Source organism: Bubalus bubalis, chromosome 5, assembly GCF_019923935.1.
Source record: "Bubalus bubalis isolate 160015118507 breed Murrah chromosome 5, NDDB_SH_1, whole genome shotgun sequence".
Taxonomy (NCBI): Eukaryota; Metazoa; Chordata; class Mammalia; order Artiodactyla; family Bovidae; genus Bubalus; species Bubalus bubalis.
In genome coordinates, this window is record NC_059161.1 from 12852119 (window position 1) to 13130784 (window position 278666).

Genomic DNA, 278666 nt, shown 5'->3' on the forward strand with positions numbered 1-278666 from the left:
TCCTTCTTCTCTTCCCCAGTCTCTCTCCTCTCCATCTCTCTCTCTTATTTGGTTGCTGGAACTGATCAGAAGATATAAGCCATGTGATGGTAATATCAGAAATCTGTCAATATCTTGGTAGTGCAGAAGACAGTTGGTAAGCAAAAGACCAGTAAGACCTAATATAAGATTTTATTGGTGTGTATTCCCATTATTTAATATGCATTTCAGTTACCTAAGTTGACTCCTTCTATTCAGAGTGAATGAATAGATATGAATTGGCATCTATTGCCAGAAAGAAAGGAAAGTATATAGTAGTGTAACAAACAAATATGAAAATGATATATTTTATTTAAAATTTTGTTTTACATTTTAATCCTGAAATTTATCAAGACAAAAAATAAAATACTGTTAGTAGACAAATCTAACCCAGCCAACCTTCTTAATGTGACCAAAAAAAAAAAAAAAAAAAGTGGGTATGAGTAGTATTATTTAGATAAGTTACTAAGGAAGTTTTAAAAAATTCTTTAAAGTAACTTAAGAATATATTATCTCTGCAGATGGTGACTGCAGCCATGAAATTAAAAAATGCTTGCTCCTTGGAAGGAAAGTTATGACCAACCTAGACAGCATATTAAAAAGCAGAGACATTACTTTGCCAACAAAGGTCTGTCTAGTCAAAGCTATGGTTTTTCCAGTAGTCATGTATGGATGTGAGAATTGGACTATAAAGTAAGCTGAGCGCCAAAGAATTGATGCTTTTGAACTGTGGTGTTGGAGACAACTCTTGAGAGTCCCTTGGACTGCCAGGAGATCCAACCAGTCCATCCTAAAGGAAATCAGTCCTGAATATTCATTGGAAGGACTGATGCTGAAGCTGAAACTCCAATACTTTGACGACCTGATGCAAAGAACTGATTCATTTGAAAAGACCCTGATGCTGGGAAAGATTGAAGGCTGGAGGAGTAGGGGATGACAGAGTATGAGATGGTTGGATGGCATCACTGACTCAATGGACATGAGTTTGAGTAAACTCTGGGAGTTGGTGATGGACAGGGAGGCCTGGCATGCTGCAGTCCATGAGGTCGCAAAAAGTTGGACACGACTGAGTGACTCAACTGAACTGAAGAAAATATAGTTTATTATACAATATTCATATATGTATTTCACAGATTTTCCCTCTAAAGTAATTCTTATACATTTATATGACCAGTAATCCTCCTCCTAGTTGCTTACTTAAGAAAAGTGAAAACTTGTGCTTTCATACAAAATGTGTATTTGAATATTTATAATGACTTTATTCATAATTACCAAAAACTAGAAACAACTGAAACGGCTTTCGGTTGGTAAATGATGAATGGATAAAGAAACAGTTATATCCACAAAACAGAACACTGCTTAGCAATTAAAATGAGTGAATTTCTAATACACTCAACAACAAATAAATTGCAAATGCATTACACTAAGTGAAAAAGCCAAATTCAAAAGGATAGATATTATATGGTTCCATTTATATGAGAAAAATACAGGGACATAGATTCAATGGAATCTTGATCAGAATCCTGCCACATTAATTTGTGTGTATCAACAAATTGATTCTACAGCTTATATGGAGAAGCTAAAGACCCAGCACAGCCAATGTGATACTGAAGGAAAGAAGAAAGAATAACAAAGTCGGAAAACTGACACTATCGGACTTTAAGACTTAACTATAATGCTATGGTAATCAAGACAGTCTGGAATCAGTGATAAAACAGAAAAATAGATCAATGGAACATAATACAGAGCCCAGAAACAGACCCCAGGAATATAGAAAACATCTTTGATGAAGGAGCAAAGGCAATACAATGAGGTGAAGATAGTCTCTTCAACAAATAATTCAGGGGCAAGTTCAAAAAATGAATATAGACACAGACCTTAGACCCTTTACAAAAATTCACTCAAAATGAATCATAAACCTAAATGTAAAATGTTGAGCTGAAAGACTCCTAGTTGATAACATAGAAAAAAACGTTAATAACCTTGGGTATTACCTTTAGGTGAAAAAAAAAAAGAAACAATTCATGGAAGAAATAATTGATAAACCAGACTTCATTAAAATTAAAAACTTCTGCTCCACAAAAGAAAATGTCAAGAGAATGATAGCCACATTGGAGCCACAGTTGGAGAAAATACATGCGAAAAGCACATAAGATAAAAGACTGTGATTCAAAGTATACATCAATACTTAAAACTCAATACTAAGGGAACAAATATTTAACTGAAAAATTAGCTAAAAACTTTACCAGAAAACTCACCAAAGAAGATGTGCAGATGGTAAATAAGCATATGAAAGATACTCTGCATTATATGTCATCAGGCAAATGCAAATTGAAAAACTAATAAAATATTAATAAAATATCACTATTATTGTTCAGTCGCTAAGTCGTGTCTGACTCTTTGAGACCCCATGGACTGCAACACACCAGGCTTCCCTGTCCATCACCAACTCCCGGAACTTGCTCAAGCTTATGTCCATCGAGTTGGTGATGCCATCCAACCATCTCCTTCTCTGTCTGTCCGCTTCTTCTCTCACCTTCAAACTTTTCCAGCATCAGGGTCTTTTCAACTGAGTCAGTTCTTCACATGATGTGGCCAAAGTATTGGAGCTTTAGCTTCAGCATCAGTCCTTCCAATGAATATTCAGGATTGATTTCCTTTAAGATTGACTAGTTTGATCCCCTTGCAGAGAAGTCTCAAGAGTCTTCTCCAACACCCCAGTTCAAAAGCATCAATTCTTCACCTCTCAGCTTTCTTTATGGTCCAACTCTCACATCTATCCATGACTACTGAAAGAACCAAAGCTTTGATTAGATGAACCTTTGTTGACAAAGTTATATCTGTGCTTATTATTATGCTGTCTAGGTTAGTAATAGCTTTTTTCCCAAAGAGCAAACGTCTTTTAATTTCATGGTTGCAGTCATCATCTGCAATGATATTGGAGCCCCAGAAATAAAGTCTGCTATTGTTTCCATTGTTTCTCCATCTATTTGCCATGAAGTGATGGGACCAGACACCATGATCTTAATTTTTTGAATGTTGAGTTTTAAGCCAGTTTTTTCACTCTCCTCTTTTACCTTCAACAAGAGGCTCTTCAGTTCCTTTTCACTTTCTGCCATAAGGGCGGTGGCACCTGTATATCTGAGGTTATTGATATTTCTCCCAGCGATCTTGATTCCAGCTTGTGCTGCATCCAGCCCAGCATTTCGTATGATGTACTCTGCATATAGGTTGAATAAGCAGAGTGGCAATATACAGCCTTGATGAACTCATTTCCCAATTTTGAATCAGTCTGTTGTTTCATATCCAGTTCTAACTTTTGCTTCTTGACCTGCATACAGGTTTCTCAGGAGGCAGGTCAATTGGTCTGGTATTCCCCTCTCTTTAAGAATGTTCCACAGTTTGTTATGATCCATACAGTCAAAGGCCTTAGTGTAGTCAATGAAGCAGAAGTAGATTTTTTTTTTTTGAATGCCCTTGCTTTTTCTATGATCCAACAGATGTTGACAATTTGATCTCTGCTTCCTCTGCCTTTTCTGAATCCAGTTTTTACATCTGGAAGTTCTTGGTTCACTTAGTATTGATGCCTAGCTTGAAGGATTTTGAGCATAACCCTGCTAGCATGTGAAATGAGCACAGTTATATGATAGTTTGAATATTCTTTGGTGTTGCCTTCTTTGAGGATGGAATGAAAAGTGACCCTTTCCAGTCCTGTGGCCACTGCTGAGTTTTCAAAATTTGCTGATATACTTAACAGCATCATTTGCTGCATGTAAATTAGCCCCAATAAAACTGAATGATAAAAAGAAATAAGGTAATAAAAGAAGACCTTTTTTCATATATTATTTATAACTTTAAGAATCAAAGACTATCAGAGTTTTTACTTGTTTAATCTTTGGTATTAACTAATAGTGGAGGACAGAGGAGTCTGGTGTGCTGCACTCCATGGGGTTGCAGAGTCAGACACGACTTAGCTATGGAACAACAACAAAACAAATGTCTGCAATTTCTAAACTGCTTAGTAACTGGTATAAATTATATTTAAAAAAATAAAATATATTTTCTCAGCCAATATAATGGCATAAAATTTAAAAATGAAGCAGGCAAAAGTACTGGAGTCAGGTGCCATTCCCTCCCTCTAAGGGATTTTTCCAACCCAGGAATCACACTTGGGTCTCCCACATTGCAGGTAGGTTCTTTACTATCTGAGCCACCAGGGAAGCTCATATAATGGCATAGAACTCAGAATATGGTCTATTTAGCTGAGTTCTGAGGAATAAAATGAAAAAGTATTTCAAACATCAATTATAATAAATAAGTGGCTTTGATTTGTCTTCACCCAAATATGAATGTTGATGCTTCCCTCTGTGTATCAGCATTATCTTTCCCTCAGGGCTTCTGGTCCTGAATACAATTGGTGGCAGTTCTCCCAGGAGAAACCTCCCCAGAGACACAGCAGAAAGAAAAGCTGAGGAAACTACTTTTAGCAGAGCAGGTTGCTGATGCTTTTTCAATACCAGTATATTTTGAATCAATAATTCTAACTACAATTATATACCTTGGCAATATGCACATACATTTGTTATCATCACAGCCACGTGATATAATCACTTTGATTCAGTTTTATCTTCCTACCCCTCATCCAAGGTAAGGAGCATTGGCTGCGCTTTGCTGGAACAGCTTTGAAGAGATACCCGACGCTCAAGGTAAGAGAAACCCAAGTAAGACGGTAGGTGTTGCAAGAGGGCATCAGAGGGCAGACACAATGAAACCATACTCATAGAAAACTAGTCAATCTAATGCACTGGTCATAACAAACACCTTCTTCCAACGACACAAAAGAAGACTCTATACATGGACATCACCAGATGGTCAACACCAAAATCAGATTGATTATATTCTTTGCAGCCAAAGATGGAGAAGCTCTATACAGTCAGCAAAAACAAGACCAGGAGCTGACTGTGGCTCAGACCATGAACTCCTTATTGCCAAATTCAGACTTAAATTGAAGAAAGTAGGGAAAACCACTAGACCATTCAGGTATGACCTAAATCAAATCCCTTATGATTATACAGTGGAAGTGAGAAATAGATTTAAGGGACTAGATCTGATAGATAGAGTGCCTGATGAACTATGGAATGAGGTTCGTGACATTGTACAGGAGACAGGGATCAAGACCATCCCCATGGAAAAGAAATGCAAAAGAGCAAAATGGTTGTCTGGGGAGGCCTTACAAATAGCTGTGAAAAGAAGAGAAGCGAAAAGCAAAGGAGAAAAGGAAAGATATAAACATCTGAATGCAGAGTTCCAAAGAATAGCAAGAAGAGATAAGAAAGCCTTCTTCAGGGATCAATGCAAAGAAATAGAGGAAAACAACAGAATGGGAAAGACTAGAGATCTCTTCAAGAAAATCAGAGATACCAAGGGAACATTTCATGCAAAGATGGGCTCGATAAAGGACAGAAATGGTATGGACCTAACAGAGGCAGAAGATATTAAGAAGAGATGGCAAGAATACACAGAAGAACTGTACAAAAAAGATCTTCACGACCCAGATAATCACGATGGTGTGATCACTCACCTAGAGCCAGACATCCTGGAATGTGAAGTCAAGTGGGCCTTAGAAAGCATCACTACGAACAAAGCTAGTGGAGGTGATTGCATTCCAATTGAGCTCTTTCAAATCTTGAAAGATGATGCTGTGAAAGTGCTACACTCAATATGCCAGCAAATATGGAAAACTCAGCAGTGGCCACAGGACTGGAAAAGGTCAATTTTCATTCCAATCCCAAAGAAAGGCAATGCCAAAGAATGCTCAAACTAACGCACAATTGCACTCATCTCACACGCTAGCAAAGTAATGCTCAAAATTCTCCAAGCCAGGCTTCAGCAATATGTGAACCGTGAACTTCCTGATGTTCAAGCTGGTTTTAGAAAAGGCAGAGGAACCAGAGATCAAATTGCCAACATCCGCTGGATCATGGAAAAAGCAAGATTGTTCCAGAAAAACATCTATTTCTGCTTTATTGACTATGCCAAAGCCTTTGACTATGTGGATCACAATAAACTGTGGAAAATTCTGAAAGAGATGGGAATACCAGACCACCTGATGTGCTTCTTGAGAAATTTGTATGCAGTTCAGGAAGCAACAGTTAGAACTGGACATGGAACAACAGACTGGTTCCAAATAGGAAAAGGAGTACGTCAAGGCTGTATATTGTCACCCTGTTTGTTTAACTTCTATGCAGAGTACATCATGAGAAATGCTGGACTGGAAGAAGCACAAGCTGGAATCAAGATTGCCAGGAGAAATATCAGTAACCTCAGATATGCAGATGACACCACCCTTATGGCAGAAAGTGAAGAGGAACTAAAAAGCCTCTTGATGAAAGTGAAAGAGGAGAGTGAAAAAGTTGGCTTAAAGCTCAACATTCAGAAAATGAAGATCATGGCATCCGGTCCCATCACTTCATGGCAAATAGATGGGGAAACAGTGTCAGACTTTATTTTCCTGGGCTCCAAAATCACTGCAGATGGTGACTGCAGCCATGAAATTAAAAGACGCTTACTCCTTGGAAGGAAAGTTATGACCAACCTAGATAGCATATTCAAAAGCAGAGACATTACTTTGCCAACAAAGGTTCATCTAGTCAAGGCTATGGTTTTTCCTGTGGTCATGTATGGATGTGAGAGTTGGACTGTGAAGAAGGCTGAGCGCCGAAGAATTGATGCTTTTGAACTGTGGTGTTAGAGAAGACTCTTGAGAGTCCCTTGGACTGCAAGGAGATCCAACCAGTCCATTCTCAAGGAGATCAGCCCTGGGATTTCTTTGGAAGGAATGATGCTAAAGCTGAAACTCCAATTCTTTGGCCACCTCATGCGAAGAGTTGACTCATTGGAAAAGACTCTGATGCTGGGACGGGTTGGGGGCAAGAGGAGAAGGGGACAACAGAGGATGAGATGGCTGGATGGCATCACGTACTCGATGGATGCGAGTCTGAGTGAACTCTGGGATTTGGTGATGGATAGGGAGGCCTGGCGTGCTGCGATTCATGGGGTCGCAAAGAGTCAGACACGACTGAGCGACTGATCTGATCTTATCTGATAGTTAAAAGTGCTAGTATTGTGGGAGTTCTATCAAGTCACAGAGTCTCAGTATAAAACTAGTTGAATGCTAACTTACACTTTCACAGCATCAAATGACGTTTGTGTCTAAATGTTGTGGAGCTGTGGTGGCCCCATGATATTTCTTCAGTCTTCTTTTTATTATACTGGATAGTCCTATTTCTGTTGCAGTGAGAAAATTTTAAATGCTTTGATATCATATGTGGAATGTTTTAATTAAGCATATATTGACTGTATTGTAAATTTCTTCCAATACCATCGAGGGAAAGAATTTCTGAATAAAATCATTTGTGTCTTCAGAAAAATACAGAGAGCTGTGGTTCTGAGATAATGTTTTTAATTCAATAGATATATTTGTCTTCATTAGCACATTTACATTATAATGTCTGACCAGTTGTCAGGGTTTTTTTTTTTTTTTAAGGAACAGCAAAGCCAACTACGTCTTTAATACATGACACCAAAGCCAATTTCATAAGTGAGCTGAGCTAAGTATCACTTAAATGTAGAACAAGTGCTTACAGATTGATGCAGCTTATGGCAGCAGAAAAAAAAAATGCCACTTGGCTCATAGTACGCATCCAGAGGACAAAGGAGTATGATCAATTCATCAGGCACGAACTAGGGCAGTAGCCGCTTATATTAACAGTAGCACAGGCATGGTTAGACTGAAAATATGCACAATGCTGCATCACATGAGTATCGAAATGGGAGTCTAAAAATGTAAAATATTGACCTTAAATCATGCCCAACAAGGGGCTTCCTTATAAACAATAGCTTACTGGAGATCCTTTTAACTGTTTTACACCATGTTGCTCATGGCTCTGAATGTTGATTTGCAATGACTCCTAGAGATCCAGACTTTTGTTATCCTAAATTGCTCTTATGAACTGTTAAGATGTTGAAAAAATGTTGCAAAGTAACTCATATGTTTATAATCTTAGTTTCTATTTTATATTTCCAGACTCATAGTATGTGAGATAATAATTTAGGTCAATTTTTGTTACCTGTTTCAATTTATTCAATAAGAGTGTCTTTATGACGACAATGAAGAAATGAAAACCCATTTTAGGGATGTTTCACACATCTCATTTTTTATGGTCACTCAGTAAGAAAATTCTACTGGAGATTCAGAATGCATGTTCTAATGACAAAAAATTAAAGTGATAAAAATAACTAGAAATAACCAATGGACTGGCTGAAAATATAGTGAAAATTAAAAAAAAAAAACAAAAAACACTTAAGTAACATATTTGGAGAAGGCAATGGCACCCCACTCCGGTACTCTTGCCTGGAAAATCCCATGGATGGAGGAGCCTGGTAGGCTGCAGTCCATGGGGTCGCTAAGAGTCGGAAGCGACTGAGCGACTTCACTTTCACTTTTCACTTTCATGCATTGCAGAAGGAAATGGCATCCCACTCCAGTGTTCTTGCCTGGAGAATCCCAGGGATGGGGGAGCCTGGTGGGCTGCCATTTATGGGGTCGCACAGAGTCGGACACGACTGAAATGACTTAGCAGTAGCAGTTAGTAACATATTGGTTAATAAATATCAACTTTTGCAACATGCTGATTGAGACCTTTTTTCTTTCAGCTACTTCATAACAATATCTGATGGTGGTGTATCTTTCACTAAACAGAATGAAAGCTAACAAGGATCATGCTGGGTTATCTTGGAAAGTAACAAAGAATTTACTTGTTGATTTGTGTAAGAGGTGGCATGATTTATACTCTAGCCAAGTTAAAATGAAATATCTTTTCCACACTTTATCTAGGATCAGGGTTTCAGGGTTAAAATTCTGTCGTATACAACAATTTCTCAGCAAAGTCTAATAGTTTATTCAGAACACAACACAGAAGGCATGAGAAAGGATTGAAAACCATCCACTAGGTAAATATTTAAACAGGAGCCAAGTTTACATCATAGTGGGTGAGGCATATTTCCACATGGTCTCGGCAACCTTCAGGTATGATGTAGGCAAAGAATGACCCCCTAGGAGTCCATGTGGAAGTAGTAGCAGTTTTCTTCTGGAGCAAGACAGCAGAGGGGAACCCAAATTGGAGGAAAAGAGAAACTTATTCTTGTGAACTTGGCTTAGAGCAAGGCTCCAACTTAGGTCGTGGATGAAGGAACACTGAAAATTAAACAGAAACATTGCATTTCAAAGAATTTGGGCAGTTAGAAGGGAGATTGGCAGTTGCCTGCAAAGTGGAGAATAATAAAGAGTGCCAGTGATGAGCTCCAGGCCAGTCTCTCTGTGACAGGTTAATGGGCAAGATGCGATAGGCTGAGTTTATTCTGTACAAAAACTCTGCTTCTATTTGGTGCATAGTCAAGGACATTATGATATAATGAAAAGAGCAGAGACTTTGTAGGCTGAAAACTTGGGCTCAAATTCTGGGTCTTCTATATACAGATTATGACAAAAGCTGCTGGCTCTTCACCAAAATGTTCTCTCTTTTTTCCCGGACACCCAGCAAGGTTGCATTTCTCAGCTTCTCTCACAATTAATCATATCACACATGACTGGGTTCTAGCTAGTAGAATGACAACAAAAATGATGTTGGTGTGATTTTGACAAAAACAAAGATGCTTAGGAGTTGTCCTCGAGGGTAATTAGGCATTGGCCAGGTGGTCTGTCTTAGAGCATGTGCTGTGCACATACTCAAAAAGTAAAAATGGAAGAACCCTCACGGTTCTCCAGAACTCTGTTCTTATTCAAGAACAAACTGAGTCCATGCTGCTAGTCCTCATTTCACCATGAAAACAAAAGAGAGAAGGTTTTTTAAGTACTAAAAATGCGCTTCATTAACTAATAAAAGATATTTACAAAATTTCAAGAGTAAGCATCACGCTTAACATTTGATGAAAATCAGAAATATTTTTCTCTGCTATCACTTAATTAAAACACTGTAATGGTGCATTTTGCCAGAGCACTAAGACAATAAATGAAAAACATTTCTAAAACCCTGTAAAAGAGAAATTAAAATATGCCAGACTTTGTTTAAGGAAACCATAAAATTATCCAGAATGATAGAAATAATAAAATGAAGAAATGAAGAAATTCATTATAATTCTCAAAAAAACAGTCTTAAACTTAGTGTAATCCAAATCCAAATTCCAACAGGATTTTTGAAGGGATTTGCCAGGCTGATTCACAATATCATGTAGGAGGTCTTTACTATAAGAATATCCAAGACATTTTTGACAAAGAAGAAAAAAGTGTATTATGAAAGCATATCTAAACAACATACAGAAATTAAGCTGGCTAGGATCACAATAGGGCTTCCCTGATAGCTCAGTTGGTAAAGAATCTACCTGCAGTGTGCGAGACCTGGGTTAGATCCCTGGGTTGGGAAGATTCCCTGGAGAAGGGATAGGCTACCCACTCCAGTATTCTTGGGCTTCCCTTGTGGCTCAGCTGGTAAAGAATCTGCCTGCAATGTGGGAGACCTGGGTTCGATCCCTGGGTTGGGAAGATCCCCTGGAGAAGGGAAAGGCTACCCACTCCAGTATTCTGGCCTGGAGAATTCCATGGACTGTATGTCCATGGGGCAAAGAGTTGGACACAACTGAGCAACTTAATAAAAAAAAAGAAGAAAAAAGGGATCACAATAAGAATAGCATATCAATCAATCAAAACAAAGAATCAAGAAACAGACACATTAATAAATGTAGATTTTGTAAATAATCTACACCAACATTAAAGTTGGTGTTTTTAAACCACTAAGGAAATGATATGTTGTTCAATAAATAGGGTTGGAGCAGTTGACTATTAATTCTAAAAAATGGTAAAGTTAAGACTCTACCAAAAAAAAAAAAAAGACTCTACCTCACAGAAATCACAAAATGGATTCTAAATTAGTTCAATGTATAAGTCTAAGGAGAAGAAAATGGCAACCCACTCCAATACTCTTGCCTGGAAAATCCCGTGGACAGAAGAGCCTGGTAGGCTACAGTCCATGGGGTCGCAAAGAGTCAGACACAACTGAGTGACTTCACTTTAACTTCCACTTTCATAAGTCTAAGGCAAATTTCAAGATAATTATGAATAATATATCTATAAGCCTGGAATAAGTGATATCATCACTTAAAAACAAAATATTAAAGGAGTAATAAATTTGACTACATCAAAGTTAAGGCCTTATCTATGATAAATGTGACCATAAAATTTTTTAAACCAAACAATAGAAAAGGGAAATATATTTGAAATCTCTATCACAAGAAAATAGTTAATGTCCAGCCATATAAAAACACAACTCTTACAAATTAAAAATTTAATGCTCTACAAAAATAAGGAAAGAATATAAATCGGCGATTCCAAAGGGGAAGACTAAACAGCCAGTAAACAGGACACGCAGCCTCACGGGTCAGGAGGAAATGGGAATTAAAGCAACCGTGTGATGCCATTTTTTAAAAAACAATCTAATTAGGGGGAAAATGCTATAATATCAAAAGCTATTGAGCCTAAAGGTGAAAAGAACTCTCCAAAGCTGCTAGTAGTAAATTGGTGCCGTCACTTTGGAAAGCAATTTTGTTAGATTTGTTTTTTAATTGGAGGATAATTGCTTTACAATATTGTGTTTGTTTCTGCTGTATAACAATAAGAATCGGCTATATGTATACATATATCCCCTCCCTCTTGAAACTCCCTTACATTTCCAACCTCATGCCACTCCTCCAGGTCTTCACAGAGCACCAGGCTGAGCTCCCTGTGCTATGCGGCAGCTTCCCACTAGCTATCTGTTCCACTCATGATAGTGTGTACACGCCAGTGCTAGTCTTTCCATTTGTCCCACCATCTCCTTCTCTGCTGTGTCCACAAGTCCATTCTCTATGTCCGTGTCTCTAGTCCTGCCCTGCAAATAGGTTCATCGGTACCATTTTTCCAGACTCCATACATATGCATTAATATACAATATTTGTGCTCACTTTCTGACTTCATTCTATATGACAGATTCTGGGTTCATCCACATCACTGAAAATGACCCAATTTCATTCCTTTTTTGACCAATATTCATATATATATATTTATATATATACCAGAACTTCTTGAAGCACATCTATGTCTTGCCACTTCCAGCCCTAGAGATCTCTAGAGAACCATTCTAGTAGTGTGTCTAGAGAGATATGTATGAGGTATTGCTGCAATTTTAAGTAGTTAAAATTGCTTGTTTTAAGAAAGAGAAATAAGCATATATATCAACAAAATGATTATACTCCAACATATTATATCCTTTTTCTGAACTTTTAGCATCTTATGGGAAAATGTTATTTGGATATGGAAATATACATTATCATTTAGATCTTTAAAAAATAATACTACATACCATTTTGTATAGAGACATTTGTTTATGCAAATATATAGAAAGGCCTCATAGCGTATATGATATTCATTGATAGTAATAGCTACTTGGGCACTTCCCTGGTGGTCTAGTGGTTAAGAATCCACCATGCAAGGCAGGGGGCTGGATTCAGTCACTAGCCAAGGACCTAAGATCCCACAAGCTGTGGAGCAGCTAAGCCTGTGGGTGGCAACTGCTGAGCCCACGCTCCAGAGACCAAGTGCCATTGCTAGAGAGTCTGTGCCCCTAACGAATGATCCTGCATGACAACGAAGACCTGATGCAGCCAAATAAATAATAATGGTCACCAGAAGGGAAGGGCCTGGACATTAAATGTGATGGTGAAGTAAGACTTGGTGTTGGCATAATATTTTTGCATATATGACAATGACAATACGTTTATGTATTCATTATTAAATGTGTGATATAATAAAACTTAAAAATATTTGGCATGTTTCGACTCTGCTGGAATGGGTTTCAGGAGCTATCTATATCCAGGAGCTTTGTGTGGCAGACAGAATAATGGTCCCCGCCAAAATGTGCATGTCCTAATCCTTGGAACATGTGCATATGTTACCTCACATTGAAATGGAGACTTTACTGATGTGTTAAAGTCTTTGAGTTGTGAAATTATCCTGGAATTTCTGGGCGGGTCCAATGTTGTCACAAAGGTCCTTATAAGAGGGAGGCAGCAGGGTCAATCAAAAGCTGATGTGACAATGGAAGTAGAGAAAGAGAGACTGGATCATGCCACACTGACTGCAGGCTTTGAAGATGGAGGAAGGGACCACCAGCCAAGGATTGCAGGTGGCCGAGCCTGGTGGGCTACAGTCCATGGGGTCATAAGAGGTGGACACAACTTAGTGACAATCCAAAAGCTAGAAAAGAAAAGCAACCAGATTTTCCCTCAGAATCTCCAGGAGGAACGCAGCCCTGCTGATCTGTTTTGAACTTCTGACTTCCAGATTGGAATGTAATAAACCTTTGCTGCTGCTGCTAAGTGGCCTCAGTCGTGTCCAACTCTGTGAGACCCCATAGATGGCAACCCACCAGGCTCCCCCATCCTGGGATTCTCCAGGCAAGAACACTCCGAATAAACCTTTGAGTTTGTGGCAATTTGTTACTATAGCAATAGGAAACCAACAAGACTAGTTATAACAATAATTTGCGAGTCAGTAAATAGATAAGGCAGGCGACCTTGATTATTAAATAGCTTCTACTTTATTGTTGTTGTTCGGATGCCCAGTTATGTCCAATGCTTTGCAACCCCATGGGCTGCAGCAGGCCAGGCCTCTCTGTCCATCATCATCTCCAGAAGTTTGCCCAAGTTCATGTCCATTGCATCAGTCTCATACAAAACAAGTGTTAATTTCAGGATATGTTTAATAAAAGTTCCTAAATACAGAGATAGTATATCAAAATTCAGATAAAAGAGTAAATATAAATTATTAAAACCAGTGACTATTTTTCATTAAAAATGCTGTTTATCACTTTTTTATTCCTGTCAAGGACATTTTTAGTGATGTTATCTTGCTTCTGGATCAAGTTGTGGATATATTTTTAGTACTGTTTATGAATAATTTCTCAGTTGCAACAAATATATATCTTAATTACCAGCTCATTCATCTTTTTAATCAGATATTGGTCTTACCTGAGATACAGAGCAAAGGTTTTATAGCTCTTCCGCAGGCAGAAACCAGCCTTATAGACAGGCTGGGACCATCAGAATGCATCTATACCAGAGGGGGAGTTTTTCGTCAGCAAACTTTCCAGGTCACTCTAAGCTGCTTTATCTTCTAAAATAACAGAAGAAAAACATATATTTTTAAAATAATTTTTATTGGAGCATAGTTGCTTTACAATGTTGTGTTAGTTTCTATAGCAAAAAAAAAAAAAATCAGCTATACACAGACATATATCCCCTCCCTTTTGGACTCTTCCTTCACCTTCAGGTCACCGAAAAAAACCTACATTTTTGTAAAATCTATTTTTAGAGTAGTTTAAGATTCACAGCAAAATTGAGAAGAAGGTACAGAGATTTCTCATATACTCTCTGTCTCCACACAGGCACAGCCTCTCTCGTTATCAACATCCCCCACCACATACTACTGAATGTAACAAAGAAGAAACAGACTCACAGATATAGAGAACAGACTAGTGGTTACAAGTGGGGAGGGAAGGGGTGGGGGTGCAAGATTGGGACAGGAGTTAAAAGGTACAAACGATTATGTACAAAATAAATAAGCTACAAAGCTGTGTTGCACAATGCAGGGAATATAGGCAGTATTTTGTAGTAGCTGTAGATGGAATATAGCATTTAAAAATTATGAATCACTATGTGGTACACCTGTAATTTACATATTGTACATCAACTGCACTTCAATTTTAAAAAATAAAAAAGAAAATCCCCCATCAGAGTGGTGCCTTTGTTACAACTGATAAACCTACACAGACACATCATCATTTCCCAAAGTCCACAGGTTACATTGGGGTTCACTATTGGTGGTGTATATCCTAAGGGTTTTGACAGATGGAGAATGTCATATACCCATCATTATAGTATTTTCACTCCTTTAAAAACCCAATAGGCTCTACTTACTTATTCCTCCTTCCACTCGAGCCCCTGGCAACCACTGATCTTTTTACTGTCTCCATAGTTTTGCTGAGTAAAAGTTTTTTTAAAAAGACTAACAAAGAGTATTTTTAAATTCCTGTTTGATTTTCCCTTCTGTTAAAATCAAACTGATCAAACTCACTCACCAATTGCATTTTCCACTGACAGCATTTTTCCATAAAGTTGTCTCCTGATTTATTTTTCAGTGTCAAAAAGCACTTAAAATATCAATGACCCTCTCCAGAACAAGTTCATGGATGAAAGCCCTTGACTGGCTACTGATGGATCAAGTTTATAGTCTACCTCTTAAAAAAAAAAAAAAAAAAAAAAAAAAAAAAAAAAAAACACATTATCTCCAAATCCAAGAATTTAAAAAAGACTACTTTTTAGAGAATACTTTGGAAAGTCTAGAGTGAGAGATGCTATTTTGGGGAGAGGAGTGGGATGAGGAGAAAAGAGGTTTAAGATAAACTTTCCCATTGATGGGATTAGTCTATTATCTTGAAATTGAAACATAAGACAAATTGCCCTCCTTTCCACTTCTGCTATTAATGTCATCTTTTCAATTGACAGTGTCTTACGGTTCTTGAGAAAGTTGCTCTGCTGACAGTATCTCAGGTTATGAGGATGATCGAACACACAGTAGCAGTCTGTATGAACCAAGCACTGAGGAAGAATTTTTTTCAATTGGAACCGGTCATATTATTTTCTATTTTCAAGACAATTCAATTTAATCATTTTATGGAGCTCCCTCAAGTAGATGTGATTTTGTTCTTTTTCAATAGCCTCAGCATAAGCAGATCAAGATAGAATCTGAAGTTGAGAGAATCAGATTTTGAATTACATCTCTGCCAGTTCAGCTTCTTCCCTAGGTTAGTTTCCATACAGTGCTTTAAGATTTGGTTTCTTCATCTGTTCAGTGGAAATGGGAATACCTCCTTCACTTGACTGTCATGAGTACTGAGTGAGATAGAAGCCTCTTTGCACTATGTCAGCAAATACTAAGGATTCAGTAGACAACAAATGTTCTTGTTTGATTTGTATATTTTAACTCATGGTGATAATCAGGAAAATTTATTGCTATGACTAATAAAATCCATCCACTTCTTTTAAGCCAATTTCTTCTTGCTTAAATCTTTGCAGTCCTAGACTGAACACATACCGTGCTGCTGCTGCTAAGTCGCTTCAGTTGTGTCCAACTCTGTGCGACCCCATAGACGGCAGCCCACCAGGCTCCCCCGTCCCTGGGATTCTCCAGGCAAGAACACTGGAGTGGGTTGCCATTTCCTTCTCCAATGCATGAAAGTGAAAAGTGATGACATCTATTTAATTATGCTAATTGGGCAAGAAGTAATTTAATCCATAAGGTCAGGCTAATCCACTTATTGATGGAATGGACTAGAACAATTATGTTGGTTAGATAATAAATCTGAAGCAGATATCCTTTATATATCACATTTCTCCAGTAATGGAATACCCCAACTTAATTTCTATCAAGACTACAGATTGAGAAAGTAACATTAAATTCTGTTACTTGAGGAACCCTCTGTTCCCTGAGACATTTATCCTCAAAAAGGAGAATGAACCAAAAGGGGCACTATGCTGAAAGGCTCCAGGTTAGAGTATGGGTCCATGAATAATTAGTCTCATTTATTTATTTAATCAATACGTATATTTTGAGCACCTACTAGTCAGGCATAGTTCTAGGAGCTGGAAATAGAACAGAGAATGAAACAAAGCCCAGATAAATGTCTAGGTCATATTCCTGTGTATTAATATCAAAAATAATGCAAGACAGGGTTGACAAGGGGTGCCAGCTTGGTAGTGGGAGTTGGGGAGTCAGAGATAGCCTTTCTGAAAAGATGATAATTGGGCAGAGGTATGAAGGAGTGTGCCATGCAGGTACCTAGGTGTAGAATGTTTCTGGCAAGGATTCTTGTACTAACAATACACATTATATTTAGTGGCTTAATGGCAGTGACTAGGTCTCAACTAAAAGTCTTCCGGAAAGAGTAAAACAACATTCTGAATTTGTATAATGAATGACTTTAAAAATATTTTTTCAGTTTTACAATTCAATGACATAACAAAGTCAGCAAAAATGGAATGTTAGAATGTGTATAATTTCCCAGTACTTTGGTAAAACCAGTCCACACTGGTGAGTCTGCAAAGAATCAGATGCAGAGCAATGTCCAATTAGCTGTTTTGTTATGGACTGAGAGGGAGGTGATTCCAAACTGGAAAACAGGAAAATGCTTTACCATAGCATGTGGATAAATGAGAAGTACAGCGGTGATGGGCTTCCCAGGTGGTGCTAGTCGTAAAGAGCCTGTCTGGGAGTTCTATCCCTAGATCAGGAAGATTCCCTGGAGGAGAGCATGGTAACCCACTCCAGTATTCTTGCCTGGAGAATCCCATGGACAGAGGACCTGCAGGGCTACAGTCTATATGGATTCAGAAGAGTCAGACACAACTGAAGTGACTTAGCGTGTGTACACCATGGTGACAGGATGCTTGGTGCCAGCCATAAGAGGTGGAATTGTTGTTAGAGAAAAATTTTCAGGCCAACCAAAAGGCAAAATTCTTAAGTAGTCTCAGCAGCCTTAGCCAGGAGCCACAGTTGTTCATCAACAGATGTACGTAACACGCGTTCAGTGAGAAAAGACACAGATGAACAAACAAACAGCAGCTTCTTCTAAAAAGACAATGATGCAAAAATGTCCTTTCTCGATGCCCAAGCAAACACACAAGTTTATTCCATTTCATATGTCTTGGTCACACACATAATAGGCATTCAGTTCTCAATGGTATAAGACACTGCGTGGTATGAAAATATTACACTTAAAGTAGAAGAAACAATTTAGCCTTACTCACCAAGCAGTTTTATGATGGGGAGTCTTGTTCTGAATCATAAAAAACCTGTCTTAATATTCTCTGCCATCATTTGGCTTGAGAAGACCTCTGTGTCAGTTTTGCCTTGGGCTTAGATCTCATATTTATATGGGTTGCATTTTCAAAAAATGCAGGTGGCTGCCAATATATCTGACACATGCTGATCAAGCAACTATACCTCAAGCAATCTGCTAATACAAAATTTAATAATGTGATTGCAAAACTTGCACATGTTCATGCTAGAGAAGCTTTTGCCTGTCTGATTCTGTATCTACTTTCCAGGACTGATAAACTGTCTTGACCCTTCTCCTCAGTTTCTTCCTATTCAGTATCACAGACTCCTGGGCTTCTTGGGTAGGTTGTCTGAGCTCATTCAGAATAGAGGAGTCATGAAACACATGTCAGATATTTCATGTTTGCTGTGGATTATCAGTTTCTGAAAGTAGTGCCATACTGTATAAGGCAGAAGCTATGAGGCAATTTATACATGACAATCACATTATTAAATTTAAAGAGCCAGGCTCTGTGCTACATAAAGAACAAAGTGAGGAAAAAAAAGTTTTTCTAATCATATGGTGATTGTAGTGATTTAAACATTTTAATAGATTCTAACTTGTCATTTATATTCTAAATGGAAGTTCAGATAACTGCATTTTAAAAAACTAGAACAGTATAGATTAGAATATAATAAAGATACAGAACTGAAGATGATGGAAAAGATGAACAGAATAAAGACCAAGCTAACATAGTATGAAACTGTAAGATCATTACCAATTTCAGATTGTATCCCTCTATCAGATTTCATAGCCATATCATACTAAATGATGAACAAAAGTTATCACGACGGCAATCCGCCATTAAATGCAGTTTATTATAGACCTGAACATTGTGCTTGAAATTGTGGAGTTTCTATAAATTAGCCGAGCATTGGAAAGCCCTGAAATGAATGGGAAAATAGAGAAAGATGGGGGTACAGGACAGATCATCAATTTTTGACAACATGTAAAACTTGAGAGAACCAAATAAATTAGTTTTTTTAAAACACTAAAATTTCCCTTCAAATTTAGAGAACTTGAGCATCTGAAATAAACAAAATGGGACATGTTTGAGTGATCAATTATAGAATACTTCTGATTGCCAAAGCCAAGATATAATTGCACCTGGAGAATTAATTGATTATTAAGACATGGGAAATAGATGCGGAAACAGTGGAAACAGTGTCAGACTTTATTTTTGGGGGCTCCAAAATCACTGCAAATGGTGACTGCAGCCATGAAATTAAAAGACGCTTACTCCTTGGAAGAAAAGTTATGACCAACCTAAATAGCATATTCAAAAGCAGAGACATTACTTTGCCAACAAAGGTCCGTCTGGTCAAGGCTATGGTTTTTCCAGTGGTCATGTATGGATGTGATAGTTGGACTGTGAAGAAAGCTGAGCGCTGAAGAATTGATGCTTTTGAACCCTGGTTTGGGGAAGACTCTTGAGAGTCTCTTGGACTGCAAGGAGATCCAACTAGTCCATTCTGAAGGAGATCAGCCCTGGGATTTCTTTGGAAGGAATGATGCTAAAGCTGAAACTCCAAGTAGTTTGGCCACCTCATGCGAAGAGTTGACTCATTGGAAAAGACTCTGATGCTGGGAGGGATTGGGGGCAGGAGGAGAAGGGGATGACAGAGGATGAGATTGCTGGATGGCATCACCGACTCAATGGACATGAGTCTGAGTGAACTCCAGGAGTTGGTGATGGACAGGGAGGCCTGGCATGCTGCGATTCATGGGGTCGCAAAGAGTCGGACATGACTGAGTGACTGAACTGAACTGAACTGAAGACATGTCTGATCAATTTATTTCAACATGGATTTTTTTATTCATTGAGGGCCTTGGAATTGTGAAATCTGTAAATAAAGTCTAGTGTGATTAAGTCCTACAGGATAGAATCAGTTAAATATAGAAGTTGAGAAAATATACTTCTAAACCAGCATTTCGTTTTCTGGCAAAGATGGTAAAGTGAATTTTAAACATACAAACACACATACACATCAAACCATTCTTTATGTTTCTTCTTTCTATCTATCGGCTTGAATCATTTTTCTTAATTTAATGCTAGTCCATATTTAAAGTGACTTCACACTTTACCTAGAAGTAACCCTAGAAGGTTAAGGGTTGGTAACCTAATTTGGTAAGGTCATACCAAATTAGTAGTGCTAAAGGCTTTATCTAGAGCATCTCAATTAATCCTCACAATAACCCTGTAAGACATCACCATATCAGTCCTGTCGGATGGGTTATTCAGTGAAAACACACTTGACCTCAAGAGTGTGATTACTGAGTGTGACAAAGCATGACAAAGCATGTTAGACTGAGCAGATGGCCTCTTGTATCCAGCAAGGAGCCCTCACTAGACAAAAGTATAGCTCTTATTTTTACAGTTCACACCTTGGCAATGACAGCATGTTTCAGCAGTCAGTTATTTTCTTGACTTTTTTGGAAATGCATAAATTTAAGCACCAGTGTTCAAAACATTAAATGTAGACCAGGGGAAAATCCAGAAATGTAAACAAGAAAGCCTAAGTTCAAGGAAGGCAGGGATTCACCAATATCTTCCAGATGTCTAGGAGAATACCTGACACATACACGGTCGATACATAATAATATTTGTTTAATAAATGGCTGTATGGATTCAAATATATTGTGTGAATGCAAAGTTTTAGGTTGTGTGTACCCATGTTTGGGGTCAAGGGTCTGTACTTCTCATCAGATTCTCAAAATGGTCTATGGAATGAGTTATGATCCACAGCTGGAAGAAAGGGATCTATGCATTGTGCAGCAAGTAGGACTAGATGACCTCTAAAGACTTTTCAACTCTAACATTTGACCTCAAAATACTTATATCTCTTATAATGTTAGTATGTTTACACATCAATTGCATCAGTCTTTAAAGCCCAACTTCTACTCATGAGATTGAAATTGCTCTTCTTAGAAAGAAGCTAAAAATTGTATTGAACCAGAGGGGAGCCTGATGGAATTCTAGAAACCTGTGATATAGGGCACCTCCAGAGCTGCTATTAATATTATAGGAAGCCCTGCCCTTCTGTCTTTTTTTCTATCAAGATGAGGCCACCACAAGTGCCTCAGCACAACCCACATGTTGTGAATTTCCAGCAGTGGGAGTAGATTTAATTTATGGCAACCACATTTTCTATTGTTTCATATAACTAATTACACTACTATGTATACTTTCTAAACAACGAATTAGTGCCTAGAGTCTAAATATTTGTCTGACTTGTGTTTATATAGAAAGTCTCATATTGTCATAAAAATATAATAGCAAATCCTCTTTACTTGAAGAATGGATTTGTGGTAATCATAAATTCTAAACCCGACATTTGGGACACAAAGCCAACATTTTTGATCTTTAAATTTATTATTCTAAACCCACATAAAACTCCACAGGAAAACCATATTAAATAATACCTTTGGGATGTGTGTGTCTTATGGTTCACAGGTAAAGATGAGAAATTATGAATTTTGTATACTTATAGCCTCAAATTATCATCATGTGCCTGATTCCAATTTCAATATTCTATAAAGCTTAAGAAGAAAGAGCAAAAATTCAGGAAGTTGAGATTTCCCTGAAATTTGGATTGGAAAAAAAAAAGCAGAATAAAAACCAGGACAAGAGGGAGGTCTGGGAAGGGGATGCGGGCATGGTTATGCTAAATGAGCAAGAATTTCTCTGAATCCTCTGGCTCTAAGTTCACTCCTCCCTCACAATCTGCCCTGATCTCCACCGTCTCCTAGTCTATTCCCTTCCCACCTTCTGCATTTTCCCCACTTTGTTCTTAAGGAAATTCCTCTAACATGGGGTAAGGATCTCTATTCACAGTGCAAGCCTGGTACATGCTATTCAACTAAACAAACTTGATACCATTTTAATCCTATTACGCAGTCCTAGACTAAAGTTATTACAAAGCTTGTATTATTCCCACAGCGAGCAGAGTGCTATCCTTGAACTTGGAGCTGCATAGAAGAAAATCAGGTGGAACTATTATGTCTCTCTGAGTGCCTCATTATCTCCGTCAAGGAAAAGAATGTTTCCTGACTCTTCTCTGTTGTTCTCCAGCATGAAGCCTGGGTCCCATATTTATTGACACTTTTATAGCTGACCGTCAAGCTGCTTGACAGATTTCAACAGTGATGTTTAACAATGAGAAATAAATCACTCTTCCCTACCAACACTGTGCTGTTGACAGCTCCTGCTCCTTGCTTTCTTAGCTCTATTATTTATTATCATCTCCTAATATAAATAAAGAACCAAAGTGGATTCGTATAGTGTTGGCCTATGAACTACATTAGGAAAAGTGTAGCTTACTCAATATCGTTGAAAAATAGAGCAAAATGCTAAGGATAAGAAAATGTCTTTCTCAAAGAATAAGGTTTGAAGCAGATGCTTTTGAGTCAATATTTTGTATTTACAAATCCTGGCAGATATGGACCAATGTTTATAAATAGAGACTTTCCTATGCGATATATTTTGTCATTTTTCAGAAAACACAAATATAGTGAACAGGTCAAATTTTACTTCTCTTGTTGTAATATGCAGGTTCTTCCAATTTAATACGTTGTATGTGCTCAGGTTTTGGTTGCTTCAGTTGTGTCCGACTCTTTGTGACCTCATGGACTGTGGCCTCCCCAGTCATCCCCTCAGGGGATCTTCTCAACCCAGGGGTAAAACCCATGTTTCCTGCATCTCCTCCACTGCAGCCAAATTCTTTACCACTGAGCCACCAGGGAAGCCCCAACATATTCTATATGGATATACTAAATATACATGTGTGTACCATTTTTAACTGTTTATTTATATCTAGTTGTATATATCAAATTTACATACATTATTTTAGGGTATTTGTTATTTTTAGAAGACTTACAGAAATGTAAATGCTTAAGACAGTTTAAAACTACATTGAAAACCATAAAAATATTATTTAAAACTTGAACTAAAGGAAGTGGTCTTTGAAAACAGCAAAAAGCTAAGAGCATTTCAATTATTTTGAATTTAATCATTCCCTATGATCATAATATTCTGTTAAGAAACATATTCATATGGAAGATAATATACTCTAGACTGCACTTGGGCTTCCCCAGTAGTTCAATGGTAAAGAATTTGCCTGCAGGAGACGTGAGTTTGATCCCTGGTTCAGGAAGATGCCCTAGAGAAGGAAATAGCAACCTACTCCAGGATTCTTGCCTGGAGAATCCAGTGGACAGAGGAGACTGGCAGGCTACAGTCCATGGATTCATGATAGAGTCAGATATGACTAAGAGACTAAATACACACACAGATGGCACTTCAATTCAGTTCAGTCGCTCAGTCACTCTTTGCGACCCCATGGACTGCAGCATGCCAGGCTTCCCTGACCATCACCAACTCCCAGAGTTTACTCAAACCCATGTCCGTAGACTCAGTGATGGCATCCAATCATCTCATCTTCTCTCGTCCCCTCTCCTCCCACCTTCAATCTTTCCAAGCATCAGGGTCTTTTCCAATGAGTCAGTTCTCATCAGGTGGCCAAAGTATTAGAGTTTTAGCTTCACCATCAGTCCTTCCAATAAATATTCAGGATTGATTTCCTTTAGGATTGACTGATTTGATCTTGCAGTCCAAGGGACTCTCAAGATTGCACTTACACACCAATAAAAATGAGAAATTATATTAAATTAAAATAATGAATTAAAACATTTGATAAAAGCATGGATACCATGGCCTCTGAGCATTTTGCCAGAAGGAACCAGAGAGCTGAAGAAAGTATGTGATTTGAAAATTCATCTAAAATGATCTAAATGTTAAAAAGGAGGAGGAATGTGAGAGACTTGAATGTCATGAAAGAAATTTAAAACTAGCTAGAACTATCAGGTTTTAGCTATGCAGTTTCAGTAAAAAAAAAAAAAAAAAAATCAGTCAGGTGTGTGTGTTTTTTCTATTCAATGCCAGAGTCGATTTATACAAAAGCACTTTGAAAACCTGTATGTCTGTGACTAAACAGAACTTCACTAATTGTAAAAAATTTTAGACTTTGAAACAGGCTGCTAAGATAAAAAGAGTGGAATTTTCTTCCCTGGATACTGTTAAAGCAGAATAAAGAGTTGTCTGGTCTCCTCCCTGCACAACATTTTAGGGTTCTTTTCATTTTGCCGTTTCATAAAATTTTCTAAGGCTACAGGATTAATATTGGCATTCTGCAAGCTCCCTTGACTTTGAACTTTTATTTCCATTTTCTTTAGCAAGGAAGAATCCAATCTGGGTAGTAAATGATGGCTTCGAGCTTTAGTACTTCAAGATTTTCTCCTACTTCTTGTTTGCTGTAAAATACGTAGCAATGCCTCATAGAAGGAAGCTGTGAGCTTTCTATGGTATTTCTGGAACAAATGAATCTTGCATGCTGTCCTTGGTCCTCCCTTAATTGTTGCCCACATATCAAATCCTGCTTCATTAGAGCATGACATTGATAATCCTCATAAATTCAGTATAACTGTGATGGACAGCCATGTAACCCAAATGTTCATGGGTTCACTGATCATGATGTGGTGAAGCCTAGCCATTGTACTCTCTGCACAGACATGATCTATGGATGTGGTCTCACTAGGTTAATTAACATAAAGCAGTTTCACACATTAACCATCATTTTAATGTGGGTGAGAAAAATTTCGAGAATAATGACCTACCTGACTGTGTATTTGGTCAGATAAGCATGACCATATAATCTATTGTCCAATTTAGGACATTTTTGAAAGCAAAGCAAAGGATGGGGGAGTCATCAGTAACAAGCCTGGGACCACACATATGTAGATGAGGACCATCCTAGGAAACCTGGGGAATGTGGCTGCCCTGCTCTGAATCCAAGCACTAACAAACAAGAATGCTGTCCTATCTGAGGCACAATATTAGAGAAGTTTATCACTCCTGGTTATTTACTGAAAAGGAAGACTGCTAAGTGGGAAGATATAGAACAGGAGCATCTATCACTTTTCTTGTGCACTATAAACTCCTCACTATTTTTACAAGATGCACATTATTAAAATTTAATTTCAGTGATGTCTATCTTTTGTACAATGAAGGTATTTGCTTTTATTTTAAGGGTTTTGATTTAGGTGGCTCCAGTTCTAACATCTTGCATAATAACCTCCCTCAGCAGAGTAGCATAAAGCAGAAACAATTGTTTCTTATCTCTTCCAATTCTGGTAGTTGACTGGGCATAAAGTAGTTTTTATTCCATGGACTTTCTTGAAGTTGCAGTCAAATGATGTCTGGTTTCATCTTAGAGGCTTCCTTCTTGACATGACAGGTAGTCATTGTTGACTATCAATCAGGACTTCAGATGGGCTTGTCAGCCAGAACCCCTCACAGCCATTAACAATAGAAGATAAATACAGAATAAATACAAAATAAAAAGTTAAAAAGAAAAACATAAAGATGTTCTTGAAAGAGAGAGAGATTCCTAAAGGTGATAAGAGTTCACCTTGCTCAGAAAAACTCACAGAAACAATACAGTAACACATGAGAGTTGAAACTCATTTTAGTCTGCTCTAGGGTAAACTTTGATTATGACAATGAACTATAGGTCTTACAAGAGCTTGTTTAACCATTTAACTCTTTGGGGGTGCAGAAGAGCATCCTTAAATGTATTGAAATTGATCCCTTTCTCAATAATTAGTGTTATTGAAACTGCACTTGTAGTCATCAGAGTTTAATTTTCAAAGAATAACTTAGAATTGTGATCTTCCAAAAGCATTTATGTAAAACACTCATTCTACGCACCATACTAAAACTTAAGTGCAAGGTCAGAGGGACAAGAGGAAGGCAAAGTTGATAGAGATGGTGATAAAGGTGACAAAGCTGGGGAAATGGCTTGAGACATCACATTAAAACAGCTACTTTGATGTCTCAGGTCAGAGAGGCTCGGAGGAGAGAGAATAGGCTGGAAATCATGGACCCCTAAGACCCACAGGGCTGAATGAGAAAACATGCCTGGAAATGTCTGGTCTGTAAACCCACAGTAATTCTGTCTCACTCCTTGAGGATATATGAAAATAGTTAGAAAAATTTTGTCTTGAAGCCAATTGTTCTGCTTCCTGAATTCTGTCTAATTTGATTCAAATTGTTCACTGATGTTATGAATTTTCCAATGCAGCATTCCCTTTCACCATAAGCTCGGAAAGAAACTATTTGGAAATTAAGTCATAGTGCATTTTTCTTTAACTATTTCAAAATAATGGAAAGATCATCATCTAAATGTAAATACCCGGTCAGATATCTTTCCACTCTATCAGCATTAATTTAAATAAATGCCTGTAAAATTTGTTTGGTCTTCTGTTATTGTTTTCAGTATAATAATGTTTGCAATTTTATTTCTGGAATAAATCACCCATGTTTTAATTATAAGCAGTACGTGAGTGTGTGTGCGTGCTCAGTCAATTCAGTCATGTCCAGCTCTTTGCCACCCCATGGACCAGAGCCTGCCAAGCTCCTCTTTCCATGGGATTCTCCAGGCAAGAATACTGGAGTGGCTTGCCAAGGGATTGAATCCGCATTTCCTATGTCTTCTGCATTGCAGGTGGACTCTTTACCTGCTAAACTACCTGGGAAACCCTGTAAACGGTATAGTACTGGGGAAAAAGAGCTTCCCAGGTGCCTCAATGACGAAGAATCTACTTGTCAATGCAGGAGATGTGGATTTGATCTCTGGGTCAGGAAAGTTTCCTGGAGAAAGAAATGGCAACCCACTCCGGTATTCTTGCCTGGGAAATCCCACGGACAGAGAAGCTTGGAGGGCTACAGTCCATAGGGTTGCAAAAGATTCAGACACTACTTACAGACTAAACAATGGCACAACAACAACTAAAAAGTGAGGGTTAGAATTCTGAATCTACAACTTACTAAATGTGTTACTTTGGATAAATTATTTAACTTTTCTGAGTTTCCATTTTTTCACCTATAAAAACAGGATAGTATAGTGTATAGTTGTAGTCAAAGTGGTAACTATGAATACTAGATATTCATGTGGGAGGGGTTCCCTGGTGGCTTAGATGGTAAAGAATCCGCCTGCAATGAGGGGACCTGGGTTTGATCCCTGGGTTGGGAAGATCCCCTGGAGGAGGGCATGGCAACCCACTCCAGTATTCTTACCTGGAGAATCACATGGACAGAGGAGCCTGGTGGGCTACAGTCCATGGGGTCGCACAGAGTCAGACATGACTGAGTGACTAAGCACAGCACAGCACATTCATGTGGGATCTTACCACAGATCACATCAGAATCAAAAGCAATCATATTCTACCCATAAAATCCGGAGTGGTTTGTTCTTGCAGTGACAAGCAGAAGCCACAGGAATTGTTGTTTTCTGATAAATCTGTAAACCCAAAGCTCTTGTTAACCATTTCCCTATCAGGACACAACTGAGCGACTATCACTCACTTAATCACTATCAGAGACTATACCCACAGATATTTTTTCATACCAAACGTTTAACTCCTGAACTCTAATCACTCAAAATGTTCTCAGAAAATGACTAGTCCTTTGTTCTAAAGATAACCCTCCTTTTTAGAGAAGGAAGAAAGGAAGATTCAAACGTGAAAAGAAAGGACTTCTTTTAAAGAAGTCTATTTAATATGCGATACCTGTGATTCCTAGACTTTCCATAAAGGAAAAAAAATGAGTTATTTTAGTTACTCTTTGCTCTGATAATATCCAAGAGGGGCAGAGGAAATGATCGAGGTGTCTGATTCTACTTTCCTGTGAGTAGCTTCTGGTTGTTCTGAGGCAATTGAAGCTAATCTCTTTCTACTCTGGTACAATGACTGATAGACCTTTTCATTCAACATAACAGATGGAAGTCATGAATTGATTCAGAATAATATGAAGAACTGTCCATCAATAATTTAGTGTATCCATTTTTCCAAGTACATTAGGGCTAGATTTCTGGAACATATTTAGCCTGTGGCAAAGAATGTCATATAGTAATTTGTTTGGACTAGGGTGGGTCTGAGATCTGAAGTAGAACACCGAAGATACCAAAATGTTCCTTCTGCTTCTTCCAAAAAAAAAAAAAAATCCACTTAGAGCAGTATAAATGTAAAGGAGGACACAGGATAAACAGGAGAAAAGGGAAATAAAGACATAGGAAATGATCACTAGACAATATTTTAAAGGTTGGAATGTATGAGTTTGCAATGGAATGAATGTTTGATTCTTACCTATGGATCCCTCCATTTCCTTTTCTTAACTGAATCTGGATCCTTTGAGGATATTGCTTTTTCTGCAATTCCCTTCATGTGAAACTCTTTACTCGCTTGTGCCCAGGCACTGCAGTGTCCAAATGCACGGGGAACACCCTGCTAGTTTATCTGGCGGCCCACACTCATCGCTGCTCTCATTTCGTTTCGTTTTCACCTTCATTTGAACCCTCCTCCCTCCTTTAGTGTTCATGACGTTTGATTACACCAAAAGCCAGCTGTATTTCTGCTGGTAGTGTTCTACCCGGCCTGGAGGCCATCAGGGAAGATTCGCATTCTCCTGGCTCCTCACTGCAGTTTCCAGGTCTCTGGTGACTGTCCTCATTTCACAGAAGCTCCTTATTTGGACCTCATCCCTCTAGCTTAGTTTAATTGCCCACGTTTCTAGGCCGTTTCTGTTTAACAAGGATATTAGCACCAGGTTCACTGTTTTCCTCTCTAGACTGGCTCCTTCTATCATCCAAAGAGATCTGACTGGCTCAAGGTCTCTGTATCATAGCTCTCCAATCCACTCTACTATAATGATAGTAAAATTTTGTATCTAATTTTATAGCCCAATACAAATATTAGTTCCATCTATAGATGAGAAAACAGATAAAGGTTAATTTTTTTTTTCATTTGCACAGGAGCTAAGTAAGAGAATTAAATATTCATCCAGCTCTGTCTGATCTCAAAAGCTGAGTTTTTGGCAATTGAGTTCTGCTGCCTCCTAATGATCCTCATCTCAATTCGGGTTTCTTTCCTCAATTCTAAGTTCTTTTAGCATGAATCGCATCATGTCCAATTTGATTCACTTTTGAAATACTGAACTATGAAACTTCCAGTTATAACTACCAACTTCTGGCATTCCATGTCTCACTCTTTCTGACTAAACTCTCCTTTTCAAGCTCACCACAACTTTAAATTTCTAGATAACTCCCTGTTTTCTCAATTACCCTGCACCTCCCTCTTCGTCATGCTGAATTCCACTGGTAGAATAATCCAGCTCTCTTTTCAGCGGTTTCCCTCCCTCGCCTTGCCACAACAAGTTTGCCAGCTATCCTTTTTCACTCCAGACCCAGGGTGTTGCTGAAAGGGGTATTAACTAATTTTATGCATATTTTACAGACATGGCAGCCAATATGATAGGATGAAGATATACAACCCAACCTCAAAGAACACATAGTCTGGAGGAAAATGGCATGCAAATAGTTATTCACAATAAATGTTATTTAAACAGTTTGCATTCAGTGAATATAGATAAAAGTCCATTTAAATCCAGGAAATAAAAAGTACTGTTGGATGGTTGCCTACGTGAAAATTGAGGTCTCCTAGACAACAGGCAGAACTTTGGGATAGAAGAAGAAAAAACAGTGCATCCTTTGTCAAAAGTTCTACATTATTTTATTAGTGAATAAAAAAGGGGCAGTTAGGAGGTTCACTGTTGCAGTTGAAGTATTGGTGAAAATAAGAACTATCACTTTTCTTCTCCTTTTGACAACAATCTTGATTTTCCTTTGGAAATTCACCCTTCCACCTCTCTGTGTCCGAGGTTGGCCCAAATACAGTGAATAAGAGAACTTTGGCAAGAGCTACCAAAAAAAGAGACTCTCTCTTTAGAACTGAATTTGAGCTTGAGCTACTGCAGACATCTGACCATCATGTAAAGTTTGAGAGTGAAACCAACCTGCCAAAGGCAGCATAAAGTAGAAAGACAGAAAGTCACATCTCTGATGGAACTGTTAGAGACTGAAATTAGGCTGCACCTGAAACCAGCTCTACTCCTGGATAAGTTTTCAAGTTCATGAACCATTAAATTTCCATTTTTATTCTCAAGAGATTTGGATTGCATTTTTCCATTACCCGCAACTGGAGAGAACCGATTGACCATATATAATAAGGAAGGTAAATGGAGCCAGACCTAAATAAAATGTATATGTTTCTTGTACATACAAAAAAAAAGATCAGAAAAGAGGCTAATAAATTACATTCCTACAAGCAGATTGCCTGTATCTAAATTCCAGATTTGCTGCTCATTCGATGTGTAACTTTGGGCAAGTTACTTAACTTCTCCATACTTTCATAGGTAAAGTGAGAATAACAATAGTTCCCATCTCATAAATTTGTTATGAAGATAGAGGAATCAAACTCTTAGAACGATCTTGGTGCTATTTGTCAGATCGGGATAATCTGAGAAAGGTAAGGCGAGTAGGAGAAGTGGAGAAGAGGAACTGCAGCAGAAAAAGTGAAAATTTACATTTAGAAAAATCAAACAGTGGCATATGGAAAGCAAAGTGAAAGAAAGTGCAAGTCTTAGTCATTCAGTTGTGGTCAACTCTTTGCGATCCGTGGACTGTAGCCAGCCAGACTCTTCTGTCCGTGGAATTCTCCAGGCAAGGATACTGGAATAGGTAGCCATTTCCTTCTCCAGAGGATCTCCCTGACCCAGGGATTGTACCTGTGTTTCTGTACTTGCATTGCAGGCAGATTCTTTACCTTCTGAGCTACCAGGGAAGCCCAAGCTAGAGAAAAATCCAAGATCCCAAACAGGCTGATGTCAAAGAGAGTTTTGTAGGGAGAAAGAAGTTTCAAGGTCTGAGGCCTATGAGGGTAAGAGGAATGGGGAAAAAAGATTTTAAGAATGGAAAAGATTTTCTAAAGGGTTAGAGTGGTTTATAAATTGGTATTTTACAAATCAAAGAGATGAGGCAACAAAAGTTGTTTTAATGTGTATCTTGCTCTAAGCCTGGGCCAAGAAAAGCCACAGCTCATAGCTGGTTTATGTATTCTTTGACAACATCACTGGTTTAAAAGCAAGATAAGACAAGGACAGAGAAGTGGAAGTAAAGCTGAGAAAAGATTGAGGAGCATGTGGAGGTTTCCAAAGGCTTTCTCGTGTCTAGTGGTAGAGGAGTAAATTGATTTTCATGATAAAGGGATCCTATTTCTTTAAAAAATGGAAATGAACAGTTTCCCTGGTTAGCTGTGGTACTGTCTCTTGTAGGGAAGAGGAGGTGTTTACACATACATGTGTTAAGTGCCAAAACACTGCTGACTGAATAATATATGTACCATCTCATTACTGACTTCAAATCTCATCTCCTGTTGTGCCCATGTATAAATAAAGGAGAGAAAAAAAATACAGTCCACCTCATCTGCTGCTGATTCATAGACACTATCAAGATTTGTAATACAATTAAAATATTTGAGGGAAGTCTATGCATAAAATATCCAAGGTATGACCACCTTTGTGCTCAGTCATGTCCAACTCTGTGGCCCCATGAAACTATGGCCTGCCAGGCTCCTCTGTCCATGGAATTCTCCAGGCAAGAATACTGGAGCAGGTTATGCATACCACCTGGGAAGCTCATCGAAGGTATGGTCTGTCTGTATTTGAACAGTAGCAAGAATTACTCAAGATTTTAAAATTAATGACCTACTTACCCAAGTGTAACAACCTATACAGACAAAGATGTTTTCCACGAATTACCTGACACTAAAAAACTGGAAGCAATCTAAATGCCCATAAATATGGAATGGCTAGATTAATTACAGCATAATAAGTACATTTTTGTGTTGCTTAAATGTGTTACAAGTGTGAATCAACTTCATAATTAGAAATTTTTAATGTCAAATTATATAAAAACTATAATGTGTGATGTAGCTGCTGAAAAGAGTAAGGTGGATATGTATGCACTTACATGGGAAACATTTATGATATAACATTTTTAAATTTAAAAAAGCTACAAATTATAGTAGAATCTCACTTTTTAAATGAATGATTAAAATTCAACTATTATCAGTGCTATCTATGTATCCTTAGAGAGAATTGTACAAGGTTACATATCAAACTGTTATCAATGGTTATCTATTGAGATTGGCAAACAGAAGATTGTAATTGTTTAACATATAGCTTTTCTATCATCTGGATTTTTAATAATTACATATTTATTTTATTTAGTATAAAACAAAACAATAAACTGTAAATAATCAAATATTTTAAAGGATATTTTAAAAAGCAGCTTTTAAAAAACTATTTTAAATCATGCGAAGAGCTCTTTTTCAAGATCTTGAAATATCATTAGCTTGATGCTTTTTCTGTGAATACAATAAAGGAAAATGAAATACTTGTACATGGGAAATAAAGTTATATGTAAGATTCAGAGGAATATAATAAAACTTGTGTAACTGAGAATCAGAATTCCTGCTTATTAACTGTCAAGAACATAATCCGGATCTTTGCTACAATCTAGAGACCGAACAAACTAGAATATTTATATGCCACCCCACTATTTCAGTTCAGTTCAGTTCAGTCATTCAGTCATGTCTGACTCTTTGTAACCCCATGGACTGCAGCACGCCAGGCTTCTCTGTATACTACCAACTCCCGGAGCTTACTCAAACTCATGTCCATCGAGTCAGTGATGCCACCCAACCACCTCATCCTCTGTCATCCCCTTCTCCTCCTGCCTTCAATCTTTCCCAGCATCAGGGTCTTTTCCAAGGTGTCAGTTCTTCTCATCAAGTGGCCCAAGTATCGGAGTTTCAGCTTCAGCATCAGTCATTCCAATGAATATTAAGGACTGATTTCCTTTAGGATTGACTGGTTTAATCTTCTTGCAGTCCAAGCAACTCTCTAGAGTCTTCTCCAACATCATATTTCAAAAGCATCAGTTCTTTGGTGCTCAGCTTTCTTTATAGTCCAACTCTCACATCCATAACATGACTACTGGAAAAACCATAGCTTTGACTAGATGGACCTTTGTTGGTAAAGTAATGTCTCTGCTTTTTAATATGCTGTCTAGGTTTGTCATAGCTTTTCTTCCAAGGAGCAAACATCATTTAATTTCACAGCTGCAGTCACCATCTGCAGTGATTTTGGAGCACAAAAAAGTAAAGTCTCTCATGGTTTCCGCTGTTTCCCCATATATTTGCTATGAAGTTATGGGACCAGATGCCATTATCTTCATTTTCTGAATGTTGAGTTTTAAGCCAACTCTTTCACTCTCCTTTTTCATGTTCATCAAGAGGCTGTTTAGTTCTTCTTCGCTTTCTGCTACAAGGGTGGTGTCATCTGCGTATCTGAGGTTATTGATATTTCTTCTGGAAATCTTGATTCCAACTTGTGCTTCATCCAGCCTGGCATTTTGCATGATGTACTCTGCATAGAAGTAAAATAAGCAAGGTGACAGTATACAGCCTGATGTACTCCTTTCCCAGTTTGGAACCAGTCTATTGTTCCATCTCAAGTTCAGTTGCTTCTTGATCTGCATACAGATTTTTCAGGAGACAGGTAGAGCGGTCTGATATTCCCATCTCTTGAAGAATCTTCCACCATTTGTTGTGATTTACACAAAGGCTTTGGTGTAATCAATAAAGCAGAAGTAGTTTTTCTGGTATTCTCTTGCTTTTTTGATGGTCCAGTGGAAATTGGTAATTTGATCTCTGGTTCCTTTGCCTTTTCTAAATTCAGCTTGAACATCTGGAAGTTCATGATTCACATACAGTTGAAGCCTGGCTTGGAGAATTTTGAACATTACTTTGCTAGCATGTGAGATGAGTGCAATTGTGCAGTAGTTTGAGCATCCTTTGGCATTGCCTTTCTTTGGGAGTGGAATGAAAACTGACTTTTTCCAGTCCCGTGACCACTGCGGAGTTTTTCAAATTTGCTGGCATATTGAGTGCAGCACTTTCACAGCATCATCTTTTAGGATTTGAAATAGCTCAACTGGAATTCCATCACCTCCACTAGCTTTGTTCATAGTGATGCTTCCTAAGGCCCACTTGACTTCACATTCCAGGATGTCTGGCTCTAGGTGATACTCCTCCACTACTTAGCCATCTACATTTCCTCCTGTTATGCAATCACTGTTTGCAAAATCTAATCTACTGTTTTGCTCTGGAGAATAGATAAAGACAAAAATTTAAATAGTGTCTGTAAGCAGATAATTGCATACGTGAATTCTCTAATATGGTATTTATTATTTATTTTTAAATAAATTTTTAAAGAGACTGTTTACTCCTGCTAAAGTCCAAATGAGTTGCCTTTTCATTACTTATCAAATTAGTAATTCTTCCAGCAATGTTTATGGAATGCATTGATATTAGTAAAAGTCTGTATTTTCATAGCAAATCAATACAGGAAGTCTAAATAATTATGGTAGTATTATAATAAAAAATTTCTCTTTATGATTATAGCTTTAGCCAGAGTTCTGTTTAATTATTAGACTATTTCCTTACTTCCAACTCTCCTTCTGAAGGGCTTAAAATTCAACAGATGTGACATATAAAGTGAAAATTCATAAAGAATTATAAACAAAATAAAATATTTTGTCAGTTACTTTATTCTTTTTGACTCTGGGGTGAACTTGCCAGAAAGTTTTATTTAAAGAGAATTATGGGGTAAATTATTTTGTTCTAAGCTGTTAATATTTTTTACATTCAAAATCACTTTTATCTATAGAAGAGCTTCCAAAATATTTTTCATGAATATTGTCTTCATAAATATAGATATTTCACTTCAGAAAATGAAGATGAGACACTAAAGTGCAGAGCAGTAAATGATATATAGTGAAATTTTATGACATAGATTTCTTGACTAATGCATTTTGCAATATAATGTTTTTGTATATTTATACAGCTTGACTGGGTTGCAACAATGAAATTTCCTTTGGATTGAGAACAAGGGTTCTATTTATTGTCAAAAAAGAAAGCTTATGTTAGTAATAAAATCATGCTGTCCAAATGATCACCTCAAATTATAGAGAATTAAATTGGTTGTGATACAACATTGGGGAAAAAACTGGTTAAAAAATGTTTAGGGATTATAGTTTGAGTGTTATTTTGATGCCAGAGAGTATTTTTTTCCCTACTGCAACATTATTATGCTGTGACTATAAGGAAAAATATTAGAAAGGAGTATCATAAATATTAGTCTTTTTGTTTCTTCTCAATAGAGAACTCACTCTGTGTTTTGAAAATTGTCCTCTTTTGGATCTTTGTTTTCTCTTGAATATAGAAATTAAGAAGGCAATAAGGTTGTCAGATTTAACACAAGATGCCCAGCTAAATTTAAATTTCACATAAACAGAAAATAAATTTTCAGTAAAAGTATGCTCAATAAGGATAAGCCTCCAAATTTGCTACCCTAGAAGACAAGATCTTGCTTTCCCAGTCTCCTATGGAGTCAGGATGTGACACAGAATGGTCCTGTGACCTAAGATTAATCAGTTAGATGCACTAGATCGACCAGATCTTGAATCAGAAGAAGCAGGCACAGTGGGGACTCCCTTTAGTCGCTGGCCTGGCGGAAGCCACAGCAGCAGCGTCAAGTTTCCATGGTAACAAGGACACTTGTGATGCAGTGGTGCCCAGCAGTGAAAGCTTTGGCATACTGTGTCCAGTAGCAGCGGCAGAAACAACAGTATCTCCACTGGTCTGATTCAAGGGCGAGGTTTGGCTCCTTAGCTTCTTTTTTTCCAAAACATTACCAAGTTCAATTCTTTGGAATTCTTGATGATTATTTGATCTATCCAACATCCTTTCAAACCTAGACAGCATATTGGAAAGCAGAGACATTGCTTTGCCAACAAAGGTCTGTCTAGTCAAAGCTATGGTTTTTCCAGTAGTCATGTATGGATGTGAGAGTTGGACTATAAAGAAAGCTGACTGCTGAAGAACTGATGCTTTTGAACTGTGGTGTTGGAGAAGACTCTTGAGTGTCCTTTGGGCTGAAAAGAGATCAAACCAGTCAATCCTAAAGGAAATCAGTCCTGGGTGTTCATTGGAAGGACTTATGCTGATGCTGAAGCTGAAGCTTCAATACTTTGGCCACATGATGCAGAGAACTGACTTGTTGGAAAAGACCCTGATGCTGGGAAAGATTGAAAGCAGGAGAAGAAGGGGACAACAGTGGATGAGATGGTTGGATGGCATCACGGACTTGATGGACATGAGTTTGAGCAGGCTCCAGGAGTTGGTGATGGACAGGGAGGCCTGGTGTGCTACAGTCCATGGGGTCACAAAGAGTCGGATATGACTGAGCAACTGAACTGAACCAAACTGAACATCCTTTCAACAAATTCCTTTTCTGTTGAAATAGTCCAGAATCACTTTTGTTCTTATATAAAAAGTGAAAGTCATTCATTCAGTCATGGCTGACTATTTATGACCCCATGGACTGTATAGTCCCCATGGAATTCTCCAGGCCAGAATACTGGAGTGGGTAGCCTTTCCCTTCTCCAGGGGATCTTCCCAACCTAGGGATCAAACCTGCATTGCAGGTGGATTCTTTACCAGCTGAGCCATCAGGGAAGTACAAGAGAGTGATTTGTAGAGGGAGAAAAAAAACGAATTTAAGCCTTCAAACACAATACATTTCCAGTCATTCTCTTGAAGACAGTAAAATCTTCAGTCCCAAGAACAACAGAGCAGTGTTAGAACGTGGGTGCTGGAGCAATGGCCCCTGGGTTCACAGCCCAACTCTGCCACTTACTACCTAAGGAACATTGAGCACGTTGCTTATTTTTTCTGTGGTTCAGAAAAGTTTGTTTCCACACCTGTAAAATGAGCACAGGAATGGTTTCTATCTTATAGAATTGTCTTAAATTTCAAATGGTTAATATTTAGAACAGGTACTTGTATATAATGGGGCTTCCCTGATGACTCAAATAGTAAAGAGTTGCCTGCAATGCAGGAGATCCTGATTCAATTCCTGGGTTGAGAAGATCCCCTGGAGAAGAAAATAGTAACCCATTCCAGTTTTCTTGCCTGGGAAATCTCATAGACAGAGCAGCCTGGTGGGCTACCGTCCATGGGGATGCAAATAGTCAAACATGACTGAGTGACTAACACTTACACTTTAATTTTCACTGGTATATAAAAAGCACTATATACATGTTTAAAAAACAACAACAGCAGCAAAAACCCAATCATCATTCACAATTTTGAGCTGTATTCAGGGGCTGTATTCAGTCAATCATAGTTAGCATATTGGCTCTCTCCTCCAGGTGCTAGAAAAGGGCTTCAGAGGAGACTTTCATGTGAAAGTCTCATTTCATTTGAAATACTCATTTCATCATGAGTATTTCATTACTCATACATGTTTGAACAAGCAAAACAGTCTTAATATTAGTACCAGACCTCTAGCATCATGATAAAAAACTAGTGAGGTAGGTGGTCTTATTTGAAAGTAAAATAGGTGAGATTTAAGAGGAAGTATAAAAACATATATAAAAACATCCATATACCAACAGCATCACCCCTTACCCCCACCGCCAGCTTGTTGTGGTCTTAGAGAGTTATTATCAATGGGCTAAACAGAAAAGGTGCATTTGGAGTGATCAAATAGCTAAAAAATCAATAGCAGATCATAAAGGAGAATGGATTTGATTAATTAATTGATATTACAGGTCCTGGAGTTACATCATACAGGAATTTTTAGTAGAGTCCATGATGAGAAGCAAGAGAGGGGAATTTTATCACCTCTTGATGAAAAGAGAGGGATGTGTGAGTTGAGCTCAAGAGCGGGACAGAACAATAGACCAAATGTCAGGAATCTGAATGGGCATGAGAAAGGAGATGGTGGGAGAATGACATCTCCAACTGACAAATGGCCCTTTATTGACTCATTTAACAAATACTTATTAAGTGCCTCCCCTATACCAGACATAATTTTATCTAGACTCTGAGACAAAAAAATAATGCATAAAATATATCATTAATGAGATAAGGTTAAGCTTAGAGTCAGTGCTGATTCTGCTTGTATTTCCTTAATCAATGGGCTGAAAAGGCAATAGACACCAAAAATCATTTGGCATAAACTAGAATCTTGCCTGGAAAATCCCAGGGACGGGGGAGCCTGGTGGGCTGCAATCCATGGGGTCGCTAAGAGTCGGACACGACTGAGTGACTTCACTTTCACTTTTCACTTTGATGCACTGGAGAAGGAAATGGCAACCCACTCCAGTGTTCTTGCCTGGAGAATCCCAGGGACGGGGGGCTGCCGTCTATGCGGTTGCACAGAGTCGGACACGACTAAAGTGACTTAGCAGCAGCAGCAGAATCAAAAGGAACCACAGAAATAGATAGCATTTATTCCAAAGCCAGAAACATGTGTAAGAAATGGAAACAGATTTCTTTTCTTGGCAATTAGTTCTGGAAATTCTTTTAAGAAAATACTGAATGTATTCTTTAAAAACTATGTTGATAAACATTTTGGCAGGAGGGGGAGGTCCCAGGGGACATAGTCAAGAGAACAGAAACACGGGTACTAAATTCTTTGTAGGGCTCCATTAAACTTAGTACACTGCCCAGTACCCAAAGGATGAAAATTATTCTTCTGAGTGTTTGGTAAACTGATTTTGCTTTAAGCTCTCCATCTTATTAATGGTTGAATTTAAGCGGGATGTCAAAACAACTTTCACAGTTTTTCAAATACTCTATTTAGGGCAGAGGGGTCTGTAATTGCACAGATTTAGGCCATGTTGTTATAATTTCTTTGAAAATTCTTATTTATCTTCAATTTTTTGGCTTAGTTGGTGTCCCTAACATTAGACCTCTAGCAAAAAGTAAATAAAGCAATCCACTCACATAATTTTAACGGCTCAAAATTCCTCCTTAAAGAGAAGTTGAGAAGTACCTTGTCACTGAGAAAGGTGGTAATGAACAACCTTCTTAACAACTTTCACATTTTAAGAAATACCTGTGTTTGGTGACAACAAAAATTGGAAGATGAATTTAGATTCCAGAAATGAAGAGATTATTGCATCAGATCAAACCTGACAAGAATTATTTTGGTACTTATTGTGTGTCAAGCACCATTTTAGCATCTCTCAAATGCACTACCTTAATTTTCAGAAGAATATTGTTAGTGTTAATCTCACTTCTCAGATAAAGAAGCAGGTTATAAAAATATTATTTGGGGGAGCAAAAGTACCATAAAGCTAGAATAGCGTATTCTAATCCTACAGATTTGGATACCAAAATACAATGAGTTTGTTACTTAAAGTCATTCATCAAATCCAAATATAAAGCTGATCTTCTGCTCCATTATTTTTGGAATACTCACAGTTCCTTAAGCTTTCTAGAGCACTTGTATTTTTAAAAGTGATAAATCACCCACTGCATTTGGAGGGAAGATTACGCTACTTCATACATGTGGGACACTTGGAACAGTGCCTGACAAAGATAGGCACTCAGTAAATACTACAAACTGTTACTATTCATAATATTAATGCCAGAGTTTGAGCTTCTAACAATATAAAAACATTTGGGGATGGGAGAAAGATATCTGGAACAAGAGACTAAACAAATGGTCAGGATAATGTGATTTAAAATTTGACCCTGAAATAAGCTGCTATCTAGACCCAATTTTTTCTGTTAAATCAAGCAGCATTTATTTAGCGTCTACCTGAAGTACAGCATTATGTCAGGTACTGTGGGGAACATATAAATGAATGAAACAGTCAGTGTAAAACAAAGCATAAAGGGACAAGGACCATGTGAAAGTAATTCATTACCATGGCAATATAGAACAAATCCTTTCAAATAAGGCTGTGAGCAAGAAGTAGCATCTGAGGCAGATAATCAACACGGAAGCTATTCAAAGAAAATGAATATCTCAAACACAGGGACAGTATGAGCAAAGGCATAGAACAAGAAAAGAACAGGACTCATTCATTATCCATTCACTCATTCACCAAATTATTATGAGCCAGACACTGTCTGAGGTCCTAGAGACATAGAAATGAATTAAAAAAACAAAAACAAAAACACTTCCTATACTTAAAGGCTTTGTCATCAATTGGGAGAATACAGGGAAGCAAGTAAGAGTCACACATTATTAGAGATACCATAAAAAAAAATATAATAAGGACAACTAGGCAGGAATATCTGGTTACAGAGGCAAGTTTATAGAGTTTTAAATACTTCACAGGGAAGTGTCTGACCAGTCGGTAGTGGTTTATGGCAAAAAGGGAACAATTAGTGAAACTAAACAAGAAGTGATGTTTCATAGGGATAAAAAATAAACCACCTACCTAACTAAAGATTTCTGATAATCCCAGGTAGTCTAGAGTCTGCAACTCAATGACCACTAAAGTATAGAGGTATGACTAGAGAGAAGTTAAAATGAGACAGCTGCGTGAAGCTGGTGTCCCCAGAGATATGCCACAGTCGATGTAAGATCCAGGTAAATTGCAGCCACAAAGAAAGTGACTTCCAGTCTCAGATTTGGCTCTGGGTAGACTGGAGTTGAAAAGAAAAATGTCTTCCTTAAAAGTCATAAACCACTGGGTGATAATCATGTGACACAAAGTTTATGAATGTGGCCCCAAAAACTGCAAGTCAAAAGTTTAGCCTGGAGTAGATTCAGGTTGACAGTCCTCACAGGTTGCTATTAAGTAGCTCTCCAGCTATCATTTTTATTGTTGCCAGTGACAAGTCGGCTGTCAAGTTAGTTACCACTTTTTGCAGACACTGGGATGCAGCACAAGCCTGATCAGAATAAGCATTGTTCAATTCCCAAGGAAACAATTCATAGAAAAACCACAAGTGTAGAGTGTCCATCTTGCATAAATGTACTTGGCAGCCCTCAGAATTTCTTTTCTACTTTATAGTTTCTTTGGTACTTTTTATATTCTTGTTTGTCTTTGAGGTTCTCAATTTCACTGCAGAAAATCTATATATAGATTTCTTTTTTCCTATTCTACTTGGGTTCATTTGGGTTCTTGAATATAAATTGTGATGCTTTTTTTTTTTTAATTCTGAGAAAAATCTCAGCCATTCTTTCTTCTCATGTTGCTTTCCCCGACTCATTCTTTTCTTTTGTTCAGAATATTCTCTTTTCCTTCTATTTTTTATTTCTCTCACTCTCTCTTTAATTTGCTTTATTTTATCTTTCTATGTTAGAGTTTGTGTAATATCTTAAGATCATCCTCCAATTCACTAATTTTTTCCTTGGTTTTGTCTAATCTTCAATCTAGCATGCTTAATGAATTTTTTCAATTTTTCCAATTATTTATTTATAAAAGTACTTCCTTGGTATTTGCTTTGTTAATTTTTATGGCCTCTTTTAATTTCACCATACTTGAAATTCTTAAATATATCAAGTATATCCTGTATCTAAGAATTTTAATACTTTTGTCTGATTTTTCAGTTTGAATATCTGCTAATGTTACTTATGGTGACTTGTTTCTCATGTGTTTAGTGAATTTACAAATTGTGAGCTTATGTTTCTTCTATATTTGTTGAAATTTTTAAGATCTACTATTGTAGATAGATAAAATATTTGAAATGCTAAGATAAAATAACGTTCAATGCAAAAATTTGTATCCAAAGAAACTATCTCCCAATATCAAGCCTGAAATAAAGAGGTTTTCCAAAAATTGGTAAATGAAAACTGAACAAGATTACCTCAAAAATGCTTCACTAAGAATCTTCAAAGAATGAATGAATGAAGAAGAATGATCAAAGAAGGTCAAATATTCCACTCATATTATGAGCCAAAAAAAGAACTGCTAAACTTGAGTAAATTGAACAAGTAGGCTATATAAAACAATAATAAAAATGTTTAATATGTGGGACAAATTTTTAGATAATAATGTCATGAATTGAGAGAAGCATCATTTGGGATACAGAATTTTAAGTTCTTTTTATTGATTGACAGGATGGTGAAAAATATTAATTGACTATAGAAATTTGCCTAAAGTTGACTATAGAAAGGAGAAAAGGAAAGATATAAACATCTGAATGTAGAGTTCCAAAGAATAGCAAGAAGAGATAAGAAAGCCTTCTTCAGCGGTCAATGCAAAGAAATAGAGGAAAACAACAGAATGGGAAAGACTAGAGATCTCTTCAAGAAAATTAGAGATACCAAAGGAACATTTCATGCAAAGATGGGCTCGATAAAGGACAGAAATAGTATGGACCTAACATAAGCAGAAGATATTAAGAAGAGATGGCAAGAATACACAGAAGAACTGTACAAAAAAGATCTTCATGACCCAGATAATCATGATGGTGTGATCACTGACCTAGAGCCAGACATCCTGGAATGTGAAGTCAAGTGGGCCTTAGAAAGCATCACTATGAACAAAGCTAGTGGAGGTGATAGAATTCCAGTTGAGCTATTCCAAATCCTGAAAGATGATGCTGTGAAAGTGCTGCACTCAATATGCCATCAAATTTGGAAAACTCAGCAGTGGCCACAGGACTGGAAAAGGTCAGTTTTCATTCCAATCCCAAAGAAAGGCAATGCCAAAGAATGCTCAAACTACCACACAATTGCACTCATCTCACACACTAGTAAAGTAATGCTCAAAATTCTCCAAGCCAGGCTTCAGCAATATGTGAACTGTGAACTTCCAGATGTTCAAGCTGGTTTTAGAAAAGGCAGAGGAACCAGAGATCAAATTGCCAACATCCGCTGGATCATGGAAAAAGCAAGAGAGTTCCAGAAAAACATCTATTTCTGCTTTATTGACTATGCCAAAGCCTTTGACTGTGTGGATCACAATAAACTGTGGAAAATTCTGAAAGAGATGGGAATACCAGACCACCTGATCTGCCTCTTGAGAAATTTGTATGCAGGTCAGGAAGCAACAGTTACAACTGGACATGGAACAACAGACTGGTTCCAAATAGGAAAAGGAGTACGTCAAGGCTGTATACTGTCACCCTGTTTATTTCACTTCTATGCAGAGTACATCATGAGAAATGCTGGACTGGAAGAAACACAAGCTGGAATCAAGATTGCTGGGAGAAATATCAATAACCTCAGATATACAGATGACACCACCCTTATGGCAGAAAGTGAAGAGGAACTAAAAAGCCTCTTGATGAAAGTGAAAGAGGAGAGTGAAAAAGTTGGCTTCAAGCTCAACATTCAGAAAATGAAGATCATGGCATCCTGTCCCATCACTTCATGGGAAATAGATGGGGAAACAGTGGAAACAGTGTCAGACTTTATTTTTCTGGGCTCCAAAATCACTGCAGATGGTGACTGCAGCCATGAAATTAAAAGACGCTTACTCCTTGGAAGGAAAGTTATGAACAACCTAGGTAGCATATTGAAAAGCAGAGACATTACTTTGTCAACAAAGGTTTGTCTAGTCAAGGCTATGGTTTTTCCAGTGGTCATGTATGGATGTGAGAGTTGGACTGTGAAGAAGGCTGAGCGCTGAAGAATTGATGCTTTTGAACTGTGGTGTTGGAGAAGACTCTTGAGAGTCCCTTGGGCTGCAAGGAGATCCAACCAGTCCATTCTGAAGGAGATCAGCCCTGGGATTTCTTTGGAAGGAATGATGCTGAAGCTGAAACTCCAGTACTTTGGCCACCTCATGCGAAGAGTTGACTCATTGGAAAAGACTCTGATGCTGGGAGGGATTGGGGGCAAGAGGAGAAGGGGACGACAGAGAATGAGATGGCTGGATGGCATCACTGACTCAATGGACATGAGTCTGAGTGAACTCCGGGAGTTGGTGATGGACAGGGAGGCCTGGAGTGCTGCGGATCATGGGGATGCAAAGAGTTGGACACGACTGAGCGACTGATCTGATCTGATAGAAATTTGCTAACTATATCAGCAAATATTAAAAGAATAAAATTACAAAAGTGTAACTCCCAAATTAGCAGAAAGTACAAAGTTGGAGAAAAAAGAATTTTAAAAACACAGAAATGAAAAAATAGAATGCACTAAATAAAATGGAAGAAATAAAACCTAAGACCTCATAAACATAACCAATTTGAATAGACTAACTTCTCCAGAAACAAAAAAATTTTGTGAAACTAGACTTTTAAAAACATAAGATATATTCTATTTAAAAGAAATGCACCTGAAACATCAAGATACAGTTTTTGGTAAATTTCTAACATAAATATATATACAAGTGCTAATCAAAGAAAGCTGACATGACAAAAACAAACATATAGATGCGATAAACAAAAGAAAGAGCCCAGAAATAAACCCACAGGCCTACGGTCAATTAATCTCCAGCAAAGGAGGCACGAAAGCAAAGGAGGCATGGAAGAAAGACAGTCTCTTCAACAAATGGTGTTGGGACGCCAGGATAGCCTTATGTAGATCAAAGAAATTAGAACCTTCCCTCACACCATATATAGAAATAAACTCAAAAAAATGGCTTAAAGACTTAAAGATAAGATTCAAGAGCCAGAATCCCTGGTTTGAGTTTGAATTTCTGTCACTTGGTAGCTTTGTAATATGGAGCTACTTATTTTTCTAAGAAAAGTAAATTATATACCTATATCCCTGATAGCTCAGTTGTTAAAGAATCTACCTGCAATGCAGGAGACCCGGGTTCAATTCCTGGGTTGGGAAGATCCGCTGGAGAAGGGATAGGCTACCCACTCCAGCATTCTTGGGCTTCCCTTGTGGCCCAGCTGGTGAAGAATCCACCTGCAATGTGGGAGACCTGGGTTTGATCCCTGGGTTGGGAAGATCTCCTGGAGAAGAGAAATGCTACCCACTCCTGTATTTTGGCCTGGAGAATTCCATGGTCTGTATAGTCCATGGGGTTGCAAAGATTCAGACACGACTGAGAAACCCTCACTTTCAAGAAATGTTCAGTTTACAAAAGTTAGATTATCTTTTCACTTTCCATATTTCATCATTCATAAAGTGCACTTTTTTTCAAGTTTTAACATCTTCAAAATTGACATCTTATAATCACTGGTGTCTCGGCGTCACTGTCAGCGATGTTGAAATTGTGATGTGTTTATCACTGACTGTGAATCGACAAACATGACTGTTTAATTCCTGGTAATACGACTAATTGCAACCCCTTGATGTTTTGGTAAGTAAACCAAATAAGAATCTTTTGCGGAAGGAATATAAACTCTTACTGGCATCTAAAAATTTAGATGGAATTGACACTGTAATTAAGAATATTAATTCTTATGAATATTCTGAGTATCTAATGTACAGCATAGTCACTAGAGGCTATTATAGTGTACTTGAAATTTGCTAACAGGGTAGATTGCAAGTGTTCTCACTGAATACAAGCAAACAGGGCTTCAGTGGTAAAGAATCTGCCTGCCAATGCAGGAGATAACAGTTTGATCCCCAGTCCGGGAAGATCCCACTTGCCCCCTGGCAACTAAGCCCCTGTACAACTACTGAACCTGTACTCTAGAGCCTGGGAGCCAAAACTAATGAAGCCCTGTGCCCTAGATCCCTTCTCTGCAACAAGAGAAATCATCACAGTGAGAAGCCCATGCTCACCGCATCTAGAGAAAGCCTGTGTGCAGCAACAAAGACCCAGGACAGCCAAAAATATATAAATAAATAAAATCATTTAAAAAATAAAGTGGGAAGAGATATGATTTTTTAAAAAGCAAGCAAACAAAAAAAATTAAAAGGTTAGTATGTGAAATGAAAGATGTGTTAATTAACTTGATTGCAGTCATTTCCCAATGCAAATCAAATCATCCCATTGTACCCTTTAAATATATTACAATTTTAATTGTCAATTATGCCTCCATAAAGCTGGTGGGAAGATCCTAATCTAATCCTCACCTGCCCTCCTGACCTGATATCTCATCCTAGGTATGAGCTGCATGGGGCATCCATCGCCTCCATCCAATATACACTTTACATTCTTTGCCTCAAACACCCTGAAGTCATTTCAGCCCCAGGCCTTAATACTGATTGTTGATTCTGCTTAGAATTTCATCCCCCACAAATTCCTGCAATTGCTTCTTCCTAATCTTTAGGTTTTCATGAAATTATATTTCCTCTGAGAAAATACCCATGGTCACCTGATCCAAAATAACCCCCACTCCACTTCTCTATTTCATCTTGCCCTCATGTTCGTGTTTCTATGTCATTTCTGTTTAAATTTGTTTGTTAAATGTCTGCTTCTTCCCCTAGCCCACATAGACACTTAAATTGGGTATAACTCCAAGAGGGCAGTGTTCTTACCCATCTTTGCAACTGCAGCTTCAGTTCTAAATCTGTTCCTGGCCTCCAGTGGGATCTTTGGCTTTTACAAGTGAATGCTCACAGCCACCTAATGCAGTGGGTAATGGCGTTCTTGTTTTACAATTGGAAATTCAGGCTTAGAACACTTGGCTCAAACACTCAGCTGTTAAGTAAACAAGATTCCAAATCCAGATCTGTTGTTCACAACACTTGACTCTCCTCCTAGGCCAGGATGTGACTCTTCTTAAGCAACAGGAAATTGAGGAGACATTCCACTCCAATGCATAGTGGGAGTCTATTAAGATATTTGCAACTCAAGATCCTTGGTTAGTAGGAAAAACAAAAGATAGTTTTAAGACATTTTTTCATGTGATTTCCATTTGGCACAACTTTTGTGCCTTTTGCACATTTGTAATATTCTTCCCTCTTCTCTTTGGCTAACTTCTACTTGTCCTTCACGCCCCTCTTTGATGCCATCTCCTCTTGGATATATATTCTGACTTTTTAGACCTGGGTTGGGTGCCCATATTATGGTCACCTAGAGCACCTTGGAAATGCATCATCTTATTACCCTGTATGTAATTAACTGTTTACTTGCCCAAAGTCCTCGAAGGGACTTAGTCTTGATCACTGCTATTGTACACCTGCTACTGTGTCTAGCGTATACGGTCTGCGTGCCAAACTTATTCGGTTGAATACGTCATGGTCCTTCAATGGCAATGGGAAGAAAAAAACTGTCCACACTTTTAGCAAAATAATCACAATTCCATCCATAAATATTTACTATTCTGGTCACTGAGGTTACGAAAGGGGACAAGGCAAGCTGCCATCTTGGAACGTACTGAAAATCAACCAAATACATAGTGTCTACACTGTATCGTCTGCGCCTGCATGCATGCTCAGTCATGTCCGACTCTTTGTGACCCCATAGACTGTAGCCCCACCAGGCGCCTTTGTCTATGGGATTATCCTGGCATGAATACTGGAGTAGGTTGCCATTTCCTCCTCCAAGGGATCTTCCTGATCCAGGGATCAGACCCGCGTCTCCAGCTTCTCCTGCATTGGCAGGCAGATTGTTCGCCACTGAGCCACTTGGGAAGTCCACACTATATAGTACATTATGTCAAATGGTGATGAGTCCTATGGAGAAAAATAATCTAAGAGCAGCAGGCAGTAGCCACAGTTTCTGCTTTGCACACTGTGATGGTATCCTCAAGTGGGGAAGACTAACTAAGCAAGTATCCGAGTGAGAAAGAATCCAGTCAAAGAAAAGGATGAGCAAAGGTCCTGATATGAGAGAGGACCTGGTAAGTTTCCAGACTGCATGGCTGAAGGGGAACATTTACAGGAGAAAAAAAAAAAATATCATAAGAAATGAGGTTAAAAAAGTAGCCCAGTCATGCGGTGGCTTTTAGCCATCATGTATTGTTCCAAATGCAATAGAAGCCATTGGAGAAGTATCTCTTGGGTGCTTGACACATCAGATTGGGAGTCACTGACCTTTTCTACCCCACTGGGGTATCTTTTGGTTAGATTTCCTGAGGAAGTCATTCTTCTAGCTGCTTCACCCTCTAGCAAGCCCGTATGTCTTCCTGTCCAGATTGTTCTAGATTTTTCCCAGTACCACTGCCTATTCTTCTTCCAGATAGTTCATGGAGAGTCTCTGGTGGGGAAAAAATTTTGAACATCTTATTGTTGGGGACATGTGGGTCACATCTGGATGTAATGGATTCCAATGGTTGAACTATAATAAGATCCTCAGTTAATATTTGTTGCTTGGGTTTATCTTCTCTCAGCTAAGGCTACCATTTTGTTTCTCTGCCTGATAAGTCATACTTTCAGCATCTCAAGTTGTAGCACATTATGGCAGCAACCTCTGGGAATGAAGTCACCTGGGAACTAAGTCTCCTGTTTGATATGAAGGTTTTGTGGGGAGTGTTAATTAAGCGACTTCCCTGGTGGCTCAGATGGTCAAGCAGGTGGTTTGTTGGAATGTCGCTGAGTTTGTTCTTTCATTACTAAGTTGTGTTGTGTGGGAGCACACACACACTGTTACACAATCAAAACCAAGAAGCTATAGGGTTTTGCGAATTTGATGCTACAACATTAAGATAATTTTTTTTTTTGCTTTTCATTTGTCTGGGATTACTGTTTTAATCTTTATGAAACCTTGTAACAAAGGATTACAATACTTAAGAATATGTAAGAAAAGACAATGCATTCCCCGGGAATAACATGGCACTGCATTGACCAGCACAGTTTACTGACAAAATGTAAATTGAAAAGTCATAAGTAAGCAAAGAGTGCCACAGTGTGGTTATGGTACCTATTTCATATAAGCTTGACCAAAACGTTTTTTGAAGCTAAAATAGGATTACTTTGTTGCTATTAACATTTCTTCCATAACTGCATAAAATAAAAAATTTAAATCTGTCAGTGGTTTAGCTTAAAGATTCTCTTAAAACAGACACATATGGTGATTTGTTATTATTAATTAAAGGCCAGAAGTCACACTACTGGTAAATGGATGAGCAGTACTAATATGAATAGGAGAATGTGGCTCAGACGATAAAGCGTCTCTCTACAATGCGGGAGACCTGGGTTCAATCCCTGGGTTGGGAAGATCCCCTGGAGAAGGAAATGGCAATCCACTCCAGGACTATTGTCTGGAAAATCCCATGGACAGAGGAGCCTGGTAGGCTACAGTCCATGGGATCGCAAAGAGTTGGACATGACTGAGCGACTTCACTCACTCACTCACTCAATTTTACTTTTATCTGATTTCAAGTTCTATGCTTTCAATAATCTATGATGTAAGCAAATGCCTGTATAACCTAAAAGATGTCCTCCACCTCACCCCACCGCCACTGCAATAACTAATGCTTTTGGCTTCACAGGCCTACAAGATCAATTACTACACATATTTTTCAGAAATCACAATACCTCAAATAGGACTTACCAGGTTGGAGGGACTTTATAGTAATCTTGTCAAACAGAATAGATAGGTAGTAATATTCATTTTTTTCAACCAAGGAGAATAAAATTCAAACTCTATAGGTACTAATGTTTATATGGCCTTAAGTGACAGAAATCAGACTGGGGTTTCTGGCTTGCAGTCAGTACATTTGGATGATTATGAGAACATGTGGGGTCAGAGGTTAGGAGACCAGGACTGCAAGCTAATCTCTGTCTGATTAGTTCTACAGTGGTAAGCAAGTCACTTAAATCCATGAGTTTCTAGTTCTTTTTTTGTAAATAAATCAATCCTATTCCCCTTCCTTGTCTTTAGAGACTCTCCTATCAATCAAATGAAATAGTGTATTAAACACCTTTTACAGACTGTGAAGTACTATACATGGTAGCTGTTTTATTATTTTCTTTCTACCACCACAACATAAGAACGCTTCAATAACGTCATGAAGTTTAATCATTGTTTTTCAAAATGCAATAAACTGATAACTGTAACCTAAGCTAAAATGTCCATTTTAAATTACTTATTCAAAATTAAGATTTTTATACCAGTCTGGAAAAATGCATAATCATCCAATTCTTACTGATATCCTATCATTTAGGGATGCAATGTGATTAGCTTAGTAAAGAGTCTCCACTAAGTACAAAATATGTATTACATGTAGTAAAACAGATCTGGAGTTACAGAAGGTGAGCTTTAATAATGTGATAGTAATTCTGATATTAGATAAACCTTCAAAAAATCCAAACACTGTACACAAAGGAGATTAATCTAACTCACATCTCACAGGACCTAACATGGTAATAAATTTAGATGTTTGCTCTTTAAAATTGGCTAGAAGACCATCCGGAGAAGGCAATGGCACCCCACTCCAGTACTCTTGCCTGGAAAATCCCATGGACGGAGGAGCCTGGTGGGCTGCTGTCCGTGGGGTCACTAAGAGTCGGACACAACTGAGTGACTTCACTTTCACTTTTCACTTTCATGCATTGGAGAAGGAAATGGCAACCCACTCCAGTGTTCTTGCCTGGAGAATCCCAGGGACGGGGGAGTCTGGTGGGCTGCCGTCTATGGGGTCGCATGGAGTCGGACACGACTGAAGCGACTTAGCAGCAGCAGCAGAAGACCATCTCCTTGAGCAGCAGGTGACAGCAGTAATTTCATAAAAGTTTCTTGAAAGTGTTGCCAAGGAGCCAAGGGGTATATTTCCTTTATGTGGTTCAGACCTGTTCAAATTCCGTAACTCCAGGTTATCTGTTTTTATTCATATCATTAGTTATTAGTCATACAATGAGTTCAAGCAAGTTCTGAAATAAGGTTATCTACATTCTTTTATATTACAACATTGTTATAAAATTAACATAACAGCTTTAAAGAGCATTTCCACATTCACAAAACAATGTAAGAAATTCTGGGCTTTTACAACTCTGTTGTTTTACAGTCACTGAGTCATCTGAAGACAGTCATCTATAGGGGATTGCTACAGTGCTGATAAGCACAGGCAGTGCAGGTGAAGGAAAGCACACAGAGGAGAAACGGGTCTTTTTTGCCCTTAGGATGAAGGCCAGGAAAAAAGCTGAGAGCAATTAGCACCTGGAAAAGCTAGGATTTTGCAGAAATTCCAAGCCCAGGGACAATACGTATAAAGGCATGGCTGAGAATGTGTTAAAAATGGGAAGGTGATTCTCTGAGTTGGGTAGATCATCCACTTATAGGCTTTCATTATGTCTTTCTCATTACTCCATTTTATTCCTGGGTATCTTTAAATTATCTACAGTAGCAAACAAAATGAACAAATCTACCATCTTGGTAGAATCATTTTTTAAAATATGTGTTACACTATTGTAATCCAATTACATAATATTACATAATATTATACATGTTTTTTACGTGCAGGATATGCTCCGAAGTTCTATTTCTCATTAGAGAAATGTAACTATATTTGCATTAACAGACCTATTGACGTGCCAGTGTTAGTCACTCAACTGCGTCGGACTCTTTGCAACCTCACGGACTGTACCCCACCAGGCTCCTCTGTCCATGGGATTTTCCAGGCAATACTGGACTGGGTTGCCATGCCCTCCTCCAGGGACCTTCCCTATCCAGAGATCCAACCCTGGTCTCCCGCATTGCAGGCGGATTCTTTATAGTAAGAAGACGTGCTAATGTAGAACAATTTTGGAGGAATGCTTCCATCTAGTGGTCAAACTGAGAATTTCAGTCAGTTCAGTCGCTGAGTCGTGATGGACTCCTTGCGACCCCATGGACTGCAGCACGCAGGGCCTCTCTGTCCATCACCATCGCCGGAAGCTTGCTCAAACTCATGTGTATTGAGTCGGTGATGCCATCCAACTACCTCATCCTCTGTCGTCCCCTTCTCCTCCTGCCTTCAATCTTTCCCAGCATCAGGGTCTTTTCAAATGAGTCAGTTCTTTACATTAGGTGTCTCCAACACCACAGTTCAAAAGCATCAATTCTTTGGCGCTCAGTTTTCTTTACAAATCTAACTCTCACATCCATACATGACTACTGGAAAAACCGTAGCCTTGACTAGACGCACCTTTGTTGGCAAAGTAATGTCTCTGCTTTTTAATATGCGGTCTAGGTTGGTCATAGCTTTTCTTCCAAGGAGTAAGCGTCTCTTAATTTCAAGGCTGCAGTCACCATCTGCAGTGATTTTGGAGCCCCCCAAAATAAAGTCTGTCATGGTTTCCATTTTTCCCAATTTATTTGCCATGAATTGATTCACTTACATGCAAATATATTTCTCAGTGTTTCTTATGAGTTTTATATACTGATCAAATATCTTGTTATTCATTAATATTTAATAATTTCTTATTTATTTTCAGTTATTGAGGGTGCTAACAATTAAGCCTTGTACCTGGTCTCTTGATTCTTGAGGAAATATCTTCTGTAAAGAAAAAATAAGTCGTCAAAGAAGACCTTGTATTTGTTAAAGTTTTGTTGTTGTCAATTCTTAATTAATTTTAATTGGAGGATAATTGCTTTACAATGTTGTGATGGTTTTTGCTTTACATCAAAATGAATCAGCAACAGGTATACATGTGTCCCCTCCATCCTGAACCCCCCTCCCACCTCCCTCCCTACTCCATCTGTCTGGGTTGTCCCAGAGCACTGGCTTTGGGTGCTCTGCTTCATGCATCGAAATTACACTGGTCATCTATTTTACATATGGTAATGTGCACGTTTCAGTGTTGTCCTTTCAAATCATCCATTCTTGCCTTCTCCAATGAGTCCAAATCTTTATATCTGTGTCTCCCTTGCTGCCATGAATGTAGGACCGTCGGAACGATTTTTCCAAATTCCATATATATGCGTTAATGTGCAGTATTTGTCCTTCTCTTTCTGACTTACTTCACTCTGAATAATAGGCTCCAGGTTCATCCACCTCATTAGAACCGACTCAAATGTGTTCCTTTTTATAGCTGAGTAATATTCCATGGTGTAAATGTACCACAACTTCCTTATCTATTCATCTGCTGATGGACATCTAGGTTTGCTTCCGTGTCCTAGCTATTGTAAATACTGTTGCAATGAATGTTGGGATACATGTGCCTCTTTCAATTCTGGTTTCCTTGGGGTGTATGCCCAGCGGTGGGATTGCTGGGTCATATGGCAGTTCTATTCCCAGTTTTTAAAGAAATCTCCACACTGTTCTCCATGTGGAGAACATAGTGGCTGTACCGGTTTGCATTCCTACCAACAATGTAAGACGGTTCCCTTTTCTCCACACTCCCTCCAGCATTTATTGCTTGCAGTCGTTTTGATGTGACCAGTGTGAGATGGTACCTCATTGTGGTTTTGATTTGCATCTCTCTGATAATGAGTGATGCTGAGCATCTTTTCATGTATTCGTTAGCCATCTGCATGTCTTCTTTGGAGAAATGTCTATTTAGGTCTTTTGCCCGCTTTTTGATTGTTTTTTCTTTTTTCTGGAATTGAGCTACATGTGTTGCTTGTACATTTTGGAGATTAATTTAAGTTTTTATACACCCTTTATCATTTGATACTCATAGTCATCTTATGAGAATATAAAAGTATTTAATTTTATTCCCCCTTTTATAGATGAGCAAACAAAAACATAACAGAGTAAGAAATTTACCCCAAGGGCGTCATGCAAAAACCTGACTCATATCAGGACAATTCAGTTTGAATGTTTCATTTTCTTGATGCATTACAGACTTGTTTCATCATTAACTCTCTTGGTAAAGCTATGAATCCTTTATGTGATATGAATCATATCGATTTTGTAAGTCTGGAATTTGGAAGATGTGAAGGTTTTCATAATGTAACGTATTAGTCGGCATAAGCTACTTAATGCCAGTGTAATGACTCCTAGATCTCAGAAATTTCACACAAAAAAGTAGTATTTCTCATCTTGATTCAGCAATAACTTGTATCACATCTGCTTGCAATTCACCAGGGAAATGAATGGGAGCAAATTACCGGTTTGAGGAGGATTACTTTCTACCACAGTAGCTCTACTCTGTTTTCTCATTTATTAATGGGTATATAAAGTAATCTCAGTGAACTCCGGGAGTTGGTGATGGACAGGGAGGCCTGGCGTGCTGCGATTCATGGGGTCGCAAAGAGTCGGACACGACTGAGCGACTGATCTGATCTGATCTGATATAAAGTAAGGCTCTTGGATCATTGGGCTTGCAAAGCATTACTGTGTTTTTGCTATTATTTCTTTTTTGTTTTGTTCCCATAAAAGACTTCAAGATCACAGAATTGTTTTCATCTTAATCCTTAGCTCATGGCATTTTTATGATTGGTCCATGTATGCATGTATGTGTGCTAAGTCACTTCAATAACGTCCAACTCTGTGCAACTCTACGGACTGTAACCTGCCATGCTCCTCTGTCCATGGGAGTCTCCAGGCAAGAATACCGGAGTGGGTTGCCATGCCCTCCTTTAGGGGATCTTCCCCACCCAGGGAGTGAACCCACATCTCTTATGTTTCCTGCATTAGCAGGTGGCTACCATTAGTGCCTTCTGGGAAGCCTGGTCCATGTATAGCTCTCTTCTAATATGTATATATGCCTGCGTGTATGTATTTAATAATATAATAAGCACCTCTGGACATAACAGCAAATATGAACTTTCATATTTTGGCAGGAAGTTACATCTAGTTGTGTGGTCCCCACTCCATCCACCTGCTGATCAACACACACTCCCTAAGCCAGGAGTGAGTTACCTCATAGCTGACAAACTGGCCAAGCTCAGTTTCATCTCTGCACCTCAATTCATGCAGTGACTCAGACTTAGAACTTTCTCCTAACTTTTCATGGCTTCATGAACCCACCTGTAAATGCTGAAGTCCATATTCTTCTTGTCCTTCCCAAAACGTACATGATAACTAGCACATAATTCAGAAATCCTAAAGGTATTTCATATGTTTCTTTTTTCACTCAACAAAAATATCATAAATTCCTTAATGACAAGGGTTTTCATTTCATATGTGTCCTTCAAAATGAATTTATTTTGTTTACCATGCATTATCCCATCAGCAAAAAATACTGTGCAAATCCCTAAAATGTGCTTTCCCAGGTACAGAGTTACCGGACAAAATAAGTGGTGTGATTACTCTTTTAAAAATAAGTAGCCTTTAAACATTTCTGATCATTATTGTTGTTTAGTTGCTGAGTCCTATCCAACTCTTTTGGGACCCCATGGACTGTAGCCCACCAGGCTCCTCTGTCCATGGGATTCTCCAGGCAAGAATACTGGAGTGGGTTGCCATTTCCTCCTCCAGGGGATCTTCCCAACCCAAGGATCGAACCTGGGTCTCCTGCATTGGCAGATGGATTCTTCCTCACTGAGCCACCTGAGAAGCCCATGAAAACACACAGACCATGACTGACACAAATTATGCCCATTGAATGAGGAAGTTGTACGAGTTTGGATGGTCCATTTGAAATGGGCAAGTTTGAAATGTCAGGAAGCAGTACCATCAGGCTTCCTTGGGTTGTGTTTCAGACAGGTAGAACACGTGAGGCAGGCACGCTTTTGGTCTTGTTAGTGTTCCCACCCCCACCCCCATCCCCAGCACCGATTCAGGAGTCCTCTCACTTTGTCATACATCAAGGTTTTGATGCATTTACAGTGGGGGAGGGGTGGGTTTTAGCACCTCCAGTAGGGGTAGGTTATTATTTGATCTGAACCAATATTTCTCTCTTTCTGTTTTTTAAACCAGTATTTTTTGAATTTCCAATCTCGTTTTTCCTTTTTTGAGACCAATAACTGGGCTTTTCTAGCCAATTTTTCTTATCATTTGAGGACATAGCCCTTCAGACCATGACAGAGATCTTGCTGCTGATGGTTCCTTGAAAGGCAGCAATCCTGTAGAAAGGTTAGCAAGGTGGTGTCCTCTAGCTTCCAGAAAGTCAAGTGTAGAAAGCCCCAGAATCTCACTAAGAGCTAAAATGGCAGGTAATAGTATCATATTCAGTAATTCCTGGCCACAAAGGCCATTTTAAATTTTATTTCTGCTGAAAGTAAGGAAGACATGTTACTTCCATGACATTCCAAAATCATGAACTACTTCAAAATATGTCCACTGTCAGGGAAAATATTGGCAATTTTGCCCTTGGTTAAAGTACAAACTCATGTAAGAGTATATAGTTCATCCTGTTGGGTCAGCATGGTCATAGGTAAGTACGCTGCCTCAACAATATCAACAGGATTGCAATAGCATATCCAGCACAATATTTGCCTCTGCAACCCTTTAAATAAAAGCATCAGTGAACCATGAGAAGTCAGTGTTACTCAGAGACTTTTCCTGCGGATGATCCCGAGGAGTCTGGAGGAGATCTGTCGGCATTAAGTAGATATAGATAAGGATGCCGATGCTTTCCATTTCAACTGAACGCTTCCGAATATATTCTGGTTTTCATTTTAATATTTGTTGAGAATTTCATTCTTCCTCTGAGATGAGAAACCTGGCTTCCATTACACTGAGCACATTTAATTAATCTCCAGGCATGTAACCCATTCACACTGCGAGTGCTCTTCCTCTACTGGATGTCTTCTGACACTGTGCTTATTCTGATGTCTCACTTTGATTCATGGTGGCTCCATGACCATCACCATCTCTCCCTACCTGTCTCTGCCCCACTTGATGGCTTTAGGATGAAATAGTCTGAGAATTAAAAAGAGAGGAGGAGGAAAAGAAAAGAGAGAGGAATGATCGCCAACATTTTTTATGAAAGTTTTCAATATCAGAATAAAGCACTTGTGTCTAAAATTATCTCTTTCAGAGAAATGAAATATGTGTCTAGGTATACACACAAACACATACACATGCACACACACTAAAGTTTATCTTAGTGTTTTTATTACTCAACAAAAAAAAAGTTACCTGAAATTTGTCAGCCTGTACTGGGTGAAGTAAAGTAGAATCCCGGTCAAGAACATGAACAACAAGCAAATGCTTATGTCAAAAAGCAAAGAACTAAGCCAAAATTACTGGTGCATGTGGACAGTTTGCAGGAAGACAGAGGACATCCCATTTATCAGTCATTCACTGAGTCAGAGATAAGATGAAAAAACACATATATAGATTTAATTTGCCATCAAAGTGTGTTTTTATAAAATCAGAACTCTAGCAAATTTATAAATGAACAAATTGTTAACACTGAATGAGTTAAGGAGCCTCTGTAATGGCATTTAAGAAACTGAAAGCCTGTGAATGAAGACAAAGCAAGGATCCTAGATCATTCCAGTTTTATAATCACTAGTCTTTAAAGTTTCCATCTAATTAATTTCTTGGAAGCACTATCAGTTATGATATAAATGCCATGAGGTCAAGGGTATGGGACACCAGCTCAGACATTAGTAACCTTGGACAAGTCTCTTAAGCTCTCTGGTGGCAGTTTGATCGCTAAGTTGTGTCCAACTCTTGCGACCCCATGGACTGTAGCCCGCCAGGCTCCTCTGTCCATGGGATTCTCCAGGCAAGAATACTGGAGTAAGTTAGCCATTTCCTTCTCCAGGGAATCTTCCCGACCCAGGAATTGAATTCACATCTCTTGCATTGCGGGCAGATTCTTTACTGACTGAGCTACAAGGGAAGCTTTCTGGTCTTGTTATTTCCCAGGGGGTATTTTGAAAGATATATGAAATACAAACCGTATTGCCACATCTTGAAAAAAAATAGGTGAAGATTAATTTTTTACATTTCCCACTCTGTTCTGGGCACATTGGTCTTTTTCTTATTCCTGGAACATGCTTGGCGCTCTACCTGAGAGCATATGCATCTGCTATCCCCTCTGCTGGCTATGTTCTTCCCTTAAATATCCACAGGTCCTGCCCACTCATTTTTGCCTGGGAAATCCCATTGACAGAGGAGGCTGGCGGGCTACAGTCAATGAGGTTGCAAAAGAGTTGGACACAACTTAGCGACTAAACAGCAACAACAACCATCTCATTGTGATCTTCCCTAGGGCTAACATTCTAGGAACTTATTTGTACAGATTATTGTTGGTCCTCTCCATTAGAAAGTAAGGTCCTTAAAAGTGTGAAAGTGATTGAAGCTGGGTCTCCTGCATTGCAGGCAGATTCTTTGCTGCCTGAGCCACCAGGGAAGCCCAAGGTCCTTAGAGGTAGGCACTTCGGTCATTGTTGCCCAAAGCGGTGTCCCCAGACCCTGCAACACGCCTGTTGGCCTGTAGAGGGCACTCATTTACCATGTGCATGGATCAACCAATGAAGGAACTCTCAGGGGTTCCCTTCCTGTCACACCTTGTCTTTCCTCACAGGTAGAAATGTGAATGGAAGGTGAGAGGAAAAAAGACACATGAACAGAGAGATTAAAGAATGGTAGACTCAGAGCAAGAAAAGGAAGCCCTTCTATTTGGGATACTAACTCTGAACCTTAGTGGTTCAATAGTAACAAACCACAGTCATGCAATACAGACTGTCCCTAAGACAAGTCTTAGAGATACAGCACTTTCACTTTTCTGGGTTTTTCTCTGAGGTAACTGCTGTCTGTCACACAAATAGGATAGTATCAGCAAAGTAAACTAGAAGGGGTTACATTTTTTTTCCCTATATTCTGAATAAATATACACCATTTGCTCAAAAACACATACTTTCCCTTCTAAGAAAAATCACCATGATTTAAAATGTTGTTTCACATTTGAGTTTAAGGTTAACAATTTTTGGGTCTGAAAGCCATGAATCTGAGCATCTGTCATAGCCAGAGTGCAATAGTTCATTAAAGATAACAAACAAAAACTCAGTTACCTCTTGCTCATTTGTATACAGATGTATTTATTTCATGTATGCATATATAAATAAAAACTAGTGTTGTCTCATGGCATGAATAAATCCAGTCAGTGAATTACACTCACACACAATACAAAGTCTTTTAAAGATTGAACCGTTAAATATTCTAAAAAAGGAACCACCTTTTAAAAAAGAGGACTCATAGATAGTTGGTGAGGAATGTCTAAAAAATACAGTATATGTCCCTACATTTGCATCAGGAAATTCATACTGAAATTCATAATAGAAAATGTAGCTGAGCTATATTTTTACAAATTTGACATCATCTGTCAATCTAGCAAAGTTTTACAAGTATTGTTCTCATGCAGCTAAGTAACTGCAACTTTGAATATCAACCAGTCTCTTAAGATCAGTGCTAATACCTGTCCTGGGCTTTTAAATCCAGTTGTCGTGGAATTTCAAACTGCCTCCACATCAGAAATTGCTACCCTTTCCAGTACACAAACTATGCTGTGGGTTTGCTTAGAAACTCCTTGTTGAAGAATCTTCTTGCCTCAACACTACTGAGGGAAACAGAGCAACGAGACGGATTCTGCCTTCTATATTCGATGCTTTCCACTATAGCATTCTTTATTACCTGCAAATAGAGGCAAAAGATGTATAATTAGTGTTATTCAGGACTCACTGAAACACTTGTTTGGGCAAGATATACGTATCTCTATCTATCTCTCTATATACATCATCTATCTATCACTTATCATCTATCTATCACTTATCATCTATCTATCTATCTATCTATAAATGAGGCAAGTCTGAGAAGTTTACATCAGAGCTCCTCCCACCCAGAGCTGGTGTGGCCCACTCGGCCTTGGAAGTGTGTACACAGTAGGGTTTTCCCATTTTCTCACCCAATCTCCATGGGCAAGCTGGGAGAAGAGAAATGCTGACTTGGGTGATGCTAACCTACATTAATCTTCTGTGACTTATGTGAGACCCACTGGGGAAGGGCCCTCTGTTCTCTAATGGTAACTTTAAACAAACAGTCATATTCTAGGAAGAGAGATTTATCCTGGGAATGTGACACCTTTATTTGCTTTGTGATTTTTAATTTTATATGTGTTTTTCCCAGAAGACAATTATATATATAATTTTAATTTAATTTTAGCTTAATTTTATAATTTTCCAATTTAATTATAATTTTATAATTATAATTAAAGTTTACAATTTAATTATAACTTTACAATCTATATATAATTATATATATAATTGTCTACTGAAAGAGATGAGTTCAAATGTTACTGAGTCTTTTAAGTAAAGCAGATATCCACTGACCCCATCCTTCCCATGAGTGAGGGAAAGATAATTCTACAGAAACAGAAGAAGGGGCTTCAGGTCTATGATGGAGACCTTGCTAGAGGGCCTCCAGGCACAGGGACTTCTTGGCTGTGGATATCAAGGGAAATTAACTTATATCCCCCAGCCATTTCTTCTTCTTTAAAATGGAAATAATAACATTAATCTGGGCTTTGTGGTGGGAACTGGAGATCATTAATTAATGCCTGGCACATAGGAAACATTTTGCAACTAGCATCTATTAATTGTTGGTATTTTCACTAACCATACATGAGAAAATTTAGGAGCTTTACCTTAGGTGGGAGGCTGTAATGTTTACTAGAAATAAACCCACCATAAATAGCCAATAGCAGATTTTTTATGGTAGAAGTCAGCAAATCAATTACACTATCAAATGTGCCCAACTATGTCTCCTTTTAATTAATCTCACTGTCATTCTAGAAATCATGTCAGAAAGTTTTCACGTAGTCTCGCATTCTGAAAAGAGCACCAAAGCAACATGAGACATACCAACCCTCGTTGCAGAGAACCCAAGTAAAATTAAAAATCAACTATTTACTTCCCAAATAACTAAAAACCTTTAAAATATATAAAAGATCACTTGGGACATTACATTGACCGCAGTCAACCCCTTTACAATGAACTCATGAATACAAAAAAAAAAAACATATCAATGTTTGATCAAAAACAACAATATGAATATCACAAATTAGTGGGTTTATCATAGTTGGAATCTGGCAGACACTTTTAATAAAGGGTCATTATTATCAAGGAAAACGGATATCCACATTTATAACTGAAAAACCTAAATCATATGCAATTAGAATGTGCAATCTGAACCACTAGGTGGCACATTAACACTGCTGCTGCTGCTAAGTCGCTTCAGTTGTGTCCGACTCTGTGCGACCCCATAGACCGCAGCCCACCAGGCTCCCCCGTCCCTGGGATTCTCCAGGCAAGAACACTGGGGTGGGTTGCCATTTCCTTCTCCAATGCATGAAAGTGAAAAGTGAAAGTGAAGTCGCTCAGTCGTGTCCAACTCTTAGCGACCCCATGGACTGCAGCCTACCAGGCTCCTCCATCCATGGGATTTTCTAAGCAAGAGTACTAGAGTGGGGTGCCATTGCCTTCTCCACATTAACACTATGAAACCATCAACCAGGATTTTCAGACTATTGCAGAAAATACTCATTGGTTGTGATGTATCAACAGGAATGGCTGAGCTTACTACTACATCAGTGGCTAAATTCAAACCTTTTGGCATGATTTGTGGTACAATTAGGCATGTTCAAAGAGGCATTATGTTATAATTGAGCCTTTCTATTTTCTTATTAGACTAGGAGTAATTATAAATAGTAGAATAGTCACTCAATCATGTCCGACTCTTTGCAATCCCATGGACTGTAGCCCGCCAGGCTCCTCTGTCCATGGAATTCTCCAGGCAAGAATACTGGAGTGGGTTGCCATTTCCTTCTCTAAGGGATCTTCCCGACCCAGGGATAGAACCTGGGTCTCCTGCATTGCAGGGCTCTTTACCATCTGAGTCACCAGGAAAGCCCCTGTTGCAAATAGTATTTACACCTTTTTTTTTTCATTCCCCTCCGAAAGTCACTGAAACTCGAAATCCTTCCCATCAGTGTCATTCAAGCAATGATCCTCCTCCGTCCCCATCACCTATCCCCAAAGACGACACGGGTCATCTTTCTAGTACCATTTAATGGTCTCCCAATCTGCCAGATCCTTTAAATATTTGGCAATAAAGGCAAAAAAAAAAAAAAAAAAACAAAACATGCAAAATGTCATCACTCCCCAAAAGGAACAAACTTAGAGACGTGAGATTGGAAGCACTCCACAAGTTAGCACTGAATTCTCAGAATAGAAAGTTTAAAATGAGCCTTAAAAGAAAGTTACAGTGTATTCTGCAAGAGAAATAAGACTTCTAAATATAACAAAAGGCAAGAGGATAGTCCGGCCTAAATTACTGTGGATTTGCTGGTTGATGCCTGCCTTCTGAATAGAAACTGGTGTTATGAAAGCAAAGGTCTTAATTGGTCTTCTCATTTTTCTTCCAGCACTTAGAACACGGAAGGGAAAGAATAAATATTTGTAAGATTAATGACTGTCCAGAAGGCACTCACTGGAGATCAAATTAAACAGGATAAAGCTCAACCCGTGGGGACAATGAGACTTGAGCTGAGGTGAAGGACAAGCAGGATTTGATACGTGGAGTGGAAAGACCAGGTCTTCTCGGTAAAACGATAGTTTCACAAAGAGGCTGAGGGCATGTACAGGAAATACCTGGGAAGCAGGCTGGCTGGGAGGGAGGCTGTGTGTGGAGTAACTAGGAAATAAGGCTGCCTGCGAGACAGATGGTTCAAAAGTGAGGAAAGAATGAGAAAGAAAACAAACAAACCTATGTCCCCATCTCAGCCCCTCAGCAAAACTGTGTGTCTTCCAGAAGTCAGCCACAATAATCCATGACTCAGTTGTCTCACATAGGAATAAAAATACCTACCTCATAGGCCAGCTCTGAGTGCTCAGTATTTGAAAAGGATGTATCTGGTTTATATCAAGCACTCAAAACTTTTCCTTGTTCTTTTCATGTTGTGCATTATTTATCCTTAGTTCCTAAAACAGTGCCCGGCACAGTAGATACTCAATAAATATGTGTTGAATTAATAAACAAATAAGATGTAAAAAAGATTATAGGTAGCATTAAAAGTAAATGAATTTGGGCCTAATATTTAAGGCCATGATAACCAACAAGGACCTAGTATACTGCACAGGGAACTATACTCAATATTTTGTAGCAACCTATAAGGGAAAAGAACATGAAAAGGGATATATAGATATAGATATAGATATATATAACTGAATCAGTGTACTATATACTTGAAACTAACTTGAACTTTAACATTGTAAATCAGCTATGCGTGCATGCTTGCTAAATCATTTCAGTTGTGCAGTCTGACTCTGTTCAGTCTCTTGGATTGTAGCCCACCGGGCTCCTCTGTCCATGGAATTCTCCAGCAAGAATACTGGAGTGTGTAGCCATTCCTTTCTCCAGGGAAATCAGCTATACTTCAATTTAAAAACAAAGAAATACCTAGGGATATCACACTTTTAAAAGGCTATGATATATAATAAGCTTCTAAATTATTTTGTAAAAGATAAAAAACTTTAACTTGTACCTAAATACTCTTAACATGATGATGAAATATCAACAAATAAAGGAGTAGATACAAATACTTATGGATATATGTTTTTCCTCATTTTGAGTGAAAAGTGAAAGTTGCTCAGTTGTGTCCAACTCTTTGCAACCCCATGGACTATATAGTCAATGGAGTTCTCCAGGCAAGAATACTGGGGTGGGTAGCCTTTCCCTTCTCCAGGGGATCTTCCCAACCCAGGGATCGAACCTAGGTCTCCTGCATTGCAGGTGGATTCTTTACCAGCTGAGTCACCAGGGAAGCCCTTTCTTCATTTTCGTTAACACCTAATATTTAATACTTTACAGGATCATTGGAGACAGAATTTTAAAAGCTCATGATTATGCAGCATTGGTGTATATTGAATATACTGTCACTGTTTTTATAGTATGCCTGCTAAATTAATACATTGATTGAGTGAAACTGTGTACCAGTAATTTTCCTGGGATAACTGAATCACCACGTCTTTGGAAAAGAAAGCTCGGAAGGTGCGTTACCTCCAGATCAAGGTGGAAGTTTATGGGTAGAACGTGTAACCACATTACCTGGTCAGCATGCATTTCATGGAGTTACTCCATGGTCAGGCATCTGCCTCCAGAGTCCTGTATCCTGACACTCGCTACCCCCTTCTCCTATCATATTAAACTCTTCAACAGTTTCAGCCAGTAAGTCGATGACATTTTCCTAACGAATTGTGGACATTTCATTACGTATTTACTTTGGTACTGGCCATTGTGATCAGTATCTCTGGAGGATACAAGGTAAATAAGGTAAGCCATTGCTTTTAAAAGGTTTAAATATATAGTTAAAAGCAGAAGATATATATGAATATGGATAAAAATTAACATCATTATCATATTACCCATTTCAGTTTATTGAATGTCTCATGCATGCTAAGCTCTTAAATTATATTCTTTTACTTAATCCTCATCCCAATCTTGTAAAATATATATCACTGTTTCCATTTACAAATGAGGAAATTAAAATTTGGAAAAGTTAACCAACAACCCCAAGGTCACACAGCAAAAATTTGAGCACCAAATTTGGTCTGACTCCAAAGCCTCTGCCTTTTCCACATACCACCTGTTTACCAGTGTAAGTCACTATATGTTAGGTTTCCTTAGGAAAAAAGACCCAAAAAATTGATATGCTGCCACTGTAAAAGCACTTGAGCAATGTTCAGTGAAAAAGAATTTGGGAGGACTGAGTAAGTGCAGAAGCCTGACGCTAACGAGAAACACAGCCTGCTGTCACAAAGTGAAAAGAAACAGCAGCTTCTTAAGATGAACGGGAATTTAGCTTCAGTGAGGCTGGCCCACGGAGATCTCTGGGAAATGAAGCAACAGAAGCACAGAGCTGTCAGAGACAGGTTGGTCTTTTCAGAGTCCAGGTTTAAGTCGGAATGTGAATTGAAGATGAAAATTCGCCTGAAGTCACAGTGGTTGTGGCCACAAAGTTGATAACTGCCTCCATGGGACAGGCACTCAGATGTCGGTGCATTAGAAGAGTTTGTATACAGAGTGTCCACAACTGGTGAGCAACTCTGACAGTCTATAGCAAGTAAGCATGTGCTGTGTTGCTGTGTGAATTAGTCACTTACTCTCATCAAATGGTGTAGGAGCGAGTGACTTAGCTCATGACTGAGCCTAATGACCTAACAGCCTACCTCAGAGTTCGGCTCTTCTTTATTTCTCATCCCTTATCAAGAATCAGCAAACTGAAATGGACTGGAATGGGTGAATTTAACTCAGATGACCATTATATCTACTACTGCAGGCAGGAATCCCTCAGAAGAAATGGAGTGGCCATCATGGTCAACAAAAGAGTCCGAAATGCAGTACTTGGATGCAATCTCAAAAACGACAGAATGATCTCTGTTCGTTTCCAAGGCAAACCATTCAATATCACAGTAATCCAAGTCTATGCCCCAACCAGTAACGCTGAAGAAGCTGAAGGTGAACAGTTCTATGAAGACCTACAAGACCTTTTAGAACTAACACCCAAAAAAGATGTCCTTTTCATTATAGGGGACTGGAATGCAAAAGTAGGAAGTCAAGAAACCCTGGAGTAACAGGCAAATTTGGCCTTGGAATACAGAATGAAGCAGGGCAAAGACTAATAGAGTTTTGCCAAGAAAATGCACCAGTCATAACAAACACCCTCTTCCAACAACACAAGAGAAGACTCTATACATGGACATCACCAGATGGTCAACACCGAAATCAGATTGATTATATTCTTTGCAGCCAAAGATGGAGAAGCTCTATACAGTCAGCAAAAACAAGACCAGGAGCTGACTGTGGCTCAGACCATGAACTCCTTATTGCCAAATTCAGACTGAAATTGAAGAAAGTAGGGAAAACCACTAGACCATTCAGGTATGACCTAAATCAAATCCCTTATGATTATACAGTGGAAGTGAGAAATAGATTTAAGGGCCTAGATCTGATAGAGTGCCTGATGAACTATGGAATGAGGTTCGTGACATTGTACAGGAGACAGGGATCAAGACCATCCCCGTGGAAAAGAAATGCAAAAAAGCAAAATGGTTGTCTGGGGAGGCCTTACAAATAGCTGTGAAAAGAAGAGAAGCGAAAAGCAAAGGAGAAAAGGAAAGATACAAGCATCTGAATGCAGAGTTCCAAAGAATAGCAAGGAGAGATAAGAAAGCCTTCTTCAGCGGTCAATGCAAAGAAATCAAGGAAAACAACAGAATGGGAAAGACTAGAGATCTCTTCAAGAAAATCAGAGATACCAAAGGAACATTTCATGCAAAGATGGGCTTGATAAAGGACAGAAATGGTATGGACCTTACAGAAGCAGAAGATATTAAGAAGAGATGGCAAGAATACACAGAAGAACTGTACAAAAAAGATCTTCACGACCCAGATAATCACGATGGTGTGATCACTCACCTTGAGCCAGACATCCTGGAATGTGAAGTCAAGTGGGCCTTAGAAAACATCACTACAAACAAAGCTATTGGACGTGATAGAATTCCAGTTGAGCTATTCCAAATCCTGAAAGATGATGCTGTGAAAGTGCTGCACTCAATGTGCCAGCAAATTTGGAAAACTCAGCAGTGGCCACAGGACTGGAAAAGGTCAGTTTTCATTCCAATCACAAAGAAAGGCAATGCCAAAGAATGCTCAAACTACCACACAATTGCACTCATCTCACATGCTAGTAAAATAATGGTCAAAATTCTCCAAGCCAGGCTTCAGCAATATGTGAACCGTGAACTTCCTGATGCTCAAGCTGGTTTTAGAAAAGGCAGAGGAACCAGACATCAAATTTCCAACATCCACTGGATCATGGAAAAAGCAAGAGAGTTCCAGAAAAACATCTACTTCTGCTTTATTGACTATGCCAAAGCCTTTGACTGTGTGGATCACAATCAACTGTGGAAAATTCTGAAAGAGATGGGAATATCAGACCACCTGATCTGTCTCTTGAGAAATTTGTATGCAGGTCAGGAAGCAACAGTTAGAATTGGACATGGAACAACAGACTGGTTCCCAATAGGAAAAGGAGTACGTCAAGGCTGTATATTGTCACCCTGTTTATTTAACTTCTATGCAGAGTACATCATGAGAAACACTGGACTGGAAGAAACACAAGCTGGAATCAAGATTGCTGGGAGAAATATCAATAACCTCAGATATGCAGATGACACCAACCTTATGGCACAAAGTGAAGAGGAACTAAAAAGCCTCTTGATGAAAGTGAAAGTGGAGAGTGAAAAAGTTGGCTTCAAGCTCAACATTCAGAAAACGAAGATCATGGCATCCGGTCCCATCACTTCATGGCAAATAGATGGGGAAACAGTGGAAACAGTGTCAGACTTTATTTTTCTGGGCTCCAAAATCACTGCAGATGGTAACTGCAGCCATGAAATTAAAAGACGTTTACTCCTTGGAAGGAAAGTTATGACCAACCTAGATAGCATATTCAAAAGCAGAGACATTCCTTTGCCAACAAAGGTCCGTCTATTCAAGGCTATGGTTTTTCCTGTGGTTATGTATGGATGTGAGAGTTGGACAGTGAAGAAGGCTGAGCACTTAAGAATTGATGTTTTTGAACTGTGGTGTTGGAAAAGACTCTTGAGAGTCCCTTGGACTGCAAGGAGATCCAACTAGTCCATTCTGAAGGAGATCGGCCCTGGGATTTCTTTGGAAGGAATGATGCTAAAGCTGAAACTCCAGTACTTTGGCCACCTCATGCAAAGAGTTGACTCATTGGAAAAGACTCTGATGCTGGGAGGGATTGGAGGCAAGAGGAGAAGGGGATGACAGAGGATGAGATGGCTGGATGGCATCACTGACTCGATGGACGTGAGTCTGAGTGAAGTCCGGGAATTGGTGATGAACAGGGAGGCCTGGCATGCTGCGATTCATGGGGTCACAAAGAGTCGGACACGACTGAGCAACTGATCTGATCTGATCAAGAAGCTTTGATTCTGATAAAATATACTTTCCTGGCTAAAAACAAGCATAGATAAATGTCAGTGAAACCTAGACGTCTTCCCTGGGTATGAGGCTCATACACACATATACACACCCAAGAAAAATCTCAGTGGTTATATAATTTAAGAGGGAAGCCTAAATTCTTTCATTCAAAAATACATGCATTTACTGCCTAGGCTGCTATTACCTGTATGGACTTATTTATATTCTTACTTTTCACCATTTGCATGGTCTTGACATATATCCATCATGGTGCAGGATATAGACACACACAGGTAGAGTTCCCACTTATTAAGCAGCTTCTGCTTGTGGGGAACTGTTTGTTCATCCATCACCTGACTGAGGGACTTCCCTGGTGGACCAGTGGTTAAGACACTGCCTTCCAAGGCCAGGGACATGGGTTCAATCCTGGGTTGGAGAGCTAAGATCAATAATATCAATAACCTCAGATATGCAGATGACACCACCCTTATGGCAGAAAGTGAAGAACTAAAGAGCCTCTTGATGAAAGTGAAAGAGGAAAGTGAAAAAGTTGGCTTAAAGCTCAACATTCAGAAAACTAAGATCATGGCACCGGTCCCATCACTTCATGGCAAATAGATGGGGAAACACTGGAAACAGTGCCAGACTTTATTTTTCTGGGCTCCAAAATCACTGCAGATGGTGACTGCAGCCATGAAATCAAAAGATGCTTGCTCTTTGGAAGAAAAGTTATGACCAACCTAGACAGCTTATTGAAAAGCAGAGACATTACTTTGTCAACAAATGTCCGTCTAGTCAAGGCTATGATTTTTCTAGCGGTCATGTATGAATGTGAGAGTTGGACTGTGAAGAAGGCTAAGCACAGAAGAATTGATACTTTTCAATAGTGTTGTTGGAGAAGACTTTTGAGAGTCCCTTGGACTGCAAGGAGATCCAACCAGTCCATCCTAAAGGAGATCAGTCCTGAATATTCATTGGAAGGACTGATGCTGAAGCTGAAACTCTAATACTTTGGCCACCTGATGCAAAGAGCTGACTCATTGGAAAAGACCCTGATGCTTGGAAGGATTGAAGGCAGGAGGAGAAGGGGAAGACAGAGGATGAGATGGTTGGATGATATCACCGACTCAATGGACATGGGTTTGGGTGGACTCTGGGAGTTGGTGACGGACAAGGAGGCCTGGCGTGCTGAGGTTCATGGAGTCACAAAGAGTCGGACACGACTGAGCGACTGATCTGAACTGAACTGAACACCTGACTGAAAATTCACTACTGCCACTATGATAGGTACTGTTATACTTGTTTCAGAGATGAGGAAATTGAGGCTCAAAAAGTTTAAGTAGCTTATTCAAAGTCATAAAAATAGCCCATCTAAGAGCTAAACATGATATAAAGTCCATGACCTTGCTTCTACTTACTGTGTTAGGTGAGTTCTTAGAAGTAATTAAAACCTGCTTAATTGAATGGCTTGTGAAAAATCTGTGTTTGATGAGCTCTAAGTCAGGACAGTTATTTTGGGATTCAGTCTAGTTCTGTTTAGGCATTAACTTTTTCACCTATGTGTCAAACAAAGATGAATTCTTCATACTTTGAAGAATGTTTGTAAAATATATAAACAGAACTATATCATTCCCTAAATAGCTTAGTGAGTTTTATATAAACCAGAACTGAAAACAATGAGAAAAATGAAGTTGTTTAAATTATATACACCTATATGTATATATATCATATATATACATATGAATATATACATATATGCTGATATAAAGATATACTTGTATGTTTGTGTCAGTTCAGTTCAGTCGCTCAGTCGTGTCCGACTCTTTGCGACCCCATGAATCGCAGCACGCCAGGCCTCCCTGTCCATCACCAACTCCCGGAGTTCACTCAAACTCACGTCCATCGAGTCGGTGATGCCATCCAGCCATCTCATCCTCTGTTGTCCCCTTTTCCTCCTGCCCCCAATCCCTCCCAGCATCAGAGTCTTTTCCAATGAGTCAACTCTTTGCATGAGGTGGCCAAAGTACTGGAGTTTCAGCTTTAACATCATTCCTTCCAAAGTAATCCCAGGGCTGATCTCCTTCCGAATGGACTGGTTAGACCTCCTTGCAGTCCAAGGGACTCTCAAGAGTCTTCTCCAACACCACAGTTCAAAAGCATCAATTCTTCTGCACTCAGCTTTGTGTATGTATCCTTTAATTTTCCCAAGTCCAATGGGTATTTATACATTCCTATAATCTATTTTTTTAATCCATTTGAGGACAACTGACCAAGTTTAATACATTTCATCTCCATGAGAAGACAATATAATTATTTGTTTACTGGCTTTGTACTGGAAAAATAAGATTATTGCTTTATTAACCCTTAGTTCTTTTTTAACAGCATGAGGTTTTATAAAACACAACTGCATTCTGAGAATATCTGTTTGCTCCCTAAAATCATAGCTTAAAATGTTGATTTTCTTCTACTATTCTTTAAATTTTCACCATCACCACAGAAACAATGTAGCATACAAATTTCAGATTTTCACTGAATAATAAGGTAAAAGAAAAGAAATAAATCCACTTAGAAAATGATATGTACTATAAACGTTGCTATTCATGTTTTACCTGAACTATCACATATTATTCACAAATGAACACTGACAAGAAACACTTTGGAGTTGCAGAAACTGAAGGTTATTGGGAAATTTTCATATGCTTAAAAAAATTAAAGATATTGATTAATAAATATATTATGGTATAACTGTTACAACTGCACACAATTGATCATTACTAGTTTCAGACCAAACTAAACAAACAAACAAACTAGATGTGCCAGAATTCTATTAGATCACAAAAATCTAATGAAATCTCATATGCACAGAGGACTCATTCTCACATGGTACATTCTTTTACTCCATTCATACAATTTCCAAAAGGACTGGCAAATCAGGTGTGAGGCCTTTTCTTCTCCATTTAATTTTTCTTTCTTTTTCTTTTATGCTTTTTTCTAATGTACAAAATCCAAGGAGACTCATGAACTTGGGCTTTTACCACTGATCATCATTTGTCAGACACTATGATGAGGAACCACAAGCCAACACAAATCCAATTACACAACAGTGGTCCTAAGTGGTGAGTTCGCAGCTAAAGAATTTTACAGATACAGAATCTTAGCAACAGATATACTAGTGATAGGAATAACACTGAAGAGAATGACTTGTTTTAATGTTTGTGAAACAAGGCACACTTGATATCTCCAGGGCTAAACTTGGAGAAACTGCTACTTCGGGAGACAGTTCCAAGATTCACAAAAATAAAAAGACATTTAAAGGCATGAGTCTATTCATTAAAATTCATGCTATTTTTGCAGATTAATTGCACTTCTGGTAGCACTCACTTCTCTACTCATATTTCCATTGTATCACTTTTCTTCCAACTTATAGTTTACTTTATCATATGATAAACCTACTAGATACTTTGGGAAAGAAGCTGAGGATCAACTAATCCTTCAAACAATAGCATAAAATGTGGGCTCTGCCAATTTGGAGGCACTGGGTTCCTTATTTGTGAATTTTATGGGGTTCTTCTGGAGATTAACTTACAAAAATGAAAATGGTAAATTTTGGGGTGGTATCATTCATAAAAGTTATTTTTAACGAATTAAAATGGGGTATTGCTATGTTCATGTGATATGGAAATATTTTACATTGTCAATGATCATAAGAGATACTTACATCAATGTTGTTCAGGGTATTGAAGTACATGAGATCATGCAGCCTTTTAAATGCTTGATTTGGGTATTGAAAGTTGAAGGTCGAAAACGGTGATTCAGGGTCATCAAAAATATCAAAATCAGCTATTTCTTTCTCTTCATTAGTTTCTCTTGGAACACCTAAATATAAGAAGAATTTCAAATGATGTTATTTCAAAAACCACAAATTATCTCTAAAGTCCAGGGCACAAAACATTCAAATAGCCATAAATGCAACCTTGGGAGCCCCTTCAGGGATCATATAATCCTGAGTGTACACTATGAGGCCTCTGCTCACATACCCTGGACTTGCCCACTTCTGTGTACTCTGACCGGGCACCTTCCAATCTCCAGTACCTGCATCTCTGTGCCTAAGGGCTTTCTGCTGCTACTGTTTAGTCTGACTAAGTAGTGTCTGACTCTTTTGCAACCCCACAGACTGTGGCCCACCAGTCTCCTCTGTCCAAGGGATTTCCCAGGCAAGAATACTGGAGTGGGTTAGCGTTTCCTTCTCCAGGGGATCTTCCCAACTCAGGGATCAAACCTGTGTCTCCTGCTTGGCAGGTGGACTCTACCACTGAGCTGCCTGGGAAGCCCTGAAGGCTTTCTACCCCTCCCTGTAACTGCTGCTTTGCTCATTAGCAGCAGGCTGGAAGTTCCAGTCAATAATACTCTGTCTCAGGAAGCAGTCAACCAAAGACTCTATGGTATTGGCATATAAATTCCTTGGTTCCCTTGCTGTGTAAGTGGAAAGCATGATCTGACTAGACTCTATTTCATTTCCTAGAGTTTCGCAGCAGGACCAGGTTCTCCTGTGGTAGCAGGCTTACTAACACATCTTTTGTTATCTGGCTTTCTTCCTTTTATCAGGTCTCAGCTCTCTTACTAAAGTTTCTACTTCACCCAAATAAACTATTTGTACGTGAACTCTTTGCTTGGAATTTGCTTCTGGTAGAACCCAAACCCAGACATTAATTAACTGTCTTCATGTCACAAGAATCCCCTCCACAGCCTGTTTTTGAGAATTAATAGTGATAGAAAATTCAAAATTTCCTATGCTTTAGGTATTTCACTATTCAATAACTAAAAATTCCAGCTAATTCTTCCTTCTTTTGTGTTGACGTATGACTCAGGAGAACCTCCACCTCTGTTGACCTTTTCTCTGACTTAGTCCACTATCTAGAAAAAGATCACTTTCCTCCCCATAGTCTCAAATCTTCCATGACTATTTTTTAATCTTTTCTTTAACAGCTACATTTTCTGGTCTGAAAATAATATAACTTTGAGGCATTTAGTATCTTGCTGGTCAATCTCTAGCTCTCCTTTTGTTAATCAGTATCTTCCAGGATATAGAAGAGTCCATAGACTCCTTTGGATGTGGCAAAACAAAATGCCAGTGCCTTGAACTTAATTCTCTTTTTCTAAAGGAATGCAACATGGTGACCTGAAATTACTATCCATATTGTACTGCTAGATTTCATGAATTTTTATGGTCAGTTAACATTCCCACAAATTTTGCATGATTTGTTCTGAAACAAGGCCTCCCTTACAAAGGTAGCAATCAAAATATTTAAAAATGCCTATGACAAGGGCACCGATCCATCAGAACAAATATAACCTGAGATTGCGGAGTAAAGCCCCAGAGGTTTATCAAGCTAGTTAATCACCCTTCAGTTTCTGGATTGTGAAGAACTCAGGAGACTCTGGGGTGAGAAAGAGGGGGAGTGCTTGGGGTCTCAGGATGGTAGCCATTTATCAAGGTAAAGAAAGTGTTCAATGTTGTAACAGCTGGTATGGCAGTGCCAGCATGAAGCACCTTAATGTCACTCTTACGCTTTATCAGCTTTCTGCCTTACAGAATATAACTCCCGATGTATACCTGGAGCCTTGTACTTTCTGAAGTTGATGTTGGCCAGAACAAAGTGAATGATAGTCGGGCAATCTTTTTCGACATCAGGATTCTTGGGTTTAAAAACATAGCATTCCTTCAGTCCTTCTCGATCGAACACGTAAGGATCAATCTTTGGAAAGGGGAGCTTGTTCATTTTAGCCCACTTTTCTGCAAGTAGAAGTTCCTATGGAAGAGAGGGAAAGATCATTTGTTCAGCTGGTCTGCTCATCATTCACTACTCATTAGCTATCTCCTATGTGTTATTATGTTCCTTGCTAAAGATGAGTAATGATCTTGTTCTTAAGAAACTTATCAATCTCAAAAAATACAAAATTATTCCATAAACAAACTCATGATCATTTTTTTAGTTCTTTATATAAGGCTAGTTCCATAGGCGGCATTGGAAAAATTATTAATGAACTGAACTGACTGAAATTACACTGATGCAATTGCTAGAGATTCTGGGCAGGCTTTCCTGGCGGCTGGGTGGTAAAGACTCTGCCTGCAAGGCAGCAGGCTCAGGGAAGATACCCGGAGTAAGAAATGGCTACTCACTCCAGTATTCCTGCCTGGGAAATCCCATGAATCACAAGAGTTGGACACAACTGAGCGACTAAACACCAACAACAACAATGGGTTCTGGGCATTTACAAGCCATGTGAATGTTTTTTAACCCTTCAAAGTTAAAAAAATCTGTTGAGGCAGAATGAGGACCACTCTGTTACTGAATTTTTACCTGCATTTTCTCCACAAAACTGATTAAAAATGAATACATCTTATGAATGCAAAAACATTTGAGCTGCTCTGAATTAGCTTCTTTGTTTTTTTTTGCTTCTCTTTATGAAAAGAAGCTGTTCTGTTGACATGTAACATGACCAAGAAGTACATGTTTGCTGTTGACTATTGAGGTTTCGGGCTTCCCTTGTGGCTCAGCTGGTGAAGCGTCTGCCTATAATGCAGGAGATCTGGGTTCGATCCCTGGGTCGGGAAGTTCCCCTGGAGAAGGAAATGGCAGCCCACACCAAGTATTCTTGCCTGGAAAATCCCATGGACGGAGGAGCCCGGTAGGCTACAGTCCATGGGGTCACAAAGAGTCAGACACAACTGAGGGACTTCACCTCACTGAGGTTTTAGGCTTGTTTTCGCGTCAAGGATGACTAACACAGAAGGAAAGCACGAAAAATAATTAATTCAAACTGGAGAACATAAATCAATAGAGAGAGGTGCAGTGAATAGAGCTTATTTCTATTGAAATGCAGCTTAAAGGCACAGGGGACAAGTAAGAAACAGACTGTGGTAGCGGGGAAAGCGCAGGCTCTGGGGCCAGACTGCCAGAGTTAAAGTGCACGCTCGGGGACCTTGGCCATGTTCCCTGAGGCCTCTACACTCAATACCCTCAACTATAAAATAAAGATGGTCAAGATAATCCATATCTCATAAGACTGCTATTAGAATTAAATTAATTAACATGAGTACAATAGTCAGTAGCATGCCTGTCACATTACTTTCTATACACGTTTGCCAAATAAGAGTCAGTAAAGAGAGGAAAAGATATGGAAGGTGGAAAAGTGAAGAAAGAAAAGAAGAAGGAAGAGAGAGAGCAACACTATTAGGGAAATCCCTAAAGAGCAGAAGTTTTAGAGAAATGATCACTACCCTCTTAAGTTTTTTTAACTACTTTGTCATCACATTGATTCCTTCAATGAAAATCATTAGTCGTCAGTCTAAGCTCCGTGCTAGGAGGTGGGGACATAATGGTGAGTAAAACTCTTGTTCTTACAGGATGTACGTAGCCTGGTGGATGAGAGACAGTAATTAAACAACCTTTAGGTTTAAAACTGTGGCAAATGCTATGAGTAAAGTATTTATTTGCCGTGAGATTTTGCAGCATACCTGGCCTATTTCCTCACAGTGCAAATTAATTCACTCAACATTATGACTGAGCACCTATGTTCCAGGCATAAGAGAGGAGCTATCCTTGAATACTTAGGGATCATAAATTAAGGGGGAAGATAAAGAATAGATATGATAGTGCAGTATGAAAGAGAGAGGGAACATGACGGATGGCTTCACACCTGGGCTGTGCAGCCTGAAAGGCTTGCAAGCTGGGTGATCTGAGACAAACTGCTTAGCACAACAGCTCCATATGGAAGAAATGGTTTTGTGTAAAAAAAAAATGCAGTGATGCTCCTCTAGTGGCACCACAGGGGTCATAAGTAACAACCAACACAGATGGACCAGGTTGGGTACTATCTTTGAAGTAGCAGACTCCCAATCCCATTCTGGGGCTTCCCAGGCAGCTTAGTGGTAAAGAAGCTGCCAATGCGGGAGCTGCAGGAGACAAGGGTTCGATCCCTGGATCAGGATGATCCCCTGGAGAAGGAAATGGCAACCCACTCCAGGATTCTTCCCTGGAAAATCCCATGGACAGAGGAGCCTGGAGGGCTGTAGTCCATTAGGTCACAAAGAGTCGGGCATGACTTAGCGACTGAGCACACACACAATCCCCGTTTATCTACATTTCAGCTGTTTCTTATCTCAGCAACATATTTGTAAATAAATGAGCTATAAAATAAAGTTGATACGATCATCTTCCTGAGCATTGCTGTGAGGATTAAGCGAGATCATGTATTTTTATAAACTCAGTAATTTATATTTAAGAAAAGTATTTATTTGTATGTGAGTTTTCCCCCATAAATTATTTTTAATTGGATGAAAATTGCTTTACAGTTGTGTTAACCTAGTTAAGAAAATAGTTACTTTAAAATAGCACCTTAAATTTAGAAAAAAAAAATGCTTTTCATTGAGCATTCACTGTTCCTGATGCTTCTGAAGTGTGAACATTAAGCTGATCGACTCTCTCAATGCCATTTACTGAGGAATAAAAATCTGGGAAAACAGATTTATATTAAAACATTTGTTCCATAAACTGTCAAGCTAAATGTGATTATATTTCACTTAAAATTCCGTGTGTACACAGGGACAATTGCGTGTTTGACACTTGAGAAAACTTATCTCTAAATCCTTTATCTTCCTGTTCAGCTGAATTATTCAGGCTGTTATTTCTTGTCTAGCACTGTTCACAGTTATTCATTAACAATTATTCAACATCAAAATAAAACCAAAAGTTCACACTGTGGAGCTGCGTGGGAACAAGGGAAGGGAAGGGCTCTCCAGTGTTTGCAAACACGACGCAAGGGCGTGACCAACGACGTGTGAGTGTGCGGAGAAAGAGAAGGGGATCGCCTGAGGCAAGAGACCAGGCTATTTTTAGATAGATCTTCTATGCAGGAATCAGGAAGTGATGGAAACTTTCCCTTTCCTTATATGAGCCTGATGTGGAAAGGATTAAAACCTGATGACTATAAGGCAGTGATTACAGGATGGAAAAACCGTCTGCTCCCCTCCCATGTCTCATTTTACTGTTTGTAAAGGCTGAGAAACAGTGACGCAGCTATGAGTGGAACAGGCGAGTTCGAAAAGAATATTTTGAAAGAATGCAGTGAGCAAAAAAAAATCGCTATTCCACAAATTACAGCAGAACTGAGTTCTAACCATCCATTTTGGTTACTGCTTGACACCTCAGATTTCCACAGACTAATTCATGATAAATTTACATAGTATTAACTAAAATGATTTTCTGTGAAGATAAAAATTTGAAGGTATCCTTCAAAGTGATACTTTGTAGGATGTTTATACTCATTTAAGAGGACTAAAACACTTTGAAAGGTAGGAAAAACAATCTGAATAATATAAAAATACGTACAAACTATAGTGTGAATGGCATATATATGCCATTTTATTTATTTATACATGTAGATAAATATATACTTTAAATTTATTATATTATATTATATTAGCTTTTCTCCAGAGGAAATGAGGTTTTTTCTCTGTATACCTAGGGCATGTGTTTTCTCATTATTTAAAATCTATTTTTAGATTGGATAGGAGTATAACTGTGTAAATAAATTTACAGAATTCTAGGAAATTTTTTAAGGAACTAACGTAAGATACAATGGATAAAAACAACAATTTAGAATTCATTATTTTGTGGTTATGATCATTCTCACTTCCAAAAAAAGTGTTAGGTCCCAAGAGCTTTACAATGCAATAGGCACAAAAATAATTTTCTATATCTAATAGTGTACAGAGCACTTTACATTTCTCCTTAGTTCTTCTTTGCTGAGAGGTTACTATACATTCACAAAAATATGTAAGGAGAAATTAATGTTGAGTATATTTCCTCATGACAAGGCCTCTAAGCCTCCATGACTAAACAGGTGTAGCGGGTTGAATGGTGGGCCTCCAAAAGTTATGCTTTAAGCCCCCAGGACCTGTGAATGCAGCCTCATTAGGAGAAGAGGTTTTTGCAAGTATAATTAAGTTAAGGGTCTGAAGATGAGATCATTGTGGATTAGCTGGGTGGGCCATAAAATCCAACAATGAATATTCTTATGAAAACACACACACACAGAGGAGAAGGCTATAGGAAGACAAAGGCTGAGATTGGAGTTATGTAGCCACAAACCAAGGAAAGCCTGGAACTACTGGAAACTGGAAAAGACAAGGAAGGATTCTCCTGTAGAGCTTTTGGAGGGAGTGTGGCCCTGAGGACATCTTGGTCTTGATTTCTGGTCTCCAGAACTGTGAGAGAAGAATACATTTCTGTTGTTTGTGGCAATTTGCTGCTGCTGCTAAGTCGCTTCAATCGTGTCCAACTCTATAACCCCAGAAAATGAACTTAAGCAGTAAGCCTATAAAGGCTACACTCAATAACATGCACTTCCCTTCATCAGCCATGTTGGACTGATGCCCATAGAGCTAACACTTGGACTAGTTTGGCCATGATGGTTTGACCCAACTTAACAATCTAAGTACAACGTATACAGAGGTTCTAAACCAAGGAGCATGCCATAATGTCAACAAATAAATCAGGTTAGCATTGAAAAATACAGATTCTTTTTTGTATTATTTGTGGTGGTGGTTTAATCGCTAAATTGTGTCTGACTCTTGTGACCCCATGGACTGTTGCCCGAAGGGCTCTTCTGTCAATGGGATTTTCCAGGCAAGAATATTGGACTGGGTTGCCATTTCCTTCTTCAGGGGATCTTCCCAAACCAGGGTTCGAAAAATCCAGGTCTCCTGCATTGCAGATGGATTCTTTTGGAATAAAGGAAGCACTTCTTTGTGGGTAAATGAAATTTTGACCTTGATAAAGTTAATTTAGATACATTACTTCTATAATTTATAAAGACTAGCTACTTTCAAATTTCCTTTTAATTCTCTTGTCCTTGCCCCCTTCCCTCATAGCTTCCTTCTCTCCTTTTCTCCTTCTTTCTCTCTTTCCTTTTATTTTTAAGAGGATGAACTCATTGTTCTGGCTTCCAGCCACTAAGCATTTAAAAGGGCACTGAAATACAGCTAGATTCATGCCCAATATATGGCAGCATAATATAAAGTAACATAATTTATGGAATAACAATCCAAATCCATTACTCTACATAAAACTTTATAAGCTAAAGGAAAAAAATCTAGAATGGTAAACTCTAAACTTCCCTATATTCCTTGCTTATTCCTCAAAACATCCAAAGCTTTTTCCCCTCCTTTAAATTCAACCTATTTATTTTGAAGACTTGACTATGAAGGTACTGGATTATTTTTATGACCAATATGAAGAACAAACCTTATTAAAATTTATCTTGGATAAACCCTACAGGTAAGCTATATTTGCATGGCATATATCTGTTATTAAATGATTAACAAAAAGAACTTGATAAATTGAAACCCAAAATTATTTTTCTTAAATCAATTAATAACAGTACTTAGAGTTATGAGGTTCTGTATATTTGGACCATTATTAGAGTGTGTAGCCACTAATCTATAAAAAACAAAATCCTTCATTATCACCGACATTGACGTCATGAACTTTCTAGGCTAGTTATAAAGTAGATATAATATGAACTGTGTTGCCTTTATCAAAAGGCATGATATCCATCATTCTATATCTCCCTGACAAAATCTGAGATTTAACTATATTTATGAAATTAAACATAGTTACCAGCTCTAAATTTTTGCTCAGGATTTATGCTCTACTCCTTAACTTCAAATGGTATCCAATAAGAAATAGGACATTTGTTGTTGTCATTGCTGTCTAGTCATTAAGTTGTGTCTGACTCTTCGCAGCCCCATGGACTGTAGCCCACCAGGCTCCTCTGTCCATCAGATTTTCCAGGCAAGAACACTGGAGTAAGTTGCCATTTCCTTCTTCAAGGGATCTTCCCAACCCAGGGGCTGAACTCATATCTCCTTCATTGGCAAGCAGATTATTTACCACCGAGCCACCAGACAAGCCACCCAAATAGAAAAATATTCATTATTTAATCACCTTAAAAAACCATATTGCATATATTCAGGTATTGCATTGGAACTTCCCTGCTATCAAAAACTTTTATGTACAATTCAATTTTTATGGCTCAGGAGTAAAGAATCTACCTGTAGTGCAGGAGACACAGAATACCCAAGTTCAGTCCTTGGGTTGGGAAGATCCCTGGAGGAGGGCATGGCAACCCCCTCCAATATTCTTGCCTGGAGACTCCCATGAACAGAGGAGTCTGGAAGGCTAGTTCATAGGGTCACAAAGAGTTGGATATGACTGAAGAAACTTAGTACATATCATACCTATAATAAATATTTCCACTTTAGTATTAATAGTACAATATTTCTTATTAATTTAAAAATTATATTTGATAACCTTTTAAGTCCATATTGAAATGCATATTATTATAATGACAATCTATATAACAATACTCATAAGTTTAAAAAATCATTTTAAATATTCCAAGTGAGACTTAAAAGTTCATTTCACTCACTGTGAATTTTCTGAAGTCCTTTTTTGGAGGAAAATGTATCATATATAATATATTGCAATTTCTTTTATATTAAGTCTCTGAAAATACAGTCCATTATTTCTAGAATGATAGGCTTCATGCTACACCAAACCAATAGTTAAAGGATATATTCACATAGGAGGAAGAGGGTAAGGTGTAGGGAATTGACAAAATAATTCCAAAGCACATCTATGAGCATAAACAGCTGTAATATTTTTCCATGCCAGTAAAGCCATGTACAGGATTTGCCTGTACAATCTAATATAGTAATATAAACTGGTACAGCTTTTTTGGAAAGTGATCTGGAAATGTTTATTAAAGAATCTTAACATATATATATATCTAAGAATCCAAGTAAGGGAATAATAAAAAGTATGATTAACAATTCATGTGCAAAGATGACAATTAGAAGAAAGAATTGACAAGATAGCAATAATCTAAAAGTTGAAAACAGAACACTGATAATAAATTCTTGCTTATTCATATATAGAGATATCATTCTGTGTTTAAAATTATGTTCTAAAAATATTGAATGGCATGGGGAAATGCTTACAATGTAACTTTAAGAAGAAAGAAGCAGATTGCAAAAATACATAACCCTGGTGTTGATACACATACATATGCACATATGTATGCACACATGCAGTGAAGAGAGAAAAAAATAAAAACAAAATATCAACAGCTATTGTCTATGAATAGCAGAAGCACTTGATGTATTTTTATGAGTATTCTTTTTAATTAGAAATAGTGAGTTCTTTTCAGAGGTACAATATAATATTCTAAAACCTTCTAATATCAGTTCATTAAAGTGGTGGAGCTCTGATTCATGTATAAAATGAAGACTTTGACATTTTACACTTCCACTGGTGAAATGAATAATCAGGTTCTTCCACCTCCAGAATGAGCTCCTAAATTATCACAGTGGAGTCATGCATTGAAACTCACTTCCCCTTTGCTGCTCATCCATCATCAAACCCTGCTCTTGGTTTTCACAGTCACCCTCCCTGGTGCATACTTCACTGTCCTACACTTACATTACAGTAAATCCCTCTTAATTTTAACCTTTTGCTCTCCATCCTCCAATTCATCCTATTTTCTGTTATCAGATTAATCATTCTAAAATTCCAATTTCATGAAGTCATTTGTCTGCTGGAAATCCTTCACTGATTTTCCATTTGCCATCATCCAACCATAAATTCTTCTTTAAAGCCCTTGTAGAATCATGACTTAAAATGACTTAAAATCTATCACATTAATCAGATCACTCCTCAGATGTGCTCATTGCCATTTCTGTGCCATTTTCATCCTATCTCACTTATTTCCCTGCTTATCTACTCCAGAATACACCAGTCTATTTTCGAATGGATCTCCTATAACACACACAGTTGTTGTTGTTGCTTAGCTGCTAAGTCAGGTCCAACTCTTTTGCAATGTCATGGACTGTAGTCCACCAGGCTCCTCTGTCCATGGGATTTTCCGGGCAAGAACACTAGAGTGGGTTGCATTTCCTTCTCCAGGGGGTCTTATGGAATCAGATTCTTCCTGAACCATTGGCAGGTGGATTCTTTACCACTGAGCGACCAAGGAAGCCCAATAAACATAGTTGTATAGGTTTACATAATATACATAGTTATATAAACCCAAATAACTATTTAACAAGAAAATTTGTCAATTTCCTTCCAAATGACTTGTGTTTAGAAGTCTCCCCACCCGCCAAAAGCTAAAATGTTTTAGACATCAAGAACCAGGTTTTACCACTAACTGCTGCACACAGCACAGAAAAAAGAATATACATTGTATATATATATAGCCAGGCAGCTAGTGAAGTTAAAAGAGTGTTCCATTCTCATCCTGGATCCTTGGAATGTAGTCCACCTTGACCATTACTTACCTAGTATTTCCCCAGCCAGATCCTGGGCTATGTTCTTTTTTTTTTTTTTTTTTTTAGGTAGACCATTTTTAAAGTCTTTGTTGAACTTGTTACAATATTGCTTCTGTTTTATGTTTGGTTTTTGGCCTGAGGCATGCAGGATCTTAGTTCCCCAACCAGGGATGGAACCCATGCCCCATGCATTAGAAGGCAAAGTCTTAATCACAGAACCACTGGGGAAGTCCCCTGGGCTATGTTCTTTTCACCCATTGCTGTTATTTAGTCACTCAGTCATATCCGACCCTTCTATGACCACCATGGGCTGTTGTCTGTCCTCTGTTCATGGGATTTTCCAAGCAAGAATACTGGAGTGGGTTGCCATTTCCTTCTCCAGGGGAATCTTCCCAACCCAGGGAGTAAACCCATGTCTCCTGCATTGCAAGCAGATTCTTAATGGCTTAATGGGGAAGACCTTTCGCCCACTATCTTATTTAATTTCTTGGCATGATGAGATTTCTTATCTCATCAATCCTTATTTCCTTCTCTGAATACTACTAACTGCCTCAAAAAAAGGTGAAATATGAAAGCACTTTTAAAATATGAGATTTATATATGTTAAACAGTTATTATAACCATTATTGGGTCTCGAGAACATCTTAATTATGTACAATAGAAATGAAAACACGTCCAAGAACCTGGGTCATCACTAACTCTTCCTGGTTGGGAGATCATGAAATGTTTCACTTAATCTTGTGAGTACCTGTTTCTTAATCTATGAAACGGAGATAGTAACTTCATCTCTATTATAATATTTCATTCATTCACCCATAAAACATATCCTCCTGCTGCTGCTGCTACTAAGTCGCTTCAGTCGTATCCGACTCTGTGCGACCCCATAGACGGCAGCCGACAAGGCTCCACCGTCCCTGGGATTCTCCAGGCAAGAACACTGGAGTGGGTTGCCATTTCCTTCTCCAATGCATGAAAGTGAAAAGTGAAAGTGAAGTTGCTCAGTCGTGTCCGACTCTTCGCGACCCCATGGACTGCAGCCCACCAGGGTCCTCCGTCCATGGGGTTTTCCAGGCAAGAGTACTGGGGTGGGATGTCATCGCCTTCTCCGAAACATATCCTACATACCATAATTTGGGCTAACACCTATATAGCAATTAGAACCAAATGATTAAAACAAAACACAAATATACAGAAACACACACACAAGTTAATGTTCTAGTCTCCAACGAGTTCACAGAGAGTTCACAGAGAGTTGAAGTAAACAAATACAGACAGGACAACATGAAAATTGCTGTGTTAGGAGAAATTACTAAGCCTTTCATACTAAAACTATACTTGTGGAGGCCAAGAAAGGTAATACTTAAGCTATATTGAAAGGAAGTTTGAAGTCAAGGGGACAAACAACATTCATGTCTCACTTAGATGCTGCCCAGCAATCTTTCCACATGACCCTAGTTAGAAAATTTCCTTGTGTCTTCAGACAGGCAGACTTGTTATCCTTGTACCCCTGGCTCTACCTCCTCTCTACTCAAAAGATAGTGCCGACTCTGAATTCCTCTAAAAGTTAGAAGTCAGTACATGAGTGGTTTCCTATCTTCCCATCTCTGTGCCTACAACTAACCTCCAATCCACAACCACAATACCCCCTTCTGTCTTGTCCCAATATGGATGTATCTAGACTCCTCTCCATCTGTATTTTTGTGTCTCCCTTCCACTCCCCATCCCTACAATCTCCCAGAGAAGTGATTCTGTTGTATACATCATCTCTCCATCTCCCACAACATTGCTTCATTCACAAGTCCTAGACATCAAAACATTTAAACACACTCAAGTATTTCCAACCCACCCCTCCACATACATGCAATTTTCCTATTCCCCACATCCTCCTGCAGAAATAGCCCATTTCCTTTTTCCTGGAATGGTTTACAGGATTGTCTCCATTTTCTTAACTTCCACTTAACCTTCAAATCACTGCAGTATGACATCTGCTCTCTCGGCCCTATTGAAACTGCTCTTATCCACTTAACCAAAGACATCTTGTTGTTAAATATCTTCAGTTAGTTTTAGAATACTGCATACTTCCTTCATTTTTGTCCTTTTCCCCAGATACTGCTGTTGAATCATCAAGATACTATTTCATGTCCTCTTCTCTCCTCATGTTATACATTCCTCATGTATGGCTTTGAAAAGTCAAGTAAAAGTTGCTCAGTTGTGTCTGACTCTTTGCGATCCCATGGACTAAACAGTCCATGGAATTCTCCAGGCCAGAACAGAATACTTGAGCAGGTAGCCTTTCCCTTCTCCGGGGGATCTTCCCAACCCAGGGATCGAACCCAGTTCTCCCACATTACAGTCAGATTCTTTATCAGCTGAGCCACCAGGCAAGCCCAAGAATGCTGGAGTAGGTAGCCTATCCCTTCCCCAGGGGATCTTCCCGACACAGGGATGGAACTGGGGTCTCCTGCATTGCAGGCAGATTCATTACCAACTGAGCTACCAGGGAAGCCCATGCATGGCTTTACTTGGCTTTACTTATCTTTTACCTGCTAACTCTCAAATTTCAGGCTATTCGCTTCCTCAACTTCAGATGTATTGCCTTGTTCTTGTCCTGCTCAGGACTGTGAACTTGAATGAGGCTTGGGAAATCAATTAAAAGCTTTGTTAAGTGGAAAAGTGATTAAATCACATTTGTGTTTTAGAAATATAACTCATAATAAAGTAGAAAATAGGCTAAAGGGACAAGAAATCGTGGTCCAGAAGACGAAGAGAGCTACAAGACATGCAAAAGAATGTGGCAGATGATGGAATGCTATATAAATTCTCCTTACCTTGAACGGAGGACTAGAGTCACTTGGTCTTGCAGAAAAGTCAAAGGAGATGATGAGATCAACTCCCCTCTGAGGTCTCAGGATCAAAGGGTATGGAAGGTTAAATGTGAGGCCACTGTCCACCACATGAATCTTTTTACTTTTGACATCCAAAGGCTCATATATCTGCTCAAATTCATCAGGATCTTTAAAAAGGAAAGAAACGAACAGAATGGATTAAATGATCACTTAACATTATTTAGAATTTAAAACTATTTGTTATGTAAATATGTGAGAAGAATTCCATATGGTTGGACCCTCAGGCCTTGGAGACTCTTAATCTGTAATATCAGAGTAAAAGATTCTATCAGTAAGAATGCTGTGAGGAATTTCTTTAAGAATTTTTTTTTTTTTTGATGTGGACCATTTTTAAAATCTTTATTGAATTTGTTACAATACTGTTTCTGTTTTAATTTTTGGTTTTTTGGTCATGAGACATGTGAGATCTTAACTCCCGGGCCAGGGATCAAACCTGCGCCCCCTGAGTCTTAACCACTCGAGTGCCAGGGAAGTCTCTGCTATGAGAATTAAGTGGGACAAAATATTGAAAATGCAATCAAGGCTCAGGCCCTAGGAGTAAGTTTAAGCAGGATTACTTACATTACATAGGTCTTTACAGGTTTAAAAACACTTCCTCAGGCATTATCTTGTTTAAGACTTAGAACAGACATGTGAGATAGAGGATACTGTAAATGGAGGATGAAATACATGAAATTCATCTCTAAAGTGGCATAACTAGGGAGTGGCAGAGTCTGAAGGATCCCACAAGCATCTCTCTAGGTGATGGAAGTCCAGGAGAATAGTCCAAGCAATTGAACAAACACACATTGTCTGCTGCTCTTTAGGCACTACTTAAGTGCTGAACAAGAGATGCAAACTCTGCTCCAATAGAGCACACTACTGGTAAATCAGTAAACAAATACATTAAAAGATGGTTCAGGCACTGATAAAAGGAATGAAAAAAATAATAGAGGGTAACAGGAATGGGGGGGTGCTACTTCTCTGGTGAATAAATGGTAAAGAATCCACCCACCAATGCAGGAGACATGGGTTTGATCCCTGATTCAGGGAGATCCCCTGAAGAAGGAAATGGCTATGCACTCCAGTATTCTTGCCTAGGAAATCCCATGCAGAGCCTGCATCTCAAGCATTGGCACATGGCTTCTTTACCACTAGCGCCACCTGGGAAGCCCCTTTGTTATATTACATGTATATTATCAAACCCAACTTTAACATCTATCCCTCTGAAATTTTTATTGTTTAACCATTTTATAAGGTAAAAAATTGTGAGTCTGTGTAAGTTTTAAAATATTTTACTAAGAAGCTGGACAATTTTTATTTGTGTATTTTTATTCCTCCTAAAAGTAGCTTTATTTGGGTGTATATAATATATCATATAGTAGTAGTGCTCTGTCGCTTAGCTATGTCTGACTCTTTGCAACTTCATGGACTGTAGCCCTCCAGGCTCCTCTGTCCATGCGATTTCCCAGGCAAGAATACTGGAGTGGGTTGCCATTTCCTTCTTCACGGGATCTTCCTGAGCCAGGGATCGAATCCGTGCCTCCTGCATTGCAGGCAGATTCTTTACCACTGAGCCTTCTGGGAAGCCCATATATTAGTAATTTCATATATAAGATTTACCAGAAGACAAAGGAAATATCATTTATATCATTTTAAAGATAAGGATATGAGGCCCTAATAGGTCCAGTTTAACATAGGAAGAATCAAGATTCAAAGCCTGGTCCACGAAGTCTAAACCCTAAACACACTGTCACACTATCACTTCAGAAAGTGAGTGGCACAGCCATAAGACTAAAGAATTTTGAAATGGGTAATTTAAAGACGCAAGAAGTGCAATGCACAGAGGTAATCTACACATGCATCTATCAATCATGAAAACCACATTGATATGCATATTTCATGATAAGCATAAAAAGTTAAAAACATTAATGGGAATATTTGTTTACCATGCAGTGATTTTCCCTAATAAAGAAACTACAATGATAATTCACACATAATTTTTTGGGTTTCATAAACTGATGCTTTAAATTTCAGCTAAAAGGTTAACTAGGAACAGACTATTTCTCTCTTCTTCTATTTGATTTGCTCCCTCTCATCATGAAACTGATAGTCTCCTTTTTCCTCTTTTAAATCCAAGATTACATTTGAGAGAAAAAACTTTATGTAGACCAACTCACAGCTCTGGCATGTAGCTAACCACCATGATTCCAACTATCCACCTAAACTGACAGGAAACAATATTTCTTAAGTGTGTTGTAAAAAATACAGTTTTGCAAGATATTACCAGATATTCTATGTAACAAATAAGAGTTGTATGATTAAGTCAGTTTGAGAAATACAAGATTCAACAACTTAAAGTAACAGCAAATTATAATGTGTGTTCCCTATATTCTTTACTATGCCTTGGACTAACAGCACTTTTAAGAGGAGATGCTACTTAATCCTGACAATAACTCTATAAGGCAGTTAACAACTATTTCTGTTTTAAAGTCAACCTTTGGGGTAAACAGTAAGGACTATTGCACACTCACTAACCTACAGGTTCATCGGCATCAGGGCGCTGATTTTTCGTTTCACTCTACTTTTCTCTCGGTGTTTACTGAGGCTATGCTAATAATGGCACAGGACTGTCCAGCTAATAATGACACAACTGGGATTCAAATACAGCTGCTGCTGCTGCTGCGAAGTCGCTTCAGTCGTCTCCCACTCCGTGCCACCCCACAGACGGCAGCCCACCAGGCTCCCCCGGCCCTAGGATTCTCCAGGCAAGAACACTGGAGTGGGTTGCCATTTCCTTCTCCACAGATACAGCGAGTCTGCTTTTCAAGTACTATACTTGAGCAGTCTTTAAGTAGGACCTCTCAAACTCATTAGAGCATCCCATTGCATTGTGAAGACGGACGTGGAGTTGTTAGTTTTACCAAACTTATTTGAACTTGATCCCTATTTATTACCATCCACTAAAATGTTACAGAAAGTTTGAGAAGGGCCCCTATGAAAGAACATCCTCCCATAAATTAAAGCATACACGGTTTCCAAACCTGTGAATAACGGAATCAGGTTCTTTGATAGGTATGGAAACATGCTCTGTTTTATAATTATGAACCATTTCCTTAGAGCGATTCTGCTATGGAAATTTTATCATGGTCATTTTACAAATACATCAACTGATTCCATTTATAATGCACAAATATTTGGATGTTTGTGTTTTGAACTCTTCCCTAGATGAACTCATGTCTCGATTTCTTATTCCAGATGGCGTGTGTTGCAGAAAATAACATAAACACAAAAGTAAACAGGAAAGAAGTCACGTAACTAATGATCAGCTTATCCAAAATTAGTTTCCACAGGTATACAACTACTTTGAAGTAAACAAATGAAGGGAATTTTATGATCTGATGTTTCTTGTTTTCAAAAGAGGGACTGCAAGCTGAAGTAATAAGCACAAAAATAGCACACTAACTTTTTCTCATTTTAGGCTGATTGTTTTAAGATGCTCAAATTTTAATCTGTTTAAACAAAATAGTAAAGCAAATGTGCAATTTTCCCAACATAATATACAGATAAGATAAAAAACTCTAAATATAAGATAAAAGAGGAATAACCTTAATGTTTTAATTAAATTGTGGTGTTTTAATTGTATACTAGATAAAACTTTTAATGAAGACTTTATGAATCAAGTTGAATACCATTTATGGTAAACCTTGTAACTTTTCATTCCAAACATACAGTCATTCTAAAACTTGGAAATAACCAGAAGGAGATAAATGGAGTCCATCTTGGTAAAAGTTTTATCTGAAAAAGCACTAATCAATTTAGTACATTCAGTCTAAAACATAGTCATTTTTAATAATGCTTGTTTATAAACAATAAATTTGAATGAACTTATCATTTATCTGATTGGATTTTTGACTAGTCAACATTCTGTATACATTTTTTCAGTCAGATAAATACAAAACAACAAGTATAATTTGATGAGATATACACTGACAATATTTAAAGTTCCTTCCAAAGTTCATTACTTTAAAATAATTTTGGGCTTCCCTGGTGGTTCAGACAGTAAAGAATCTGCCTGCCATACAAGAGACCCAGGTTTGATCCCTAGGTCGGGAAGACATCCTAGAGAAGGGAATGCTTACCCACTCCAGTATTCTTGCCTGGAGAATTCCATGGACTACAGTGAATACAGTCCATGAAGCTGTAGAGTCAGACACAACTGAGCTACTAACACTTTAATAATTTTAGGTTAGAACAAATCAAAATTTCCCCCAAAAATAAATATTTAGTCTATTTAATATCATATTTTAATTGCAATATTAAAATATGTAATATCATATTTTAGGATGAAAAGAAGAAAGAGGAAAATAAAGAACAATCTGAAATAAGGTAAGCATAATGAAAGAGGCACACTTCCTAAGGTACCAAATTTATCTAATAAAAATGTAGGATGTCCAGTTAAATTTGAATTTCAGATAAATAGCAAATGATTTTTATACAAGAATGTCCCAAATGTTACAAAGGAGCGTACTTATTTTCTCTCTCTCTCTCTCTCTCTCTCTCTCTCTATATATATATATATATATATATGAATTGAAATTCAAATTTAACTGAGCACTGTGCTTTACCTAGGAACCCTAACACTTTAAAATCTACTGTGAAATCACCAGGAAGTTGTTAAAATGTTGAATGCAGAGCCCGTGCTGTGTAAATCACAGAAAGATCAAAGCAGTAACATAAAACAGATGTAATAAGTACACACAAGGAAACTTCCATTTTTGCATCAGCAAGACAATGACTAATAAAACCAAAGGCTATGAGGAAGGGGGTGAGCAGAAGGGAAAGGCTTCTGAGCAATGTCAAGAGGCCTATTCAAGTGTCCCAATTCCAGTTCAGTTGAGCAATTCTAGGCAAACATGATGCTGTCTCCTTTGATCTTCCTTTGCTATGGAGTAAAATACTAATGCTTCTTTCTGGTTCTAAATGCTCTGAGAGGCTAAGTTTTTTGGTTTTTTGTTTTGTTTTGTTTTGTTTTTAAGCCCATCACCTCTTATCTATAAAACCGAAGTTTCTAAATAAGATGCATTTAACTGGTATTGCAATCAGATCTGATCAGTGCAGTCGCTCAGTCGTGTCCAACTCTTTGCGACCCCATGAATCACAGCACGCGAGGCCTCCCTGTCCATCACCAACTCCCGGAGTTCACTGAGACTCACGTCCATCGAGTCAGTGATGCCATCCAGCCATCTCATCCTCTGTCGTCCCCTTCTTCTCCTGCCCCCAATCCCTCCCAGCATCAGAGTCTTTTCCAATGAGTCAAGTCTTCGCATGAGGTGGCCAAAGTACTGGAGTTTCAGCTTCAGCATCATTCCTTCCAAAGAAATCCCAGGGCTGATCTCCTTCAGAATGGACTGGTTGGATCTCCTTGCAGTCCAAGGGACTCTCAAGAGTCTTCTCCAACACCACAGTTCAAAAGCATCAATTCTTCGGCACTCAGCTTTCTTCACAGTCCAACTCTCACATCCATACATGACCACAGGAAAAACCATAGCCTTGACTAGACGAACCTTTGTTGGCAAAGTAATGTCTCTGCTTTTGAATATGCTATCTAGGTTGGTCACAACTTTCCTTCCAAGGAGTAAGCGTCTTTTAATTTCATGGCTGCAGTCACCATCTGCAGTGATTTTGGAGCCCAGAAAAATAAAGTCTGGCACTGATTCCACTGTTTCTCCATCTATCTCCCATGAAGTGGTGGGACCAGATGCCATGATCTTTGTTTTCTGAATGTTGAGCTTTAAGCCAACTTTTTCACTCTCCACTTTCACTTTCATCAAGAGGCAATAGCAATAAGTAAAATCATAAGTAACACACACACACAATTAACATCACTGATTGTACGGTCAAGGATTTTTATTTTGGATGAATTTAAAAAAGACACTGACTTTATCACAAATATTCATAGACTTTTATTATAGTTCATATGAAAGGGTTTGCACGGCAGGTTTATAATCAGATATATCTCATATCCTAGACTTTGATGCCACAAACATAAGGCAAAATATAGTGAGTTTCCACTTCTCTTGTTTAAAAACAGGGGTAAATTTTGCTTCTGCAATTTCCCTTAAACTCAAGCAACAAACAAACAGCATTACCTAAACAAAAAGATCTAAAGCCATGTCCGAATTTTGACAAATATAGGTAGAATACTTCAACAAAGAGTAGCAGGAAGATTTTTGGAAAATTTTCCATTTACATTTTCATAGCCTCCTGTCAATGTTCTTAGGCAGAAATGATTGAAAAATGACATTTGGGCAGTTAAGAGAAACAAGATGGCATGATGAAGTAGAAAAAGTTTACGATGACAGGAGCATTATAAGAAAGATGATTATGTAGTCATTAGTCACCAAGGCAAATTTAACTTTTAATTTGGAACACCCATGGAAATGAAGAATCGAGGGAAGTATTCCTTAGTTTGGCTAACTGACAATCCTGAAAGTGAGTGGGTTAAGGGGCCTTAAGAAAGTTACCCAATCTTTCAGAGAACTGGAGGGACAAATTCAATAGCCTGTTAATATATGATATTTCTTTTTCTCTGACTTTACTTCACTCTGTATAATAGGAACTCTATGGGGTCCAGAAAGATAGTACTGATGGACCTGCTGCAGGGCAGCAATGGAGACGCAGAGAGAACAGGCTTGTGGACGCTGTGGGTGAAGGAAGGAGAGAGACGAATGGAGAGGGTTAGCATTGAAACATAGATTACCATATGTAAAACAGATAGCCAGTGGGAATTTGATGCATGAAGTCGGAACTCAAACCAGGTGCTCCGTGACAAGCTAGAGCCGTGAGATGTGGTGGGGGTAGGGAGGGAGGTTCAACAGGGAGGGGCCATATGTATACCTATGGCTGATTCATGTTGACAGTTTGGCAGGAACTAACACAATATTGTAAAGCAATTGTCTTCCAATTAAAAATAAATTTTAAAAAATTCGATAGGCGGAGGGACGCTGCAAATAGGTAAATTCGGCTGACTCTCACCCCTAGGGGGCAGGCATTACTGCTCTGCACTCCTAGGAGCAGGGGGGCGGGGAGGACTTCGTACATAAGATTCCCTCCCAGCTCTGGGTCTGCTGGGACTTACTCCCTTTGCCAAGGAGAAACACCCACATGAGATTTGCCGGAGGAAATGAGACAAGAGACTGCGTTTGTGCTATTTCTACTGCCAAGCACTGTTGTGGGGGCGTTTGTGGGGGTGATTCTGAAGTGTTTTTGGAATCATTCCTACATGCTTAGCCTGGAGCTTGCTCCTCCACGCCTCAGAACAGTTTTGTAAGCACTCAATTCCCTTCTTTAAACCCCTTTCGCTTAAACAAGCGAGAGGGTTTCCTGTTTCCAGTGAGTGATCCTTGACCAACACAGAGAAGCAAAGTCCCTCTCAGTATTTCAATGAAAATTGTTTATGCTAACACGACGATGCTGTTCCTGTCCAGTGTATTTTTTTCTTCCAAAAAACCAATAATTCATGGTCCTTCCCCCATTAAAAAGAAAAGAAAGTGAAGTCGTTCTGTTGTGTCCGACTTTTTGCAACCCCATGGACTGTAGCCTGCCAGGCTCCTTCATCCATGGGATTCTCCAGGCAAGAATACTGGAGTGGGTTGCCATTTCCTTCTCCAGTGGCTCATCTGGATCCAGGGATCGAACCCGAGTCTCCCACATTGCAGGCAAACTCCTTACCATCTGAGCCACCAGGGAATTCCCTCCCCCCATTACATGCATGTCAATTGGATCATAAATGAGTTACTAGTAACAATAATTAAAATGCTCCTCCCCAGAAAAGGAAGAACAATCTCTTGAATTAGCTTCTGTGGGTTACATTTTGTGTACCTACCTGCGACAGCAGCATCCAATTCGTCTTCATCCAGGGACTCTTGCATGGTAAAGTCTCTCAAAGGAGACATTGGATAGGATGTATTGAGATTCAAGCCCAGCATGAAGTTGTGCACCTTCCCGGCACGTCCTTCTCTGGTATTGAACAAAGCTGAGTCACTCACCAAGGCCATGAGCATACGTTGGACCCAACTTGCTTGATTATCATTTTGATATTCCCTTTCTGCTTCTTCATTTTCAGTGCCTAAGGAAAAAGATCATTATACATTGTCTAAAATCCATAAAAATGAAAAAAGATCTTTGGTCTATGGAGTGTTAACATTAGGGGAATGCAGGCTCTCAGTTCCCTGACCAGGGATCGAACCCATGCCCCCTGCAGTGGAAGCACAGAGTCTTAACCACTGAACTGCCAAGGAAATCCCTCCAGTTTTGGATTCAACAAATGTTTATTCATGTAAATTAATACAGTCAATATTTCAGTTAATCATTTTTGTTCTTAAATTGTTCTTACCTTTACCAACTTCCCTGGTGGCTCAGACAGTAAAAAGCTTCTGCCTACAATGCGGGAGATCCAGGTTTGACCCCTGGGTCGGGAAGATCCTCTGGAGAAGGTAATGGCAACCCACTCCAGTACTCTTGCCTAGAAAATCCCATGGATGGAGAAGCCTGGTAGGCTACAATCCATGGGATCGCAAAGAGTCAGACACGACTGAGCGACTTCACTTTTCTTTCTTTCTACCCTTTACCTATAGTCAGTCTGCTGCTGCTGCTGCTGCTGCTAAGTCGCTTCAATCGTGTCCGACTCTGTGCGACCCCATGGACTGCAGCCCACCAGGCTTCTCTGTCTGTGGGATTCTCCAGGCAAGAATATTGGAGTGGGTTGACATTTCCTTCTCCAAATAGTCAGTCTAAACGCTATATTCTTGGCAGTGTTACTTGGCTTATTCTTTGATTTCCAGAGAAACTTCTATTTTTCCATTTTTTTCCCTTTCCCCAATTCTTTTCTTCTCTTTTCTTGGCTATGGCTATGCATAAGAGGAAATATCCATAGTAGCTAATCCCCTTCCTTTCCCAGGTTTCCTTCCCAGTCATGTTTAATAAACATCCAGAAATCATGCAAACTGAGAGCAGACAATTGAAGGATTCAACATATATTTGCTTGTCTATAAACACCCTCTGAAATGTCATTGCATTCTTGCTTATAAAGTTTGGGGTTTAAAAGTATGTAATTTAAATTTATGTTTTAAAATGGCTTAAAATTCGACAATCTTCCCAAAGAAGCAGTTTTCAATGACTTTTTCCTTAAAATCGATGCACTCGTTACTACTACTGGGAAGCCATATTGTGTCATTATTTAGAGCACTGGTTCCAGAATCAGACTGCCCAGATTCCAATCTTCTCTCCACTATTTACTAGTTAATTGACCCTTTTCAGTATTCATTTCCTCATCAGTAAACCTCATTGGGGTGTTATGAGGATAAACTAAGTTAATGCATTCATGCAAATTTCTTTAAAAAGTGCCTGGCCTACGTTAAATTCTCAGTAAACACTAGTCGGCAGCATCGTAATCGTCATCATCAATATTCTTCATTCATAACTCAAATCTAAGAACATTGTATAGTAGAGGATAATCCCCTTACCTAGAACACTTCTGTTCAGATTTCTGGGAACTTTGAATATAAATATACATGCATAAATAAATCTTTATGTGTGTGTGTGTGTGTGTATTGAGAGAGGAAAAAGAGAATCTATATTCAAACTTCATAATTTTCAATAAATGCTAACTAAACATACATAAAACCATAATATCTTCAAAAGATTAGCTTAACTGAGCTCAGTAAGTGAAGGGCTCTTTCTCTCCATAACCAATCCAGATGACTGCATAGTCATGAAAAAACAAATATATACTCTTTTCTACTCCCACACTTTTCTAATGCCAAATATGACAAAGAAAATCTTTCACTAGAACAAATCAAGCTTTAAAATAAATGATTTATATCTTCAGTTACACAGGATATGAATAAGATACTCAATTATTTTCCAAAGATTTGGTGCTTCCTCTTCTTTTCCTTTTTCATCATCACTATTGTTGTTATTAAATTTATTTCACTTCTATACCAGCAATGGATCTACCTTCCATATGACATATTTGGAAATGGCAACAAGATAACATAAATGATTTATCTTGCTTATTAGCTTTAATACTAATAGTAAATTTCTATTCATTAGCCTTTCACAATTTAAAGCCCTTTGTATGCATTTGCTAGTTTTACGATTACAGCAATTCTGTAAGAGGAGGCAAAATGATGCCAATACAGATTTGAAAAAACTGAACCTGAAAATGCCTAAAAATCATGTTCAAAGTCACTTGACTAAATACAAAGAAGCCCCAAGAGAAGAAGACAAACTACAGACTGGGAGAAAATATTTGCAAAAGACTCATCTGATAATGGGGTATTACCCAAAATGTACAAAGAACTTTTTAAAACTCAACAATAAGAAAACAAACATCCTGATTTAAAAATGGGCAAAAGACCTTAACATACACCTTGCCAAAAAAGACCTACAGGGGCCCTCCCTTGCAGTCCAACGGTCAGGACTTCACCCTCCGATGCAGGGGGTGCAGGTTCAATCCCTGGTCAGGTAACTAAGATACCACATACCTCCAGGTCAAAAAACCAAACAGGAAACAAAGGAATATTGTAACAAATTCAATAAAGATTTTAAAACCTGTCCACACACATAAAAAAATTTTTTAAAGACATATAGATGACAAGTACATTTATGAAAAGATGTTTCATCACATGTCATCAGGGAGATGCAAATAAATCCAGGATGACACTACACACCTATTAGAAATGTCAAAATCCAAAACAGACAACACCAAATGCTGGTTAGAATTTGAAACAACAGGACACTCAAACACTGATGGTGGAAAAGCAAAGTGGTACAACCTCTTTGGAAGTTTCTTACAAAATTTAATTATGCTTGTATCACATGATACTGCAATCATTCTCCTTCATTTTTACCCAAAGGAGTTGAAAACTTATATGCACATAAAAATCTGAACATGGAGTTTTATAACAGTGCCATTCATAACTGCTCAAATTTGAAAGCCACCAAGATGTTCTTCAGTATGTGAATGGATAAACTGTGTAATAATACCCAGACAACAAAATACTGTTCAATGCTAAAGAGAAATGAAGCCATGAAAAGACATAGAGGAAACTTAAATGCATATTACTAAGCAAAGGAAGCCAATCTGAAAAGTTTATCCATTGCATGATTCCAACTAGATGACATTCCAGAAAGGCAAAATGATGGAGACAGTAAAAAGATGGGGTTGCCAGGGGGGTGGGGGATGGGAAGCAGAGGGATGACACTATAATGTTAGATATGTGCCATTATACGTTCTGTAGAACACACAATATCAAGACTGAACCCGAAAGCTTAGATTTTGGGTGATAATGATGTGTCAGACTCCTTGGAAGGAAAGTTATGACCAACCTAGATAGCATATTCAAAAGCAGAGACATTACTTTGCCAACAAAGGTTCGTCTAGTCAAGGCTATGGTTTTTCCTGTGGTCATGTATGGATGTGAGAGTTGGACTGTGAAGAAGGCTGAGTGCTGAAGAATTGATGCTTTTGAACTGTGGTGTTGGAGAAGACTCTTGAGAGTCCCTTGGACTGCAAGGAGATCCAACCAGTCCATTCTGAAGGAGATCAGCCCTGGGATTTCTTTGGAAGGAATGATGCTGAAGCTGAAACTCCAGTACTTTGGCCACCTCATGCGAAGACTTGACTCATTGGAAAAGACTCTGATGCTGGGAGGGATTGGGGGCAGGAGGACAAGGGGATGACAGAGGATGAGATGCCTGGGTGGCATCACTGACTCGATGGACGTGAGTCTCAGTGAACTCCTGGAGTTGGTGATGGACAGGGAGGCCTGGCGTGCTGCGATTCATGGGGTCGCAAAGAGTTGGACACGACTGAGCGACTGATCTGATCTGATCTGATCTGATAGGTTCATTGACTGTAATAAATGTACCTCTCTAGTACAGGATATTGAAAGTGGTGGAGGCAGTGTGTGTGGATACAGGGAATATATGGGAATTCTCTCTACTTTTTGCTCAATTTTGCTGTGAGTCTAAAACTACTCTAATAAATAAAGGTTATTTAAAAAGAAAAAAGAATATTAAGAGCTAACAAGAAATCCTCAAAAACACCCTAAATACCATTCTCCAATGTTGGCTGGTATTGAAACCAAAGCAGCCATATTCAGAGGGTCCTTGAGCTTCTCAGCTTTAAGATAATCTGCCAGTACTGGTCAGATCAGATCAGATCACATCAGTCGCTCAGTCGTGTCCGACTCTTTGAGACCCCATGAATCGCAGCACACCAGGCCTCCCTGTCCATTACCAACTCCCAGAGTTCACTCAGACTCACGTCCATCGAGTCAGTGATGCCATCCAGCCATCTCATCCTCTGTCATCCCCTTGTCCTCCTGCCCCCAATCCCTCCCAGCATCAGAGTCTTTTCCAATGAGTCAACTCTTCGCATGAGGTGGCCAAAGAACTGGAGTTTCAGCTTTAGCATCATTCCTTCCAAAGAAATCCCAGGGCTGATCTTTAGAATGGACTGGTTGGATCTCCTTGCAGTCCAAGGGACTCTCAAGAGTCTTCTCCAACACCACAAAAAGCATCAGTTCTTCGGTGAGGTGATCAAATGTACTGATGATTTTGGCCATTTACCTAATAATCAATAAACCATTATTAATCTACTTGATGGTCCCAACATCAATACAAAATTAATTCTATGAGTGGTAGGCAAATGCTGTCCATCATTTTTTCTATCCCCCTTCATTAAAAGGAAATTCAAAATAGAAGAAAAAAAGACCTGAACAACTGACAAATAACAGCCTGGCTAGGAAAAGAGAACTTTAATTTCAGTGTTGATTCAGCAAAGATAAAACAGCCTCTTCTAATAGCCTTACCTTAGCTGATGGAGTAATTAAGTTTCGGACAAAAAAGTATTTAATCTCTTTTAAAATCTAGATGAATTTATTCAAACTATAACAGGACATGTTCATCTAGTTGTTGTAAAATCTTCTCCTTGTTTTTTTTTTTTTGGTTTTTGAGCTATTGGGAACATTTGCCCAAATGGCTCTGTCCAAATGTAAAATCATTCCATTTTACCACATAACAATTGCAACAAATATGCCAGATCTTTTCCAGAGCTCTTCCCTGACTCCACACGGACTACCGTGATCCACGCAAGGTGAAAACTGCCTTGTCAAGGTGTAAAAGAACTTGTTTATACAATAAAGGGATACATGAAACAAAAAGTTCTCAATAAATCTACTCCATCACTGATCCCCTTTCAGAGAGAGAATTTTGGCAATGGAGTGAGAACTTAATTTTTCAAATGTTACTTAATAATAAGATTTTAAAGGATGAAACTTTACTTATTAAAGCTACATAACAATGTTCCCACATCACCATTTCTATGCTTAGAAACCTAGTACTCTAATCAGATTTGACACAGAATTTGGTATTTCTGTTATACCATCTCAGTTTGTTCTCTGTTCAACTGATAAAATTTTTGAGGTATATAAAATAAATGGAATAAGGCATACTTATATGTTGCATATTTTATTGCATATATGGCATTGATTCTCTCTCTGAATTGAAAGCTACAATTCTATCACTCCGTGCCTTAAGCAGAGACTACCATTAGTATCTTGAGTGAGAATATCAGACAAAACATTCATAGTCTTTCCTAATGCAGTTCTTCCAGAGGAGTTTCCAGCTCTCTTACCTTTGGGTCCTTGTGATTCGTCATCACTGTCTGAGCTATCATTACTCACAATATGCTTTGCTGTAATATTTTCTGCAGAAAAAAAACAAAACAATGAAAGAATCTTAGGCATCAAGACTCACAGTGAAATTTACTGTAAGGAAGTATTCTCAGCAAAACCACAGTGAGCTCTACTAGACTTATCAGTGTAAATCTAGATCAATGTAGTAAATTTAAATGTATTAGATTTATGAGTATTTTTCATACATATATTTTCTGCATATCAGAAATAGCCAGTTTGGATAAAATGGAATTATAAAAAGTCAGATGCTTTTTACAACGGCAACAAAAATTGAAACAATCCAAGAAACAAAGTATATAAAAGACAAAATATAGTAGCAAGTGGTTAAGTATGAGAGTTTGGTATCACACCAGAGGGATGGTACGGGGAGGGAGGAGGGAGGGGGGTTCAGAATGCGGAATACGTGTATACCTGTGTCAGATTCATGTTGATGTATGGCAAAACCAATACAATAGTGTAAAGTAATTAACCTCCAATTAAAATAAATAAATTTATATTAAAAAAAATTTCTCATTGGAAAAAAAAATTTCCCAGAGCACAAAAAAATAGTTTAGAATTTATTCATATGTGATTTAAAGGGGAAAATTTTTGTTTATATTAATTCTTACAGGAAGAACAGCTTGATTATAGAATTCTTATTACCCAAAAGACACATTTTTCTTTAATTAAATATGTTGAAATGACATTTATGAGAGTCAATATAGGGTAAAGCCAAAATCTACAATGGGATACAACGGTTTTACTAAGATGAATGAAGTTACTAATATGAGGGGAATTTTACTAAGTAATAATGAATATTATCTACTGAAATGTGTGTTTTGGTTTCAATTTGTGCTTCTTCAGAATGTATTAAGAGAACAGTTATAAAAACTAAAATAGAAACCATAAAGCCTTAAAGATAAGAGTAAAATTTAGCATTATACCTAGCTCTCTTTTTGCAAGTAAAAAAGTACCCAAATTATGGAATACACAGACCATTTTATAATCATCATTTATAGAAAAATTAAACTTTGAGGGGACATTTACATGAAATCCTTTTCTTTAGAGTGACTTTTTTTTTTCCTTCTATTAGTCAATAGAATTTTTATTTTTTTGACTGTCTTCAAATTTATAGTTTTCAGTGATAGAACCATTTGGGCTTTTAAACTCAGAAAAATATAGGTATAACATTTGCTTTGCTCATATTACACTCCAATTGACTTTAAAATCTTTCTTTGAAAGAGAAAAATGAAACTAAAAGCACCTCTGAACATCCCTTTAAGAGGCCGAGTTTAGCTGGCCAATGGATGAAAGGGTCACCAGGAGTCCTGAGATTCCCCTCAGTCACTCACCTCTCTGGTCTCATTCCTGGAAACCCTTCCCTAATCTGAGGTAACATGCATCCTGCCGGCCGGGGGTTCTCAGGACACAATATTCCCCTTAATTCTGACACACAGTGAAAGTAAAAAAGCTGCCAACCACTGGTCTCAAAGGGGACATCTAACAAAAAAGAATACTCTCAAGAATATTGAGTATAAACATTCTCCTTTTCCTCAGCCTTCAGCTTTTGTCTCACCCAGCCTCAGATGTGTTGTTTCAGTCCTGTTCTCTTCCTGTCTTAGGAGGAAAAAGCAACAAACCATGGGTTTATCTGGATTATTCAAGAGAGAAGAGCAAGAGAAGCAAGCCTCACAAAAGGCAGCAATTCTGTTCTTTTTCTCTCCTTTTTATCTCTTGCCTGAAATCTTCACATAGCTTCACATAGAGAAGAATTTATTATACCCACAAAATTAAAGGTGAGAACAGGATATTCATCTGGGATACAGTGTTCATTAAAATAGGTCACTGTCAGAGGATTTCAGCATTAAACACTTTGCCTTGCAGTTACCCTTGGGAGCATGTGGCTCTGTGGTTAAGGTCGGACATCGCTCCAAGTTCCACCAACCTTGGCTGCTTGTTCCCTGTGTGATGCTCAGAAGACAGGAGCAAGTTAAAGGACAAAGTGCCTCTTTGGTTGTTTTTATTTTTATTCTAAAGTCTTTGACTCTAGGGATATCATAAGATCAGTTTCACATTATTTATTAAGAACTACACCCAAAATATTAAGGACTATAGAAAGTTGCTGCACTTAATATATTTTATATATATATATATATATATATATATATATATATATCACATATCGAAAATCAACTCTTGCAGGAAGAGTGACTTCACACTTTTTAAAAGTCAAGTTGGGGTACATCAATTAAAGTTATAATTGTATTTTTGTTTTGCATATAGAGCTTAATTAAATCAGCTGTCATTGTCTGCAATAACTAAGGACAGTTTATTAGAAAAAAATCCTACAGTAAGTTGTTAACATGCAAGTATTTTTCAAAGAGATTGTTGAAAAAGTCATTTATGTTGTTCTGTTAACTCTGAAATAGATGTGGGCTACTTCAGAGGCACAGAAGAGGAGGTAGGGAGGTACTTTGTTGATAATCTCCAGGATCCTTCTCCCCAGACCCTGCTGGGCTGGCCCCAAATTCAAATTCAGCATTCCCCTGACCCTTCCTACTTCCAGTCAAAATAGTCATAACAAAAATTCAGTGTTGACTACGATACAGACGGCATGGCACTTGAGAGATCCTGAATGTATGTTTTGTGTAAATCAAATTTATTCATTGAAGATAACATGTTTCTATGGCACTAATATTATAACAAATGAAAACTACTGGTCCTCAATTGAGTTTGTCTACTTTTTACAAGTTGTATAAAAATTACTTTTAATTTATTATGGGCTTGTGAGTTAGATTTGAAGAAAATTATTAGCAGTAGTTTATTAGCTGTGATTTGAAATATTTTCTCATGTTTTTGGTATGAATTAGCTATAAGAAGCTAACAGAATTCTAATGAGGTAGTATTGAAGAGGTAAATAAACTATCAAGCTTGAATTTAAATATCATATTGTATTCAACTGTTGATGAATCTAATCGTCCAAAAGCTGCCCTTATTCATAAAAGGAGAACAGATCTCCCTCAACTTACGATGGATTTACATCCCAATAAGCCTACTGTAAGCTGAAAATTTTGCCACATGCATCAGTCATGCATTTAATACATCTAATCTACTGAACACAACAACTTAGTCTAGCCTACCTTAAACACGCTCAGAAACTTACATTTAGCCTACAGTTGGGCAAAATAATCTACCACAAAGTACACTTTATAGTAAATGTTGAAGAGCTCACAAGAAAAACAGAATGCTTGATAGGGTGCAGAATGGTTTTAAGTATATGGGTTGTTTACCATTGTGATTGCGTGGCTGACATGCCTGGGAGTGGCAGCTTGCTATTGGGAGGGAGTATCGTACTGCTTATCGCTAGCCTGAAAAAGGTCAGAACTCAAAATCTGAAGTATGGTTTCTACTGAGTAATATCACTTATGCACTGTCATACAGTTAAAAACTTGTCAGTTGAACCATAGTAAGTCAGGGACCACTTGTATTCTCTAATGCAAATAGTATGTTTTGATACATAATAACTAAAAGGAATAAAGATGCTCTAGTAAAATTGATTCCACTGTAGATATATACACTGGAATACTACTCAGCCATAAAAAGGAATGCATTTGAGTTGGTTCTAATGAGGTAGACAAACCTAGAGCCTATTATACAGAGTGAAGTAAATCAGAAAGAGAAATATAAATATCATATACATAGATCATATAAATATATGGAATCTAGAAAGATGCTACCGATGAATTTCTTTTCAGGGCAGCAATGGAGAAACAGGCATAGAAAACAGACCTAAGGACACGGGGAAGGGGAGGGGAGGAGGGAGAGGGTGAGATGTATGGAGAGAGTAACATGGAAACTTACATTACCATATGTAAAACAGATAGCCAATGGGAATTTGCCATATGACTCAGGGAACTCAAACAGGGCTCTGTGACAATCTAGCAGGGTGGGATGGGGAGGGAAATGCAAGAGAGGTTTGGGAGGGAGGGGACATGGGAGTACCTATGGCTGATTTTTGTTGATGTATGACAGAAAACCACAAAATTCTGTAAAGCAAATATCCTTCAATTAAAAAAAGTAAGGGGCAAAAAAAAAAAAAAAGGATACTCAGGAATCAGTAGTTTCTATGAACTCCACAACCTCAATGTCAAAACAATAGTTAAGAGGTAAAAGCATATATTTTTAGGAAATAATTATGTTGATTCATCTAAAATATTGATAGTATTAGAATAATTACAATTTTATGAAGATTTAACTTTATATGTATGTGTTAATGAAGTTTATCAGTATAGCATAATTATGATCAATGCAAGCATGTTTTTACAATACCTAGTTCTTCTTCCATTGTGGAACCTTTACTTTGTGATCCAGAAACTCCCAAGACTCTGTTGAACAATATAGAAAAGGCACTACCCCAGACACCTAAAGAAGACCAAACACGGAATATGACTTAGAATGTACCAAGATTCAAAACAGTCAAACAAACTCATGGTAGATTGGGATCACTTACCCATTAAGAAATGCAAGGGGTTTTCTTCATATTTCTTTACAACTGTTCCCATAAAAAATTTGCTTCCAAATAAGTCAGGCGCCATAAAAGTACCATATTTAGCCATGCCAATCTCAAACGGACTAAATTCAACCCAATCTGAAATTATTTTTAAAAATGCAATCCATTAGTAGAAAAATACTACAGAGATATACACACAGATTACTCCAACACTGGCATAATTATTCTCATTCATTTAAAATATTTTTAAAAATTAACAAATATCTATCATGTATATGAGAGTGAAAGTGTTAGTCACTCAATTGTGTCTGACTCTCTGCAACCCCATGGACTGTAGCCTGCCAGGTTCCTTTGTCCATGAAATTCTCCAGGCAGGAATACTGGAGTGGGGAGCCATTCCCTTCTCCAGGGGATCTTCATCACCCAAGGACTGAGCCTGGGTCTCCTACATTGCAGGCAGATTCTTTACCGTCTGAGTCATCACGGGAGGAGAAGCGGGTAACAGACGATGAGATGGTTGGATGGCATCATTGACACAATGGACATGAGTCTGAACAAACTCCAGGAAATAGTGAAGGACGGGGAAATCTGGCATGCTGCAATCCATGGGGCAGCAAAGAGTCAGACACGTCTTAGTGACTGAACAGCAACGAACAACCATGTGTATAACATTATATAGAAATTGGGGAGGAAGCTCACAGATGAATAAGATGAGAACACAAAAGGATTCCTTACTTTGCACAAATTGAATATCCTTTGGCATTTAAAAACTCAGACATCTGTTATAAAGTCCATCTTAATTAGACAGTTTTAAAACTGCTGACTCAGATGTTTAAAATACATGGAGGAGACAAAAGAAATTAAACTCTTTCTCATAATGGAAGCAGACTATAAAAATGGAAGAAAGTGGTGTCTAACATTTGCCTTTTCTTCATCTTTCCTTAATTTTGCTTATTAACCATTATTTTAACTCAAAAGATTACAATGCAAAGCTTTAATATTATATATATTCAGAAATGCATAGGAATAGAGCCAACAGAGTTTATTTTCTCAGAGCAGAGGCGCTGCAGCCAGAAACTTGGGCTCAAATTCTGTTCTGTTGTTTATTAACTATGAAGCTTTGGGTAGACTACGTGTGTTCTCTGTGTCTTAGTTTCTTAATCTGTAAAATGCTAATAAAATCAGTAGATAGTTTGCAAGATTTTGGGAAGGAACCAATGAGTTAAGAAACTTAAAGAACTTAGAAAAGGACATAGTACATTTTAATCACTCAGAAAATAGTAGCCACTATTATATTTCATGTATTCCTGTGGTTATAACTATGTCTAAAAATCATCTGAATCTTAATCTATCCAAACAGAATTCCTAGCTCTGAATCCCACTTCCTTGTCAGTCTCTCAATCTTGCCCTTCTTCGTAAATGGTACTTCTTTTCATATATTCATACCACCATCCATACTATCCTTACCACACTTTAGAATAACTTTTTTAGAGTTTAGATTTTTTTTTGATGTGGAAAAGTTTAAAGTCTTTATTGAATTTATTACAAGATTGCTAAATGTTGCTTTTTTGGCCACAAGGCATGTGTGATCTCAGCTCCCGGACAAGATAGCAAACTCACACCCCCTGTATTGGAAGGCGATCACTTAACTACTGGACTGCCAGAGAAATCCCTAGGATTATTCTTCATGGTCCTTTTTCTCTTATATCTCAAAGAGAAAAAAATCAAGTTCTGTAGGCTCTATCATCAGATGTGGTTACAAACTGGCTAGTGATCCATTTGTTCACCAAGACCATGCTGGTATAAGCTGCCATACTCTCCCCTGGATCTTCACAATAGCCTTTTAAAACATTTTCTCTATTCCCCTACTATCTTTTAGATACCCTGTTGCCAGAATGAATTTTTAAAGATAAAAATCACAGCATACTAATGCCAGTTGAAAACTTTCCAATGGCTTCTTATTTACTGAAATAGAAACACGGTCAAGAAATGTTCATGATGGTCTGGCTCATGCTCCCTGACTAACCCATGTCCTAAACAATCTTCTAGCACATTTTGTCTTGCTTATTCTACTTCAGCCACATACCTTCTTAATTTCCTCCAAGAGACCAAGCTCATTCCCACCTTGCAGCCCTTATGCTCACTATTTCCTTCTGTAATCATAAGGCTTGCTCCTTCTTACCCTTTAGTTCAAAGTCTTTGTTGACCATTTTCTATGGAATCCAACTACCATGCATCCCTGCCTAACCCCAAACCCTCTGTCCTCCTTTTTCATCCGTTTTCCCTTTCTAAAATTTTTGCATCTTTAACCCCTTATCCAACAATCTGAAATCCAAATAACTCCAAAATTCACATTGGATTTTGCTATTGGATTTTGCAGTTCCTTTGCTATTCATTCGATGGTAAAATTTGCCCTGATCTCATTTAGTAGAAAACCAGTCTTAATCTTAATCTTTATATGAGGCTTAATCTTTACATATCCCACTCAACGTGAATATTAATACATCCCACTGGAGAAATCACTATTTGATTATAAGACCCCAGTGGGGCATTATGAAATATATAGTATAAGCACATATAATATGTAGTGTAAGTATATTTTATAACTTCAAAATCTAAAATATTCTGAATTTTAAAACATCTGTCTTCAAAGTTGTGGAAAAAAAAATCATGTATATGTATGTTTTTATTATTTACTTAATAATATAGAATGTTCTACTTTTGTGAAACAAGTTATAAACCACAATTGTGATGAGAACACAATGCAATTCATTTCACATCAAAGCCAAATGGCACATATACCCTTCATGACCAAGTGGTATGTTTTATAATGATTTACATAGAGTTAGTGAGACATGACTAGCAATGAATCAGAGACCATTAGGAAACTTTATGTATCACCACAAGTAATTTCTTATCTGTGAGTTTCACACCCTTATCCACAGTACTGAAACAAAGATTTCCTGGTTCCTACTTCTCCAGCAATCTCTTCTTGTTTAATGCTGTGGTTTTGGGCACACAGTAAAGAGAGACATTTTTGAGAGGCAGATTTGCTCTCTGATTCTTACTGAAGAAGTCACTATGGTATCTTGGCTACTATTTCTCTGCTGCTGATCTAGTACCTTTCAAACTTGAACTTCTCTCATGAACCTCTATCTGTTCGTCTCCAGCTCCCTGCTGTGCATTTACACTTGAGCATGCTGTCATAACATCCCACTACACTTGCCTGGAAAGGAATTCATCACCTTTCTTCCTGGTCTAGCTCACCTGTTTCTATAAACCATGCTATCACAGCCCAGAAAAAAAACTCTTAACTGAAATCACTCCTATACCCACTCACATCAAATCCATCCATCCATCACACATTTCACTGGTAATATTTAAGCTTTTCACATCCATCTTCTCGTCTCTTTCCTTAACAGTATCTCCCTAGTTCTAAGCCCTTATTTACAAAAACATAGCAATACCACTGCTTTTAGTTTCTTTCTGTGCCAATCTACCCATATGAACTATTAAAATACCTTTTTTTTTTTTTTCAAAAACACAACTTAAATAGCTTCCTACCAAAAATCTTTAAATGTTTCCCCTTATCATAATTGAATAGAAACATTACTATCTGGAAGTCAAATCTTTCTATATAGCTTGACACTAATGGGTTTTCCATATATACCATCTACTCTTCACCAGTTCATATATTAACCAAATCTAGTGTCTTTTTACTGCTCCCTGAAACATACCTTTGGCCTCCCTTCTGAGCATTTTCTTATACTGTTTTACACAAAGATGATGTTTCACCCCCAATTGGTAGAGCTTTCCAAGTTCAACTTGAACCTGAGTTCTACCACTTTTATGAAGTCTTTCTTACAACTACACTAAATCTCTAATATCTTACATTTTATGTCAGGTCTATATACTCTAACAGACAATAGCATTTTGTGTGTATTTTTCTTACCAATAGGAATGGAATTTTCTTGAGGAAGAGTACTATGTTTTTCTTCTGTAATGTCTGTTAAGGGACTTAACATGATGTGAAGTTGTAAATTGTGCTCAGTAATTGAAATTCACTGACAATGCAAATTAAAGTTTGAAATCCTATCAGAAATGTAGTGAAGTAGAGGAGTCAAAAATATGTAACCAATTAAACAACTAACGTTTATTTGTTTAAAGTCTTCAAAAGGTTAAAGTGTTTAAAACTTTTCTAAGAGAGAAGAAAAACATTCTCTAGTATTATTGAAATAAAGTTGATAAAACTTCTGTAAGCTAAGATAACAGGGATCTTTGACTTTTTATAATACAATTCAAATAATATTTTAACTTTTTTCCTGAATAGCCGATCCATTTTAATCCAAGCAAATTTTAACGGCATAAAGTATAGACATGTCTCTCTCTCTTTTTTTTTTCCCACAACTCAAGCTCTTTGAACTTTCATAACATGCCCCTTTGAATGTCTTATCTGCGTACAAAATCCACATAACTAATGCTTCATGGTTTTGTCCAACTCTGTTGGAAGAAACCACTTGAACCTCCTTATCATAGAAGCTTAACAATGAAGGTTAATGGGGCTTCTCTTATCTTGGTAACGATATCTCAGTTAGGCAGCTGGCCCAAATCAGGCACATTCACGTTGAAAGACTACTAATTGAACATAAAGTAGCCTTTTCCTACTCCAGATGAATCAAAAATATTCACTCGCTAAAATATTATTGTGAAGTCAAGTGGGCCTTAGAAAGCATCACTACGAACAAAGCTAGTGGAGGTGATGGCATTCCAGTTGAGCTATTTCAAATCCTGAAAGATGATGCTGTGAAAGTGCTGCACTCAATATGCCAGAAAATTTGGAAAACTCAGCAGTGGCCACAGGACTGGAAAAGGTCAGTTTTCATTTCAATCCCAAAGAAAGGCAATGCCAAAGAATGCTCAAACTACCGTACAATTGCACTCATCTCACACGCTAGTAAAGTAATGCTCAAAATTCTCCAAGTCAAGCTTCAGCAATATGTGAACTGTGAACTTCCAGATGTTCAAGCTGGTTTTAGAAAAGGCAGAGGAACCAGAGATCAAATTGCCAACATCTGCTGGATCATCGAAAAAGCAAGAGAGTTCCAGAAAAACATCTACTTCTGCTTTATTGACTATGCCAAAGCCTTTGACTGTGTGGATCACAATAAACTGTGGAAAATTCTGAAAGAGATGGGAATACCAGACCACCTGACCTGCCTCTTGAGAAACATGTATGCAGGTCAGGAAGCAACAGTTAGAACTGGACATGGAACAACAGACTGGTTCCAAATAGGAAAAGGAGTATGTCAAGGCTGTATATTGTCACCCTGCTTATTTAACTTAGATGCAGAGTACATCATGAGAAACACTGGGCTGGAAGAAGCACAAGCTGGAATCAAGATTGCTGAGAGAAATATCAATAACCTCAGATATGCAGATGACACCACCTTTATGGCAGAAAGTGAAGAGGAACTGAAAAGCCTCTTGATGAAAGTGAAAGAGGAGAGTGAAAAAGTTGGCTTCAAGATCAACATTCAGAAAACGAAGATCATGGCATCCGGTCCCATAACTTCATGGGGAATAGATGGGGAAACAGTGGAAACTGTGTCAGACTTTATCTTTTTGGGCTCCAAAATCACTGCAGATGGTGACTGCAGCCATGAAATTAAAAGATGCTTACTCCTTGGAAGAAAAGTTATGACCAATCTAGATAGCATATTGAAAAGCAGAGACATTACTTTGCCAATAAAGGTCCGTTTAGTCAAGGCTATGGTTTTTACAGTGGTCATGTATGGATGTGAGAGTTGAAGAAAGCTGAGCACCAAAGAATTGATGCTTTTGAACTGTGATGTTGGAGAAGACTCTTGAGAGTCCCTTGGACTGCAAGGAGATCCAACCAGTCCATTCTAAAGGAGATCAGCCCTGGGTGTTCTATGGAAGGAATGATGCTAAAGCTGAAACTCCAGTACTTTGGCCACCTCATGCGAAGAGTTGACTCACTGGAAAAGACTCTGATGCTGGGAGGGATTGAGGGCAGGAGGAGAAGGGGACGACAGAGGATGAGATGGCTGGATGGCATCACTGACTCGATGGACATGAGTCTGAGTGGACTCTGGGAGTTGGTGATGGACAGGGAGGCCTGGCATGCTGCGATTCATGGGGTCTCAAAGAGTCGGACATGACTGAGTGACTGAACTGAACTGAAAATATTATTCATTCTTTAATTATTTTACTGAGATTTTCTCTTGAGAATGGCCACTGAATGGAAGTATAGAATAAAAAGAGTAAACTGTGAAAATGCCCTAAGAATCATAACAGTAATAATAAAACTATTATATTTTAATGTTTTTTACACATTTAGTATATCCATATCTCATTAAATTGTCTTAATAGCTCTGTAAGATAAACTGATTTATTAATATCCTTTTTAATAATGAAAATAAGAATCAGAGAGAATAATAGACCCACTTAAGGTGTATATTTACCAAACAATTTCCAAGCATTCCAAGACTTCACAAGACACCAGCTGAAGGAAAACAAACAAACAAAACAACAACAACAACAAAAACAATTTATCATGCCCTTTTCTTTTCATATATGATAGAACGTGAATCAAGAGAAGTTCTAGATCCACAAGCTGGATTTAGAAACAGCAAAGGAACCAGAGGTCAAATTTCCAACATCCATTGGATCATAGAAAAAACAAGAGATTTATAGAAAAACATAAACTTCTGCTTCGTTGACTACACTAAAGCCTTTGATTGTGTGGATCACAAAAACCATGGAAAATTCTTAAAGATACCAGACCACCTTACCTGCCTCTTGAGAAACTTGTATGCAGGTCAAGAAGCAACAGTTAGAACCAGACAGAGAACAACAGACTGGTTCCAAATTGGGAAAGGGGTACATCAAGGCTATATATTGTCGCCTTGTTTATTTAACTTCTATGCAGAGTACATCATGCAAAATGATGGGCTGGATGAAGCACAAGCTGGAATCAAGATTGCCAGGAGAAGTATCAATAAACTCAAAATGCAGATGACATCACCCTAATGGCAGAAAGCAAAGAGGAACTGAAGAACCTCTCGATGAAAGGGAAACAGAGAGTAAAAGAACTGGCTTAAACTCAATATTCAAAAAACTAAAATCATGGCATCTGGCCCCATCACTTCATGGCAAATAGATGGTGAAACAATGGAAACAATGACAGACTTTATTTTCTCAGGCTCCAAAATCACTGCAGATGGTGACTGCAGCCATGAAATTAAAAGATGCTTGCTCCTTGGAAGAAACACTATGACAAACCTAGATAGCATATTAAAAAGCAGAGACATTACTTTGCCAACAAAGGTCCATCTTAGTCAAAGCTATGGTTTTTCCAGTAGTCACGTATGGATGTGAGAGTTGAACCATACAGAAGGCTGAGCACTGAAGAACTGATGCTTTTGAACTGTGGTGTTGGAGAAGACTCTTGAGAGTCCCTTGGACTGCAAGGAGATCCAACCAGTCAATCCTAATGGAAATCAACCCTTAGTATTATTCATTGGAAGCACTGATGCTGAAGCTGAAGCTCCAATACTTTGGCCACCTGATATGAAGAGCCAACTCACTGAAAAAGACCCTGATACTGGGAAAGATTGAAGGCAGGAGGAGAAGGGGACGACAGAGGCCGAGATGGTTGGATGGCATCACCTACTCAACGGACATGAGTTTGAGCAAGTTCCAGGAGACAGTGCAGGACTGGGAAGACTGGCATGCTGCAGTCCATGGGGTTGCAAAGAGTTGGACATGATTGTACAACTGACAACAACAATGATCTCTTTCACAAAATGTGGTTCCTTATTACTGCTGAGTATGCCATGATTATCCTAGAATCCTAGGATATCCTAGAATAAAATTGAATGTCTTATCTCCATCTGACAACTAAATTTGCTTACATATACAAATTCCATTCATCTTTAAAATCCAGACCTCTAACTTTTTTCATACAGTTTTCACAGAAGATTCCAAATTGTTAAGATTTACTGAAACTTCATTTGGGCTTACAATTAAGTTCTTCATGTACTTTATCTCATTTATTTAGCAAAAACTATGAGAATCTCATCTTCACTTTAACAGATGAGGAAACAGGCTAAATGATATCATAACTTGGCCAAGGAAACAGTGCATACTAGCATTCCGCTCTTCTTTTGCCTTAACTTCTCTAATAACTGCTGTTAATTTCTCAAACAAATTACTAGGTCTTACAGGAAAAGGGGAACATACTGTGGAGGGGAAGAGAGTTCATACTTCATGCCCTGAGCACTACATTCTACATCATCAGCAATCAGAGAAATCAATATTTTCATAAAAGGAACAAAGTATTTTAAGACTACTTACTTTGTATGTGGCAATCATTGAATCTTTCTGAAATTTTGTTTTTTCTTCTTTGAAGCAATGCTAAATATATCTCCCTCCCTCCCTAGGTTATAGTTAATATTGAATAAGATAATAAATATGATAAGTGCTTTCTGAACCATATGCATGAGAAATATTTTAGTCAAGATAATTGATAAACACTTGTTGAATGAGTGATTTCCAGGTGTACTGCTTTTATAAACTATTCCAAATCTTGCTTGAGGGTAGTCAGTTGAAGAAAAAGTGAGACTTGGAAAAAATGCAAAAGAATTCTAGATATAAACCTAGAATTAATTTCATGCCATTTACAATGTTTTTTTTTTAAGCTCATGATGTCACTAATGTCACTGAGGTACTTTTCCTAAAAATATAATGAACCCTCCCAGCCACAGTCATAGATGCCACCACACTGCAAACCAGGACTGCCAGTGGCCCCCAGAAAGAAGCAGAGAGTCATGTATTTTGAGAGCACCCACCAAGAAGCAGAGCTACAGAAGAAATAAATGTTTATATCTGAGACTTAACAGAATGAGGCACTTTATTCACCATCTGTCACAAATATAGACTGGGACTTTTAAGGTACTGAATTATAAAAATTAGAATAAAGTTTTAAATGATAAAATATGTCATGTAACCCAATTTAATGAACAGACAAGCAGCAAGCAACAAGATATGCATTGCCTAAAACAGGCATGCTCTTTTGTTAAAAATCCTTGACAAATGGATAATTAAGATTGAATATTGATTACATTCATGATTTACTTTTTTATATCTCCTTTCCCACTGATTTGAATGAACATATATTAGTAGCTAGTTTCATAGGATAGCTCTACAACCAGAAAATTATCTAGTGTAAAATATTAGATTTTCAAATGTTTTTATGTTACAGAAAGTATATTAAAATAAGCAACTAAAATTGTTTATGATCTTCCTCTAAAGAAAATCATTAAGAACCACAGTTCCGAGTTTCCAGGAAATGTTTTGCAAGAGGAAATTCCATACCTGCAAACATCAGCTCTGAGACATCGGGTTTGACATGGAGACAGGTGAAAAGAGGCAGAGGACACTGCCCAGTATTGACTTTTTCCTTCAAACTACTCAGGGTAGTGTTCATTCTCTGTCCACAGAAGAAAGGAAAGGTTTTACATATATAAACTGTTACAGATAAGAAAAAAAAATCTACGTAAAATAGCGCTTCCAATCAAGACCCTTAAAACTTTTATGATAAAAATTAGCCTTATTATTATCTAGAAATCTCTAATCCTGAAAAAAATAAAAACTCACTGGAATTAATTATCTTCATTCTGAAAAACAGCCATAACTCTGGGGACTATGTTGACATTTGAGCTGGAAAATGATTCAGCAGCGATGGAGCCCAGAAGGAATTTAGCCCCCAGATTCTCTGGCACAGGCTCCACCCGCCTACTTTATCTTCAGATAAAATATCACCCTATGGTCATGTGTCAAATGTGTTTCTTCCATGTGATTCATTCCTTTTGTTCTAGCTTTCTCCAGGCAACCTCCATTCTTCCTCTGCCACTTAAATATTACTTGTCCTCACCTCTTTATCTAAAAATATTGCTACTTGGGCAGAATGAGCAGTTGGTTAAAATGTGTAGCTTTCTAAAGAAAAAGAATACAAAAGTATTTCCCTATACATCAAAACTGACACATGGGGAGTTCCCTGGAAGTCCAGGGGTTAGGACTCCTCACTCAAACTGCTGAGAGTGAGGGTTCTGTCCCTGGTTGGGGAACGAAGATCCCAAAAGCCAAGCAGCACAACCACCACCAACAACAACATATAATTGACACACACAGCTAGAATAAATTAGTAGGCACAATTACAGCATGAAATGTAGACGAGTTACATCTGGCCGGGAGTATGTACTCAGTGCGTATTTACAGGATAATGGGAGCCAACTGACTTTTACAAAAATGCATCACATTTTGTTTTATTTAAAAACATGATATACATGGTCTTCTTGTCTTAAAAGGATTGTAGACTGAGACAGAGCTTACATTGTGAATTAGTGTTTCTCCTATTAACATCCCGAAGATATCAGTAAAGGTGACAGGTTGTCCAGAACTTTTTTTCCTCCATAAAGACTCAACATATCTTTTAATTTTCTGTGGTGTGAGAAGTAAAAGAGGGTTGTGGCTGACATTTTTCATTAGCTCTTTGTTAATCTCCTCTGGCCCTTTCTCTGGAAAATCAGGGTGAGAATATAAGGTCGACATATACCTGTAAAGAAAATAAAAGATCATCAGTAAGGATAAAGGGCATCACCTAGTAAGTAGTCTCCAAAGAAAGCAGGCATCTTTGCTATCAGAAAAAGAAAGAATAATGGAAGTAGTTGATTAACTGATCTGATTGAAACTGCTGCTGCTGCTAAGTCACTTCAGTCGTGTCCGACTTTGTGCGACCCCAGAGACGGCAGCCCACCAGGCTCCCCTGTCCCTGGGATTCTCCAGGCAAGAACACTGGAGTGCGTTGCCATTTCCTTCTCCAATGAATGAAAGTGAAAAGTGAAAGTGAAGCCACTCAGTCGTGTCTGACTCTTAGTGACCCCATGGACTGCAGCCTACCAGGCTCCTCCGTCCATGGGATTTTCCAGGCAAGAGTACTGGAGTGGGTTGCCATTGCCTTCTCCATCTGATTGAAGATATTAACTCATTTAAGAAAAGAATGCAAAAATCAGAAAATAGCTGGTCTACAATAGACGTAAAGAAGAGGTCTCAGAGGAAACACTGGACTTCCCTTGCATAGTCCAGAGGAGAGAATGCCAACTGGGCCAACTCTCCACTTTCTATTCTCCAGGAATGGGCATCCGTCTCTGACCAGCAGACACTGATGACACAACACATTGAGAGCCATGTGAATAAATGAGACTTTTCTGGATATAATGGGCTTTCCTGGTGGCTCAGACAGTAAAGAACCTACCTGAAATGCAGGAAACCTGGCTTTGATCCCTGGGTCAGGAAGATCCCCTGGAGAAGGAAATGGCAACCCACTCATTTTTGCCTGGAGAATTCCATGGACAGAGGAGCCTGGTGGGCTATAGTCTCTGGGATCCCAAAGAGTTGGTCACGACTGAGCAATTAACACTTCACTTTTTTTTTCCAGTATATAATACTAGCCAAGCAATCTGATAATTTCACTTTTCATGGTGATTATCTATAGGTAGAGAATGTGCTATCCAGACTATTGCACATGCCTAATTTTCCTGATATGTGTGGTTTTTGTTTTAATTGTCCATTGGCCAACGAGACAAAAATCCCAAGTCTTGCCAACTGTAAGTCTCAGAATTTCTGAGCATACAAATCTAATGGTGAAATCCTAGAGAGAATAGTGCTGTCAGGTAAACGCTTTCTTATGAAGATTCTGGCACCAGCCATTTGGCCACTTAAGGTGATGCTGGAAATCAACATGTAGCTTAGTATTTGATACTGAGATGATAAATGAAGTTACAGTCTTCCTGGAAACCAGTATCTTTACTACCGTAGCTCTCATACTAAATATTAATTATTAGTTTTCTTAACTGTCTCCCTTAATTAGTTATGATCACCATCAGGGAAAGCTTTACTTATTTATATCTGTTTTTATCTCAATGATTAGCCAATGCCCAGTATATGACAAGCATGCTTGTTCTGAACTGTTGAACTGAGAGCACAAAATAATGAAATATTCCACCACTTCATCCAACCAAAGAGAATATAGTGAATATATTTAAATCTCCTGTTTCCTTATATTCAAGTCAAATTGCCACCACAATGATTTATTTTCCCTTCATACAGGGGAGAAAACTAACTCTGGTATGTTCTAGGCCTGAGCAGGCTAATTGCTCATCAGCTATTGTCTTGAAGACTTGTGATAGCTTTCAATTCTTCTATTTTAAAGATAAGCAGAGGATTGATGAATTTAAATAGCATGTTCACAGTTCCCCAGTTAATAACAGAAGAACTCAAATTTAAATTTGTCCTCTCCCCTGATAGGTTTTATTTCTTAAAAAATCTTTAAAATGATTTCAGGTTTTAGAGACCAAATGATTCCCACTACTCATTGAATTGGAATTTTTTGCTGGATTCAGAGTTATTTAGAGACAAACTGAGATTAACCATAACTTAACAAATGAAGAGTGATTATAGACTGAATATGGAACATATGCTCTGCAAAAAAATTAAAAATTCTTAAAAGAGCTTTATTACACAAACATTTCTTAACATTAACGTTAAGGATTCTTAACATTTCTCATAACATGCAATAGTATCACTGACTCAATGGACATGAATCCGAGCAAAATCCAGGAGATAGTGAAGGGCATGGGAGCCTGGCATGCTGCAGTCCATGGGGTCACAAAGAGTCAGACACAACTTAGAGACTGAAGACAACAACAAAGATTAAGTCAAACAGGCTTACTCTGAACTCAAGCCTGGTATAATTAACAAATATCTACTAAAAATATAGCTGACATTGCTAGAAAGATGGAGAGTCCATTCATTTCTATAGCTACTCCAAGGGTCTACTACATGATTCATCTATATAAACTAAAGATCCAATTCTGGACCTCATCATACTTTTCAATAAATGCACATATTGGTGTAATGATATTGGTTTATATTTAAAGATACAATAAAAATGGAAAAACAAAAATTCTCTTTGAGTCTCTAAGTGTCAGTTCTGGAACTATTCAGAATGTGTTTCATCCTTTATGACAACATTAAGAAATTTTTTATTGGTCTCACTTATTATCAAGAATAAGTTCTACATCCATGGACCACTGGCTTGCCCTTAACTTATAAAAAATGTATATTATGTAACTATGCATTGTTTGGATTTAGCCTTGAATTCTAGAAAACTTAAACCTAAGCCTATATCTCATGCCTCCCAAAGCTATAGGTTATAACATGAATTTTTAATTTAATTTATAGTTCTATACATATATACATACAACACACATATATTGATACTTTTTTCCCACTTCTATCTTTATGGTATGAAATCCAGTTTTACTTTACTTGTAAAACTACATTAAATCATTTCCTTAATGAAGCAGGATTAAAAACAAGGAAAAGGAAAAAAATCTACATAATGTCAGTAGAAATCAACTCAGTCACAGAATAATTTTTTTAAAGGTAGGTGAAAAGGAAACAATATGATAATTCTGCTATTGGAAGTTGTTTTTAACAGTTCAGCAGAAAGATGTAATTACTCAAATCTCATTTACATTACTTAAGACTTCTCTATATTTAGTTGGTCTTTCAATGAATTAATGTATGATTTTAACAAGCATCTTAGCCTCATAAATTTCCTCCAGAAAAACCTGGAGCCTCCTCTTTTTTTGTTCTTTCCTCCCAATGTTAGCCACTGGATCTAGATTGAAAATCCTTCCTCTTAGTTTAAGGGATTGCTCAAAATCTAGGACTTTGTGCCACAATTTCAGACATAGGTCTTTATAAGAGGTCAAATGTATATGGACGTCAGCTCAATTCTCTGTTTTTGCTCCGTGTAGAATGGCTGCAGTCCATTTTCTACTATCTAAAGGTTGAAGTTATCTCATTCACATAGGGAGTCTCTTTCCCCTTTCTTTCTTCCTCTCTCATGAGAAGGTTGGCTCAAGTATACAAGTCCCATTGAGAGACAGAAAGACCTAGAACACCTCAACCATTTGCACTGGAGCTAATGTTCTCTGTTGTTCATTATTTATAAGCCAATTTCCCTTAACAAGTGTGAATTGGATAGACCTTTGATGACATCATTGCGGTGACATCTATGACTTGAATTTTTGCTTTGGTGATGGCTAAAAATGGAATAGAGGGCAATGGTCAATTTTCCTAAAATAACTTTTTTTTTAACTTTTGTATTCACCTTTATGTTTTTCAACATATTTATATGATGGGACACCTCATTCTCTCCATATGAATGCCTTTTAGGCTAAATACAAATTTAAAAAACAAAGAAACAAAATTATTCCAGAGAGCAAGGAATTCTCAGCTCAATTCCTGATGCCAAATCACAGAGTTAATGTTTTAAAATATTAGTGCCTGGTGCCTCAGGATCTTTCTAATCATAATCTTCAGGGATAAAGATTTAGAATTTCTATGCTTAAAAAGTTCCAGAAGTAAATCTCATATGTAACTAATGCTGCTCATGTCTTGACAGGGCCCTCGACACTGTGAAGCAAATATCCTGAAACCCTAAAGAAATTCTTAGATTAATTTTTCCCCAAAATGCAATTACTTATGCAAATCTTCATTTAGTCATTAAATATGGGACAAGTGGGAGAGGTTCATTGGCATACAAAATAAGCATATTCCCTACCTCAAACAGCATATTTTTTCTAACATAATTTTCATCTTTTAGTCTACCATTTCTTATGGGTCAATTTCTATTAAAATTGGCTCATTTTTCAATGTCCCACAGATTCTTCAGACTATAAGCTGAAAGTTTTCATTCTTGAATTTCATTTTATAGCTTCAAATCAGGTCTTAATGGTCTATAGATACAGAACTGTTCTCATTTTTCCTTTCAATGATAATGACATACAAATACAGCAGTCAATATCCAATAGTCTAGCAATCCCACTACTGGGCATATACCCAGAGAAAACCATAACTCCAAAAGACATGGTTCACTGAAGCATTATTCAGAACAGCCCGGAGTGAGTGAGTGAAGTCGCTCAGTCGTGTCCGACTCTTTGCGACCCCGTGGACTGTAGCCCACCAGGCTCCTCTGTCCATGGGATTCTCCAGGCAGGAATACCGGAGTGGGTTGCCATTTCCTTCTCCAGGGGATCTTCCCGACCCAGGGATCAAACCCTGGGTTGATCCCATTGCAAGGTCTCCCGCATTGCAGGCAGACGCTTTAACCTCTGAGCCACCAAGGAAGTCAACCTAAATGAGCCAGGACATGGAAGCAACCTAAATGGTCATCAACAAGTAATGAGTAAAGAAGATGAATACAGATACAATGGAATATTATTCAAACTATAAAAAGGAATGAAATTGGGTCGTTTGTAGAGACATGGATGGACCACCTGGAGACTGTCACACGGAGTGAAGTAAGTCAAAAAGAAAAACAAGTATCATATATTAATGCATATATGTGGAATCTAAAGAAATGGTATTGAAGATCTTATTTGTAGACCAGAAATAAAGATACAGACGTAGAGAGGAAACACAGAGACACCAAGGGAGGGAAGGAAAGGTTGGGATAAATTGGGAAATTGGGATTGACATACATACATTATTGATGGCATGCATAAAATAGATAACCAATGAGAACCTACTGTGTAGCACAGGGAACTCTACTCAATACTTAGGGCTGACCTAAATAGGAAACAAATCCAAAAATAAAAAGAGGGGATATATGTATACGAATAGGTGATTCACTTTTCTGTACAGCAAAACTAACACAACATTGTAAAGCAACTCTGCTCCAATAAAAATTAATTTATTAATAAAAAAAAGGAGAAAAAAATCAACAGCCCTTTGATACTCCAGATGAACAGCTGAGCTGAGGGAGAGTGCTGTGTTCTCTGAGTAAGAGCACACAGGCTTACTGTCACCAGTTCACTCAGGCCAGTTCTCCTGGTTGGCTGATGCTTCTATGTAATGAATAACAACCATCATCCAAAAATCATTTCAGAAATAATTACTATCGAGGTAGCAGCAATTACAAGAGAAGCTTCTGTCTTACATAAAGTTCTCTTCAGAAAACATTTACATACGTCTTACATAAAGGTCTCTTCATAAAGCTCTCTCACAGAAAACATTATGGGAGGTCCCAGCCTTCTCCAGATATTCCTGTATTACCTAACTTGTGCCAGGGAATGGTCATGTATCAGCAGAATATAAAAACTTACACAAGAGTGTAATTTGTTTTTCCAAGTCTTTCCGAATCCTTTCGTTTGAACTGTCTACCTTCTTAACCTATACTTTTCAAAATAAAACTGTTAAAATGAATCATCCTGACCACTTTTTCTTTTGTCTCAAGAAGTATGTCTTTTCCATGGTTGACAGCTGTTTATCTTGTCCCTATCCTGTCTCTGCCCAGATCTTTCTATCCATGATCCATCTGTTTCTTTATCTTTCATCTATCCCTCTACACTATTTCCTTTATCTCAGACTTCTACATAAACACTCTAGTCGCTTATTTTCTGAAAACAAAACAAAAACATTTCCTGGGTCCTATATTCCCCTTCTTGAAATAGTAAACGGCTCCTATTAAGGTTCATATTCCCACCTTTTTTCCTTTCATATTCTATTCATTTCTTATTGGTAATTTCATGATCAAAGGTGCCCTTCATTTACCTTATCTACTTTAATTTTTGCTAAAACCATGAAAACTCTAAACCCAGTTCTAAGCGAAGCTTCTCACAGATTTTTGCTCTATTAAAATACACACTACTTGTGAAGCACGCCCCATCCTTGACTACTTTGCACTGTCTGTTATTGCTTGTTTTCTTCTTCTTCTCCTTTTTTCGGCCCACTAACATTTTGGATGTTTTGGAGATCTACAAATGGAATGACTGATGATAATAACTGAAGTGGCAGAAGGTTATGAAATTACTAAGGGAAGATGCGTAAATATAATAGAACAAAAGGGAGGTCCTGGAGAAAAGCTAATTTAAAGGGGAAAAGTAGTAGAAGCAGAAAAAACAACAGTGAAGAGAGGGCAATCAGAGAGGATGGCGGGGGGCAAGCTAGGTGGGATCTGAAAGAGGGACAAAGTGTGTGAAATGTCTCAACTCCCAACCTCATCTTCCCAGACTCCCTGCAAAAGTCAAGGAAAATAACTTCTAAAGACACCATTATATTTGGAAATTATGTGGTCTCCAGGTAAAAAAGGACTGTAAGAATTTTAGGAGTGCACGCATGTGCATGCTCAGTTACTTTATTCATGTCTGACTCTTTGTGACCCTGTGGACTGCAACCCACCAGACTCCTCTGGCATGGGATTCTCCAGGCAAGAATACTGGAGTGGGTTGCCATGCCCTTCTCCCGGGAATCTTCCCAACCTAGGAACCCACATTTCCTGTGTCTCCTCCACTGCAGATAGATTCTTTACCTGTTGAGCCATCTGGGAAGGCCTTAGGAGTACATGGCCTTTAAGGAAATAGAATAAATAAAAGAAAGCTAATCTGAGGAAATCAGACACTAATGGATAGAGCAGAAATGCTGTACATATAAAACAGTGACCTACAATATTTAAATGATTGGGCTGTAATATTTAAAATTCCCTTGATTATTCTTTATTCAGAACCCTGAAAGTATTTTAGATGCGTCCCTAAATGTATAACCAAAGCAATGACTGAAGCTCTAATTAAGCCCAAATATACACCATTACACCCTGCAAATACCACTGAAGGTCTGGTCTTTCTCTATTAGATGACTTTAAGAAGACAAGTTTCTTGCAATGTATTAGTCAGTGCTGGACCAAAGGGATCTAAAAAAAAATAACGATTAGATAAAGAAAATTATCTGAAGAGTAATAATAAAATGCTTGAGTAGGTGAAGTTAATCTAAGGGTCCAAGTTTTTCCATCATATTCATATTACTCATTAAACAGGCAGGTGCCTGCTCTTTCCTTCAAGGGAAGGAATAATGATGGGCTACACCCTTCTTTCAAAAGAGATAAATCATGTTGAGGGGACAGACAAAATAGATGGCAATCATGGTTTTAGTTTCCTGTTTTTCAGCTAAAGAATCTGGTTCAAATATTTAAGAAACTATAGATTCTTTAGGTAGAATAGACAGATGTACAAGAGAAGGTTACGGTTGAGTTGAAAGAATCCAGAATAGGGGGTGGAAACCCTGAGCTTCTATGTTGGCTCTGCTATGATTTGGACAAATCACTTGACTTCTGAGTCACATTTTCTTTGCTTGAAAAGTGAAGAAGCTCACAGCCAACTCATGGGATGAGAAGATACAGAAATTTTAAAATACAGACATATATAATATATATTGTAATTATATAATATATACCTATATATATTATATAATATATAATAATATATAATATAATTATATAATATATACTTATATAATACTTATGTTATATAATTACATACAATATAATATTATAAAAGATAAGTTTTACCACAGGCTGAATGACTAAAAGGCCTTGTAAACCATTCTGTAATAGGTGATACTTTTATTTGAGACAGCTAAGCAAGACACTTGATTTTCAATGTGCTTGTGTGAGGTAAGCACACCAAAAGGTACATAGTATCATCTTTGAAAATGTTTTACAATATATTTTTGAAAAGGCAGACCTACAGTATATAAATATTTACAAATATTATACATACTGATGCCTTAACTCCATCCAAATTTAGTTGAACTTAGATATATTTAAAGGATTAATTTCATAATTAGTCAGATATAAATCACTGAAATTTATTGCATTTATTCATTCAAAAGTTGTTTTCCTTCTTCTGTATACTAATGTATCTTGCATTTCACTCTATTTGCCCTAAAGAAGAAAATGAATACCTAGTGAATCATGTAGACTTAGACATGATCACTGCAAGATTACAAATCAGTAAATTATAGGAAGATTAAATTAATTATGGGTGGAGTACGTTATTCCACTTATGAGATTTTTCTATAGAATTATTTCAATTGATCTATTTTTTGTTTTAGGTTTAACTATTACATTTTAAGTCACAGATGGCTTTAAAGGGAGCAAACTTATGATGAGAGTCATCAATAGGTATGAATTTGTCTTAAAAATATTTTTAAGAAACAAATTTCTGCATCAAGCTGGAATATTTCAGTAATTTGAAGTTAATGTCAACTTTTAAAACACTCTTTTCTGGTTTCAGGTAGATAAATGCTAAGCATTTAGGATGATAAAGCCAAGATGTAAAATGCATACTAACCATGTGGATCCAGAAAGACCAGCAATGTAGGTAGCACAGTCCAAAATCCCTGACTCATACAGTGCCTTCATCACACCAGAGAATCCTACCATGGCTCGAAATCCCCCACCTGAGCCCAATATGGCCACCACAGGCACCTGGAATGATGAAACACAGGGTTATTTATCAAATAAAATCGTAAAATATGTCATGCTCATTTCCATTTTGACATGTCCCACATTTGGTAATAAGAGATAATAAGTTTACTCATATTTTGATATTATCTAACTGTTAAATATAAAATAATGTTTAAGAAAATTAAGAATTAAAAAAAAAAGAAAATCAAGAATTAATGTCTGTTAGATAGCAGACATTATTAAAAAGGACAACTAACCCTACTTGAAAACAACAATAATAGCAACAGCAGTCCTTTATATTTGCTTGACTCTTTGCAGTTTGGGGCTTGCTTTGGGGTGTACTTTTTGTTTTAATTGATCCTTTCAAAATTGCTGTAAATGAGCAAAAACAGTATTTGGTAATTTTGCAGATGGAAGTTCTGAGAGGATGCTATTACTTATATAAGATCCATTAGCTGGTAATCTATAGTTGAGGAAGCACCTTGCCTTCTTGGTCCAGAATTCTTAGCGATCCTTTATGCTGACCCACTTCAAAAAATATGCTATTATTTAAGCCATCAAAAAGAACGTAATCATCTTAAAGACATATAAAATTTATTTCTTCTATCTTTAATTCATTCATCAATCTGATTAAGTGACCTTTATGTTTCAGGCATCCCCACAGTGGATCTGGGGAATATAGTTAATTTAAGTGAGGCAGAAATGTAATAGTCATTATGACAAGAACAACAAAAAAAGGAATAGATGACATTCATTGAGCTCTTATTATCTGGTTGGAATTGTTCTCAATATTTTGTAGACATTGCCTTATTTAATCCTCAGGAAATCCCTATGAGATTTCTGTTTTACAAGTGAGGAAACCCACGCCTTGAAAACTTGTGTTAAGTGTCACGCAACCAATAAGTAGCAGAATTGAGTCAAGAGTCACACACTCAACGTGTCAGCATGCCTTAAAGTCAAGTGCTTCAGGCTGGCAGCACATCAGGTCCAGAAGGTGTGGTCAGTTTTAATCAGAAGGACTGGAGTGGTGGAGAAAGCTTCACAGACAAAGAAACCTGAGCTTGATGTTAAAGATGCAAAATTATTCCATAGGGAGGGATAAAGACAAGGGAGAAGGCTGTTCTGGGGAATGGGAACAGCATAGGCCAATGAAGAGTACTTGCAGCGAAACAGAGAGGCATAGACTGTCTGTAACATGACTGAAATACAAGTGTGTTTATTTGGAAAACTTGTGTAGAGTCATGCAACCAATAAGTAGCATGGTTGAGTCAAGAGTCATACCCTCGGCCCTGGTAGTATGCCTTATCTCACGTGTGCATAGCTTTCAGGGGGCCCACAAAGTCAAAAGTCTTTTCACCATAACAAGAAGATCTTACTTTCCTTCTTTCAATCTCATTTTCTCATGAATGTAAAATGGAATTTTCCAGAGACTATATGATATTAGATATAGCAACAGTTTGAATTTAAAAACACATATAAGAATAACCTGCATTGAGTTTCAAGCACTTAAATCCTAAAGCTTGGGTGTTCACTCACCAGTGGGATAAATATAGATATTCGTGACACCATTTTTTGAGAACTAAAAGGACCAAAAAGGCTATAGAATTCTTACATATAGAAAGGGAAGTCTATAGGGGTTAGGTCTTACTGGAGGCAGAACAGTGAATGGCAGGACAACCAGAACTGATTTCCTAATCCAGAGCTCTTCTGCAGTACTTGGTGGCTATCAAATTTCAAGCCAATTGAAGCCCTCATTCATGAAAACACAGAGCAATGAAGCAATTGAAATGGCTTTGAACCTGTGTATACTTAGATGAACAGAATGCTCTGAAACATAGTTTTTAAATTGTAAATAAAGTAAAATATATAAGTTCTGAAAAACTTACATGGAGAGGGATGAAAGCTAAGATAGGAAACTAAAATGGGTTATAAAGTGGGCGAATGGAGTATAATACAGTATTAAGAGTAGTTGTAAGGATGCCAGTTAGAAATTAGGAGAAGGGATTTGAGTTAGGCCTTGAATGAAGGGCTGAGTTTATAGGTACTATAATAATAATGATAATAATAAAACGATTTACTGTTACTATGTGCCAAACACTAGATAACTTTCCTGGTGACTCAGACAGTAAAGCATCTACCCGCAATGTGGGAGACCTGGGTTCAATCCCTGGGTCAGGAAGATCCCCTGGAGAAGGAAATAGCAACCCACTCCAGTACTCTTGCCTGGAGAATCCCATGGATGGAGGAGCCTGGTAGGCTACAGTCCATGGAGTTGCCAAGAGTCGGACAGGACTGAGTGACTTCACTAAAATAGCCACAAATAAGAAAAGGTATGTGATTCTGAGATGAAAAGATCAGTCTTAGTAGTAGGACTATACTAGGGAGCTAGGAAAAAAAGATTATGAAAGACTTAAAGGGAAAAAAATGTCAGGGTTGATATTTTAGAAGGAGGAAGACTATTTATATTCAAAAATTATGTGGGGGCCTTTAAGTCTGTTGATTTGGTTACTTGCAACACTGTGTTATTGAAAATAACAATAAGCCCAATACAAATAAGGTAGTTCAGAGTAAAAGTAACAGGTAACACTATTTCATTTCAACATATAATACAAAACCTACAATATTGTTCAAAGAGAAATTTCATAAGAGGAGTTGGAAAATTGAATGTAAGACCTCTTTAATCCTAAGAAAACAATTCCCCAGATGTCCTTCTTCACATGCCAGGAGCCCAACACATACTTATGGATGACAATCTTATGTTAGGAATTTCTGAAAACAGCTACTTATTAAACTGGGACTCATGTAACTCAGTTTTCATCATTGCTTTACAGTAAACCTAAAGAGGTTTTCAGGTCAGAAATTTGGATTGCTATCATTTGAAAGAAAATGCCATATTATTTGTATATAAAAATTAAATAATGAAATAATTGAACTGTACAGATTACAATTTACAACCTTATTTATTGCACATGAATTACTATGTTTTGTGCATCATTTAATTTTTGCAATTCTATGAGACATATCTTATTGCCATTTTAAAGATAAAGGCATTGAAACACAAGAAACATCACTTTTCCACTGTCATAAAGCCAGAAAGTGGTGTCCTGTGGATTTAAAGCTGGGTTTGTCAGATTCCGAAGTTTTAAATTCACTGTGCTCCACCGGAAAGATTCCCCCATAACTACAGGGACCTTAGCAAAGGAAATCCTCTTTGAAAAAATTTGAGGGTAAGATTAATAAAATTTTTGCTACTGGTAACATTCTGGATTCCATAAGTCATACAGAATATGCATTTTTAAAATATAAAATTAAAAATTTTATTAACTATAAATAGAAAGGAAATTTAGACTTACGAAGAAAATTTATTTCATTTAATCTTGTGTGTGTGTGTGTGTGTGTGTGTGTGCTCAGTTGTGTCTGAGTCTTTATAATCCATGGACTGTAGCCCACCAGGCTCCTCTGTCCATGAAATTCTCCAGGCAAGAATACTGGAGTGGGTTGCCATTTCCCACTCCAGGAGATCTTGCTGATTCAAATATCAAACTTGTGTCTCTTGTAACTCCTACACTGGCAGCCGGATTCCTTACCAACTGTGCCACCTAGGAAACCTCCTCAAAAGGAGATTATTATTATTTTCATGTCTCAAATAAGGAGGTATTTAAGTGCACACATTATACCATATCTGCATCCAGATTGCTGATAATCAGAATGTGAGATGCAGAGTCACGGACACATAATTCATGCTCTTTCCTTTTCCCCATTATTCAAAAAGAAAAGGGTAATCCTTGTTGAGAGAAACCATTTGGTATTCAGCTAAATTACTTTCTTTTCTTTTTTTTTTTTTTTGCCATGGCTCATTGCTGCTGGGATCTTTCTGACCAGGGGTTGAACCTGCACCCTCAACAGTGAAAGCACATAGTCCACCAGGGAATTCCCTAAGTCACATTTCAGATTTATGCATCACTTCAGATGCCAGCACAATTTTATGTAACGGATAAAGACTAACTTTGGATGTTTTAATAGTGGTAGTCATTCTGAAATAACTTGCAAAGAATAATGGGGGACTTATAAGGTGCAGATGTTAGTCCTGGCTCTAAGTCTAAAAAAATGAAACAAATAAAAGTTGCTGTGAGATTTTAGGTTATATTTAGACTTAATTGCACCAATATTTGTGTATAAATGATATCAATGAATATTTCTCATACTTCTGTCATACGATTACAGGAAATGAATTTTATTTACCAGAATCCCTGTATTTTGATTAAATTATTCTCATGCATGGGCTTGCGGATATTATTAATTTCCTCCTTTGCAAAATAAAATTTGAAAATGCTCAAAGATTTTTTTTTTATGTTTTAATAGATTTTAAGTTCCAACAATTTATATAAGACTTTTGCCTTCTTGGTTCCTGTATTGGTCAGAGTTCTCCAAAGAAATGGAACCAGTTGTAGGTAGATAGATAGGAAGATAATCTATCTATCTATGTATGAAAGTGACTCACACAATTATGAAGAATGACAAGTCCAGATTTGCAGTTGTAGTCCAAATGCCAATAGGTAAGGAACCAAGAGAGCTGATGACTCAGGTGAAGCCCGAGTCTGTTGGAGAACTCTCTCTTGCTTGGTAAGGTTGATCCTTCTGTTCTATTTAGGCCTTCAACTGATTGGATGGGGCCCACCCACATTATAGATGACAACTTGATTATTCAAATTTCACTGACTTAAAGATCAATCAAGGGACTTCCCTGGTGGTCCAGTGGCTAAGACTTCATGCTCCCAATGCAGGGGGCTCAGGTTTGATACCTGATCAGGGAACTAGTTCCCACATGCTGTGACCAAGAATTCTTATACAGCAACTAAAGATCCCATGTGCTACAAGTCATACCTGGGCAGCCAAATACATAAATAAATACTAATCAAATAAAAAAACATCCACCACACTGATGAAAATTGACTATCACAAGTCCATCCCTTCTCAACTCAGCAGCTATATGCATCCCTTTAACCATACTTAATCTCCAAATAAAGACAACGAGGTCATACTCCTACCTAACATGATATAGATATCCTGTGTGCAAATGGAAATGCACTAATCCTTTCCCCAGAAAAGAATGCCAAGTCCTTAGATATGCTTATTCTTCTCCTTGATACCTCATAACTTAAATATGAATCTGTTTTTATAATGCTGTGTGTGCATGCACACACACACACACAGTCATAATAAATTAAGGAAGAAATATTCATGGCAAATACAATCTCATTTCAGTCATCTGGTAATAGCTGATATTTATAACTACCTCCTATCACTATCCATTCTGTATTTTCTTTGCCTTCAACTAGCACCTCAGCTGGTGGGTGATCTAACCTTCATTTCGGAAAGTTCTGGGTCATTAGCAGTCCTTCCTGGATTGGGTTCTTCGAGTTTTCCCTTGATGTAACTCAGGGCATGGTAATACTAACAGACGGGCACCACAGAGGATCTCTTGTATCTCAGATATACTCTTCCTTACCACATCATCAGTTCAGTTCAGTTCAGTCGCTCAGTCGTGTCCCACTCTTTGTGACCCCCATGAATCACAGCACGCCAGGCATCCCTGTCCGTCACCAACTCCCGGAGTTCAATCCCTCTTTAATAGTCAGGAATCAATCACCCCCACCAGGATAGTAGTTCCCTTCTTTATCTGCTGAGTGAAGAGGAGCCCACAAAGGTCAGGGAGCAGTCTTAAATTATACTTCAGTGGAATCACTGTTGCACTTTCGGTGGAAGTATCCCTTCCTCAGAATTAAGACCTCTAAGTCAGAAGAGTATAAGGTCATGCAGACAGGAAACAAATATTTTGCTAGTGGGTCACTAGGGGTAATAATGAGTCCAATCACTTCCACTCTTGGAGTCAGGAATCCTGGGGATAAATAGCACCAATTTTGGATGCTGATTCAGAGGATTTAAACCTCCCAGAAAACCATATTCCAGGTCTGCAAGGTATTGCCACTGAGCTGGCACTATAACTGAGTCTTCAAAAGGTATTCTACCATTCCATCAAACTAGCTACTTCATGATGGTGGAGAAGATGATAAAGCAGGTAAATTCCGTGACATGGTTCATTGCCATACTTCATTTGCTGAGAGGCGATTTCCTTGATCAGAAGCAATGCTGTATAGAATATTATGACACTAAGGCATTTTGTATGTCTACAGATGGAAGTTTTGGCAAAATTCTTGAGTACAGGGAAGGCAAACTTGAATCCAGAGTAAGTGTTTATTCAGGTAAACACAAAACATTGCTCTTTCCGTGATGGCAGCAGTCTGGTGTAATCAATCTGCCACTGACGACCCATAGGAATGATGCCATGCTGGGGACTCAGTGTTGGTCTCTGCTGCTGGCCAAATGAGTACTTAGCAGCTGCTGTAGCCAGTTCAGCCTTGGCAGATGGAAGTCCACACTGCTGAATCCAAGCATAACCTCCATCCCTGCCATGATGGCCACTTTTTTCATGATCTTATTGGGTGATGACAGGGGTGACTTGTGAAAGAAACTGACTGGTATCCACAGAACAGTTCATCTTGTATACTTCATTAATAAAATCCTTCTCTGCTAAGGCTACTCTTTGGTGGGCATAGACCTAGACATGGCTATTTTCCATCCATTCAAAAAGATCAATTCATACACCTCCTGTACAATCTTTTCCTTTTTTGTCATCAGTTTTCTAATTGTGTTCTTTTAAAGTCCCTGACTAAGCAGCCCAAGAATTGGCCACAGGCCATGTATCAGTATATAATTTCATGTCTGGCCATTTCCCCACCCAAGCAAAATGAAAGACTAGGTGCCTCTTATAACTCTGCCCTCTGGGAACGATTTCCCTTCACAACTTTGCTTCAAGGGTATCCCAGAAAGGGACTGGGGTCCTACAGCTGTCCTCTTTCAGGTGCTACCGAAACTCGGTGCAAAATCACCTGTGACAAGAAACAAGTGTTCTTTCCTTTTGTCAACTGACTCCCTTATGAGGCTCTGGATGCAGGATGGAAAGAGAGGTTAGGGTAACAAAAGTGGGACACATGGGCAATTGGGCCACTTCTTAATGGAATTTATGTGTATCTTCAGGGCCTGGTCAGCCTGATTTCATAGATAAAACTTCTATAGTATGATGGAGTGCATCTGTGCAAACCCAACTTTATGGCTGGGTGGATCAGATAACATGACAGTCAGCTGAGGTCACATGATAACTTGGTCACCTATAGTTAAGCATGCACTCTCTACTAAGGCCCAGTAAGTAGGCCAAAAGCTACTTTTCCGAAGGATAGTAGTTAATCAAAGAGGATGGCAAGGTCTTGTACCCAGGGTGCCTGTGCTGCAATCCACCTATAAGTACCTACCCCAGCCTGCAAAGAGCATTCCTATCTGCCACACACACGTCAAGCAGCAACAGATCTGAATGGTCATATGGCCCCCGGGGCAGAGCAGCTCACAACTTAACTGAGTCCTATTGTAGAGCCTTCTCTTGTTTTGGACCCCATTCAAAACTAGCTAAGGGGAGTTCCAACTGATTGTCCAACCATGTTTATGACTAAAAGGAATAAGAATTGACACAGGAAAGTGCTATTGTCATAATGAAGGTGGAAGCGAGAGGAAGAATATTCTTAATGAAGGAAATCGAATAAACAAAGAAATAAAAATTCTGACTGAAAACCCAAGATTGATTTTTATTACCTCCTTCTTTGAAATTATTTGGCTTTTTCTCCCCCTCTGTCACTACACAGTCTCTTATTTCTCTAGTTTTTCACTTAATTTATCTGACAAACTTAAGTACATAATAGTAGTCTAGATAACAGAATATATTACTTAAGGATTACTTATACTCCTATTTTCATACAAAGCTATCTGTCTGTGTATTCCTTATATTCTGCCTTGAGAAGAAACATTTCCATCTTTATTCTTCCATGAAAGTTGGAGCAAAATTTCCTTCTCTCATTTCCCTGCTAATTTAATTTCAAATCTGAGTCCCCTAACCAGTTCTTTCTCTCTTTATAGTCAGTTATGTGGGGACATGAAAACTGTTAAGTAGCATTTCTCTTCAAATAAGAGACCCTAATCTGGAAACTTCATCTGATTAAAAGCTATTTTGGAACAAGAACATTTAAAAGAACTGGCCTTTAAATAATCCAAATATGACAAAAATTCCCACACACAGTGTCACAGATCTTACTCACAGGAAAGACCTCAGCGCTTTTTATTTATGGAGGAATTATATTCATCAGAGACACTGTTCCAATAACAAGCTCACTTATCAGATTTTAATTCCACAAAAACAAAGTTGAAAGAGAAAGGGATGATTTGAAGAAATTACTTTTGGGGAATACATAGAGCCTGGAGAAATGGCAGCTGATCGCAATGGCTGCAGACACGAGAGCATTTAAACCACTTCAGTCTAGACAAAGAGTTATGCTTTTTAGAAACTTTTCATCCAAATGACTAAAATCAATATATTTTAGAACTTTTTATTATCAAGGATAATTTTTTTTTTTTTAAGTCTTAGTGCTTAGGAGAAGAAACTCTTGGGTTACTTGAAACATTAACTATTTGACTTATTCAAGTGGCTCGGATGTTAAAGAATCCGCCTGCAATGCAGGTTCGATCCCTGGGTTGGGAAGATCCCCTGGAGGAGGGCATGATAACACACTCCAGTATTCTTTCCTGGAGAATCTCCATGGACAGATGAGCCTGGCGGGCTACAGTCCATGGACTCGCAAAGAGTCAGACACGACTACACGACTAAACACAGCATTATCCAAGTAGGAAAGCTAAGGTTTTATTGAATTTGACATTGCCCTGGGGTGTTATATAACAGCAATACCCACATATTGGTTTAATAGCTACTATTGTATTAAGTACAAGAACATTTAAAAGAACTGGCCTTTAAATAATCCAAATATGACAAAAATTCCACACACAAAGTGTCACAGATCTTACAAGAAAGACCTCAGCCCTTTTTATTTATGGAGGAATTATATTCATCAGGCCTTCCCTGGTGGTTCAGACGGTAAAGCGTCTGCCTACAATGTGGGAGACCGGGATTCGATCCCTGGGTCGGGAAGATCCCCTGGAGAAGGAAATGGCAACCCACTCCAATATTCTTGCCTGGAAAAATCCCATGGATGGAGGAGCTTGGTTGGCTACTGTCCATGGACTCGCAAAGAGTCAGACATGACTGCACGAATAAACACAGCATTATCCAAGTAGGAAAGCTAAGGTTTTATTGAATTTGACATTGCCCTGGAGTGTTATGTAACAGCAAAACCCACATATTGGTTTAATAGCTACTATTGTATTAAGTGCTACTATAGTATTAAGTAATCAAGATGTGCCTTACACATTGTTCGGGCTGCTTTACAAGACTTTATACTCATCCTTTTAGCTGAATAAGAGACATTGTCTCTATTTCACAAGTGAAACACAGGGAAGAAGCAAGGGACCCAAATTCCTTCTGCCAAAATTCATTCTACATTTTAAGTCGACATTGGTATCCTAAACTGGATGCTGCAAAATATTTGTTGGAAACTGGGAACAAGACAGGCACCATCTCTGCATCAATATTGAGTAGGACTGTTCTGTCTTAGACAAACTGCTATAGCAGTCTGCTCCTTTTACCTTCAGGAGGCCAACTAGCCAGTACTGAATCGAAGGTGAAGATCTTGGCAGGGAGCAAGGGAAATGGGAGCTTAAGAGGCCCTTGGCCCAGGAGAAACACAAAATAGGAAAGTGATACTTGTGTTATGGGAATGGGTGGTGCTGAATACATCTAAGTGGATGGTTTCTGCCAAAAAGTCTCAACTAAAACATCAAAAGTTTTAATTCTAGGAATGACTACCAAAAACATGAGTTTAATATTTTTGAAGACTAGCCCAGGGAAAAGCATAATTACTTCATTCTCCATCTGCTGCAGAAAAGTCAATATGTAGGAATAGTATGCCAAATTTCATTTTCCCAGAAAGACTCCTTTTCACAACAGGAGTGCCTAGGAGATGAGGCAGCAACTTTCCTTTTGAAAAGGAAAACCTATGACCAAAGGCCACTGGGCTTTTGTGGCAACATGCCCCATAGACTTTCAATTCAACCCTTCAAACTGGGATCTTTTCATCCAAACCTGTCTCCTCCCCAGTCTGTGTTAGTCACTCAGTCTCGTCTGACTCTTTGTGAGAGTTGGACTGTACCTGTCTCCATGGGATTCTCCAGGCAAGAATACTGGAGTGGGCTGCCATTCCCTTCTCCAGGGAATCTTCCCAACCCAGGGATTGAACCCGCATCTCCTGAAGCTCCTGCCTCAGAAGGCGGGTTCTTCACCACTAGCGCCACCTGAGAAACCCCCTCCTCCCCAATAACCTGATCAAATATTCCTCAGTTATGAGCCCCTGCTCTCTCTCTCTCTAGTGAACCCATCCCCTGGCTGAAACGCCAAACCACTGCCCACATTTGTGCCCTGACTCTTACTGTTCCTGATGAATTTGAGGTTCTTGATGTCTCACTGTGAAAGAAATCAGCGAGAGACAAACTGATAGGTCGGAAGTGGGTTTATTTAGAGAAAAATACACTCCACCGAGTATGAGCCCTCTCAGAAAGCTAGAGAGCACTGAAAACTAGTGTGGTTAGTTTTAACGGGCTGAGTAATCAGCCTAATCAGTGGGAGGAATATTCCAATTATCTGGGGGAAGGGGCAGAGATTTCCAGGAATGATGCCATGGTTCACTTTTTGGCCTCTGATGGTTAGCCTCAGAACTGTCATGGCGCTGGTGGGTGTATCATTTAGTTAACTATTATAATGAGCGTATAATAAGGCTCAAGGTCCATTTGAAGTCGAGTATGTGACCACCTTGAACCTAGTTGGTGTTTTTTTGTCGTACCTTACGGCTATGTCATTCTTTTAAAGGTTGTGCCTTGCCCCTTTCCTTCCTGTTTTAATTACAACACCATGTTTACTGAGGGTCTACTGCAAGCTAGGAGCTGAGCTGGTGCTGGGCATATAAAGGTGAATAACACAGACACTGCTCTGCTCCTCATGAAAATTATATTCTAATGGAAAAAAAACAGACATTAAATGAATATTTGTACAAGCATTTTAAAAGTTCGATTGTGGGAAATCCAGAGAAGATAATGTACATACCTGTGCTATAAAAGAACATGACTGAGAGACCTAATTTGGACCCAGGGGGAGAGACAGAAGGATGGAGGAGCGAATGACAAAGACTGCTTGAGTAACACGTGTTCTGATTCAAGAATGAGAGGCTGTAAGTTCACTGAAAAGGGGGTGGGATGGAGAGAGAGGGGATGGGGGCAGACAGAAGCAACAATGTGTACACGAGAATGCAAACTGGGAAAGGGTTCTGCGAGATCTGGAGCCAAGAGGTACTCAGTGGAGGGGCTGGAGGGGATTGGGGATGAACTAGCAGCACGTGGGTGTCTCAGCCACCTAGATCAGCAAGGACGTCCACACTTTGCTGTATACTTTACTTCCCAGGTGGTGCTAGTGGTAAAGAACCCGCCTGCCAATGCAGGAGACATAAGACACACAGGTTAGATCCCTGGATTGGGAAGATCCCCTGGAGGAAGGCACAGCAACCCACTCCAGGATTGTTGCCTGGGAAATCCCATGGACAGAGGAGCCTGGTGAGCTACAGTTCACAGGGTTGCAAAGAGGTGGACATGACTGAAGTGACTTAGCACTCACAGCAACATGTGAAGCTGGAAAGATGCTTTGAGGCCAGTCCTAAGAGCAGGGGAAGGAATTTAGGCTTGAGTTTGATAAAATCAGATTTGTGTTTTGGAAAGATCGCTGAGACTTCAGTGTGAACAAAAAATGGAAAGAAGGAGGACAAGCATCAGTAGAACTATAAAAAGGAGAGGATTTGATGTTCGGATTCAGATATGCTGAGTGTGAGATGTGAAGAATACAAGTGAATGAATCAGTAAAAGGAGGTACCAATATTCAGGTCTGAAGATCACAAGGGAGGTTCTAAGTCACTGAGAAACATGAAGGTTCTCAGTCACTGAGAAACACCATCTTAGCCCAAAGGTGTTGGGTGACACATGGAAGAGAGAGAAAATTCTTAAGAGCGCAGAATGAAGACAAAAGGGGCTTGGCACGGAGTCTTGAAGAACTCATAAATAATGTGCAGAGAAAGAAGATCTGGTAAAGGGAACCAAATAGGCATGATGAAAATAAAGAGAAGACAGTAGACATATTGATGCCAAGGGGAGAAAGGGTGAGAACACTTGGGAGATTGGCATTGACACAGACCCTATTGATACTATGTATAAAATAGGTAACTAATGAGAACCTACTGAACGGAACCAGGGTCTCCTGCATGGCAGGCAGATTCTTTACCATCTGAGCCACAAGGGAAGCCCAAATAGCAGAGGGAACTCTTCTTAATGCACTGTTGTGACTTGAATGGGAAGGAAGCCCACAGGGAGGGGATAGATGTGTATGTATGGCTGATTCATTTTGCTGTACAGTAAAAACCAACACAACAGTGTAAAGTGTCTATGCTCCGACAAAAAACTAATTTTTATAAAAGAGAGAAGATAGTAAGTGAAGGAGAGTGATTGTTTCAAATAGCAGAAAACATGAGTCATTTGCAGCTATCGAGTTAGGTTTAAGACAGAGCCAGAAGATCCTTTTGCATGTGTTCCTTGCGGAGCAGCTACAGTAGCGTCATGAGGGCAGACGCCTGAGGAAAGCAAGGAAGTAGAATGAGATTGTGTAGGAAACTGTGAAAAAGTTTGTGACGATAAGGAGAGAAGCAGAGCGGAAAAGAGAAGGGAATGTCCATTCCAGGGGATTTTTCTGGTTCTTTTTTTTTCTAAATGTATCAGAGTTTAGAGCATGATTATGTTTTTATAGGGAAAGTTCACAGAGAGGTCGAGGCCAACAGAGGCGGGGAGTGGTCCTGCAAAGACTGGAAAGTCGCTATGTTGGGATTCCTAATCGGGGTTTGCGATCCCTATCTGTGGTGTGAGGTGACTGAATTGGAAAGAAAAGGTGTGGTTTCTTCTACTGAACTCAGATGGAAGTGGCAAAGGCTAAGCCCAGGGTATGGAATATGTCAGTCCTCTGGCAAGAAATGAAAGATTTATCATCTCATGACTTTAATTTCCCAGATTAGCAGCCAAGTCTATCCGTTGTGAGGGAGCCAGAGGGTGGATAAGCAGCTGGGAATAAGAAACAATCTCATTCCATTTGCAAATAAATGGAAAGCAGCAAGGTGAGGAAGCACTGAGACAGCCAGAAAGGGTCTCCCAAATGAAGCTGAGACCCATGAATTAACAGCGGGACCCATTTCCATCACTTTTTTTCTGCTTAAATGTCTTTCTCCCCAGGGAGGCTGTAAACCTCGCCAAGGAAAGTGACTATTTGGTATTAACCATTTCAGCTTTGTTCACCTTCATTTCCTAGCACAATGTCTCAACAAATGACAAATGGCAGAAATGAAAACTAACTTGAAATATCATTTCTCTGCTCCAAGGATACAACAGTGTGGGACAAGGCGGGGGACAAAAAGAAGGTATGGAACTGCTGAAGAAAGGCAGAAAACAAAATCATAAAGACATCCCAGGAAACCAGAAACTCCTGAGTAATATGTAGTCAAGGATGTGTCTTCAAGGACTTATTAATTGAGACAATGAAAAGTTAAAAAAGTGAAGTCACTCAGTTGTGTCCAACTCTTTGCAACCCCACAGACTGTAGCCTACTAGGCTCCTCCATCTGTGGGATTTCCCAAGCAAGAATGTTGAAGTGGGTTGCCATTTCCTTCTCCAGGGGATCTGCCCAACCCAGGGATCGAACCCAGGTCTCCCACATTGTAGGCAGATGCTTTACCGTCTGAGCCACCAGGGAAGTCACACTAACTGAGACAATAGACAACCACAAGATGAAGGACTGAAGAGAAGTCTCTCATTTTTTCTTAAATAGAAATATCCATGGAGGTTTTGCTCCTCCTCCAAGCTTCCTTTTAGCAAAAACTCCCCATCAGCAACATCTTATCTTATAGTTTGCTCCTATCATAGCAAAGCCATTTCAGCATCAGCAGACCGGCTTTTGACCCCGATATTCACCTAGAAACACAGGTAGATACTCTGTCATCACATATGGAACAGGTACACATCTGGTCCCCTTACTCAGAATTTCTCTCTCATTTCCAATTGCATTTGGTCCTTAATTTACAATAATCTTGAATCCCTGGTCTGTGAGTACATGCATGGGGATAAATATGCATGCTTATAGATATATATTGGCTTACGCATTTAATAGGGACTTTCCTAATAGCTCAGTTGGTAAAGAATCCGCCTGCAATGCGGGAGACCCCAGTTCGATTCCTGGGTCAGGAAGGTCCCCTGGAGAAGGAAAAAGCTACTCACTCCAGTATTCTTGGGCTTCCCTTGTGTTTCAGCTGGTAAAGAATCCACCTGCAATGCAGGAGACCTGGGTTCGATCCCTGGGTTGGGAAGATCTGCTGGAGAAGGGAAAGGCTACCCACTCCAGTGTTCTGGCCTGGAGAATTCCATGGACTATACAGTCCATGGGGTCTCAAAGAGTCAGACACAACTGAGCGACTTCCACTTTTATGCATTTAATATCTTTCTAAAAGTAAATTATATTCATCTAAAATATTCAATGAACAGAAAAGCTCAAAGCAATAAGTAAAAACTATTACCTGATATGCCATTAAGAAGAAATTCCATTATCATCATTTGATGAGCATCACTACAGCACTTTTTTTACTGTTGTTTCATTGAGGTATGATTGATATATTTTATAACTGCTTTAGGTGTACAACATAATGATTTGTTATTTGTATATATTGTGAAATTATCACCACAATAAGTCTAGCTAATATTCATCCCTATACATAGTTAAAAAATTTTTTCTTGTGATAAAAACTTTTAATATCTACCCTTAGCAACTTTAAAATATATAATACAGAATTATTAACCATGGCAGGAATTTATTTTTAGATTTCATAAAGAAGAATAGACCAATAGATGGATGGATGGGTGGATGGACGGATGAATAGGTAGATAGGTAGGTAGGCACGTAGATACACACATACATACATACATACTTACATACGTAAATCAGAGAAGGGATAAGTAGATAAGCAGACAAAAACTGGATTATATATATGTTACTGAATAAAATAAATGGCATTTACTTTGCTGGAATTTAAGGGAAGAAAAAGGAGTTAAAGTACAATTGAAGGATTGTACTTTCAATATTCGTTGACAAACTTTTTAAATTTTAACATCTCTCTATAATTAGAATCATGAAAAATATTCACATGTGGAGATCATTGTTTTAACTACCTGGTCAACTTTGGATATCTTGTCACTCCTTGCTATGAAATAGTAATAATTTGAAACATTTCCTTTTATCTCCCCTATTCATGTCTTTTAAGAAAAAAAATTTTGTTTATTGTTGTCATTAAGATTTATAACATTTTGTTCTGGTTCAGTAAAGATAATTTCCACAATTATTTAATCTTAGTTTGTATTAAAATGAATTCAATGATCCGTTTACAGGTTAAACTTTTCCTACAAATGAAATGAGCATCTTGTTTGTGCATCAGTATGCCTATGCCTCTTTAAAAATTACATCTGATAAATACTATGAAATATGGGCAGTCCTTGTGATGATCTTCCTCAAAGAGTCTCCATTTATGAAACACTCACCTTACCTTAGAAAGATAAAGAAATAATACTCAGTCTCAATATCTTCACATTTGAGAGGAATTTGAGAGAAAGCATAAACAAAATCGTTATTAAATTGCAAAAACATTTTGAAAAATTTCCAACTCACATCACGTGTAGAATGCAAGCCTTCACTATTCTTTGGACCCAGCAGTTTCTTCATGTTTTCCTTAATGTTTTCCTTTCTCTGTTGCCTGAAAGCTTTCTCCTGGTCACACAGAGCCATACTAAATCGGAGGTCTGGGGATGAACTGCATATAAAACAGAGATAATAAACTAATGTCCTCAAGTCTATAGCCTTGTTATACATCATCCAGTTCCCACAAGCCCCCGTAACTACACTGATATATTCTCACTTCTTCCCTCAGCCGTTTCCTAGGAGGGGATCTGAAATGAAACTATAAAACGATGCTACTGGATCTTATCACAGCGACATCCAAGGGACACCCCTCAGTTTTATCTCCTCTTCTGTTCCTCACAGGTAACCACTACCTTAAACTTGCTCTTTATTTTTCTGATGTACTTATTTATAATTTTACATTATGCATTTAGGTCTAAATAATATAGAGTCATTTTATAGGTTTTTAATATTTTGTGTAAATGCTATCAACCAGGTGTATTCTGCAAATCACTTTTTCCATTGAACTTTTTTTGAGGATTGAGTAGCAGCAAATAAAAAAGTGATTAGAAATATTTCAACCATTACCAAAATTAGCAAGCAGATACTTAAATCCAGGACTTCTCATTATACAACTCATGTTCTTTGTAATAAACTATACTGATCATTATCTTACATTAAGCACAAGAAGCATGATTTTTAAAAGATCTACAAATAAAGCAATGAACATAGATGTTTAAAAGATATCAGTATGAAAATACGTAAAAGAAAATTCAAAACGTTCTGAGTAATTTGGCAAATATAGTAACAGAAGTATGGTTCATATCTTCTGTACCATCTTTAAGCTCTCTAATTAATTTCTTTCCTGATTTTATTTTTTATTTAATTGAAGACTTTCCATAAAAATTGAATTTTTCTTTAAAGAGCATTTCATTTTAGAATCAAGACAAATTAACACGTAAAACTAGAGTTTGATTAAAGTTTACTGTAGATATACAGTAAATTGCTTCTAGACCTATGTATACTATTTAGCTGCAGTTTTTTTCCTACATTATTTTTGATAATTCTGCTTTGGTAAAGCTGCTGCTGCTGCTGCTAAGTCGCTTCAGTCGTGTCTGACTCTGTGCGACCCCAGAGACGGCAGCCCAGCAGGCTCCCCCGTCCCTGGGATTCTCCAGACAAGAACACTGGAGTGGGTTGCCATTTCCTTCTCCAATGCATGAAAGTGAAAAGTGAAAGTGAAGTTGCTCAGTCGTGTCCGACTCTTAGCGACCCCATGGACTGCAGCCCACCAGGCTTCTCCGTCCATGGGATTTTCCAGGCAAGATAGTGTCCTAATTACACCAATGGAGATCATTTCCCATTAAAATGAATAGCATTACTTTCATAGTCAAGTAACAAAAATATTTCTAATCTCATGCCAAAATATATCACTTATAAGCGAGAATCGATGTAATGCAAAATAACAGAAGTAAAAAAGCTGGACTGTCCTTTGATATATCCTGATATATACTGAAGGGCAACAGTAACTTATGTAATAATTTTCTAAGTTGAATCAACATTATCCAGGGATCAAAATATGAAAAATACATAAACCCAGTGTCAATGTATCCATACTCATTCATTTAGCAAATTATAAGATATAAAATGTTACACTGATTCTGTGGTGTTCATGTAAATAAAGTGTGTATTAGTAACTTTGGTAAAAACCCACTTCAAAGAGATGCAGAGAGCTTGAGGAAGGCAGCATCTATTGACCTCAGTCTTAGATCAGAGATGAATTTATTCTCAAGGCAGCCCTGACTCCCCTAAGGCTCACCATTTGAAAATAAGTAAATTCAATTTCCAACATTCATTACTGGAGGCCACTTTGAAAGCAAAACACACATCGTGGAACTTAATCATTTGTTTTCCGGCTGATCATTATGAACAAAGGCAGTCTCAATTTTCAGTGTTTCCTCTTACAGTTTTCTGTGTATGATCACTTTCATGTTTTTTAATATCCATCTGAATCAACCAGGAAAAATCAGCTTCCATAGCTGTATTTATTTCTATGGGAATAGATATTTAACTTGATGGAGGGCCCTTTCTAAAGGCTCTTCTTCTGACAATTATGATTTAACCACCAAATCACTGGAAACTTAAGCAAAGAATATTAGTTTTGTTTTGTTTTGTTTTACTGCTGTAGCTATTAGGAGAGAGCTAAAGAAAAGTGAACTACATTTAGTGCACATTTTTGATACTCAAAGCTGTCAGAATTACTTCGTATATTAAAAGCATTATGTTTTAACAATTAAAATCTGTGGCTCACAATATTTTCCATCCAATGAAATAAATGCACTTACCAAACTTCAAGAGACATTTCCAGAATCATTTCAGTGACCTGGAACAGATAAATTAGTCAGTTAGGTCATAAAATGGATGTGTGTTATTTATAATGCAAACAAAGTCAAAATAATTTTTGAGTGACAGAGGACTTTTAACCTAAAACTATATTAAAAATAAAAGTACCATAGCTCTATTAAGATCATGAATTACAGGTATATTTCAACAAATAATTTTTTGCTATTTTTTTGATGAGATAAGCCTACTTTATAACCATTTTTTCCTTTTACTTTTTGGCTGTGCCATGGGGTATGTGGGATCACAGTTCCCTGAACAGGGATCCATCCCACTGTAGGGCATGAACCCTCATCCCTATGGCGGAAGGGCAGGGTCTTCACCACTGGACCACCAGAGAAGTCTTATATGTGATTTTAACAAGCATAAGAATAGCCTTGATAGAGTTGTTATCCTCTTTCATCAAAAAAAAGCAGTGCATTTAAAAATCATTTTTCAAAAATCATAAAAATTTCCTAAGATTTAAAACTACAGAGATGTGTACCATTATTTAGGGGCTATCCCCAGGCCTCAAAATCAGGGGCCAAAGTTAAAGAAAACCTGGATGAAAAGTCACATTTGTGCATTTGTGACAAATGTACGCTGTAGTAAACCAAAAGCAGAACGCCTGTCCAAGGTGGACAGCAAGACCTAGGGGCAGCCAACTGCGGTCAGTGTAAGAAGCATCTGAAAGTGGGATGTGGGGCTCAAGGTTTTATTTTTTCAATACTGTGTGAACCAACCAAATGTATGGGAGGACTCAATCCTTCCAACAGGCCGATATGGGTTTAATGAAGAAAAGAATGACTAACATCCACAGAGAAAAGGCGTATTAGAAAATGTCTTTCCAGAGACTATAAATATATTGTATAGAAAGACCTTCTCAATGTTATTCCTGCCATTAGTGATAAACGATGTAACTTTAGATTGTTACAAGAAGCAAATGAGAAAATGTTTCAAAGTTTGCTGCACAATTGTAAAATAGTGCTATTATTTTTATTACATCAGTTGCCTTAAGAAAATAGTTTGAATGAATGTGTTGAATACCTTCAAATAGAACAGAACTGGACTGGAATGCAAAAGTAGGAAGTCAAGAAACACTTGGAGTAACAGGCAAATATGGCCTTGGAATACGGAATGAAGCAGGGCAAAGACTAATAGAATTTTGCCAAGAAAATGCACTGGTCATAACAAACACCCTCTTCCAACAACACAAGAGAAGACTCTACACATGGACATCACCAGATGGTCAACACCGATCAGATTGATTATATTCTTTGCAGCCAAAGATGGAGAAGCTCTATACAGTCAGCAAAAACAAGACCAGGAGCTGACTGTGGCTCAGACCATGAACTCCTTAGTGCCAAATTCAGACTGAAATTGAAGAAAGTAGGGAAAACCACTGGACCATTCAGGTATGACCTAAATCAAATCCCTTATGATTATACAGTGGAAGTGAGAAATAGATTTAAGGGCCTAGATCTGATAGATAGAGTGCCTGATGAACTATGGAATGAGGTTCGTGACATTGTACAGGAGACAGGGATCAAGACCATCCCCATGGAAAAGAAATGCAAAAAATCAAAATGGCTGTCTGAGGAGGCCTTACAAATAGTTGTGAAAAGAAGAGAAGCGAAAAGCAAAGGAGAAAAGAAAAGATATAAGCATCTGAATGCAGAGTTCCAAAGAATAGCAAGGAGAGATAATAAAGCCTTCTTCAGCAATCAATGCAAAGAAATCGAGGAAAACAACAGAATGGGAAAGACTAGAGATCTCTTCAAGAAAATTAGAGATACCAAGGGAACATTTCATGCAAAGATGGGCTCGATAAAGGACAGAAATGGTATGGACCTAACAGAAGCAGAAGATAGTAAGAAGAGATGGCAAGAATACACAGAAGAACTGTACAAAAAAGATCTTCACGACCCAGATAATCACAATGGTGTGATCACTCACCTAGAGCCAGACATCCTGGAATGTGAAGTCAAGTGGGCCTTAGAAAGCATCACTACGAACAAAGCTAGTGCAGGTGATGGAATTCCAGTTGAGCTGTTTCAAATCCCGAAGGATGATGCTGTGAAAGTGCTGCACTCAATGTGCCAGCAAATTTGGAAAACTCAGCAGTGGCCACAGGACTGGAAAAGGTCAGTTTTCATTCCAATCCCAAAGAAAGGCAATGCCAAAGAATGCTCAAACTACTGCACAATTGCACTCATCTCACACGCTAGTAAAGTAATGCTCAAAATTCTCCAAGCCAGGCTTCAGCAATATGTGAACCGTGAACTTCCAGATGTTCAAGCTGGTTTTAGAAAAGGCAGAGGAACCAGAGATCAAATTGCCAACGTCTGCTGGTTCATGGTAAAAGCAAGAGAGTTCCAGAAAAACATCTATTTCTGTTTTATTGACTATGCCAAAGCCTTTGAGTGTGTGGATCCCAATAAACTGTGGAAAATTCTGAAAGAGATGGGTATACCAGACCACCTGATTTGCCTCCTGAGAAATTTGTATGCAGGTCAGGAAGCAACAGTTAGAACTGGACATGGAACAACAGACTGGTTCCAAATAGGAAAAGGAGTACGTCAAGGCTGTATATTGTCACCCTGCTTATTTAACTTCTATGCAGAGTACATCATGAGAAACGCTGGGCTGGAAGAAGCACAAGCTGGAATCAAGATTTCTGGGAGAAATATCAATAACCTCAGATATGCAGATAACACCACCCTTATGGCAGAAAGTGAAGAGGAACTCAAAAGCCTCTTGATGAAGGTGAAAGTGGAGAGTGAAAAAGTTGGCTTAAAGCTCATCATTCAGAAAACGAAGATTATGGCATCTGGTCCTATCACTTCATGGGAAATAGATGGGGAAACAGTGGAAACAGTGTCAGACTTTATTTTTTTGGACTCTAAAATCACTGCAGATGGTGACTGCAGCCATGAAATTAAAAGACGCTTACTCCTTGGAAGGAAAGTTATGACCAACCTAGATAGCATATTCAAAAGCAGAGACATTACTTTGCCAACAAAGATTCGTCTAGTCAAGGCTATGGTTTTTCCTGTGGTCATGTGAGAGTTGGACTGTGAAGAAGGCTGAGCGCTGAAGAATTGATGCTTTTGAACTGTGGTGTTGGAGAAGACTCTTGAGAGTCCCTTGGACTGCAAGGAGATCCAACCAGTCCATTCTGAAGGACATCAGCCCTGGGATTTCTTTGGAAGGAATGATGCTAAAGCTGAAACTCCAGTACTTTGGCCACATCATGCAAAGAGTTGACTCATTGGAAAAGACTCTGATGCTGGGAAGGATTGGGGGCAGGAGGAGAAGGGGACAACAGAGGATGAGATGGCTTGATGGCATCACTGACTCGATGGACGTGAGTCTGGGTGAACTCAGATAGTTGGTGATAGACAGGGAGCCTGGCATGCTGTGATTCATGGGGTCACAAAAGGTCGGACACAACTCAGCAACTGAACTGAACTGAACTGAGGATATGCCTCTTAACTTGGGAAGAGGATATTTTTTGAGCCTGCATAAAATGCTGCAGATTATTGACTTTTTCTTTTTTTAGTTTCAGGAGATGGAATAAAACAAACTAGATGGAGCTTTCCAAATGTTAAAATAATCTCATGGGTAATTCTCAGTACTGAATTTTATGAGTAAGAAAAAGGCATGGAAATTATCTGTACAAAAATTTGCCTCTAGATTGTAAGCTCTGTCTTAAGTAGGTCTCTATTACAAGTTCATTGCATGGTGTTTGGCATATAACATACAATCAATAAGTATCTGTTGAATTACTGTGCATGTGTGTGTGGAAGAGGAGCATATGAGGTATCATTTCCTGTCAAGAAATATTTCATTGCTACTAGAGGGAAAAATCATAGGCTGGTCCCACCCACACAGCAGTTCTCATAAGGAATTCTATGAATATTCAGTATTACTTTGAAGTTGATAAAATAACCAAGAATCCCAGTACAAATGGAATTATTCATGCCTAGATAAATTATATAGTTCAGTTTTAAGTCACAAAGGTGATTGGCTTCTAAACAATTTATGTAATTGCTGTGCATTCTATCAAGGAAAGCACTGCTCAGACCACATTTCAGCACATTTCCATTTCCACATTTCAAATGGAGTCTTTCCCAAAGAGGGGCTTGGAAAACATTTTACATTGAGTGAGGTTACTTCTTCAGATATTCAGTAAGAAAAACAAGTGGATAAAACACGGTCTGCTTGTTTAAAAAAAAAAATACATGAAAACTGGTATTAAAATGAGACTAGACTTACTGTTTTTATCTTCAAAGGGCAAAAGCCCCAAGAAAGAATGGAAATTAAAAGAACAAGATTACACTATGGAGTTTTCTAACTCATGGAAAAATTCTAAGTTGGAATGGGCTTTCTATTTCAATATGCCACCTCATGACAGAAAGTGGAAAAAAGCTGGCTTCTCAACTGCTCTCAGAAGCTCTCTAAATATTTTATATTTAAAAACATCTGACGCCTGAATATATCTAATGCATTGTCCCAACAATAATAAAAGGAAAATTAACTGCTATGTTTATCATCATATTTGTTTTCTCCATGAGAATGTCCCTTCTACAACCAAATGCAACATTTCTTGGCTAAGACACTCGTGATCCTAGACAGACTGATAAGACTCTTCAAATGAAGGCAGGAGGAGAGAAGAGAAGACATGATTTTTCTTAAATTTGGAGTATTATAGAAGGTGCTGCCATGGTTCTTGTCACATGGATTCAGGTCCTTACTTCCATGTGTTGCCCCAGAGGACCACCCACAGCCTGGAGGAAATTTTAAATTCCCCTACTTGATGCTCTATGTTCAGACATGCTATGAAGATGGACATTCACAATCTCTCTGCATCTTTCACCTGGAACGTATCATTACAGATAAAAGAGCCACAAAAATATGTACTTCCTGTGAGGCATTAAACAACTATTGAAAATTCCTTCCCACACATCACATGAAGCAGTTCTGCATCACCCTCTTCCAGGTTGCTTGCATTATCAAGGCTACTAAAAGGAAAGGTGGTCAAATCTCCCTGGGCTCCTCAAGCCCAAAATACACTTAGCCAGGACAATGAGGAGAAGTCCACCTCTTCTAGGAATTACTAATATAAAAAGCAGACTATACTCACTGCATATTCTAGGGATAAACAACAATCTCTTCTTTGAATTTCACAGTGTAAAACAGTTTTCTATGCTTAAAATGGAAGATGTTCAGTTGGGGAAGGCAGGGTAGGGGAACTATAGGCGAGAAACTATTTTTCTAAAGCCATTTCAGACTTAAAAATAATTTTTAAAGTATCTAACCCACTAATTCTCTTGCAAACTTCCGAGGGTTATTTTGAAATAATAAAGCAAATAAAATCAGCATAGTGCCCAGCATTAAGAAAGTCCGTTAGAATTATTTCCAAAAGATGCACACAGTCAAATAAGTTTTAACTTGAAAATCTATTGTATTAGTAAAGAGCTCTTCAAATATGCCATACTATCACTTACTATAACACTCCAGTATTTACAAACTTTACTTTCAATAAAACTGATTTTGAATTCTGATCCTTCCTAAGTCAATTTACCCATTCCCCACCTTGTTAGAAACAAAGAGCAGCTTATTACCGTATTGACTCAATAATCATTACATCTTTCAGGAGAATTACATGATATTTTCTACTTTATCTGTATTTACCTGACCTATGCAAGATAACAAAAAAAAAATTATATCAACAAATAAGGGTCATTTTTACAAAGAATCATGTTTACATAAACTGTAACTTCATCCTATGAAGAAGGAATCAGATGTGGATGTAAAAAAGTAGGCAATCCAGGTACAGAGGGGAAATTATAATCTCACCAATACAAGTCACATCTAAATAAATTTTGCATGTTTAAAATTGAATGATACGCTGCTAAAAATCATCTTTTTAAAATACATATGATTTTTTTTTTTTTTTTATTTTATTTTATTTTTAAACTTTACATAACTGTATTAGATTTGCCAAATATCAAAATGAATCCGCCACAGGTATACATGTGTTCCCCATCCTGAACCCTCCCCCCTCCTCCCTCCCCATTCCATCCCTCTGGGTCGTCCCAGTGCACCAGCCCCAAGCATCCAGTATCGTGCATCGAGCCTGGACTGGCAACTCATTTCATACATGATATTTACATGTTTCAATGCCATTCTCCCAAATCTTCCCACCCTCTCCCTCTCCCACAGAGTCCATAAGACTGTTCTATACATCAGTGTCTCTTTTGCTGTCTTGTACACAGGGTTATTGTTACCATCTTTCTAAATTCCATATATATGCGTTAGTATACTGTATTGGTGTTTTTCTTTCTGGCTTACTTCACTCTGTATAATAGGCTCCAGTTTCATCCACCTCATTAGAACTGATTCAAATGTATTCTTTTAATGGCTGAATAATACTCCATTGTGTATATGTACCACAGCTTTCTTATCCATTCATCTGCTGATGGACATCTAGGTTGCTTCCATGTCCTGGCTATTATAAACAGTGCTGCGATGAACATTGGGGTACTCGTGTCTCTTTCCCTTCTGGTTTTCTCAGTGTGTATGCCCAGCAGTGGGATTGCTGGATCATAAGGCATGTCTATTTCCAGTTTTTTAAGGAATCTCCACATTACATATGATTTTTTGATATCACTGCAAACTAACATTTTTTAATTGAGATGTAATTCCATATACCATTATCTTAGTGTCAGGTATATAACAATTATTTGGTGTCTGTATATATTGCCATAGGATCACCACAGTAAGTCTTGCTAACAAATACAGCTTCTTAATAAAATTAAATTTGCATTCACTACCAGGAATCATATAATCTATCACCCAAGAATTCAGGGCAGTTGTACCTCCCAAAATATCCCAGGCAGTCTTAAAAGATTTGAAAGACAAAAAAAATACACTATTATTTCTGTAGCCATGTTTCACTTTATCACAGAGTTTTCCTGTTTACATTTGACAACAGTCTCTTTTTCCATAAAGTCCATTTTTTTTAACATGGAGATTGGAAATTCAGAAAGAACTGTGTAACCATTAGCTATCATACAATAAATCAGACTTCTTATAGCACTACTATGAAACCAAAATACTACCTCTTTTTCAAATGGGAATCTCTCATGCTCTTAAGTTTTTCTCTTTTTTAAACTTCATTTACATTCATTATGCTCATCTGAGCACTTTCCAGGTTTCCTGTATTTCCCACATTTATTTATCCATTCATTCAAAAATGAAAGTATCTGATGCCTGTCAGGTCAGATAAGTAACATTAAACATACTGAAAGTGTTCTAGTCCTTGATGGAGCTTCGGTCCAGAAGAGGATCCCAAGGATGCAAGGGCATGCTCAGGTGCCTCGAAGTTTAAAAGTTATAAATTGTAGAAGTATCAAAATAGATTCACTTAAGTTTTCATTGCTAGTACGCCAAAATACAAATGCATTCTCTCATAAAGTCAGGAATTGTTTGACCTATGTCTGAACTCTGCCCTGTGTTAATACAATGGCATTCACATCTTAGCTGAAGATCTCCCAAATTTCTCACAAAATTATATATATCTCTTGCTTTCCCTCCAAAGTCTGCTCTGTCTCATTCACTGTGCTAAATCGTAGTCTTTGCCTTCACACATCAATACATAGTTTTCCAATGCAATCATTCTGATACTAACTCACCATCAAAACTACCTTTTCTTAATTTTGCCACTATCTTTTCTATAGGACTCTCTCATTCATTTTCAAGTCACAATCAGGAATGCACAATAACCAAAGAAAACATTCAGTCAAAGTTAAGATACCACAGAAAACATGAGATATGGCTATTTTAAAACAATAACACTAACTTCTAAATAAATATGTCCAATTGAAACACCATACAGTGGGAAATCCAAGACTACCTTCCTCAGAGTATTGGCCAAGATAAAGATTCATCTAGAGAATAAAAAAAAAGTGTAATTTTTACCCATCTAACTTCAAAACCTTAGCATGTTCATGATTTTATTGAAGTGGGTGATTTTGCTTACACAAAACATTAAATTCAGAAGAAACCGTATCTTTCCACTTAAAAATGAGATACTGCAACAAACGTCACACTTGATATACAACCCATTCTGAAGGAGATCAGCCCTGGGATTTCTTTGGAAGGAATGATGCTAAAGCTGAAACTCCAGTACTTTGGCCACGTCATGTGAAGAGTTGACTCATTGGAAAAGACTCTGATGCTGGGAGGGATTGGGGGCAGGAGGGAAAGGGGACGACAGAGGGTGAGATGGCTGGATGGCATCACCGACTCGATGGACGTGAGTCTGAGTTAACTCCGGGAGATGTGATGGACAGGGAGGCCTGGCGTGCTGTGATTCATGGGGTCGCAAAGAGTCGGACACGACTGAGCGACTGAACTGAACTGAACTGAATGGGTGATTAGAGCATTTTTGATTCTGAACTGGGTTGAAACAATGATCACTAAATCAGGTACAGTCTCTACCTGTATATAAAGAAGTTCATTTCGGTCAGTAAGTTCAAATCAGCAAGTGTTAATAGTTAAGTCAGGTTCATACTTCAATCCAGCCAGTATAATTATAATGAGAATATTTAATATTTATTTGGTGCTTAGTGAGCCAGGCACTGCTCTAAAACTTTCCATCTATTAACTCATTTAACCATAACCACAACCTTTAGAGGTAGGTACTACATATAACTCTGCTTCACAAATAGAAATGCACGGCTAAAAGAAAAAAAAAAAATTCATCCGACATCACACAGTGAATAAGGAGCCAAATCATGATTCCAACCCAGACAGCTGTCTGTCTGACTCTAAGCCTAGGGTCTGAAAAGCTGCACGTCTCACCAGTCTCGCTCGCAAGACAACTCTGACTCTCTCCAAACTTATGATTCCAACAAGCACAGCCTAACCCAGATTTTATGAACGTTAGCTGGGAAACAAAACTGTGGGGTTCAAATTAGTTTTCTCCTCAAAAAAAAAAAAAAGAGAGCGAAAGAGAAAGAGCATTCTAAAATTGAATTGAATGATAAATCATAGTCTCAGGAAAAGCTGAAAAACTTCCTGCTTTCCAACTTCAGTTGATTCTCACTGTCACTGAGCAATCATTTCATTCTCCTTTTCCTGACACATTAAAGCTAATGCCACACGTATTGTTTGCTCATGTCACCCTGTATTCCTCATATCTATACCTGCCACTTTCAACAGAGCTAGTCTGTTAAAGCTATATCAACCTTCTGTTTTCAATATCAAACATTCTATATCTCTACGTACCAACTTTTGACTTAGTAATACTTCTGAGGAAAAGCCAAATCCTGTTTGTTCTAAATTCCCCCATGACCTGGTCAAAAACCTTCCATGACTCACTGATATCAGTAAGATGATACTCGAATTTCAGCATCTCGAATTTGAGCCCTGCTAAGGCTTGATCTCCACGTACCTATTTTTCCTTTACACATGAATGCTCTGCCCACCCCCACACTCCCACCGGCACTCGTCTAGACGCCATTTCCTGAACATGCTTGTCCTTTTTAGTCCTGGAACTGTGAGCAAGGGCTCAGGGCTCTTCTCTCCACCAGAATGGACTTCTGACCTTTCAGTGACCCAACTGCATCCTGCCCTTAAGAGCAAGCCCCCACCACTGACCCACAAGGGTCCACTGTGACCACAGGCCCATCCTCATTTCCAGCCGGCCACCCTCCCTGTGACTCTTTGTGCTCCAGCCACGCTCTCCCTCTCGCTGTTCTCAACAAGTCAGGCCAACTTCTGCTTCAAGACCTTCCCACTCAAAAGCGCCTTCTGCCTTCAGATAGCATCACAGATGCTGTTCTTAGTCACATTTTTGGAACTGCATTTGCAACCCTCTTCACAGACATATGCCTACTTCCTCTCCTCCTTCCTTGATTTATTTAGCTCTCTGTCCAACATAGGTATCCTTTACTTATTTATCTTACTAGGTATTGGGTTAGGCAAAAAGTTCATTCAGGTTTTCTGTATGCTGTTATGGGAGTAACCTAAACAAACTTTTTGGCCAATCCAATAGAATATGAGTTCCAGGAGGGGAAGGATTCCTGTATGTTTGTGTATTGCTGAACAAGTAGTGCCTAAAGACTGTTCACACAGTAGGTGCTCCATTGTTATTTGCAAAATGTATAAATGGATGAATAATTCCTCCGTATAATTCTCATTGTCTACACTGTCTACATGATTTATTTGGTACTTGCAATTACAATTCATAAATCCTGAACTCTAGTTACTGATGTGCTGAAGTGTGCTTAGGGATGAAACAGGCTGTTGTCTGCAGTCTGTTTTATTTTTTAATTAGAAATTTATTTATTTTTTAATTGAAGGATAATTGCTTTACAGAACTGTGTTGGTTTCTGCCAAACATCAACACGAATCAGCAATAGGTATACATATGTCCCATCCCTCTTGACCTGCAGTTTGTTTTCAAATGTATCATGATGGAGACTTTCCTGGATTCTCAGTGGTTAGGACACCATAGTTTCAATGCTGAGAGGCTGGATTTGATCCCCAGTCAGGCAACTAAGATCTCACAAGCCTTATTATGGCCACAATATATATATATATATACACACATACATAAGTATGTATCAAGATGGTTTGATGGATGGACCAGATAGAAAAATATGTGAAAAGCAAATAGCATAAAATGTTAATTGTAGAATCTAGGTAGCATTTATATGGCTATTCAATGTAAAAATATTTCAACGTTGCATATGCTTGGAAATTTTGATAAGAAAATTTAAAGAAAACAATAATACCTGTGAAAGGCCTTTTTTGGCTATATAAACTCCACTGCCCACCAACTGTTCTCTATCACACCCCTCTATTTTATTTTCCCCAGAGTATTTATCACTGGCTGATGTCATGTTGATTATCCTTTTGCTTGCTGGTGCCTATTTACTTTTCCCTTCAACATGCAAGCTCCCTGGGAACCATCATTCACCATGTCTTCTGCTGTCTGCCCATCACCTGGAATATTCCCTGGAACACAATCAGTGTTGAACAAATCAATCAGTGAATAGATGTGTCATGAGACTGCTTATTCTATTACTTATCAGCCTACCATGAATGTTTACTCCTTCTCCAAACAGACTATTAGTTCCTTGAAAATGAAATTTTTGATAGCTTTCCTGATATTAAACAAAGTTTAGGTACACTGTAAAGACTCAGATTCTCATATTAAAAAATAAGCTATGGCTGCGTAAATACTTCAAAGATGCCTAAAAAAGATTTTTTTAATTATTACTTTATCATTTCCATTAGATATCATTATTGCATTATCATTAGATTTTAATTATTACATTATCATTCTCCATATCTGTAAATGGGAAGCATTGGAAACTTCTGGGTAAAAACAGTCAAATGATAAATGACATTCTTTCTAGTGCATAGAAATTCATGAATTAAAAAGTATCTAGAAATAAGTTAATGGAGGGACTTTCCCTGGTGGTCCAGTGGTTGAGACTCAGTGCTTCCAATGCAGCAGGTGCAGGCTCCAGCCCTGGACTGGGAAGATTCCATATGCCTCAGAGCAACTAAGCCTATGAGCCACAGCTACTGAGGCCATGCCATAGAGCCCACACTCCTAGAGCCCGCGCTCAGCAACAAGAGAAGCCCCGACAATGAGAAGCCTGCACATCAGAATTAGAGACTAGCCCCTGCTCGCTGCAACTAGAGAAACGCTAGCTGGCAACAACGGAGACCCAGTGCTGCCAAAAATAAAGAAATAAATTTTAAGAAATAAATTAATTAATTAAAAAAAAGAACTCTCATTCAGATTGAAACTACAAAGGACTCTTGAGAATGGTGTAATGAAAAAAAAGTTGCTTGGCCAACTGTTTTTTCAAGCACGTTAAAGAAAATAATTATATAAGCTACTCAAAATTCAGGAATGCAGAAAGTCTTTTTCAGAGCCCGGCAGCCACACACCTGAGCATAGGAAATGACAGGAGAGGTAATGCATGTTTTCCTACAATTTCCTCTCTTAAAATCAATCTTTGAGTCATAGACTGAAGAGCAGAAAAAAACGTTCCATTTTGGAAAGGCCCATCGTGCTTACAAAGCCCTCAACAAGGGTCTGTTGAGAACTGACCTTAGTAACATGCCCAGGTAATGTTAGCCTTTAACTACCTCTAACTCTCTACCCAGTGCCTACCAGCATGTACTTGCCAAGCTGTGTAACTTGTCATGCCTCAGCTTGCTTTCTTTTTTCAAGACTCCATGCCTTTGCAGTTTCTACTAGGAACTAGAATGCTCATAACTGCTTCTCTGCCTACTGAAATTCAGCTCTTTACAAACATTTATATACTGCTTAATAGGCACACACACATGTATGAGGCACTAAATACTATATGTATGGATGGCTAATCTATGTGAGTATTATATATATTTCTATAATCAATTATTCATATATATTTTATATGTGGGTTCGATCCCTGGGTTGGGCAGATCCCTTGGAGTAGGAAATGGCACCTCACTCCAGTATTCTTGCCTGTAAAATTCCATGGGCAAAGGAGCCTGGCGGGCTACAGTCCATGGGGCCTCAAAGAGTTGGACATGACTGAGCACATTTTAAATGTAATGCTATATACTTAATGCATAAACTAATATATAATCATATTTCATATAAAATTATATAAATATAAGTAATGCTCAAAATTCTCCAAGCCAGGCTTCAGCAATATGTGAAGAGTGAACTTCCAGATGTTCAAGCTGGTTTTAGAAAAGGCAGAGGAACCAGAGATCAAATTGCCAACATCCGCTGGATCATCGAAAAAGCAAGAGAGTTCCAGAAAAATATCTATTTCTGTTTTATTGACTATGCCAAAGCCTTTGACTGTGTGGATCACAATAAACTGTGGAAAATTCTGAAAGAGATGGGAATACCAGACCATCTGACCTGTCTCTTGAGAAACCCGTATGCAGGTCAGGAAGCAAGAGTTAGAACTGGAGATGGAACAACAGACTGGTTCCAAATAGGAAAAGGAGTATGTCAAGGCTGTATATTGTCACCCTGCTTATTTAACTTATATGCAGAGTACATCATGAGAAATGCTGGGCTGGAAGAAGCACAAGCTGGAATCAAGATTTCCAGGAGAAATCTCAATAACCTCAGATATGCAGACGACACAATCCTTATGGCAGAAACTGAAGAGGAACTAAGAAGCCTCTTGATGAAAGTGAAGGAGGAGAGTAAAAAAGTTGGCTCAAAGCTCAACATTCAGAAAACTAAGATCATGGCATCTGGTCCCATCACTTCATGGCAAATAGATGGGGAAAGAGGGGAAACAGAGTCAAACTTTATTTTTCGGGGATCCAAAATCACTGCAGATGGTGATTGCAGCCAATTAAAAGATGCTTACTCCTTGGAAGGAAAGTTATGACCAACCTGGATAGCATATTTAAAAGCAGAGACATTACTTTGCCAACTAAGGTCCATCTAGTCAAGGCTATGGTCTTTCCAGTAGTCATGTATGGATGTGAGAGTTGGACTGTGAAGAAAGCTGAGCACGGAAGAATTGATGCTTTTGAACTGTGGTGTTGGAGAAGACTCTTGAGAGTCCCTTGGACTGCAAGGAGATCCAACCAGTCCATTCTAAAGGAGATCAGTCCTGGGTGTTCATTAGAAGGACTGATGCTGAAGCTGAAACTCCAATACTTTGGCCACCTCATGCGAAGAGTTGACTTATTGGAAAAGAGTCTGATGCTGGGAGATATTGGGGGCAGGAGGAGAAGGGGACAACAGAGGATGAGATGGCTGGATGGCATCTTTGATTCGATGGACATGAGTTTGAGTGAACTCCAGGAGTTGGTGATGGACAGGGAGGCCTGGCTTGCTGTGATTCATGGGCTCGCAAAGAGTCGGACACGACTGAGCGACTGAACTGAACTGAACTGAATAATTATATCAGAGTATATTTAAATGTAATATGCATTACAATATATTTACTATATTATATATAAATTATATAGATATATATAAATAGAATTAACTCATTTAATCATAGCGATTCTCCTATGAGATATTATCTCCACTTTGCGTGCTCAGTCACTCAGTCATGTCCAACTCTTGAGACCCCATGGACTGTAGCCCACCATGCTTCTCTGAGCATCGAATTTTCCAGGCAAGAATACTGGAGTGGGTTGCCATTTCCTCCTTGAGGGATCTCCACTTCACAGGTGAGTAAATCGAGATTCAGAGAAGCTAAGTGATTTTGCCAGGATGAAACAGGTGGTAAGAAACAAAGGTGGGATTTAAACACCAAACAATCTGGCTTCAAATGACAAAGTGTTAACAGCTATGTTCACTGTTGGACCTGCTCAAAATCACCCACTGATACGGATCCACACCTGGCCTCCTCTCATAACACACTCTTTATTCTGTCTTCCCACTGCATTCTGTATATACCTCACTGATACTTAATCTTGCTGTGTGGTGGTTTCTTTTCATCCCATATATCTCCCTATACCCATTTGCTTTCCCAACCTCTACCTCACCTCTGCCCCAGATGAAGATAATTGAGGGAAAAGCTTCCTATATCTTATTCTTCTTTAGATGCCTTGAACACAATACAATGATGGGTAGACTCCAGTAAACACTTGAAAGAGGAATGAATGAAATAACTTTAAAATGTGACCAGTGTATCTCTTGGCACTGGACAGAAAACATATAGAAGACATGCTTCCTGGAGCAGCTAAAGGAATCAGTGGGGAGTGTGTGCAGCGTTCATAAGGCACCAGGGTTCCTCTGACTACAAGAACTGATCAGGTAGTCCTCAGGGCTTAAGTCAGTTCTTAGGCATGCATGACCACTATTCTAAATTCCTGGCCTACAGGATGTTAGTTTGAAGAAGTTAAAAGATTCAGTCCCAATGAACAACATGTCATTATCATGGAGGTTCATGAAGAAAAAGATAATTCAGGATGGTAACTGTTAGGAAAGGAGGTAAGATTAAGAGATATGTACATTTAGGTGAGAGGAGAGAGATTTGGAAAATCATTTGAAGAGACAAAAACACTGAGCTGTACCCAACAAGAATAAATTAATGCACTGACATTTTCTGAATCCTGGTCTACCAGTTGCTTACATTTCTCATTGTAAAATGCTAGTTTCCTGTAAAAAGAATCTAATGTTTGCTCAGTGTAAATAATTGTTCTAGAGTTTTATTATTCTTAAAAAAATTATTGAAATCTCAGAAATGCAGCACACCTAAGAAAAAAGAAAGGAAGGAAGGGAAGGATTTCCAAACATTAAACTCCAACTTTCCAGATTAACTAGACTTTATCTGATATAAGGTTGAAAAATAATTCTGTTGTGTTGCTTACTTGATTGAAAATAAAAGGAACCTGTTTCTTCTCTCCCACTTTCATAGAAGATATGGGAAACGTTGTCGTCCCAAGAGTTTCATCCATAACATAATTGGCGTCCATTAAAGTGATCTGTAGAGAGTTAAAAATAGAGCACAGGTATCAAATTTTTCCGGGATCTTTGGAAATTATATCTAAAATCTCCACCACACTTTAAAAAAATGAAAAATTTCAAGTAATATTTAATAGTCATTTGAAATCCTAAATATTCTACTAGTAATAATACTTTGTCTTTTCTGAGTTTCTAACATAATCATTCATGTTTTCACTTTTGTGATTGACCTGTTCATTATCACATTTCGAAAAATGAAATTTCTCCCCTCTCAGAGGAAATGCTATTTTGGAATATGAGAAAGAAGTTAATGTAGAAAACTCATGCAACGGTTGAAAAAGATCTATGTGAACTTATTTTAAAGCTAAGTATTTCAAATTTAAGCTAATAAAGTTAACTTATTTTGACGTCCTAATCAATTGGCAATATTTTATCTTTTGTACTCCTATCCTCCCTTTTAAAACAGAAAGAATGTTTTCTCCAAAGTGCAATTGATTGGCATGGTTTAGTCAGTAAATCACGTCTGACTCCTGTGACCCCATGGACTGTAGCAAAGTACATGGTGAGGATTAAAGACTCTGCTGCTGCTGCTGCTAAGTCGCCCCAGTCATGTCCGAGTCTGTGCAACCCCATAGACGAAAGCCCACCAGGCTCCCCCGTCCCTCGGATTCTCCAGGCAAGAACACTGGAGTGGGTTGCCATCTCCTTCTCCAATGCATGAAAGTGAAAAGTGAAAAGGAAGTCGCTCAGTCGTGTCCGACTCTCAGCGACCCCATGGACTACAGCCTACCAGGCTCCTCCATCCATGGGATCCTCCAGGCAAGAGTACTGGAGTGGGGTGCCATTGCCTTCTCCGATTAAAGACTCTAGCCCCACCTAACTTCTGCATTTGGACGCTCACATAGCTTGATGTGTAGCAGCTAGAAGCTCATCTACCATATACTGCACAGCTGTATAACCGAGAAGGATGAAGGCAGTGAGAGGAAAAATTTGATGCTTTCAAGCTCAACTTGAAGATAACCGCCCCCCCCTCAATGACTCACTTGACCCCCACTGACCCACTATCCCCCAATGACTCACTTACCTCCAAAACATTTTCCTGATTAGGATCCAAAATAAATTCAAAGGTCTCATTCCACACAGGGTTTATGTCATTATTGAAGTGTCTTGTTCTCTTCCTGCTGTCGGGGGTTGAAGAGATGAAAAGTTCCACATAAGGGTCTGGAGTGTCAACTGTAGACATTAAACACAAGTGAGAAGGAAGCAAAAATGTGATTAAATTCTGATTTGTTTTTATTGACATGTGTTAGGTTATTTTCAATGAATCTACAATTACATATTTGAAATGTCTGAGACCAAATAATATATAATGGAAGAACGTTGTAAGTTATATGCTTTCTAAATATTATGCCCCTGTACTTCTTAACAGTCCTTTGAGAGGGAATCATTTATTAGGTGACCTATTCAGAATTCCTCGGACTGCCTAGAGGTCATGGTCACCGCAATCAACATCTCAGTCCAACTACAGACAATGATAACAATCTCATTTAGCTAACCACAACATAACCTCTACCCCAGGACTACAATGGTGACAAGATTATGAGCTCAGGATCATCATGATTGTTTGTATTAGAAAAATTACCCAACTACGTTATTTGCCAAACCAAATAATGAAGCCAGTGTGACATAAATACTGTTTAAGGTTATAAAGCTGCCTTGGATGGTTGTACAAGTTGTATACTGAAAAACTCTAACAGGAGGCATTTACAATAGTAGTCAATACATATTTCTGTATTTATTATGGGGGTACTCAATCAGATGGAAGTGAGTATATCAAGGAAGTGACAGCTTTTTCAGTTGCATGCAAAGACCCACTGAGTCAGGACATGATATGAGTACCATTTTAAACTGAGAGAAATAAGTGCAATGAACTGTTTCAATTTCCTCCCTCTCTCTATATATATTTAATAGCAAGGCAATTGACCCTGTGTGTGGAAATATTGATCGTTCTCTCTTTAGTGGCTCCTCTGAATCCTCATCTTACACTGCTGCACTTTTCCTACAAGACTGTGAACAACATCTCCAGAATCTAACAACTATCACAATATTTAAGGTCCTCTAACTTAAGGACTCAACTTTTCTCTTTAACACATCCTTTCCTGTGTGGCCGTTATAACTCAAAACCACGAAAACCAGCCATCAAGTGATGACTGACAGGATTTCTGCTGAGCACTTCACACGCGGGAGTCTCATTCTAATCTCACAAAACAGCACTATAAAGTACTTTCAGTGTTGAGGCAACAAGAAATGAGAAGTGTTAATATCACACAGCTAGTAAGTATCAGAGCAAGATGCGACTGCAACGGTCATTCTCTCATTGACATCATGCTCCTAAGTGCTAAAGATGTGATCACAATGGGTGGCTTGCCAAGGAAAGAGGAGCTGGAAAGGAGTTTTGGAGAAGAAGAAGGGAGACAGGAGGAAGGGAAGAGAGGGAGAGTGGAAACAGAGAGGGTAAGGGTGGAAAGAAAGAGAGAGAAGTGCAAAAGTTCACACAAAAAAAGATGCAAACATTGAAAACAAAGGAAAAGCAAAAACAATAGTTCTTAAATGACTGGCTTTCAAAGAATAATTTTTTGAATAATTTTTTAAAATATACTTTGTCCTTTTATAATAGTTATGGTCAAATAATGTAATTGATGCCCATCACAGTTCTTCTCTGTGGTTATCAGACTTTTTAAGTGGGCTTTTTGTTTTAACTGTTAAGTTAGAAGATCTACAAAAGAAGAATAAGCATTTGAGATTCTCATTTAGTTAATTTTTCCACTTGAAATTTATGCATCATTAGTCAAGGGCAGCTGAGTCTTAGACTGAGAGTATAAGATAAATGCCTAGGGTTTTGATTAAATACACAAAACTTTGACCCTCATTCCATAAGACCCACAATCAGATCTATAGAGAGAGTGGGGATCTGCATTTTTAAACAATTACTCAGTTGATCTGAGGAGGTCGTGTCTGTTCACACTTTTGATATCTTTCTTTTATACAGAAGGAAATAGCTAGTTATTTTCATTGAATTTATGTATTTCTTCATATTGAGATATGATTGATATGTAACACTGTGTAAGGTACACAATGTATTGGTTTAGAACATTTATATATAGCAATTTCTAACTTGATGCTTTTCTCTCTCGACAGGTCAATGGTAGACAAATTAGAAGACTAACAGAAGACTAGGCAGGAAGGATGGCAAGAGAAAATGGGCCAAACAAGAGAAGGACATGCTACAAGGGGATTCAACTCACTCCTCAACCAAGAGATGACTGTTCCTTTTCCTTAACCATGCTTCTGCCATGTTACCAGTGCTCAGGGCTGCAAACCACAAATAAAACTACATATTTAGAATAGCAAGTAGAGGACTTCCTTAGTGGTCCAGTGGTTGAAAATCCACCTACCAATGCAGCGAATACAGGTTTGATCACTGGTCTGTGAAGATTCCACATGCTGTGGGGCAAATAAGCCCATGAACCACAACTACTGGGCCTGTGTTCTAGAGCCCAGGTGTCACAACTAATGAGTCCAAGAGCCACGATTATCGAAGCCCCTGATCCTAGAGCCTGTGCTCCACAACAAAAGAACCATCTGCAATGGGAATTCCATGCACTGCCATTAGACAGTAGTTCCTACTGGCCACAACTAGAGAAAGCCCACATGCAGCAAAGAAGACCCAGAGCAGCCAAAAATAACTAAATAAAATTATTAGAATAGCATGAGGTGGAAGATTATAAAGAAAAATACCTTTCCTTTTCTGAGTAGAAGTAAATACATACTCTTAAAGAGAATATGCAATGCCACTTCACATTAAATGTACAAAAACGTAGCCCTTCCTCATCCCGTAAATTTAGTTTTTTGTGGGACTAATGCTCTTTCCCCCTCAACCCGCCCCAAAATATTAGAAATGAAGAAGAAAATGGCAACCCACTCCAGTATTCTTGCCTGGTAAATCTCATGGACAGAGGAGTCTGGCGGGCTACAGTCCCTGGGGTCATAAAGACTCAGACCCAACTTAGAGACTTAACAACAACAAGAAAATATTGGAAAACAAAAAACCAAGCAAAAGCAATCTTGGAAAGCAAAAAGTATGCCAGGAAGGGGAAGTAAGCATGGTAAACATCATTCACTCATTCAACAAATATTTGGGTGCCTACTGAACGCCAGGGACTGCACTTCAAGAAGCAGTTTGAGGGAGTCAAACATGAAGGCGCAGATTTGAAACGTGGAAGTGAGTCAGATGCTAAGAGCCTAATTTTAGAGGCAAGGAAGACAAGCAGATACACTAACCTAGTGACTAGTAACTCAGTCACCCAGGTGGTTACACGTACATAATGTTAAATCGTAGGTGGGGAAATGGCCTTATGAGGTTTGATCTTTATTTGAATCTTTGAAAAAGAGAAGGGACAGGTTTTCTCCAGTCAAATAAGAAAGAGAAAGTAGAAAGTGAAGTTCTTTGTGAGGAACTAGATAGGGGCAGGAAGCAGCAAATTGAAGTGGCATGAATCAACTAGCGATATTATCATCTTCTCATTTTGGACTCTCATTGGGTCATATGCTTTTCCAGATTCTAACTCTTGCAAAATAATTAAGAAATACCATACAACATGATGCCAGCCCTGTGTTTATATGTCAGAACAGCGGCAGATTTTTTTTTTTTTAATCTTTTGGCCATGCCACATGGTGTGAGGAATTTAGTTCCCCAGTCCAGAAGTGACCCATGCCTCTTGCCCTGGCGCTGCAGCTTTAACCACTGGACAACCAGGGAAGTCCAACAGACATTTTTTAAAAAAGAAAAAATTGAAATCTGGTGCAAAGCTGTCATTGTAGATTCTTATTTTTACTTTTGAATACAGTCAATACTCTAAAAGTTTTTGTCAAGACTGGTGGTTTTTCTAGTTTTGCTTCATTAATAAGACACATCAAAGAGGAGACATCAAAGGTTGCTAGACAGTGGAAAACCACTAACAGCTGCAAACCGTGATACTGCAATCTGCACCACTGCTTATCTCTGCAAGTCAAGAAACAGCTGTAGCAGGGGTGGACAACACAGGATGAAAGGAAGTTTTAAGAAGCTATTTTAAAATTGGATTAAGAGAATTACATATCTCAGCTCACTTTAAAAAAAAAACATAATCTATAATCTTCATTGGCAGGAAGCTTTGAAAGGGGACATCAGTCCATTTTTGACAGCAAAACGTAGCCCATACTTTAGAGTAATTCCTAGAAATGCATTAAGGGGAGAAAAAGTCAAACACATGAAAAAAAAACTTTATTTCATGCCTTTGTGAATTAATGCCTATCGGATTAACAGGGTGTTGAGCCACTGATTCAGCTTCACCTTGATTAGCTCCAATGAAAGGGGTGGTAAAGATGCAATGTGTGGGCACAGACTTTCTTACATGATATCCTTTTGTTTGAATCGTGACTAACAAACATGTTGGGGGTGTGAGATACAGATCTTTTTTGCTCCCATAAAGATGACATGAAACTACACGCATCAGAAATAACTTCAGAATTCCCGGGTTGTAAAACTTCTCATAAACTTCAGTAGTTGAAGGAGTGCCCGCCTAAAGTCATAACAAGGCCATCTGTCATTTCAGCTTTGTCTGAGTCATATATTATGACTCATCACAGAAGCTGGTGGCAGCTTCCAAACTCCTAGTTTGATTTTAAATATGCTCCATTTGCTTTCTCATATCCACTTTGCTCAGTAGCACCTTAAACCCTTTGCTTCAAATAAAGATGACTCATGCTGTGCTTAGTTGCTTCAGTCATGTCCTACTCTTTGCAATCCCATGGACTGTAGTCCACCAGGCTCCCCTGTCCATGGGATTTCCCAGGCAAGAATACTGGATTTGACTGCCATGCCCTCTTCCAGGGAATCTTCCTGATCTAGGGATCAAACCTGAGTGTCCAGAGTCTCCTGCATTGTAGGTGGATTCTTTACTGCTGAGCTACTGGTGAAGCCCAAAGATGCCCCATAATGTTACAATTCATGTGATATATGCAGCAAACAAACAAACAAACAAAAAACAAAGGAAAAGTCCCCCCACCAAATCTACAGTAAAATATCCCATTCTGGGGACTTCCCTGGTGGTCCAATGGTTAAGAATTCACTTTTCAATGCAGAGGACTCAGGTTGGATATCTGGCCAAGGAACTAAGATCCTACATGCCTCTGAGCAACTAAGCCCATGAACTGCAATTGGAGCCTACATGCCACATCTGAGAGTCTGTGCCCCACAACGAAAGATCCTGCATGATGCAGCAAAAGGGCCAAGTGCTACATCTAAGACCCAAGGCAGCCAGATAAATTAAAAAAAAAAAAAAAAATCCCATTCTGAATAGCTGCAATCCACTGACAATGAGCTTAAAGTAGTGTTTCCCAAAACACAGTCCACTAAAGTATCTCCACAGAATCACCTAGAGTGTTAAAATGCAGACACCTTGCATTTTCAGTCTTCAGCACAGACCTGGAAATCTGCATTTTAACAACTTTATCAGATGATACTTAGGCACACAAGTTTGAAAAGTGGGGTTTAAAGTACATTATGACAATCATATATCACTGGCTTCCCTGGTGGCTCAGATAGTAAAGAGTCCACCTGCAATGCAGGAGACCCGGGTTTGGCTCCTGGGTCAGGAAGATCCCCTGGAGAAGGAAATGGCAACCCATTCCAGTATTCTTGTCTGGAGAATTCCATGGACAGAGGAGCCTGGTGGGCAATAGTCTATGGGGTTGCAAAGAGTCGAACATAACTGAGCAGATAGCACACACATGACAATCAAATAAAGAACAATGGTTTATTAATACCCACAGAAAAGTAGGAACATTTTGGCATTGAGAAGTCAACAAGCTCACCAGACTTCGTCATGGAGTTATTCTGCCTGTAGACTATATTAAGCACAATAAATTAATTCATGTCTGTTTCTCTCTAGCCATTAAATACATTTTCAAGTGACCAAATGAAAACAAATACAAGAATAAAGTACATGAGGATGTGTGAGCTGGCAATCTATTTAAGGTGATGGACTAATATTCAGGTGTTCTGTTTCAGTTGCCACCAAAGTATGAATGCCATAGTAAGACCAAAAATTAAATGGTAATTTGTTGAAAAATGCCTCTGAATACTATTTTCCAACGGGGTCACTCCTTTAAATATTTATGATTTAGGAATAATAATTAGATGGAGAACTTGAAGCTTTTAAACTTAAAGGTTTAAAAACATCAATGTTTTATGATGCCAACCTTTTCACTATTTCCACACTTTTTGTTGTTCAATTGCTAAGTCACGTCTGACTCTTTGCAACCCCATGGACTGCGCCACACCAGAGGAGTGGTACTCTCTGTACACACACAAAGGAGTACAGGCTCCTCTGTACTTCACTACCTCCCAGAGGTTGTTCAAATTAATGTCCATTGAGTTGGTGATGCTATCTAACCTTCTCATCCTCTGCGGACCCCCTCTCCTTCTGCCCTCAATCTTTCCCAACACCAGGATCTTTTCCAAAGAGTCAGCTCTTCACATCAGATGGCCAAAGTATTGGAGCTTCAGCAACAATCCTTTCAATGGATATCCAGGGTTGATTTCCTTTAGGACTGACTGGTTTGATCTCCTTGCTGTCCAAGGGACTCTCAAGAGTCTTCTCCAACACCACAGTTTGAATGCATCAATTTGGGGCTCAGGCTTCTTCAGCGCTCCCTGCACCAAGCCGGCTCATTTACTAACATAAACCCTGGGAAAGTGATGGTTAGCTCCACTATAAACATATGAATTTCAGTAACAGTTCAGTTCCTTTCTTAATGTAATATTTTTATTGAAGTATAAGATAGATGCAGAAAAATTGTTAATAGATTATTTTAACCATACAGTTTGCTGAATTTTCATAAAATGAATTCATCCATGATACCACCACCCGGATCAAGATACAGAACAATATCAGCACTCCAAAAGCCTTCCCCACCTCCTCCAGAAGGGTGACCATTACATTGTCACTAGAGAATATTTTTACTTTTATTTTTATCCTTATATAAATAGAATCAAGAACAGTATGTACTCCTGTACATATCAGTCTGGCTTACTCTGCTCACCATTAAATTTGTGAGATTCATCCATATCGACACACTCATTCATTCTTAGTGTAAACTGTTTTACTGTTTGAGCATTTCATAAAATGTTTATCCATTCCACCATTAGTGGATGTTGGATTGTTTCTACTTTGGGCTATTACTAATGGTGCTGCTATGAACATTCTTGGACGTGACATTTGTTGCACACATTTTTATGTTTCTGATGTGAAATTCCTAAGAATGCAATTCCTTGGATGTGGAATTATTACGCCTTTGCACATCCTGATGTTAATACTCACATGGCAGAAATCCTTCTCAATATTTAATATTGTCAGTTTTGTAATTTTAAACATCTGGTGGATATGTAACAATATCTCACTGTAGATTAAATTCACACATCTTGCATGACTATCTGAGGTTGAATAATTCTTTATGTGTTTCTATTGGTCAGTTGGGTATGTTCTTAAGTAAAAGACATACTCAAAATTTTGTCCAATAAACTTGGCATTATTAATTAGAAATGCTGCCTTTAACCCTATTACTACAATAAAAACATTTCATTAATCAAGAGGTTGTATAAGTGTTTATGGACTTATAGACTGCTGTATTCATTTAAGCTTGTAGCAACTCCAATTAGTATTATTACAATTTATAATAAATAATAGTTTTATCATAAACTATGATAATTATTATTGCATTTTAAGTAATTTATTATACTGTAAATTATTATTATTATTTTATTTCAGCACTTAAAAAATGTCATTCTGTTACCTCATGGCTTCGATCTGGTCTGTTGAGGAATTTACTTTCAGTTTTTTGCTTTTCTCTTGTTCAGTTGCCGAGTCGTGTCTGACTCTTTGCGACCCCATGGACTGCAGCACGCCAGGCTTCCTTGTCCTTCATCACCTCTCAGAGTTTGTTCAAACTCATGTCCGTTGAGTCGTGATACTATCTAACCATCTTATCCTCTGTCGCCCCTTTCTCCTCCTGCTGTCAATCTTTTCCAGCATCAGGGTCTTTTCCAATGAATCAGCTCTTGCTGTTCTGAATATGTCTTTTCCCCTCTGGATGTTTTTAGGATGTTTTTTCTTTGCCTTTAGTTTTCAACAGTTTTAATGCAATATATCTGATTTTTTTGTATTTACCCTTGAGTTCATAACAGCATTTTTATCAGTTACAGAAAATTCTCAGCCATTATATCTTCAAATATTATTTCTGCCCCATTCTCTTTCTCTTCCCCAGAGATTTTTAAATCATACCCCAGATATTCATTATACTTTAAACTATATTTTATTTCACATTTTGTTCTCTGTATTTTAGTCCGGATACTTTCTACTGGCCTATTCAGTTTACTAATTCTCTCTCTTCAACTTCCTTTAGTTCAATTCAGTTCAGTCGCTCAGTCGTGTCCGACTCTTTGCAACCCCATAAACTGCAGCATGTCAGGCCTTCCTGTCCATCACCAACTCCCGGAGTTCACCCAAACTCATGTCCATCAAGTCGGTGATGCCATCCAGCCATCTCATCCTCTGTCGTCCCCTTCTCCTTCTGCCCCCAATCCCTCCCAGCATCAGAGTCCTTTCCAATGAGTCAACTCTTCGCATGAGGTGGCCAAAGTATTGGAGTTACAGCTTTAGCATCAGTCCTTCCAAAGAACACCCTGGACTGATCTCCTTTAGGATGGACTTGTTGGATCTCCTTGCAGTCCAAGGAACTCTCAAAAGTCTTCTCCAACACCACAGTTCAAAAGCATCAATTCTTCGGTGCTCAGCTTTCTTCACAGCCCAACTCTCACATCCATACATGACCACTGGAAAAACCATAGCCTTGACTAGATGGACCTTTGTTGGCAATCATTAGGAAGGCATTATCTTGAACATTTGGGGATATGTGTAGCCTACAACCCAGAATTTTTAAAGTTCAGTCTACTTCTTATCCACTCTCATCCAAAACCTCTCAACTGAGGGCCTGGGGTGTTTCCTTGGCCCCTTTTATTTGGCAGTTCTATTACCCATTTTTCTTTCCCTCTTAGCACTATGATACTGCCAACAACACTGCTTTGCTTTTCTCATATTTTGTGTTGGCTTCTTAGCCTGTTGCCTTGCATAAATTACAAATTTGGCTCCTATACATGGTGCAGGTGCTGACTTCCAGGCTTGTCTATGCTTCTCTTCTCTCGGGGATCTTGTCCCTCAAATTCTAACTGACTTGGTTCTGAAATCCAGCTTTCATATCCCCAAGTCCTTTGAGATTGCCAAAGTTCTAGTGGACTCCCTGCTTCTTCACTACTTGGCCACACCTCACATCCCCATCACCCCTACACCCACTGAGATTCCACAGTGGATTGAGCGGGAAGTGGCTAGCAGAATACTGGACCTAATTCAGTGACTCCTCCTCTCACTGAGATCTTAGTCCCGCAAATCCTAGTTGACTCAGCAGCTTTTCAATCTTTCAGACATTTAAAAAATTAATTTAATCTGTATTTTCTAAATTGCTCTTAGGAGAAAGGAATGCTCCACTGTTAGTTACTTCAGCATAGTCCAATGATCATTTAACTATTAACTTGAACAAACATATAACCAATCCCTATTCTTTTTTATTTCCATCCTCCACGTGGTTGTTCAAACATTTACTGCTTTTCTCTAGTCGCCTACCCTACTCACTATTTCTCATCTAAGAAAACAACTCGGGTTCACACTTCACTAGGAAAACAAGAAGGAGAAGATTGAATGTTCTCTTCTAGTTTCTCTTCCCCATCCCTCACAATTTAAAAAATATATTTATAAAAGGAAATTGCATTTATTCATACTTAAATTCTTCCCTGATGTCTTAGAAGAATAAGTTTCCATACACTCTTTTCTCAATTTCAGACTATTCCACCTCCTTTCAGAGATTTCTCATTTATTTATCTCCAACCCCAAATGTAATCTGTATATATTTGCTTGGGCATGGTTACTTCCTTTCAACCTATAAATGCAAACAAATATTGATTATTCTAAAAAACAAACACAACTTTAATTGATTCTGCCAATTCCTCAAGATCTTTCCTCTCTTCCATCAAAGTTTTTTGGAAAAATAATATAGTTCATATTTACTGCTTCTAAGTCCCATTACCCATAAACTCCTAACCTATTATGCTCTGCCTTATTTTATTACCATCATGTCTATTCTCTCTTATTTCGCAATTTTATTGAGATGTAATTGGCAAATGACACTGTGTAAGTTAGAGGCATACAATATGATTATTTGCTACACATACCTACCTGCCAAATGATTACCACAGCTGAGCTGGTTAACACCTCCATTTCCTAACATAATTGCCGTTTCTTTTTTATGGTAAGAACGTTTAAGATCTACTTTCCTAGCTAATTTCAGGAACATAATACAAGTTGTTTGTTTGTTTTTTTTATTTTAGATTCATTTATTTCTTTGACAGTGCCAGGTCTTGGTTGTGGCACGTGGGATCTAGTTCCCTGACCAGGGAAGGAACCCAAGTCCCCAGCATTGGGGGGGCAGAGTCTTAGCCACTGGACTCCCAGGGAAGTCCCAGAAACAAAGTACAATGCAATTAGCTACACTCAGCATGCTGTACATTACAGCCCCAGAACTTATTCTTCTTATAACTGGAAGTGTGTACTTCTTAACAAACATCTCTCTATGTCGACCTCCTCCTCTCATTAACTCCTGACAGTCACCATGCCCCTATCATAACTTCAATGTAAAATTCAGTAGGTTTTTTTTTCTCAATTTTCATTTGATTTGGCATATATGCAATGCCCTTTACGCAATTATCTTCTTTTGTGTTCAAAACATCTTTTTTTTTTCTTCTGATTCCCTAACTACATCTCTGTTTCCTCATTGTATCTGAAATCTTTTACCCCCAGTTTAGTAAGAAACTAACCCCAGTGGTAAGAAATCTTACCACTGAACTATGGACTTTCTCGTCATTGGTCTTACAAATCTCCATTAGAATGTTTTAGAAGAAAGTGAACTCTAAAAAATTTAGTGTTAACGTAGTCAAAAACATTTGAAAAGGAATTATCACAGCTACTTATCCAGTTTTGGGTTTTTGTGGCCCTATCACACAGCATGTGGGATCTTAGGTCCATGACCAGGAAGCAAACCCATGTCCCCTGTAGTGGATGGACAGAGTTCTCACCACTGGACCACCAGGGAAGTCCTATACAGTCTTAAGAATACTCAGTGTGCACCCTTCAAGTCACACGGCACATATCAATCCTATAGTATAACTATTCTCAGATCCTCTAAAGCCAATCATCTTCAGGTTTAAATGGCAGTCATACATTCCTCCTTGCAGCCTTGAGGAAATGACAAATACAAGATTCTTCATTACACACCCATATATCATCTATTGCTAAGTAGTCCATTTTGAATTTTTTTCCCTAAATGCAAAAGGAAAGAAAAAACAAAGCAAAACAAAACTAAAATAAAAATGTGTTCTTTTTCCCAAATTTCTTATTTTATTAAGAGTACCATCATTTCTAGCTGTTTGAGCCAGAAACATGAGAGTCGTTCTCTTTTCCTCACAGCTCCTGTTTCCAGCTTTCACCTATTTCACCTCTAACATGCTGGCTCCTCAGTTCCTCTCGAAATGTCACCTACCCAGTTCAACTAAGTCAACTGGACTAGTCACATAATTGTGTTTGTTGCTTGTCATCCCACATTGAAGCCACTCTCCATAATACTGCCATACTTGTCTTTGTGAAACACTTTTGACCTTCAGTGCAAGCCTAACCACTGTGATAACAGGCCTACAAGGGCCTCCCCCACTGGACCCCAGGTTTCTTTCTGGTCAGTGACCCTCTTCCAACAGGCACTAGAACATTCAGGCCATGGAGCATCTCTGGAATCCACACATTTCAAACACACTGCACAGTCACATTGACGGCAGAAGCATCTGTTCTATCCAAGAGAACATTGCTTCTCTTTTACTTAAGCATATCATTGTGTTTTCATTGGACAGTTTAGCTGATAGCCAAACACTAGTCATTTATAACTAACTGTTATTCACGTCTTTGTCCTTGTCCTAAGACTATCCAAGATAAGGGTCCAAAGACGGTACATTTAAAAGATGCATGGAATGAGATGTTCTCTCTATGCTTCCCTTATCTAGTTCATAAGTCAACTTCTATTTTCCTCTCGGGTTACATTGGGCACTGTCAATCGTGTCTCCTAGTGGCCTCATCTTCATAAAATAAAAATAATTCCACATAATCTTTAACTAGCTCTCAGCAATACTGTAGAAGTGGTGACCTTTATTATAGGCACAACCATCTCTCCTCTCTAACTTCTTTCCACTCTTTGTTAGTATGTTTCATACTTCCTAGTACTTTGTCCTACCCCATTTATTTGTATTTTAATACACAAATATCAGTGTCATTTATTTTTTTCCAAGTGCATTTGAATTTAACTTTTATTTCCAAGTAGTAAACACAAATATAAATGAATAAATAAGCAAATCTCCAAATCCCAGAGTGCCTTCCTTAATAACTCAAAAAATAGGGCAAAGTGCTAAGGGTTTATGAGTAGCAGCCCCTACTCCCTCCAGAATGTGCTCAAAATTAGAATTGTTATGGCTATAGGTGCTGAAGGGCAACCCCTGCAAATTGCTGGAAATGCAGAAGCTGGAAAAGTTAGTGAAGAATTCAATGTGGTTTAGTAAAACAGATCTTTGACAGTGATTCTATATAAATTGGGGAGAGACGTGCAAAACCCTTATAATTAAGGCAGCATTGTCTGGAACTCAAATAACTATAGAATGTTTTTTCTTCATTTTAAATTATGAAGCCATTTTATTAACACTGTTTGAGGATCCCTTTATCAGGCAGAGTCTCCAATTTGAACACCTCCTATTTTTCACTTTCCTTTTTTCTCACAGCCTCTGATCTTGCATGGTGTCTTCTCAGCGTCACATGTTTCCTTTTGAAATGAATATGAAACTATCAGAATGTACCATCAGCCAAATTGATGTCAGAAAGAAAGCCCAATAACATCTACTCACAATTGACTTGGTACATTTTGTACTAACAAATGACTTACTAGAGTAACAAAGCAAGCTACCATCTGGTGTATAGCAAAAATGACTTATTGTAAAGAATGCTGGTGTTGATGAAAGAACAAAGATACATGGAAAATGACCCAAAGAAAGCTAAACATAGATCTAAAACAGAACATCAAGTTTTGTTGTTGCCTGCATTGCCCTCTTAATTAAATCTCTATGATACCCTTTTGGAAGAAAACAAAAATACTTCTGTTATCAGTATTTCTGCTTGGAACGTTTTAAAGATTCATAAACTAAGGATGTTTCTTGGAATCCCTTTAGGTTGGAGAGTAAATCTCTAGAAATTCTTCTGTAGTATTATAAATCATATTAATATATTTATATCATTAATTTTAGATATGTGGATTCATCAATATATTATATGTATATATAATTCCACTCTATGCAAGAATAATTCTTTTTCATTAAAACAGGAGTTCTTAACTTTGACATTACTGACATTTGAGGGTAGATAATCCTTTGGGGCGCTGTCTGTGACCTATAACCACTAGAATGCAGCAGGATCTCCCAACTGTGACAACTCAATATGTCTCCAGGACTTCCCTGATGGTCTGATGGTTAAGACTTCATGCTTCCAATGCCAGGGGTGCAGGTTTGATCCCTGGTCAGGGAACTAGTATCCTGCATGCCTCACAGGGTGGCCAAATAAATTAAAAAATAAAATAAAAAATAAATCAAGACAAAAATGTCTCCAGACATTTCCCAATGTGCCTGGGGCCAAAACTAATCACCAGTTTAGAACCATTGCACTAGAGGGCATTATCCCTGCTATCTGATATTTATTCTTGGGATAAATCATTAGAAATTAGCCAAATTCCCTAAGTAGTGTAATTCAATGGGCTATGTCAATCCCATTTTTAAAATATTTTCTTATATTTTTTCCAAATTGAAATATCCCACATCCATATCCATTCCAGACATTAAAACTCTACTTAAGTTATAAAACCCATCTCTACCTCTATTCAAGCTGCAAAGTCTTCTCAGAAGCTTACTGTCAACACTTTTCAAAATTAGTAATACTGTGTAATCTAAACACACAATCTCTGAGCTATTTACACTCATTTCATCCTCCCAACTAGGTTATAAATAGCGCAAAGGAAAAGCTGCTGCACGAATAGACATCAGCATGAGACAGGCTTGAGTTCTAGCCCCAAAACAGAACAGCTGTGTGATTTGGGGCTATTCATTTAATGTCTTTAAACAAATCCCTACATTGGTAAATTTAACAACATCACATATCTCACAGTGCTACAGAAATGAGTATATGAAATATAAAATCCTAAGAACTCTGCTTAGCATTTTTGTTTATTCATTTAACAAACACATTGTGTACATTATGCATCGAGCACTTTTCTAAGCATTTCACAGTCGCATTTAATCCTCATTAAAAAAAGTCTAGGATGGAGGAAGGATAAATTAGTTTAAGGTTAACATAAACACACTACCATTAACATATATAAAATAAATAACCAACAAGGACCTCCTATATAGCACAGGGAACACTTTGTAATTACCCATAAGGGAAAAAAAATCTGAAATAATCATATATGTGTGTGTGTGTGTGTGTGTGCGTACACACATAACTGATTCAGCACGCATTGATGACATTAATAGTGCTGGGATAAGCACTGGGTTATGTGTAACATTTCTTTTCCAAAGTTGAAATTTCAGAACTGTTACTTCATTTTGCATCTGGAGGTTTAGATTACACTTTGAACACCAACTTAAAATAATTTTGTCTAGGATTTTATCTAAAATATTTTATGAAAAATGTGCTGATACAGCAAATGAGGAGTGAGAAGGTAAAAGTGCTTCCAAAGAGTAGTAAAATCTACAAAACCCCTCATACCAGATCTCAGTGAACTGTAACTAGTCATTTCAATCTCTGCATCATACAATTTTCTTTTTAAGAAAAAAGTTAAAATATTAAATATACTAAAATAATATATATGATAAGTGTCTTCCCATAAATTTTAGACCAGCAGAGCCACGCTCTTTGAAATGAAAACTTTAACAGTATGCTTTTCTTTGGAAATTTAAGAAACATTTAACCTGTTTTCTAATTTAATTCCACTAGATATTAATCACAGCGGTTCAATATATTAATAGAAGTGGCATATGATTTTGGACAAAAGAGTGTCTACTTAGCACATAACAAGAAGGTTATCATCCCTCAGCTGTAAAAATGGTTTTAAAAATTAAAGTTTTTTTCCTTTAACTTTAGAAAATTAAAGATACTTTGTAGAACACTGAGATGTTAAATAGCATGTATGAAAAACATAAAAAGTTTTTAAGATGAAGAAGCTCAAGTATAAGATATATATACAATAAAGAACTAAGGAGGGAATTCCCCGGAAGACTAGGTGAGTAGGATCCATTACTGATAGGTCTTAAAAAAATAAAAAGAGAACACATGGGTTGTGTCCCTACTACTCTACTGGTAATGTACTCTTCACCTTGACAGGAACTTGCTAATAAATTATCTCACAAAAGCATGGCTGCCAAATATACCACTGGAATATAGCTCCATTTATCTTATTGAATAAACGTGGTGAAAACCACCAAGGATCCACGGATGTTAACAAAATATCATAAAATAGAATGGTTCACTACATTTACTGAAAACACACAAATATATACCCACAAGCAAACAAAAAAATCCATTGAAATTTAGATAGAGAGGAAAAAGACTAACCATACTCACAAAACCATTTGACAACTTAATAAATTGCATGACATTCTAATTAAGTTCTAAACAACAAGGCCTTTCTAATACATTTCTATTTTCCTACCACATAGAAAATACTAGATAAGAGATAAGAGACAGATGTGTGTGTTCCAGAATACTTTGCTCATCTTGGAATTATTATGCATAAAAAGCCCACTGGGAAATATTTCAGAATTTTTAGAGTCATGGGTGGATACTCAAAAATATTACAAAAATATTTAGTAAACCAAAATTCATGTTCAATCACAACTGATGTTAGGGAAAAGTTTGATTCAGAAGAGACAACAAGAGCAGTGCCATTTATAAAAAGAAGTATTTGCAATTCCATAATTAATCCAAGAAAAGGTTAATTATGTTATAAATCAGTCCACGGTGTTACACGTTTGAAACCTATGAAAATTTTGGATAGGTATGGATAAAAATAGCAGAAGTGTTTATAATCTACAAAAATGCAGTATGAAATTGTTTTTTTAATTCTCTCTCTACTGAGGCAAAAAAGGAAGCAATATCCTAGAAGAAAGGTATAGTTATACATATTTATGCATTTTATTAATTCATCCAAAATCCTCTGAGATCTTCCAGACTCAAGCACTTATTTTCTAAAAAGTGAGAAATAGGCCCCTGCCTTACAAGTACATGTGACAAGTATTTTGTGGGAAGGGGTTGTTTTGTTTCACTGGGGGGCCATGCCATGTGGCTTGTAGAATCTTAGTTCCCAGGCCAGGGATGGAACCCTGGTCCCCTGCAGTGGAAGCACAGAGTCCTAACCACTGGACCACCAGGGAATTTCTGCATGTGCTAAGTGTTAAACAGAGGCCTGGACAGCTGTCAAGGCAGCAAAGGAGTGAATTGTGCCCAAGATTATCAACAAGACAGTGAAAGCACCATGCCACCATTTCTCTTGAGCTGAAAAAGAAAAAAAAAAAAAAAAAGGCAGAAAAAACTCTGTAAAGCAATTATCCTTCAATCAAAAAATAAATAAATTAAAAAAAAAAAAAAGACCAGAGTGTTGGCGGGGGGTGGGGAGGTGGGGTGGCAGGTGGCAAGGATCCAATCAGCAGATGAGCAGATGCTCAACACAGAAATTCAGAATGGAAATTTCCTGTTTCCAAGATGAAAAACTGAAAATTATGTCAAGTGCACAATCTACCTAATAGAAAATTCTTTGATTCATATAAAGATTATATATAAGAAATTAATGTCTTCTTACGTGCATATCCAAAATCATTTTAACAATAATATATAATATTCATCGAGTAATTACTATGCATGAGGCATGTAAATGCATCACATGTATCAACATCTCTAAGATGAGGAAAAAAAAGAGGAAACTTGCCTGAAGACACAAGACTAATGAGTAGCGTTTTGCCCCGAAGACCACTTTCTTTCATAAATACATCCTGCCTCCTCCCTGGGGATTCTGATCACTGTGGAACTCAAGGACAGCTAGAGGAAGGGACTTTCCTGGTGGTCCAGTGGTTAAGAATCCATGCTTCCACTATCGGAGGTCTGAGGTCAAGCGCTGGTTTGGGAACCAAGATCCCTTATAGTCATGAACTAAGATCCCCTATGGTGTGGCCCAAAAAAAAATTTTTTTTTAATGGCTACAGGAGAGGATAATGTATTTTCATAGTAATTTCTACATTGCCCTTGCTTCTAATGAAGATTCTCAAAAGATTGATAGGTGATGTTTCTCTACATACAGACCCAACACCACGCCTCTTGGCCCAACATTTACAAATAGGAAGGATGAGTTCTGACTGCCTTTCCCAGGGAATTATTAACACTTTGTGTTGGGAGTCACATCCTTTGAAGAAGTTTAATCCTCTGGATAGTCTAGAGGCGACGGGATTCAGACTGCTGCTTTGGAGAGATAAGACTGGAGTTAAGAGGGCTACCTGTCCTAAAGTTCAAATGAGTTTCAATTTTCTGCAGTTTCTACAAGAGTTGAAAAGTCATGCTTCTGCTGTTCTCTGCACAGCATGATGACTACGGGATGGTCACGGAGTCTGGTCTATAAGTACTGTAGCCCTGAGCACAGGAGTAGAATCTCTCTCTGGTATGGCATGTGATCACCAGGAAGACTACTCTGAGACATATCCTAGTGCCTGTCCAAGTGGAAAGCCCAGATCCATGCAAACAACATTTAGCTGAAGGTTTGATACCAATGACGGCAGCCACCAAGGCTTATGGCAGGCCCACTCCTAATTTAAAGGCAACTCGAAGTGCCTGAGGGCTTCTCTGGTGACTCAGGGGGTAAAGAATCCACCTGCAATGCAAGAGACCTGGATTTGAACTCTGAGTCAAGAAGATCCTCTGGAGAAGGGCATGACTACCCACTCCAGTTCTTGCCTGGAGAACCCCATGAGTAGAGGAACCTGGTGAGCTACAGTCCATGGGGTCGCAAAGAGTCGAACACAATGGAGAAACTAAGCACTAAGTGACTAAAACACCTGAAGGACCCTGAGGAGGGGGAGATCACCCTTAATCCCCTACCTAATCTGTGAGCCAGGGGCTCAGAGCCAAAGTTAATGTGATTTAGAAAAATCATAAGAGATGAAACTTTATGGACTTGATTAGCGTGGAGAATAGTTGTTTGGCTACACAGAGATGTGTGAACTCTAAGAGTAATTACTCCATAGGACTGAAAACCATAAAAAGCAGCACAGAATGATTCAAAAGGAATTGAGCACTTGCAAACAATTAGCACCTGATGCCTATTTTACATATGAATAAGTGTACACAAACTTCTGCGTTTAGTTCAAACCATCTTAAAGCTGCTCCACTTGCCCCAGGTCACAAGCCCTGAATTAGTACCGTTTTTGATTGGTCCTCAACTCCACGCCACCCCAGAAAGTAGGAGTAAAGCCACAAGTGTGTGTTTCCTCTCTCCGCAAGATGACCAAGGGGTACAAACCCAACATTCTTCCTGAATCCCCACAAGAAGTCAGGTGGTCCAGAATATTTTAAAAGTCTTCCATTCCTTTTGAAGCACCATGTTTTTATACATTCTTTGACAATAAGTGAAAGATGACAATTGAAACTTCTTTTGTGAAGAACAGCCAAGTTTTCAGTAATGATAAGCTTTTATCCAAACTTCTTGCAGTCAACACACTTCGAGTGCACATCTCAGTCAAAGCTCTTTGCAGAGAGAGAAATAGTATTTCACAATGTTACAGCAATGAAAAGCAGAGTACCTAAATTTACCCTGACTGTGTTCTTAGAAATGTCCTAAATAAAATCACAGATTACTAAGTTGAGGGAGCATTAAACCATATTAAAATATTTATAGAGAATATATTTGTGTATATGAGAGGAAAAGTATATTTGTGTATATGACAGGGAGAGTATATTTATGTACATGAGAGAAAGAGTGCACTATATTTGTACAGTGCACTCTTTCTCTCATGTACATATATTTGTACAGGTATACAGTACCTTCCATATGTTTGATCATTTCACTTTAAGTGTGTACTCTGATCTTTATTTCTGCTTTATTGACTATGCCAAAGCCTTTGACTGTGTGGATCACAATAAACTGTGGAAAATTCTTAAAGAGATAGGAATACCAGACCACCTGACCTGCTTCTTGAGAAACCTGTATACAGGTCAGGAAGCAACAGTTAGAACTGGACATGGAACAACAGACTGGTTCCAAATAGGAAAAGGAGTACATCAAGGCTGTATATTGTCACCCTGCTTATTATAACTTATGCAGAGTACATCATGAGAAATGCTGGGTTGGAGGAAGCACAAGCTGGAATCAAGATTGCCGGGAGAAATATCAATAACCTCAGATATGCAGATGACACCACTGTTATATAAGAAAGTGAAGAAGAACTAAAGAGCCTCTTGAGGAAAGTGAAGGAGGAGAGTGAAAAAGTTGGCTTAAAGCTCAACATTCAGAAAACTAAGATCACAGCATCTGGTCCCATCACTTCATGGCAAACAGATGGGGAAACAGTGGAAACAGTGACTGACTTTATTTTTTGGGCTTCAAAATCACTGCAGATGGTGATTGCAGTCATGAAATTAAAAGACGCTTGCTCCTTGGAAGGAAAGTTAGACAGCATATTAAAAAGCAGAGACATTACTTTGCCAACAAAAGTCCATCTAGTCAAGGCTATGGTTTTTCCAGTAGTCATGTATGGATGTGAGAGTTGGACTGTGAAGAAAGCTGAGTGCCAAAGAATTGATGCTTTTGAACTGTGGTGGGACTCTTGAGAGCCCCTTAGACTGCAAGGAGATCCAACCAGTCCATCCTAAAGGAGATCAGTCCTGGGTGTTCACAGGAAGGACTGATGTTGAAGCTCAAACTCCAATACTTTGGCCACCTGATGCAGAGAGCTGACTCATTTGAAAAGACCCTGATGCTGGGAAAGATTGAGGACAGGAGAAGAAGGGGACAACAGAGGATGAGATGGTTGGATGGCATCACCGACTCAATGGACATGGGTTTGGGTGGACTCCGGGAGTTGGTGATAGACAAGGAGGCCTGGTGTACTGCAGTTCATGGGGTCTCAAAGAGTCGGACACAACTGAGCAACTGAACTGAACTGAACTGACCTTTGAAATGGTAAAAATAGATGCCTTACTCTCTTCATTGTTTTCATCTAGAATGATCATGCAATTATATTATAAATTTCAGAATTTCATAATATAATTGTGGTGGACGTTTAAGATCTTTGTGTTTATTTCTATCATTTGTCTCAAGGAATATATTGAGGCATGTAATTAATCCTTTATAGGAGTTTAAAAAATAAAATGTACTAAAGTGTTCATGGTTATTTTGTTTAAGAAAAGGCAAATCAGCAGACACCCCAAAACATTAGAATCTTTGCCCATTTTGGAATACTTAAAGTTTCAATGTTGTTTCTTTTCTCTGAGCTTTTAAGCACTGTGGACTCGGGATGTGTGTGTGTTAGTCACTCAGTTTTGTTTGATTCTTTGCGACCCCATGGACTGTAGCCCACCAGGCTCCTCTGTCCATGGGGATTTTCCAGGCAGGATTACTGGAATGGGTTGCCATGCCCTCCTTCAGGGGATCTTCCTGATCCAGGGATCAAACCCCCGTCTCCTACATTTCCTACACTGCAAGTGTATTCTTTACCCACTGAACCACCTGAGAAGCCCCAGACTCAGAATAAGCAAACATAAAAGAAATTGCCTAGACCTTGCCTCCCCAAGGTGGTACAAGGTTAAAGCGTCTGCCTGCAATGTGGGAGACCTAGGTTCAATCCCTGGGTCGGGAAGATCCCCTGGAGAAGGAAATGGCAACCCACTCCAGTTTTCTCACCTGGAGAATCCCCTGGATGGAGGAGCTTGGTGGGCTACAGTCCACGGGTCGCAAAGAGTTGGACACGACTGAGAGACTTCACTTTGCCTCCCTAAATGCAGTCTATAGATGGGCAATGTCTGCATCATTTGTGTGTTAGAATCTACTCCCCAGACCTTCTGAATCAGAATCTGCATTTTGGACAATATCCCCTGGTGATTCATAGCCACATTAAAGTTTGAGAAGCACTATCTGGAGAGACTAGGTCAGCCTCAGATCTGCTATTTAAAAATGAAGAATTTGATACAGATCTTGTTGAGTTTATCTGAAATAAATACACTTTACCCATAGACAAAGACATTATGAAAAATTAAAGTGTGGGATCCTTAAAAAAAAAAAAGAACCTTGAAAAGTTTCCTTAAAATATTAAGCAGGAAGAATTTGTAAAAATTGGTTTAAATACAATGAGTTCACAATTCATCCAAGTATTTTTATTTTCTTCATAGAGTTTAAATGTTGGCATTAAGCTTTGTTGTCTCCTGAATGCTGAAAGAAGATCTATCTGCATTTCTATAACTGTCCTTAGAAGCCCTAATGTTTATGATGCTAATTTTGTGAAGAGTTCAGCATCCAAGGAGACAAGAATTCTCAGTACATGTGCATAATTAGGATATTAAAAATGTTGAGCATTGATAAGGTATTTTATTGTTTCAAGAACACTATGATATTTATTATCTGATATCACCCTTAGGGATTTCATCTTAGTCAATGATTTCATCAACCTAGTTCTGAATTCTGAGACAAGCCTCCATTATCAGTTGTTATCATACATGATCTGTTTTCCCCAGCTTCTTTAAAGGAACAGAAATTCAATGAAGGAGCTACCGCATTTGTGCCAGCGATCTTATTTGGTTATAAAATGAGATTTGTGGCCAGGGATGTGTGCTTTGTTTCATATATGCACAAAGGAAACTAAATAACCAACTGAAATTGTACTGTTGCCGTGCTCATTCTACAAATATATATCTTCTGTTAGAAGAGGAAAGGAGCAATCCAAAATACAGAGTTTAATATAATATTTAATAAAATGTTATCTAATCCAACCAACGTTTGGCACTGGCACAACCGACTGGCTCCTGGGCAGGTCAAATTAATGCAAACTACTTTTTTAAAAATAAGTCTATGGTGAGTCACCGACTCAACAGACATGAATTTGAGCAAATTCCAGGAGACAGTGGAGCACAGAGGAGTCTGGCGTGCTGCAGTCCATATGGTCACGAAGAGTCGGACATGACTTAGCAACTGAGCAACACAGGATGAGTCAGGTGCGTATCTGAACTTCAAACTACCTCTTCATATGGCCTGAGCGTACGAAGGCAGGGAAAGGTGGCCCTGAAGCCCTGGGTATTAATGACACATTTGAACAAACCGAGGTTAACAGCAATGTCTGGGAAGGGGCTGTCTTGTCCTTGGCTGGCCCAGTGCTCTGAGGTTAAAAAAAAAATTAAAAAAAGGAAAAGAGTGAGATGTTATGATTCAGATGTCAGCTCTTACTCCTCTCAAGAGAGACTGTGGGGTGCTCCTGATGCTGTGATGATGTTTTAGCAACATGGGATGGTATTCCAAAATGAAGCTAGTTAGAATAGGAGGGCTTTACAAGGGACAAAATAAAAAATAGATACAATCTTAGTATTAGATTTTTTTAAAAAATCAGACATAGGTATTTTGTTAGGTGTCAGCTATTTGATTCAAGTGGCATCCTTGATTCAGCTGCCACATGCACAGGAAAAACTGAAAAACCCAATAGCAATCGGTCACGCTTCTCTACCAACATGCAAACCTATATGGAAATTTGCCTTTTTAAATAAATGTAGACACTATCAACAGCAGAAGTGCGCCTAGTTTCCTGTCATCCTTTGCAGATCTTAGGACATTTTTTATAGTTCTATCCTTGGCTATCTTTAAAGAACTTCTATGCACAAACATGCCAAACTCTGTTTACTAGGTAATTTGTATGGACCAAGCTCACCAAGCAACACCATCAAGACCCTTAAGTGACAGCTCAGGCCGGCCCATGCCTTTTCTCACAATAATCACCTACAACTTCTCAAAAATAGTTTGGCACGGTGTATTGTCCCTCTACTTTTGCTTACCAACCTTATTATTGAATTTATTTCTCTAAGACTCTCTTTCTGTAAACTCGTCAAGGTGACATCACGGGGTGGCAATAATTCCTCCCCCTCAAAAAAAGATTATAACTCAAGCAAGATAAAGTCAAATGACAAATGCTGTTTAAAAATGTTAGGAGAATCTCACAACACAATCCTTTCTCCAGTAGTGATTAATGTCAGATGACTATCCTTTTCATGGGTGCTTCACTTTAAAAAAGAAGCCTTGGGGAATTCCCTGGTGGTCCAGCGGTTAGGACTCGATGCTTTTACTGCTGTGGGCCTGGGTTCAACCACTGGTCAGGAAACTAAGATCCCACAAGGCACCTGGCATGGCCAGCAAATAAATACGTCAATAAATAAATAACAAGCTTTCTGGAATTCAGGAGAGCAACCTGTGCTGTATACACTATGGGGATCCAAAACATACCTGTTGGCTATTTTGCGAGATGAATTAATGTCCAATGTTTATTTTTGAATAATGTTAGCAATATCAACTCAAGTAGGTTTAAAACGACATTTGTGACATTACTCTCTTTCCAGTCTTGACTACAATAAATGTGTGTGTGTGTGCTCAGTCGTTCAGTCGTGTCCGACTCTCAAAACCCCACAGGCCATAGCCTGCCAGGCTCCTCTGTCAAGCGGATTCTCCAGGCAAGAATACTGGAGTGGGTTGCCATTTCCTTCTCCAGAACTACAATAAATAAGCACTGCCAAAGCACCTGAGGATTATGGAGAAAGTACTGACTGCTCAGAAATCAGATCCATACTAGTTGAAGAGATTCAGAGTAGAATTTAAACTGCTGGTGACCTCACCTCAAGCATAATAAAGATCCTTGTCTCTCTAGGACAGAGTTCTGCACTGATATAACAGAAAAGGATGCTGCTACTTTATATGTATGTGCTTAGTCTTGTCTGACTCTTTGCAAACCCAAGGACTGTAGCCCTCCAGGATCCTCTGTCCATGGCATTTTCCAGGCAAGAATATGGGAGTGGGTTGCCAGTTCCTACTCCAAGGTAAGTAGTTCCTACTTCCCGACCCAGGGATTGAACCCACGTCTCCTGTGTCTCCTTCTTTGGCAGGTGAATTTTTTTACCACTGAGCCACCCGGGAAGCCCATACTACTTTGTATAAGAGATAATGAAAATTTTTAAAGTCAAATTAGGTCAGTAACTTGCATGGCTGATGAGTCACTGACATAGCCTTTAGTCGAATTATAAATGGCTTTTCTAACCAACAGTACATCTAGAGTTGTAGGGCATGTGCTTTTCTCAAGGTCACAGGGTTACCAGATTTTAAATATGGCATCTGATTTGACTTCTTTTTCACAAATACCTTTCTTCTGGTGAACTCTCATTGAATTGATGAAAATTCAAAGTAGTATAAAAAGCAAAAGAAGAATTAACAATAAAAACATTGGCAGAGGCATGATTAATTGAAGTGTATCACTGTATGAGAAAAAATTTAGAAAATAAATCCCTGATCAGATTAGATGTAAAGAAATTGTCCTTGTTCCATCATGTCTCCTGAGAAGCATTGCTCATCAGATCCCACCTCCTGGTCACCCCCTGATTTCCAACTTTTACTAACTTCCTGGACACTCTTCTTCAATCACTGAAGGCTTGAGCTCAAATTCTTCATTCCTTAGTATTTAACCTCTCTCTCTCGTGGCCCATTTTCATTGTGATTTCAACAAGCTCAAGTCACTCCTATTTTTAAATATAAAAAGCATATTCTACAGTCACCTCAAATATATTTAACATACTATGGCAAGATCATTTTTCTTAACTTTTTAGTTCATGTTGGAGTATAGGCGACCAATGGTGTTGTGATAGTTTAAGGTGGGCAGCGGAAGGACTCAGCCACACTTATACATGTATCGATCCTCCCCCAAACCCCCTCCCATCCTGGCTGCCACATAACCTTGAGCAGAGTTCCCTGTGTTATGCAGTAGGACCTTGTTTGTTATCCATCTTAAATATAGCAGTGCGCTCATGTCTCTCCCAAATTCCTTAACTATCTTTTCCCGCCATCCTTCCCCCCTCCCCCAGCAACCATAAGCAGAACAAATATATTTTAAAATAAAGGGAGAATCACGTGACTTGTGACTCAAATGCCATCAAGTTCTTCCTGCTGCATTTCTGATAAAATTGCAGCCTTGTTGAATTAGTCTCATTCTCCTTCACCTTTGCTGTACGTCCAACAGCTCACGACCTCACAAGTACTCTGCCCTTCTCTCACCCTTGAATATGCTATTTTCTCTGCCTGAGACTCTCCCTGCTCTCAGCACTAGATCCTCCTCCTTCAAGTACCAGTTTAAATGCCATTTCAGCAGGAAAGACTTCCCTGTTTCCCAGACTGATTAATGGCAATCTCCATTCTTTCCTCAGAACCTGTTCTGAGAGGTAGATTGCCATTTCCATATTTTAGCAATAATCTACAACTAACTTTACCCAATTCAGCATCACAGTACTTATTCATTTTTCTTTGTATTCCCACATCCATGACTCCCAGTCATTTGAATGGTAAGATTAACCAGGAAAACTGCATTTTAAAACAGAGAAGGATACTGCCAACAAGTTAACTCAAAATTATCCTCAGGCCTTTGTTCACATCATTTCAAACTGTCCCACACCAGTTTCTATAGCTATTTTCACACATAAAAAACACAACTTAAAGGAGTAAGAATTAGATAAACTGCATTGTAAAAAAAATCCCATAGGCACAATATCTCACAGATGCAGGTAATTTAAATTCTTGACTCAGTCCTCCTTCTAAAGGAGAATACAAATGTCTTTGAAATCCGAAACTCTGTATGTCATAGGACAGTCATTTTATCTGACTCCAAGTACTCACAACTTTGGCCACCTGACGTGAAGAGCTGACTCAATGGAAAAGACCCTGATGCTGGGAAAGACTGAGGGCAGGAGGAGAAGGGGACGACAGAGGATGAGATGGTTGGATGGTATCACCGACTCAATGGACATGGGTTTGGGTAGATTCCAGGAGTTGGTGATGGACAGGAAATTAGTGATGCGGTTCATGGGGTCGCAAAGAGTCGGACACGACTGAGCGACTGAACTGAACTCACAACTGATGTAAAGTCAACATAGAACACTATTCCAACAGATAAAAGAGCATCATAGAACCATTTGAAATGTTATCATTCAAAGCTGTAGACAAAGATAATTACATCTGAAGAAGGGACAGCCCCTGGCTTGTCAAGGTACTCAAGCCACTGAAGAGTGAATCATATTTATGTATTTTCAACAGAAGAGCAAATAAGAGAACTTACGCATGTCACCAAAGGTTCCCTTTGTCACTTTTGTGGCCCGCAGCACCACTACTGTGAACTTGTGGGAGTAATGGTGCTCCACCTGGAAGAAAATAAGCAATAATGAATTTAAAACAAGCCTGAAATATAAGATTCAAGCAAATTGTTCTCATTGCTTCCTTGAGACAAATCAAAAATATTCCAGTTGAAAGGAAGTAACATGCATACCAGAAACATTATTTGATCTTGAGGTTCTTCCTTTTTTGATCCTCTCCTCTCTGTAGCACAGACGACTGAGATGTTTAGATCATGCTTTAAAACGTCCCTACAGCCTGACTGCTAGAACAGCTTTGCAGTCCCTACTTTACAGGGTTTATCAAGCCCTGAGGAAAAATGTAAATAAGGACTGCAGGCTTTCTCAGTGTACAATCAGGCTTTGTACTGGGTGATAAGTAAGACCTGCCTTAGGAAGGTGAAGTCCAGAGGAAGATGTTTGCATTATCTAAATTTGCTTGTTTTTATTGTTACTGTTCAATAAAACTCTTTTTTCTGGTATAACATTTCCAGAGCAGTTTTCAAAATTCTTTGGATCTAAAATAATAACCAGCAAACTACTTAATTTTAACATATCTGTTAAAACCATACATGACAATGTCAAAAGTTTCTATTAGCTTAATAGCTTGTATGCACATAGGAAATATTAAGAGATAGAAGACTTAATTAAACACTTTATTAAACACCTAACTGGAAACTAGTTTTCAAATAACTCTACTCACCAGAGCAGAATGGGAAAGCAGGAATTCACAAAGTTCTCTGAGCAACTGTAAAGATTACAGTCTTTATCTAAAGTTCAACCATTTTTGTTTTAGGAGAGACTCACATTTATAAGTTATTACTGTGTATGTTGGGAGAAGGTAATGGCACCCCACTCCAGTACTGTTGCCTGGAAAATCCCATGGATGGAGGAGCCTGGTAGGCTGCAGTCCATGGGGTCGCTAAGAGTCAGACACGACTGAGCGACTTCACTTTCACTTTCCACTTAAGAAGGAAATGGCAACCCACTCGTGTTCTTGCCTGGAGAATCCCATGGGCGGAGAAGCCTGGTAGGCTGCAGTCCACGGGGTTGCACAGAGTCGGACACGACTGAAGCGACTTAGCAGCAGCAGCAGCAGCAGCAGCAACTGTGTATGTTTGTGTGTGTGTGTGTGCATGCGTGCGTGCATGCGTGTTCAGTCATAGCCAATTCTTTGTGACCCCATGGACTGTAGCTCACCAGGCTTCTTTGTCCATGGGATTTCCCAGACAAGAATACTGGAGTGGGTTGCCATTCCCAACCCAGGGATCAAACCGGTGTCTCCTGCGTTGGCAGGCGGATTCTTTACCACTGACCCACCTTTGAAACCCAAGGTACTCCTACTTTTCATAATTTTAATAGACTTGCTAAACTGGTTGAAAAGTCCATAACTAATTAAAAGAAGCTAAGAAACTGACAATACTGAGAAGTGAGTCTAAAAGCAAGGAGGCAGAAAAAAAATTAAAGAATAAATTCAAAAGAACCAGCAGTAGTGAAATATAGAAGTAAATGTTATAAAGTATTCAACAATTTCTGAAATTATCACTCTATCAACAGAGTAATTTATGTTCAGATTTATAACAGCATCAAAATGAGATGAAGTCATGAATAAGCATATCTTGTTTAAAAAGACAGAAGCATATAAAATCTTTCAAGATAATTTTTATTCAAGATTATTGTCAAAGAGAAATACCTTCCATATTCAGAAGAGCTCTGAAGAGCCAAAGTTATTCCACATAAATGAAATTATCACTCATAAAAAAAATGAATCCCTAAAAACAGGCATATTGTCTTATACTACTACCAAAAATCACACACACTCCTCCCACCAAAAAAAAAAAAAAAGAGAGAGAGAGAAAGAGAATCAAAGGAATTCCCTGGTGGTCCATGGGTTAGGACTCCGTGCTTAGACTGCATATCCTAGAACTTTTAATACCACAAGATTTTTCAAATGTCTAAAACCTTTCCTGTAAGATAAAAATGATTATCAATACTCATCTATTATTTAACACAATTTTTGAAATTGCTACAAATGTACTCATGTCAAATGTTTATTAATAACATGTGCAAAGAGATGATATTGTTATTATAAGGATTCATTGAGAATGAACCATATGTTAAATATTCTAATAGATGCAAATTCTGTTTCCCAATAATCCTACAAAATAGATGCTACTATATATATTTACAGATGAGTAAGTAAGATTCTGAGATATTAAGTAATTTCCAGTATCTCACAGACAATAAAAGCTAAAATTGAATTAGAAACCAGTCTTCCTGTCCCCAGTGTCTTTGTTCTTTCTATATTCCTTTACTTATAGAGAATAATAATACCAACACCGATTCCTGATAGCAAAAAAGGGCTACTTCCATTTATTAAAGTTTTACAGGTAGTTACAATCTAGTCTATTATATCTGAAGTTAATCTAAAGTCTCTCTAGTAATTGGGTAATTTTCTCTGTCATTCAACTGTCCATTTTAACCTGTTTTTATTTCCATTAGCCTCAATTCTATCTTACTAACTACAGTCAGAACTTGTATATATGAACTTGCACACTGCTCACAGAAGATAAGGAGCAATCACTTTCTTGGTTTTTATGTTAATTTTGGAGGCATCACAAATCTTCAGATGACCAGTAAATTAATGGTCACACCTTCAAAACAAGAGTGTCAAAATCATGCTCTTTTTAAGTGCTGTAGAGAGCCATGTTTCCTGGGGCCAGTATCACATACAGTTTCAAACTAGTATGGACTAGGCTAGCTTCTAACTTGGATAAGAGACTTTTGATTATGTGTCAGGAATGATGCCAGAGGAAATAATGTTATTGAATACAAAACCAGTGTTCCCTGTGGTGCCGTGGGGAACCTAATGACTCAGCACAGGACTACTTGGTAGTTGACAAAAGAGAGGCCATATTTCAAGTAAGACGTCAAATATAAGCTCAATGCCCTGACTCAGTCACCAAGATTAAGCCTTGCCTTCAGGTCTTGGATTACCTTACTCCGAGTGTCTTTCCTTATGCAAAATCTTTTTCATAGTGAAAATCATGACCCGCCCCCCCCCCCCCGGCTCTTTTTTTTCCCACAACTACAATTTCCAAGTCATCATGAAAATTGCTACTGCATTAAATTCATTCTGGAGAATGATACTGACATCTGTAACCAAAATGATTGGAGAAAAGAACTAATCAATTTATATAAAATCAATTTGATGATTATCCTAATCTGTTGAAAGTTCTACTGTTACAAAGAAGAACCAAAGAACAATCATGAAACAAATCTGATGGAAGAAAAGGTAGATTCTGCACACATTTTTTTTTTTCTGCTCAACTACCATTGCCTAATTTTAACTCATATTAAAACTAAAGGCTGTTAGGATGATACAGACTACAGAATCTCAATACTGAACACAGAGATTGTGATCACCATAATCAGCCACAGGCAACTTCAAACAGATCTCAGCAATTTTGAGAAGAATCGTTGCATTGATGTCATCCAAGAGTCAAGATGCTTGTTTAGATAAAATACTTATTTTAAATGTCACATTCTAGTGTGATTTCATTCTAATACATTTAAGAGACACAGACCTTGTACACTGTTCTTCCACATTTTTTAAAGAAAAGAGCAATCAGTTTATTTAAAATCAACAGTTCTATCTAAACTTGCTTTAAGAACTATTAGTCATGGATTGGCTGTATGTACAAATTACCCTAATGTCCAAAACACCAAATTTGGCAACAAAATTTAACTTTAGCAGACATCATTAAGAAAAATTAGAATCAGAAATATGACTTGTGCACAGAGTTGGACACGACTGAAGCGACTTAGCAGCAGCAGCAGCTTTTCTAGCCTTTGTGACTTCAGTCAACAAAAGCCTGGACTCTGTCAGTCTTTGCTGCAATTATGCCAGACTAAAGGCTCAAGCCTCTTCGTGAAGATGAATGTACCCTAGTTTAAAACTTCCCCAATTTTGCAGTTTTGGAAACACTATTTGGGGAAAAAAGCCTGCCATTCTCCTTACTTGCTGCAAATAGTAAATCCTTCCTTCTCTTGATCTTTTGCTTGATGTGTCTTTTGGTTCAACATTCACCCAGTTTTCAGGTAACAATAATCCTGAAAAAAAATCTACACTCTCCTAGGAGTAATTATGGCTAAGGTAAGGCCTGTGAAGTATAGATACACCTTTGCCCTACTGGAGGGGCTCACTAGAACACAAGAAGCAGCATGTGCACTTGAAAAGTTCTCCCCATAAATCCTTAAAGTCCTCTGGGTGTCAGATACTTATTTGGTTTAGAATTACTGACCTAGGTGATATGTCATATTCATTCAAATCTAAGATGTCTTTGCACTGATGACTTTCAGAGGTGAACTTTAAGTCTAGTAGACCCAACAGACTTGAAAATATGAATATATTTACAGATACTATTTTGGATAATATACCCCTTTTAAGGGACTTGTTAAAAACCTCTTTGTATTACTTGTTCTTTTCCTTAAGCATTAATTGTAAAGTGATTAATATCTAAAAGACACAGGCAAAAGTCAGAAAGGTATTTACAATATAGTGTTTTGTACTCTCCATCTTCATTTTCTACCCCTGCAGTGCTATGATTTATAAGAAATATATATATATATATATTTGGTTTTTCAGATAATCAAATATACATATATCATCATAACAATTTTATAATTATATAATTATGCATTTTATAATCATAGAATTGAGTTGAATTCTTGGTCACTCTGCTAGTATCCAAGAATTGTTTGTTGATGTGGAGAACCCTTCACACACATGTTGGAACTAGGTCCAGGAACCCCTTGTAGCCTTGGTTTCCTCATCTGTAAAATGGCAACTATAATATTACCAACTACATGGGATTTCTCAAGGGTCCCCTGTTACAAACACAGATTCCAACATTAGAATTTCACACAAGGCAATATTGAATGTCAAGTTTGGGGGATAGTTTTACCATCTGTGGAAATCTTTTAAGATGAGATAATTATCTTCCTCGAATTATCTAGAGGCACAACGGATTTAGAGTAAAAGGAAGACGTTAAATTTCACTTGTGATCATGGCAGACTAAATAATCTGAGTTACCACTTCCCACAGAAAATAAATAAAAACAGAATGAGGCTTTACAGGGTAAGTAAGCATTTTCCTAAAAGTGACTATGATGTTTAATTTCATTTGTCAACTTGGCCACAAAGTGCCCAGATTAAACATCATTTCTGTGTGTGTCTATGAGGGTGTCTGCGGATAAGATGAGTACTTGAATCACTGGAGTTGGGAAAGGAAATTGCCATCTCCATTGTGGGTTGGCATCATCCAATCTGTTGAGGGCCTGAAAAGAATAAAAGGAAGAATTTGCCCTTTTTTCCCCTATCTCACTGCTTGAGCTCATTTTATCTCCTGTCTTGAACTGAATTACACTACTGTCTGTCCTGGATCTCCAGTTTGCTGATGGTAGATATGGGACTTTTCAGTCTCCATAACCTCATAAGACAATTCTTCACAATATATCTCCATGGCTAGATCAATCTGGTATAGTCTGAATGTTCATGTCCCCCCAAAATACATGTTGACATTTTAAACCTCAAAGATGATGGTATTAGAAGATGGGACATTTGGGAAGGAAAAAAAAAAAAAAAAACATGAATGGTTAAGTGCCTTTATGAAAGAACTGAGAGAGATGCTTTGCCACGTCCACAAAGTGGGCACTGCAGCTACAAACCAGGCCCTCATCAAATACAACCATGCTCATGTCTCAATCTTGGACTTCTCAGATCCCATAAATGTTTCTATTGTTTATAAGCCAAGCAGTCCGTAGTACTGTTCAGTGCCTTGTTATAAGTTGCTCAGTCGTGTCCAACTCTTTGCGATCCCATGGATTGTAGCCTGCCAGGCTTCTCTGTCCATGGGGAGTCTCCAGGTAAGAATATTAGAATACTACAGTGGGTTGGAGTGGAAGACTAGAGTGGAATACTGGAGTGGGGTGCCATTGCCTTCTCCTAACCTGAAACTGGGATTTCCTTTATCCCAGACTGCTGGCTTCCCAAGGAGCCTGATGGAAACCAATGAAATTCTGAAGAATTATTTCCAGAGATGATTTTTCATTATAATGATGTTCAGCAAAATCAAAGGTCATTAGGAACATGAGGGGGTATCACACCAAGACTACAAACCAGCACAATTAATTAACAGACACAGAAATAGTTCTCTCCATGAAACAGTGAAACTACACTTACCCTGTTTAAGGAAATTGAAGTCAAACTTCAGTACGACTAAAAAAAAAAAAAGGCTCAGAAGTTTTGAAAAAGAACCAAATCAAAATTCAAGAACTAAGAAGTGAACCCAGTGACTTTCTAGGGATCCCCAGCCTGTGCTCTGTGGTGAAGAAGCAGAGATACGGACATTACTTAAAATGCACATACTTTTGCCTCAAATGAAAGGCTTGTGGCAGGGAACGCTGGTATCAGAAAAACAGCAGAAGCTTATCATTAACCGTCCTCTTTCTCACTTCGCTAGAATTTGTTAGTGCTCACCAAAAATATGCTATTGCCATAAACCTCCTTATTCCTTTGTGCACTGTTCTGGTATTTCTGTAATGGTTTTGTCACCTTTATATTTCTGATTTCCCAGCAGCAGTATCTCACCTCTTGCTGCCCCCTGGAAATATCTTGCCTCATTAAGTTTCTAAAGAATACTTATGTACGTAACAGTTTATTATTTATAAAGCCCTGTGGAGCAGACATACAGGTACTATTCATACTACATGTGAAGCAGCTAAAAGTTTAAGTGCTCAAGAGCACGTAACTGAAGTCTGGAATTGCCTCTAAAACACTAGTTCTTTGATGACCTACTCAGTGGTTTCCCCCACCCCACCATGTTACCATAATAATCTAGAATAATAGCTTTGTACTTTTTTGGTAACATTTCCAGTCATCCTACAATGACCTTTTTCAAAGGTCCCTGTATTTTAGCAGGCAGGCAGTCTCGCATACCCAGGTGGTTGACCTCAGTGTGGACACAACCTCAGATTTCCATGGATGTGGGGCCCTGGCCCTCCATTGCTAATAGGTGGTGGGAAGAGCTCTGGATTTTTTTCACTCCAGTGAAGTGACTCATCCCTTCAGAGTAAAAAGATGGAATTTTTTTTTAATAAATATTTTATATTTGATCTATCTTTGTAACACTGATATCTTCCTAATCCAGCACAACTTCAGTAGACTGTGGAGACATAAAGACCCTTCAAGTTGGACAGAACCTCAGAACAACTCTAGACCTGTGGACATTATTCTGCCATAGATGTGTTACTCCACTTTCTCCTCCATTCTTAAAAGTTGGCACCAGTGGAAACGAGAACTTGCTGTATCAGCCCACAGGATTCTCCAACAAGTCCCTGCATCACAGGTATGGTGAAGATGAGTCCAATCTTCACTGCCTTGAGGCAGCTGAAACTGCATTGGCCCATCTGGCACCCTTCACTACGAGTAAGTTGGCTTAGCTTTCCACATCTTTCCTTTTTAATAAAACTGTTCTGTGTTGAGTGCACTCACCTATATATTGTGAATAGTATCTTTCTGTGAAAACTAAAGCAGGAAATTTTGTCACAAAAGCAATTTACACACAGACACACACATGCATAGTTGTTTGTTTGTTTTAAACACATAACAAAAACAAGCATGAATAATACCAGAAAGCTCTTAGGATCCTCTGTATTGAAAAGGGCTATACAATCACAGGGAACTCTGCTCATGTTATGTGGCAGCTTGGATGGGAGGGGAGTTTGAGGGGAGAATGGATGCATGTATATGTATGGCTGTGTCCCTTTGCTGTCCACCTGAAACTATCATAATATTGTTAACTGGATATATTCCAATATACAATAAAAAGTTTTTTAAAAAGAAAAGGGCTATACATTGGAATGTTGACGGAGTGTCCAATTCTGATGCTAGGGAAGGTCAAGAAAAATGTGATACAGGTATGTGGCTTTGGCACATTTCATCACATTAGGGTGCCATACAGGTAATTATTGGGCTTCTTTGGTGGCTCCAACAGCAAAAAACACACCTGCAATATGGGAGACCTGGGTTCGATCCCTAGGTCAGGAAGATCCCCTGGAGAAGGGAATGGCAACCCACTCCAGTATGCTTGCCTGGAGAATTCCATGGACAGAGGAGCCTGGTGGGCTACAGTCCACAGAGTCGCAAAGAGTTAGACACAACTGAGTGAGAGAGAGAGAGAGATAATTATTATGACCTACGTATTTGGCTATAGTTAACAAAATCTGCAAGGAAAGATGACAGAAATGAGCCTTAAAATATTCAGATACAGTTTGATTTTAAATATTTTATCCCTTGTTTAAAAAAAAAGAGAAACTAAATGGCCAGGTAATATGGTCAACTGCCATGAGACCTGTGGGACTGCACAGGCGTTAATGAGGTAAATGGTCAAATGAGGTAGAAAAGCGAAGGTCATTTGAAATAATGTTTTTCAAAACGTATTATCCTCCAACCATACCTAACTTCTTTCTATTCCTAACGGTATGTACTTTCTTACCCCCAGACTACTTACTTCACACATGCCCTTTCCAATCCAGTCATTTTCTTGCTCTTTTCCTAACCTTCAGGTCTGTGTTTACATGTCACTTTCTCAGGGAATTCCAGAAGGATTCCTGTTATTAGTTATTCACATTGTATATCCCGAGAGTAATCTTCATCATCTCCTATCAGAGTCATTACGATTATTATAGATTGTTTGTCTGCCAGATATAAGCTCAATTTGGACACGACTAAGTGACTGAGTTTTGGGCTCCAAAATCACTGCAGAAGGTGATTGCAGCCATGAAATTAAAAGATGCTCACTCCTTGGAAGGAAAGTTATGATCAACCTAGACAGCATATTGAAAAGCAGAGACATTACTTTGCCAACAAAGGTCCATCTAGTCAAGGCTATGGTTTTTCCAGTGGTCATGTATGGATGTGAGAGTTGGACTGTGAAGAAAGCTGAGAGCCGAAGAATTGATGCTTTTGAACTATGGTGTTGGAGAAGACTCTTGAGAGTCCCTTGGACTGCAAGGAGATCTAACCAGTCCATTCTAAGGGAGATCGGTCCTGGGTGTTCTTTGGAAGGAATGAAGCTAAAGCTGAAACTCCAATACTTTGGCCACCTGATGCAGAGAGTTGACTCATTGGAAAAGACTCTGATGCTGGGAGGGATTGGGGACAGGAGGAGAAGGGGACGACAGAGGATGAGATGGCTGGATGGCATCACCGACTCGATGGACGTGAGTTTGAGTGAACTCTGGGAGTTGGTGATGGACAGGGAGGCCTGGCTTGCTGCAATTCATGGGGTCACAAAGAGTTGGACACGGCTGAACAACTGAACTGAATTGAATTGACCGAGCACTAATATAGCACTATAAGCTCGATTCAGGGATTATTTTGATTCCCAGTGCCTACTGACCGGGACTAGAACACAATGGGCATTCAATAAGTTATGATAAAGGAAATTTCCTGGCAGTTCAGTGTTTAGAATTCCACACTCTTATTGCCAAGGGCCTAGGCTCAATTCCTGGTCTGGGAACTAAGATCCTACAAGCTGCAACCAAAAAAATAAAAATTAAAAAATAAAATAAATGATGATAAGTGCTCAGAAAAAAAAAAATTAAAATAAATTTGGAGTCAGAGTGAATTCAAAGTCCAAATTTTAAGATTTAGAATTATAATTGGTCTTCGTCCCAAGCTCAGGGTTATACACTTTAACCTTATCTTTCTCCTCAGTTTCAAGTGCCAAAGTGTTCATGTCAACACTTTGATTGCATTCTCTGAGTTACAGAAATTATCCATATATCTTGAGATGGTAGAGTGAGGAAAAAAACTAATTTGCACAAAAAATATAGAAATGTCATCATTATGAAAAACGAGTTAAAAAGAACTTACCTTCATTTTTTAAATTCATCTACAAAAAACCATAATGGTGGAAGGAATGTAGGATATTGTTTCAGAAAACAAAGATTATCTCAAATTAAACCTTGATTATATGCTTTTTACAAGAACCACACATTAAATATAAGGAAAATATAAACTGAAAGTGAAAGGATGCACTTATCAAAGAAACTGAAAGGGATTATTTTAATAAAAGACAAAGTAAAAATTCAGTCTCTAATAATGAGATTAAAAAGACCTATTATAATGATAAAATATCAATTAAACAAAGATATATACAATTCAAACTTATATGCATTAATAATATATCTTAAAAATTCATAAAGCAAAAGTTGAATATGAAACACATTGTTGTATATGGAACCTTTACCAAAATAGACAATGTGCGAGAGCATCTCATGTAAAAACTGAAACAGCAAAAATTATAGAGTATATTCTCTGAACAGAAAGGAATGAGATTAGAAATTAATGACAAAGAGAAACAAAAAAAAATTACCAAATGTTTGAAAATTAAGAAATAAATGTTTAATCTATGTGTCAAAAAATAAATCATAATAAAATTTAGAAAATTCTTTTAATTGAACAATTATGAAAATAAAATATTTTCAAACTTGTAAGCTATACCTAAAATAGATGGTCTACAATCAGTAAAGTGGAAAAATAAATGAATATTAAAAATTAAAAACGAAGAAATAAAATGAGTTATTCACCAACAGCAGGAATGTACAAGTTAAAAATCTAAAAGAACCTACAAACTATTAGAATTAATAAAGAAATTTAGTAAGTTCACTGCATCTGCAAAAACTGTTTCCATATAAATGCAACATTGGTATTTTAGTTTCTAGTTGAACATTAGTTTAACGTTAGTTTCATGCATTGAGGGCTCCCCTAGTGGCTCAGACAGTAAAGAATCTGCCTGCAATGCAGGAGACCCAAGTTCGATCCCTGGATCTTGAAGACCCCCTGGAAAAGGGAATGGCAACCCACTCCAATATTCTTGCCTGGAAAATCCCACAGACAGAAGAGCCTGGTGGGCTACAGTCCATAATGTCGCACAGAGTTGGACATGACTGAGAGACTAACGCTTCATGCATTGTAAATAGATTGAAAGATTCAATATTATTATCATGTCATCTCTCCCCTAAATTACCTCAAAACAATTTCAGTTCTAAAAAAAATCCCAGCATTTGTGTGTGTGTGTGTGTACGTGAGTTGACAGAGTGATTTCAAAACTTATATGGAAATGCAGAAGCCAAAAAAAAGACAAGGAATCTCAAAGAAGAAAAGGTTGGAGGATTTACACTACCATTTCAAAGCCATAGACATTAAAGTAGATTGGTATTGGGGCAAACAAAGACCAATAGAACTGAAAAGAAACCAAATCATACATTGCCCGATTAGCAAAGGTACCATTGCCATTTAGTGAGGGCATGAGGGTTACCAGTGGACTAGATAAGTAGTTTGCAGTACACTGTATTCCGGGCTTCCCAGGTGGTGCTAGTGGTAAAGAACCCACCTGCCAATGCAGGAGACTTAAGAGACATAAATTCGATCCCTGGGTCAGGAAGATCCCCTGAAGGAGGGCATGGCAACCCACTCCAGTATTCTTGCCTGGAGAATCCCCATGGACTGATAAGCCTAGTGAGTTACCATTCACAGAGTTGCAAAGAGTCAGACATGAATGAATAGACTTGGCACGCATGAGCACAGGATTCAAATAATGAGATACTACATGGCAGTGTAAAAGTGTGGAATTCTGCTACTCACAACAGCATGAATGAATCTCACAAAGAGTGGAATGCAGGCATCTAATGAGGGTCAAGAATAGGGAAACTGATCTTTGGTAATAAAAGACAAATAGCTGGTTAGTTTTGTGGAGCTTACGGACTGGAAGGGACATGAGCAACTCTTTCAGGGTACTTATAATGCATACCTTTATCTGGATGATGGTTTCATGGGTGAAATACATGTGCAAAAATCCATCAAGCTGAACAATTAAAATTTATGCACTTTATATATTATATGTTTCAGTTCTTTAAAAAAAATCAAACATTAAAAGAAGCTTGCAAAGAAAAAAGTTTTCAGGAGTTTTAAAAAGAAGAGAATGACTAGCAGAGATGGGGGTGAGGGGTACCTGAAGAATCTATTTAATTCAGCAGCAAAGAGGTCCTTAGTGATGAGACCCTTTTGTGAAGTAGAAAAGCTGAATACAGTTTTCAATGATTCAAGTTGTGAATGGAAGAAAGAACTACACAAAGTTACAGTACAGTAATCCTTGCTATCCAAGCAGGGAGAGAGAGGATGGCAGCTTGTGAGGCTTTGGGTAAGAGAAGAGCGGTTCAATTTAAATAGAAATGAGGCTTTGTATTATTCCTTAATATCCATAAAAACTATTTCAAGTCCATATAAATCTAACTGGATCTCAAGTGTTAAACTTAGCAAAGAAATTTTTTCTCCTCTGCTTCTACGATCAGAAGAGAGAGTACACTTCTAATGGAATTTGGAAAGTTCCACACTAAAATCTGAAATGCTCAACATTTTACTAAAAATTACCCAACCATAAAAGACTTTGTTTAAATATATCTTGGGCTTCCCAGGTGGTGCTGGTGGTAAAAAATCTGCCTGCCAATGTAGGAGATATGGGAGGTGTAGGTTCAATCCCTGGGTTGGGAAGATCTCCTGAAATAGGAAATGACAACTCACTCCATTACTCTTGCCTGGAAAATCCCATGGACAGAGGAGCCTGGTGGGCTACGGTGCATAGGGTCACAGAGAGTCAGACATGACTGAGAGATTGAGCACACACAATATATCTAACTAAAGGACAGTTTACAAAATTAATTACCTTGAAAATGCATACCAAAGTATAGTCCTTAATGCAATAATTATTTTCTCTCTCTATCATTTCATATGAAGAGTGCAGGTTGACATTTGCTAAGTGAGAACTACACGGTGTCTGACTTTATTTTTCTGGGCTCCAAAATCACTGCAGATGGTGATTGCAGCCATGAAATTGAAAGACGCTTATTCCTTGGAAGAAAAGTTATGATCAACCTAGACAGCATATTAAAAAGCAGAGACATTACTTTGCCAACAAAGGTCTATCTAGTCAAGGCTATGGTTTTTTCCAGTGGTCACGTATGGATGTGAGAGTTGGACTATAAAGAAAGCTGAGTGCCGAAGATTTGATGCTTTTGAACTGTGGTGTTGGAGAAGACTCTTGAGAGTCCCTTGGACTGCAAGGAGATCCAACCAGTCCATTCTAAAGGAGATCAGTCCTGGGTGTTCATTGGAAGGACTGATGTTGAAGCTGAAACTCCAATACTTTGGCCACCTGATGTGAAGAGCTGACTCATTGGAAAAGACCTTGATGCTCAGAAGGATTTAAGGCAGGAGGAGAAGGGGATGACAGAGGATGAGATGGTTGGATGGCATCACCGACTCGATGGACATGGGTTTGGGTGGACTCTGGGAGTTGGTGATGGACAGGGAGGCCTGGCCTGCTGTGGTTCATGGGGTCGCAGAGTCGGACATGACTGAGCGACTGAACTGAACTACACTTTTTATTGTTTCATGAACATTCAATACTATTTCAGATATTTTGGCATTTTTCCCTTCCAAATCCCTCTTTTCTGGAAACTTACAGTGATAAAAAGAAGAGATGAGTTAGTTTTATTACAGATTCTACCTTATTTGAACCACAGTAAGTTCACATAATTTTCATCTAAAAATGTTAGACTTTTCATAGATTTTTATATTTTTGTCGACTTAAAAGAAAGCTTCAAGTTAAGTTTTATTTGGGGCAAAATGAGGATTGCAATCCAGGAGACAGAACTTCAGATAGCTCTAAGAATCTGCTCCAAAGAGGTCAGTATATATGTGATTTTGGTGAAGGGTGAATACATGCAATCAAGCACATATTTTCCAGAAGGTTTCTACTAGTCTTGTGAAGGTGTTGTTAGTCACAAGGATCAGTTGTCACCATGAAGGATTTTAATGCTTTTCTAGACATGGAAGATATAAGAATCAGGCTCATAAAATGGGCTCCTGAAAATATCTATCTAAAGACCTATTCTGCCAGTTCCCCACCCCCGCTCCCCACCTTCAGCACATTTATACTCACTACCTGCTTCATTTATACTCTGTACCCTGAACTCCTTTCAGGGGGTAGTTGAAGGTCTCAGCAGAAGCACATGATTTAATACTTGTAAAGGTAGGTAGATGGCAAGTGCCCATGGCAAGTGCCAATTTGTAACTGACACTTAACAAGCAACATCACTGATACTCATGCACAAAAGTATGTCTGACCCCCTCCCAGAAGAATATATAAGCAGTAAATGACTTACTATAATGTGTTGATAAGGATCTATAAATGACATGTTGGTTTCAATTACGAGAAATCTCTTCACACTTCAAAAGTCTTCTTTGGCACTCTAGCTTCTTTAAAACCTACAAAATAAACAGTCCTTATAGTTAAGCCTTTTCTTGGATGCATTTACAAGATTTAAATGATGATGGATGTGACTCTTAGGAAGTAAATTCTACTCAAGGGGACTTGTGCGGATTGAGCTCCCTAATTGTTTATACGTGTGGGTATACACACATCACTTAAAAAGGATAAACATATTCTGCTATTACTGCTTACTTTCCGTATTTGATAAATTTATTCTGTGAGTAATTATTAGGAAACTCCAGGATTATTTTTTTTGCATTTGCCAAGTACTTCATGAGAAATTTATTGAAATTGTGGAAAATTAAAATTATTTTTGTACTATTTATAATCAAAAAGCCACATGCTATCATTTGTTTTCTTAATTGGATCAGTACTATACACATTCACAATTTTAAAAAAGGAATGCTTATCATTTTAGCTATGTGTTAAGAGTTTTAAAAACATATTCATATTAAATTTCAACTTTTAATGCTGATTATTTTAAAGAAATGATTTGTTCATTCTAAAGTACCAGTTTAAATTGAAAGCAGTTAAATGAAATTTTAAGTGATTAAAAATAGTGCTGTACAAAATGATGGAAACAAGCAAGTGAAACTAGAGAATAACTGGGAACTTGATCTCGGTAAAGGAGCAACTATAGAGGGTGAGGAGGAGTGAATTTAGAAGAGTTCCAGGCAGGCCGTTTGAGGAACTGAGAGAAAACATTGGCTGGTGAATGGCGAGCAAGAGTGAAAGTGGCTCATGGGGAGTTTGGACATATGGGGAGGAGCAGATCATGCAAGGCCATGGAAGCAACAGCTATTCACCTAGATAGAGCTCACCCACCCTCCAGGACTCAGCTTAAACATCACCTCCACTGAGAAGACTTTCATGATGTTCAGAATAGGTTTGGTTTGCCTGTTCCCAGTTTCATTTGTACCTTGTACTTCTTTTTCAAGTCTTTCATTCCACTTACACAGTGTCTGCCTTTTCTGAGAGAACTAAAGACGCATAAAGTCGGTGACCATATTTATCTTGTTCATAGAGTTATCCATCCCTATTGCCTAGTGCTGTGCCTAAAATATAGTAGGTTGAGGATAATATTTGTTGGATAGATGGGTGGATGGATGGACAAATATTACATAATTTCAGGATTATGTATGAAGGAAATTCACAGAATAGTACTGGTACTCTCTTTTGATGTCCCTCTTTTTCATTCCTAACTATTCTTAATGTAAAAGGATGTTAAATATCCATCTCTAATTTTAAAAGAAAAAGATCGGAACAAGTGAAATCCCAGAAGAAGTGAGACTAGTACTCAGAATGTTTACAGGAAATTTGTTGCTGGTGCCCAAAGTTTGGTTTCAGTAACTTTATTTCCTCTTTCCATTTCTAGCAACTCCATTCATAACCCCTGTGCTTACCACCTAACTCTTCCCCACTTCTGTCATTACTGTATCCTGCATCAGGACCTAGATAGAGGCTCTCTCCATATTAGAGCCAAAAATAGGCAACATGCATACAATAGCTAACTGCCCAGGTCTATGGTTTTTCCAGCAGTCGTGTACAGATGTAGAGTTAACCATAAAGAAGACTGAGAGCTGAAGAAATGATGCTTTCAAACTATGGTGCTGGGGAAGACTCTTTAGAGTCCATTGATCAGCAAGGGGATCAAACCAGTCAATCCTAAAGAAAATAAACCCTGAATATTCATTGGAAGGACTGATGCTGAAGCTGAAGCTTCAATACTTTGGCCACCTGATTTGAAGAGCTGACTCACTGGAAAAGACCCTGATGCTGGGAAAGATTCAAAGCAGGAGGAGAAGGGGACGACAGAGGATGAGATGGCTGGATGGCATCACTGACTCAATGGACATGAGTTTGAGCAAACTGTGGGAGACGGTGAAGGACAGGGAAGCCCGGTGTGCTACAGTCCACGGGGTCATAAAGAGTCGGACAGGACTTAGCAACTGAAGGATATAAGATATTATATTGGGGAAATCTGGGTAATTAATATATGGAAATGGCAATTTTTGCTGTTTTTTTTTTTTTTGCTGTTTCTTAACTTAGATTATTTCAAAATAAAAAATATATCTTAAAAGTCCACTATATGTGAATAGGTGCAATTTATACATACAATTTTCATTCCAAACTTAAAGAAGCAACATCAGTCATATGGGAAAACTGTTGGGTAAGGTTCAGTTTCTTCCGAAAAAAATCATTGGTTATTATTGCCAGACAGTGATGACATTTTCAGTTCCAGTTACAAATAGGCACCCATTCATCCTTTACTTCCTACACTGTTAATAGTAGCAATAGACATGTTCAGTTTCTGTGGAATTACGACATTTCTGAGCACCTAGCCACATTAAACATTGAGAAAATGCCACCCCCCACCCCACCACCCCTGGCAACTAGCACAGCCTGGAAACATTATTGCAACCATTTTGCATAACCACTATCATGAATGCTTATAAAACAGCAGTTTGGAGCAGGGTGGGGGGGAGGGTTGTTTTTATTAATTAAGCTGAATAACCAATCTTGGTGAGTGTACAGTCTTTTAAGTCTGAAGCAACAAATATGAAGCTCATAGTTTCTTTTATTCTTTTACCGCCCTCCCTTCCCTGTAATTAGATACTTCCTGAACACTAATGAGGGGGAAATGCAGATACACTTTTCAACACACACTTGCCAGTGCGATGTAACTCTTGGCTTTCAGTGAGTGCTTCATAGTGTGTGGTCTATCCAAAACCCTGTTAGTCATGTTGGCAGGAGAGATGGACTTCTCTTGGGGAGGTGAAAAAAAAAAAAAAAATACCCACAGACTAGAAGGTTTTGTCATTCTCTTTCCCCACCTATTGGCTTCTCTGGTGGTTCAGGCAGTAAAGAATCTGCACCATGCAGGAGACCCAGGTTCAATCCCTGGGTGGGGAAGATCCCCTGGAGATGGAAATGGCAACCCACTCCAGTATTTTTGCCTGGAGAATTTCATGGACAGACAAGTTTGGCAGGCCACAGTTCATGGGATTGCAAAGAGTCAGACACAGGACTGACTAACACTTTTCCCTGCCTAGAATTATGGGAAACAGGAAAAAAAAAAGGGGGGGGAGGTTATCATGGACATGTGAAGGTGAACTGAAGGTGTTAGTCACTCAGTCGTGTCTGACTCTTTGGGACCCCATGGACTGTAGCCCTCCAGGCTCCCCTGTCCATGGAATCCTTCAGGCAAGAATACTGGAGTGCATAGCCATTTACTTCTCCAGGGAAACTTCCTGACCCAGGGATCTAACCCATGTCTCTTGCATTGCAGGTGGATTCTTTACTGTCTTAGCACCAGGGAAGCCCAATCATGGACACACTTCAGAGATATTGCAGGTTTGGTTTCAGACCACTGCAACAAAGAGAATATTTCAATAAAACTAAGCACAAAAATGCTTTGGTTTCCCAGGGCATATTAAGTTATATTTAAACTGTAATGTAGTCTATTAAGCCTGCAGTAGCATTGTGTCCAAAGAACAATGTACAAACCTTAATTTAAAATACTTTATTGCTAACTAGCATCTCAGCCTTTCAATTCAGTTCAGTTGCTCAGTCATGTCAGACTCTCTGCGACACCATGGACTGCAGCACACAAGGCTTCCCTGTCCTTCACCAACTCCGGAAATTGCTCAAACTCATGTCCACCGAGTCGATGATGACATCCAACCATCTCACCCTGTGTCATCCCCTCCTCCTCCTGCCTTCAATCAGTCCCAGCATCAGGGTATTTTCTAACGAGCCAGTTCTTCACATCAGGGGGCCAAAGTATTGGAGGTTCAGCTTCAGTATCAGTCCTTCCAGTGAATATTCAGGACTGATTTCCTTTAGGATTGACTGGTTTGATCTCCTTGCAGTCCAAGGGACTCTCAAGAGTCTTCTCCAACACCACAGTTCAAAAGCATCAATTCTTTGACACTCAGCCTTCTTTATGGTCCAGCTCTCACATCCATACATGACTACTGGAAAACCCATAGCTTTGACTAGATGGACCTTTGTTGGCAAAGTAATGTCTCTGCTTTTTAATATGCTATCAAGCTTGGTCATAGCTTTTCTTCCAAGGAGCGAACATCTTTTAATTTCATGGTTTCAGTCACCATCTGCAGTGATTTTAGAGCCCAAGAAAATAAAGTCTCTCACTGTTTCCATTGTTTCCCCATCTATTTGCTATGAAGTGATGGGACCAGATGCCAAGATCTTAGTTTTTTGAATGTTGAGTTTTAAGCCAGCTTTCTTACTTTCCTCTTTCCCCTTCATCAACAGGCTCTTCAGTTTCTTTTCTCTTTCTGCCATTAGGGTCTTATCATCTGCATATTCGGAGAAGGCAATGGCACCCCACTTCAGTACTCTTGCCTAGAAAATCCCATGGACGGAGGAGCCTGGTGGGCTGCAGTCCACGGGGTCTCTAGGAGTCGGACACGACTGAGTGACTTCACTTTCACTTTTCACTTTCATGCATTGGAGAAGGAAATGGCAACCCACTCCAGTGTTCTTGCCTGGAGAATCCCAGGGACAGAGGAGCCTAGTGGGCTGCCATCTATGGAGTCGCACAGAGTCAGACATGACTGAAGCGACTTAGCAGCAGCAGCAGCAGTAGCAGCATCTGCATATTTGAGTTTATTGATATTTCTCCTGGCAATCTTGATTCCCACTAGTGCTTCATCCAGCCCAGCATTTCACATGAGGTACTCTGCATGTAAGTTAAATAAACAGGGTGACAATATACAGCCTTGACATACTCCTTTCCCAATTTGGAACCAGTCTGTTGTTCTGTGTCTGGTTCTAACAGTTGCTTCTTGACCTGCATACAAGTTTCTCAAGAGGCAGGTAAGGAGGTCTGGTATTTCCCTCTCTTAAAGAATTTTCCACAGTTTGTTGTGATCCACACAATCAAAAGCTTTAGCATAGTCAGTGAAGCAGAAGTAGATTTTTTCTGGAATTCTCTTGCATTTTCTATGATCCAGTGGATGTTGGCAATTTGATCTTTGGTTCCTCTAGCTTTTCTAAAATCAGCTTGAACATCTGGAAGTTCTCTCTTCGTGTACTATTGATGCCTGACTTGGAGAATTTTGAGCATTATTTTGCTAACGTGTGAGATGAGTGCAATGTGCAGTAGTTTGAACATTCTTTGGCATTGCCTTTCTTTGGGACTGGAATGAAAACTGACCTTTTCCAGTCCTGTGGCCGCTGCTGAGTCTTCCAAATTTGCTGGCATATTGAGTGCAGCACTTTTGCAACATCATCACTGAGGATTTGAAATAGCTCAGCTGGAATTCCATCACCTCCACTAGCTTTGTTTGTAGTGATGCTTCCTAAGGCCCACTTGACTCTGCATTCCAGGATGTCTGGCTCTAGGTAAGTGATCACACCATCATGGCTATCTTTGTCATTAAGGTCTTTTTTGTATAGTTCTTCTGTGTATTCTTGTCACCTTTTCTTAATTTCTTCTGCTTCTGTTAGGTCTATAACATTTCTGTCCTTTATTGTGCCCATCTTTGCATGAAATGTTCCCTTGGTATCTCTAATTTTCTTGAAGAGATCTCCAGTCTTTCCCATTCTGTTGTTTTCCTCTATTTCTTTACATTGATCGCTGAGGAAGGCTTTCTTATCTCTCCTTGGTATTCTTAAACTCTGCATTCAGATGGACATATCTTTCCTTTTCTCCTTTGCCTTTAGCTTCTCTCCTTTTCTCAGCTATTTGTAAGGCCTCCTCAGATAACCATTTTGCCTTTTTGCATTACTTTTTCTTGGGGATGGTCTTTATCCCTGCCTCCTGTACAATGTCACGAACCTTTGTCCATAGTTATTCAGGCACTCTATCAGATATAATCCCTTGAATCTATTTGTCACTTCCACTGTATAGTCATAAAGGATATGATTTAGATCATACCTGAATGGTCTAGTGGTTTTCCCTACTTTCTTCAATTTAAGTCTGAATTCGGCAATAAGGAATTCATGATCTGAGCCACAGTCAGCTCCTGGTCTTGTTTTTGCTGACTGTATAGAGCTTCTCCATCTTTGTCTGAAAAGAATATAATAAATCTGGTTTCAGTATTGGCCAGCTGGGGATGGCCATGTGTAGAGTTGTCTCTTGTATTGTTGGAAGAGGGTGTTTGCTATGACCAGTACATTCTCTTGGCAGAACTCTGTTAGCTTTTGCCCTGATTCATTTTGTACTCCAAGGCCAAACTTGCCTGTTATTCCAGGTATCTCTTGACTTTCTACTTTTGCATTCCAGTCCCCTATGATGAGAGTGAAAGTCACTCAGTCGTGTCCAACTCTTTGTGACCCTGTGGACTATACAGTTCATGGAATTTTCCAGGCCAGAATACTGGAGTGGGTAGCCTTTCCCTTCTCCAGGGGATCATCCCAATCCAGGGATCAAACCCAGGTCTCCCACATTGCAGGTGGATTCTTTCCCAGCTAAGCCACAAGGGAAGCCCAAGAATACTGGAGTGGGTAGCCTATCCCTTCTCCAGTGGATACTCCCAAACCAGGAATTGAACCAGGGTCTCCTGCATTGCAGGTGGATTCTTTACCAACTGAGCTAGAAGGACATCTTTTTCTGTGTTTGCTCTAGAAGGTCTTGTGGGTTATCATAGAATCATTCAACTTCAGCTTCTTCAGCACAAGTGGTTGGGGCACATACTTTGATTACTGTGATACTGAATAGTTTGCCTTTAGTGAGTCATAATCTTTTGCTGGTGGAGAGTCCCACCTCAATGTTGATGGCTGCTGACTGACCAGGATGGTGGTTTCTGAAGACTGGGCTGACTATGGCAATTTCCTGTGTGTGTGTGTAGCAATTACTTAGAATGAGACAACAATGGAGTTTGCTGCATCAATTAATTCTTCCTCAAAGCAAAATTTCTCTGCAGCATGCAATGTTATTGGAGAGCATTTTACCCAGAGTAGGACTTCTTTCAAAATTGGAGTCAATCCTCTCAAACGTTGCTACTGCTTTATCAACTAAGTTTATGTAATATCTTAATTGTTTTACTGTCATTTCAACAGTCTTCACAGCATCCTCACAAGGAATAGATTCAACCTGAAGAAAACACTTTGTTCATCCGTAAGAAGCAACTCCTCATCCTTTCAAGTTTTATCAATCAGACTGTAGCAGTTCAGTCACATCTTCAGGCTCCCTTCTAGTTGTAGTTCTAGTTCTCTCAGCATTTCCACCACAGTTATTTACTCCACTGAAATCCTGAACCCCTCAAAGTCATCCTTGAGGGTCGGAATCAACTTCTTATAAACTTCTGTGAATGTTGATATTGTGACCTCTTTCCATGAATCACAAATGTTCTCCATGGCATCCAGAATGGAGAATCCTTAATAAGGTTTTCAGCTGACTTTGCCCAGACCAATCAGAGGCAGCAACTGCCATATAAAATTTGCTTCTTAAAGAACAAGACTTGAGTCAAATGGATGTTGTGTCAAGAGGCATGAAAACAACATTAATTTCATCTCTATCTGAGCTCTTGGGTAATAACTGCATTGCCAATGAACAGTAGTAATATTTTGAAAGGCCTTTGTTTCGAGAAGTAGGTCTCAATAGTAGGCTTAAAATATCCAATAAATCATGTTGTAAACAGATATGTTGTCATCCAGGCTTTGTTGTCCCATTTATAGAGCACAGCAGAGTAGATTCTGAAGGGCCCTAGGCTTTTTGGAATGGTAAATGAGCATTGGCTTCAACTTAAAATCACCAGATGCATTTAGTCCCTAACTGTAAAATCAGCCTATCCTTTGAAACTTTAAAGCCAGTCAATGATTTCTCCTCTCTAGCTATTGAAGTCCTAAATAGCATTTTCTTCCAAGAGAAGGTTGTTTCATCTCCACTGAAAATCCGTTGTTTATCCACCTTCAGTGATTACCTTAGCTAGATCCTTTGGATAATTTACTGTAGCTTCTATGTGAGTACTTCCTGCCTCACCTTGCGCATGTTTTCCTTACTGAAACCTCAAGAACCAAGCTCTGTTAGATTCAAACTTTTCTTCTGCAGCGTCCTCACCTCTCTCAATCCTCATAAAACTGAAGAGAGTTAGAGCCCTGCTCACCATCAGGCTTTGGTTGAATTAAATTTTGTAGTTAATTGGATCTTTCATCCAGACCACTGAAACTTTCTCCACATCAGCAGTAAGGCTGTTTTGCTTTCTTACCACTCATGTGCTCATTAGAGTAGCATTTTTAATTTCCTCAAGAACTTTTCCTGTGCATTTCACAACTTAAGATAACTCTGGCCCAGGAGGCCTAGTTTCTGGCCCATCTCAACTTTCAACATGCCTTCCTCACTAAGCTTAACCTTATTTCTAGTGTTTTATTTAAAGTGAGAGACATGTGACTTTTCCTTTCATGTGAACACTTAAAGATCACGGTTCAGTTCAGTTCAGTCACTCAGTTGTGTCCGACTCTTTGCAACCCCATGAATTGCAGCACGCCAGGCCTCCCTGTCCATCACCAACTCCAGGAGTTCACTCAGACTCATGTCCATCGAGTCAGTGATGCCATCCAGCCATCTCATCCTCTGTTGTCCCCTTCTCCTTTTGCCCCCAATCCCTCCCAGCATCAGAGTCTTTTCCAATGAGTCAACTCTTCGCATGAGGTGGCCAAAGTATTGGAGTTTCAGCTTTACCATCATTCCTTCCAAAGAAATCCCAGGGCTGATCTCCTTCAGAATGGACTGGTTGGATCTCCTTGCAGTCCAAGGGACTCTCAAGAGTCTTCTCCAACACCACAGTTCAAAAGCATCAATTCTTTGGCGCTCAGCCTTCTTCATAGTCCAACTCTCACATCCATACATGACTACTGGAAAAACCATAGCCTTGACTAGACGAACCTTTGTTGGCAAAGTAATGTCTCTGCTTTTGAATATGCTATCTAGGTTGGTCATAACTTTCCTTCCAAGGAGTAAGCGTCTTTTAATTTCATGGCTGCAGTCACCATCTGCAGTGATTTTGGAGTCCAAAAAAATAAAGTCTGACACTGTTTCCACTGTTTCCCCATCTATTTCCCATGAAGTGATGGGACTGGATGCCATGAACTTCGTTTTCTGAACGTTGAGTTTTAAGCCAACTTTTTCACTCTCCTCTTTCACTTTCATCAAGAGGCTTTTGAGTTCCTCTTCACTTTCTGCCATAAGGGTGGTGTCATCTGCATATCTGAGGTTATTGATATTTCTCCCGGCAATCTTGATTCCAGCTTGTGTTTCTTTCAGTCCAGCATTTCTCATGATGTACTCTGGTAGGGCCTATTAATTGGTCTAATTTCAAGATTGTTGTGTCTTAGAGACTAAAGAGACCTGATGAGAGGGACAGAGGTGGGGAGCAGACAGCGGATAGAGTCTTCAGAACACACACAATATTGACTAAGTTTACTGTCCTATATGGCTGCAGTGTGTGGAGCCTCCACACAATTATAGTAGTTTCTTTATCTGTAACATGGGAGAAATGGTTCCCACACCTCATAGAGGCAATGGGAGGATGAATTGAAGGTATGTATGTCAATAATTATGCACAGTACCTAGGAAATCCTAAGTATACAAACTTGTCATTTGTTATTAGTATTAGTTATGAAACTGATGCTTTTCCCAAATTTCTGAGATTTATTTGGCTCTATGAAGATTTCTAAGAAACTCAAGTAGGCAAATTTGATGAACATCTTTTCTATAAAGACTGTGTACTTGTCATACTCAACAATGAGGTTTAATGGAGATTAAAAAGTACTGCTATTTCTGATCCATCAAATTATATATATGTATATGCGACTATGGTGGAGAGATCTGACAAAATGTGGTCCACTGGAGAAGGGAATGGCAAACCACTTCAGTATTCTTGCCTTGAGAACCCCATGAACAGTATGAAAAGGCAAAATGATAGGACACTGAAAGAGAAACTCCTCAGGTCAGTAGGTGCCCAATATCATACTGGAGATCAGTGGAGAAATAACTCCAGAAAGAATGAGGGGATGGAGCCAAAGCAAAAAGAATACCCAGCTGTGGATGTGACTGGTGACAGAAGCAAGGTCTGATGCTGTAAAGAGCAATATTGCATAGGAACCTGGAATGTCACGTCCATGAATCAAGGCAAATTGGAAGTGGTCAAACAAGAGATGGCAAGAGTGAATGTCAACATTCTAGGAATCAGTGAACTGAAATGGACTGGAGTGAGTGAATTTAACTCAGATGACCATTATATCTATTACTGCGGACAGGAATCCCTCAAAAGAAATGGAGTAGCCATTATGGTGAACAAAAGAGTTCGAAATGCAGTACTTGGATGCAATCTCAAAAACGACAGAATGATCTCTGTTCGTTTCCAAGGCAAACCATTCAATATCACAGTAATCCAAGTCTATGCCACAACCAGTAACGCTGAAGAAGCTGAAGTTGAACAGTTCTATGAAGACCTACAAGACCTTTTAGAACTAACACCCAAAAAAGATGTCCTTTTCATTATAGGGGACTGGAATGCAAAAGTAGGCAGTCAAGAAACACCTGGAGTGACAGGAAAATTTGGCCTTGGAATATGGAATGAAGCAGGGCAAAGACTAACAGAGTTTTGCCAAGAAAATGCACTGGTCATAGCAAACACCCTCTTCCCACAACACAAGAGAAGACTCTATACATGGACATCACCAGATGGTCAACACCGAAATCAGATTGATTATATTCCTTGCAGCCAAAGATGGAGAAGCTCTATACACTCAGCAAAAACAAGACCAGGAGCTGACTGTGGCTCAGGTCATGAACTCCTTATTGCCAAATTCAGACTGAAATTGACGAAAGTAGGGAAAACCACTAGACCATTCAGGTATGACCTAAATCAAATCCCTTATGATTATACAGTGGAAGTGAGAAATAGATTTAAGGGCCTAGATCTGACAGATAGAGTGCCTGATGAACTATGGAATGAGATTCGTGACACTGTACAGGAGACAGGGATCAAGACCATCCCCATGGAAAAGAAATGCAAAAAGCAAAATGGCTGTCTGGGGAGCCATTTTATAAATAGCTGTGAAAAGAAGAGAAGAGAAAAGCAAAGGAGAAAAGGAAAGATATAAGCATCTGAATGCAGAGTTCCAAAGAATAGCAAGGACAGATAAGAAAGCCTTCCTCAGTGATCAATGCAAAGAAATAGAGGAAAACAACAGAAAGGGGAAGACTAGAGATCTCTTCAAGAAAATCAGAGATACCAAAGGAACATTTCATGCAAAGATGGGCTCGATAAAGGACAGAAATGGTATGGACCTAACAGAAGCAGAAGATAATAAGAAGAGATGGCAAGAATACACAGAAGAACTGTACAAAAAAGATCTTCATGACCCAGATAATCACGATGGTGTGATCACTGACCTAGAGCCAGACAATCTGGAATGTGAAGTCAAGTGGGCCTTAGAAAACATCACTACAAACAAAGCTAGTGGAGGTGATAGAATTCTAGTTGAGCTATTCCAAATCCTGAAAGATGATGCCGTGAAAGTGCTACACTCAATATGCCAGCAAATTTGGAAAACTCAGCAGTGGCCACAGGACTGGAAAAGGTCAGTTTTCATTCCAATCCCAAAGAAAGGCAATGCCAAAGAATGCTCAAACTACCACACAATTGCACTCATCTCACACGCTAGCAAAGTAATGCTCAAAATTCTCCAAGCCAGGCTTCAGCAATATGTGAACCGTGAACTTCCTGATGTTCAAGCTGGTTTTAGAAAAGGCAGAGGAACCAGAGATCAAATTACCAACATCCACTGGATCATGGAAAAAGCAAGAGAGTTCCAGAAAAACATCTATTTCTGCTTTATTGACTACACCAAAGCCTTTGACTGTGTGGATCACAATAAACTGTGGAAAATTCTGAAAGAGATGGGAATACCAGACCACCTGATCTGCCTCTTGAGAAATTTGTATGCAGGTCAGGAAGCAACAGTTAGAACTGGACATGGAACAACAGACTGGTTCCAAATAGGAAAGGGAGTACGTCAAGGCTGTATATTGTCACCCTGTTTATTTAACTTATATGCAGAGTACATCATGAGAAACGCTGGGCTGGAAGAAGCACAAGCTGGAATCAAGATGCCGGGAGAAATACCAATAACCTCAGCTATGCAGATGACACCACCCTTATGGCAGAAAGTGAAGAGGAACTCAAAAGCCTCTTGATGAAGGTGAAAGTGGAGAGTGAAAAAGTTGGCTTCAAGCTCAACATTCAGAAAACGAAGATCATGGCATCTGGTCCCATCACTTCATGGAAAATAGATGGGGAAACAGTGGAAACAGTGTCAGACTTTTATTTTGGGGGGCTCCAAAATCACTGCAGATGGTGACTGCAGCCATGAAATTAAAAGACGCTTACTCCTTGGAAGGAAAGTTATGACCAACCTAGATAGCATATTCAAAAGCAGAGACATTACTTTGCCAACAAAGGTTCATCTAGTCAAGGCTATGGTTTTTCCTGTGGTCATGTATGGATGTGAGAGTTGGACTATGAAGAAGGCTGAGCGCCAAAGAATTGATGCTTTTGAACTGTGGTGTTGGAGAAGACTCTTGAGAGTCCCTTGGACTGCAAGGAGATCCAACCAGTCCATTCTGAAGGAGATCAGCCCTGGGATTTCTTTGGAAGGAATGATGGTAAAGCTGAAACTCCAGTACTTTGGCCACCTCATGCGAAGAGTTGACTCATTGGAAAAGACTCTGATGCTGGGAGGGATTGGGGGCAAGAGGAGAAGGGGACGACAGAGGATGAGATGGCTGGATGGCATCACTGACTCGATGGACGTGACTCTGAGTGAACTCCGGGAGTTGGTGATGGACAGGGAAGCCTGGCGTGCTGTGGTTCATGGAGTCGCAAAGAGTCAGACACGACTGAGCGACTGATCTGATCTGATATGCGACTTCACTTTCACTTTTCACTTTCATTGGAGAAAGAAATGGCAACCCACTCCAGTGTTCTTGCCTGGAGAATCCCAGGGACGGGGGAGCCTGGTGGGCTGCCATCTATGGGGTCGCACAGAGTCGGACACAACTGAAGCGACTTAGCAGCAGCAGCATATGCGTACATATGTGTGTGTGTGTGTGTGTGTATATCTCTGATTTATCTGCTTCTAAATTCAAAGCTTTCTCCATTATTCTGGATATAGAAACATGTTCTAAAAGCACTAAGGGTAGTTCATTACTGTTTCCATCATCATCCATAAATATAAATACACACACACACACACACACACATAGTTACTAAGACATCAGTAAAGTTTTAAATCCTTAAATTATTTTGCTGTTGCTTTTCTAAAACCTAGGCTAAGAAAAGAGTTAGACATCACCAACAGCACAGAAGAATGAAGCTGCTGCTACTGCTGCTAAGTCGCTTCAGTCGTGTCCGACTCTTAGCGACCCCATGGACTGCAGCCCACCAGGCCCCTCTGTCCATGGGATTCTCCAGGCAAGAACACTGGAGTGGGTTGCAATTTCCTTCTTCAATGCATGAAAGTGAAAAGTGAAAGTGAAGTTGCTCAGTCGTGTCCAACTCTTAGCGACCCCATGGACTGCAGCCCACCAGGCTTCTCCGTCCATGAGCTTTTCCAGGCAAGAGTACTGGAGTGGGGTGCCATTGCCTTCTCTGGAAGAATGAAGAAACAATAAGAATTAACTAAATAAGCTGCTTTATATTAGAACTGTCTCTCAGGCTGTGTATGTGTGCTAAATCACTACACACACACACACACAGAAGTCGCTCAGTCGTGTCCGACTCTTTGCGACCCCATGGATTGTAGCCCACCAGGCTCCTCGGTCCATGGGATTTTCCAGGCATGAATACTGGAGTGGGTTGCCATTTCCTTTTCCAGCTAAGTCACTAAGCCATGTCCAATTCTTTGCAACCCTATGGAATGTAGCCCACCAGACTTCTCTGTCCGTGGGATTTTCCAGACAAGAATACTGGAGAGGGTTACCATTTCCTTCTCCAGTGATCTTCCTAACCCAGGGATCAAACCTGTGTCTCCTGTATTCCTTGCATTGGCAGGCAGATTCCTTACCACTGAGCCACTTGGGAAGCCTGTCTCTTAGGCTGAACCCTAATTTTAATACAAGGACTTCCCTGATGGTACGCTGGATAATGGTCTGCCTGCTAATGCAGGGAACACAGGTTCAATTCCTGGTCCAGGGAGATTTCACACACGCTGGAACAACTAAGCCCGTGCACCACATCTACTGAAGTCCATACGCCTCGAGCCTGTGCTCTGCAACGAGAGAGGCCACTGCAAGGCCTCACACCACAAGTAGAGAGTATCCCCTGCACCCTCAACAAGAGAAAGCCTGGGCAGCGACAAAGACACAGTGCAACCCAAAATTAAATACACACACACACACAAAATCTGTTAAAATAACTGTCCCATTTCCATGGAAATGGAAAAGCATGCCACCAGATACAAAGGTACAGATTAATGAGCTGGGCCTGTTTCTCAAGCCAGGAAACCAAGAGTATGGTTTGTGCCTGTTGGGCTCGCTCACTGATGTTCATCCACAATATTCCTTTTGAATTGACTTTTTCCACTCTGTTTTTATTCCTAGACCACTGACACTGCTTGTTTGTCTCTCAAAATTTCATTATTGGAAGTTCATTGTTTATTCAGACAAGTTTATATGGAAAATCTCCTAGAGTTTCAGAACAGAGAAAGATTTATGTGATTTAAAACAGACAAGGCTTGCTAGAGAAGGCAAAAATCTGAGCTGATATTTGAAACCAGGAAAGGGCGCAGATGTCTAGAAAGGGGACGATGAAAACATGTGCTGTGGGGAAAGGTCATGAATAGCAAGCTACAGCCACAGTAGAGATGCCCAACCCATCTCAGGCTCTTGTCGGTGCTACCCAGCACCGACAAATGCCACCTGAAACCTTCCTACCCTCCTCCCCCCACATACCTTCTTGGGCTTGCCATGCATGGTCTGTGAGATCTTAGTTCCTGGATCAAGGACTCAAACCCGGGGCCCTTGGCAGTGTAAGCACAGAGTTTTAACCACTGGGCTACCAGGGACTCCCTCCCCCACATGCCTTCAGTACAGCAGAGTCTCTGCCTGTCCTTCAGGATTCTGCATAAACTCACTCTCGGAAGTAAAGCGTCTCTTTTATCTACATGGTTAGGACCCTGTATTTCTCCTAGATATCTCTTACCACAGCATTATGTACTTTACTGCCATGATTTAGAGGGTATGTCTCCTCAAGCTGTGAGCAACAAGAGGGAAATTCTGTCTCATTCTCCCCGTATTTATTCTTGTTGGACCTCAAGTGATCACTAAACTGATATTTATTAAGGGATGAATGAACAAACTTGGGGATCTGCATGGAGTAGAGGGGAAAACTGATTAAACCATAGATGAGGTGAAGGAGAAGTAGAACCTAATTATAGAACGTGGAATGACAAGCTGGAAAATATCTCAGCAATTACTAATTTAAATACTTAATCTTCAAAGTTCACATTAAACATTTGCTAGATGCCAGTGATGCTGTGCTAAGTGGTTTATATATATCCTCTTGTTTTATCTTCATAATAAGAGAGGGATTGCTATTGCCATTTTAGAAATAAAGGGTGAGTGTTTAAAATCAGTTTTAAAATCACTGACAACTCAAACTGAGGCAGATGGGCCCCCGTATACTCTACAAGAGAATACTGACTTCCTGAAAGACTAAGAAATGTTTCCCAGCTCATCCGGCTGACAAATGTTGAGCTGGCCCTAGAATCCTGACCCTCTAACTCATACCAAGTTCTCTTTCCACATCATTCTGCCACTCTACAGAAGAACCCACAGCACAGGCAGAGAAAGGGGACACAGTGGAAGTGACACTCTGCATTTGTTTGCTAGGCTACTGGAATAAAACACCACAAGCTACATGGCTTAAGCAACAGAAGTTTATGTTCTGACAGTTTTAGAGGCCAGAAGACTGAGAGCAAAATGCCAGCAGGCCTGGGGTTTTATGGCTTTGCTGAATCTTAGTTGCAGGACATGAGAGTCTCTAGCTGTAGCTCTGGCTTCTCTTGTGGTGCAGGGGCTCTAGACCACAAGGGATCAATACTTGCAGTACACAGGTTTACTTGCCCCACAGCATGTGGGGTCTTAGCTCGCTAACCAGGGATTGAACCCATGACCCCTGCACTGGAAGGTGATATCTTAACCACCAGGGAAGTCCCAGGTTTGGCTTCTTCTGATGCCTTTCTTCTTGGTTTGAAGATGCCAGCTTCTTCCTGAATCCACACATGGTCTTTCCTCTGTACCCATGTTCCCCTGGTGTCTCTTTGAGTGTCCAAATCTTTGCGACCCCATAAATCATAGTCCACCAGGCTCCTCTGTCCATGGAATTCTCCAGGCAAGAATACCAGAGTGGGTTGCCATACCCTTCTCCAGGGGATCTTCCCGATACAGGGATCAAATCCATGTCTCTTGCATTGCATGCAGATTCTTTACCATCTCAGCCACCAGGGAAGCCCCTTCTTATAATAACACCAGTCAGTTTGATGAGGGCCCATCCTGAGGGCGTCGTTTAACTCTGTCATCCCTTTAAAGACCTAATCTCCAAAAGCAGTCACATTCTCAGGGCCCGGGTGGGGGTGGTTAGGACTTTAACATATGAATGGGGAGGGGCACAAATTAGTCTATCACAGTTCAGTAATATAAATGCAACAGATAAACAAATAAACATACAGTTGTTAATGGAGAAGGGTGGCATTTGAGAAGGGAGGAGTAACCAGCAGAGAGGTCCCTAGAGTAACTAGAGAGGTGCCTAGTTTAGGTCATAAAATAGGCACCTAAATAGGACTGTGAGGAGATAAAGGAGAGAGAGCACAGCACTATTTAGATAGACCAGCCTCCCTCATCTGGTTATTTTGAAAGCATACCCCATACGTGCACATGTGCGCATGTGTGCGTGCACACACACACACACACACAGTGTACTTAAGTGAGACACAATGCATAATGTAGTTTAGTTCACCCTTTCATGATTGGGAAGTACGAAACTATTTTAAGGACCAGAGAACTGGCTAGCCCAGTTTCACACGTTGCATTACAAAAAAGCAATAATGTCTCCTAATAGTTTGCTGTTATTTTTCCATTGTTTCACCTCTTTGGTGGCAAAAAATAAGGAGCCACTCAGGCTCTATTTTAAGATCACAAAAAAGAAGCAGTCATAATCACCACCTAGACAGACCTTGTGCACATTTGTAAGCTGAGGTCTAAAGATATAAACAAACCTAGAGTTCACCCAGTTACAGAACAGCTGAACTCATGTTGCACTCTCAAGCTGGGGCCCTTTCTTTACACCCTTTCAGCATCCTTCCTCTCCTTTCCCTCCACTCCCCGGAAACACTCAGGCTAAAAAGACATTAGAGCCAAAATTAGAAGAGCATTTGTATACAACTTAGCTTGACCACTATTTTAAGTTGCTAAGCTATTTTTTGGTGGTGTGAAGCAGGCTTAAGATATGAATCTGAAGGAAAGAAATAACTGAGTTTCTCTCTGTGATTGGTTAAATGAAGCTGGAAAAGAACCATTTTCACCTTTTATACTTTTTTAGATTTGAATCATAGTTATTAGATGCTGACTTACAAATCCTACATGGATTTTTTTTTAAATTCCTCTTCTCACAATGGACCTAGAGTCTATCATACAGAGTGAAGTAAGTCAGAAAGAGAAAAACATCATATATTAATATATATATATGGAATCTAGAAAAATTGTACAGATCAATGTATTTGCAGGCAAGGAATAGAGACTCAGATGTAGACAACAGGTGTGTGGACACAGAGAGGGAAGGGGAGGATGGGGTGAACTGAGTAGCACTGACATATATATATACACTACCAGGGGTGAAATAGACAGCTAGTGGGAACCTGCTGTGTAGCACAGAGAGCTCAACTCAGTAGTCTGTAATGATCTTAAGTTGTGGGATGAGGGGAGGTGGAGGGTGGGAAGGAAGCTTAAGAGGGAAGAAACACCTGTGTACATATAGCTGATTCACTTTGATGTATAACAGAAACTAATATCATATTGTAAAGCAAGTATATTCCAAAAATAAAATATGAAAAAAAAAGTTTTTAAAAATTTTCTTCCCCACACAGACCGCTATGGAATAATGTCTCACTGACACTGAACAAACTATATTATGCTCATTTTCAGAAAATGTTCCACCTTTATATAAAAGAAACCTATCATGGAGAGGAATCAGTATTAATGCTTCTTATGATGCTGAAGCTGAAACTCCAGTACTTTAGCCACCTCATGCGAAGAGTTGACTCATTGGAAAAGACTCTGATGCTGGGAGGGATTGGGGGCAGGAGGAGAAGGGGATGACAGAAGATGAGATGGCTGGATGGCATCACTGACTCGATGGATGTAAGTCTGAGTGAACTCCGGGAGTTGGTGATGGACAGGGAGGCCTGGCGTGCTGCAGTTCATGGGGTCGCAAAGAGTTGGACACGACTGAGTGACTGAACTGACCTGAACTATACCTAACAATGTGGCACAAAATGTCAGGAAAAGGAATGGATTTTGAAAAGTGCATTTATTTCTACAATTTTCTCTCTCCAGACCAGACGGTTTGCAAATATGTCCCCCTAGAGTGTATCTGTGTTTTGTTGAGGGCTCCACTCCCTCTTTAATTGCTGCCTCTTTTTATGACGTACTCAAGATTGCCACAGCAGGGAAAGCCATATCTTTTTCTAAAGAAAACAGTCCAGGGAAAACCCCCAGGAAAACCGTCATGCTGGCTTAAGTGTTTCATGAAAGCCATTTTATTACTGGATGAGTTATAACATTCTGGAGAAGTTTTACTTTTCAACTCACACTGTAACTATTTAAAGCAGCCACTGAGGTTGATCTCATAATTAAAAGTGGGATGCTGACTATGATCTCGAAGTGGAAAAAAAATGAAAGAAAAAAATAGCAGGAGTTGTGGAAGATCAGAGGCCCGGTATACCCGCCCATCTCATGGGTTACTGGAAAGCTAAACCATGAAGCATGACATGAGCGTTCTACAAATCCTGGATTGTGTAACATTATGAATTCAAGTTCATCATTCTGTTTTCAGGTTGTAAGAAGTTTTAGAAGGGGCTTCTGGACACTGTGAATGACAATTCGCTTTTGAAATAATCCAGAAATTTAGTCTTTTGCAGGATTAAGAACTCTGTTCATAGAAAGTGTGCATCTGAGGAGGAGTTCTCAGGAGCCCTTAATATGTTTTGTGTCTTGGATCTCTCTGGCAGTCTGATGAAGCCTACAGACCCCATGATACAGTCTGACACTGAAAAATTCTTAAAATGAGAACACTGGGTTACAAAGGAAACCAATTATACTGACATACATGGACTCTATGCAGTGTAGTAGACCTCTTAAATGGTATTTATGTATGCTTTGAAGGCTTGCGTTTTCTCTTGCTACCTTTGTGGAATACACCCATGTAATTCTAAAGTTCAATGTAAAATTTTTTAAGACAGAAGAACTTACAGAATGCTAAGGGGTAAAACAATAGAAAACTAAATTGCTTTTGTTCTCCCTCTGCTAGCACTGTAATAAACATGCAAACCCAACCTGAATATTTAGGGGTTACATATAATAAGCATATGGAGAAAGAAATGGCAACCTCCTCCAGTATTCTTGCATGAAAAAGCCCATGGACAGAGGAGACTGGAGGGCTGCAGTCCATGGGGTCACAAAGAGTCAGACATGTCTGAGCGACTAACACACACACACACACATAATAAGCAGAAATAAATGCACTTTTCAAAACCCATTCCTTTTCCTGGCATTTTGTGCCACGTTGTTAGGTATAGTTAAGGTTGAAATGAACTAGAAATACTCATTTGCTCCACATTATGAAGTTTACATTTCCTCAACCTTTGATCAACAGCAGAGAACAGAGACAAGAACATAAATAAAACCTGTAAGAATGTTTCAGTTGACTTCCACCCATGAAATATAATGCCTCAATGGGTTTGCAAAAATGCAAAATTACCAAAAGCAAAGTTACACTCTTCCCTTCATTTTGGACAGGAAGATGTTTGATAACTATACCACAGCCTAAGGAAATATGGGCAGCACCAGGAATAAAGTCCAGGATGACTTTCCAACACATGTTAGACATGTGTCATTGAAACAGGGAGGGAAGGAGGACAAAGAGGCATCTCCTGAGTGCTAGGCAGTGCATTTGAGAAACATCCGAGCCAGAAGCACACTCAAGTTCATCTGATCACAAAGAGCTTCCTCTCCATACCTCCCTGCCCAGCCTGACACACACAGATTCACTGCTTCCACTCATGGAAGCACCTGGCCATCAACAGTATAAAATTAGAGATTTCAATAAAAGTACTTATGAAAAATGGCTATTGAATCAAAAATTTATTACAACAAGATTTTTTTTTAAACTTTGAGGAAATACAAGAGTCAGTATTTCTTTTTTTTTAATAACCTTTATAAAACTTTTTCAGAGAAGGCAATGGCAACCCAATCCAGTACTCTTGCTTGGAAAATCCCATGGACAGATGAGCCTGTTAGGCTGCAATCCATGGGGTCGCTAAGAGTTGGACACGACTGAGCGACTTCACTTTCACTTTTCACTTTCATGCATTGGAGAAGGAAATGGCAGCCCACTCCAGTGTTCTTGCCTGGAGAATCCCAGGGACGGGGGAGCCTGGTGGGCTGCCATCTATGGGGTCGCACAGAGTCGGACACAACTGAAGTGACTTAGCATAGCATAGCATAAAACTTTTTATTTCATATTGGGGTAAAGCTGATGAACAAAGTTGTGATAGTTCACGGTGAACAGTGGAGGGACTCAGTCATATATATACATGTATCCATTCTCCCTCCAATCCCATCCCATCCAGGCTGCCTCATAACATTGAGCAGAGGTCCCTGTGCTATCCAGTAGATGCTTGTTGGTTATCCATTTTAAATAGCAGTGTGTACATGAAAAGACCCTTCTTTTCAATGGTGGATTACAACCACTAAATGTTTCAGCTCTCTTTACATTGCACAGTTATATTCTTTGCAGCCAAAGATGGAGAAGCTCTATACACTCAGCAAAAACAAGACCAGGAGCTGACTGTGGCTCAGATCATGAACTCCTTATTGCCAAATTCAGACTTAAATTGAAGAAAGTAGGGAAAACCACTACCATTCAGGTATGACCTAAATTAAATCCCTTATGATTATACAGTGGAAGTGAGAAATAGATTTAAGGGCCTAGATCTGACAGATAGAGTGCCTGATGAACTATGGCATGAGGTTCGTGACATTGTACAGGAGACAGGGATCAAGACCATCCCCATGGAAAAGAAATGCAAAAACGCAAAATGGATGTCTCAGGAGGACTTACAAATAGCTGTGAAAAGAAGAGAAGCCAAAAGCAAAGGGGAAAAGGAAAGATATAAACATCTGAATGCAGAGTTCCAAAGAATAGCAAGAAGAGATAAGAAAGCCTTCTTCAGTGATCAATGCAAAGAAATAGAGGAAAACAACAGAAAGGGAAAGACTAGAGATCTCTTCAAGAAAATTAGAGATACCAAAGGAACATTTCATGCAAAGATGGGCTCGATAAAGGACAGAAATGGTATGGACATAACAGAAGCAGAAGATATTAAGAAGAGATGGCAAGAATATACAGAAGAACTGTACAAAAAAGATCTTCATGATCCAGATAATCATGATGGTGTGATCACTGACCTAGAGCCAGACAATCTGGAATGTGAAGTCAAGTGGGCCTTAGAAAGCATCACTACAAACAAAGCTAGTGGAGGTGATAGAATTCCAGTTAAGCTATTCCAAATCCTGAAAGATGATGCTGTGAAAGTGCTACACTCAATATGCCAGCAAATTTGGAAAACTCAGCAGTGGCCACAGGACTGGAAAAGGTCAGTTTTCATTCCAATCCCAAAGAAAGGCAATGCCAAAGAATGCTCAAACTACCGCACAATTGCACTCATCTCACACGCTAGTAAAGTAATGCTCAAAATTCTCCAAGCCAGTCTTCAGCAATATGCGAACTGTGAACTTCCTGATGTTCAAGCTGGTTTTAGAAAAGGCAGAGGAACCAGAGATCAAATTGCCAACATCCGCTGGATCATGGAAAAAGCAAGAGAGTTCCAGAAAAACATCTATTTCTGCTTTATTGACTATGCCAAAGCCTTTGACTGTGTGGATCACAATCAACTGTGGAAAATTCTGAAAGAGATGGGAATACCAGACCACCTGATCTGCCTCTTGAGAAATTTGTATGCAGGTCAGGAAGCAACAGTTAGAACTGGACATGGAACAACAGACTGGTTCCAAATAGGAAAGGGAGTATGTCAAAGCTGTATATTGTCACCCTGTTTATTTGACTTAGATGCAGAGTACATCATGAGAAATGCTGGACTGGAAGAAACACAAGCTGGAATCAAGATTGCCGGGAGAAATATCAATAACCTCAGCTATGCAGATGATACCACCCTTATGGCAGAAAGTGAAGAGGAACTAAAAAGCCTCTTGATGAAAGTGAAAGTGGAGAGTGAAAAAGTTGGCTTAAAACTCAACATTCAGAAAACGAAGATCATGGCATCTGGTCCCATCACTTCATGGGAAATAGATGAGGAAACAGTGTCAGACTATTTTTCTGGGCTCCAAAATCACTGCAGATGGTGACTGCAGCCATGAAATTAAAAGACGCTTGCTCCTTGGAAGGAAAGTTATGACCAACCTAGATAGCATATTCAAAAGCAGAGACATTACTTTGCCAACAAAGGTTCGTCTAGTCAAGGCTATGGTTTTTCCTGTGGTCATGTATGGATGTGAGAGTTGGACTGTGAAGAAGGCTGAGCACCGAAGAATTGATGCTTTTGAACTGTGGTGTTGGAGAAGACTCTTGAGAGTCCCTTGGACTGCAAGGAGATCCAACCAGTCCATTATGAAGGAGATCAGCCCTGGGATTTCTTTGGAAGGAATGATGCTAAAGCTGAAACTCCAGTACTTTGCCCACCTCATGCGAAGAGTTGACTCATTGGAAAAGACTCTGATGCTCGGAGGGATTGGGGGCAAAAGGAGAAGGGGACGACAGAGGATGAGATGGCTGGATGGCATCAATGACTCGATGGATGTGAGTCTCAGTGAACTCCGGGAGTTGGTGATGGACAGGGAGGCCTGGCGTGCTGTGCTTCATGGGGACGCAAAGAGTCGGACACGACTGAGCAACTGATTTGATCTTATCTGAATGGTTCCAAGTCTATAACCACTGTCTTCTAGGGAGCACTGAGGTGGCCTTAGGAGCTTGCAGGAGTTGAGGAGTAAGATATAAATCATACACAAGAACCCAGCTAGACATCCAAGAAAGGTTGGCAAGGCAACAGTTAAACTTTTAGAACTTAACAATCTGTCAACTAGGAAGGAAAAGGAGCCCAGCAGGATGGCTCCTGGAAATAGGTAAAGGCACTGAGGGTCACTGAAGTATAGAACCAGACCTACCAGTTGGCTAAGCCCAGAGTCCAAGAGTTTAAAAGAACAAAGACTCAGTCCTTGCCAATCAGATGCTGGAAATCAAGCTAATTTATGACTACTCCCTACTAGTTAATAATTACCCTAGAAAAAAGGATGTGTATTCTACAAGCTCATGAATTTCTATGTATTTTTGTTTTCGGTGTTTTGTTTTATTTGCTTTGTGTATTTGGTGGTTTATTTTAAGGATTTCTAGATTTTCTTTCACTCTTTAAAGATTTCACTCTTTCTAGATTTCTTTCACTCCCGCTGAAACAAAACAAAACAAACCTCTCCAGAAAAACTTAAGCCATTCTGGCTTCTCTAGGTTTGCTCCTGGCATTTAAACATAGCTGGAGAAAAACCACCAAACCTGGCAAACTGGTTTTTAATCTTAGGTTCACTTTCTCAAATCTCAGAGAGGCTCTCACGACTACACAGCATCTCTCTAAATTGTTCTGGTGCCCTTGTATGCCAACACTAGAAAGACTTTCTTCTCCCCTTCAAGTCTCTCATGTGACCCCACCCTCACTCTTGGCTGTGACCTCATTTCCCTTCACTGAAAAAACAGAACGCAGCAGGCTAAAGTTCCCCGTCTTCCCACCAGCGACTCTGCAAACCCGTCTGCCCAGGCACTCGGGTTCTCCTTCTCCCCGTCATGAAGGAGGCAGAGTTCCTCCTCCTGTTGCGACCCATGGATGGCTTCTAGACACAAAATCCCTCTATCTTCCTCAGGTACTTCCCCCTAATGGCCATGCCTTTCTTTCCTAAGTTATCAAACTTTACTTTCTACTAGATCAGCTGATTGGCAAATTTTGCTAGTCTCCCCGCTGACTTCACATTTCTTTTCCCTTCATGTTTCCATTTTTTAAAAAATAGTAGGAATACACCACTTGCTTTAACGACTAGAAAAACAATTATGGTTACTATTAAAATATCCATAAATTACCAAATAAAGCTGAAAAAAAAAATCCCTTCCAACCTGTTTTCCAGTGTCGAAGATTGCCTTCTCTCTGGGTGTTTTTCCACCCTCTTTTTCCATCAGTGAACATGTCTGGGGTCTCTCAAAAGACAAACTCCCACTTCTACACTCTGTGACCACATCAGTAGCAAAGATGCCCCAACATAACTCCTCAGGGTTCTGCCAAGAGTGTCTCCATTTTTACGTTGTGTTTCGTGGACAGATTTCTCAAAAGGGCCATTTGCTCCCAGTGTATCTATTCATGTCCTCAGAGTCCTCACCTCCCATCCCCTCAGCCATGTTATCGAATCCCCACCACTCCACTGGAACTGCTCTTATTACCACCACTAATGACTTCCAAGTTTTCAAATGTGGTTGTCAACTGTCCTATCCTGTTTCTCTGGAACCACTTTGCTTTTGTGGTTCCATGACATCATCCTAACTCCTGGTTTTCCATCAAATTTCTTGGTTGTTCCTTTGCAGGCTTATTTGCAAATGCTGTTCTCTGTCTGAAGCTCCCATCTGAGCTTCACCACGCTCAATCCCTTCCCCTTTCATGCCTGGCTTCTCAACCCTCACATCCCAGTTTAAATTTTACCTCCCCAGGAAACCTTTCCTTCACCTCCCCGGGTTAGCCTGTACTAATAAAGTCCATTTGCTCCTCTTATTATTTGCTTAATTATTATCTCTCTCCTCCAAGAAGGAATTAGCTCTTTATTCAGGTATGTCATAAACGTAGCACAGTGCCTAGCATGTAGTTAGTATTAATTAAAACATACTGAATTCGTGAAGGAAAAAATGTGCATAGCCCAGAGATCAAATATTCCTGGATAATACTAGCATCTGCCTTTTTATTTCCTTGACCCAGCAGGTAAAATTCTTAAGTGAAAAAGTGAGTACAGACTATCTAACATGCTTTCTCTAATACCTCTTCTTCTTTGAAGAATTTAAAAAAGGTATATGTTTCCTACTCTTTTCTTAGGCATGTTACATATATTAATGAATGCGTGTGCATGCTAAGTCACTTCAGTCCTGTCCGACTCTTTGCCACCCCATGGTCTGTAGCCCACCAGGCTCCAGCTCTTCCCTGGAATTCTCCGGGGAAGAATACTGGAGTGGGTTGCCATGCTCTCCTCCAGGGGATTTTCCCAACCCAGGGATCAAATCATATTCATGAACAGTATCTAGAAATTCTTTTCTTCACAGAAACTTATAATTTCTACAAGAGTGCTCTTTTCGTTGTGACAATAGCTCATAAGGTATTAATCAACCAAACCAATTTATCAATTTAAACACATAATTTAAGCAGACAGTAAAATTTTCTGCAAACACTGAATGAGTCTCAAAAAACTGGTTCTTTTATTGCTTTTCACTGACAACAGAGGGGTCATTAGTGATAAAAATAAGAAAAAATCTCATATAAACATTGTGAACTTTTATATATTTTAAATATAAACCCCTGATTGTCACTGCCTCAAAAAATAAGTACCATGCATCTTAATATTTTGCAACTAAATTTTTAATTAAGAAATCTTTTTAAATTAGAATTTTTGCTGTGAGAAATCATCCTAAAATATGTTAAGAGCATACTTATCAATGATATAATGATATTCTGAAGTTATATTTGAACATGAATTCCCATTGCACACTGAAAGCAATGATTTTGAAAACTATTCCATGAACTACAGAAATGCCCTAGCATTGTCTCTTTGAGATCTAAGTTCATATAACCTCAACCAGTTTTAAACTCGTCTGCCACTTCTTCATGACAGTTGCATGGAAAGGAAGTTGATACCTGTTTGAGGTAGATAATAACAGGGATTGATGGATACTAAGAAATCTTAATTACAAATGCAGGAATCTAGTATGTCCTCAAAACCATATGCATCTTTAGATACTTTCCTCCAGAATGCTGCTGCTGCTGCTGCTAAGTCGCTTCAGTCGTGTCCAACTCCGTGCAACCCCATAGACGACAGCCCACCAGGCTCCCTTGTCCCTGGGATTCTCCAGGCAAGAACACTGGAGTGGGTTGCCATTTCCTTCTCCAATGCATGAAAGTGAAAAGTGAAAGTGAAGTCACTCAGTCGTGTCTGACTCTTCGCGACCCCATGGACTGCAGCCTACCAGGCTCCTCCATCCATGGGATTTTCCAGGCAAGAGTACTGGAGTGGGGTGCCATTGTTACTTAATTGCTCTAAATTACTTTCCTTACTGGACAGATGGCGCTAGTGGTAAAGAATCTGCCTGCCAATGCAGGAGACACAAGAGACATGAGTTTGATCCCTGGGTTGGGAAGAACCCCTGGAGAAGGAAATGGCAACTCCCTCCAGTATTCTTGCCTGGAAAATTCCATGGATAGAGGAGCCTGGAAGGCTACAGTCCATGGGGTTGCAAAGAGTTGGACGCAACTGAGCACGTGTACACACATGCACTTTTCTTACTACTCACATAATATTGCATCAACTACATATAAAAAGACCACAAAATGGACTACCTTTTTGTCTCAAGAAATACAAAATGAGAGCCTGGGGACAATTCTGGCGTTCCAGAGGTTAAGACTCCACGCTTCCGCTGCTGGAGGCATCAGTTCGATTCCTGATCGTGGAATAAGATCCAGCATGCCAAGAAGAGGCTGAAGAAAACTTACAGACACCAGTTATCTCCTCTTAAACAATCCCAGGCAGACACTGTCTCTTCTACAATTACAGATGCAAGAATCTCTCAAGAATACATAAAGGGTCTAACATCTCAAGTTACTGCTGAGGTACGGCACTCATCTTGTTGAAGCTGTGGACATAAAAGTATGGGGCAAATAGGAAGTGTGTCAGTTTACTGACCAAAATTCAGAAGCTACCTGCTGACCTAATGTATCAAATGGCACAGTTTCATCTAGCAGTCAAACATGACCTACTGTGTATTACTTATGATGGAGTTTTATATATATGTGTAATAAGCCACTCTATAACTAAAGTTGATTTTTACTCCAGAAAAAAAAAAATATTTAGTTTAGGTAAGCTACTGAGTTGTTTGGAAAGGTAAAATAATTGTTTTTCATACAAATGATAAATCCAAAGTCAGAGTAACTATTTTGATACAAATGCTTTAAGCTAACCACCAATATTAATGAGGCCAAAAGAACCATAGGCTCTACAGGTTGTACTCAGAATATTCTAAAAAATGCTCTATTACTAAATAAAAGCAAAACCTTCGGTAGAATTCGTGTTTTTTGTACAATTCATAATATGCCTATTTTGTATTTTTGGGTTAAACTTCATATACCTTATTTTCTTAAAGTAGCATATATCTCTATACAATGCTAAATAGTTACAAAGTAAGAAATTCTAAATTATATAATATTTCTTGAGACTTCCCTGGCAGTCCAGTGGTTAAGACTCTGTGCTTTCAATGCAAGGGGTGCAAGTTCAATCTCTAGTCAGGAAAATAAGATTCCACATGCCCTGCAGTGCCTCAGGCAAAAATAAATAAATTAATTAAATGGGAAAAAAAGGAAAAAAAAATTGTAATTAAAAAGGAGCTAATTCAACAAATAAATACATCATATACTACTTCTTCAATCATTCTTAAATGTTTATGCAACTTTCTCTATTATGTCAATCAGTAATCCCATTATAAGAACAGAATAGTTAATAGGGGAATTGTTGGGATGTATACTCTCTAGTTCTTCCCCTGTAATTTTTCTGATGTTAACACAAACAGGAAGAGGTTGACAGTCTTAAATAACATGCATCAAAACTGGAAATATAAACCAATCAATTAGTCAATTGAAGCATACCAAATGCATCAAAATAAAAATCATAAGACTTGGATACTAAATAAACTAGAGCAAGTCCCCAACATATGAACTAGTTCTATTCCAAGAGCGTATTCATAAGTCCAACAAAGGTAGCCTAGGTACCCAATTAACACAAGTGACTATATAGTGCTGTACTATAACGGGTTTATATTAATAATATTTGTCACACAAATAATATAAACATTAAAAAACCAACACAAAAAATAAAGAAAACATTTTAAATCTTACAGTACAGTACTTTGAAATGTACAGTAGTATGGTATAACAGCTGGCATACAGGGGATGCAACATATGTTCACATCTTTGAAAGTTTACAACTTGAAGGTTTGTATATAAGGGACTTACGGTATTTAACTGTCCAACCACACCTCTTTCACATTTGTAAAATGTGAGTATCTGCTCTGCTAACTTACATGGTTATTATGTGAACAAAGTTCTTAAGCAATCTCTTTACAAACCACAAAACGCTATGCAAACAAAAGGTATTATTGTTCCTCTGATATTTTGTTTCAAACTATGTAATCAGAAAACAGACTGTAAATTAAATAAAATGAAAAACAAAGCTCAGTGTTATAAAAATGAGTTTTTCATATTATGGAAGACTGAAATCACACATATTATGGATATTTGTTTTCTAACTCAAAACAAACTATTACCTAAAATGCATAAACTTCCCTGCAGACTTCAGAAGTCAAGCAAATGAGGAAGATTAAGGAAAAGGGCGCAGTTGATTTACAAGTGCACTCTCCTCCCTATAAAAAGGGAAAGCAAGGGAAATGAGTGCAACGTGGTCCCAGTCCTTCATCTTTGACTCAGTGGTTATTAAACTCTGACAGGGATCACTTACAGACGATTGCTGAGTTTCACTAAAGCTATTTCAACTCATTCAATAAGCAATCAAACTGGTGGTGCAGCTTCATAAATCGGCTTATGGAGAACACAGAATTATTTAAGCTTATTTTATATTTGTATGATGGAGAAATAAATTATATTTTCAAAGAATGTTCTAAGGGTGGACCAGGAATCAAAGAGAATCCCAAAAAAAGTGAGAATCACACTGGCAAGGGTAGCAAAATTTGGGTGCATCTCTTTTTCTCAGGTGTGTAGCAGCATCAAAAGACAGCAACAAAATCGGCTCTGTGGTACTGGTTTCTTTGGAAAGAACTCCAGAACCAACTCTTTGGTTCTCCCAACTGTCACTGCCCTAGTGGCCAAGGAGCAGAAGATCAATAGCTAAAGCTTAAATTCATTGTCTCTAAGTTGGTTCTTGACAAACATGGACACCATTTTTCTTACAAAGCCTTTAGAAAGAATCATCTGTAACCCTTAGTCCTGTCTCCATCTTCTCTGCATTAAGCAAGTCTGGACGTTCCTAAAGCTGTGGGCGATTCTACAAAAGTTTTGGCCCTCTTCTCGGAAACCTCTTCTACATCCCAGATTTTGTAGAAAATGACAGTCGATGAGAATAAAAATAACTTGCTTTCATTTTTCTATGCATCTCACCCACTTTTTACTAAAAGTTATCAGGAAACAATATGAACAATCCTCTAAACTTGAAAAAAGCAATGTTTACAGAATTTCTATTTCCATTTCAAAATTTGGCCCTTAATGTTAAGACCCCTAACATTCTTCAAAATTATTGAGGACCTGAAAGGGCCTTTGATTATATAAATTATATCCATTGATATTTACCATATTAGAAATTAAAACTGAAAAAAGATTTAAAAATCACATTAAAAGAGGCAATTCATAAACACAGAGACAGAAGAGGCTGTCATGAAAACTGTTCAACCTTATTTCTGAAAGAAATGCAAATTTAAACAAGATACCATTTTCATAGAACAATTGTCTCAGTTTTTTGATTTGCTGTTATTTGTTCTGTTTATATATTAACATCATGTTGGCTTAGGGAAATTATACTCTTATTCTATTTATACATGGATACAATATTTATCAACAGAAAATTGGCAAAAATAATAACTAGCACTCCACAATATTTTGCTGAATATTTTTTAAATCCTCTAGATACTCAATAAATATTATTATTAACCTTTTACAGTTGACAAAAGAACATTTTGATAAAGCATTTGACTTAACGATCTCACCTGTACTTAGGAGAACTTTTAATAGAACTTGAAAAATACATTTTAAGAATCTATCCAGGACTTCCCTGGTGGCACAGGAGATAAGAATCCACCTACCAACGCAGGGGAGACTGGTTTGATCCCTGTCCAGAAGATTCCACATGCCACAGAGCAACTAAGCTGGTGCGCGATGACTGCTGAAACCCCAGCGCAGCAACTACCGAGCCCTCATGCTCCAGAGCCTGTGCTCCACAAGAGAAGCCACATCAATGAGAAGCCCAATCGCTGCAATGAAGAGTAGCCCCTGTTCGCTGCAACTAGGGAAAGCTGGCACACAGCAATGAACACCCAGCACAACCGAAAATAAATAAATAAATAAATTTAAAAAAATCTATCCAAATGAAATAAACAAACATTTGTATTGAGAGGTCCTAAGTGAAACACTATTAATAACAGCAGAAAATTTTCATCCATGTGAAGATCTAGCAATTTATAATCAGCCAATACAGAATTTCCACTGACAAAAAATTAGATCTTAGAACCATACTCTCTGGTTCATGGCTAGATTGCCATTGCTTGCATAGTGCCTGACACATAGGAGGGCTCAGTAATATTTGTTTATTATATGAATGAATATTAAAGAAAAACCAAAGACTATAAAAATGTCTTGAGATAAAATTTCATGATTGAGGAGAAGCATGTTACAAAACAGCATGAACAGCGCATTAAATTAATTAAACATGGAGGTCATTAGACTAAGGTGACCCTAATCCCACCACAACCTGCATCAGCAAACCAAAATTTAAGCCAGTAAATGCCTCAAAGTTACAAAATCAAAAACTAAGGACAATCATTCTGAAACAGCCAACTAAGCTTTAAGGTTTAGTCAATCAATATATTTCTTACTCTGCTTCTGCTTTAACTCTATAAAATCTCTCCCCCATATAGTGTCAGTGAAGCATTCCTAACCACTTCTGATTGGGCACTGCTTCATGCCAATCACTTTTTCCTCAAATAAACTCAAAAATTTTTAATATGCCTCAGTTTATCTTTTAACAAGTGTGATCACAATTTTGTGAAATCTACATATGGATGAATGTATTACAGAAAAATGTCTAGAAATATAAAGAGATGTATATAGTTGAATTCCTTGTGTCTATGCTGATGCATGCTAGTTACTCAATAAATATTTCTGATTGAATAAATGACATTTTAAAAGTAGTTACCCCTTAGGGGGACTATATGCACAGTTTTCCTTTTCCTCTTTGCAATTTCTATATTTGACAAGATTTAACCAATAAGGATGAATTATCTTTGTAATAAATAAGAATATGATAAAACATAATTATGCTGGGAAATGTCATTAGGAATTTTGGAGCACAAGTAGCAAATATAGACATCCTACAATCTAATAAAAAAAATAACATGTATCTTACTTCCCTATTATGTTTTACTGATTGCATTTGGCGATAAGAAATACCAGATGTTACAGAAAAATAGCAAGCTTAAGATTGTACAGCTACTATTGGGGTGAAGTCTAGAATGTAGGTCATTTGATCTCCAGGCAAGTAGTTTTTCCATCACACCAATTATTTAGAGTTCTGAAACACTAACGGAATAAATGCAATATTCACTATAAGGCAGTTCTTATAAGTGATATAATTTGCTAATTATTTTATACTGTCAGAAAACTCCAAAACTCTAAGAAATACTATGTTTTCACATGACATGAATCATTTGGAGAATCTGAGATTCCTAAAGGTGTTTAAAAATTTGTGCATTTTAGAGGAACGTATGTCATTATTCAGGGAAGGGGTCTATAGCTTTCATAAGATTTGTAAAAGGGTCTGTGAAAATAAAAAAGAAGTTGAGAATGACTAAAGCTTAACTCTGCAAGCAAGAGGAAGAAAAAAACTAATGGTAAATAAAAGGCATAAGAGAGGAAAAGGAACCACAGCTAATTCTGTCTTCCTCTTTTTTATTCCTGGAACATATTTTTTTAATATGCAAACAATTTGGTTTTTATGACTTTGCTTTCTAAGCAGACACTAGGAATGATACTAATGGGTTAAAAACACAGGCAAATTACCTCTGTGGGACGAGCTTTATCAGGTACTGTTAGCAAGAAGCTGATAAATGTAAAATGTAAAAAAAAAGAAAAAAGAAAAGAAAGAAATTAACATTGCAAGTCACTTTTGAGATATTTTTCATTCATGTTTAATTGAGAAAAGGAAAATTATTAAATAGATTTCTTAGTTTCTTGTCCCATGAAATGTGCTTCCCCTACAGGAAGTTTGTGAAGCAGTTTTGAGCAAATGCAGATTAAACACTTCTCTGTGCATTTCACAATTATTGCTTAAATGAAAATTTAACTCTTTCTTTGCACAATGAAAGAACCAAATACCTGTTGTTTAATCCCAATATTCAACTTGATCCGCAAGGTTTAGAGATATCTGGAATATAATTTTAAAACTCTTAAGCAAGATTTGTTTCATTACTCTTCCCTGCAAACTTCTCTTAGGCCACAGTTTCAAATTTGTGCAACAAACAGAAATAAAACAAAACAGAAATTCCCTTTGAACCCAAAAGGTTATACATGCAAATATCATAGCTTGAAATTGACATACATCCAAATGGTCTGCCTCCAGTATGCTCCATCTCCCTTAGATGAATAAGTGCTTACGTCATCAACCAACCTGAAGACCATTTCTTGTTTTACTTTTTGAGGTCAATTCTAAGACTAAAATGAGTACATTATAGGAGACTTAAATAAGTTAAACCACTATCATTTCAAATCCAAGTGGCTTTTTTATTTTTTTTTTTTAAGGAATGCTTTCAATACGAAATTACTACAATAGTTTCACACTCAAAACTTAACTTTCTTATTTGAGCAAATCTTTTCCACATCTAGTTTCAAGCTCTGCCCTCTTGGCATGTCCAATAACTTAGAAGGACGAATCAGAAGGCCAGTCATTGTACAATTATTTTTTCAATGTTGTCTGTCTTTTTGCACAACACTGCTACACATTAAATACCCAGGTACGCTTTGCATAAGTAACCGAAATGACCGTTTTTCAATTAAACCTTAAATGAATCGATAAATTCCTTGGCTAAAGATCCTCAGGGCTGTCAAACAGCAGGTTGCTTGAGTATGGGTATTGGCCACCACCTCACGTGGAGCTCTAGCTAGAGTGACCTCGCCGCGGTTCTGAACGTTAGCTTTCTTTCCGGGCTGTACAAGAAGGAAACGCCTTATCTCGGACTCCACAGTGCATCTAGCCCCCGGAAAGCAAATCGGCATTTGTTAGAAGGAAATTAAGGTCCCCCGATCTGTGTCTCATTGCAAAAGGCAGAGGACATGCAGACTTTCGAGAGAGCGATGACTCCTAGTCTTCCCTCCGTCCCTTCTTCCTTCCAAGCAAAGTAGAAACTAAAAGTTAGCGAGAGTGGGAGCGAGACCTGGAGCTAGCGGGGGTGGGGGTGGGGGAAGAGTAAATAGATTGCTTACAGTTCCCAGAGTTACAGTGAGATCCTTCGGGCTCCTTTACGCCTCTAGTTTTCTGTCGGGATCCTTTCTTAGCCCGGGACCACAGAGAAGTTCAAGTCTTATCCTTGGTAGGAGGGGCTAAAATGTGGGCTGGTTTCCTTTCGTCTTTGCAGATGCGTTAAGGTGGAATTAAAGAGGAAGGGAGGGAAAGCGCTGTTCTTGGAGGAGCTAACATCTTAAATGTCAATGTTTACTGTTTAGAACTAGGAGCCTGAAGTCAGCCAACATGCACAAGTAAAATGTAAGTTAACCAGTTCTAAACGTCATGGATGCTGTGTATGTGTGTATGTTTGAAAATACTTCTTGTCCTTAAGTAGCTACTGCTTCCTCCTTTTTTTTCTAAACAAGAACTCAATTGAAAAGATGAATAACCCAGAGCATTTTTTTCCTCTTTACAAAGGCAAAGTTTATAACGAACCTAAAATATAGGCTACACATTTTGGAGATGAACTATTAGACCACTTTAAAAACGAAATCCATTTAAATATTTCCTCTCCAAACACCAAAGGCCAGTTAATAACCACGTGTTTGTAAATTTAAGATTAAAGACATACCAAAGAATGTAATACATATGTTGGGATTTAGGGGGAAAAAAATCAAATCAGGTTAAATCAAAAATATGCAAAGTAAATTCAAATACCTGATGTCACTGTAACAAAGAAGGCATGTAGATTAAATTTATCCAAATTCCATAAGAATCAATTAGTGTCTTTAAAGACTGACCTATCCATTTAGTATATCTTGCTTTTCAAACACAGGATCTTCTAATTTGGTCTTTTTAAAATTTATTTTTAATTGGAGGATAATTGCTTTACAATGTTGTGTTGGTTTCTGCCGTACAACAGTGTGAATCAGCCGTAAGTATACATATGTCCCCTCCCTCTTGAAACTTGCTCCCACCGGCTACTGCATCCTACCCCTGGAGGTTGTCACAGAATACCCGGTTGAGCTCCCTCTGTTATACAGCAATTTGCCGTTAGCTATTATTTTACATATGGTAGTATATATGTTGGAGAAGGCAATGGCACCCCACTCCAGTACTCTTGCCTGGAAAATCCCATGGATGCAGGAGCCTGGTGCTGCAGTCCATGGGGTCGCACAGAGTCGGACACGACTGAGCGACTTCACTTTCACTTTTCACATTCACACATTGGAGAAGGAAATGGCAACCCACTCCAGTGTTCTTGCCTGGAGAATCCCAGGGACGGGGGAGCCTGGTGGGCTGCCGTCTATGGGGTCGCACAGAGTCGGACACGACTGACGCGATTTAGCAGTATATATGTTTCAGTGCTATTCTCTCAGTTTATCGCACCTTGTCCTTCCCCACTGTGTCCATAAGCTTGTTCTCTATGTCTGTGTCTCTACTGCTTCCCCGCAGATAGGTTCATCAGTACCATTTCTCTAGATTCCATATAGGCATTAGTATATGAATTTTGTTTTTCTCTTTCTGACTTACTTCACTCTGTATAACAAGCTCTAGGTTTTATCTTTCATATTGAGCACACTCTTTTAAAACATTTTCAAAGACTATAACTTCCACAGATACCATCATTAAATTTTCTGGAAAATTATTTGCTTTCTGTAGCCCAAGATCCAACTTCTTTTTGTCTTGATTTTCTCCCATAAATTCAAACTGCTATATCATCAATCTCTCCTTCCTAAAGAAAAAAAAGGTCTGTGGTATCTCTAAAAGTCAAGATTTGTTTCTTTCCAAAGAAGATTCTGAATTTCTGAAGGTTAAGTATGCTAAGTAGAGGAACAGAGAGCACACTACTATTTTTTTTTTTTTTTTACCTTTTTCCCAAGGTTAAAAAAAAAAAAAAGTATGTTTTGCATGGCACACATCCTAAGACTCTTGTAAAGAAAGACTCCTTTGAAAAACAGCTTCACCATGCTCAAATCAGTTTGATAATAAAAAATTGTACCTCAGTATTTGGAGGGGATAGCCAACAGTGTGTAACCTGTTAAATATAAAAGTTTTGATTCTGTTGTTCAGTCTCTCAGTCGTGTCCGACTCTTTGCGACCCACGGACTCCAGCGCACCAGGCTTCCCTGTCCTTCACCATCTCCCGGAGTTTGCTCAAACTCATGTCCACTAAGTCGATGATGCCATCCAACCATCCTGTCTTCTGTTGTCCCCTTCTCATCCTGCCTTCAATCTTTCCCAGCATCAGGGTCTTTTCTAATGAGTCAGTTCTTCGCATCAAATGGCCGAAGTATTAGAGCTTCAGCATCAGTCCTTCCAATGAATATTCAGGACTGATTTCCTTTAGGATGGACTGTTTTGATCTCCTTGCAGTCCAAGGGACTCTCAAGAATCTTCTCCAACACCACAGTTTGAAAGCATCAATTCTTTGGCACTCAGCCTTCTTTATGGTCCAATTCTCACATCCATACATCTTTAAAAACATTTAATCAAAAAAAGTTTTGATTAAATGCTTTTAAAGAGAATTCCGGGGTATGTTATGATTAGGGTTAAAACATATGGGTAGGACTTCCTTGGTGGTCCAGTGGTTGAAATGCCATGCTTCCACTGCAGAGGGCATGGTTTTGATCCCTTGTTGGGGAGCTTCCACATACTACGCAGTATGGCAAAACAAGCAAACAAAATGTATGGGCAAATGAAGCGACTGACAAAGAATTAATCTCAAAAATAAACAAGCAGCTCATGCAGCTCAATTCCAGAAAAATAAACGACCCAATCAAAAAATGGGCCAAAGAACTAAACAGACATTTCTCCAAAGAAGACATACAGATGGCTAACAAACACATGAAAAGATGCTCAACATCACTCATTATCAGAGAAATGCAAATCAAAACCACTATGAGGTACCATCTCACGCCAGTCAGAATGGCTGCTATCAAAAAGTCTACAAACAATAAATGCTGGAGAGGGTGTGGAGAAAAGGGAACCCTCTTACACTGTTGGTGAGAATGCAAACTAGTACAGCCACTATGGAGAACAGTGTGATGTATGTGTTGATGTATGGCAAAACCAATACAATATTGTAAAGTAAAAAATAATAATAATAATAAAATTAAAAACAGTGAGGAGATTCCTTAAAAAACCGGAAATAGAACTGCCATATGACCCAGCAATCCCACTGCTGGGCATATACACCAAGGAAACCAGAACTGAAAGAGACACATGTACCCCAGTGTTCATCGCAGCACTGTTTATTATAGCCAGGACATGGAAGCAACCTAGATGTCCAGTGGCAGACGAATGGATAAGAAAGCTGTGGTACATATACACAATGGAATATTACTCAGCTATTAAAAAGAATGCATTTGAATCAGTTCTAATGAGGTAGATGAAACTGGAGCCGATTATACAAAGTGAAGTAAGCCAGAAAGAAAAACACCAATACAGTATATTAACGTATATGTATGGAATTTAGAAAGATGGTAATGATGACCCTGAATGCGAGACAGCAAAAGAGACACAGATGTAAAGAACAGACTTTTGGACTCTGTGGGAGAAGGCATGGGTGGGATGATGTGAGAGAATAGCATTGAAACATGTATATTACCATATGTGAAACAGATCACCAGTCCAGGTTCGATGCATGAGACAGAGTGCTCAGGGCCGGTGCACTGGGATGACCCTGAGGGATGGGATGGGGAGGGAAGTGAGAGGGGGTTTCAGGATGGGGAACACATGTACACCCATGGCTGATTCATGTCAATGGGCAAAAACCACTATAATATTATAAAGTAATTAACCTCCAATTAAAATACATAAATTAATTTTTTTTAGTGTATGGGCAGATGTTTGCCTCTTTCCACCCTTACTAAATCAGGCTGACTTAACTCCATCCTTATAGTGAATAATCTACTGCAGGTATGTCTCTTCCTCTCTGGAATGCATGTCAGATCACCTCCCATTGCCCACATTCTATTCAGTTTGGCTCCATACCTATGATCTCATTGTTTACATAGACTCCTTGATGAATGATGCCTATTCAAATTGGCTGTCCTTGCTTTGTCCTAGTTCCTCCAAAAATGTTTCCAACATTAGCCTACTAGTTCCAAGAATCTCCACCTTAGGTAATACAGTCCCTGCTTTCATAGCCTGTCTCAATATATAGGATGAATTAGGTGTGAAGACTGTTATTCATCCTATGTACTGGGCCTGCCCATCAAGAAGGTTTGTTAGAAGGAATATAGCTGGGCCCATCTGAAACTGAGCAATATTGTATGTAGCAGCCTCTTTAAGTCCAATCCCACCTTATGCATTATTACTAGTCGTTAAGTTTCAGATCCTTTACCATTAGTTATGAAAATTTTGAAAAATTTAGACAGAAGATAATAAGGTAATTATCACTAGATAAGTAAGCAAAAAGAACAGCCTAAGAACTTGCTGAATTAATTACAAGAAAGTAGTTACTTGTCAAAACCCATGGCTTAAAAGCAAAAAAGAAGACTGATGTTTTCATGACTGATTTTTCTTCCTATATGTGCAGTCGCTTTCTATTCTCTTTTTCACAACTTCTGCTTCACCTTTCCTATATTCTAAGCACATGAAAATGATCAGTCTCCCATGACCTTGGACTTGAGGAATAAGGTAATATTTGATAGTTTAATCCATACATCCAGTGAAAATTATTAGCCAACACGGGCTGCATGTAGAGAGACCTGAATAGAGGACTCTAATACAGATTGCAGATAGAACAAAGAAGGTTCTAAATCGTCACCAGTGAACCAATTTACTTATAATAATATGTCCCTCTCGTATACTGCTTCACTTGGGTGTTCTAGTCCATAATGCAACAATAGTGAGAGTAAAACAATAAATTGGTATTGTCACTGTTTGTGAATATAATTAATGAGTCATTCCTCTCTTTATGTATTAACAAAATCAAGTTAATAAGACACCCCAATCAAAGAAAATGAAAGTAATTCTCACTTGTGAATTTTTTTGGCATCCAGCTAATTAACTCTCATCTTTCATTCAGACTGCCATAGAAACTAATCTCCTAGCACAACTTTCTCTACTAAAATAATCCTACTTATTCTGCCAGGCTTACCTCAATTATACCTTGTCTGAAAAGTTTCTCTACCCACTCCCCTTTCCAGCAGAATTATTCTTTCAATTTCAAGATGAACACTTATTAAAGCACTGATAAATTTGTATCACACTCGGCTGTCCAAGAAAAAATATTTTATGCTCCATGATGGTAAGAAACAAACCTTAATTTTAGTACACCTTTTTTCCACACAAAGTCTATAACATATTAGGAGCTCAAAGGATGTTTGTTGAATTTGTTTTTGATGATATTAGTTTCAAAGACGTCTTAAACCTAACACCCAATTAGCACCCTACTTGTCACTGCCATTTGCATCATTATTAAAGAAGAAAATGTTAATTTTTTTAATGCCCCTACACAGTTGTTGTTGTTTAGTTGCTAAGTCATGTCTGATTCTTTGTGACCCCACAGACTGTAACTGGCCAGGCTACTCTGCCCATGGGACTTTCCAGGCAAGAGTACTAGAGTGGGTTGCCATTTCCTTCTCCAGGGGATCTTCCTGATCCAGGGATCAAACCTGTGTCTCCTATACTGGCAGGCATTGGCAGGCAGATTCTTTACCGCTGATCCACCAGGGAAGCCCTATGTCCCCCACCCCACCCCCCGCACGCACACACACTAATAAAATTCCTGGAAATATGAAGATAATCAGAGACAAGGGTGAAATGAACCCTAATTAAAATATATTTACAATTAATTTAAAAATTAGATATCATGGGAGTTCTCTGGTTGCCTAGTGGTTAGAATTCTGAGCTTTCACCACCATGGTCTAGGTTCAGTCCCTGATCAGGGAACCAAGACTTTGCCTGGTGCAGCCAAAATAAATCCGTATTTTTAAAAATACATAAAATTAAATGTCATGATGAAAACACAGATTTAGGGAGAGTATATTTATGAGCAATAAGAACTCTATTTTAATAGCTAAATTACCTACTAGGGATTATCATCTCAGAGAAGGCGATGGCACCCCACTCCAGTACTCTTGCCTGGAAAATCCCATGGACGGAGGAGCCTGGTACGCTGCAGTCCATGGGGTCGCTAGAGTTGGACACGACTAAGCGACTTAACTTTCACTTTTCACTTTCATGCATTGGAGAAGGAAATGGCAACCCACTCCAGTGTTCTTGCCTGGAGAATCCCAGGGATGGGGGAGCCTGGTGGGCTGCTGTCTGTGAGGTCGCACAGAGTCGGACACGATTGCAGCGACTTGGCAGCAGGGATTATCGTCTATACTTTCAATGTACATTTACTGTACCCATGTTTGCATCAATATTTTGACCTAAAAAATGGAAGTTGTATTTTTCTCTCAATTACTATTTTTTTAATTGAACATGTTAGAGAGATTATTACTACTTTATGAAACTTTTTCCTCCTCAATGGTTTTTTTAAAATATATTCAGAGGACTATACCAAATAATAGTATAGCATTACCAACACAACAGACATGAGTTTGAGTAAACTCTGGGAGATGGGGGAGGACAGGGAAACTTGACATGCTACAGTCCATGTGGTTGCAGAGCCGGGCACAACTCAACATCTGAATGACAACAGCAATCCCAAATAAAGCAGTAGTCATATCACTGTTGCTCCTTATCTAGAGCCACTTCATTTGCAGTATCATTAACCACTGTATTAAATTAAGCATTATTGTCCTTATTTAGAACCATAAGCACACAAAGGAGCAGCCGAAGAGATACCCCACGTCCAAGGTAAGAGAAACCCAAGTAAGACGGTAGGTGTTGCAAGAGGGCATCAGAGGGCAGACACACTGAAACCATACTCACAGAAAACTAGTCAATCTAATCACACTAGGACCACAGCCTTGTCTAACTCAATGAAACTAAGCCATGCCCGCAGGGCCACCCAAGACGCCGCCCCTAACCTCGGACGCTGGGTAGCTCCTCTCGGCCATTCCTGTGCCGTCGCAGCCTGGCACTCTCGGCCACTGCCCCTGACCTCGGACATGGGGTAACTCCTCTTGGCCACCTCCTCTCAGGCATGGGGTCCTCCCGGTTTCTGCCCTTGACCTCAGACGTGGGGTAGCTCCTCTCGGCTGCTAAAGCTGAAGAAGAGCACTGAAGAATTGATGCTTTTGAACTGTGATGTTGGAGAAGACTCTTGAGAGCCCCCTGGACTGCAAGGAGATCCAACCAGTCCATCCTAAAGGAGATCAGCTCTGGGATTCCTTTGGAAGGAATGATGCTAAAGCTGAAACTCCAGTACTTTGGCCACCTCATGCAAAGAGTTGACTCATTGGAAAAGACTCTGATGCTGGGAGGGATTGGGGGCAGGAGGAGAAGGGGACGACAGAGGATGAAATGGCTGGATGGCATCACCGACTCAATGGACGTGAGTTTGAGTGAACTCCGGGAGTTGGTGATGGACAGGGAGGCCTGGCGTGCTGCGATTCATGGGGTCACAAAGAGCGGGACATGACTGAGCGACTGACCTGAACTGAACTGAACTGAAGCACACAAAATCAGTAGTGAAGCCAGGATTTCAATCCAAGTCTGCCTGACAATTATTTCAGTGTGTCATGCCATCTCTTATAGCAAGTATTGTTTGACCATGTTTTCAGCCTCTCCCAAGTCAGCGAAATCCCTGGCTTACAAATTTATGTTGTACAAATGGAGTTATATTTTCAGTGATTAATGTATCTTAATACACAGTAGAACCATGTTCAGGAACTTGTGACAAAACCAAGTGGTTCTAATTCATTTTACTCGCTGTGGCAATAATGTACAAGCTATTTTCTTCTCTTCAAGATCCCACTAAATTTGGTAAAGTAAGCTTATGTCTAATTTCAGCCATTCTGTCAGAATGGGCACAAACCCAGTCACACAGCTCAGAAACTGACTTGCAGACACTTTATAGGGATTTAAAAATTCTTGTGCCTTTGGAATTTAAATGTACTGGCAGTCATGCAAGAGGTTGAATCCATGTCTTTTGCTTTGAAGGCAATCTTGATTAGGAAGAATTACTGCTAAGCAAATGTCCAGCGTTCCTCAATTAACTGAGCTCTATGATGTCAGTAGAGGGTTTCCATTAGAGAATGGTAATAGCATTTCTATATTTATGTTTATAAAACCAGTGACTAAGCATCTCAAAAGCACTTTTGCTATTTGACTTTTTAAATATATTGTCAAGACCAACATTTTCTCTTTGGAAAAATATGTTTTCATTCATTCTTTATATATAAGGAATGAATATATATATATATATATATATATATATATATATATAGTCGTTCTCTGATTAGAAACACAAGAAAGAGAACTCTTGATCCTCACCCAAATAACAAAAATAGTCACATAACAAATTTTAATTTCATTACATTTATAATTTAGCCTTAAAGTCCAGTTAGTCCCAAGTTTATTTTTTTGGATAGAGTAAAATTTGATCATTTATAACCACAATAACAAAAATCCAGAAGTTATAAAAAAAAATTTCTACTAATCTAACTCATTCCAAATTAACAAAATGATCCAACTGTTTTCTACATATAAACAGGACTATTAAAGAAAACAGTGCTGATTAAACAAATTTAAACATTCCCTAATTAATACCTTACTGAAGTATTTTTGCTTTCCTGAAAATAGCAGTGGTCCAGTAATTGAATTAAAAATAAAATTTTAGACTAATATCCTAAACAGTTGTATGTCCATTGTCACTTATAAATTGCTAAATTTAAAGAAAGCATTGAAATATCAGATAATGTTTCCCTTTATCACTAAAATAGGAAGAAAGAAGAAGGTACAACTATTTTGCTATAAATAATAGTTCTAGAAAAACATTCTTCTTTTCATTTGGCTCTCTAGATAGTTCTGTTTACTTTCTTTAACAGCCATTCTGCTATTTGTAATAAACCCATGACTTAAGTTATATATCATCATTATTTTAGAATGTTCCACTAACTCTCATACATCATTCTCTTTGGATTTAATCTGTGTTTAGTAAACAGCATCAGTTCACCCAGTTAATATGATTCATTCATTTGGTCACTCATTCACAACAGTTTTTAAATGTCCATGCTAGGAAATCCTTTACAAATTTTGTAATACACTTGGGGAAGCAAAAATTAAACTCAGTAAGCACAGAATTACTACTGAAGTGGCCAAGTCACTTCGTCCCTTGAAAATAAGACTCGTTTACCCTGCCTCTATGCCAAGATTGGCCCTGAGAATTCCTGGAAACATAACCCAACTTTACCAAGGGCTCCAGACAGCCAGTCCCCAGAGGTCTTGCCTACTCACCCTGTGCCTAGCATATGGTTAGGCACTGGAGAGAGCGAACAATGTCCAGGTTTTCATGGAGGTTATATCCTAGCGCAGGCAGTAGACAAGGAGCAAGATAAACATGATAATGACACAAAAAAATAAAAACATGTCCAGAAAAGGCTGCTCTAAGGATACGTTTTTACTTGAAAGATGAGAATACACCAACCAATCATGAAACCATGTGAGAGGAAAGTTTCAGACAGAACAAACAAGTACAAGCATAGAAACCTGTATTGTCACATGAATCATGAAAGACATATATGACCCAAAGCAATTACGAGTGTCTTGAACAGGAAATACGACAGTAAGGAAGAGACAAGAAAGCACTAAATCAAATCTGAAATCCAAACTGGGCCATGAAACTAGGATTGGATTTTGGTGGGTCGCTGTGATCAGTTTCGGAGAAGGCAATGGCAACCCACTCCAGTACTCTTGCCTGGAAAATCCCATGGACGGAAGAGCCTGGTAGACTGCAGTCCATGGGATCGCTAGGAGTCAGAGATGACTGAGTGACTTCACTTTCACTTTTCACTTTCATGCATTGGAGAAGGAAATGGCAACCCACTCCAGTGTTCTTGCCTGGAGAATCCCAGGGACAGGAGCCTGGTGGGCTGCCGTCTCTGGGGCCGCACAAAGTCGGACACGACTGAAGTGACTTAGCAGTAGCAGTGTGATCAATTTAAGCAGCAAAGGTAAGGGAGGAATTAACAATTGAGAGGAAGTATAAAGGCAATTCTAAGAAAGGAGAAGAGCTTGTGAAGAGAGCAGTTCAGAAATGTACACTGAGGCTCAGACTTTAAAAATTCATGAAAAAACAGATGGAGGAATTTAGACATTTTCCTGTGACGAAGAAGAAACTTCCTGGACTTCTCAGGTGGCGCAGTGGATAAGACTCCACCTGCAATGCAGGGCACACAGGGGACCAAGTTTTGATCCTTGGTCCAGGAAAATTCCACATGCTGAGGGGTAACTAGGCCCAAGCTTGAGGGCCTGCAATCCGTGACCACTGAGCCCAAGCGCCCTAGAGCCTGTGCTCGGCAAAAGAGAGGCCACCTCAATTAGAAGCCCATGCACCATAAGGAAGAATAGCCTCCCCCCAACCCCTCCACTTGCCACAACTAGAGAAAGCCCTCATGAGAGCATTGAAGACCTAGCACAGTCCAAAATGAATTAATTAAAAAAAAAAAGAAAGAAAGAAACCTCCCCAGGTATCACCGAAGTAGAAGAAGGGGGATAATTTAGGAGATTGGGATTAACATGTACATACTACCACATATAAATAGGTAACCAACAAGCACCTACTATATAGCACAGGGAACTATCCTCAATATTTTGCAATAATCTATAAGGGAAAAGAATATGAAAAAGAGTAGATATACATGTATAACTGAATCACTTTACTGTACACTTGAAACTAGCCAAGAAGCTGTCAATCAACTATACTTCAGCAACGAAAAACATTTTTTACAAAGAGAATAAATGAATGTGGCAAATTCGAAAAAAAGAAAAAAAGAAACTTCTCAGCTATTAAATGATGGAAGTAGTTAGTTACACTATTTTGTTTTGAATTTGGTAGTTGATTGTCAGAGATGGGTGTTGGTTTCTTGGCCTAGTAAGAGAATGACATTATTAACCTGGTATTTAGGAAGATAGTAGCAGAGACGGAAGAATGGAGACTGTAATGTGGGGAGGGGAAACCCAGAATTATTACTGTGTCAAAAAGGAATGGTCAACTCCCAAGGGAGGAGAATTATCAAAATGGGAAAGACTAGGTTGAGGCAATCTGACAAAACTCAGCTACAGGAATAAATCAAGCCATTTGATCTGAGAAGATAATCTGTATCAGATGGATGATTCAGACACTCAATCTAGAGACTTAATGACTTATATGTGGTATGTATTTAATAGTGTTTTATTAAGAATTAAGCAATGAGTCGGACACAACTGAGCGACTGAAGATATAATCTCCAAATTGCCTCTTACTTCATATATTTATGTCTGAACAAGTTAAATCAGTTTATTCTTAGTTTTGCCATCTGAAAGTTGTGAAAAACAATTTACAGGAAAAGGAGATTTAGGATTATAAAATGTATCCTCTGCTTTTAAATCCTCAGAGGGGCAGACATGAATGCTTAAAGAAGAAACTCTTCTTTAAGACCCCATTGTACTGAGGTCTTCTGATGGAGTGTAAACTCTGAAATTAAGGCGGGTCTTTGCAGCATTACCCCAACCTTGTAAAGTAGATTTACCCAAAATTGAACATCAAAGTTTAACCAAACCTTTGACCTCAAATTACATATCTATAGCCATTTCCCATTGCTTATTCACATTTGATTAAATAGCATCACTGACTCAGTGGACATGAAGTTGAGCAAACTCTGGGAGATAGTGGAGGACAGAGGAGCCTGGCATGCTGCAGTCCATGGGGTCACAAAAGAGTCAGACACAACTTAAGAGACTGAACAACAACAAATTCACAGATAAATTAATTGCGCCTTAGAAGTCAAAGAAAAAGCTCCCAAATAAATAGGAGATGGGAACGTTTCTGAGTTTTTGTCTACAGCTGCTTGCTTTGTTCCCTGATAACTTTTTTTTTTTAATTCACATTAGAAAGGTAACAATTCCATTGTTGAACATTTAGAAAAATGTATGTGCCATCCTTTTTTGTTTATCCCTCATGATTGTGGATATTTTTTTCTTTTTATTCCAAGTCATGATTTTGTGTTCCCTTAATAAAGAATCTTTTAAGAAGTAAAAGCAACCACCATAAAGCATGGAGATTACTACTGTGGACTCCCCACTTTCCTCCATGCCTTTTCCCAATTATGTTTGAAAAGTGCAAATTCTTGTAGGGAATTATGAAAGGGAACAAACATGAAGACAAGGTAGAAGGGATCCAGGTGATTTGTGTATTTACAGAGAATTGGTAACCCCATGCCTCAGATAAAGAGCAGGTAACAAGACTTCTGCAGAATGGCTACCTGGCGACATGATGGAAGATAATTTGTGTAGGATTGCTGGTTCAGAGACTCCATTTAGAATTAAGGACTTAGCGCCTTACACATAGTAGGTAATAGATATTATTACATAGTAGTACACAGGTAATACACAGTGATACACAATAGTATGCATTTGATCATGTATTTTTAGATTTCATCTTTATATTTACACACATCACAAATTAATTCTTAAACAAAAAAGCCAGTTTATTCTTAGTGGGAACCACTTTTACCATGTGAAAAAGAGAAAAACAGGACTTCCCTGGCAGTCCAGTAATTAAGACTCCACCCTCCCAGGGCTTCCATTGCAGGGGGCATGGGTTCAATCCCTGGTCTGGGAACTAAGATGCCACATGCCATGTGGCACCATCAAAAAAAAGAAATGAGAAAAACAATTTGAGGAAGCATGAAGAGATTAGGAATTACAAAATGAATGATGACGGGGTTAACGGACTATATCTGCAGGAGTTCAGAGGACTCAAGCTTGGCACAGAGGCATGAGAACAATTCTTAGATTGAAAGGCATGCTGGGCTTACCATGGATGATGAGAATATGCCAAAAGCTGAAGATTCTATTTAAAAGTTTGGAACTTTACAATATCCACAGGACATTTGCACAAACTTGGAGAATTTTAAGAGGAAATAAGTTTTAACAGTACTTGAAATTAAATGTCCTAGCCAGATGGCAACTGGGTTTAACTTTGACTAGAAAAATAGAAGAAACATGGTATTTCTTATATCCTGGCTTATAGAAGTCATAGCTGCTGGCCTAGTTAAATAGAAGAAAAAAAAAATAGAAATCATACACCCTAACACCCAGAGTTAACAATGATTAACATTTGTTGTATTATCATTCTGGTTTTTTATTCTATGCATGTACATATGCTTTTTTATATCATTACACTGTATACATTGTTTTATTTCTATTTCTCCCTATTCACAGCATGTTGGAAATATTTAACACGCCAATTTTTAACAATTGTGTAAAATTATAATATATGGTACACTAGAATTTTTTAAAGGAGAAGTATTTTAGGATATGCTGTTTCCAACTTTTCACTGTTATAAACAATGCTTTGATAAATTTTTTGTAACTAAAACTCAATTGAAATCCAGAATTAATCAAAGGGGCAAGCTTTGATTTGAGAAGCAATGGGAAATTTACCATTTGCATGTTTCCTTGTGGAGAACACTCTAGATCAGGCAGATGGATGTCCACCATCCTCTATATTCAAAAGGATCTAAGTGGAAAGGAAGCACTGAACACTAGAACTGGAAGAATGAGCTTGAGAAGAGAATCGCAACCATTTATTGAGGGTCCAGAAAACATATTGATGATCTGTCATTCACTTCAGCTGCACTGTGACAAGGTATTATCCACATTAATTAATAATTAATAATATTCCCATATAAATGAAAGACTAAGGCACAGTTTCCCTAAGTTGCCCAAGCTTAAGTTAGTAAGTGTTAGAGCAGAGATCCAGATTCAAGTCTTCCTGATTTCAAAGCCCATGGCTTTTTTAATTGCTTTTTTTTCTTTCTTTTAATGTGCATAACTTAAAACAAGTTTGACCAACACTGTACATAGGCAAGATTTTAGCTAATAATAATAGCATTTATTCTGCTCTAAAATATGTAAGAAATGATGACGGAAGCAGGAAGTTCAAATTTCTGGAAATGCTCTTCTTGGTGGGCTAGTAGAGGCATGCTTGTATGTTCCTCTCCAGGTGAAGACTAAACACACAGACCTTCTTAAGCCTGCTTTATATAGAGACAAAAATTAGATTTATGTTTCCAAAGCTCTTTTCCACCAGATGAACTATTTTAGTTAAGAATAAAAGGAAAGTGAAAATATAATGTCGATAAACATTTTCAGAGATGCTCACTCACTGAATCTTTATTTTCCCTAAACATTTTCAATATAAATTAATATATATACAGCTATTTTAGGTGTCTGTTCCTTAGAAAAATGCCACAAGTCACGGAAGTCTTAAAATAAGAGGTTTTAAGTTTCTGTTCCTATTCTGGGGTTCCTTTTCAGCACCCTTAAATGAAAGCATGATGACTCATCAGAATTGTGTTGTGTCCTAGGGAATATTTACAAATCTAGTAGCTTTCAAACAAAAGAAAACTAAGAAACATCTGCTCTCTTCCAATGAATAAGCAACTAATGTTGCTTTCTGGGTAAAAGAGGTTAATCACCTGGTTGATGTTGTTGTTAGTGGCTCAGTCATATTTGATTCTTTGCAACCCCATGGGCTGGAACCCCATAGCGCACCAGGCCCATCTGCCCGTGGGATTTCCCAGACAAGAATACTGGAGTGGGTTGTCTTTTCCTTCTGCAGGGGATCTTCCAGACCTGCATTCCCTGCATTGGCAGGCAGATTTTTCTATTACTGAGCCACCAGGGAAGCCCCAAGCCAAAGACACAGCTGTGGACCTAAGGTATATGTCAAACCCTTAAGTGACTTGGGGTATGTTTGATTCACAAGTAAAGGCAACACTGGTTTTTATCCTGTCTCTCTGGTAGGTAGAGCTGAGGCATACACAAATTCAGTTTTTGGGCCCTTGTGAATAAGACAACATGTTATAGCTTTGTGAACTATATAACTAGAAAAATCATGTACGCAAACATGTTATTAACTGTCCTTTCACAGGAATGAAAAGCCTTACCATTTACTGTGAGATTATATGCTCTTTGAATTTTGGTGTTAAGGACTTTCCTGGCCATCCAGTGTCTAGGACTCCATGCTTGCATTGCATGGGGTGTGGGTTCAGTCCCTGGTTAGGGAACTGAAATCCTCCATGCTGTGGGGTGTGACAAAAAAGAATTCAATAGAAAAATGATTATAAAATAAATTTAAAAAAAAATTCAGCATTAAAAATAGCAATCCAAGTTTTTATTGGGGCTATTGCTTTGTTTTGTTTTGTGGAGGGGAGAGGGAAGTAATTTTTGATCCCTGATATCCAAAGGTCTGAGAACCAAAATTTTGAACCCTTTCCAGAAAGGCTAGAAAATCTTGCTTTCTTGAAATGCTTCCAGCAGTATAATCATTTACAATCTCACAATGAGTGTTGTCATCAAGAAAGAAGACTTCCCAGGCTGCGTAAATGTGATAAATCATCATACTAAACTTCTTGCTTTTTCTGCAGTTAATACAATCTACCTTATTATCTGGTAGACGTATTTTCCCAGAGGCACATATAGATATATACACATATGTTCCCACTTTCATTCATTTTCCTTCCAAAGCTTTCTCCAATAGGATCCAATAAGATCATGATCACTGTGGTACACAAATCTTTTGTCACTTTCCTTCAATGGCTCCCCACTTCCTCTGGGGTGCTACCCATTCTCTTTGACACCATCTCAGAATATCTTGACCCAATAATCATCATCTGTTTCTCATATTTGCATGAATATATGATATTTATTTTCCTCTTTCTTACTTCACCCTGTCCTACAAATCGGTCAATTTCATTCTTTTTTATGGCTGAGTAGTATTCCACTGTATATATGTACCACCTCTTCTTTATCCATGCATCTGTCAACGGGCATTTAGATCACTCCTATGCCCTGAGTATTGTAAATAGTGCTACTGTGAACACTGGGGTACACATGCCTTTCTTAATTATGGTTTTCTCAGGGTATATGCCCAGTAATGGGATTTCTGAGTCATAACAATAGTTCTATTTGTAGATTTTTTTGTTTGTTTGTTCCATGGCTATGTAGACTTCTTGTGTTCAAAGAATATCTCATACTCTTGACTGTCTAATTATCATCCCATGTATTCCATTTCTTTTTCATCATCTCTGCCATGCTGGCATCTAGTTAATGTCAATGTTCAATTTAAACATTACTTTTTCCAAAAAGATTTTACCAGGTCAACACTTCCCCTTCTTCTGCCCAGACAAACCAGGTTTTTCCCCTTTTCCTTCTATTTCCCCAGCAAGTCTCCATCTGAAAACTTCAAGTTATTTACGCAATCCCTACATTCCCTATAGTTTCATGCTCTGGACTATACTCTTGGGGAGCAAAGGAACTGTCTATTTTGCGCTCTGCTGTAAAACCAATGAAAAAGTCAGCTTTCATTCCAATCCCAAAGAAAGGCAATGCCAAAGAATGCTCAAACTACCACACAATTACACTCATCTCACACACTAGTAAAGTAATGCTCAAAATTCTCCAAGCCAGGCCTAAATGGTACGTGAACCATGAACTTCCAGATGTTCAAGCTGGATTTAGAAAAGGCAGAGGAACCAGAGATCAAATTGGCATCATCTGTTAGATCATCAAAAGCAAGAATTCCAGAAAAACATGTACTTTTGCTTTATTGACTATGCCAAAGTCTTTGACTGTGTGGATCACAACAAACTGTGGAAAAGTCTTCAAGAGATGGGAATACCAGACCACCTGACCTGCCTCTTGAGAAATCTGTATGCAGGTCAGGAAGCAACAGTTAGACTGGTTCCAAATAGGGAAAGGAGTATGTCAAGGCTGTATATTGTCACCCTGCTTATTTGACTTATATGCAGAGTACATCATGAGAAGCGCTGGGCTGGTAGAAGCACAAGCTGGAATCAAGATTGCCAGGACAAATATCGATAACCTCAGATATGCAGATGACAGAAAGTCATCTTATGGCAGAAAGTGAAGAAGAACTAAAGAGCCTCTTGATGAAAGTGAAAGAGGAGAGTGAAAAAAAGTTGGCCTAAAACTCAACATTCAGAAAAATAAGATCATGGCATCTGGTCCCATAACTTCATGGCAAATAGATGGGGAAACAATGGAAACAGTGAGAGACTTTATTTTGGGGGGCTCCAGAATCACTGCAGATGGTGACTGCAGCCATGAAATTAAAAGACACTTGCTCCTTGGAAGAAAAGTTATGACCAATCTAAACAGCATATTAAAAAGCAGAGACATTACATTGCCAACAAAGGTCCGCCTAGTCAAAGCTATGGTTTTTCTAGTAGTCATGTATGGATGTGAGAGTTGGACTATAAAGAAAGCTGAGCACCAAAGAATTGATGCTTTTGAACTGTGGTGTTGGAGAAGACTCTTGAGAGTCCCTTGGACTGCAAGGAGATCCAACCAGTCCATCCTAAAGGAAATCAGTCCTGAATATTCATTGTAAAGACTGTTGCTGAAGCTGAAACTCCAATACTTTGGCCACCTGATGTGAAGAATTGACTCATTTGAGAAGATCCTGATGCTGGGAAAGACTGAAGGCAGGAGGAGAAGGCGACAACAGAGGATGAGATGGTTGGATGGCATCACCAACTCAATGGACGTGAGTTTGGGTAAACTCCGGGAGTTGGTGATGGACAGGGAGGCCTGGCATGCTGCAGTCCATGGGGTTGCTAAGAGTCGGACACAACTAAGCGACTGAGCTGACTGATAGAACCAATTTAAAGCATGATACCTAAATAAGTTGATATTAACTTAACTCAATAATTTATTAACTCTATACATATTTCCAATGAATGAATTATCTCTGCTTAGCTTTCTAAGCTCTTTTGTCAGATTATTTTCTATTCTATTAGTTTCAATAACTGATCTTAATTCAGTCAAGAGACAATGTGATAAATCAGTATCGCACTTTCCAAGGTTCTACTGCTCTGCATTTAATATATGATAATAGCATGTTTTCCTGTAGCATTTCTTCTTTGTGTTACCAAATTCTGTGTTATGCTTCCCAAATTCTGGTTTAATTTCTTTAAGATAAGATGCAATGAATACAGGACCATAAATAACACAAGCTAGTATGCTTCTATTTCTCATATTAAGGTTCTAGAATGAAGTCTTAAGCCTGCAACATAGCTCGACTGGATGATTGATGACAGAAGGGCTTCTTTGTGATTCCTGAGGGTGTGATTTGGTGAAATGGTTGGAAGTAAACAGAAAAAGCGTTTTGTCAAATAATTACTGCGGAGGAAAAGGAAACCACAATAGAAGACCATCTCATAACTATGGATTAAGTTGTCATTTAAATTTAAATATTAATACATTTTAAACATTTAAATGTTGTTTAAATTTTAAAAAAGAAAAAATGGTAGGCGGTGGTGTGGAACAATGCTTACTGAAGAGAAGAAGCAATTGCAAACATTTTCAGGCCTTGCAAACTAAAAAAATTCACTAGTGTGTGTAAAACCTGGGAAAGATTTCTGATTATATACTTGTTTTTAAACATATTTGTTCATTCAGATAATGGTCACTTTCAGGACCATCATTTTGAAATAAAAAGAGGGAAGGAAGGGGAGGGGAATGTAAAAGAAGGAAGCTGCCTCAATTCACAAGAAACTTACAAATTTAGGGGACAATGACCTTCAAAATCACCTAATAAAATTCTCGTCAATTCGAATATGAGGAACTGAGAGATGAATTGTGCTCTAATTTACATTCACCCAGTCCGTGATATTTAAAGAGATCATTTTGTTGTTTAGTCACTAAGTCATATCCAACATTTTTGTGACCCTGTGGACTATAGACTCCCCCAGGCTCTTCTGTCCATGGGATTTTCCAGGCAAGAATATTGAAGTTGGTTGCCATTTCCTTCTCCAGGAGATCTTCCTGACTCAGGGATCAAACCTGCATCTCCTGCATTGCAGGCAAGTTCTTTACCACTGAGCCACTGGGGAAGCCCAAGTGAACCATTAGGATACGTTAAAAATGTAATGAATTTTAAGCAGCCCTTAGCACATTCCTAAAATTGGATTCTATTCCAAATTCCCTAATGCTCTTAAGAGCCATAGGCTCATATTCCTAGAGTTAAATTTGTAAGAACTCTCTCCATGTTATCCTACATTTAATGAGATTCTGTCATTTTTTTCCCCTACTCAGTATCTCTTATATTATTCTTTTCCTTTCTAGTTCTACAGCTTCAATTCTAATTCTCCATAATTCCTCATGTGGAAGATCTGTGATAAGCACCAACTGATCTCTCTGTTGGGTCAGCCTGTACAAAGTAGCCAAAGCAATGAAAATAATTATCTCAAAGATCATTTCCATCATAGCATATTACATGTTATTGTATCACTTAAAATCTTAAATAGTTCTCCATTGCCTAGTAAAGTGAAAACATTCATAGCAATCAGGAACTATCTGCACCCGGACAGAAAATTCCCCTTCTTGCACATATGTCTGTGAGTTCATCACCATCCTTGCTGTGATCTTGGGCTAACTGGATAAGATAAGCACAGTAGTGGGAAGAACCCAGACACTGTTTCCCAGCCTTGCCCATCATCAGGCGTATGACCTTGCTGCTGCTTTTTATTCGCTCTGAGCTGCAGTTTGTAAATGATTTCACACTCTACCACATTGACTTGCTGTGAGAATTAACAGATATAATGAAAATATGAGATTTTTGGATGGCATCACTGAATCAATGAACATTAGTTCTAGCAAACTTTAGGAGATACTGAAGGACAGGGAAAACTGCAGTCCATGGGGTCGCAAAGAGTTACATGTGAACAACAGCAACACAGATATAGCACCTGGCATGTATTAAACACACTCACACTTTTAATAGCTACTGTCTTATATATCTGCCCTGCCTGATTTCACAAAGGATTTAAATAAGCCATCATCTACTCATTTTTAAATTCATTTATTTAACCAAACATACTGAACATTTCCTTGTGCCAGATATTATGTCAGTTATTTGTAATATAAAGAATAAAATGTAATCCCTCACCCTGAAAAAACTCACATAGTATCAAAATGTAAAAATATAAATATAAAGCAATGCCCTGTGTGAGAATAATAGTACATTGTTCATTGGTGGATCCCTGAGGGTAGAATCTTAAGCTCAATTTGAAAGTTGAGGGACTTCCCTGGTGGTGCAGTGGTTAAGAATTCACCTTGCAATGCAGGGACTCAGGCTTGATCCCTTAGGTCAGGGAACTAAGATCACACGTATCACACATACCCAGAGCAACTAAGCCCAAATGCTAGTACTACTGAGCCTGTGTGCTCTGAAGCCCGTGAGACACAACTAGAGTCCATGCATTGCAACAAAAGATCCTGCATGCCATAACTAAGACACGATGCAGCCAAATAAATAAATAAATATATGCTTAAAATTTTGAAATTTGGGTCAAGAGAATGGGACACCTGATTTCAATCAATAGGCAAAAATGAGTTAATGTTATGAAGGCAAAGAGAGAACGGAAGGCTGTCAGAGGTATGTGGGTAGATTACTATGATAATGTGGTTGTCGGTGTGGTTATTATTATTATAAAGATCTCCACCAGAAAACACTGCCTCAGATCCAAGTTAACTTCTGGTTCCTTACTTACAGCGAACTGCACTTAATTCTAACTTTGCCCAGTTTATCTGTGACTGAATCCCACACCTACCCCCGTACCCAGCTCTGGACACGTTCTCTCTGAACTGGTTCTCTGCTTCTGTATACCTCAGAATCGTGGTTTAAGTTCCTGAGATCCTTCCTCACAGGGTCCTTACCATGCTTGCTTAGCCATTTGTTTCTTGTCTACTCCTTCTTGGCCACGTTGGCCTCCCAGGGTTTTGGAATTAGTCTGTCTGCTGAAATTTTTCCACCAGACTGGGTTCATTTCAGCCACACATCCCTCAGAGTATGTGTGTGGCTCCTTCTTGACATCAGGACTTTGCTTAAATATCACATCTTCAAAGGGCCCTCCCCTACTCACCTCCCTTCCCCATCCCCAGATTTTAAAAAAAAACTCAAACTCAGTCTCTTTCATAGTATTCACTTTAATTTCTGCATTGCAATTGTTATCTGGTATTTTTTCCCATGTGTTGACTATCTGTTTCTGACTCTTTCCACTAAGATGTAAGTTCCATGAGGTTTAAAGCCATGTCTGTTTTACTCCCTGTTGTTTACATTCACAGTTCAGTTCAGTTCAGTTCAGTCGCTCAGTCGCGTCCGACTCTTTGCGACCCCATGAACCGCAGCACGCCAGTCCTCCCTGTCCATCACCAACTGCCAGAGTCTACCCAAACCCATGTCCATTGAGTCGGTGACACCATCCAGCCATCTCATCCTCTGTCATCCCCTTCTCCTCCTACCCTCACTGCTCAGACCATTTTTTGGAACATAGCAAATTATCAGTAAATATAAGATTAATGAATGGATGAATGAATATCTCTATCAGCTGACCATAAATTCCTGCTCTCCAGATTCTCAAGGCCAGCAAGATTCCTTTGCTTTCAGTTAACTTATAGTTTTCTCTTACGATCTACCCCACTGGTTGCCATACAAGTCACTAGATCCACATAAGCCTATAATTGAAGATCATCCATTATTTTACCCATCTCAATCCTTAACTCATACTTTATTAAATCAGCAATTTGACCCCTCTACTTTAGCCAACAGCATTTAGTTGTCATCATTCAGCCAAACTTACTAATGTTTATCCTCGTCCCTTAACACAAGTCACTATCTTAGCTTTAGAATACGAATTTATTTTCAATGTCACTGAAAACCAAAATAAATTAATCATGTTTGCAAAGGTTGTTGTGGAGCACAGCTTAGCTCTTTCACTCTGCCAACAGCTTAGCCTGCGACACTGAAGTGCTAGATCTGCTGCTTTGGCGTCCATGGAATTGTCACAGAGTTGGACTGTGCTTGCTCAGTGGGTCAACTCCAGATGGCTGTGCTTGTGGGTCTCATTGCTTCAGCACCAAAACATCAAAGGTCCACTGTTCTTAGCTTTCTTTTACATGTTATTACAGAAAGTCCATTCTTTCCTCAATAGGCAGAGAAGGCAATGGCACCCCACTCCAGTACTCTTGCCTGGAGAATACCATGGACAGAGGAGCCTGGTGGGCTGCAGTCCATGGGGTCGCTAAGAGTCAGACACGACTGAGCGACTTCACTTTCACTTTTCACTTTCATGCATTGGAGAAGGAAATGGCAACCCACTCCAGTGTTCTTGCCTGGAGAATCCCAGGGACAGGGGAGCCTGGTGGGCTGCCGTCTCTGGGGTCACACATAGTCAGACATGACTGAAGCGACTTAGCAGCAGCAGCAGGTGCTTTTTCAATGTATCTTGTTTACAGTTTTGTAATTTATTTTCCCATATTGTGTAGAAGGCAAAAACACCCCAGATTTAGAAGAATCAGTGATATGTTTGTGACAGATAAGTGGTGAAAAGTAACATGTTACCGTATAAGACCCCAGCTCAGCCAGGGCTTAGCTATAGAGGAAACAAAGGAGGGGCTCGCTTCAATCATAGTAAGAGGCAGAAGACGAGAACTAGGTAAGTCTCAAAGTCAGAGAGAGATTAGCAACATTTTTTGCTGGAGGCTGAGCTAACAAACTATTATTTTAGTGATTATTATGATTTGGTTCCAGAGTCTGAAGCAGAGCCAAGCAGTGCCCATAGGTGTCAAAAAAGTCCAGCTATAAAGTTTGGAAAAAGGAAATGAGAAGGAGACAGGACAGATATTATCCTCTTGGGTGCATCCTCTGGTTGGATCATACTTATTTGATCCCTATATTTATGAGGTCTACTTGCTCTTCTCTATTCCCACTTACATACACATATATGGTGCTGTACTCCTTTTCTTATAAGCCTGATCTTAACCTTGAATATTCTCATTGGATCAGAATTTAATTTTAGTTATATTAACTCAAGATGGTATTTTCTTATTAGAAATTTAAGAAAATTTCTTGTAATTCTGAAAGCACTGAAAATTTATTCATCTAACATTGGTTTCCTTATAGAACCATAATCCTTCATCATTGCTGTTGTTCAGTTGCTCAGTGGTGTCCGACGCTTTGCAACCCCATGGACTGCAGCATGCCAGGCTTCCCTATCCTTCACCATCTTCCAGAGCTTGCTCAAACTCATGTCATCCAACCATTTCATCCTCTACCGCCTCCTTCTCCTTCTGCCTTCAGTCTTTCCCAGCATCAGGGTCTTTTCTAATAAGTTGGTTCGTTGCATCAGATGGCCAAAGGATTGGAGCTTCAGCTTCAGCTTCAGCAACAGTCCTTCCAATGAATATTCAGGGTTGATTCCTTTAGGATGGACTGGTTTGATCTCCTTGCAGTCCAAGGGACTCTCAGGAGTCTTCTCCAACAGCACAGTTCAAAAGCATCAATTCTTCAGCACTCAGCTTTCTTTATGGTCCAACTCTCACATCCATACATGACTACTAGAAAAACCATAGCTTTGACTAGACAGACCTTTGTTGGCAAAGTAATGTCTCTGCTTTTTAATATGCTGTCTAGGTCGGTCATAGCTTTTCTTCATATAACCTGCCAATCATTCAGTTGATTGAATATTAAGAGCTTAACTATATAGACCAGGCTTCCCAGGTGGCACTAGTGGTAAAGAATCCAACAGCCAATGCAGGAGACACTACTCACAAAAGTTTGAACCTACTGTGAACTGCACCTATGAGGGATCTAGAATGCGTGCTCCACATGAAAATCATCCCAGGAGCATTGTCCTCATTCTCCAGTCAATACAAAAATTGTCTTCTGTGAAACCAATCCCTGGTGCCTAGAGGGTTGGGCACCACTGATTTAGATGACTTTCATCTCTTTTACATTATTTTGTGTAAGAGGTAAACTACTGTCCCAGAATTTAGCTAAACTTATTTTAAATTATGGGCTTCTCTCATAGTTCAGTCGGTAAAGAATCTGCCTGCAACGCAGGAGACTTGGGTTTGATTCCTGGATCCAGGACTCCAGTATTCTTGCCTGGAGAGTCCCATGACAGCAGAGCCTAGCAGGCTATAGTCCATGGGATCGCAAGAGTCAGAGATGACTTAGCAAATAATCCAGAACCACCATTTTCTGTTATAGTTCTATTTTTCATATTGATTCATACTCAAGTCTCTCCTTTTTGAGTTCATTCTTTCCTTGTAGAATTTTGACCTCAATCTCCCTTGAGGAGCTATAAATTATTTATCTTGGAATCTTTTAAAAATTCTTGTGGCTCAAAAGATTTCAGTAGTAAGACAGACTGTTTTCATCACTATAAGGCAATCTCTCAGCAAAAGCAGCATAATCTTCACATTGCTAGGCTGCCACCCTGTATTTTCTCTCTTAACGAAACAAAAATGTATTTGTGGATTACCACAGCCCTCTTAATTCCTTTTTTGTAAAAATTTATTCATACATTCAGTAAGCCTTATTCAAACCTTTATTACATACCAGTAACCAAGGAGGAATATTGAAGTAAAGAATGACTCAATACTTTCCTTCCAAAAGCTTGTAATCTAGTTGGGGATATAAAAATACATACACACATTAAAAAAAAGTAATGACAATAATAATAACAGTAGCAATAACATTCTCATGGAGATTTACCATCGTTAGGGAACATTCTCTTATTTGTTCCTATAATCCTGTGAAATGGATGATATTACCTTGCCCATTTTACATATGAGGAAACCAAAGCCTTTGCCACTAAAACAGAAACATTTAAAACAATTATCTATATATTCATCTAAAAATAAGAATAATAGCTTCATTAATAAGAACATTGATATATTTTAGGGATAAATAAGATTCTCCAGCCAAAAAAAAAATTAGTGGGAAGAGTAGCATTATTGGACATTTTTGCAAATTTCTGTACTGTCTGGCTGAAGAGAGGATGTCTAGATTCTTATACTGTCCCTGGTCTGTCCATTGCAATATACTGCTTCAGTTAAAGTGTACAAAGAAAATCCAGCTTCACTCAGATATGCCATTGGGAAAAGAGAAATATTTTAATCACTCTTTAACAATTAGCTTTGGACTTTCCTGGTGGTGCAGTGATTAGGAATCCACTTGCCAATGCAGGGGATTTGGGGTCGATCCCTGCTCTGGAAAGATTCCATATGCCATGGAGCAACTAAGCCCTTCTGCTACAACCACTGAACCCACTCTCTAGGGCGCATGCTCTTGCAAGAAGAGAAGCCACCACAGTGAGAAGCCCGCGCACTGCAACTAGAGAATAGCCCTGCTCACCATAACTAGAGAAATCTCATGTACAGCAACAAAGACCCAGCACGGCCAAAATGAAATTAAACAAACAATTACCTTTGCTACCACTCCACAATTTAATATTCTTAAATGTGAGTTGAAATGTGGACTCTGAAACCAAATATCAATAAACTTTTTGTACTTTTTTTTAATGTTCAAATTCATTGGCTTGTCTTATGCTTGAATAGATTTTTTTACTCATGCATGATTTTGTGGCAAATGTGTTTGTCTTTGGAAAATATTGGTTGATTGAGTCACACACTCTTTAAAACATTGGCACACTTCATTATAAAAAATGAAAGGTCACATTTGTTAATATTACTACCTATCTCATCAGAAAAGTGTTTAGGTATTTGGAAACTGTCAAGCTCACAGTGCTGGATATAAGTTTTCCAAAATTCTGATTTTCATATGAAACTTCAAATGTTATTGTCAACAAACATTGTTAGCTGTTTTCCTTGAAGTGAGAGTCTCACTTCATTCATTTTTGAGAATGAATGCCAAAAATTAAAGTCAAAATAATCATAATCTGTCAGTCAGTGGGCCTTTCAATTAAAAATGATAGTTTCTAAAAAAATGTGACTATTTTAGCTCAAAGCTCAGACAACTGTACGCAAGCTTTTTCCTTGAAACACCATCATATTCAGGGAACAGAACTGTTTTATGTATTCTGTTTGTATCACATAGAATATTAAAAAGGAATATACTCAAAAGTTGAGGTTTATTCATAACAAAATTACTATATTTTACTACTTCATAAAGGGCATTTTTAAATAAAGCTGGCTTTTTTTTTTTTAAACTGAGGTTGTATGGTAGTAAAGGATTCAGTGACTCTAATGAGTACTAGTTCTAGCAGTGAAGAGTACAGTAACTTCTAATAATGGTTAAATAGGGCTTCCTTGGTGGCTCAGCAGTAAAGAATCCATCAGCCATGCACTAGAAGCTGGTTAGATCCCTGGGTCAGGAAGATCCCCTGGAGAAGGAAATGGCAACCCGCTTCAGTCTTCTTGCCCAAGAAATCCCATGGACAGAGGAGCCTGACAGGTTTCAGTCCAGGGGGTTGCAAAAGAGTCAGACCCAACTTAGTGACTAAATACAACGGTTAAATGAATAATGGGCAATTAACACCCTAGCATTGTTATGAAAATGTTTCTCCCTGTGGACTTCTTAATGGGATTTTGGGGACCCCTAAGTACTGTTGCTTTAGAACATCTGATAATAGCTGATGTTTATGGACTTTTCCTACGTGCCAGGACCTATTCAAAGCACTGCTATTTTAAATCTGGATGTGACGTCATTTTTCAATGAGAATTTGAAATGTGTCAAAGTAGAAGAATATAATACTTTTTAACAAAACACATCCAGTAAATGCTCTCAGTAACTCTTTTCCCATACAGTTTCATTGAGAAAACGGACATACAGCACTGTGTAAGTTTGAAGTGTATGGCATAATGATTTGACTCACATACATCCCAAAATGATTATCATGAAAAGTGTAGAGAATATTCATCATCTCACGTGGATTCAAAATTAAAGAAATAGAAAAAATACAGATTTTTTTCCCCTTGTGATGAGAACTCTTAGGATTTATTTGCTCCCATAAATGTTATATAACATACAGTAGTGTTAATAATATTTATCATGTTGTACATTACATCCATAGTACTTGTTTATCTTATAACTGGAAGTTTATACCTTTTGACCACCTCCATCCAATTCTCCCACCTCCTACCCCCAACCTTTGGTGATTATGTGTGTCCATGTTCAGTTGTAGCCAACTCCTTGCAACCCCATGGACTGCAGCCCACCAGGCTCCTCTGTCCACAGGATTTCCAAGGCAAGAATACTAGAGTAGGTTTCCATTTCCTCCTCCAGGGGTTCTTCCTGACCCAGGGATTAAACCCATGTCTTCTGTATCTCCTGCATTAACAGGCATATATCTGATCTATTTATCTATGAGTTTTATTTGTTTTTACCTTACAATTGACCTACAACACTATATTTGATCCTGGTATGGCTTCCCTGGTGGCTCAGAGGTTAAAGCGTCTGCCTCCAATGCGGGACACCTGGGTTCGATCCCTGGGTCGGGAAGATCCCCTGGAGAAGGAAATGGCAACCCACTCCAGTATTCTTGCCTGGAGAATCCCATGGATGGAAAAGCCTGGTAGGCTACAGTCCATGGGGTAACAAAGAGTCAGACACGACTGAGCGACTTTCTTTTTTTTTTCTTTTCTTATGCAACATAGTGATTCAATATTTCTGTACATTTCAAAATGATCACCATGTTAAGTCTAGTTACCATCTGTCACTATACAAAGATCTTGTATAAGTATTGGCTATATTTCCCATAATGTACGTTTTATAACCATCATTCATTTTGTAACTGGAAGTTTGTTACCTCTCAATCTCCCTTACCTATTTCTCTTGTCTCCCCACCCCCTCCCATCTGGCAACCACCTGCTTGGTCTTTGTACCTATGCTTCTGTTTCTGTTTAGTTATGTTTGTTCATTTGTCTTGTTTTTTAGATTCCACATGTAAGTGAGATCATGCAATATTTGTCTTTCTCTGTTAAACTTATTTCACATAGGATAATATCTTCTAGATCTATCTATCATGTTTTCACAAAAGGCAAGACTATTTTTTTCATGGCTGAAACTGTATAGTCTACATCTTCTTTATCCATGTGTCTATTGATGGCCACTTAGTTACTTTCCATATCCTGTAAATATTGTAAATAAAGCTGCAGCAAACCTAGTGGTGCATGTATCATTTAGAATGAACTTTTTTTCCCTTTGTATAAATATCCAGGAATAAACTGGCTGGACTGATTCTCTGGCATTAGTCTCAGCAATGCTTTTTTGGATACATCTCCCCAGGCAAGGGAAACAAAAGCAAAAATAAACAAATAGGACTACAGCAAACTCATTTTTTTAGGAACTTTCATACTATTTCCATAGTGGCTGCACCAATATTCCCACCAACAGTGTACAAGAGTTTTCTTTTCTCTACATCTCCGTCAATACTTGTGATTTGTTGTCTTTTTGATAATAATCATTATGACAGGTGTAAGGTGATATCTCATTGTGGTTTTGACTTGCATTTCCTTGATGATTAGTGATGCTGACCATCTTTTCATGTACCTGTTGGCCATCTGTGTGTCTTCTTTAGAAAAATGTCTATTCATTCTTTTTATCCATTATTTAATCAGGTTATTTGTTATTTTGATATTGAATTATATGCGTTTTCTGTATATTTTGGATATGAACCCCTTATTGCATATATCATTTGCAAAAATCTCTCATTCAATAGGCAGCCTTTTTGTTTTGTTGATAGTTTCCTTCACTGTAAGAAAGCTTTTTAGTTTGACATAATCCCATTTTTAAAATTTTCACTTTTGTCTCCCTTGCCTGAGGATACATATCCAAAAAACGATTGCTAAGATCAACACCAAATAATGTGCTGCCTGTGTTTTCTTCCAGGAGCTTTATGGTTTTATATCTTACATTTAGGTCCAGTTTGAGTTTATTTTTATGCATGAAATAAGAAAGTTATCTTGTTTGATTCTTTTGCATTTGGCTGTACAATTTTCTCAACACCGATTGCTGAAGAGGTTTTCTTTTCTCCACTGTATATTCTTGCTTCCTTTGTTGGGGATTAACTGACTTGGTCTGTGTGGATTTATTTCCTCCTCTCCATTCTGTTCCATTAATCTGTATGTCTGTTTTTTGCCAGTACCATGCTATTTTGATTACTGTAGCTTTGTCGTATTGCTCTCAGTAACTTGAAATCTAAAGTATATACTTTTAAATGATATGCACTGGTAAACCGTAATAAACCAACATTTTTGTGGGACTGTAAGTAGAATGAAATTTCCCCAGTTCTTAGCACGAATTTCTCCCATTGGCAAAACAATTAACAAAGGATTTTAAAGAGAATTGTGCCTACTTGGTGTTACAGCAATTTTAGGAAGACCCAGTTCCTATCCTTAAGAAATTTATTTAAGCTCAGAATTGGATTCTAGTCCAAGGTGTGCTATTTTGTGGTGCATAATACAAATCACTAACTTTTGGGGTGCTGGAGTATTAAAGGAAGAATTTTAAAGTATGTCAGTCAGTCAGTTCAGTCGCTCAGTTGTATCTGACTTCTTTGCGACCCCATGAATTGCAGCACGCCAGGCTTCCCTGTCCATCACCAACTCCCGGTGTTCACTCAGACTCAAATCCATCGAGTCAGTGATGCCATCCAGCCATCTCATCCTCTGTCATCCCCTTCTCCTCTTGCCCCCAATCCCTCCCAGCATCAGGGTCTTTTCCAATGAGTCAACTCTTCACATGAGATGGCCAAAGTACTGGAGTTTCAGCTTTAGCATCATTCCTTCCAAAGAAATCCCAGGGCTGATCTCCTTCAGAATGGACTGGTTGGATCTCCTTGCAGTCCAAGGGACTCTCAAGAGTCTTCTCCAACACCACAGTTCAAAAGCATCAATTCTTCAGTGCTCAGCTTTCTTCACAGTCCAACTCTCACATCCATACATGACCACTGGAAAAACCATAGCCTTGACTAGACAGACCTTTGTTGGAAAAGTAATGTCTTTGCTTTTCAATATGCTATCTAGGTTGGTCATAACTTTCCTTCCAAGGAGTAAGCGTCTTTTAATTTCATGGCTGCAGTCACCATCTGCAGTGATTTTGGAGCCCCCAAAAAATAAAGTCTGACACTGTTTCCCCATCTATTTCCTATGAAGTGATGGGACCAGATGCCATGATCTTCGTTTTCTGAATGTTGAGCTTGAAGCCAACTTTTTCACTCTCCACTTTCACTTTCATCAAGAGGCTTTTGAGTTCCTCTTCACTTTCTGCCATAAGGGTGGTATCATCTGCATAGCTGAGGTTATTGATATTTCTCCCGGCAATCTTGATTCCAGCTTGTGCTTCTTCCAGTCCAGCGTTTCTCATGATGTACTCTGTGTAGTAGTTAAATAAGCAACCATTAAAAGAAAACCCAAAGCCTGCTCAAATCCTAAGGCAAGAGTTATTAAGAAAGATTGTTAGTGAGACATTCTCCTATGGAAATGGCTAGTAATAGGGCATTTGGAAAATAGGCATTTAGCCATTGGAAAATAGAAGATTTTTAGGTCTTATGGAGACATCAATGAATAACAACCACACTAATCTAGATAGTCTAAGTAATAAAGAAAAAACAACAAATGGAAAACTCATTTCTCTAGACTTGGCACTATACCATTTTATCTATCCTGTTTGCTAAAAGTTAGTTTCTTCTTCTGTAAAACTGATCTAATAATACTGGCCTAACTGCTTTAGGGTTATCGAGTGCTGTCAGTATAGTAGAATCCCAAGATAGCACATTCCTGGCTAGAACGAGTCAAATTACAGGACAGTTTTCGTGTCATAGACTCTAAATATCAGAATAAAGGATCAAAGGTCCCAAATCAACCTCTAAACTTTCCAGCAATTACTGAGTTTCATTGTAACCTGGGAGGATGGAACGTAATGTGTCCTCCATCATCATCATCACATTCAGGAAAAAGGCCTGTCAGACGAAACGTAGGGAAATGACATAGCATTCTCGCACAGGTCAGCAGGGGGTGTCACTTCACCAGCCTTCTTGTCGTCCTGTAAGCTCCTGTAGTTGGAGAAGAGATCTTTGAATGAACAAAGCATTCCAATGAAATTCACCCAGGACAGCTGTGACTCTTCTCATTTTATTCCCTTCTAAAATGACAACCCACTCCAGTATTCTTGCCTAGACAATCCCGTGGACAGAGGAGCCTGGTGGGCTGCTGCCCATAGGGTCGCACAAAGTCAGACACGACTGAAGCGACTCAGCATGCATGCATGCATAGGAGAAGGACATGGCAACCCACTCCAGTATTCTTGCCTGGAGAATCTCAGGGACAGAGGAGCCTGGTGGGCTGCCATCTATGGGGTTGCACAGAGTCAGACACGACTGAAGCGACTTAGCAGCATTAATCTCATGTTTCCTTATAGTTTTCAGAACTATCTTTCTAGACTTCTGTAGAAAATTAATATATTGCTGCATAAATAAATTTTGTTCCTGGACTCAGTTCCTATCTGTGTGTGGGCAGGGTCGGGGGTGGGGGGGCGCTCCCAAACCAATGAGCAATTCTCAGATGCCAGCAAGGTGTCCAAGAACTCAATTCATTTCTGGCCCTATCTAACTGGAGATTGAATCAGATTCCACTGGAAAAGAGCTCAGTTCCACCATACCCTCCTCCACTTCAGATGTCAGTCTCGGGTCCAATTGGTTACCTGTGCTTCTGACCAATTGGTAATAAATCAAAGGTTCCTCTGACCCCATCCTTGGGTTTCATTAGCTTGTTAGAATGGCTCACAGGATTCAAGAAAGTCCATTCACTCTCTCAATCACTGATTTATTACAAAGGATATTAAAGGATATGAGCCAGCCAGACAAAGGGAAACATAGAGTGGTAAGGAGGTGGGGAGGGGGTCCCACACAAGGCGGCGTTGTCCTTATGGAGCATGGGGCCTGGCACTGTGGTGCATGGAAATGTTCTTATAAGAACTTGTTATGACCGGATAAGGAATGGGTGAGGAACAGATGGATTTCAGAGATTTTTTTATTTTAATTGTTAAAAAAAATTTTTTTTAATGCTTATTTGGAGCCTGTTGCGAATAGCAAGACACCTATTTTACCCATTTCACCTTTGTGTCAAAGAAGCATTTTAGAAACTGAGCACAAGAGAGCAATTATTATAACAAAGATACTCTTATTTTTCAGGAAATTTCAAAGGTTTTGAGAACTACAAGTCAGAAACTATAGATGAAAACAAAATATATATATGAGAAATATATTTAACCAAATATAAATATATGACCAGGGTTCGATCCCTGTGTCAGGAACAGCCCCTGGAGAAAGGAATGGCAATCTATTCCAATATTCTTGCCTGGAGAATCCCACGGACAGAAAAGCCTGGCGAGCTACGGTCCATGGGATCACAGAGTCAGACATGACTGACGTGACTGAGTACACAGCACTCACACACATATATGATCAAATATAAATATTTCTTATAAATCACAATATTGCAACAAAATTATTTAAAATTCTCAGCTTATATTTTACAAACATGTCCTTATTTTTTCATCACTGTCACAAAAATCAACTCATTTTAAAACAGAATTAAAGCAAATTTCTCACTCTTTAAAATAAATTTTTTTAAAAAGCAGATAAAAATCAGAGTCAGCCCAGGAAAAACTATAGAATTCCTCTAGTGATATGGAGCATTACAGACTGTAACTATAGAAGAACTTTAGAATAGTGGTTGTTGGAACAAATAAGCAAAGTTATCCTCAATAAAATTTAAGTCAAGTATTAAGAGACACAATTCATGCTATAGAGTTGCATCTTGGCACAACATATCATATGGGAAGCTGGTAAAGATTCACACAGTCAGGGCAAGTGTATCAAGTCTGGTTAGGAGTGAGTGAGGAACAGATGGCTTTAGGAGATTTTGCCATTTTTAATTGTTTTAAAAAAAAAAGAAATTTTAAGTGCTTATTTAGAGGCAAATATAAAACAGCTTACAATTTGTTTCTTTTTAACTTTATTTTAAAATTTATTTTTAAAATATTATTAAAGTATAGTTGATTTAGAGTGTGGTATTAATTTCTGCTGTACAGCAAAGTGATTCAGTTATCCACATATATACATTCTTTTTCATATTCTTTTCCATTATGGCTTATCAGAGGATGTTGAGTGTAGTTCCCTGTGCTATACAACAGGACCTGGTTGTTTACCTATCCTGTATATATTTAGTTTACATCTGCAAATTCCAAACTCCCAATTCTTCCCTCCCCAGTTCAGTTCAGTTCAGTCGCTCAGTTGTATCCAACTCTTTGCGACCCCATGAATTGCAGCAAGCCAGGCCTCCCTGTCCATCACCAACTCCCGGAGTTCACTCAAACTCATGTCCATCGAGTTGGTGATGCCATCCAGCCATCTCATCCTCTGTCATCCCCTTCTCCACCTGCCCCCAATCCCTCCCAGCATCAGAGTCTTTTCCAATAAGTCAACTCTTCGCATCAGGTGGCCAAAGTATTGGAGTTTCAGCTTTAGCATCAGTCCTTCCAAAGAACACCCAGGGCTGATCTCCTTCAGAATGGACTGGTTGGATCTCCTTGCAGTCAAGGGACTCTCAAGAGTCTTCTCCAACACCACAGTTCAAAAGCATCAGTTCTTCAGCACTCAGCTTTCTTCCCAACCCTGCAATTTTTTTAAGTCTTAAAAAAATTCATGGGGGAAAAAGCTATTTGAAGGAGCTAGTGAGGGAAAAGCCTGCACTCTTCCTATTCATGGGAGAAGGAAATGGCAACCCACTCCAGTACTCTTGCCTGGACAATCCCATGGGCGGAGAAGCCTGGAAGGCTGCAGTCCATGGCATCGCTAAGAGTTGGACATGACTGAGCGACTTCACTTTCACTTTTTACTTTCATGCATTGGAGAAGGAAATGGCGACCCACTCCGGTGTTCTCGCCTGCAGAATCCCAGGGACGGGGGAGCCTGGTGGGCTGCCGTCTATGGGGTCGCACAGAGTCGAACACGACTGAAGCAACTTAGCAGTAGCAGCAGCAGCTTTCTATTCACTTTATGCACCAATGGAAACCAGGACGCTGGGCTGTGCTTTCTCTGTTGTCACAGCTAGGATCTGGACAATTGTCCTTACCAACTACTGATTCCCCCAGATGACTGCAACTCAATCAACTTTAGCAACTCATGTATTTAAGAGAATGTAGAAAGTAAGTTAATTACTTAATGTCTTTTGCATTAATAAACACAGCTCCGACCCTCTCATGATGTACTTTGCAGAAGCAGTTTTCATCAGCTTGGTTATTTTCCTCCTCAAGTGGGCCAGGCAATCTGGATCCAGGGGTGAATTGGTATAATTCATGAACTTTCAAATAATCAGGAAGGGAGAAATTCTTCTCTTTCTAGGTTCTTTTGACAGGTCTAAAAATTAAAATGACATGAAACAGGAACTTCCCTGGTTGTGCAGTGGGTAAGAATCTGCCTACCAATGCAGGGAACATGGGTTTGATCCCTGGTCCAAGACATATCCCACATGCCTTGGAGGAACTTGGCCCATGCTCTGCAACAAGAGAAGTCACCACAATGAGAAACCTTCACACTGCAACCAGAAAAAACCTGCACAAAGCAATGAAGACCCAGCACAGCCAAAAATAAAATCAATCAATCTATAAAATTTTTTTTTAAGACATGAGACAGATTAACTAACAGAAGTTTAATAAGATGTATTTATGGGAAAGATACCACAAGACTGAGCAAGTTACTAAAATGGCTAAGCAAGTCACTTAAATACTACCTTCAGCTAAATACAAAAGAGGAAGTTGAGAGTAGTGGTTTGGAACCTCAAGTAGGAGGAAGGTAATTTACATGGAGGTGGGCAAACAAATATTTGGTAAACAAATGCACGCTGAGCCCTGGGAGACAATGAGACACAGAGTTGCCTCTGATCTCCAGGCTGTACCTAAAGTTTCCCCCCCGTACTTAGTCCATGTTGTTGGTGGTGGTGCTTGTTCACTAAGTCACATCCAACTCTTTTGCAACCCCATAGACTCTAGCCCACCATGCTCCTCTGTCCATGGGATTTCCCTAGCAAGAATAGTGGCTGCTAAGTCGCTTCAGTTGTGTCCGACTCTGTGCGACCCCCGAGACGGCAGCCCATCAGGCTCCCCCGTCCCTGGGGTTTCCAGGCAAGAACACTGGAGTGGGTTGCCATTTCCTTCTCCAATACATGAAAGTGAAAAGTGAAAGTCAAGTTGCTCAGTCGTGTCCGACTCCCAGCGACCCCATGGACTGCAGCCCTCCAGGCTCCTCCATCCATGGGATTCTCCTGGCAAGAGTACTGGAGTGGGGTGCCATTGCCTTCTCGGAAGAATACTGGAGTGAGTTGCTATTTCTTTCTGCAGGAGATCTTCCCGACCCAGGGATGGAACCTGCATCTCCTGCATTGGCAGGCAGATTCTTTACCACTGAGACCCCAGGGAAGCCCATTTAACCCAACTCTTTGCAAATATATCAGATGGTAGCTCTATTTGAGGAATAGGCCTTCTTTCTAAATTCTTCTAAGCAGTTAGGGGGGAGATCAAAGTTTCTTTCTGTTTTTTGGCCTTGATTATTTTCAGCTCAAAAATTATCCATACTGAAAAGATATTTTGGGGTGGCAAATTTTGCTTCTCTACAGAACAAAGGTGAATATTTCCAAAGAAAAGGAATCTATAAGTACGGCACAAAATTGTTTTAAGTTTATCCTACCTTTGCATCCAATAATCCACCTATATACACACAGTCAACCTAAGTAATATATATTTTCAATCTGTTCAACATAGATGACAAGACCTGAAACTGTGAAAGTAAAAATATTAGGTGCCTGGTGATATTATAATGACAAATTGATTCATTATATGTTTGAAAGAAAGTTCACATCCTGGGTGATTTATGTTCATGTTGCTGGAAACTAGTTATTTCAAAGCACTTATAGTTACTTTCAGGTCTATTCCTCTTTCCTTAATGAGAGGAAATGAAATTAAACTGTGTGGTCCCAGTGGGTATCTGAAAGAATAAATACTGCTGAAGTTGAGGGGAAAATAATGAATAGGAGTTTGGAGAGCCTTTAAAACAAACATCTAAGCTTCTCATTTGAAAGTTTTGCTCATTGCTGTTGTTAACTTTTGGAGCTACAAATAATTTTGTCTGGCTCTTCTAAGACAATATCGCTGAAACCATGGTGTGAACTACGAGTATCCAAACTCACTGATGTGAGTATCATAAAATGTGCTGGAAATGAATAAGCCACATTTTTTCCAAAATAGTCTATAAATTAAAGTATTTACGAAAGCGCACCAGAGACCCCATTCAGAACAAGGGAGCCGCCTGCACAATTATTCTGAGTGAGGTTTTCCTACTCAGTATGTTGTCAGAGGCCTGGGTCCTCATAACAGGATTTTGCAATTTGGTAATTCCCTTGGGAAAAAGAAAATAATAATGTTGTTACTCTTTAACCATGGACAAGTTTTGAAATGATTGAATAGAGCATTCAGAAACATAATCAACTATGCTGTTTCAAGGCTGGACACGGTTATTACGCAGTCATTTTCTGAAGGGCATCCAAGGTTATTCACACCATTGCCTCTTGATTACCTACTCTCCCTAGCCCCTGCTTGCTGTATTTTAACCAATATCCACACTGGACACACATAAGAGTATTGGAGTTTCAGCTTCAGTATCAGTCCTTCCAATGAATATTCAGGACTGATTTCCTTTAGGATGGACTGGTTGGATGTCCTTGCAGTCCAAGGGGCTCTCAAGAGTCTTCTCCAACACCACAGTTCAAAAGCATCAGTTCTTTGGCACCCAGCTTTCTTCATAATCCAACTCTCACATCCATACGTGACTACTGGAAAAACCATAGCTTTGACTAGACAGACCTTTGTTGGCAAAGTAATGTCTCTACTTTTTAATATGCTGTCTAGGTTGGTCATAACTTTTCTTTCAAGGAGCAAGTGTCTTTTAATTTCATGGCTGCAGTCACCATCTGAAGTGATTTTGGAACCCAGAAAAATAAAGTCTCTCACTGTTGTCTGTTTGCCATGGAGTGATGGGACCAGATGCCATGATCTTCGTTTTCTGAATGTTGAGTTTTAGGCCAACTTTTTCACTCTCCTCTTTCACTTTCATCAAGAGGCTCTTTAGTTCTTCTTCACTTTCTGCCTAAGGGTGGTGTCATCTGCATATCTGAGGTTATTAATATTTCTCTTGGTAATCTTGTTTCGAGCTTCTGCTTCATCCAGCCCAGCATTTCTCATGATGTACGCTGCATATAAGTTAAACAAGCAGGATGACAATATACAGCCTTGACGTACTCCTTTCCCGATTTGGAACCAGTCTGTTGTTCCATGTCCAATTCTAACTGTTGCTTCCTGACCTACATGCAGATTTCTCAAGAGGCAAGTAAGGTGGTCTAGTATTCCCATCTCTTGAAGAATTTTCCATAGTTTGTTGTCGTCAACATGGTCAAAGACTTTGGCATAGTCAATAAAGCAGAAGTAGATGTTTTTCTGGAACTCTCTTTGCTTTTGCGATGATCCAACGGATGTTGGCAATTTGATCTCTGGTTTCTCTGCCTTTTCTAAATCCAGCTTGAACACCTGGAAGTTCATGGTTCACATACTGTTGAAGCCTGGCTTGGAGAATTGGTCTGAATGTATAAAATCTCATTTGCTTAAAAGACATTTCCATCATTACCAAATCTGTTATGGGAACAGAAACAAAGGGTAAGACCTCTGGTTCTCTGTGATTTCCTCTCATAATATCTGCTCAAAATGTCCTATATTTCTTAAATGGAAGGATGTTTCATCCGACATGATATATGAGGTCATAGTGAGAGATATTTGCATAGAGCTTATCTGTATTTGTTTTATGAATTGAGTTGCCTGTGAGACGGCTCTTAACTGGAGGTCCTGGAATATGGAAATCCATAAAAGATTAAAAGATTTGTGAGGAATGTGCTGTATAAGAAAAGTAAAGACTTGGTTTCAGGCAAGATTACTGGGAAGCCTGTCTCCAGTCGCCTGATTCCCTCTGCACTTTTCCTCATTCATGGTGCCTCTTTCTCTGATCTGGCTTCCTCACCATCCCAGTAGACACTTTTTTCTTTTACCATCTAGTGGCCAAACAACCCATGAGGATACTATCTGATTTATAGAGTCACATAAAAGTGTATTTGAAGGATTGCATGTGTTCAGTTGCTCAGTCGTGTCTGACTCTTTGAGACTCTTTGGATTGTAGCCACCAGGCTCCTCTTTCCATGGGATTTTTCAGTCCATTTTCTCCTTCAGGGAACTTCCCAACCCAGAGATTGTACCCGTGTCTCCTGTATCTCCTGCATTGCAGGTGGATTCTTTACTACTAAGCCATGATTACCATTCCTGAAAGTATTTGCATCAAGAAATATATACTTTTGGGGACTTCCCCATTCACCAGTGGTTAAGAATCTGCTTTGCAATGCAGGACTGTGGGTTTGAGCCCTGATTGGGGAACTAAGATCTCACATCTACCAGGGCAACTAAGCCCATTACACGTCAATTAAAGCACAAACAAAGACCCATTGCAGTCCCCTCCACAAAATATATATATATATGTATATATATATATATATATATATATATATGCTCTTTTTTTTCAGATTATTTTCCTTTATAGGAAATATTATTCTATATTGCAATTATATTGGATATTATATATTGTATATATATAGTATATTATATATTGTAATATATATTGATATATTTATGTAATTATTGTAATATATTATAATATATATTAATGTAATGTATATTTTATATATTGTAGTATATAATTATTACAAAATACTGAGTATAGCTCCATGTGCTATACAGTAAGTTCTTGCTGGTTATCTATTTTATATATAGTAATGTTGTATGACACAACATTACTATATATAAGGAGAGTGAAAAAGTTGACTTAAAACTCAACATTCAGAAAACAAAGATCATGGTATCTGGTCCCATCACCTCATGGGAAATAGGGAAACTGTGGAAACAGTGTCAGACTTTATTTTTTTAGGCTCCAAAATCACTGCAGATGGTGACTGCAGCCATGAAATTAAAAGACGCTTACTCCTTGGAAGGAAAGTTATGACCAACCTAGATAGCATATTCAGAAGCAGAGACATTACTTTGCCAACAAAGGTTCGTCTAGACAAGGCTATGGTTTTTCCTGTGGTCATGTATGGATGTGAGAGTTGGACTGTGAAGAAAGCTGAGTGCTGAAGAATTGATGCTTTTGAACTGTGGTGTTGGAGAAGACTCTTGAGAGTCCCTTGGACTGCAAGGAGATCCAACCAGTCCATTCTGAAGGAGATCAGCCCTGGGATTTCTTTGGAAGGAATGATGCTAAAGCTGAAACTCCAGTACTTTGGCCACCTCATGCGAAGAGTTGACTCATTGGAAAAGACTCTGATGCTGGGAGGGATTGGGGTCAGGAGGAGAAGGGGACGACAGAGGATGAGATGGCTGGATGGCATCAATGACTCTATGGAGGTGAGTATGAGTGAACTCAGGGAGTTGGTGATGGACAGGGAGGCCTGGCGTGCTGGGATCCATGGGGTCGCAAAGAGTCGAACATGACTGAGTGACTGAACTGAACTGATACATATATCTAAGATTCCACATATGAATGACCTTGTATGGTATTTGTCTTTCTTTTTCTGATTTACTTCACTTAGTATAATAATCTCTAGATCTATCCATGTTGTTGCAATTGGCATTATTTCATTCTTTTTATGGATGTGTAATACCTCATCTTATAAATATAATCATATTTTTTTTTTATCCATTCATCTGTTGATGGACATTTAAGTTGCTTCCATGTCTTGGCTATTGTAAACAGTGCTGCAGTGAACATTGGGGTGCATATATCTTTTTAAATAATAATTATTTTCTGGCTATATGCCCAGGAGTGGAATCATGTGAACTATGATCACATCATAGTTTGATTTTTAGTTTTTTAAGGAACCTCCATACTGTTCTCCATAGTGGCTGTGTCAGTTGACATTCTTATCAACAGTGTAGGAAGGTTCCTTTAAAAAATACAAACGAGTATAAAGAAATGAAATAGAATGACATTTCAAATGTAGTTTGGGTGAAAGGGCTTGGGGACTGGTAGAAGCAGTGGTAAAAATACAAAATGGTAGCTTCTGTGCACTGTGTAGAGATGTATCTAACACATTTATACACAGGCCCTTGTCTTTATACCACAGTCTTACTAACTATTGAAACTGTTTGGCATTATGGAAAGAGCGTTAGATCAAGAATGAAGATCTGACATTTAGTTCTAGGTTTTCTCACCTTATCTGAATGATTCAGACTGACTTACTTGTTACTTCATTTCCACAGCAACTTCCTTTTAGCTGTTTTATTTTTAAAGTACAGAAATTAAGTTATTGTGTGCAGTATAAAATAAAAACATCCTTCCAAATTAGCAAATACTGAAGTCTAACAGAACACTCTATTAGCATCTCTTGGCTGAATTAAAATGCTGGCTTCCTGTTAAATTTCCTATTGTTGAACCCTGTCAAGAGTTCCATTCATAAATCCAAATGACATAATTTAAAATGAGTTATGACTTCCTATTCAAACTCCTACAGAGGCTCTGAGGTGATAAGGAACCTTTTGAAAGGGACTGTTCCTCCCAAGGAATTTAGAACCTAACAAAGAATAAGGTAAGTAAGTGTTTACTGATGTTTTGGAAACCAGAAAGCAACTGAGTTCAGTGAGTGAGCAGATAGTCTAAGTACAATAGTAATATGACTATAAAGATTCTTGAGATACACAACCTATTGGATTTTCTGTTTACCTGTTTTACTTCAAGAAATTCTAATTTTTTGCTCAGGGGTGTTTTGCTTATTTATGATTACATAATTTCTTTAGTAAATAACAACTTTTGCTACTCTAAAGTCCAGTTTATAATAGAAGGAAAAAGTGTGAAAAACACAAACAGCAACACACATGACCCAAGCACAAACTCATAAATGACCACAGCTCTGGAATGCATCATAAAAATACTTGACCATCAGACAAGGAAAAAATTAGCAGGTTGGGAAGAGAAGTTGAAGGCATTGTCTACAGTGGTGATTAAAGTGACGGAGCCAAAACCTGGATGGAGGGGAGTTTGGGGGAGAATAGTTACACGTATATATGAGGCTGAGTCCCTTTGTTGCCCACCTGAAGCTATCACAACATAGTTAATCGGCTATATTCCAATACAACTTTAAAAGTTAACAAAAAAAAAGAAAGTGACTGAGCCAAACTTGGTCAAAAAGTTTGACCAAGCTCTCTGAAGGAGTTAGGTATTCATTTGTCAGAGTCTTCTTTTATTCTTACATCCTCACATGAAAGCATAGAAAATTTGTTATAACTTTGTAAATGACTATAGTCTTGCACTTAATTTTTATAAGATACTCTTTGTAATGAGCAGGGTGTTTCTTTTTTCTCTTTATAAGATTTTATAGACTAAAATTCTTTCCCCCAGATTACCTTTCAAGCTTGGAATTTTAGATACATAGTTGAACCTATGTATCCTACTTTACTTGACATCTCTTAGATCTCTCAAAGGCACCTCAAACTCAGTGTGATAACACTTAAAACCACAACTGTTGCCTCACACCTGATTGGTGACGCCGTTCTCAGTGAGCGGCATACGCGTTCGATTGTCATCCTTGACATCTGTCACCAGTGACACCTCCATCATCAGGTCTGTTGATTTAACTTTAAAAATATCCCTTAAATCCATGTACACCTCTCTTGCTTTCCACTGTCACCACCTGTCATTCAAACAAGGTCTCCCAGAGTAGCCGCCTAATCTGGTTTTCCATAGAGTTTCTGTTTCTTACCATTGATCCCCTCCTCTGTGGGGAGATGGCAAGATGGAGATGGGGAGTGGTAAGATGTTTATTACCATTGATCCAGCCATCTGTAGGGGCTCATTAAAATATAAATCTCATCACCTTACCTCACTTTGGCAAACTCTTCAAAAGTAATACATTTCTTTTCAAATAAAGAGAAGACTCCTTGACATGTTCTAGGAAGTTCTGAATGACCTAAGTCCAGATTACCTCAGCTCTAGCCTTCTCAACTGCTATTTTCTTCCTCACAGTCCTCATTCAAACTTATGTCTTCTTTCTGATTCTGAATATGACAACATGTGTTGACAAGGGTGTGGAGAAATCAGAACTCTCATATAATGCTGGCTGAAATGTAAAATGAAGCAGTCCCTTTTTAGAACAATTTGGTAGTTTCTCAAAATGTTAAGCACAGAGTTCTCCCTAACCTAGCAATTTCACTCATAGGTATCTACCAAGAGAAATTGTTTAAGATGTTCACAAAAGACTTGTACATGAATATCCATATGTATTCATTCACAAAATTCATACATATTTAGTTTTATTCATTACAGTCAGAACATGGAAACAGCCCAAATACCCATCAACCTGATAAATGGATAAACAGAATGAGGTATACAATGACATTATTCAGCAATGAACGTGAATGAAGTGATACAGGCTACAACATGTATGAGTCTTAGAAATATATTAAGTGAAAGAAATCGATTACAAAGGACCAAATACTATATGATTCCATTTAGATGAATTGTCCAGAATAGACAAATACATAGAGACCAAAATTAGATTAGTAGTTCTAGAGGCTGGAGGGGAAGAGGAACATGGAGAGTGACTACTTAATGGATAATGGGGTTTCTTTGGGGGCTGCTTAAAATGTTTGAAAGTTAGGTTCTAATAATTGTTGCACATCTCTCAGAATGTATGAAAAACCACCATGCATGCACACTAAAGGAGTGAATTTTATGGTATATGAATTACATCTAAAAACTGTTATAAAAATAAATGCAACATATTAGCTAGTGGAAATCTAATAATATGTACAAAAAGTAGGGCTGCATGGACTGAGGAAAGGCATGGAACAGAGTTCATGGGATAGATGATGTAGAGTTTGAATTACTTGTCTTTCACCCAACCTTATCTATCAACACCTTGGGAGTCAGTTTCATCAGGCTTTGGCTGCCCAGACACATAAATATTAAAAAAAAAATAACCATAGTGTTTAGTGTCGAATGGAAAATATGTTCCAGAACTTTCAAGCATGTAATTCCCAGGAGGTTAAGCTTCGGGCAAATCTAATTTCCCCAGCTAGATCTCTAATAGAGGTCATCACAGCAGGTCAGCTACACCTGAGTTTATTCAGTGATTTTTTTTTTTTTTTTTTCCTCTCTCTCTCTCTTCCAAGACTCATAAATACAAGAATTGCCAGGAGACAAGAACCTCTCAAACATTTTATTCTCACAGGATGTTGAATAAGTAGTCTTTAAAACTCACTTCATTTATCTGGTTAACTGTGTAACCAAAACAGTTCAGGTCTCCAAATGTTTGCTCACATACTGAAAACCTAAACAATATTAAGTAGCACAATAAAGACAGGAAATGCCTCCTGGAAACTGTTGTAATACCGAGCACTTTGGTACCATAGTCAAACTTCTCCAGTAGGAAATGTGGTCTCTTTTATCAATGCATATGCTCAGAAATTACAGCAATCAAATTCCTAATCTTCTCTCTATAAACTAAATCTGTGAAAAATAGAAAAAAAAAAAAAACTTTTAGATTGTCCAAGCCAGAGTTCATATATACCACTAACCTAGGGCACGGTTTATATGGTACTATTGGCTACTTGTTAGTACTGTTCCATCAATCTCACACAATGAGTAAATAATAACATGAAAAATGTAATTAAAAAATGTGAGAGTGTACTAAAGTTGAATTTTTATTGTAATCCAGGAAATGAAAAGCTTGCCATTCATTTCTCCTTGCATACCACTGGATCAAAGTAACAAGAACAAGTTGTTCTATTAATAACGAAAACCTGCATCACAAATTATACATATGTTTTGCGACCTTAAAATTTCCGGCAAAAGGAATGTCATGTCAAAGACCACTGTGATCACGGAAGAATAGCGATCTACGGACCAGGAAGAAATGTGGCTTAGCAGAGTCAGTGACCAATCCCTGGATAATATTGGGAAACTGTATTTTGTAATATAATAGAAGTGTGCTGAGTCAGAGTTGAAGTTAGCCTGTAATGATAGACTAGTAGAATCAGAAAACAATATGAACAAATGACGTAATCCTCACATTTCCACTGACTCACTAAAGTTGACTATATTTTGACCTCCAGTGGGGATGTCAGCTGTACTCTGTTCTGCATAGGTCTCATACTGGACAAAAAGAGAGGAAAACAAAGTCCTGAAAAGTCTGGAATGGGGAAAGTTAAGCATTTTTGTGGGGTGCTCAGTCATGTCCAACTCTTTTTGAACCCACGGACTGTAGCCTGCCAGGCTCTTCTGTCCATGAGATTCTCCAGGCAAGAATACTGGAGTGGGTTGCCATTTCCTCCTCCGGGGGATAGTCCCAACCCAGGGATCAAACTGGCATCTCCTGCATTGGCAGGAGGATTCTTTATCACTGAGCCACCTGGGGAGGGTCAAGGAAAGTTCTTTATGACAGTTTGCCTGCCTAGTAGAATATCTACAGAAAAACTTATCTTGTATTGTGAATGTTAGTTTGCCATTAGTATTTGGTTTGTGCTATTAAACCCTTTTTATTGAGATTTATTTTACTGTAGTGAGGTAGATAGACTTCAAAGATACAGTTTTGTCAAATGGATAAGCTCATGTAATCTACACCCTATCAAAATATAAAACATTTTTATGGGTCTGGAAAATTCTGCTTATGCCTATTTCTAGTCAATTGCTTCTCAGTAAGAATAGCTTTGGTCAGATTTTTCATCACCATCAAAAAATATTTTTTTGTACTACCAGTTTATGTGAATATATATTTCTTTATGTCAGGATTCTTTCATTCTGTATAATACTGCTGTGTGCATCTGTAATTTATTCCTTTTTTTAGCCGAGTAGTACCCCATTGTATATTTGTCTATCCATTCTTCCATTAGTGGAAATCTAGTCTGTTTCCTGGTTTGACCTATTAGAAATAAAACTACTGTGAATATTGTTGTACAAGTTTTCTTAGACATATTATTCTTTCTCTTCAATAAAATTGGACTTGCTGGATCATAGGGTAGAAGTATGTTTAAGTGTTTCAAAAACTACCAGTTTTCCAAAATAGATACCTCATTTTACACTTCCACCAACAACATTCTATTATTTGCTTTACATGTTCATCAACATTTGATTATGTCTTTTCATTTTAGTGTTTCTAGTGAGTGAGTGAGTGTTAGTCACTCAATTGTGTCTGACTCTTTGCAACCCCATGGACTATAGCCCACTGTGCATGCAATTCTCCAGGCAAGAATACTGGAATGGGTCATTCCCTTCTCCAGGGGATCTTCCCTACCCAAGGATCGAACCTGGGTCTACCGCATTGCAGGCACATTCTTTACTGTCTTAACCACCAGGGAAGCCCAGCCATTCTAGTGGCTACATGTAATTATTTCACATGATAGTTTTAATTGGCATTTTTCTAATGATTAAAGATGCTTAACATATTTTCATGTGCCTATTAACCATTTGGAAAAGACTCTGATGCTGGGAGGGATTGGGGGCAAGAGAAGGGGACGACAAAGGATGAGATGGCTGGATGGCATCACTGACTCGATGGACATGAGTCTGAATGAACTCCAGGAGTTGGTGATGGACAGGGAGGCCTGGCGTGCTTCAATTCATGGGGTTGCGAAGAGTCAGACACGACTGAGCGACTGATCTGATCTGATCTGATCTGATCTTATTAACCATTTGTATATCTTCTTTGTGAAGTATCTGCAAGTCTGCTAGTCATTTTTATACTGAGCTGGTTATTTTTGTATTATTGAAATGTAGCTAACTTTTTATATTTTGAATACCAGTCCTTTTCTCAAATATACATGTTGCAAGTATTTTTCTCCTTGCCTATGGTGTGTATATTCATTTTCTTAGTGTATATTCATTTTCTTAATGATGAACAGAAATTTTGAATATTAACATTCAATTTATCATTACTTCTTTTAAGTTTAGCTTTATTTCTGTGTCATTTCTGAAAATACTTAATACAAACTTGCAAATATACTCCCCTTTTTTCTTCTAGGAGCGTCATAGTTTTGGCTTTTGCATTTAGGACTATCATTCATTTCAAATTAATGTTTGCGTATGACTTGAGGTAAAGGTCAAGTTTTTCCCCTTCACCCCCACATGGATACCCACTGGTTTTAGCACCATTTATTTTAAAAATAATTTTTGCTTCTTTTAGGTTCTTTGAATTACTTACACAAATTTTACAATTATCTTCTCAACTGCTACTTTAAAAAAGTCTGCTAAGAATGTGATTACAAAGATCAACAGACCAGATTTTCCCAGTGGTACAGTGGATAAGAATCTGCCTGCCAATGCAGGGGACACAGGTTCGATTCCTGGTCTGGAAGATTCTACATGCCACAGAGCAGCTGAGCCTGTGTGCCACAACTATGGAGCCTGCGCTCCAGAGCCCTTGCACCACAGCTAATGGGCTCCTCTGTTGCAGCTACTGAAGCCTGTGCACCTAGAGCCTGTGCTCCACAACCAAAGAAGCCGCTGAATGAGAAGCCCAGGCCCTGCAGCTAGAGAGGTACCCCTTCTCACCACTAGAGAAATCCCACTGC

At 38.6% G+C, this 278666-nt stretch overlaps 1 protein-coding gene across 3 annotated transcripts; it reads right to left on the reverse strand.

Moving 5' to 3' along the window:
* Positions 1 to 58448: 58448 nt before the first annotated feature.
* On the reverse strand, positions 58449 to 232198 carry PLA2G4A (phospholipase A2 group IVA). Of its 3 annotated transcripts, none has more exons than XM_025285465.3 (18): positions 232057 to 232198; positions 198083 to 198185; positions 183739 to 183820; positions 157150 to 157298; positions 155972 to 156085; positions 140563 to 140600; positions 138209 to 138350; positions 122249 to 122385; positions 113385 to 113607; positions 112368 to 112482; positions 102969 to 103106; positions 102788 to 102880; positions 98419 to 98490; positions 92602 to 92844; positions 84657 to 84841; positions 73048 to 73243; positions 71152 to 71309; positions 58449 to 59060 (listed from the first exon to the last, which is right to left on the reverse strand). In XM_025285465.3, the coding sequence occupies exons 2-18, from the start codon at positions 198113 to 198115 to the stop codon at positions 58929 to 58931; spliced, it is 2250 nt and encodes a 749-aa protein (XP_025141250.1). In that variant the 5' UTR covers positions 198116 to 198185; positions 232057 to 232198; the 3' UTR covers positions 58449 to 58928. The 3 variants fall into 3 exon arrangements, with proteins under 3 accessions (XP_025141250.1, XP_044798646.1, XP_044798647.1); XM_044942711.2 differs by lacking the exon at positions 232057 to 232198 and adding an exon at positions 230638 to 230656; XM_044942712.2 differs by lacking the exon at positions 198083 to 198185 and having other exon boundaries at positions 232057 to 232140.
* Positions 232199 to 278666: the final 46468 nt, after the last annotated feature.

Coding starts and splice junctions, on each gene's coding strand:
- PLA2G4A (XM_025285465.3), bottom strand. CDS start 198,115: ATGTCATTTATAGATCCTTATCAACACATTATA. Junction 98,491..102,787: donor CACAATGGAAGAAGAACTAG/GTATTGTAAAAA, acceptor TTTTTTCTGCAG/AAAATATTACAGCAAAGCAT. Junction 71,310..73,047: donor CAGAAAGTACAAGGCTCCAG/GTATACATCGGG, acceptor TCTTATATTTAG/GTGTTCCAAGAGAAACTAAT.